This window comes from Felis catus, chromosome B1, assembly GCF_018350175.1.
Source record: "Felis catus isolate Fca126 chromosome B1, F.catus_Fca126_mat1.0, whole genome shotgun sequence".
In the NCBI taxonomy this organism is placed as follows: domain Eukaryota; kingdom Metazoa; phylum Chordata; class Mammalia; order Carnivora; family Felidae; genus Felis; species Felis catus.
The window spans coordinates 194,691,137-194,979,494 of NC_058371.1; the positions used below are offsets into that span (position 1 = coordinate 194,691,137).

Consider the following 288,358-nt stretch of genomic DNA (forward strand, 5'->3'; position numbering starts at 1 on the left):
ATTAAGGGAGACATCTTGGCTGGGAGTCTGTGCCAAGACTGGGGGAAGGGGTTTGTACTGAGGAAGCACGACCAGAAATTCAACAAATGGAACTGTATCCAAACACGGATGCTGATCCAGAGATGCAGAGATGAGGCCAAGAGGCAGGGATGCATACCTGCCTTCTAGCCTCACTGCTCTGCACTGCCATCACCCGTTTCTATGTCTGTCACCTACCTCGTCTGCAAATACACCAAGGTCAGGAGCCTGTTATATTCCTCTATCCCACAGTATAGTTTCTACTGCACAACAGAAGTTCTGTAAACTTTTGCAGAAGTAAAGGAATCAGTGGATCTGATGGAAAGGACTTACAAGTCAGCTCCTCTGTCTTAGTTCCATATCTCCCTGAAGTAGAATCTGAGACAATGATTTGGGTACCAGTTGTTGATTTGGCGGTGTATTTGTCTCCCATAGGAGATTAGGTAGATGAGTAGGTGATGGAAGATAGATGGATGGATGGATGGATGGATGGATGGATAGATAGATAGATAGTTACAGGAATAGTTACTTTAAGAGAATGGCTTGGCTCTTGTGATTATGGAGGCTGAGAAATCCAAGATCCATAGTCAGCAACCTTCAGAACCAGCAGAGCTGATGGTAAAAGTTTTAGTCAGAGTCCAAGTCCAAAAGCAGGAAAACACCAATGTACCTTCTTGAAGACAGTCAGACAGAATTCTTTTTTGGTTCAGCCTTTCATTTCACTCAAGTCTTCAACAGATTTGATGAGGCCCACCCACACTGGAAAGGGCAATTTGTTTGACTCACTCTATCACTTCAAATGTTAATCTCATTCGGAAACCCTCACAGACACCTCCAGAAATAATATTTAACCAAATATCTGGTCAACCTGCAGCCCAGTCAAGTTGACACATAAAAGTAACCATCACAAGGGGGAATTAAATGAAGTAGAGACGGAGAGGGGAAGTGAGATTGGGGAAGAATAACAGTCAATAAAGCCTAGGGGATTGAGCTAGACACTAAATTTAGCAGCTGGGGCTGAACCCCACAGAAGCCATCTGAGGAATCTTGCAGAATGTGCCTCAGAATTGTCTTTCTGAGGCACAGGAATCTGGAACACTTACTCATCCACCTATTGTCCACTATAGGTGTGAGCAATGACTACCTCTAAACTCTCAGGCTGCACTTGTTCCTGGGATAAGAAGCCCTACAAACTGTAGAGGGAACCATGTGGCAAAAAGACAGAGAGTGGTGCATCAGGCACACTTCGGATGCCCATGAAAGCTTGGCTTAAATTATGTGGGCCAATGGGATGGTTGGGGGCACAGAATATGTCTGATATTCTTCCCATCTCATTTTGCAGTCTTCTGGACTTGTGGAACACTACAGGTGATACAGAACTTCACAATGTGTAAAGCACTTTCTCATTCATTGCCTCACTTGGTCTCCTTGACAACCCAGGGCCTTATGCAAGGGCAGAATGCTAGGGCAGTATCTTCTCCTGACTCTCAGAGAAGATGTGAGCCTCAGAGGGCCTACGTGCTTGCTCCTAGGGCCCATTCAGGTGTGTGCGAGTTCCAGTCTCGGTTCTCTATCCAGTTGTCCTTCCACTTTACCAGCACTGGATTCTTTTTGTCTCCTCCCTGCAGCCTTTGAATTCTTGGAATAAGAAAAATGAACCACTGAAGTAAACATAGAATTAAAGTATTCCTAGTTTAGGGACACCTGTTTGGCTCAGTCAGTTAAGCATCCTACTTGACCTCAGGTCATGATCTCATGGTTTGTGAGTTTGAGCCTCTCTGCTGTCAACATGGAGCCCACTTCAGATCCTCTGCCCCCTCTCTCTCTCCCCCTCCCCTGAGCTCTCTCTCTCTCTTTCAAAAATAAATAAAAACATTATAAAATAGTCCCAGTTTATATTTGTAAGATATCAGCTAGAATTGGTATGTGTCACATGCGGGCAAAGAAAACCCTGGATTGGAAATACTTTGTATGTTGCCTTGCTTTTTTTTTTTTTTTTTTTTATGTGATGCTATCAACTAGGCAGCAAACCTACTGATTAATGCGATAACAAGAGTCTGTTGAAAGAATGTGGCTTTGAAGTCAGTGGGACCTCATGCTATCTCTGTTTCACTGGGGTAGTGTGATCTTGGACTAGTGACCTGGCTTTCCCGAGATTTGATTTACTTATATCTTAAGTGAGCCTAATATTTGCCTTGAAGCATGAGTTAAAAGATTAGAAAAAAATATATGTGGAATTACTACATCATTGCCTTACACATAGAGGACACTAATAGATGACTGCCATTTTTGTGGTTGCTTACGTTATTTTATGAGAATTATGTCCAATAACCTGACTTTCTTACCTAACTCTTTTGACCACTTTGTTCATTAATCAATAGATTAATCCACTTGATGTCTATTTATAGCATAAGGGAGAAATTTATCACTACATCATCTGTGTTTAAGAATTTAGAACATGTAAATATTCATTTTCTTTTCCATATTTCAACAGGTAATATCCAGAAGTCTATAATTGCTTTTCGAAATAATAAAGTTATGAATACCAACATTTTTTGTACACACTCAAAAGAGCAAAAAAAAAGAAAATATTAGATTAGATGATTGATAATAACCCTTTCTACTTAATTTAGTTAACATTTTTTTCTAAACACAAGGATATAAAAACATGATTAGCAAGGGTAAGAAGAGTGCTAGTTGTTTTAAATCCCTTGAAATATCCAATGAAAGAAGCATGCGATCTGGGCTAGAGGCCATTCAGGAGTCACATCAAGTCAGCTAGGGTTGCAGAAATGGTTGTTATCACCTGCACCTCCATCTAATGATGTACTAATCATTAGCTGTTGAAAGCTTGTACCACAAGTTAGACAATAAAAAAATGGAGAGTTAGAGAGTATTGGCTATAATCCTTTTTTGCTTGTGATTTAGAATCTTAACTTCTCCTGCTATTAAATGGAGACAAATTCATGAGGGAAAAGACCTGACAATCTGTGCAAAAGTCCTGTGAGTTCTTCACAAGCCCTTACCCTTCCCAAAGAATCACCAGGGCACTTAGGGGATTATCTTCTCATCTTGAATTACTGTGAAAAATAAATTCATGTTTAGTACTATATTCTCCGGGATACATCAGCAGTTTTGCTTGTTTGAATTTATTTGGTTGGTTGACTAAAATAATGCACTTTCCATCTATTTCAATATACTTCCATAAGGAATGACTCAGCATCCAGACAGAAAGATACGAATAATGTTCAAAGGCTTTGAACTCCTTCAAAGTCCTGAAAGCCTCAAGACCTATATCAACAAGTGTAGCAATTGCTGCAGAGTGAAGAGAACAAGTGAATGAATAAACAGATGATGAGCAGAAGGAAGTGTACATCAACATGGAAGGACTGTGAGCTCATCAAGCTGGAGACCTCACCTTATGTATGGCAGGACCAGCCCAAGTGCTTTTTAAAAAAATTACTAAGGTTCTAAAACACTTGAACTTCTCCATCACCAAGTAAACAAAATGAAGAGGGTTGTATATTTGAGAATTCGAATGTCACTTTTAGGAAAACCTAGTTAGCTATCTAGCTCTAGTTTCTTCATCTTAAATGATGAGTTAGAGAGAAAAATGAAGATCTACCCTGAATAGAATGTTGCTGGATACTCAATTATTGTTTGGGGAACTGGAACATGTTCTCACAGAGTCTCTACTCATTTCTCCAGTCTGTGGTCTTTCTGGGACCTATCTCCTCCATGTTCTTCTGATGTCTCCACGTGTATGACACACATAAAAAAGAACAGTGGGTAAAAGCTTTGGTCCTTGTATCTGGCAGACCTGGGCTGGAGTCCAGCTCCATGAGAAACTAATCCCATGACCTTGAGCAAATGTTGCAACCACTAAGCCTCAGACCTATCATCCATAAAAAGAGCATTGAGGAATGTATGAGGATTAAATGAGAAACTACATTCCAACCACCTAGTATGAGGCCTTGGGGTCTGTACTAGCAGGTACTCAATATATGGTGGATATTATTATTAGCATGCATAATTTTAAACCAGGTAAACTAAGAACTCTAAGAAACCACACATTTATATTTATGTAAAAGAGTAAATATTTGTAAGGGTGAAATATCAATAATTTAGTTTACTGATCAAATAGAAATGAAAATAAATAGCATTGAGCTTAGCAAAGACTAAAGTTAATTACAAATGATACTTGGGGAAGTAGTATGACTTTCACCGAAGGGAAATCAAGTTTGGGAAGCTATTGCAGCGACTCATTGACAGTTCTCACTGCAGGATTCTACCCTCCAATCTAGGTTCCACGGAACACATAAATTAGTCTTCCCAGAATTCAAATTGACAGTATTACCATTCTACAGAAATCCTTCAGCACATTCCTTTTCCTCTAGGATGAAGTTCAAATTCTTCGACATGATGAATAAAATACTCTCAATCAATCCACCTCTGCAAGATCTCCTCTTGCCACTCTTCCTTTTCTATTGCACATCCTAGTTGCATTTACTTTTTCACAACTTGAAACTTTCTGTTTTCTACACTCTCTTGCTTATGGGCTTGTTACCTGCTGTTTCTTCTACCTGGAAAAATGTGTCTCCTTTTTGGCTGTTCCCCATGCCAAGCTCTCTTCCTTCTTTTGCCTATATTTGTCTTTAAGTTCAAACAGTTTGGTCCCCTTCTTCAAGACTTTGTGTTTCCCTGTCTAAATATTCAGTAAGCATTTTTGATATTAAAAGTATCCCTCATTATCAGAATGTAATCTGTTCCTGAAACTGCTGGATGACAAATCTCGGCAGCTTGAGCCCACACTTTATATCTGCTTTACATTGGGAGAAGACTCATGTTTTTCCAGCTCATGGTGTATGTTGTTGGTGTCCAGCCCATCACTTACTATCACAGATGTAGCACAGATTGATACTGCATGTATCAGATACAAATTACGTCTTCCTCCTTCATTACAACCAGTGTATACTGTAATGAGAAACAAGCCATAAAATACGTTAAATGCATGATTAATAAAACACTGCTTACCAAAATAAAAGCAATAAAAAACACAATTAAAAAAATTATTACCTATCCCTTGAAGAATTGCCCAAGGGAGATTTGATGCTGAGAAAAGGCAGATAAAGGCTACAGTAACTGTGGCCCTTACATAATAAGGAAGCAGAGAGGACTGAGTGGGTGGAAGACTGAGTAAAATAGTAAATGTCTCAGATGTGCCCATGTCGAAATTTGAGGAACTGTTAGGCAGTCTTTTTTCTTGGAGTTTGTAATTCATGAAGTAGATAGATACCTGTAAATTAACATCCAAAGTCACAGAACATGAAATAAATAATAATAAAGAATAATAAAGAAATCTAAATGTAAGCTTTTATTTATTTATTTACTTACTTACTTACTTACTTACTTACTTATTTTCCGTAGAGTTATGCAGCTAATGAGGGCAAAATATGGGATTTATATACTTACGATTTTTACCATAGTACCTCTGCCTGTGTGCTAATGATGTTTTTTACAACAATCATTGAATCTGAATAGCTTATAATTTCTTTAAAACTTTGGTCTTGAGTATTTCATTGTGTTTTTCTCTTCTTAGAAAATATTTTCACTTAATGATATTGGGAGAATAGTAGCAATAATTCACATCATGTTTAAATAACATGAACACTAAATTATGTCCTTTCTGGGTGTGTACCTTTATTTATTTTAATATAATTTATTGTCAAATTGCTTAACATACAGTGTGTGCAGTGTGCTCTTGGTTATGGGAGTAGATTCCCATGATTCATCACCTACATACAAGACCCAGTGCTCATCCCAACAAGTGTCCTCTTCAATGCCCATCACCCATTTTCCCCTCTCCCCCACCCCCTCATCAATCCTCAATTTTTTCTCTGTACTTAAGAGTCTTATGGTTTACCTCCCTCTCTCTGAGGACACCTGAGGTATTACTGTAGTGTGATCCACCTTCTATTGCCAGGATTTGCATATGACTTAAATGTTTACAGTAGCACACACATTTGGTTTTGTTTGCTGTTTTAGGTTGAATGATTAAATTCACACTCAAAATCTGCAAGTTGTCATAGCAAATATTTGCATAGTCAGAGTGTAAAAATGTAGTTAGGGATAACTGTACATTTCATTATCTTTTCAATTATCAGTCTATTCCATCAGGTTCTACATTGTCATCCATGAATTTTAAGCCTTTGTTTCCACAGTGGTACCATTTATTCTACTAATGACTCAGAACCATGTGTGGCTTTTTTCACACTCTCTCTTGCATCATCAGGGCTGGAAGACTGGAAACTATACTTTCCATGCTTTCTTGCCAGCAGGTTTTGGTACTGCTAATATAAAAGACAAAGATGTGTTATTTGATAGATAGGAGAGAGTCAAAAGTTGCTCTGGGCAAGAGCAGCCACAGCAGACTACTGCAGTCTTGTAAGTGCTGGTTTCTGCAACAACAGTAGCAGTTGTGTGGGAGAAGCATCAGAAGGCTGTAGGTATTTGCAGCAGTTAGTGTTTGTTTAGCAGTTTAGCAGTTATCGCTTCTCGGCCTTTTGGCTAAGGTCAAGTGTAGCAGTTTAGCAGTTAGTATTTGCAGCTGTGTGGCTTCTTGTAGCTGCAGCAGCAGATTAGGGTCCATGCCCTGCTACAATGATATCAGCTTCCTGAAGTTCATGAGTTCTGGGGAAGAATATCACCACCATCGCCCCCTTTTCTAATCCTCCAGATCTTTCAAAAATGTTATCTAGTTCTCTATATTAAATTTCTCTTCCTTGAAATACCTACAGTCATTTCTGTTTTCCTGGCTAAAGCCTGACTCATGCAATCATTTAATGCTGGGTCCCTGGGATCTTGGACATAGAATAATGCTCAATTAGTAATTTAAAAATCAATGTAGGAAAGAAGGAACGCTCTAGGGTTAGTGAGTGATCTAGCTAAGACTTGAACTAGTCTTACACAGACCTCTTGGACTTTCAAATATTCCACACCAATTTTCAAATAAAATGCATTAATGAGACTCTGCCTAGTCTCTTGTATACTCTATTTTGGGCATCAAAAAGAATGATCAAGAGTTTGGAGAAGTCCTACAAAGGAAGTCCCAGATATAGACATGGGGTTGACTATGCAAATATTTACATTTGCATATACAGATTGAGTTGAATTATAGTCCTATTCATGCAAATATTGATCTTTTTATTAAGTTTTATATTTTCCTTAAGTCTACTAACCATCTAAATGTGTAAAATGGTCATATATATACATATATATGCATGTATATATGCACACACACACAAATATAGTAATATAGTATATGGTAAAAAAAAACATCGTACGTATAGTGTTTCATAAACCTTGAAAATTGTGGTCTTCTTTCACGTTGGGAGCTATATTTTAGGTAATCAGCAATGTAACCTCATCCCAAGTGAGGCCAGGAAATAGAGTGGAGTTTAGGGGTGAAGGTTTGGGGAGAAAAAAATCAATTTAACCAACTTAAATTGCTTGTAAAAAGGAGATATTATGTACAAACACATGTAAGGGGGCACCTGGGTGAGTCAGTCAGCTATGTGTCTGACTCAATTTCGACTCAGGTCATGATCTCACAGTTCATGGGTTTGAGGCCCATATTGAGCTGTGCACTGACAGTGTGGAGCCTGCTTGGGATTCTCTCTCTACCCACCTCGCTCCCTGTCCCTCCCCTGTTAGCTCTCTCTCTCTCTTTCTCTCTCTTAAAATAAAATTAAAACATTAAAAAAAATGTGGGGGGGGGCCACCTGGGTGGCTCAGTTGGGTAAGTGTCTGACTTCGGCTCAGGTCATGATCTTGCGGTTTGTTGATTCAAGCCCCGCATCAGACTCTGTGCTGACAGCTCACAGCCTGGAACCTGCTTCAGATTCTGTGTCTCCCTCTCTCTGACCCTCCCCCATTCATGCTCTGTCTCTCTCTGTCTCAAAAATATATAAACGTTAAAAAAATTAAAAAAATTTTTACCTTTCTCCTTTTAAGACTTTGGTCTTGAGATTTGCTTATGAGCCCTTCAGCTACTGACTTATGGCTCCGACTGAGGACTGGCTTGGGTTAACTTTGGTTTAAGCATGATGCTAGCAGGCATTGCAGTTTCTAATTGTGAACACACTGTTGTCTAGCCTCCCTCATCTCAGTATTGAGGCAGGAGTCGAAGGTAGGAGTTTAGACAGGTGGAAGGAAAGATATTGTGCAATGTATCACAATTATGCAGGACCTTATGAATAAACGGCTAAGGAACATAATAGTATAAAATATATGAAATTGTTCATTCTTTCTGCTTTTGCTGTAAGTATTTATAAAGACTTTACCAAGAATTTGAGGAAATGTTACAGCCTTTGTGGGGAAGGGTCAACTGGTCTCTTGCCATCTACTTGCTGGTCATTCTTCACCACCCCCGACCAACCCACAGCTGAACTCTGGCTCTCATAGAAGATTTACAATATCCTTCTCTGAGAATGACAACTTCCAGCATGCACAATTATCTTCAATGGAAAGAAAAGGCCTAGAGGTTTATGTGGAAAGGCTTAAGTTCTTAGCTCTCCCATTATAAGTGGCCACAATTCTACTTCACATTGCATGTGAACAGAGATAATGCAAGAGACTACCCTACAAAATATTGGAAGTTTAATTACTTGACAAAGAGAACATTCCTCTTTTCAATTCAGCTACAGAACAATTTCAGAAATGCTAAGTCTTACTAAATCACCTCTTAAATAACTTAAATTTAACTTAAGATGTAGGCTCTTAGCCCATACTCAGTAAAATGGTGCCTAAGGGGATGGAATGGGGGGCTATAAGACAGAAGGATGTTTTATGGGTTGAAAGAAAAGCTACTAGGTGAAATAGAATTCTGTATATGCCGTTTGAGTCTTTACCACAAACATTTATTAGTGGGTCGGTCATTGCATGAGATAAATGGTTTGACCCAGACTAACTAAGACAATAAAACTCATTATTGAGGACATGAATTCATGCAATTAATTAACAAAAATGTATTGAGTATCTAATGCACAGCATGAGCTCTGCTAGTGAAAGACTATTATGCATAAAGCAGCCAAAAAGATCTTCAAAAAATGTAAATAGAACCATGCTACCCCTTTCCCATGGATGGCAATTGGAATAAAGTATAAATCCCTTGCCTGGGCCCACAAGACCCTATAGGATCCAATCTAGCCATATTTTCAGTTTTATCTCCTACCTCTGCTTCCCTCTTTCACTGTGGTCCTAGAAGGTTGGCTTTTTTACTTGGTTCTAGTTCCTTAGACAACAGAGTCAGGCAAAATCTTATGCAGCAAAGATTCATTGGAGTGTGTTCTCCCAGGGAAGAAAGAGTGAGAAAAACATGGGTCATGAAGGAGGAAGGAAGGAAGAACAACTCAAAATGGCATGTGCCAAAGTTGGCCACAGAGCCACATCATGCTGAGTCCTGATGTATTCTTTGGGGTTCTCCAGAGAAACAGAGCCCATAGGTCCAGGAGGAGATTTTTCTAAGATGTTGTCTCACAGCATTTTGGAGGATGACAAGTCCCAAGCTTCCATTTGCAAACTGGAGACCCTGGAAGGTGAGTGGTGCAGGCCTGACAGCCAGAGAAGTGATGGTATAGATCCCAATACCAGTCTGCAGGCCTGGAAACCAGGTGTGCTAAGGACAAGATTAGACTGATATCCCAGCTCAAGCAGACAGACAGTGAGTAAATTCAACATCAGTGGATTGGGTGATGCCCACCTACATGGGGAGGGCAATCTGCTCTATTGAGTCCAATGATTCAAAGACTAATCTGCTGGGGAAACATCCTTACAGATATACCCAGAGCTAATATTAAACCATATATCTGAGCACCATGTGGCCCAGTCAAGTTGACACTTAAAATTAACCATCACACCCATAGACAAGGGAGGCTAAACAGATCTGGGGCAACTCACAGGCTGGGTCCAGTATATCTACTTTCTGTTCCTGGCACAGGTCTAGCTCATTCTCAACTCAGGATTTCTACACTAGGTCCTACATCTAGGACACTAGTTGTACCCTCTTGTGGGAAGACTGTTACCCTGGATCTTCTCTCATCCTTGGGTCTCAGTCACTTCCTCAGACAGGCCCTCCCTGACCACGTCACCACATTAGCACCTTCTCTTCAAGCCTCTTTATATCCTATTCTATTGGGTTTTTTTTTTAATTTTTGTTTTCATAAAATTTGTCACTACCTAAAAATTTTGTTGGGGCATCTGAGTGGCTCAGTTGGTTAAGCGTCCATCTTTGGCTCAGGTCATGATCTCATGGTTCATGTGTTCAAGCCCCACATCAGGCTCTGTGCTGACAACTCAGAGCCTGGAGCTGGCTTCAGATTCTGTCCCCCCCACTCTCTGCTCCTCCCCTGCTCATACTCTCTCTCTCTCTCAAAAATAAATAAAAGGTAAAAAAGTAAAAAATAAAATAATGAAATGAAATGAAATGATTTTGTTAAGTAGTTTACAAGATTAGTATCTGCCTTCCCCCAATTATAAGTTCCGTGAGGTAGAGAATTTATCTGTCTTGTCCATTGTCATATTCCCATACTCTAAAATAAAATTTTAGATAGAGTATATAAATATTTATTGTAGAGAGGATAAAGGAAAAAGAAAACAAAAGGGACAGTCTCCACCAAGAATGAATTCTAGATGCTTTCTGGGAGACAGATAATCATCCAATATCAAAATACTGTGAGAAATGCTCTGTTTGAAATTAATTCAGGGTGACAAAGATCATGGCAGAGGTACCATTTCAGACTGAACAGAGAGATCCCACTACATGACACCCAGAGGCAGTCAGCAAGATCAGCTGTGGCCAAGAATCTTGCAGTCACTCCCTCAAAACCAAGGCAAAGATTAAGGTTCCAAATTCTACCTGGGCTTGAATCCTCCTCTTCTAGCACCAGTTCTGTGACCTCAGATTAAATACATAGACACTCTATGCCTCAGTCCCCTCATCAACAAATGAGCATGATATTAATAGTCTTCCAAGGCTTAACTTGAAGAATAAATGAGAACAGACACACACCCTGCTTAGTTCAATACCTGGCCCATTTGGAAATGTTCAATGCATGTTATCGATAGTATTAGGACCAATGGTTATTAACTTGTGGATTTTTTAATAACCCCAGGCATTGAAATCCCTTTGGTGTATGTTGATAAGCAAAGCCAGCCAAGTCCCTTCATCACAGAGCTGTTTCAAGCAGGCAAAAAACAAACTTGTCATTTGAAAGTACTTTAAAAATGTGAGTTGTCATGAAGCAAAGAAACAGGAATGAAGAATACCCAGGGAATAATCACCTAAGTCTTACTGAGAATATGGCATTTAAGCTGAGATTTGAAGGATGAGCAGGAGCCAGTCACACAAAGGGAAAGAACAGAACAATCTAGTACAAAGGTTGTGAGATTTGAAGGTAGAGAGGGAGGGTTGGATCTGAAGCTAAAGGTGGGGAGGTCTGAGATTAAGCTGGAGAGGTGAGCAGAGACAGATCCTGCTGGGCATGGAAGGGCTAACGTGAAGGGTTTGGATTCACTTTCAAGCATGATGGGAGTTCATTTGATGGCTGTAAGCAGGGAATAACAAGCCCTAGTCACGTTTTAAAAGACCCCTCTAGCCTCTGTGTGGAGAATGGATTGGGGATGGCCAAAAGTGGAAGCAAAGAGGCCAGTTAATGGGCATGAAAAGCAGCCCCAAGATCTGGAGGTTGACATCACAAGACATTTGTCATTCATATGGTTTCTTTGGAACCACCGGAGATTTGCATTTCCTTTCCGTGGCTCTTTCTTGCAGTGCATGTAAGTAGCAAGTGTTGGATGACTGTACTCCAAACACCTTGGGGAGGTCCATACTACAGACCTAAGTGAGTCTTCTTTGGGACAATCACAGACAGTGATTTTTATGACCTTCCTGACTTTTAATCATGAATTGCTAAAGTCTTAATGCTTTGTAGTCACGGTGGTCAACTGCTTTGGTGGTCAAAGTGATTAATCTGTTTAATTATCAGGTGACTCTTGTTAGATTTTATTGCAACCTTCTGTGTCATCCCCTCCCATAAAACTTCACCTGAGTCCAATGACAGAGAGGACCTGGTTAAAAACCAGAAGCTATTCATCAAATTGGAGTACTTCTTCAAAGGGAAGCTAATGGCTTAGTGTCGAGACTCTCAAATATCAGTTGAAATAAATTGAAAGCATATTACCTCCTGTGATCTTATAAATTATATATATTGCAAAATAGTCTTTAAAAATGCTTACTGGGGTGCCTGGGTGACTCGGTCGGCTGAGCTTCCACCTTTGGCTCAGTTTATGATCTCACAGGTTATGAGTTCGAGCCCCATGTCAGGCTCTGTGCTGACAGCTTGGATTCTGGGTCTCCCTGTCTCTCTGCCCTTCCCCCACTCATACTTTGTCTCTCCTTCTCTCTCTTTCTCTCTCTCTCTCTCTCAAAAAATAAACATTAATGAAACAAAATAAAATAAAATAAAATAAAATAATAAAATAAAATAAAATAAAATAAAATAAAATAAAATAAAATAAAATAAAATAAAATACTTGCCAATTGCCAAAACATTTCAACTGTTAAAACATCATTATCTAAAGATTAAGTTAAAATAAAACCATTGCTATCATCATTATCTAGTAACAACAAAAATAATAGTTAACACACACCAAGATTCTATCATGTGCTCTAGACTATGCTAAGAATTCTGCCTATTGATCTCATTTAATTTTTATAGCAATGTTTTTAAGTAAACCCTGTGATCCCTCATTTTGTTTTATAAGTGAGAAACTAAGATTCAGCAAGGTCATAAAATTTCCATAGTGTTGCCTAGCTAGGACATCAAATGGATGTTCAAATTCAGGTAGTTATGACTCCAATGGCCATCATTAATCACCATCCAATTGATTTCACTGCACTTCATTCCAGGTATATAGGATAGAATGAAAATGTGTGTGTGTGTGTGTGTGTGCATGAGCATGTGTGTGACACAGATCTCAATTTAGGAAATATCTCCAATGAAATTGCCTTTTGGATCTCTATTTCCCTCCATTGTATAAAGTGGTGGGTAGAATGAAAAGATCTCTAGTGTTCCATTTCTGGACTGGACTGAAGCTTTTCTTTTTCTCCTCACCCCTAGAGTTTCCACTATCCACAACGCTTTGGACAAATATGTTTGATGCACCATTTTCTTCAACAGTTTGGCAGAAGCCAGCATGTCAGCCAGCCAACTATGTCATCCATAGTTCTTGACTGAAACACCAGAATAGCAAGGGCATGTTTCCATCTACTCACATGTCTGGGTGGCTGTAAGTCAGATCTTAGTCTCTGGGTGTGGCCCTGAGTAGCTCACTTGAAAACCTAGAAAATAATTGTTCCCTGGGTATATAGTTCACAGTACTCTGAACAGCATCAAGTTACTTTGTGACTACTACATCTGGAAGAGAAGACTTCTAAAACTGGTCTTTATTTTTCTTTTCTTGGAAATGAAAATGTTTCTTAAAAAGAAATGGAATCAGGATCTAGTAGAGATATCTGGACTCCATGTTCATTGCAGCAGTATTAATGATAGACAACATCTAGAAGACAGTAGGCTAAGTGACTGAGGTAGGCACAAAAGGACAAGTATTTCATGGTTCCATTTATATGAAGTATTTAAAATAGTCAAACTTGGGGCACCTGAGTGGCTCAGTCGGTTAAGTGTCCAACTACGGCTCAGGACATGATTTCATGGTTCACGAGTTCAAGCCCTGTGTCAGGCTCTTTGCTGACAGCTCAGAGCCCAGAGACTTTTTCAGATTCTGTGTCTCCCTCTCTCCCTTCCCTTCCCATCCTTGCACTTTTTGTCTCTCTCTCAAAAATAAATAAACATTAAAAAAAGATTTAAAATAGTTAAACTTATAGAACTAGAGAATAGAATGATGATTTCCAGAGGTGATGGGGAAGAGGAAATGAAGAATCATATTTTTAATGTTTATTTAGTTTTCAGAGAGAAGAAGAGGGAAAGAGTGGTTTACATGTGTGAGCAGGGAGGGGCATAGAGGGAGAGAGAGAGAGAATCCTAATCAGGGGATTCTTGGACCCACGGACCTTGAGATCATGACCTAATCCAAAATCAAGAATCGGATGCTTAACCTTAGACTGAGCCACCAAGGTTCCCCACTTATTCAATGTGTATAAAGTTGCAGATATGTTGGGGCGCCTGGGTGGCACAGTCGGTTAAGCGTCCGACTTCAGCCAGGTCACGATCTCATGGTCAGTGAGTTCGAGCCCCGCGTCGGGCTCTGGGCTGATGGCTCAGAGCCTGGAGCCTGTTTCCGATTCTGTGTCTCCCTCTCTCTCTGCCCCTCCCCCATTCATGCTCTGTCTCTCTCTGTCCCAAAAATAAATAAACGTTGAAAAAAAATTTTTTTAAGTTGCAGATATGCAAGGTGAGTAAGTTCTAGAAATCTGATCTCCAACCTGGTACATATAGTCAACAATACAATATTGTGTACTTTAAAATATGCTAAGCAGATAGATCTCATTACAAGTGTTCTTACACACACATACATACAAAACAGAAAAAAAAAAAGCACAAGGAAATTTTTGGAGGTGATGGATATGTTTAGAACCTTGATTGTGGAGATGGTTCGTGGATACATGTACATGTCCAAACTCCTCCAGACGTATACTTTAAATGTGTGCAACTTTTATCAACTGTAAGTCAATAAAACTGAAAAGTTCATATGAGGGGTGATTGCCCAGAAACAGACTCATGCCTGAGAGCAGCACTGGGAGCAGGGGGACTTCTTACCCAGCTTCTGATCTGCCCATCCTTGCTGAGCTAAGGACCTGAGGAGAGCTGGAGACAGCTTCCATATTTGACAGATATGTCAAATAAACACTTTCCCTTCATCTCCTGACACTGTCCATGTGCATTCTGCTTTCAAGTCATTTTCAACTCATTTACGATACTTCTAATTCCTTAAGTTCTTCATTGGTCTGAACCAAGACTTCTTTCTGCCTGGAAGACATCTCTCACCTTCCATTCTCAACTATATCTTTCTCCTGTGCTCTCCTCAAAACTCAGGTTTCTCTCCTTAAAACATTAACTTGAAGAGCCTCTCTGTTTTTATAAATCTCTCCTCCTATCCCCCGTCCATTCATTCAATAGACATGCAGGAGACTAGGCTATGTTCTAGAGGGATTGTTATGCTGAGAAATATTAACATGCGTTGGTGCGCTAATAAATGTTTATAACAACTGGCACACAAACCAAAAAAAAAAAGCCCTGATTCATACAACTTGCAAATTTAAATGGTAAAATGCTTCCACTATGGCCAGTTATGAGCTACTAATCTGACTTCATCTAACATGAAGTTGGGAAGATATATGCACAATGGGCTGTTGTTAGAGCAAGCACACTACAGACCACTACTGCTAAAATGTATGTTCTGTCATTGCCCTTAAACACAAATATATTTAAGACAATATTGATCCACATAAGAGTGGACATCCCTGTTGTGTTCCTGATCTCAGGGGAAAAGTTCTCGGTTTTTCCCCACGGAGGATGATATTAGCTGTGGGCTTTTCATAAATGGCGTTTATGATGTTTAAGAATGTTCCTTCTATCCCGACTTTCTCGAGGCTTTTTATTAAGAAAGAATGTCGAATTTTGTCAGATGCTTTTCTGCATCGATTGACAGGTTCATATGGTTCTTATCTTTTCTTTTATTAGTGTGATGTATCACATTGATTGATTTGCGAATGTTGAACCAGCCCTGCAGCCCAGGAATGAAGGAAAAAAGAAAAAGTTACAGAGGGAGAGAACCAAACCATAAGAGACTCTTAAAAACTGAGAATAAACTGAGGGTTCATGGGGGTGGGAGGGAGGGGAAAGTGGGTGATGGGCATTGAGGAGGGCACCTGTTGGAATGAGCACTGGGTGTTGTATGGAAACCAATTTGACAACAAATTTAATATTTAAAACAAAGACCAATGACAACTCAAAAAAAAAGACAATATTTATGATGTGTAGGTATGAAAATCACAGTCCTCTTAAATCCACATATCTCAGGTACCCTATAACTTCTGAACATGCGTGACTGCAACTGAGGAGTCTGATTAATTCCTAGCTGTTCTTTTCCCGGACACTGAAGACATTAGCCAGGAGTCTCAGGGAGTGACCACCTTGCCTAACACCTTCTCTTCCTTCCTTAGACAGGGTCTAGGTCATGCCGTGAGCAGAGTTCTTGGTGTCCCTGTCTACTCCTCACAGATTGCTCTCTTTGAAGCATGTAGAGACGAATTTTCGTGCACAAACATAACTCAATATCTATTGTTCTATTTGTATCTCTTATTGTTGTTACAGAAACTTGTGCAAAATAGGAAGCTTTGAACCACTGGGAGTTTCTGATCTAGTCTCTGAAAGTTTGCCATCCTGATGATGAAGGTGACACTGAAGTGCTTTCTTGTCATGGGTAGACTAATGTGATTGTTCAGGCAAAATGCTGCTGGGAAATTCTATCTTTCTATTTAGGAGGTAAAATATCTGTTTCCTGTTTTTTGAAACACCTCTGTAGCCCAGCACCTGAAGTTAAAAAGTTTTTACCTATTAGCTTTATGAGAATTGTCATGTCAACCATTATTTATATGTGTTTTTAATGTTTATTTATTTTGAGAGAGAGGGTGTAAGCAGGGGTGGGACAGAGAAAGGGGAAGAGAGAGAATCCCAAGCAGGCTCCACACTGTGAGCACAGAGCCCAACACAGTGCTGGAACTCATGAACCATGAGATCATAACCTGAGCCAAAATTTAGAGCCGGACACTTAACCGGCTGAACCACCCAGGTGCCCCTATGTCTATGGTTTTTATAGTTTGACCTTCACGTTTCCTATATCCGTGCTTTTCTGTGTCATTAAGTTACAGTGCATATTCAGTTGATCTTGAGAAACTTCATCTAAGACCGTTCCAGAATTCTCCAGGAGATCATTCTCAACATACTGATAGATGCTTTTCATCTTCAGAATAATAAATAGTTTTGGTCAGATGTAGGGGGAAAAAAGTAAAGCTCTTTGCAGCCAGATTGAAAATGTGAGCTCGCAATCCATCATTGTCCCTTCCCATTTTCAGCTTTATCAGAGACACACAGACTAATTTTCAGCCTTGCAACCATTATCCTAGGAAGCCAAGCTGCATAAGTCCCAGGAACAACTTAACACTTAGAGCGCGTTTCTCATACTTACAACTACACACTGTCTGCGCTCACACACCTATTTTGGCTGCTTTTGTCACCAGGGTGGAGCCGAGATGAATATCTCTATCACGTCCCCTAACTCGGTCCCTGAACTGGCCCCACCTCTGCACAGCTACCATCCAGACTTGAGATGGGTTCTCATCATTGCCATTATCAGGTCTCTCTGACTCCAATAATATCCCCGCTTCAGTCCAGGAGCCTGCCAGCTGACAAAATGATTTTATAAAACACCAATCAGATCACTTTTCTCCTCTGTTTCCCTTCCATTGACAGAACAACCTCCACTCCCAGGATAAAATCCAGACTTCAAAGCTGAGGCCTCAAAATGTCTCCAAACGTCTGCCTCCCGCCGTGAACATAACGCAGTGCTCATAACCATGTGTGTGTCACCACGTGTGCGGGACACACATGTGTGTCACAGAGGGTCTCAGTCCTGAGGCAGGGGCGGAAGAGAAGGCAGTGGAGAAAGAGGATGCAAAGAAGGGCAGAAGAGACCTCGCTGAGGTTTTAGAAAACGCGTGCGGAAAGACGTGTGCAAAATCCCTTACATATTTCACCGAAAGGAAGGAAAGGGGTGGCAGGTAACGGAATGCTGAGACTCGGTTTGTGCGTGTGACACTATGTCCGACTGTGTTCCTACAGGTGCAGAAAGGAGCATGCAGGAGGGGAGGGGAGCAAGGGAGAGGATATGCGTGTATCCGCGCTTGTGCATACTTGGTGAAAAGTGGTGTGGAATCGCCTCTGTTGAACTACAGAATGAGTAAAGGGAGGGAGAGAGGTGTTTTGCAGGTCCCTCTGGCAGAAGCCACCGGAAGGCTCGGTTAATCCCTTGGGCTTAGTAACACTGGGGCGCCATTAACCTGGGTCAGCTTGGCAGCTGCTTATTTTATGTATTTATTATTTTAGTCTTTAATTTAAAAAAAAAAAAACTTGTCCGCAGAGTGATAGCAATGAGAGGACAAGAGTACAGTCAGGGGTGGAGACTCCGAGTTACGAGGCTAGGAGGAGGCAGTGTGAATCTTGCTGTCACACACACAATGGTTCCGAATGGAGTAGAGAAAATACACGTGGTATCATCGATTACCGCGCACCTGTTTGGAAACCGTGACTCTTATGTCTAACACAGCCCCATTTCGCAGATGGAAAACCTGAGTCTCTAGAAGGCAAGTAAAGTAGCTGCTAGCAGAATATTACAGAACCAGGGGGTGAGCACTGCAGTTTCCGGACGCCCAGGTGGGCGCCTGGGCTCGGCTCACCTGACAGATAGAGACAGAAAGTCTTTGCCAACACAGGAGGGGACAGTCCCGAGTCTCCAGGGCCAGGAAGCCCTGTGGAAAGGAAAGGGGACAAGAGAGCACCAAATCCTAAAAGGTGCGGGAGAACTCCTCTCAGGGACCGTCTGAGGTGTGAGTGGGTACCTATCATCTCCAGAGAATGGGTGAAACGTTACCTGCAAAGAAACTTAAGGACGATCAATTTTGTTTATTCATATTTTCCACGTGGTTGTCTCAGCTCCCTTTCCTCCCCCTGTATCCTTCATTTCCCTCACTTTTTGCTTCTCCCCATTGTTCTTCCTCTAGCTAGTTCCTTCTCTTGTTCTTTTATAGCCTGGTAATATTTAAAAGATTATTAAGCGTGGTTTTTAGTCTTTGAAAATCTTACTGTTCCTCAGCCCCATCTACTGAAACAGAGGGTATTGTTGCTTCAGGGAAGCGGAAAACCTAGATAAGAAAAAGTGACTTGGCCCAGTCCGTTAAGCATCTGACTTCGAGTCAGGTCATTGTCTCATGGTTCATGAGTTCAAACCCCACATTGGGCTATCTGCTGTCAGTCCAGAGTCCGCCTCAGATCCTCTGTCCCCCGCCCTCTCTCTGCCCCTCCCTGGCAAGCATATGCACCTCTTTCTCAAAAAATAAACATTTTTTTAAAGGGAGACTTATTTAGTATTTTGCTTTTATTTTTTTTTTCAACGTTTATTTATTTTGGGGACAGAGAGAGACAGAGCATGAACGGGGGAGGGGCAGAGAGAGAGAGGGAGACACAGAATCGGAAACAGGCTCCAGGCTCTGAGCCATCATCAGCCCAGAGCCTGATGCGGGGCTCGAACTCCTGGACCGCGAGATCGTGACCTGGCTGAAGTCAGACGCTTAACCGACTGCGCCACCCAGGCGCCCCAGTATTTTGCTTTTAAAACCAAGCTCCTGAAATGCATTCAAGGACCAACACTGTATTAACAGCGCTTTTTGCTTAAAAGAGCTAGACTCTTCTGAAAGACAACAGAGTTTTCTAAACCTCAAAAGCTTTCTTTTAAATTTCATGGACCACAGGCTGGCTCATGAAGAACAGAATCTTACCATACAATGGGAGAGAAGGAAGATTTTCACCAAGGCAATTCCTTGTACACAGAAGAGTAACACCCCTCTGGGCATGGTAGGCATGTTTGTGGAGTCAGAGGATCCACAGCTAGAGGTTGCTGCCTGCTCCCTGAGATGGCCCCACTAGTGATAAATTCTGAGCCTTGCCCAAGATGTCAGAAAGTCTTGCTTTGAGAAAGAGTCTGGAAGGAGAGAGGGATTTTGCCCTCCTCCCTTTTGAAATGCTCAAGGGAACCCCTTGCTGAGATCCTGTGCTTACATGGCCTCAGGAAAGTTGGAATGGTTCAATGGCTGGTTTAGGCAGAATGGGGGCGGAGGTTCTTCTTCCGGTTTCTAAGATCATCTTCCAAGATGACATCTCCTACAGACACTGTTTCTGCCTCCTTCCATTTTAAAGACTCTCTTGATTATATGAAGCCCACCCAAGTAATTCAGGATCATCTCCTGCAACATCTCAAGGTCAGGTAATTAGCAGCCTTTATTCCACATGCAACCTTAACTCCTCCTGCCATGTGAGGTAACATGGTCACAGGCTCTGAGGACTGGGAGGTGGACACCTTTGGGAGAGCCATTGCTCTGTCTACCACAGGGGACGGAGGCCATCACTAGGACACAAGACACCACTTTTATCACCAGCAGAGCCAGCAGGTGTCCAGAAACAGGGATTCAGATAAGAGATGTGCATCCATGATGCCCAGCTTCCTATGCTAGGAGAAGGAGAAGGAGGAGGAAGGTAGAAAAAGCTGTGAATAGACAGAATTAACCTGAAGAGAGTCTATGATTTAAACCAGAAGAGACAGATAACCTTCAAATGATAAGATTGCAATTTTTTGCTGACATCAGTGGAACCAGAGGGCTTATTACCAAGTTGCTTGAGTTACAGAAAATGCAGAAAATTACAGGCACGCATATGAGAATAGCAGTCTATAAATTTCCATGTTCCCACATTTTAAAACTTTTATATTTTCTTTCTGCTGCCACCTCTTTTGCTTGATTTTTTTCCTCTTCTCTCAATGTTTCTCCTCTTCCGCCTCTCCGAACCCCTTCGATTCTGTCTTCCTCTTTCACCATCTGTTTGTTTTTTTTTTTTATTTTTTATTCCCTCTCTTTCTAATTGCATAACCTCTCTTTTCCTTCCTGTCATTCTTTTCCTTCTGTGTTCTTATATCTAACCTGGTTCCAAGAAGCGAGAAGAGAGGTGACACTGTGTCTTATTCATATTTTTGTCCCCGGTACTTAGCACAGGGCCTGGAAGATAGCAGATGCCCAGTGACTGTTTATTGAATAAATGAATAAATAAATCCTCAGCCATGCAGTAAGGAAGGGACGCTGCAAGACGTCAAAGAGCACTGCTAGCATTCTGGAAACACAGAGAATAGCCAGGGTGCATTAAAAATAATGTTAATTATGTCTGCCTTTAATGATCCCAGTTTCTCCAGCTGTCAAGTGAATTATCACCTTTTAAACATGCCATTTGGAAAAAGCTTTAAATTATAACCAGAAGATGGCAAAGGAGTCAGAGTAATTGGAATTAAATTTATATGGAAGAGTTTTCCTTTTTACTGTTGTTTAAATAGGCTCAAATAAATTGAAATAGCAAGAAACTTCCAAATGGATAAAGGTAACAAAATGTGATTGCCTTGCCCAAAGCTAAGGGCTGGGGATGAAATGACCAGGAAAGAATTATCCTCAGAACCAGCGAGCCAGAATGCTCTGAAATCATGGGATAAGCAGGTTTCCCCCTCGGATAATAACCTGTTCTGAAAACAGCACACCGTTCCCTGAAGGGTGGGCAAGAGCTCCAAATTATAGAAGCATCCAAATTATGGGGTAAATAGCTCCCAGGGAGAGTGTTCCTGGAAATGTCACTCAAAAGAAAGGTATTTCAATTCCATGAAATGTTTGCAGGAAAAACACTGTCCAAATGAGACTCTAGACTTGGGAAAGCAGCAATATGGCACTAAAGAGAAAAGGGAACACTGCCTGATTAGGACAGAGAGCCAGAAAAGCAAGGGAAAGCCTTTCCTTACAGATGATATCAGTACCTGGTGTTACCTGCCCACAGGTGAGTCGGTAGGTCAAAAGCATGGAAGCAGCTGGGCAAGATACAAGTGAGTGTTTTTTTGTTTTTTCAGTTGACTTAGAGGACAGTGTATCACATACATTGTTTTCTTTCATCTTTTCTACACATTTCCAACATTTATAGCACTATGCTCATTTTTTCAGAGAAGGAAACCAAAATTGATAAATTTTCAGCAACTTGACACATGTATACAACTTAATGGTAGACCTGGGACTTGAACTTGAATCTGTATCACTAAGCCTGTGTACTTAGTCACCGTGTTACATGAGGAAATGCTGCCCTTCCTCTGTACAGTCATTTTTTAAATTTATTTGTTTGCTGTTACCTGTGACTGTACAGATTATATATTGGCCCATGTAGAATTTACATGTGTCCACCGGAGCCATAAGTTAAAGCACAAATCATCTCAGTCACAAAGAGTGGTCAGAAAACCAGGATCAGTCACAACCATGACCAACATTGCAATTGCCTTCTCACATCCACAAAGCTGCTCATGGGGCATCAACAGGTTGTGGAGTTTGGCCACTGCCTCTTGCAAATTTTTCTTGCTGGTTCCAAAGCAGGATATTGAAAACAAAGAGCATGAGGAGGGAAATGATACCTTCAGAAAACACCCTAGAGCAGTAGGAAAAAAAAATAGTCTCTAACTGACTTTTGCTTTCCAAATATTAGGTATATACATGTGATTGGTAAAGCTGTAACTTGCATGAGAATCCTAGCTGTGAGGGAATCTTGGAAATGTAGTTTTTAATTTTTCAGGCTATGGGATTTAAAAAAAAAAAGACACAAAGACACAATAGAAGGAGGTGAGACTAGATGCTGAGTGCCAGCTTTACATATCCAACCCATGCCAAAATAAAGAATTTTGTTTTCCAGTCTCCATTTGCAAGAGGGCAGAGATTAGAGGATGAGAATGTTGGCAGATATGACAAGTATAGTATCTTTCTTATAACGTGATAAATGTCATCCAAAGAGAATTAACTTCAGGATTTTCACAGGATCCAACTGAGAAAAGTTTTGCCATTTCTCACCGGGGGTGAACTTGGACGCATGTTGCCCTAAGTGCTTCTGGCAGCCATTTTGCAACCTCAAAAGGAAGCAAAGCTAAGAAATGGAGAGAAAGTAACAAATCCAGAATTACATTATTCAAGTCCCTTTATCTCACACACTCAAGGTCACACCTACTCTTCTATTATCTGTAAATGTATAAATGCCATTAAGAAAAAATTCAGCCTTGTTACTTGCCACCTTCAACCAAAAAAATCTTCACTGGTATGCTCTCTCCTAATGTTAGAAGGAGAAGAGGCCTCAGTTTTTCCGATCACCAATTGTAATACAGAGTAAAGATAATGTTAAGTCCAGGGATAGGATAATCATTCCAATTATATAATCTTGCAAATAAGACAAGGTAAACGAAAATGAATTTAATTTGTAAGAAAGTTGGATAGCTAGATTGGCACACAGAGCAAGGTTCTGTTTACAGGGCTCCTGCCCTGGGAAGAAAGAGAAACCAGGACTTAAAGTCCTAGTCTCAAAGGAACTGATGCACTAGAATTCTCAAATATTATTATTCACCAGCATTTATTTTGTTTCCCCTTCTAGGCACAGAGAGGATAGTATTTCTCAGCTACCTTGCAGCTTGTTAGAACATGAGAATAGTTTCAGTAACTAAAATATGATCATAAATGACAAGTGTCACTTCTGAGCAGAGACCTAGCCACCCATTTGCATAATTCTCTAGTCTCTTTCTCTGATTGAAAAACCATAGATTCTACTTGGGGCAGTTTCAAGATAATAGAGCTTTTGTAATTCTTTGAACCAAAAGCCACTATCAACCCATGTGAATCATGGGTTCTGAGCAAAAACTTAACTTTTATAGTGGTAAGACACTGAGATGATGGGGGAGAGATTAGTGTTTCTGCAGCACTACCTACCCTATACTGGCTAATATTGTGGTACTGGTATGAAATGAAAAATCTCTCATCCGATCACCTTTGTGGAGGAACAATGTTTCCAAGACAGACCTAGATCAGACATGGCCATTTGTGCTGACCATGGAACAAGTTAAAGAGGTGACGAGAGCAAGTAAAATACAGTAGTGTCCTAGGATGGTCTTCAACCAATGGAGAAGAGACATGCTGGTGTAATGAACAGTAGACTTTAGATCAAGATCAAGTATAATTTCAAATACTAGTTTTGCTACTTATTAGCTGAGTGCTATCCTATCACATTTTAAATATTTCTGAGCCTCAATTTATCTATGAGGCAGAAATAAAACTGTCATTGTTATGAGTATTGTGAAATTGACCTAGAACACATGTAAAATGTGGTAGGTAGCCAATAGATACACTTGTGCAGATAAAGGAACCAATGTTCTCAAAAAGTGAAATTAATTACAGTCCAACAGTGATTTACTGAAAAGTCAGTAATACAACCCAGATGCCCTGATTCCCATTGCAGAACACCTATTCTGTTCTCTATAGCCTACCGCTTCATGTAATTTCATACAATTGCGAATGTGAACCATGGATTCCCATTTATGTATTGTTAACATCTAACACAGTCAATCATTGTGTATTAATTAATTGACACACATAAATATGTGATGGTCATTGTCCTTACCTCTCATAACCCTCTATTCCAGGGTTAATTTGACCCATGGTCAGCTCAACACTGGCTTCTCCAACATGCTGGGAAAAGGGAACACTTATAGACTTATTTTTGCTTTCATAAAAAAAAATACATGTATTTAATGTGGCTGATGTGAGGCGACAAACACTGCTTAGAACTGAAGTCTTCTCCAAGAGGAATGAAATGAACTCAGGCTAATGGGATAGAGAACCCTTCACCTGTAGTTCACTGGTTCAAGTCTTCTCTGATGAGGTCAGTAATAAGTCATTACTATCGTCTGGCTGTTCAGTGACCTATGTAAAATAAGTTGGAGGTCTTATTTCTGTTCATAGAGTACAACATCTTAGATTAAATGAAAAACAACATTGACATCAGCATCACAACAAAGCTTAGCGTCATATGGCCACTTGAATGGGAAGATAGTGCTGATGCTCTGTTTGGAGGAGAAAAGCAGACATACCACATACTGTTTCCTGACCTTCAGAGTAGGGTTACCTCAGAGTTGGGAGAGGGGGAGATGACATTTAAGTTGAGTTTCTTTTTAGCCTAGAGAGAAGTTGAGCTCCTAAGTCCTTAAAAATATATATACTTATTGTACACAGAGTAATATTTTTTAAAAATCTTTACATATTATAGTGTATCGATATATTAACTACCCCCAACTAAATACATCTTGTATTTACGTCTTGGACAATCCCCTCCCACACTGACTCAGTACTTAGCCATGTGATTTGCTTTGGCCCATGGAAGACCGACACTTGTAAAACTAACGGAAGCTAGATAAATGTTCCCACATTGGGATTTGCATTTTTGAAACCCAGATACAATAAAGAAATTGTGATATGTGGGGGAGTCCACATGGATGCTCAGCAGCTAATAGCTCCAACCATGTGAGTGAGGGTACCCCAGAGTGGCTAGCTCTCAGGCAACCTGCCATCTGACGACAAAGGCATGAATGATCCCATCAAATATCACATGGAGCTGAACTAAAATGTCCCAGCTGAGCCATGACCAATTTACCATCTCACAGAATTGTGAAGAAATAATTCCTTCTCTTCAAGCACCTAGTTTTGGAATATTTGTTATGCAGCAAATAGTAACTGATACGGAAATTAATATTCTGGCTTCCCTTAAGACCAAGCTTTATACAGACGTCCCTTCACAATCACAAGTTACTTGTCTGTTTATTGATTCCATAAATATTGATTGAGCATTGGGGCGCCTGGGTGGCTCAGTCAGTTAAGCGTCTGACTTCGGCTCAGGTCATGATCTCGCGGTCCGTGGGTTCGAGCCCTGCGTCGGGCTCTGTGCTGACAGCTCAGAGCCTAGAGCCTGTTTCAGATTCTGTGTCTCCCTCTCTCTCTGACCCTCCCCCGTTCATGCTCTGTCTCTGTCTCAAAAATAAAATAAATGTTAAAAAATTTCTTTAAAAAAATATTTATTGAGCATCTTCCGTGTTCTACTCACTATGATGCAGCATGAAAACAAACAAACAAAAACAAGCAAGATACCAGATGAGACACTATTCCTCATGGATCTTCAACAGAGGTCCCAAACCAATGGCCCAGGATGTAAGTCCGGCCTGCAAAATTGTAATATTTGGCCCACAAGTTGTTTTTTAAAATATTGATTAAACAATCAGAAGCTTTTACATTAAAATTGGAAGCTATGGTTTCTTTTTCACACTCAGAAGAAATGGAATCCCTGGGTCTGCGCCCGGCATATGGTAGATTGGCTCAACTAAGTAGTGTATCCTCTTGTTCTAGGATGGGGCATGGGCTTTCCAGACCCCCCATTCCCGTCACTACGCATGTTCTCCACAAATGTAGGGGCTAATGTTATTTATTTTTAGTTTTGTAGAATTATATCATCATTTTGTTTTATTTTGTTTTTTGTTCTCTACAGCTATCAGTAGGCATCTAAGATTCTCTCTCTGTAGGATCTACTTGAGCAGATAAACAAGAACCTCCAGAAAAAAAAAAAACTGTAAATACAGAGACAGGATTAGACATGGGGCATAACAACGAATAAATGAAGATAACTAATGTAGCCTTTCCAAAATCCAACAATCTGTTCTTTTAACTCTGCATTGAAGATATTTAGGACACTCGGTATATCATCCTAAGAATTAGGTATACCAGGTTATAGAACCATTTTTCAGGAAAGAGTATCAATTTCTTTACATCCCACAAGATACCCTATGTCACAAAATACTTACTACCTTTCAAATGTCCTCAGAAAATCACAGGCCTGGGATGACTGGGTGGCTCAGTCAGTTCAGTATCTGACTTCAGCTCAGGTCATGATCTCATGGTTCATGGGTTCAAGCCCTGCACCGGGCTTGCTGCTGTCATCTCAGATCCCGCTTCAGATCCTCTGTCCCCCGCCACCAGTCCGCTCCTCCTCCACTCATGCTTTCTCTCTCAAAAATAAATATTTTTTTTTAAAAAAGGAAAATCACAGACATGCACTGTACATTGTGTAAACCTGAGCCTGCAGAGCATAGTCAGGCAACAGGACAGAGAGAAGAAATACTAAAATCTTTCAGGACATTAAGCTCCAGAAGGAGCTCAAGTGGAAAAGATTTCACACTGACTTTGTGTTGTTAGTGCATTCAATCTGTCTTCCTCTTGGACTAGAATCTGAACCTATTTCAAGATTAGAACCTGAGGAAAACAAATGCATATTTCATTAAAATTGATTTATAGGGTGTAGAGCTTCTATTTCATTAAAAAATGACTTTTGTATAGCCCCTCAAAACCTGGGGCTCCAAGTTGCTCAAAAGGCATTGTCAGCTTGCCATGGCAGCTGGCAACACTCTTAGGATCATGTCACTTTCAGATAGTACTTTGACTCTATCTTCAAATCTTATGGAAGATAAATTAGAAACAAAAAATACTGGAGAAATAGTGGATATGAAATAATGTCATCATTATCCTATTATTTATAGTGCTGCTCAGCACAAAATATCCATTATCAGCAGTGCCTTTGACTGTGTGCTTATAGCAGCTTAGATTTTGTATATAAAAGTCATATTTTAAAATAGTGAATTGTCACCAACTGGCATTGGGAAAAGGTTTGTTGGTTTTGTTTTTCTCCTGTTAGGGTTTTGTCGTTGTGGTGACAGGTGGAAAAATATGTGTCTTGGCATTTGAGTGGAAGCTACCCCATGCTAGACTACTTGAGACGTTGGAAAGCTGCAGCCTATGGACCAAATCCAGCCCTGCACATGTTTTGTTTATAGTCTTATTGGAATACAGCCATGCCCATTCGTGTATACATTGTCTATAGTGCTTTTGTGCTACCAGTAGAGTTGAGAAATTGCAACAGAGAAACCCTATGACCCACAAAGCATAAAATATTTACTGTCTGGCCTCTACAAAAAAGTTTCTAACCACTGAACTCGATAGATGAGGGAAGGGCAGATCATCTATGTAAGATCAAGGTAGAGATATAGATAAAAGTAAAAAACAAAGTTTCATAATCCTCTAGAAGAGTTAAACAAGACAATTTTAGGAGCAAGAAAAAATGGTCTCAGACCATCGGGTACAATTCAGACATCGGGTGTACTTCTTTCAATTACAGATGATGAAAATGTGGTAACTTGCCTCCAAAGTGGACCCTCCAGTGACTCATGCCTCCAGCAGTCGTACCCTTCTGTGGTCCTCTTGCCTAGAATACAGTTAGTCCTGGGACTAGCTTATGAGCAATAGAATGCAAGCCACAGGTCAGCGTGGCCATGTGTGACTGCTGAGACCAGATTCTAGGAAGCCTTGCAGCCAGTGCCACATTGTCTTACTCTCTCTCTCTCTCTCTCTCTCTCTCTCTCTCTCTCTCTCTCTCCTTTCAACTGTCTGACACTATCCCTTTCAAGCAGCCATCCATTCAGTTATTATTCTGTCAAAAGATATATTATTGGGCATTGTTTTTAACCAGTGCCTTGACAGGCTCAGGCAGTATGGCCAGGTCCCAGAAGCTCTGTCTGGTAGGAGAAAGAGACGTGCAAACCATGATGACCCAAGATAGTGTGTAAGGAAGGAAGCGTGTAAGACACCTGGGATCTTGGCGATACTCTTAGAAAGTCAGGGAAGGCTTTGCAGAAGAGATGACCATCGGCTGGAGTCTTGAAGGAGAAGAACCACTTTTTTCCAGACAGATTGATAGGAGGGGTTTGGTTTGAGGAAAGAAGATGAAGGTGAAGAGCCTTCTAGGCAAACAGAAGATGGTTATGGAGAAATGACAAAGTTTATCATTTTCACGAAGTCTCCACCTCATTTTCTGTAGCTTCTAATCTTTAGTCATGGTTTCACAAGTTGAAATCAACCAAAGTCTAATACATTCTCTACTACCTTTAGAGAGCAAAGAACCATCTTCAATCAAATATATATAAGTGCGTGTGTGTGTAAATATATATATCTAGATGGAATCTGGATTTTCAAATGGAATTTGAATTTCACATCACAAACACTGCAGTTGGTGAAATATGTATAACCCTGTAAGTACACATGTATAAATATGAAGTGCACATACACATATATATTTACATTGCAAATACATATAAATGCTTGTGTGTATATGTGTATGTATATAAATATATATGTTATACATGTATATATGTATAAATATAGTGTCATCCGTATTTCACCAACCACAGTGTTTATCACTTGAAATTCCTTGTTAAAACATTTGCTGAGTATATTTTGAATGACATAAATAATCTCTTTCCCAAAGAACAGGACTTTAGTTACTTAAAGGCCCTTACCATGTTCTCTCTAAATCTTCTCTGACCAAAGACAATTTTCTCCACTCATTTGATTCCTCCCACATGAAAGGACTTCAAGTGCCTTTCACTTGATGGTTTCTATCTATTGAGTACCTGCTATGTCTTAGACAATGTGCTAGACACTAAGGACATGATACTAAACCAGACCAAGCCCCTGAACTCAAATCTCTTTGAAATCCCACTTGAGTTTTTCCAAGTGTTAGGCTCGAGTTTGCCTTTGTCCCACATAAAGTCATACAACTGAAGACTGATCTAAATTAATCTAAAAAATTAATTGGATATCATGTCATGTACAAGATAAATTATCATTCAGTTTGGGGGTTTGGGGATTGATGTTTCCCCTTATACCCATTTATCCTAAACTCATGCACATTATGTCCCATACAGATTTAGTATGAGAAATATCCTCGTACTCCCAATGACATTAATGAGTGCATTTAATTTAATTTCTACACTTAATGAAAGAAATTGTGCAAAAAGGATATTTTTATACCATTAATGAGACCTCATTAGTAAGGAGGTTGGCTTGTGAAGGGACAATAAGAAGTCACTTTCTAAGATAACTTAACCCTTTTCTCTGAGAGAGAGAAAGCATGCAGTTTTTTCTTAATTGAAGAGGTCTCTGTTATATTCTCCCTTTCACCTTATAGAGATAAAAAAAGAATGGGTATTAATTGGTCATTCTTGGCAAGAATTATGTTGCAGAAACTAGAGCCTAGTACATACATAATAGTATATATGAATGTGTGTGTGTGTGTGTGTATGTGTGTGTGTGTATAAGAACTGATGGATTGTCATATGGAAAGTCACTTATTCTGTGGGTACTAAAGAAGTAAAATCAAGACCAATCTGTTTAAATGACAAAGTAAAATGCTCCAGCAATTTTTACACAGGAATAAAAGGGAGAAACAGAGTCCTATGCATCCCAGGGTAGAGTCGTTTCTAGGAAAATTCAATTATTGCTCAAATAATATTAGACTAGCTGACTTTTAAGGCTTGTTATACCTTAAAAATTAAGCTTATGCCCATTATATGTCCTTCATGTTTACATATGCATGGATATACATATATTGTATCGGAACGTATTAACTGAAAGTGAAAACGTGTAAGAGCCCACAAAATGAGTGCATGAACATACAAACACAATTCTGAAAGTTTAGATCCCCCAAATATCACTTTACAAGAAATCATTTTTTGCCTTTTCTTTTACTATTACTTAGTCATAAAATAGAAATACCTACTCTTTTTAAAGTATTGGTAAAATAGCTGCTCATCTTTCCAGCCCCAGATAAGCTATCTGGTTGGTGAAATTGAGAAAATGGAATGCCCCTGGGCTTGATGGACATGCCTCTGGTTTTGCACCAAGGTAGCAGTGTGTCAAAGCGAGAGCCAGGACCTGCCTTTCTTACTCTTGTCTGCAACCTGAGATCAGCTGGTGTGAGGCTCACATGCTTACAGCTGGCTGATCACATGCTTAGGTGTGACCTCCCAAATAAATTTTGGGCAAAGGATTAGAAAAAAAGGTGCTGTCTACAGACCAAATCACATCCAACACAAACATCCTAGAAATGATGATATTCTGATCACAATTTTTCTGATTATTTCCCAATGGATTCATAATACCAACCTCATCAGTAAATAATGGGTGCCATTAAAACATAAGAGAATATTTTTAGTTACTCCCTGATTTTCAGATTTCTCTTGTTACGGTTAAAACCACGGACCATAAATGGACTTGTTTATGCTAAGCTCTACATCACCAAACTGAGACTTAATTACAATTTTGTCTTTCCCAGAAATGGAATCTTTTTTTTTTAAGTTTTTATTTATTTTTGAGAGACAGAGCATGAGCAGGGGAGGGGCAGAGAGAGAGGGAGACACAGAATCCGAAGCAAGCTCCAGGCTCTGAGCCGTCAGCACAGAGCCTGATGCGGCGCTTGAACTCACAGACTGTAAGATCATGACCTGAGCTGAAGTTGGTTGCTTAACCGACTGAGCCACCCAGGCGCCCCCAGAAATGGAATCTTAAACCAGTCAATCAGAAATCACCATAGGAGCCCCTGGGTGGCTCAGTCGGTTAAGTGTCTGACTCTTGATTTCGACTCAGGTCATGATCTTATGGCTTGTGAGTTGCAGCCCTGGATGGGGCTCTGTGCTGACAGTGTGGAGTCTGCTTGGGATTCTCTCTCTCCCTCCCTCACTGCCACTGCCCCATTCATGTTTTCTCTCTCTCTCTCTCTCTCTCTCTCTCTCTCTCTCTCTGTCTCTCAAAATAAATAAAAACACTTTTAAAAAAGAAATCGCCTGACCAGCACCAGTTAGGTACAGTAAAACCTCGTTTTTGCAAGCATAATTCATCCTGAAGCATGCTTGTAATGCAAAGTGCTTGTATATCAAAGCAAATTTCCTCATGAGAAAAAGTGGAGACTCAGATGATTTGTTCCACAACCCAAAAATATTCTTACAAAATGATTATAATACAAAATAATAAAGAAAATACAAAATATAAAGAAAAATAAGCAAATTAACCCACATTTACCTTTGAAAACTTTCGTGGCTGGTGTGAGGGAGACAAGAGAGAGGAGGGTTATCGTGTAGGACAATTTTCACTACCATAACGGAATCACTGTTATCTATTGACTCAATGGAATCTTTTTTTGCATGGGGACCATTGTATATGCTTGCACGGATGTTGACTATAGTGCACTATTAGTAAACTCTGGTCACATACTGTATTTAATATAACTGGCAATAAGGCAGCAGAGGAAAGGGTCTATATCTGCAGGCAGCCTGACCTAGAATGAAGCAAAGCATTCCTAAGCGTACTCATGGAAAAGCAAAGGACCATCCAGAGGTGCTTTGAACTGACAAAAAAAAAAATACACTAGTGCCAGTTTGGGACATCTTCCAATGATTCTGAAAAGTCACTGATTTCTGCCAAACACCGCAGCCTGAGACCGATCATCCAAGCATGGGAGACAATCACCCATCATCTCGCAGGCAGAGAGAGAGAGAGAGAGAGAGAGAGAGAGAGAGAGAGAGAGAAGAATCATTGGCTCAGTTGTGATCATGTAGCAATTGGCATCACGTATTACTCACATTGCAAGAAATCAACTCGTTTGTCAAGTTAAAATTTATTAGAAGTGTTTTCTCGTCTTGCAGAACACTCGCGGAACAAGTCACATGCAATCCAAGGTTTTACCATGATCCATCTCGTAGACCCCTGCCATCCCCTACAGGAAAGTAACCTTGCAATAACCAAACTGCTTTTGTGCCTACTGTAACTTCCCTGTTCCCACTCCTTCTGCCTATAAAAGTCTTTCAATTTGTATAGCTCCTTAGAGCTCCTTTCTCTCTACTAGATTGGATGTTGCCTGATGAATGAATCACTGAATAAAGCCAAGAAGATCTTTGTAATTTGTTCAGCTCATTTTTTTTCTTTTTTTTTTAATTGAAGCACAGTTGACACACAATGTTCCATTAGTTTCCTGTGTACAACATAGGGGTTCGACTATATGTTATGCTCTGCTCACCCCAAGTACAGCTGCCATCTGTCACCACACAACACTATTACAATGCCATTGACTATATTCCCTATGCTGTACCTGTTATCCCTGTGAATTTTGTTTTTTAACACGCCGAAGGAACATAAATTACATAAGAAATACATATGAAATTCATATAGTGCACTTATGGGTGGAATCTTAAAAAGAAGAAGAAGTCAAACTCAGAAACAGTAGAAAAGTGGTTGTCAGGGGCTGGGAGGGTGGGGGAGATAGGAAACGTCTGGTAAAAGGGTGTAAACTCTCAGCTATGAGTTGAATAAGGTTTGAGGATCTCATGTAAAACAGGGCGACTATAGCTATAACATTATATTGTATATTTGAAATTTGCTAAGAGAGAACTAAATGTATGCAGCCCCCCCTTGGAAAAAAAGATAAATATGTGAGATGATGGATGGGCTAATTAATTGGATGGTGAGGGGAGGGATCCTTTCAGAGTGTATACATATATCAAATCACCACATCGCACTCTTTAGATATCTTACAATTTTATATGGCAATTAAAACTCAATGAAGCTGAAATTTAAACGTATACATTAAAACCTTGGATTGCAAGTAACTTGTTCTCCGAGTGTTCCACAAGAAACATTTCTAATAAATTTTACTTGATAAATGAGTGATGTCTTGCAATATGAGTAGGATGTGATGCTGAATATCACATGATCACAACTGAGCCAATGGTTCTTAAAATTCCCTTCGACCCCTGAGTACTTTGGATTACAAGCATGTTTCTTAAGACTATAATATTTTCCTTGGTGATTAGTATGGAAGGAGTAAGTACTAGGGACAAGCCAAAGAGACTTCCTCATTCCTGGATTATCCTCAATGGTTTAGGAGTGCGGGGACAGTTTAGTGTAAAGGGGAAAACATTAAATTTGGGACCAGAGACTAGTACAGTAAAATCATTGTGGTTTTTTGGGAGTTGGTTAGTTTTCTTTTTATTTCTTTCGAAAAAAATAAAGAGAAATTATGCTTAATGAGCAGTTTTCTAACAGATTGACCCCCCCCCCCCATGACTGCTCAAACTGTATTCTGCAACTCTTTCCTTCATTAACCACAGTGACCATTTTGCTCTTTCTGGAATCTGTCGGCTGATTTCCTTCCACCATTTACTCTTCCTCCAAAATGCTTTTGAGCTCCCCCAAGAACTATTGTCTCTCCACCATCCTTCAGAACCTTGATGAAATGTCACATTCTCGGGGAGGTGTTCTACCACCTTAGCATTCTGAGGGGAAAACTGCCTCATCCATGTCATAATCTTTGGGGATTTTATGTCTCCCTTATCTGTACATTGGAGAAAATGATATACCAATGTTACAGAGTTTTAAGACTCTTGCCATGATCACAACGCATGTCTGTATCACCATCTAATTGACACATATTATGCACACAAAACACATTTACTTATTTGTTGTTTTCTGTCTCTGTATGAGAATATAAGCTTCATGAAAGCAGGGCTTTTCATTTCTTTTGTTTCCTGCTATATTTTCAGTGCCAATGACAGCAACTGACATGTGATAGGGTTTTCATAAGTTTTTCTTGAATGAATAAAGAAATACATACATAAAGGGAAAAAATTAGAATTTTAGGCCAAGTACGTCTGACTCCAAAGCTAACATTTCTATCTCCCCTTTCTATGCTAACCTGCCTCTTTTCTCTTCAGAAAAGAGCCATTTTCTCCAGCAGAGGATTTAATATCTGATGTGAATCCTATTAACAAAATATTATAGTGTGAAAATGTTCATTACTCATTACATAGGAAGTCAGCAGTTCCCAAAAAAGTTCTTAAAAAATACATTCAACATGATACTTGTAATCCAGACACAGAAATGTGCATTCTATCCAGAAATCTATCCCCAGATATGAGTCCAGAAAAACCCAGAGACACAGACACAGCCATGCATGAGAATCCAGGGTATAATATAGGCAGAGATCATTTTGAGTTACAAAACACATTTCCAATTTTGATGCCAAGAACTGTTGGTGTCAGCATGGAAAAACATGATCTTATTTCACTCTTGTAGGCTTGGGAGAGGTTCAGAATGCCAACCTTACTGGATATTGGGATTTTACAGAATCAGCAGGGAGATAGGGCTTTCTCTGTGGATTTTCACAGAAGCTCAGTCAAAAATAATAAGAATTTGACGGGGCGCCTGGGTGGCGCAGTCGGTTAAGCGTCCGACTTCAGCCAGGTCACGATCTCGCGGTCCGTGAGTTCGAGCCCCGCGTCAGGCTCTGGGCTGATGGCTCGGAGCCTGGAGCCTGTTTCTGATTCTGTGTCTCCCTCTCTCTCTGCCCCTCCCCCGTTCATGCTCTGTCTCTCTCTGTCCCAAAAATAAATAAACGTTGAAAAAAATTTATAAAAAATAATAATAATAAGAATTTGAGATGGATTTCCTCATCCTTAACAGATAATACTGATGTCATCTTCTATACTCAGAATGTTTTCCTAATTACCCGTTGTTCAGAGTGAACATAGAAAGCGTACAAAAACCACTGACTTTTAATTTTTAATTTTAATTTTTTTACCCTACAACCAGGCAGTTGCACAACTAGGTGTTTATCCAAAGGTACAAAAATGCTGATTCAAAGTTGCACATTCACCCCAATGTTTATAGCGGTCCTATCAACAATAGCCAAATTATGGAAAGAGCCCAAATGTCCATCAAGTGATGAGATTGATAGAGAAGTTGTGGTATAAGTATATATGGAATGGACTTTTACTCAGCCATAAAAAGGAATGAAGACTTAGCACTTGTAATGACATGGATGGAACTAGAATGTATTATGCTAAGTGAAATAAGTCAGTCATAGAAAGATAAATACCACATGATTTCACTCGTGTGGAATTTACAAAACAAAACAGATGAACACAGGAGAATGGAACAAAAAATAAAATAAGATAAAAACAGAGAGAGAGTAAAATCATAAGAGATTCTTGACTATAGGGAACAAACTGAGGGTCACTGGAAGGGAGGTGGGTGGGGGGATGGGCATTAAGGAGGGCACTTGTTGGGATGAGAACTAGAATCCCTGGGTTCTACTGCTGAAACCAATACTACACTGTATGTTAACTAACTGGAATTTAAACAAATAAATAATTTTTTAAATGAAATCACTGGCTTTTGAATGAAGCAAACAGATCTGTTTCAACAGTTCTGTACCCCTTACTAACCAAACAAAGGAGTATTTCAACTTGAATTTTACTCCCCTTCTTTCTGAATGGTTTAATAGTACCCAAGTGGCTTGCTTTGAGAGTCCCTAGTCCTAACCACCATGCTAGGTGCATGCTAGTCCTTTTACTTCAAAAGGATCCCACTCTCTCCTTTCTTATCCTTTATATTATTCACATGCCACTTCTTTCAAGAAATGATTTCTGACCCCTCGGCCCAGGTCCAGGTGCGTTACCTACTCTCACGGTGTCTTATGCCTTTCTTTGTAGCACTTTCTATGTTTTGTAATTTTTCTTCCACTTTCTATGATTATTTTATTATCATCTGTCTCCCAGGTAGACTGTAGGCTTTGTGAAGGCAGGGCTTTTGTGGGTCTGCTGAGAAACATACCCTCAGTATTCAGCACAGCACCTGATGAGAGCAAGCTCTGAGCAAATGTGTTGAACAAACACATAGTGCATATGTTAAAATATGAAACAATGATTGTATTAGCAACTTAGAGGTCATCCCTCTGTAGTCTTTTTTATTTTTTTAAATATTTTTTATCTTTTAAATACAATTTATTGTTAATTCAGCTAACATAGAGCATATACAGTGTGCTCTTGGCTCTGGGAGTAGATTCCCATGATTCATCCCTTACATACAACACCCAGTGCTCATCCCAACAAATGCCCTCTTCAATGCCCATCACTCATTTTCCCCTCTCCCTCACCCTCCCCCCCCCCATCAACCCTCAGTTTGTCCTCTGTATTTGAGTCTCTTATGGATTGCTCCCCTCTGTGTTTGAAACTATTTTTCCCCCTATCCTTCCCCCATGGACTTCTGCTAAGTTTCTCAAATTCTCTATAGTCTCTTTTAAATTCCTTTCATTCCCTGTGTTTCTGTCTGGACCCAGGAGGGTAACTGATTCCAGTCTGTGCTTTGAGTCATGCTAACAGTGAACCAGGTTTCAGCACCCCCATGCCCACTCTGAGTCACTGCCTGGGGAGAGATAATTAGCATGGCCAGTGGGCGAGAACTCCAGCCTTAGGTGGTGTTTAAGAGCTAACAATCCTCATAATTTCAATTACAAGAGGGCCTGAAATTACCTTATTATATTCACACTTTCTCCCCATTTTCCTGGCCCCCACATTAGAGCTGAAAAGCAGAACCCTGTCCTCCAGCCCCAGACTCTTCCTACAGCAAAACAAAGATTATAGACCTTAAATGAATCTCCCTGTGTTCCAGGAGTTAATTTACAGCTTGGTTACAGCTTATGAGGCTGCATAAGTCAGTTCACAAAAGTGAATGTAGGGAGAGATCAATCATGACCGTTATGTGTTCAGTGTGCTTCTCCAAATGCAAGGAGAGCTATATTTTCTTTTTTCTTTTGATGGACAATGGGCACCCAGCTTTCTGAGCTGTTTGGGAGCTCAAGAAATGATATAATCTATCGTTCTGAAAACTTACCTGCAGTGTTCTAAAATAACAGTGCCAGAGAGGACTCATTCTTTTCTTTCTTTTCTACTTTTCTCTCCAACTGCATGTCTTGAGGACTGAAACAGATTTTTTTTATGAGACTTAGTTTAAACCCAACATGATTACTTAGAGGCAAAAGTCTATATATTCATAGTGAAGGAGGATTTAATTGAAGGGCCGAGCTTAAGGAGAGGTAAAGCACAGGTCTAGATGTAAAATGTAAGGAAATGCCCCAGACCTCAGTAATCAAGACACATAATATTTTCATGCAAGGTATGAGAAAAAAATCAAAATTAAGCCCAAGCCTCCATGATGAGCAAAATGTCAACATTTTATATAAAGACACGATTAGCATTACTGATTTTTCCTTTTGCCTCAGGCTGCAGTATTGCTTAGTACATCAAGCCTTTATTTAAATTTTTGATATCTGGCTCACTGTGGAAGTTTGTGCTTTTTAAAATATTACATATCATATTATTTACCTTGATTACTGATGATTTGGATTTCCCTTGAATTTTGTGCCCGACATGAGTGCCTTATTAGCCTCATCTTTGCCTGGGCCTGGATCTGCCTAATGGAAAAGAAGTTAAGAGACAAATGATTCCAGAGTCATCCATGTGATTTGGGGAAAATCACAATATTTCTGAGTTACTTTTACTTTCCTCTCAGCAGCATTCATAGAGGTCTGTCACCTATAGATGCAGCCTCAGCCAGTGTCTGAGTCAACTCTCATCAACCCAGGAGCCAAGGGCTGATACCAGTACATGGATAGGATTTAAAACAATATCAGTAATAGCTAGTATTTACCTACCACGCTTTTATGTCAGATTCCTGTATGTAGATAATAACAACAGTATTTGAAAAAAAAATTCAAACTGTTGCATTTTAATTTTCTTTTTTTCTCTAATCTTGAAGTTTTATTTTCCCCAGATACGTGGCAGAGACTTAGCCTCCTTAGCAGGTCATTCAGCTTGAAAGCAAGGTCTGGAAGACCAGATGAACGGTTTCCATAGAAAGAATGTAGGAACAGTTATAGTTAACACAGCCCGCCTACCAAGTACTGTTGTAGGCACTTTTCATATAAAACCCACACACACCTTTAAGAATCTTATGAGATAAAGAATTTAATATTTCAATTTTCAGATAGGAAACTGGGGTGTGGGAAGTTAGTGACGTCCCCAAAGTCAAAAGGTTGTTAATACTCTACCTGCTTAATCCCTATTCCACAGAGCCTCTTTGATACAGATGTGAATATTGAGACAGAAGAAAGAAGCCCATTCTGGCTCTGGGACGAGTGCAAAGAGAAAGAGGGGATAATAGTCAGGCTGTGTCATGATGTGCTGCACTAACAACAAGTCTCAAACGTCTCCATTTAATTTTGAATTACAGACAGTCCCCTAAGGTCTGGTAGCTCACCAGACAACCGTGTTTCTGTGACTCAGTGAATGAACCAGGATGCTTCTTTCTCATGGTTCCACCACTATCACGAGGTTTCCATGATCACTCATGGTAAGGGAGAAATATATTGAAGAATCCTTCAGGGATATTTCCCTACCACAATGTAGAAGTGGCTGAGGTCACTTTGCTTCTGTTCCATTGCCCCAAAATAGTAACAAGGCCCTAGCTAAATGAAACGGGGGTTGGAATAATAGTCTCTCATATGCCTAGACAGGAGAATTAGATTAAACATAGGAAAGCACTAGGGGAAAGGCAGGACTTTCAAGCTGCTTTGATTTTTCTACCCCTAGGGTCCAAATCCCTGAAAGGAGACTTGCTGTGTTGTGTTATTTAGGTAAATACTTTAGGAAGAAAAAATATTCTTACTTTTCTGCTCCCTTGAGCCCTCATGAGGAGGCTGCCTGGCCACCTGTCCTCTCTGCCTTCACTTCCCGCAGGGAGTGGGAAAAGAGTCTGCCATGCAGGGTACATGTGTTGGTAAGAGGTAACTGGGCACAAGAGAGGCCCTGAGTTTAGCTCTCCAGATTCTTAGATGGTGTGAGAGGATCTGGACGATTCTAAAAGCCCAGAATAGGGAGGATGCTAGTCTCTGAGGGTTTAGGTTAGTGAACTTGCCAGAGAGACCCTGCTGCAGGAACAGAGTGGACCTCCAAACAAGACCTGCCGGAAGGACTTCCTGGGCCAGGGGACAGATGGGAAGCCACAACAATGACTTAGGACTCCAACTTTCATTGAAATCAATGTGAGTACCACTCAGTCACAGAGCATAAATGAGATCCATTGGGAGTGGGGTAGAGAAGACTATATGTTTGAAAGCTGTAGACATCAGCGCCCCCCCACACTCTCCATCCCCACTTACTCCACATACATTAGGGTGCTTTTGCCAAGAAAAAAGTAGATTAGTTATGATATCCCCAAGAGTCATTGTTTTTACCCAAATAAGACTAGACATTACTTGGGATTGTGTGCTGGGAAGAAAAATGTCTCCCACAAAGCCGTTCATGTCCTAATCCACAGAATTCATGAATATGTCACCTTACATGGCGAAGAAGGCTTCAACAGATGTAAGGGCACAGACTTTAAGATTGGGAGATTAAGGGGCACCTGGGTGGCTCAGCCAGTTAAGTGTCCAACTTCAGCTCAGGTCATGATCTCATAATTCGTGACTTCGCGTCCCGTAACAGGCTCGGTGCTAACAGCTCAGAGCCTAGAGCCTGCTTCAGATTCTGTGTTTTCCTCTCTCTCTGCCCCTTCCCTGCTCGTGCTCTTTCTCTCTCCCTCTATAAAATAAATAAGTATAAAAGAAATAAGATTGGAAGATTAACCTGGATTATCTGGGTGAAGCCAATCTAATCATGAATCCTTAAAGGAAGAGAACCTTATCAGACCGGTCAGAAATAGAGACTGACCATGGAAGTCAGAGAGACATGGCATGAAATGGTTGGTGTAACTTGGAAATGGAGGGAAGAGGCCTTACACCAAGTAACGCAGTGCTCTCTAGAAGGCGGCAATGCCCTCAGATAACAGCCAGCAAGAAAATGGGGATCTCGGTCTGCACAACTACAAGAAAGTGAATTCTGCCAACCACCTGAGTGAGCAGGAAACAGATGCTCCCCCAGAGCCTCCAGAAATGAATGCAGCCCTGCCAAATCCTTGACTTTAGTCTAGCGAGACCTGCACTGGATGTCCAACCCCTAGGACTGCAAGATAAAAAATCTAGCTTGTTACGAACCACTAAGACTGTGATAATTTGTAATGGCAGCAATGGAAAACTAATACAAGCTCTCTAAATTTGAATGAACTAAAAGTATTTTGTTATTGTTGTCATTGTTTTCTCCCTACTACCTTGTGTTTGAGGGCTCATGAGGAAGCCCAGACTACTTTTTCCTCGTTTCTATTTCCGCTGCATAGCTGAGTTGTAATAGGGACGGTTTTTGTGAGTCTGCCACATATATACCTCGTGTCACTCTTTTCTCCCAATAACCCCACAAAGCATGCACTATTATGATTCTTATCTGGAGATGTGAAATTGCTAGTTAGAGAGGGTTAGCAAGAGATCCAGGATCAACCCACTAGTAAGGGGCCATCTAATGGTAGTGGGGCTCAACTGGGTCCATCTGATGGCAGTGATCAACAATAAGTCCCTGTTGCTTCAGTGCCTCTGGTCTCTGCTTGGAGGCTTATCTCTCTCAAGCACTTCCTCCTCAGCTATTGTTTCTAAAATGCAAATTTGGTTATTTCTCTTTGCAACATGAAACTATAGGCTGCTGATCTTGACTCTGCCTGATCTCTCTAGCCACATCTCCTAGTCCCCTTTCGGTCACTATCCAGCTGTACTGACTACTTATGGTTACAAAATGTAGTGCACTCATTGGGCCTCAGGGCTCTTGTTCAAGCTGTCTCTGTGGAGCTAGTCTCAAGGTCCTTTGGTAGAACATATATTCCTAGCAGGCTACAGTCATTTTCCCATGAGACCCAGAACTCTGCCACCACCCCCCACCCCCAGGTGTCTGCTTTGGCTCCCATCTACACCCAATTATCTTTTTCACCAAGTTCGTTTTTGCCATTCCCCTGATTTGACGGCTAATTTTGACCATGACTTTCTGAACACCCTTAGCAATGGACTGCATCTCCACCAGACTCAACAAACTGTTTAGAATCCTTATCTCCACAGTAGTTTCTTTCAAGCCTTATTGATTTCAAAGAAATTCTTGATGGCACATTTTACCCATGACAACCAGCCTACTTTATGGGCCCTTTGTAATCAATGGAATTACATCGGAAAAATGAAGAGTCAATAGAATTCATCTCATACAATACACATTATGAAAATGCCTTAATCGTCTCCCACTTTGTATCGTTTGAGAATGAACTGCACCATATGCTTACCAAGTCACAGAAGTGAGTTATAAACACAGAAATTATACAAAAGCCTCTTCTTTGAGCTCCTTCTAATTCCTTCCTTCTATTCAAAACTCAGGAATTAGAGTGTATACAAATTTTGGTCCTAACACACTGTTCCCAATATATGTTTCAAAGAATATTTGATTCATTAATTTCCCTGGGGTAAGGTGGTCAAATAATTTTGGGCAATGCTGCCTGTTATAACCTCTTCTTCAAGATTCAAAGTTTGTTAGCAGTATTGCAGTAGAGAAAGTATTTAAATGTGTTAAACCCAGCAATTTCCAAACCTATTTACTCAAAGGATCTCCCTTTTTAATGAAACCTATTTTTACCCTCCCATGCCAATATTTAATCCTTCGGGGGTCACTAGCTTTGTCTTTTCTGATCATGATTATGTCTCTATCTGGTCTATTGGGGCAAAATCCTGTTCCACTTCTTCCTTATGTAATCTACCAGTAATCCAGACCGTGCAGGAAGCCTAAGTCGGCCACCTCTGCCATCCCAATAGCATCCTCACACTCTCTTCCCGAAGGACTTTGCCCTATTAACCTGCCATGACCAATTGTCTCTCTATGACAAAGTAGTCCTCTTAAATCCTTTGGTGGAAACGTTCTATCCTTCACTGTGGAGAGGGGCATCGGGAAGCCCTTCTTTTGGGGACCCGCATAGCATTTCCTGCCTAGCATGACTTTAAATCCTCCTGCCCCACATCTCCTACCTCCAACTATTGCTCAGAAAGCTGCTCTTCCCACAGCTCTTGAAGTTCAAGAGTGATTGGCACAGTCTTCACGATTCTCACATGTATGTTGTGTTCAGAATCCCCTGGAAGGCTTATTAAAACACTAATTCCTTGGGGTGCCTGGGCGGCTTGGTTGGTTAAGCGTCCAGCTCTTGATTTGGGTTCAAGTCATAATCTCACAGTTCATGAGATTGAGCCCCATGTCGGGCTCTGTGCTGACAGTACAGAGCCTGCTTGGTATCTTCTGCCTCTCTCTCTCTCTCTCTCTCTCTCTCTCTCTCAAAATAAATAAACATAAAAACAAAAACAAAAGTAAAAACAAAACACACCAATTCTTGGAGCCCACCCTGGAGTTTCTGGTTCAGCAAGTCTGCAGTGGAGACCAAGAATTTGCATTTCTTTTTTTTTAATTTTTTTTTTCTCAACGTTTTTATTTATTTTTGGGACAGAGAGAGACAGAGCATGAACGGGGGAGGGGCAGAGAGAGGGAGACACAGAATCGGAAACAGGCTCCAGGCTCCGAGCCATCAGCCCAGAGCCTGACGCGGGGCTCGAACTCACAGACCGCGAGATCGTGACCTGGCTGAAGTCGGACGCTTAACCGACTGCGCCACCCAGGCGCCCCAAGAATTTGCATTTCTAACAAATTCCCAGGTTATGCTAATTCTAGAGATCATATTTTGAGAACCCCTGATATATAGAAACCACTGACATATAGGGTTGCAGTTACCTTGGGCTGATAAGACCAATACAAATAATAAGGAAACGTAGGGGCACCTGGGTGGCTCAGTTGGTTAAGCGCTGGACTTCAGTTCAGGTCATGATCTCATGGCTCATGAGTTCAAGCTCTGCGCTGGGCTCTGTGCTGACAACTCAAAGCTGGAGGCTGCTTCTGATTCTATGTCTCCCTCTCTCTCTGCCCCTCTCCTGCTCACTCTCTGTCTCTTTCTCTCAAAAACAAATAAATGTTAAAAAAATTCTTTTTAAAGTAAAAAGAAAAAGTAAAAGAAAAAAATTAAAACACCATTGTCTGATTTTCAGGACAAATAATCTGAGGTCTACTGGGATGTCAACACCCTAATGAAGCAGTGCATTGGGATGCAGAAAGAAAATCAAATAGAATCCCAGTTATATTTTTAATCTAAAAGATAAGACAGACATTACACCACATGAATAGTACTGAGAAGGTCAACAAGGTGCCTGTGGGGTGCGGGAGTATTAGAACTTACATAACACAGGCGACTGACAGGCACTTACGCTGACTTATTCACTTTTCGTGTATTTTATTAGTTACGATGTGAGTTTCAATGTCTTAAAAAAAAAGTTTATGTCTAACTGCCCTAACTTCATGGGCATGAGCTGTCCAGGCTGACATACAGGTTCTGCGGTGCCATGAGCTTGCCTGAGGCTTCCGTAGTGTGAACAGAGAGCAAAGCTTCAGCTTTTGCACAAAGTGGGGAAAAGCACAGGGAGGGCAGACTCCTTTTCTCATTAGGTTGCACCCCTCAGTTTGTTTACAGCCATTAGGCAGACCCTGCTCGAATGATCAAACTGGCTGCAAGGGAGACCACGATATGTAATCTTCCCACCTAGCTAAGACTTCTAGTTTCGATAAGTGCACACAGGTATTGAGGGCGCAGTGAACAGTCTCTGCAACACGCATTGTAATGCGCTATGGTTTCGATGTTCTTGTTTAATTATATTTACAGGTCGTGTGATCTCATGTCAGCTAACGCTCAGAAAGAACAGGTGGTTTGGTGGGGTTTCTATGAAGAAATGATTGAAGATAATGTCAGTTACATAAACACATGTGAACAAGACAATGGAAGAACAGATGGATCTTCTCCAAGGTCTTTGCTGGCCACATTAATGAATTAGAATCATGCCAGTCTAAATGGTTCTGACACACAGGGGTGCCTGGATGGTTCAGTCAGTTGAGAGTTCGACTCTTGATTTTGGCTCGGGTCATGATCTCACTGTTTGTGGGATTGAGCCCGCATCAGGCTCTGTGCTGGGTGTGGAACCTGCTTGGGATTCTCTCTCTCCCTCTGCCCCTCTCCCCTGATCGTACTCTCTTCCTCACCTCTAAAATAAAATTTTGTAAAATTAAGCAGTTCTAACACAGAACAAGGCAAAAGCAAACAAACCAATCGTGAAATTATCTGGAAGAGCAATGAGAACATAGATTTATATCCACTATCATATAATATCATCTAATATCTTGCACTGTAAGACACATTTAAGGTAAAATGCAAAGTTAATAATAGTGGAGGGTACACATTATCATATATATCTGTTCATGCATTGTATTCTACTTATAAAATTCTATATATTTATAGGTTATAGAGACCCTGTAGGTTATAGATAGGTTACACATAACCTATAAATTATATATATATAAGTATATATATATATATATATGTGTGTGTGTGTGTGTTTATGTATATATATGTACATATATATATGTGCATATACATACATACATATATATTCTATAAAGTGAATGAATACATCAGGGCATCTGGGTGACTCAGTCAATTAAGTGTCTGACTTGATTTCGGTTCAGGTCATGATCTCACGGTCCATGGATTCAAAGCTCCACATGAGGCTGCAAGCCAACAGCAGAACCTGCTTGGGATTCTCTCTCTCTCCCTCTCTCTGTCTCTGCCCCTCTCCTACTCGTACTCTCTTGTATCTTTCTCAAAATAAATAAACTTGAAAACAACAATTTTAAATCAATAAAAAATATAGTGAACGAATACAAACAATTACTACACGTTATAATTCCTTTTTTTCCCATATTTTTAATGTGTTTGAGAGAGAGACAGAGTATGAGCAGGGGAAGGGCAAAGAGAGAGGGAGACACAGAACATGAAGCAGGCTCCAGGCTCCGAGCTGGCAGCACAGAGCCCGACGCGGAGCTCAGAGTCACAAACCATGACATCATGACCTGAGCCAAAGTCAGATGTTTAACCAACTGAGCCACCTGGGGGCCCTTATAATCCCATTTTAATAATGAGCAACGGGAAAGTTATATAAGAAGTCCAAGTTTTACATGGTGCTATGGTGCCATCACAATTGGAAACATGTTTAACATTCATTTGTCATCTTTATCACCTCCTTTTATTGCCCACTCTTACAACACACAAAATATGTTAGTATTTTAGCACATATACACAACTTATTCATAAAAATGCATACATAAATTGGGTGTATGCTCAAGATATTTAAATACTTGGGTTGTGCAAGCAAGTTGTCCAAAAGTGATCCTTGCTCTAAGAAACTGAGCCTTGAGAAATGAGGACTTTCGATCTATAAATACATGATTTTGTGTTTAGTGCTGAAGCTTAGGGATGTGTCACTCCACAAACTCTCTTATCTTTTCCAGGCTCAACTTAACTCATTTTCCTCTCATGTGAGGAGGAGCCAATGCCTCGGTCATTTGCCCGGCACCGTGGGTCTGAATCAGATGGCATCATGTATAGCCAAACCTCTCTGCAAACTACAAATACCTGTATGTCCTAACTCGTGTTGAAGGAGGCTAGGATTTGGATAGAAAGAGATGATGGCAAAGTTATGTCAGGTAGAATTGAAGAATTAACACGTGAGAACCGTTATGCTTATAAGAGAACTAGCATCACTTATTTTACATCACGATTCATCACCTGGCATTCAGTGCCTCATTTAACCCTCCCTGGGACTCGGCAGGTAGCATTGTTTTTTTTTGTTTGTTTGTTTTTTTGTTTTTTTGGTATTTTATTTTATTTTATTTTTTAATATATGAAATTTATTGTCAAATTGGTTTCCATACAACACCCAGTGCTCATCCCAAAAGGTGCCCTCCTTAATACCCATCACCCACCCTCCCCTCCCTCCCACCCTCCATCAACCCTCAGTTTGTCTCAGTTTTTAAGAGTCTCTTATGCTTTGGCTCTCTCCCACTCTAACCTCTTTTTTTTTTCTTCCCCTCCCCCATGGGTTTCTGTTAAGTTTCTCAGGATCCACATAAGAGTGAAAACATATGGTATCTGTCCTTCTCTGTATGGCTTATTTCACTTAGCATCACACTCTCCAGTTCCATCCACGTTGCTACAAAGGGCCACATTTCATTCTTTCTCATTGCCATGTAGTACTCCATTGTGTATAGTAACCACAATTTCTTTATCCATTCATCAGTTGATGGACATTTAGGCTCTTTCCACAATTTGGCTATTGTTGAGAGTGCTGCTATAAACATTGGGGTACAAGTGCCCCTATGCATCAGTACTCCTGTATCCCTTGGGTAAATTCCTAGAGCATTGTTTATTGCTATGTTACAGAGGAAGAAAGTGAGGCTCACTGAGATTTCCAAATCTCTCCAAGGCTACCTGGTCAGAATGTGGCACAGCCTTCCAGTGAAGTCCCATCTAACTCCCCAAATCTGACAGGTAACACAGCTTCGGCGCGCCGACCTGAGTCTCACTGAATGCATCTGGACCAGAAAATACATCGGAACTGGATGGAAGGGATGAGACAATAGGTCTCAAGTGCTAGGATAAAGAATGTTCCCTTGATGTTTGGAAAATTCCACATTTTGTATACAGTTCCCGGCAGGATGCATCTGTCTTTGTCAGGAGGATCAGCTGCTGGAGATACGTCTGTCAGCCTGCGGGGGGGGGGGGGGGGGGGGGGGGGGGCAGGATTCAGAATGGCAGGGAACAGTTTGACGTATGGCAAGGGACCCAAGAAAGTTGGTAAGAACTCCCCTTGAATGTGAACATCTGCTTCAATCAGAGTTGCATTATACAACTAATGCTTAGGGCTTTGAGACACTGAGGCTCAGTGTACCCATTCTAAAGTATCTGCTTGTCAGGTTATGTTTCTCCAGCACAGAGCATGGTGTGGGCATAGAAACGCACTCAGCTTAGTTGTCTTAAACCCTGAGGTCATGGACTGGCATCGAGGTATTTACAGAACACCATTGATATAGAAGGTGCTGTTTAGGATTCTGAAGATGAAAACAAGTAATAAATACAATTCTGACCTTCAGATGACTAGCAGGGGAGAGTGGTAAATACAAAGACAGTTCCAATATACTCTGACATGCTACAGCCGGAGAAAGCCCAGAACACTACTGAATATTTTCTCCATTCCTGGTATTAACATCCAAGGGGGGTTGGACCATTGCTTGGACCACCGCAAACCCTCAGCTCGCTGTGTAGAGATACAACCGCTAATCCCCTCATGTCTGACAATGGGATGATTCCCACACATGAGCTGTGGTGTGGGTGTACTGACATGCACAGGGTAATTGTCCTTTATAATTGAAAATGTGGCCACTGACAGTTTTATGTCCCTGACAGTCAACCACTGTCAACGGGATTTTATGGTGAATTTACAGTGGCAGGCTCTGGGTCCTGGGTTAATAGGCCTTCTGCCTCTGTAATAGGGACCCATTAGAAAAAGGAGGGAGAGGAACTTCTAAACACAGCCTGTTTCTCCAGCTCAGCTGCTGTGGGCTCTGGGGTATTAAGTACTTTCCTGGCTCAGGAGTCACATTACAGATGATATTTTCGTGAAGAGCAGCCATAATCTCACCTTCCAGTCGTCCTGCCCAGAATCTATAGCTATAAGTCATGATACCAAGAGCAGACCACTCCCCTCCCATCATAGATCTTTGGGGAAGGTTCTTCCGGGATGCTTGATGTTTGGCAAAATATCGGAAAATAACCCGGCAGCGGGGCACCCACAACCTGAGAAGTTTGACAATCATGGCTGTCAAATTTCCAGCCTCTGTGAGTAGGTAAATGAGCAAGAGATGGAAATTGAGTCATTGCAAAGGGTCGTGATTGCCACAAACAGCTGCAAAGGCTCACGGTAAACAGAACATCAACATGTGCATTTAATTAAAACGTTGTCTATTTTTGCAGGTACTTAAAATGCCAGAAACTACTAGGCTAAGACTCATTTATTCTATTTAATCCTTATGGGAAACATATTGCTGTTCCCATTTAACAGTCAGGGAAACAAAATGTAGAGGTGCTGAACACTCTTGGCCAAGAAAGAAGAGCAGAGGGACGTTTCGAACCCAAATCTGTCTGATGACAAAGGCTGTGATCTTCACACGCCGTTACAAGTTCCTCTCCAAACGCCAAGCAAGGGGTTTGCTTTTGTTTGGGTTTAGTTCCAGAATCTTTTCCTTCTCGTGTCCCGTTGTCCTGAAAATAGTTGTAGTCACATAGAGCTGCTGAGAACCACGTTTCAAACCAGCAATTGAGGGAAAAGTCACAAATCCTTCTCTTCCATTTCTTCCAAGGGGAGGAGGATGTTCTTTGGATACAAAGCACACAGAATTCCCTGGAAAACCTCTGTTAAATGCCACGGTCACAAAACAGTTTTAGTAAATAAAACCCCTACCACGGGTGCCGCATGGTTGGGAGAGAGAAAGAAATGGTGTATGAATGCCCGCAAAAGACACCTGCCATCCCTTCTCTGAAGCCAGAGGAGCCAAATATCCATTCAGGCTTCTGGGTTTTATGATCCCCCAAATTATGCAGTTCTCCCAGCAGGGGCTGGGGCAATACTACATAAACAAACACATTCATGTTTCTGCAGTGAAACCCACAAAAATTCACACTTCATTTAATACCCAAAGGCTATAAACTAACTCCCGTTAGGGTCAGGCCAGGTCAGAGGAGCTAAAAAATAAATGAAGGAAAGTATGATTTTCTTTCAAAGCTTCTGTTTCCACCCTAAGATATCATCTTCTTTAATTCTCAAAAACATTCTCTAGTGGAGAAGAAATCATTCTTTCTAGGGACTGCCGGATGTCCTTTGGCATCAAAGGGCAAAGTCCCTTGATCACCACCTCGTATCTCTAATTTGTGTCCTAGTTAACCCTGGAATTCGGACTGTTTCACAGAGCATTTCTGTGCCACACTGGACAGAGCAACAAATGTCACACAGGCTCTTTCTCTCCCTCCAGATAGACAGTTTCCACCCCTAGCTCCCACCTCTCAAAATGCAGAGAAGCTCGGGGCACCTGGGTGGCTCAATCGGTTAAGCATCCGACTTCGGCTCAGGTCATGATCTCACGGTCCGTGGGCTCAAGCCCCACGTCGGGCTCTGTGCTGACAGCTCAGAGCCTGGAACCTGCTTCAGATTCTGTGTCTCCCTCTCTCTCTGACCCTCCCCTGTTTATGCTCTGTCTCTCTCTCTGCCTCAAAAATAAATAAAACATTAAAAAAATTTTTTTAAAACATGCAAAGAAGCTCAAACTGGGAGATGGTGGTGAAGGAAGGCTCTGTGTGTGTATGTGTGTGTGTGTGTGTGGGGAGGGGTCCCTCTGGGTGCCTTTGCTCATTCCATCCTCACCCATCCCTTAACACCGTCCTACGTCCCCTGCCTGTGAGTTGTCCAACTTGACAAGTGTCTGAGTGCCAAATGCTGCCATGAGTGTGGATACACCTTTCAATGCTTACACAGTTTCCTCTTGCTTCTCCTTTCTCCCTTTTCTTGGTTCCTGGAAGTGAAAAGAATCAGAGAAAAGCACGGACACATTAATCCGTGAGAAATCCAGGGTCCGTGCTTTGTCCTCATCACTGTCCAGAATGTGACCTTCCTCGCCTGCGTCAAAAAACTACTGACTGTGGTGGTCATCTGCTTTACCGCATGTGGGTAGAGTGTGGCCTCCTTACCTTTCAAGAAAACAGCATGTGATCGAAATATAAAAGGTGACTAAGAAGTACAGCATATCACTTACTTAAAAAACAGCTATCTGTCTTTTTTTAAATGTTTATTTATTTTGAGAGAGAGAGAGAGAGAGAAAGAACGTGCACAAGCAGGGTAGAGGCAGAATGAGAGGGAGAGAGAGAATCTCAAGCACGTCTGCACTATCAGCACAGAGCTTAATGTGGGGCTCGATCCTACCAACTGTGAGATCACGACCTGAGCCGAAATCAAGAGTTGGACATTTAACCTAATGAGCCACCCAGGTACCCTATGTTTTAATTTTAATTTTTATGTTTTAGAGGTAATATGATTAAAGAAAATCTTAAATACAGACCAAAAGGGGGGAAAAGGGAGAAGAAACTGAAATATACCAATAATCTCACTTGTTTCTCTCTGGTGTCTCCTTTCTCCTTGTTCCTATGCATGTTTCAACCAGTTTATTAAATCAGAGAGGATATACAACACTGTTATTTTTTAACACATTTTTCAAAATCACTTTCCATGCATGCTGTGGCATATTTTCAACGAACATTACACAGTCGTTAAGAGTGTTTTCGAAGTCAGACTTTCATGGACTGAAGATTTGCTTCCCCAAAATTTGTATGTTGAAGCCCTGACCCCTAATGTAATGAAGCCTTTGGGAGGTAGCTTTGAATTAGGTCATGACGGTAGGGCCCCCAAAGAGGAAGAGAGACCAGAGCTGTCTCTCTCTTTCTGGCCTATGAGCACACAGCAAGAAAACCACCGTGTGCAAGCCAGGAAGACGTCTCTCACCAGGAACGGAATTGGATGGCTTGTTGATCTTGGACGTCCCGCCTTAAGAAACTTGATAAATAAATGTCTACTTACATTACATAGTCTGCAGTATTTTGTTATGGCAGCTCGAGCTGGCTAATACACAGACTGCCTGACTGACCACCTACTAACTGGATAAGCTTGGGTAAGTTCTATAACTTTTCTGTTCTTTGACTTCCTCAACTATAAATGGAGAGGGTAGCAGCAGCTGTCTTACAGAGCTGTTGTGAAGATAAAACGAGGAATTGCACACAGAGTACTTAGACACTGTTTGACACTTGGCGAGCCCTCCATAGATACTATTGACTGGTGAGTTTCCAGTTTCCCCATCTGTTACTCTGAATAATCATACCCACCTCACAAGCTTTCTGTAAAGACAGAGGCCAAATGTGTGAGAGCCGAGTTCAATGCCTGGTTGAGAGCAGGTTTGGAATTACAAAAGACATAAAATCTTGAAAAATAAGAATACTTAAAAACTGTTCAACCTGAGATGTTTATTTGAAAATGCTTTTGAAATGCTCCAGGTGACACAGAAATTTCACATCAGGAACCGAAGATCAAACTAATGATCCTAGACTGTTTTGATCTGAGGCAGTGTTTCACTCCTCTATACTATTTCTCCAGAGAAGTCTTTTAGACCACGTGATGAGAAGGGTGTTGTTCAGGTGCTGTATTGTAAATCACCCCAAAACCTAGCAGCTTTGGCCACCATTTCAATATGTCCTTTGATTCCATGGGTCAGGAATATGGGAAGGGCATGGCAGGAATGGCTGGACTCTGCTCAGTAACATCCTGAGCCTGAGCTAGAAAATTCAGCTTCGGGGGTCACTTAGTCACTGGGGTTGAAGTCATCGAGAAGTCATTTTACCCACGTGTCTGGCATTGGCTGAGATCTGGGGTCTGCAGTCTGGAGTGCCTATACTCAGCCTCTTCATGTGGCCTCACAGCATAGTGGGCTCAGAGGAATGAGACACCTTACTTGGGGGCTTTGGGAGCCGGAAGCAAATGAGCTGTGAGCAAGCCTGAAGCTGGATTCCATTTTATGACGCAACCTTGTAAGTTGCATGACGCAATCTCTGCTGCATTCTGTTGGCTTCAAGGGAGTCGCTCAAGTTGGTCCAGATGAAAAAGGAAGAACACTTAGTTCTAGTCCTCTCTCAATAAAAAGAATATAAACAGCATGCTTAAAACTGCAACAAAAATTTTAGCCCTGAGTATCAGGAAACTGCTTATTGAACCAATGAAATCAGACACCTCTTGTCCAAAGGTTCACTTGGTTTATAAACAGTTTCTGAAGGTGAAGGATCTTGGCTTCATTACATCTGCATTTCCTTATTCTACTCAGGCCAGGGTCCTTGCAGAGCTGATAATAATTGAATGTTCTCCGATTTACATTGAGGAGAATTGCTTTCATTATTTCTTAGCTGTGTTCCAGATTTTCATTATGATAATGCTAATTATACATATTACATTAAAATGACCCATTTTTGCTGAATTTTATACTTCTCTTTGTTGTTATCCCATAAATATCATGCAATTTTACTTATTTTACAACTTGGTGATTTTTTACCATATAAACATTCATATTTAACAACAACGCCAATAATAATAATAACTATTATTATTGTAAGTCTTGATCAAACAATACGTCCTTATTTGGTCTTAAGAAAGCATGGCCTCGGTTAGATTCACAAATATATAGTTTTCCATACTTTAATGACTCTTTTTCCCAGGAAACATGAAAAGAAATCCCAGGCCAGTAATTATCATGGCAATTCTAATGAGCATTTATTGAATACCTACTGTGTATTCCATAGACATTGAGCAAAGCATTTACACACACTAGCTTGGGTAGTGTGGCAGATACAGTCTCTGGAAAAAGACAGAACTAGTTTGGCATTGGGGTCTGTCCCTTATTATCTATATAATCAAGGGCAGGTGACATCATCTCTGTGTCAACAATAAAAGAGGAAATGACTATCATGTTGATTATATGAATATACACATAGCACTTAATATGAGATCAAACATCCAGCAAGCATCCTGGGCTGAGAGATTCTATTCCTTCCAAAAATCTTATTTTATACAGCTCACATTTACTGAGTGCTTATTAAATGCTAGGCTTTGTCACAGGATGTTAAATGTACTAATTCATTAATTTTCATCAAAACCTATGTGGCAAGCACTGTTGTCATCCCCATTTTATAGACGTTAAGACTGAGACTCAGAGAGACTAGCCTTCTAGAGGTCACAATTTGCGGCAGGACTACGGGGCTGTCACAGATTCAAAATTCAAACCCTGCCTCTGTTTCCAAAATGCATTTGCTTATGCTCAGGACTCTTTGAAAAGCACAGAATGGTCCAGATGCACTATCATTTCAGCATGGTGATTCCATTATTCTTCTTGGGATTGGACCAACCTGCTGTATTAGGATTCTGCAGTGAGACGGAGAATGCATACACACAGAGAGCAAGATATCTCTTAAGAATTGGCTTATGTGGTTATGGAGGCTGACAAGTCCAAAATCTGCAGGATGAACCAGAAGGGTGGAAACCCAGGAAGAGCCAGTATTAAAGTCTGAAGGCCATCTACTGACTGAATTCCCTCTTGCTCACGGGAAGTCAGTCTTTTTGTTCGATCAGGCCTTCAACTAATTGGGGATGAGGCCCACCTACATTATGGAGGGCCATCTTGTCTTCTCAAAGTCTACTGGTTTAAATGTTAATCACATCCAAAAGAAATAAAGAAAAAGAAAAACAAAACCCTCCTAGAAACATTAAAATAGTGTTTGACCGTATATCTGGACACCATGACCCAGCCAAGTTGGCAAATAAAATGATCTTTCCCACTCACTATCTAAATAGAAGTGAATAACAACTACCAATTGCAGATTATAAATATGAAAAATAAGTTATTTTAGAGGAAGAAGTGGTGAAATGGATGGTGAATGCATGTCCTAATTGCTTTCTTCTGTCACTGCGTTGAACACTGAAGAAAAAGGAAAAAAGAAAATATTCAACAGAAAAAAATAACAGCATAGAAAATCATACTTCAGTGCACACATAAGACCATTTATAACCTTAACAGATATGGTGCTTTTTGTTAAAAAAAAAAAAAAGTGGTGGCAGGTGTGGAGGAGAGGCAGCAGGGGGTCTCATCTCTCTGGTTGTTATGGAATCATAGGGGTTGCCAAGACAAAGGCAGTATCTGGGCCCAGCAGGTTCAGAACAAGAGGGGACAAGGTCTCCCAGTGTTTGGCACCACAGGTGGTCCAGGCATGCAGAATGCAGCCTCCAGGGTTTGCAGCCAGAGCTAGGAATCCCTGCACCACTGGAAAGTTTAAGGCCCAGTATAACCGTAGCACAAATTCTCTGATGGTCTCCATGGAAATTTATTATCAGTCACTCAGCACTCAAAGAGATTCTCTTGGGCTCAAATATTAATGCATGGACTTGGTGGTCATTTACTTTGGCCAGATTGGTTAGGGATTGTTCAGCCGACAGCATGAACAGCAGAACCCAGGTAGTGGGAAGAGGGGGACATGAAATGCTTTAAAAAAACTTAAAAAAAATTCCTTTGAGTAATTGGGCACAAGACTTTTTTTTTTTTTTCCGAGAGTATGTTAAAGATAAACTCCCTTTTTGAAAAATCTCCTATAATCAAGATACATGTTAGGATGTGTACAGTAAGAAGAGATCCTTGTGAGGGTCGCTATTTGCAGCCACATATTCAGGAGCTGAGGGAACTGTTGGATGTATCAGTCATTGAGAAAAAATAAAGACAGAAAAACCTTATTTATCTCTCTGTAGGATAAGAAAGGCTACGGAGAGTTGAAAAAATTAGCTCAACTTCAATATAACTGAGCTACTATGAGAACATGGCACTGAACTTACCTGAATGTTCCTGAAGCTTCAGGAACATTCCACTGTGGACTTTCCTGAATAATCACAATTCCTGTCAGGTGTCCTACACAAGACTGAAACACTCTAGACATTTCATATTTTGGCATCCAAACCATAGCTTCTATACTCTTTCCCCAAAATTGGATACAAAAAAAGGAATGAGCAGAAGCACTTGGCATATTTGACTTTATTCAATCTTTCCGGCATTACGTGACATAGGAGTTACTACTCCCTTATTATAGGGATACGTAAGCCACTTTTCCTGATGGTCTTCCTAAAGTGCCTTAGTCATATCACAGCAAATTGAAGAGGTGATATTCATATTCAGAAGGATTCTCCAATAGATGGATGGATGAATGGATGGATTGATGGGTAGTGGGTTGATGGGTTGTGAAATTATTTACTTGAATTTGGGTCCCCGTATCCTTCAACATGACATTTCTTGACTCCACCCGAAGAGGGAAAAAAATGTTCAAGGTGTGTTCACAACAAAGCTTGGAAGTCCATATAATCTTTAGAAATGTATTGACTGTCAAATTTATAACCAGACTGGCCAGCTTTATGAAGGAGAGAGGGTGACGATATAGATATTAGAATGAAAGTATTTATTTCTGTGAGTTGCAAGTGACCATATAACTCACACGTAATTCTGAAGTCTGTATATTCTAGGAGATTCATGCTGTATTGTATCATGGGGAATGGCTCATAATTCACGTGCTGGGCTTCTTTCGGTATGCCCAGCCTGAACATTTAGGCATAAAATTCCTTTTCTCTTTCAGAAATGGAAATGCAACTGTGATTTTCTGGCAGCAGATTTATGTCTTGGAAAACTGTTTTAAGAAATGTGTGGATACATGGCTCTGTTTGACAAATGACAACAGTGACAGGCAGGCACTGATGTTGCCCTACCACACCCACCACGTCCTTTGTTTCCCCCAGAGTCCAACAACCACCCAGTAACACATCAGAGCCTCAAAATTACACTAAAAACGACATATATCGATGCATCTAAAAATGCAGAAGCGAATACTTAAAGAAAATGACTACAGGATATAGAGTAGCCAAAAGATAAAATAAAAATCCTTTCAAAGCCTACTACTGAAATGAATTGTCTTCACTAAGATGAGAAATATATTTTATATCTATATGGTAGGAGCTGCATAAACCCTGTTCTAGCACATTACCCATGAGGTAGCTCAGTTCAAGGCCTTCCCCACCTGGCTGGAATGCTCAAGGATGACCATGGGAGCATCCTCACCTTACCAGGCACAGGGCTCTGGGTGAATGGACAGGTGTTCTGATGGAGTGAGGCCGGGAGTCCACATGGGACAGTCAGACCAGGACTGAGCATGATCCCTGGCCCTCCTGGGTGCTGTTTCTGCTTGGCTGTGAGCTGAGGCAACTTGGGGGAAGATCTCAATAACATCCTTCCCATATTTTAACGGCACTCCATCCTATAAACACGTCATCATTTATTTTAATCATGCACTTTTATCCATTTTACTTATTTTTTTGTAACGCCACATGCATTTACATTTGAAAATCATCAATGAGGGGCGCCTGGGTGGCGCAGTCGGTTAGGCGTCCGACTTCAGCCAGGTCACGATCTCGCGGTCCGTGAGTTCGAGCCCCGCGTCAGGCTCTGGGCTGATGGCTCAGAGCCTGGAGCCTGTTTCCGATTCTGTGTCTCCCTCTCTCTCTGCCCCTCCCCCGTTCATGCTCTGTCTCTCTCTGTCCCAAAAATAAATAAACGTTGAAAAAAAAAATTGAAAATCATCTATGAAATGAATTGGGGTGTTTCAAATATATACTAATGCTAGTGTCAGCGAAAATGACCAGCCTCTTAGGAACTACAAAATGATTGTCCTGGGGCACCTGGGTGGTTCCGTTGGCTAAGCATCTGAAATTCTTGGTTTCTGCTCAGGTGATGACCTCACAGTTGGTGAGTCTGAGCCCTGCATTGGGGTCCACGTTGTTAGTGCAGAGTTTGCTTTGAGATTCTCTGTCTCTCTCTGTCTCTCTGTCTCTGTCTCTCTCTTTGCCCTTCCCCCACTTAAGCTCTCTGTTTCTCTCTCTCTCTCTCTCTCTTTTTCTCTCTCAAAATAAATAAACATTTAAAAAAAGTTTAAAAATAAATAAACAAATAAACAAACAAAAATAAAAATAAAAACTTGTTGGCCTCTAACTCTTTATTTCATGACATGTGGAAAGTCCAGTGCCCCTCCCCCCAAACGGATGTCTGCAAATTCTTAGGGTGCTGAACTACTCAAGTTCATATGCACCTCTGTGTTTATACTCTTCCTGAAGGTTTTTGTGTGTGCTTTCTCACCATGTTATCTGTGTGAATTCTTTTTTCATCTGGGTCTTGCTAGATAATGGAATAAGGTCATAAAGAATTTAGCATTCCTCACTGCTCTGTAATACTGCATGGACCATTTTCGCTTTCTTACAAATATTTCTAATCATCCGAGTAGGCATGTAGACTTCATAATCATAGGAGAGAAAGAAAAATGGTTCAAAAAATCACCAGGTCCTCTCTTTCATATCTTTCTCTCTGATGTCCCTGACTTTATTCTGAGATGGGCAGTGACACCTGTTTGGATTCCTCTTTTCCCTTTCTGTCTCTCAGAGTAGAGTTCATTTTACACGTCTTCTTCATTTCTACACCTTAGAACCTCCTTTAAAAGTATCCTCTTTCTAGAACATGGACCCCAGACAACAAGACCAGAGCAATAGCCATCCCTCCTCTTGAAGAATGTAGGGTTTGGAGATGAGAAGGAAATGGATCAAAATCATGGGGGAAAAGTATGGTTTTTAGCAAAGTGTTTAACCACATTTAATTATCTTTTTTACTCTGTAAAATGAAGCTAGTCATATGGTATAATAATATATAAATTAAAGGTCCTGTAATATTTTGACACTTAGATCAAAATTCCATTTTTTAAGTTTATTTATTAATCAATAATAAATTATTACTTATTTTAGAGAGAGAGGGAGAGAGAGAATCCCAAGCAGGTTCCATACCATCAGCACAGAGCCTGATGCATGGCTCAAACTCATGAACCGTGAGATCATGATCTGAACCAAAACCAAGAGTCAGATACTTAACAGACTGAACCACCCAGGCACCCAACATTTAGGTACTCTAAGAATCTTGGCACTACAGAAAAAGGAATGCTTGACTTCCCTACAGCTTTTCTTTTAATTCTGTGACCTTAAGCAAATCACATAGGTTTCCTTAAGTCTTGGCCTCCTTCCTTGTCAAATAAGGATAAGAAAACCACTGTGGGCATTCATGGATATGCATAGATGTCAGTGAAGTGTCCAGTCCTTAAATATTCAGGTGGAATTTGCTTGAACTCCGTGTCAGGCACTACAGTACATCCATGCACGTGTGATTCAGACTTTCTGTGACTTCCGTGGGATGCAGTGAGGACAGGCAGACAAATACTTTCCTTCCTTCTTAAAACTCAATTAAATTTAATGAGTTCTGCCAACCCATGGTCTTATGTTGACATGTTGACACATTCCACCCAGTAACACCCAGTCCTGTTCTTTTGAGCTCCCCAACAAATTCTAACTCAGCAAGGTGAGTGGATGCATGCTGACTTTATTGAGTTTGGGAGCAGGCCGGAAGGACTGCCAAGAACAGTGTACTGTCTGTTTAAAGGCGCTTGGCCTCCTATTTTCAGTACCGCCCCCACCACTCTCCGAAAGCTTGTTTTTTTCCTCTCTTTAATATGCCCCAGGATATCATGGACCACCTTATCTTAGGCTTGCCCCTCAGAGATCTGGTGGAAATTCCACATTTCCTTCCCTTTTCTCTGCCCCCTTGTCTCTTCCAAGGGAGGAGATGGTGATATCTACATCCACATTATTATGCCATCTCCCTTCAGGGCAGAAGCAACCACCATCTCTGGGTTTGAAATATCGCGTCCTTCCTTTTTCACATGTAAAGCATCTTATACTGAGTTAGATCCTAAATGAGTATTGGAAGAGAGGGGGAAGGGGGACGATCGTACACTGTGGATGGAGGGTATGGTCAGGGCAGAAGGAAAATCAGTAACAGGAGGGAAAAAAGCATAGAGCTGATGTGACGGAAGATAGGTTCCCAGGCCAGGCGATCCTATTACTAAACACTCCTGATACCTAATACCAAAATGTTCTTAATTCCTCGTATGAAAGCATAAGCTCTCGACTCTCTAAGCCTGGATAATGGCCCCATGCTCTTCCTACTGATGTAGAACCCTCCCTTGGCCTCCCTCCACACACCCCAGCACCTGTGAGTTGGGAGAGCATCTCTCCTTCCTAGGTGGGAGCACAGATGTAGGAAGGCAATGATTTCAGAGGGTTTATTTTAGAAACAGAAAACAGCTTCCTAATGACACGCTGGCTGGAGGGGGGTTGCATCTCATTGGTTATGCTGGCAGATCACCCTCTGCTGATCTGTTTTGTCATTTTGTTGTCTGTTGAGGAGACAACAAAATGTTGGTGAGCAGCTGGTGGCAGAATTATGTTTTATGTACAAAATGTGGAAGAAAATTCTGGCCCAGTGCTGTAATTGCCTGATTGGATGGGGGCGGGAGAATGAGCTATGCATTTATCTGAATTAAATGTGCTTTCTCTCTTCAAGGTTCAGCACGCTCAACCAGGATGGGATTTAGTATGCGACACCCTTTGCGCATTTCTGTAAAAAAATATGGCTCAGAAATTTCTGGAAAATCGGAGTCAGCCAGGAGTCTAACAAGACTAGGACGATATGGTATCTCGGTTTATCTGCCAGGATTTAGGGGTCCTCAGAGAAATGACTCAAGACAGTCAACATGTTAGTAGGGAAGCAGGCACACAGAGGACTGGGGAGAATACCCAGCAACAGGACTTGGGGGGGAAATACAGTTAGGGAGGCAAAATCTAGTACAGTAGACACTTTAAACCCAGATCCTGATTCCTTTTGTAAAACATATCTAACAGCCATGGCACACTAATCTCTGGGAACAATTACACAACTGTCTAGTACATCATGTTATTTTGCTTTGACCCCTTGAGTCATGTGTTTCTTAAGGGTTATAAGCGCTTGTTCCCTAAACTGTTTATGATGATTGTACTTCTATGTTGATTACATAATTTAATAAACTAGTATAAGTGAACGTAAAAAGGAAGCTGGTTTCTCTTTGAAAACTCAGGTGAAAACCTTATTAAAGATGGGTCACTAAAAATATTCATATCGAACGCGGTGTGAGGAAGCTAACCTGAAGGCTGCAGGGAAATCACAAACACGAAGCTCTACGCTCAGATTGACTTGTGGGTACGCGCAAGGTATCACTCCATGTGAAAGAAATGCGAATTCGAAGTTGGAAAGGACTCATTATGAGTGTGTTGTTTTCAAGGCAGAATAAACGGAATGCCAATCACAATGCTCATGTTCAAAGAAACGAATATGACATTAAATGAAAAATTTGGCAAACACTCATGTCATTAAAATGCTTATTGCATGCGTCTATGCGTGTGTGTGTCATTTTTATGACTTCCCTCCTTAGCCATATTTTTTATTAGTTTGTCAGTCTCAGGTCTGGACTGGAAGGGATCAGATGTCTTTAGCTTTGCTGGGAGTGTGTATGAAGTCATTCTGGATGGATTAGCGGATGTCAGAGGGACCAGCGGATGTCACATGGCACAGGAGGGTAGATGAAGGTGAGGGACATGTGGATAGTCTGTAGAAGGGAGGGCTGTCGCCGTCACCAGGAAGCAGAATCAAAGTCTCTCGGGTAGGTCTGGGGCTAGGACTTCAGCCCATGTGAATTGGAAGACTGGCTACAGAAAGCCATAGCTTAGCCTGAAGGATCTGGGGAGATGGGCTGAGCTGGATAATGGCAGCGAGACTTGGGGACAGAACAAGCTAAGTAGCTGGACAAACACAGAAACACTGTGGACCTCATAGTTCAGCACAGCTGCCACACCGCGCCCCTGCTGTGACAACTACTCTCTCTGATCCTCAGTTCCCTCATCTGTAAACTGTGGACAGTCATAACTGTTGTAAAGTAATTAGAAGGATTAAATGTGTGACGTATTCAGACTACCTAATCCATGAATTATCATTAGCCGGAGAGTAAGTTTCTTCCTTCCTTTCTTCCGTCCATTCATTCCGAAATATTTACCTAATATCTCCTCTGTGCCAAGAGCTCTTCTAGCTGTAGAGGAGACCACAGTCTGAAACAGTGGTGGAATCCTATTCCCATGACGCTTTCTGTTGAAAGGACAGACACTAACATAGGAATATAATGTGATAACAGTGATATGCGCTATGAAATGAAGTAGAGGAAAGAAAGGAAAGACTTTCACGGTGGTATAAAGAAAGGTGGGAGCGAAGGTGGTATTCATCCACACGCTCTCTATTTTTATTCTAACTGGGAGAAAAATGGCAAAGTGGCCGTGTAGCTATTGTGTAATTATTGATGATTCCTCAGCTGTCTGCAGCCCAAAACAGGAATGAGTCATGGCCAGTAAACTTCAGAGAGCTCTTAATTTTTAATTTTTAATGAAAATAGCTTTACTGGTTTTGCTCTAAGTATCATATATGGAGAACACTCAGAACGATGCAGCAAATTATGAAAAAGTAAAAAAATAATAATAATAAATAAAAATCACCATAAATGTCAGCATTCAGATATAGTCACTGTTAACATGTTTTAGGCTGTGTTTCTGTTTGTTTGTTTTAGTGAACTTTCTGAAAGGAAAGCCTTAATGCATATCAATTCCCTTGTTAACAAGACAAATATTGGCACTCAACCAGAACTCTTAAATGCATGTAAATATATACAATACATATAATACATACGTAATACACACATCACAAACATATATACAAACACACATACAAATGTGTGTATGTGTATGTAAATGTGTATGTACATCACCCAAGAGATACGTATGTGTGAATGTGTGCATCCGGAGAGAGAAAGACAGAGAGAGAGACAGACAGGAGAGGGTGGGATAACTTTGTGGGTTGTGACTTCGAATGAGGCATTTAACCTACAGGGACCCTCGTCGACTTGTTTGCAAAGTGAGTGTGTGGGGGCAGAAATGGCAGGGCTCACGCACAGTATGTTCGCTCCCTGACATTTTCTGGCTCCCTGGCCTTTAGGGAAGGCCTCGCTTAGGTGACTCGTTCCACAGTGACACTGTGACAAGCAAGTGCAATTCCCCAGTGCTTCTCCTTCTCTACTGCGGGGACCAAGGTGGCAGACAGACGTGTGCTGAGACAGCAACCTCACCTGCCTGGTGCATGAGTAGAACACAGCCCTTTGCACCCTCTGATGGGCAAAACGCATGAGCAGGGAGAAACACAACAAAACAAACGCCGACACTTTTGTTGCATGAAGACACAGGGTGTTTCAGTCACTACAGGGTAACCAAACTACCAGACCAAAACCGCCGGAGAAAACACGTGGCTGCCAGTCTGAGGGCTAAACAAGACCAGGTGAGGCCTGTGACAGAAGCTCAGTCATTACGGGTTGAGTCTGAACGACAGGGTCTAATGGAGAGGAAATTAGTCATACTGCAAACACCTTTTTTTTTCCCTTGAGAGACGCAGAGAGAGACAGAGACAGAGAACCCCAAGCAGGCTCCGTGAGGTCAGCGCGGAGCCCGATGCGAGACTCGAACTCACAGACCACGAGATCATGACCGCCAAAACCAAGTCAGAGGCTTAACTGCCTGAGCCACCCAGACGCCCCCTTTGCCGTGACTTTTGAGAGGAACACGCATGGAACGCTGGTAAGAGATTTCTGATTCCCTCCAAGTTCTCTATTTTCTCCAGACCTGAGTTAAGGTTTCTCTACGCTTGTTCCACTTGGCCAAGAAACCCTCTAAGATCCCTGAGCAGCCATGACCCACTAAAAGTTAGTTCTGCATCACTACCGTCTTCTGCCTCTGGGCCCCACCACCCAGGCCTCCTGGGCTCCTCTTTCCACCGCCCGCCATGCACTTCCAGGTGGTTACACTTGCTGGTCCTCGTTGTCATGGGTCTCCACTCAGAAACACCTCCCAAGTATAGAAGTCCTTGAACTTGTGATCTAGTGCTGCCCCCAAGCCTCACGTTGTCCACCCACCTTCTGTCACAAACCCCTCTTTCATATTTTTGTAATTCTTGTCAATGCCAAAACTTAATATATTCATGTATCTGTTTATTTACTGCCTGCACCCCACCCTCCACTAGTACGTTCCATGAGAGCATAGACTTTGCTGTCTTGGAACAACGCCTGGAACATTGTGTTCAGTAATATCTGTTGAATAAATGCATGGGCACTTGCTATGCACCAGATTCTCTGCTAGACGCCCTAGGAACTACATATTAGAATAAAATAAAGTAGGAAGAGATGAGTACAAATTAAAGGCAATGGCAATTTTCTGTAAAACTACCAATAGACGGAGCAGTTAATTCTTACTAAATTAGAGGCAGCAGGGAACTTTTCCTAGAGGTGAGATTATTTAATCTCAATTGTGGAGAATGAATAAGATTCTGAATGGTGAGCTGTCAAGAGTGGGAGGGGAGAAGATAAACTCGACCACTTGCCAGCCGAAGGGTGGGATCAAGACCGAAGCAAGGACAATGCAGGGCTGATTTCACTAACAGTGAAGTGGCCTCTGTGGCCGGGCCTTGACTGGTTGCAAGGAGAGAAAACTGCCCATGGAAGACAGTGCCCAATGGTGAGGAAGCCTTGAAGGATTCACTATTGGGTGGGCCTGATTCTCTTCATCATGGAAGGTCATTCAATGTTTACAAGCAGGTATAATAGTTTCCCAGAGCTACTGTACCAAAGTGCCACAGACTGGGTGAGTATCCTGAGACAGCTGAAATTTATTGTTGCACAGTTTCAGAGGCTAGAAGTCTGACATGAAGGGGTCAGCAGGGCTCTGCTCCCCCTTAAAGTGGAAGGGAATCCTTCTTTGCCTCTTCCTAGCTCCTGGCGGTGTGCTGGCAATCATTGATGTTCTTCGGCTTCTAGATGCATCCCTCCAATCTTCCGTCTTCACATGGCCTTTCCTGGTGCCTTTGTCTCTTTTCACAGCATTGTATTATTATGTTTTTAATAAGGAAATCAGTCATACTGGGTTAGGGGCCCACATACTGGGTTAGGGGCCCATACTGGGTTAGGGGCCCAGTATGACCTCATGTTAGCCAATTTCATTTGCAGTTACTCTAGTCCAAACAAAGTCACATTCTAAGATACTGGGGGCTAGACTTCAGCATGCCTTTTTTTTTTTTTTAATTTTATTTATTTATTTTGAGAGACACAGAGATGGTATGAGCGGAGGAGAGGCAGAGAAAGAGGGAGAGAGAAAATCTGAAGCAGGCTCCTGGCTGCTAGTGCAAAGCCCGATACGGGGCTTGAACTCATGAAACTGTGAGATCATGACCTGAGCTGAAACCTCTCTTGGTCCAATTCTTATTGGACGCTTAACCGACTGAGCCACCCAGGCACCCCAGCATGTCTTTGGTGAGGGACACAATTTAACTCATAACACTATGGACTTGTGTTTGAGAAGTCATTCAGTTAATGGTTGATCAATGCTTTTCAGCTGGGACATTGTTTTGGTTTTGGTTTTGGTTTTGGTTTTGTCTTCTATTACCCTTTTCCCTGAAACACTGGCCCTTCCTCAGTCTCAAAACTGCCAGCCCTCGGCCTGGAACCATGCTATCATTTCTCCGGATTGCCAGTTGCAAGACGTCTGATTGTCACTTGTCAGCTTCCACAATGACATGAGTCAATTCTCTAATTCTTTACTTAAGTGTATATAATATATTATTATAATGCATATTTTAAATTTATACATATATAATTTATATTTACACATAATATATATTTATAATAATAATATATTATAATGACATAATAATAAATGTATCATAATAAAACAATATAATATGTAATATTACATGAGCCAATTCTCCAGTTCTTTCTTTATAGAAAAATGACCCTTGTCAGTTGACCCTTGAACAACACATGGTTGAGCTCCATGGTCCACTTACATACCACTTACATGGTCCACTTACATACAGCTTTTTAAAATAAGGATAGTATGGGGCGCCTGGGTGGCTCAGTCGGTTAAGCATCCGACTTCGGTTCAGGTCATGATCTCACACTCCGTGAGTTTGAGCCCCACGTCGGGCTCTGTGCTGACAGCTCGTAGCCTGGAGCTCACTTCGGATTCTGTGTCTCCCTCTCTCTGACCCTCCCCCATTCATGCTCTGTCTCTCTCTGTCTCAAAAATAAATAAACATTAAAAAAGAAAATTTTAAATAAGGACATACATTTCTGTAAATGTATTTTCTTTTCCTTATGATTTTTAATACCATTTTTTCCTCTAGCTTACTTTATTGTAAGAATATGTTATATAATACATACAGCCTACAAAATGTATATTAATAGACGATGTTATCAGTAAGAGTTCTGGTCAACAGCAGGCTATCAATAGCTAAGTTTTTGGAGAGTCAAAAGTTATACATGAATTTTTTTTTTTTTAATTTTTTTTTTCAACGTTTATTTATTTTTGGGACAGAGAGAGACAGAGCATGAACGGGGGAGGGGCAGAGAGAGAGGGAGACACAGAATCAGAAACAGGCTCCAGGCTCTGAGCCATCAGCCCAGAGCCTGACGCGGGGCTCGAACTCACAGACCGCGAGATCGTGACCTGGCTGAAGTCGGACGCTTAACCGACTGCGCCACCCAGGCGCCCCTACATGAAGTTTTGACGATGCGTAGGGTTAATACCTCTAACCCCCGCATTGTTCGAGGATCAACTATTTATGTGTGTGTGTGTATGTGTGCGTATGTACGGATATGTCCTGTTGGTTCTATTTTTTTCTCCACAGAACCCCAGTTAACACAGATTTGGGGCCAGTGAAGTGGGGTGTTGCTGTAACAAATGTGGAAGTGGCTTTGGATCTGGGTGATGAACAGAGGTTGAAGGAGTTTTGAAGTACCTGCTAGAAAGAGCCTAGATTCCTACAAGGAGACCGTTGGTAGAAATATGAATCTTAAAAGCCTTTCTAGTAAGGTCTCACATGGAGCAGCTTATTGGAAAGTGAAAACGAGGCAATCCCTATCACAAAGTGGCAAAAACTCGGCTGAGTTGTGCTCTGGCATTTTGTGGAAGGTGGAACCTGTCAGCGAGGCAATTAACTATTTAGCTAAGAACATTTCTAAGCCAAGTGTTGAAGGATCATTGTGGTTCCTTTTGATTATTATAGTAAAATGTTGTTGCAGGATTTTGTACCTCATTACCCAGGGTTCATTATCTCGCCACTTCGAAGAATGAAGAGGTGGACAGAAAATGAGCAGAAGGCATAAGTTTATTAGAGTATAAGATTTAGGAATGAAGAATAGTATGAAAAGTCTCTTTACACGGAGGGGGCGTTCGAAAGTGAATACTTGCTGACCATGAGCAAGGGTCCTTGTTTTATCAGGTTCTGGTCAGCCCTCCCTTCCCTTCCCTCCCCTCTTGTGCCTTCTCAGGTCCTACCTTCACTGCCTTGATAGCTCTTGTCCTTTCCTGATTGGCTTGTTTCCATTGTATGAGGGGTGGTCTACGGACGTATCGTTTCTTGTGGGTCCTTTGTTTTATGGTCTACGACTTATTTTTAGGTCTTTAATCAAATTCCTGAGAGAAACCTGAAGGGAAATAGGTGGTGTCTGTTACGTTCTTAAGAGGAACCTTACATCTGAGGGGATTGTCTGTGGTGAGACTCAGACACTTGTAGCATTGTTCCAAAATATGTTTTTCTCCATCCAGGGACCTCAGGTCCTATCTTTACCTCTCTTTTTACTGAATCCTATCTGTTCCTATCATAATGTGAGACGAGAGAAATAAATTGGAAAAATAGGGAAGCAAAATGAACTAGAACTTGAAGATTTGGGAAATTCTCAGCTTATCTTACTGCAAAAAAAAAAAAAGGGAGAGAGAGAGACAGACAGAGAGACAGAGAGAAAGAGAGAAAGTTTATTCTGAAGAGAAATTAAGGGTGTGGCTGAACAACCTTTTGATAAAGAGATTAATGTGGATATGGAACACACGTTTAATCAACTGATCAACCATCTCAGCACAAGTGAGGAATGGACAGGATAGACAGGAGTATAGTAGCAGATACTCTGCAAGCAGGAACTAAAAGGAACAGAACATATGGGGGTGGAATGAAAGAAAGCTGTCTAACTTCTGGGATTCTACAGGACCAGACAACATGGTTATTCAGTTGGGAATATGACTAATCCTCCCAAAAAAGGAAAGAAGGACCCTGCGGGCGATCCAAAGACCTGCAGGGCTACCCCTCCACCAAAGGCCTGGTGGATAGGGCTGGTTTCTCCTTGGTTTACAAGTGTAGGCCCTCTTCAGTTTCAGGGACTAGAATGCCACCAGCCAGGGCCTAAGGAGCAAGGCCAAGGCCCAGTGCCACACGGGCTGGATTGTCTTGCCACACCAACAGTGGTAGGAGCCACCCCACTGAGCTATGGAGGGACATGACCCTGCCACCTCGGTGGGCCTGGAGGGCAGGGCATTGAAACAAAAAGAATTATTCTCCTGCCTTCAGATGTAATGGACTTTGCCTTGCTAGATGTTTGCTTGGTTGGGACCCATCACCCCTTTCTTCCTTCTGATTTCTCCATTTTGGGCAAATCATGTCTGTGCTATGCCTCTGTCACCATTGTATTTTGGAAGCACATAACTTTGATTTCACAGGTTTACAGCTGGTGAGGAATTTTGCCTCAGGATGAAGTGTAGCCTGCATTTCACCCACATCTGATTTCAATGCTACTTAGATGTAACTTTGGCCTTTAGACTTTAGAACTGCTAAGGAAATAAATTAAAACTTTGAGGGCTGCTGGGATGGAATGAGTGCATTTTGCACGCAAGAAAGGCGTGAATTTTGAGGAGCAAGGGGTAGAATGTTATGGACTGAATGTCTGTGTCCCCCTGAAATTCATGTGTTGAAGCCTTAACTCCCAATGTGACTCTATTTGGGGATAAGCAACTAAAGTAGTCACTAAGATTAAATTAGGTCAGAGGGCACCTGGATGGCTCAGTCGGTTAAGCCTCCGACTTCCGCTCAGGTCGTGATCTCGCAGTTTGTGAGTTCAAGCCCCACATCGGGCTCTGTGCTGACAGTTTGGAGCCTGCTTCAGATTCTGTGTCTCTCTCTCTGTCTCTGCCCCTCCTCCCTCTTGCTCTCTCTCAGAAATAAATAAACATTTAAGAAAGATTAAATATAATCTATAATCATTGTCATAACAATGGGGCAAGTATCAATAGGATTTGTGTCCTTATAACAAGAGAAACTAGCTAACTCCCTCCCCTTTGTGCACAAAGGAAGGCCATGTGAACACACAGCAAGAGGGCGGCCATCTACAAACCAGGAAGAGAACTGTTACCAGGAACCTAATCAGCCATCACATTGGTGTTGGACTTCCAACCTCCAGAGCTGCGAGAAATGAGTATCTGTCGTCTGAGTCCCCAATCAGTGGTGTTTTGGTATAGCTGCCGGAGCTGACTGACACTCTGGCTGCAGAGTAGAGGGGGACTGAGGGATGGGGGTGAGGAGTGAGGAAACCAATGTGGACATTGCTGCAGGAGAAAGAACGTTGATGGACAGAATTAGGGCAATCACAGTTGGAGACAATCCTTAGTGGTGTTCACTAAGGGCAATTAGAAACAGGAACCAGTGTGTTAATGAGGAAGATAAATGTTATTACAGACCAAACCAAAAGGCTTTCGGCCCTTCACTCGATTAAACCCGGGTCACACGGTCTTTCCTCTGAATAAAATCTGAGCACAAAAGGGTGAAGCTGTATTAGTTCCTCTCTGCCACCCCTTCCTTCTCACTCCTTTCGTCTGTCTCGGTTTGCTCATCTTTAAGGGGGGGATGCACTGATCACACTTTCGAACATACCAGCCCGTTGAGACCACCAGACACGCTGAGAGCACCACGCAGGCGAGGGCATTCTGGAACATTTGACGCTCTTGTTACGGCGGCTTTGTGACCTTTCTTGACTCTCTTTTCCACAGTGGAGGCATTTGGGATCAAGGAGATGAAGAAGAGGAGGTAGAGGAGGAAGCATGAGTAGCCCCGATTTCCTGGCCTCAGCCCGAGGTGAGCCTAGCTCGCTGACATTTCACTAGGAGCTGTAAGGGCAGGGTGCCCAGAAGGAGAGGTAAAGGAAAGGGGGCAGGGTGACAGGGGAAGCAGTTGCCAACTGGCCCCCCTCCAGGTCACACAGCCAGTGCTCAGCAAGAAGAGGCATTTTCACACAGGTATGCAGGAGCCCCTGCACTGACATGCCTACTGCAGGGTTCAAACAGGAATTGACCTGCCGATTCCCTTCTGTTTCCTGCCGCGTGTGGTAAAGTCTGCCTCTCAGAGAATTCAGCCCTGACTCGCATTAACACTTCTGACTTGCATCATCTGACACCTTTGTGCACCTTCTGGGAAGTCGGGTTCTCTACCCTGCCCTGAGACACGTGCTCCACTTGAGGCCAGATACAGTATGAGGAGCCAAAGGCTCCTGGCCATGGCCTCCGGCAGCTCTCTAGGAGCCTTTCCAGGGTTGGTCAAGATGGCCCCTGTGGTAGAGGAAGCAGTGAGACTCTGGAGACAGATGTGGGGCAGATAACGTGGGGCAGTACCTACCAGATGACCAATGCAAGAAAGATGTAAAGTATTTGTGGGATATTTTACAGTGTATTAATCTTTCATACACATCCTCTCTTTTGATCTTCACAACTTCCAGTGGAGTGATCCAGAGGGGCACCTCGGGATGGCCGCTAGGCACTTCCTGAACTCGTAGAGCTTCATTTGAACCACCCCTGATTGTTACGTGTCTCTGAAAGTCCACATAAATGGAAGAATGCCTACCAAGTCTAATGAGAGGGGATTGGGCTTGACCCACACTATCACTCAAAATCAGTCAGTTGGGGCTGCACGGCTCCCCCAGGAGTCTCGGGGGGAGAATGTGGGATGGGCTGGTGACTCCAGCTGTAATTGTAACTGATCAGTTCTTTAAAAATCCCTGACACAGATACAGCCACTTAATTTGCCAAATGCAAACTCTACAAGAGCAGAGGTATTTGCCAGTTTGGTTGCCAAACACATCCCAGGACCCCAGCTCATTCATATCGACATTTGTGGAGTCGATTAATATGTGAAAGCTGGATGTTGAGAATGTAGGGGTCTTTTGTAGTTTCTTTTTCTTTTCTGTATGTTTTATATATGTTTTTGTTGTTGTTGTTAAGAGGAACTCTACTATCAAAGGGGAGAGAGTCAACACGGAAGCTTGGCAAACTGGAGGGATGTGAGAAAATAAAATTTGACAGATTTATTGAGCACTCCCAAATGAAGATAGACTTTTTCCTCTTACTATTCCTATTTATAACATAAACTGATTCAACAAAAATTAGATACTTGTAAAGGTCAGACAGTGAAAATTGTGGGTCTGGACCCAAACTGAGCATCTATAGGTGGTACGAACTTGAACTTTGGATTCAAACGGACTTCAGATTGAATTTTGACCTCATACGCTTTCATGTGTTGGGGATGGGAGGTGTGGAAGGAGCTCAAAAGGCTTAATAATACTTTTTTCAATAAAAAAAGTGAGTGAGTGCCTATGCCAGATATCACTAGAGTCAGTATGTGCCAAATGCAACAATTGAACAGCATCCCTTTTAGTTCTCTCATGACTTCTCTAAGGTTGACAGATTAAAAAATGGTACTACGGAAATGTCCTGTAACTTGACCAAAATCATACAGCCAAAGGCTCCAAGTAGGGTGGTCTGTGGAACTCCAAAGCTCACGATGTTGATAACTAGTCTTTCACCCACAGTCAAATGTGGAGAAGAGATAGTGTCTTAGCTACCAAGGTCTGTGTCACTCCAAAGCCATTTGTTTCTTTTCTCTCTGTCTCTGTCTCTGTCTCTCCCTCTGTCTCTCTGTCTCTCTGTCTCTCTCTCTCTCTCTCTGACTCCCTCACTATGGCTCTCTCTTTTTCTCCAGGGTCTGGACAGTTGATCTGAAGATCTTTATCTTGCTCCTGCCCTGAGCTAAGACATTGGCTCGGCATCACTCATCTTAGAATTCATGTGAGTAAAACACCCTTAAATGTGTGTCAGTGGCCGCTTCATTATCATGCCCTAAAAGCTGCACACACCAGCTCTCTAGTGGTTTGGTCGGTCAGATGAAGAAAGTACTAAGAATTCCAAGTATGGGTCTCCTAATGGTATAAAAATAATCACATTTTGTACACCAAACAACCCATCTCTAACCTTTCTATTTGTGTTTGTGTTTTACCAAATTATAAAGCCCAGCCAGCTGTGTAGGTATTGGTTCTTAACGATTTCTAGAAAAACTGGTTATAAATACGAGATTAAAGGCTTTAAATTTACAGAGGAGTGCGGAGGTTTTTTTTGTTTTGTTGTGTCGAGTTTTCTCGGTGGAGCCTTTTACCTCCTAAAGCCGGGGAAAGGGTAGGAAAGAGCTGAAGTCAGCCTTAAATATTTAATTTCCTTCTTCAAATCTCAGATGCCAGGAGAGATGTGGGGCGACCGCACACCTAAGTTAGGCAACCAAAGAAGTTCCAAAGCTGTCCTCCTTTTCCGTCTCACGTGTCATGGGACTTTCACTTGCTATTTATCTCCCCAACCCAACTCCCTCTACAGGAACTAAAACCCCATTATTCTTAAACGGTCTGGTTTGATGTCGCCACAGCAGTGAAAGTCATTATGATTCTCCAGGGCAATTTTCTTCCTGGACTAATAACGCTCCATTAGCATCTTTCAAAGCCAGAGGAAAATCTGTTGTAGGAAAAGGGAGAGAGGTAGCTAGCAGTGGAAAGCGGGATGAAATATGTCCCCCTGACTTTATATAATCCTTCGCTGACACACAATTTCTCAACTAGACACCCTGGCCTCCCGGTTTACTGCTGGTGAAGGACGGAGGCAGCCGTCAAACTGGGGGAAAGGCTTGTTTCCTTCTGTTGGATCTGCCTGTCAGCAGACGCGCAGAAATGACCCTCGAGCCTTCCAACCCAGATGTGATGGAGAAAATTGGTAAAGCTGACTCGTTTCAACAAATTGGCAGGTCACTGTGGGTGGATAATACAAAATGTCATGCAAAAACTTATCTTACTAAAAAACTAATATTTGCGACAAATCCCATCTCCTAGATATATCTTAGAAAAGAAACATATCCTTTTACTCTCTCACAAGCGACAGTAACTCTAAATCATACAGGTATACGAGTGCTCATATATATGCACATATGTTGCACACAGGTATAAAGTCTATGTATACACACTTCCACACAAACACACCCCAGGACTAAGTATTTCCTTCTGTGTTCACAAATTTTTACCATCTCTTGTTCATGCTTTATTTCTACCCTGCTGATCCTTTAACAGTTGTCCTGTCGATCAGGATGCTGGCTAGAGAAATAAGGATCTAAGAGTAATTGGTTCTATTAAGGTCTAGGGGATACTCACCGAAGAGGCAAAATGTATCTTAGAAAATATAAAGAAGGAATAGGAAAGCTCTAGCCATCTGGGCTCTCAGAGTTTTAGAGACTTTTGGATATTGTGAATGCAAGCCTATGGCAATAATGATTTCACATCACTTTTTAATTATTTCTGGAGAGCAGACTAGTATGTCTTCTGATTGTTGCCTCCTGCACAGAAGAATCATTAAGCAGCAGTCCAGCTTTATGGGAGTACATATATATTAATAAATAGATGCATAAGTGTACAAGCGCAGGTTACAGACCCAATTTAAGAGTGATATTGACTAAAGGTGGTGAAGTAAGTGACCTCTGCGCTAATGGTACTATTTATATGAAAAGAATTTATTCAAGCAAATTATATATTCCTTGTCTCTGGAAACAATGCAATAAATACAAATGCCACTGTATCTCCTGAAATAGTCTCACGAGTTAATTTCAAGAGAGTACATCAACTATACGCTAGAGAAATGAACTCCTGTTACCAAGTCGTTACTTTGCCATACAATATTATAGGTAAGACTGCAGACTGCACAGCCAGACTGCTTGCCTTCAAATCTCATTTGATCATATGCCAGCTGCATTGCACAAGTGACTTTGTTTCTCTGTACCCCAGTTTTCTCATCTAAAAAATGAGGATGACTGTTCTTACACTAGGCGGTTGATGAGACCATTACTATTAATGAAGTAATGTATCTAAAGCCTGTAGAACAACGGCTGGGATAAAGTAAGTGTGGAATCAATGCTAGCAGTCATTTGCTGATGACCCAGTTTCACTATCCATCCAATAAAAATGATCTTACGTTCTGCAGAGGGTGGTTGTAATAATTAGAGAGCGTGTAATTTAAAAGTTCCTAGGACAGTGACTGCCATATTCTTCTCTGCCCATGGGGTGTTTGTTTGCCACCTGCTGACATAAATTTTATATATATATATATATATATATATATATATATATACACACACACACACACACACACACACACACACACTAAGTGCATAATAATTATATGCCTCACATTTATACAGCACGTTACAAATTACAGAGAAGTTAACCCGATACCTTATTTAATCCTTTTAAAGTCTTGTCAGGTGCACATCATTAGCCCCCCTTTAAAGGTGAGGTTTAACGTGCTCAAGTGACTTTCCTGAGGCTACACAACTATAAATGAAAACTAGAAGCCGGGCAGGATTTGTGAGCCCCTATTTGTACCGATAACTGCACTTGGCATTTAATCTTTATGATGCTATTTAATCTTCCAAGAATCCCCAAAGTTAGAGATTATTGCTTACGGGCTGCAGAAAGCTTAATCCAACACCCACATCTACACAGGGTTCGGAATCCAACTTTATACCGAGGTCCGTCTGTAGATTCAGGGTGTTGGTTCTTTAAACCACACAGCACCTCGCTTTCATTTAGGCATTTTGTTTTCAGGATTTTCCATGTTAAAAGAAAGAAGAAAAATAGGATGTGTTCACTTCATGCCTCATGCATGGGTATGTGAAATGATAACTACATCTGTGAGGTCTGATTGATACATTCTGCCATCCACCATCTCCTTTTCCCGCCCCCGATTCACGTGAGTTTTGATGAGGAAATGAAAGGGGGAAAGAGAATGAGGGAGTGAGGAAGGAAGGAAGGAAGGAAGGAAGGAAGGAAGGAAGGAAGGGAGGAAGGAAGGAAGGAAGGAAGGAAGGGAGGAAGGGAGCACTAAAAGCTTCTGGGTGTGTGCACAGGTGGTGAGCCTTCTCTAGGGTCCCTATCAGCAATACCAGCCCTTTTATCTTCCAGAGCCTTAAGCTACTGTGATCTGTTCAGCCTTCTGTGGCTACATATGTCTCCAAGCAGAGTGATGGTTCCTAACAGCATGAACTCTGCATTATGATCCCCCCTGCCTTAGGAATCACTCTAAATTAAGCAGTGGCTGTGTGCACCAGCAGGAAGAGAGAATGCTTTGGCCCAGCCCAGCTACCCAAAGTTTGCAGTGTTTTAGGATCTCTCCAACAACAACAAAAAGAAGAAGAAGAAGAAGGGAGGAAATCTAACTCTCTTCTTTAAAAATAGCATAAATTATTCTCCTTCCTTCATGCAGGCTTCAGTAGCAGGAAAGCAGAGCTCGTAAGAGGTAAGGAAAATTAGTTGTTCAAACACTACCCTGTGAGATCCATCGCCAATAGAAGGAGGGATGTGAAATTCTCAATAGGACAAGGCGTTCACCTTGGATCTTGGGTTGAGACACAAAGGCAAATGACGATATTGGAAAATAAGAGCTAGCCAAGAAAGGAGAACAAATTAAGGGATGGAAGACATTTGCTGCGTCTAATCGCTAAATTGTTCCCAGTGCAAGCCAAGCGTCATGGGACACCGGTTTGCCTGACGATGCACAGACATTAGCACCGTCCAGTTTGACTGCACTTTGTCGTAGCACCTGTGGCAAGGTAAGTGCTGGTGGTTGTACAGGGTGTAGGCCGCAGAAGCCAGGCATCCTGACCTGAGCGTTAACTAGGGTAGACAGCTTCCCAGGACACCATTTTCTGGGAAATGTCAGGTCCACACCGCTGCTGCTTCTGGCTCCGTGGCTGGTGGCCTTGTGGTCTTGTTCCATCACTTTCCTTACTCGAAAAAGGAGATTTGTTGTGTGATAGACTAATCTTCAGCCCTTCCTATGTACAAAAGTGCTCTGCCGGGCACACAAAGAGAGAAAGGAAGGTGTAAGGGGGCCAGACCATGGTCCCCTCCTCGAGCGGCATAGTGTAGACTGTGGGAATAAGACTTGGCCAGATTGCTATCAAGGGCAAAGGAGAGCCGAGGCCGGAAGTTGCTGAGTGATGGCAGGTTCCCATCACTGCCGCCCACAGCACGACTGCAGGCAGGACAACGTGTCTCCATCCTGCCTCACAGCACTACACCTGCGGCCCTCCCTGACACAGGCCATCTCAGTCCCATACACCTGCTAACATTATTCTAATGCAAATTCAACCTGCCTCAGTTTCCCTCCCTGATTTTTTGGTTACATACTTTCCATGCTTTTTTTGCTTTAAGATGAACTCCAAACATTTTGAACAGGATCTATAAAAATGTTCATGATCTGTTCCCTGCTGTCTCTTCCAGCTCCCCTTCTCCCTGCCAGCTCCCCCTCCTATAGATCTAATTGACGTTCCTCACATGGGCTCTACACTCTCTGCCCCAGGGTTCTGCACATGCTTCTTTGTCTCTCCAGAAAATACCCCCTTTCTCTGGCCTGGTCCGTGCTCTTCATATGTCAGGTCTTCGTTGGTCAAAATGTCACTTTCTAGAAGAGTCTTCCTCTACCCTGATTTCATACTGACATCCTAAGATTGTGCCACCCTAGGAAGGTTTAAAAAAAAAATACCATTACTTGTCATACCATTGAATTCAAGCCTTTTTGAAGGCAAGAATCAATGTTTGAAAAGTTCTTCAGATGATTCTACTGTGTAGCTAGGCTTAAGAGCTAGTACGTACTGACCCACTACCCCCTTCCCAATTCTGTGACAGGCATTCTGTCCCCTAGAGCAGAGCCTGGAACCACCTTCTGGAGGGGGTTCTGCAGGTCATTCCCAGTCACAGCTACTCAACTTTGACGTCGTAGTTTGAAAGCAGCCACAGACGATATGTAAACAAATAGCCATGGTGTGTTCCAGCGAAATTTTATTTGCAATACAGGCAGCATTCCAGAGTTAGCTTTCAGGGAGACATTTTCCACACTAGACAGTGATTGATCGTCCATATACACATCCAGCTCCATGCTAGCGGTTAGTTCCCTGAAGAGGCAGAGAATCTGTGTTACTCAGCGTAGTAGCCACATGCCCAGCACAATGGCTGACGCCACTGGTACTCCACGAATATTTGTTGGGAGAACACGTCACTGAATGGCTATAAGAATGGCAATGTGAGCGATGTCTAAATCCTCCTAGAAGCCTGGGTTCTTATCAGAAAATGCTTCACGGGGGCGCCTGGGTGGCTCAGTCAGTTGAACGTCCAACTTCAGCTCAGGTCATGATCTCATGGCTTGTGAGTTCGAGCCCCATGTTGGGCTCTGTGCTGACAGCTCGGAGCCTGGAGCCTGCTTCGGATTCTGTCTCTCTCTCTCTCTCTCTTTCTCTCTCTCTCTGCTCCTAACCCACTCACATTCTGTCTCTGTCTCTCTCAAAAATAAGTAAACATTAAAAAAACATTTAAAAAAAAAAAAGAAAATGCTTCATGGCTCTGGGTTTAAGAAGCAGGCTGGGCAAAGGAGGGAGGGGCCCATCTCACAATTGTAAAAACCCATCTCACAATTAAGATGGATGATGGAGTTTTATTTTCTGAAGTCTTTCCAATCTGACAACCTATAACAGGTAAATCATCTAGAAAAATGCTGTTAACAGATATTTGTTCGAACAAAGAGAATCCTATCCCAGTTTCCTTTCCTTTATTCTCTAGTGACTCACCCTGAAATGTGCTCAAGGCAGCCAAAGAATCATGCATGGGGTCCTCACGGTGTTCAAAGCTTTCAAACACATTATCTTATTTAAATACCTCCCCCCACAACACACACACACACGTCCATCAGTCTTAGGTTCGGATATCTGATTGATATTTCAAAAATGGTACCTTGGATACCATCCCTGTTCCCAAAATTGGTCCATGGTTAGCTATTTCCCCAGGCTAAAATCTAAAAGGATCACCTAGCTGCGCAGATCTTCCACATTCTTCTCTGATTCATTTGAGAAGTCATATCCTCAACTGCTTCTCAAGGCGCTGCCTCCAGTTCAGGTGAACCAGAAGTTAGAATCCATGGCAGGTGTCGGGTTCACAACAGGGAACATCGCCTGTCTCAGCACCAATGGAGGCAGCCCCCCTGCCTCACACACACACACACACACACACACACACACACACACACACATTGTGATCTACTTTGGAATTAACAAAATATTTCCCACGTGATTATCCATGTGACCTTGAACACATTATTTAACCTCGCTGGACTTTAGTTTCCAATTCCTCAACATTGCCTGAGTCATAAAGCTGTCACAAGGATTACAAGATGATGCATATTGAACACTCAGCACTCTATAGACAGCTCCCCAGCTATTCCCATTAATTTATTATTATTTTTATATTCTTTGACCCTTTCCAAAACTCTGTGAGGATAGGCAATGCAGGGAGAATTATCTTTTTTCGGTAGATGAGAAAACGAAAGCCCAGAGAAGTTAGGGCATCTGCCCAATGTAACAGAACAATTACACACAGCATTAAGCCATAATTAGACCTAAGCCCTATGGTTCCTAGGGTTTTCCCATCATACCCTGCTTCTTTTGAGACTTTACCTATTTTTGGAGTTATTATAATATATAATATAATATAATATATTAAAATGTATTATTTTAAGTGAAATTGCCCTGTGACTAACATGGGATTAGAATTTTTTTCATGCAACTACAAATTAGAAAAAGCTGAATATCTGGAGGTCACCATATCTGCCATTAGCAAGCGATGTGTCAAGGGGCAGACAAATGATCCTCTCTGGTCCTGAGTTTCCTTATATACAATATGAACATTGGGCAAGATTTTCCTTAAGATGCGATCCAGCTCCAGAATCCAGGGAAACTGGATTCTCAATTATTCATGCTCATAGAGAGAGAAGTACTGGGTAATTGAAATCCACAAATAATCCCTCAAGTTGTCTCTGAATCCTCGCACACCAGGCCTTCATCCTTTTTTTCGGTTGCTGACAAGTGGACGTAATTGACTGATTTGGGCTTGATCTTCCTTCTGATCTTATTCATCCTCAGGAGGAAAGAACTAATGAGCAGAAAAATTGCCAAATGGGGGAGGAGACACAAAAGCAAAGGCATCGATGATCTGTAAGTTGGTTATTTTCTTCTTCAGTTACTGAAAGTGTCTCCACAGCTTTGCCTCATGCCATCAAAGGTATGTTCCTGAAGAACTCTGCAAACCAAATTTCTGTCAACTAAATTATATGTGCAATGCAGTGGTGAATTGTTGAGGTAAATTAAAGCAAAGCAAAACAAAACAAAGCAAAGGAAAACGAAACAAAAGAAAAAGCAAACCACAATGACAAAAGAATCTTGTGCTGAATGTTTGCCTGCCTCCCTCCACTCTTTCCCTTGTTTTATGAGGTCACATGAGCATCACCTTCCTCTTCCATCAAATGGAAGCCACTGGATGTCCTTCTCTTGGAGAAAAGAGTAGAGAGAGAATAGGCATATACAAGTGACAGCTCTCAGAAGGGCTCAAAGTTTGATGTCGTTGACTTTGACGGTCGAGTTTGCAATTTATATAGGTATACCTCAGAGATATTGTGGGTTTAGTTCCAGACCACCACAAGAAAGTGAGTATCACAACAAAGCAAGTGAAATGAACTTTCTGGTTTCCCAGCACATATAAAAGTCACTCCAACACCACATTGTAGTCTGTTAGATGTGATAGCATTGCATTAAAAAAAAGTACATACCTTAATTAAAAAATACTTTATTGCCAAAAAATGCTAAACATAATCTGAGCTTTCGGCGAGTCATAATCACTGATCACAGATCTCCCTAACAAATATTACAACGATGAAAAAGTTTTAAATATTACAAGAATACCTAAATGTGACAGAGACTCAAAGTGAGAAAATGTTGTTGGAAATAGGGCACCAATAGATTTGTTTGTTGCCAGGTGGCCACAAACCTTTAATTTGTTAAAAAAAAAAAAAAACACAGTATCTGTGAAGCACAATAAAACAAAACTCAATAAAATAACGTGTGCCTGGACACTTTGGGGAAAGATAGATTTTAAAATGTATTTTAATGTGGAGATGAATTTCCATGTGGAGAAAGGGGAACTGCTTTTGCACTGTGGGTGGGAATTCAAACTGGTACGGCCCCTCTTTAAAGCAGTATTGAAGTTCTTCAAAAAATTAAAAACAGAACTACCCTATCACACAGCAATTGCACTACTAGGTATTTATCCAAAGGACACAACAATGCTGATTTGAAGGGGCACATACACCCTAATGTTTAAAACTTTTTTTAATGTTTTTATTTATTTTTGAGACAGAGAGAGACAGAGTATGAGCAGGGGAGGGGCAGAGAGAGAGGGAGACTCAGAATCCGAAGTAGGCTCCAGGCTCTGAGCTGTCAGCACAGAGCCTGACACAGGGCTCGAACTCACGGACCGTGAGATCATGACCTGAGCCGAAGTCGGATGTTTAACCGACTGAGCCACCCAGGCACCCCATGCACCCTAATGTTTCTAGCAGCACTATCAGCAATACCTAAAGTATGGAAAGAGCTCAAATGTCCATTGACTGATGAAAGGATAAGGAAGATATGCCCCCACACACACGCAAACACACACACAATGGAATACTACTCGGTGATCAAAAATAATGAAACCTTACCATTTGCAACAACACGGGTGAAACTATAGTGTATTATGCTAAGCAAAATAAGTCAGGCAGAAAAAGACAAATATATGATTTCACTCATATGTGGAATTTAAGAAACAAGTGGACATAGGGGAAGGGAAGGAAAAATAAGATAAACACAGAGATGGAGGTAAACCATAGAAACTCTTAAATACAGAGAACAAACTGGGGGTTTCTGGAGGGAGTGTGGGTGGGGGATGGGCTAAATGGGTGATGGGCATTAAGGAAGGCACTTGCTGGGATGAGCATTGGGTGTTGTATGTGAGTGATGAATCACTGGGTTCTACTCCTGAAACCAATACTACACTGTATGTTAACTAATGAATTTAAAAAAAATAAATGTGTGTGTGTGTGTGTGTGTGTGTGTGTGTGTGTGTGTGTGTATTATAGAATTTCAATAAACAGGGAAATCTGATCTCAATGTGAAAGTTAGGATAGATTGTAGAACAAATACAATCTCAATTAGTAGACAGGGAAGAGATGATAAAATATAATTACAAAAAATTTTCAGGTCATAATTTCTGCAAAATACAACAAATACGGATTCATGTCCATAAACTGTGGGAAAGCAATAGAGGATGAAGGCCTCTAAGTCTGGCACCAAATCCCAGCTTTGGACCTCTGTGCGTTTTTGCCCTAGGGAAGCTACTTTGTATCCCTTTAACTCAGTTTCCTCATTTTTAGAATAAAGATAACGAAAATAACTATTTCGCAGGGCAATTGTAAGGAATTAAACAAGTTAATATACATGAACCCCTCAGAATTGTGTGTTCAGGTAATGTGTTAAATATTTATTATTCATAAGATTATTTCTATCTAAATTACAATAACATGTGCATATCTTATTTCTGTACATTGTCATCTCAAACTTCAAACATTGCTGTGGAATAGAAACCATTAGTCTTTCCCATAGAGAAGGCCAAAGTGGGTCTAAAATTTAGGTTTTTCTGACTGCAATAATGTGCTCAACTTAGATACATCTCCAAGTTCAAAGCTGAATCTCAGGTGACAAGTCTGACATAGCCCCCTCCATCCCTCTGAGGATGTCTTAGGTTAGTTTTTGTATCAATCATGGCAACCACTGGCTGTTGGTGTTGATATGATTCTTGCAAGGCATTGGAACCCAGTTCCTCAGAGTTGTTTGGAACCTATATTTCTTTGATTGCTTTTTTTTTTTAAATAAGAAACAAATATTTGTACTACTGATTAGGGCATTTCTACAATTCAGTAGGATAAGAAACCCATCTGGTATGAGAGGATTAATTCTAAAAGGAACCTCTTTTCAGGTTTATGGGAAGCTTCCGTTCTGATATAATCAAATCTCAGTCTAGCCAATGTTTAGAAAGGCCTGTTTCTTCACATTCTCACCAATTCTGAATTATATCATTTAAAAATTGCAAAGCCCATAGGTGGTTTCTTATTGTGACTTGTAGAAGAAGTTGACTAGCCTTTTATGTTTATTAGTAATTTGCTTTTCATCTTTTGAGAATTGCCTTTTAAAATATCTTACCCACATTTCTATTAGATGATCTGTGTAATTCCTATTGGTCTCGAGGTACTATTCACAGATTAAGAATAACAAATCTTTGTCATGTATATTTCAAATGCTCTTTCCATCTTATTATAGCTTTAGCCTTTTAAAAAACACAAATTCACTACAGTCAAATTTATTTTTAATGTGTTCTGAATTTCTTTCATTTCTTAGGACATTTTTGTCACTGAAAGACATAAATATACTCTAGGGCACCTGGGTGGCTCAGTCAGTTAAGTGTTGGATATCGGCTCAGGTCATGATCTCATGGTTCGTGACTTCAAGCCTCACATCTGTCTCTGTGTTGACAGCTCAGAGCCTGGAGCCTGCTTCAGATTCTGCGTCTCCCTGTCTCTCTGACCCTCCCTCGCTCATGCTCTGTCTCTCTCTCTCTCTCTCACTCTGTCAAAAATAAACATTAAAAAATTTAAATAAAACAAAAAAATAAATACACTTTAACTTACCTTCTAATATTTTAGATTTTTAAAAATATATAAATGTTTTATGCACTCTTATTGTATTTCTTCCCAAATGAATAATTATTGTTTGCAGTATTTATTGATAAAATATTATATTTTATGGAATTATAATGCTATTTTTCCATATATATTTAATATAGAGTTTTATTGATTTCTTGACTTTATTCTTTTTCTGTGATTGATTTGGTTATTCTTGGGTGATATCCATATGGTTTTAATTATATGGCTTTATACAATTTTCTAATATGTGGGAAAAGATATTTCCTTCTTCACTAATCCACATTGTCTTTTTGTTGTTGTTGTTATTGAAGATATTTATTGCTATATTAATTTTAAAATTTTTGTAGTCAAGTTAAAACATCATCTAATTAAAATTACATATGCTTACTAATTTTTAGAATGACTGATATTTATATGATATTATTTATCCTTATCCAGAAACACATAGTTTCTCTCCATTATCTCAGGTCTTACTTTATGTGCAACAAAAAAGATTTTGGCTGTTTTCATATAGATTTTGTTGTTTTCTTTTTTAAATTTATCCTTTGGTGTTTGTAGGTTATGTTTATTGTATTTTTTTTGTTTCCTTTACAACCTGGACATTACTAGCATAAAGGGAAAACATTAATTTTGTATATTTATATTGGGTCCAGGCACCTTATCACCTTACTTAATTCTAGTACTTGACTCCCCACCCCCCAAGACTTTCCTTCCTTTCTATCTACCATCTTTCCTTTGTCCCTCCTTTCCTTCCTTCCTTCCTTCCTTCCTTCCTTCCTTCCTTCCTTCCATCCTTCCTTCCTTCTTTCCTTCCTACTTCCTTTCTAAAGTCTTCAATCATACAACATTAAGATAAAGATTATTTTATTTTCTAAAATTTATGCTGATATTCTTTATCTACTCTTATTGCATTAACTAAAATCTCCAAAATAATGTAATAGCTGATGTTTCTGCCTTATGATTAACTTTAATGAAAGGACCTGAGCATGTCTCAATTAATTTGATGTTTGCTATTGGAAAATAGTATTTCTTACATGAAGTGGTTTTCTTCTATTCCTGTGATGTAGGGTTTTTAGTACCAATTTGTAGAGTAAATTTTTAGTTACCTTATTGATAGAGTCCTATTTTTGTCCTGTGATCTTTTTAGTCATGATAAATTATTAGCATGGATTTACTGAACTATTCTGTAATCTTGGTAATGGTATATTATTTTTGATACTTTTTTAGCCTCATTTTTTCAAGTTTTAACATATATATGTATAGGTAAAATAAATGTGTTTCAATTTCTTTGTATTACATTTGTAAAGTTTGATATCAACTTTATGCCTTAATCCTAAATCTAATTGAGAAGCTATCCTATGCCACTTAGAACCTGGAGTAAATCTTGGAAGTATCTTCTATTTAAAGTTTAGATAGAAATTAATCAAGGGATTAGAGCATGTTTCTCTCTTAATTGGGATACTTTTATCTACCTTCCTGAATTGTTTGTTCATAGTGTCTACCTTTTTTTAATCAATATTAGTAGTTTATATTTTGCTATAAAACATCAATTTATTCTACAAATTCAAATCAATTCCAATGCAACTGCACGTCTGTGTTTATACATACTATCTCATTGCTTTTTAAAATATTTTTTATTTTTTAAGTTTATTTATTTATTTTGAGAGAGAGACAGAGAGAGAGAGAGAGAGAGAGTGTATGTGTGTGTGCGCGCGTGTGTGTGTGTGTGTGTGCATGAATGCATGCATGCATGCTTGAGTGGGGTAGGGGCAGAGAGAAAGGGAGGGAGAGAATCCCATGCAGGCTGTGCTCAGAGCAGAGCCCAGGGCAGGGCTCCATCCCAGCACTGCAAGAGCACAACCTGAGCCAATATCAAGAGTCAGACACTTAACCTACTGAGCCACCCAGGTGTACTGTATGCTCATTTCTTATAGTCAATTTTTAAGGTGTTTTCTCAATTTTACTTACCCTCACTTATCAGAGATTTATATCCTTTAACAGGTTTCTTTTCTCTCTTACCTCCTGGGGTATTTTGTAATTTTTCCCCTATTTTTTTAAGTTTATTTATTTACATTTGAGACAGAGTGAGAGACCAGAGGAGGAGCAGAGAGAGGGAGACAGAAGGAGAATCCAAAGCAGGTTCTGCACCAGAAGCACTGAGCCTGATTGGGCCGGAACCCACAAACCATGAGATCATGACCTGAGCTGAAGCCAAGAGTCAGATGCTCAACCGACTGAATGACCCAGGTGCCCCTTCCCTAATTTCTTAAAAAGAATGCTTACTTCTCTCTTAAGATTTTATGACAATGTATTATATAGATTAAGCCATCTGTTCATAAAATACCCATAGAACTATAAGAAACTAAAACAAACATCACAATGAATTTTACATACAGCTATTTTGAAAGGAAAAATATCATTGAGAGCAAAAATATAGAAGGAAGTTGGTCATGAGTGATATGGCCTAATAGTTGAAAGGCGAAAGGAAGGAAATGATATTCCCAAAACTGTATGAGCTAGTAGGTATTTCCACAAAAAAAAAAAAAGCTTCTAGTTAGTTTGTTATGGTATCACCATTTGGTTAGAAATACTTGTGCTGACAGCTCAGAGCCTGGAGCCTGCTTCCAATTCTTTGTCTCCATCTCTCTCTCTGCCCCTCCCTGGCTCTCTCTCTCTCTCTCAGGAATAAATGAACATTAAAAAAAAGAAAAGAAAAGAAAGAAAGGCATCCTGGCAACTAATTAAAATTGAAGAATTGTTTCTGTGTTCAGACCCTGACTTTCATTAAACTTTCACTTAGTTCACTGGATCTAATAAAATCCAGGCTCCCAAACAATGGAAATAAGAAGAAATTCCTATTAAGAGAAAGGTCATAAATGTAGCTCACCATTTTGACATAACTTGAGCACTAAAACCACATGGATGGTCGCAATGTCTGCTTGAGGTTAAGAGAAGTTTCATATGGGCTTGACGAAGGCTTACACATGTCAATGGCCTATAGGCAAAAAACTCAATTCAATGAAAGTTCTCAATGTAAATATCCTCATTTGAAATGAAAGAGGCAAAAGGGGAAGGAGCAATTTCCTTTGGAAATGTCTTTTGAAAAATGATAGTATATTAAGAGCATGTAAAAATACGAATATTTAGTGTTTTCAAGATATGTATTTGATTTACATAAGGAGTGAATGGACTTCGCATGTTCACAAAATAACACAACAACTACCTTGACCTCAACCTTCATCTGTAAGACATGTTGTCTCAAAGTGAGGGATAAATGGTTTTTATTCAAGGGAGAGAACCCAAAGGAAACATTTGTGTCTTAGAAGAGACTTTTGCCTTCATTCAGAGGTAAAAAGAAAATGCAAAATGAAAGGACCCTTCTATGTCATGTCAGCATATATGTAATATTTCCAATTTTCTTTTCACGACCTCTCAGAAAAACATGGTCTCAAAAGTGCTGTTCAACTGGAAAAAGAAATTGCCCAACAATTACAGATTCATTCAATATAAGGTGTGTGGTTTCTGGAAAACGCAGCAAAAACAAAATCTTCCATACTTCGCTACCATTTTAGTGAATCATAAAGAATTTCTTGAAGGCCTAGTGCTTTGTAATAAAAAGTAATTTTGCTAATATATTCCCTAGACATAAGGTATTGTGTTATATTGGATTGCATACATTAGACCAAAATGCTCTCTTGTTCAAACTTTTATAATTCCAGAGACTTCCTGCGAGTTTTATGTATGTGGTGGAATTTGCTTAGAGGTCGTTACAAACAAGTTCTTTTTCTTTGTGAGGAGGAGTGTGGAGGGACTACTTTTGGAATGCAGCAGGAGAAACGCAAAGCAAAAAGAATGGCTGAGATTGTTGACTATCTTATTCATAGGATACCGAAATGAGAAAATCGGAAAGGCTGCATTTTTCCGCCAGCATTTTTTTTTAAAGCTCACAGTAATTTATTGATGCATAATTTACTTGCAATAAAACGCATAATCAAAATTGTGCATCTTAATGCCTTTTGCCGAATGCATATAGTAGGGTAACCACTACCTGGTAAAGATACAGAACATTGTACTCTGAGAAGTTCTTTTTTGCCCTTTTCTCTTACTTCCCCTAAAAAGCAATCAATAATCTGATTTCCATCCTCATGGACTGGCTTTACTTGAATTTTATATAAATGGCACCATGCAACAGGCATCAGTTTGTTTATTTCTCTTGACTATATAGTTAGGAATGAGCTTTCTGGGTCATATGACATGGCATTTTGTTTTGTTTTTAATCTTCAAACTAAGGAACTATTTCAATGACAGTACAAGTAAATTTTTCCCTTGCCTATTGTTTCCATGATGTCTACCTCCTCAAACTCTTTGGTGTGTGTTTCCATAGGTAAGAATAGTCTCCCACATAATAATTGCGATAATGAAAATAATATTGGTATTTTACCACCATCCAACGTTCACACCCTACTCAAGATTTTCAATTATCCCAATAATGTATTTAAAGGAAAACAGTTAAGTCCAGAATCAAGAGTTGCATTCAGTCTTGATAGATCTTTACTCCAACTTTTATCTGGGAACTTTCATCGGCTTTTCTTTGACTTTCATGATCTTGACACTTCCATGGTAAGCCAGCTATTTTGGAGAACTCCTCAATTTAGGTATGATTAGACTCAGGCTATGCATCTTTGGCAAGAGTATCACTGAAGTGATGCTTCCTATTGGGTCCACATGATTTTGACTTATCTCATTAGTGACGATGTTCACTTTTGATCAGTTGATGAAGGTGATGTCTGCCCAGCTTCTCCACTATGGCATTACTCTGTTCCCTTTTCCATTTCATACGAATTTTATGTAGCGAGAACTTAAATCTGCACAAATATGGTTTCATTAAACTTTTAATTTATCCATTTATATGTTTGTAAAAGTAGAGTCATGGATTCCTGTTTTATCTAATGGGTTATAACCCAACTCACTCATTATTTTGATACTGAAATTATCCCAAATTTGGACCATGGAAGTGCTTCCAACTAGCTTAAGTATCCTTTTGATAATCCCCTTCTTCTTTTGTTTAATTTTTTTTAACGTTCATTTAGTTTTGAGGGAAAGGGAGACAAAGTGCAAGTGGGGGAGGGGGAGAGAGAGAGGGAGAGACACAGAGCCTGAAGCAGGCTCCAGGCTGTCAGCACAGAGCCCGATGCGGGGCTCAAACTCACCAACTGCGAGGTCATGACCTGAGCCGAAGTTGGACGCCTAACCGACTGAGCCACCCAGGCACCCCTGTAATCCCCTTCCTCTTTGAGCCTTTTCTTACTTTCTGTTACCACAAAATAGTCCACTCTCATCTTATACTTTCCCTGTCCCAGCACTGGAATCAGTCAATTTGCCAAAGCTGTGACAAAGTCCCTGGTTCCTTTTAGTGGAGCATGGTATTTAGAAGCTAAGGTCCAGACCCTTGTTCTACTTGTTCTAGTCCGAGACCCTCTCAATGGGATAGATGAGTTTATATGTTCACACACGTACATCTGTGCACACATTTACATCTATATTTTGCTCTCAGTAGATACTTTTTCATGTGTTTGCCATAATTCTGATGCTAATCTAACACTAGAGTTTCAATTATGATTTTCTTTATTTTAATATTTGTAAGTCCTTTCTCTGTCAATGATAAGTCTGGCTCCCACTGCTCTGAATATTTACTTATTTGAGAAAATCTTCCATATGCAATTAATATCTCATGGTCGCCACTACCTCCCCTGTATAGATGTTCTCTGGACCACTCAGGCTCCAACAACCCACACTGGGCTGACACTACTATTACGATCCTTGGATATTCTCTTCACCACACCTAAGTGCTTTTCCAATTATTTAATTCTAGAGAACTTGTCTTAATATAGACTTAACTGATATGTCTAGAGATATACTTTGAGAAATTATGAAAATTAGATAATCATATTTCACATCTGGAATAAAAGCGGGGGGGTCTTTTGGAAAGCAAAACTAGGAATCACACAAACCATCACCCTTAACTAAACATTTGATCTCAGATAAGTCACTTGACTGCTCTGACCCTAATTTTTTTATATGTAGCCTGAGGAGCTTGGACTATACCTCAGCAGTTTCTATAAACATGTTTCAATCTAGACTCTGTATTCATAAATGGGTACAACTTCTTACTTGTTTTATGGGAAATCATTGAGTGACTATTACATGCCTGAAAGGCTCTGGGTTTGTAGAGAATATCCCATAGATCATATTCACATTGAATGCAATAAATACATTTTTCTCAAAAAAGACTATAATACAAAGTGATACCTATAACACAATTGAATTTGACAAGGGTGATGTGCAGGAAGAGGGAAGCAAGCAGACCAGATAAGACAAAGAACATACTAGAAACAGTTCTTTGCTGGTGCTTTCTAGGCTGGAGGTATCGCTGGATTGGTCTGATTCTCTCACATTTCCAGAAAGCTCTGAAGGTTTAGCACTTCCAGGTAAATCTCAGTGCCCTTTTAAGCAATACCCCTAAAGCCACAATGCTGGCCTTGACCTTTTTGATGCTGATGCTATAAGATAGAACATCTTCAAATTTGTTCTTACTTTTTAGTTCTCAACTCTGTAGTAACAAAATCTTAATTTTGTTTCACAGCCTTCAAACAAGTAAATTGGTGTGTTCTTGGTGGTGTTTATCTTTAATTTTTTTTAACATTTATTTATTTTTGAGAGAGAGAGAGAGAGAGAGAGAGAGAGAGAGAGACAGACCATGAACAGGGGAGAAGCAGAGAGAGAGGGAGACCCAGAATCTGAAGCAGGCTCCAGGCTCTCAGCTGTCAGGACAGAGACCTACAAGGGATTCAAACCCACAAACACGAGATCATGACCTGAGCCGAAGTCAGACGCTTAACTGAGCCATCCAGGCACACAGGTGTTGGGGTTTTTTTAATGCAAGTTGATGTCTTTGTGGATTGAGTCAGTCCTGAGCGAGAGGTAAACACAGGGATGAACTCTGTTAGCCCCAAGGACATGGTATTTCTCTCCTCCTTCAACAAGATGGCAAAAGCAATATTGTAATATGCTTATGTAAAAAGGCTGTAATATTTTAATATACGTATGTAATAAGCTTATGTAAAATGGCTGCTTATGACTACAGCAAAAATGTAGAAAAGAGCCTCAACTACTATAACCCAAACTGTTCTAGGCCCATTAAGGGACACAGAGTGCATAGATGGTGTTCCCTAGCACCCCAGGCACTTGAGATATGGTCGACAATATGTGTCCCACTTTAGAGAGACAGTACTACAAGACAGAATTTGGGGTGAATGTAGAAAACAGAGAGAGAGGTACAGTGTTCTGGAAGACCAGCAGGAATTAAACCAGCCAGGATGGAGAAAGAGTAGAATAAGGCAAATCTTTTTGAAGAGGTGATATTTGAAATGAGTTTTAAGATATATAGATAGAAATGAATCAGGGTATAAAATATGGGAAGCAAATAGAAGCATTTCTGGCAGAATGTGCACATCCAATAGATGCTTGTATATAGAAAAGCCATGTCTAAGTGAGATGCACAATTCTTTGTCACCCATGAGTCCTCCTACATGGAAACATGTGAAGAAAATGCAGAACCATAAGTGATAGTAAATATGCCTGTTGTTCTAAAAGGAGAGGATTAAATGAGATTTTCTTTTACTTACTTTTTTGCAACTTCAGTTCTAAATCTACAGCTTTACACAATGAGGAAGTATTCATTGTTTTTAAGCGAAACAACAGCCTAATGATATTGTAGGGAGATTAACCGGAGAGGAGTATGAGGAATGGACTTTAGAATAGGTCTGGAAGTTCTCTGAGCATTTAGGAGGTTATTGAAATGGTGCAGAAGAGAATGAGGGTGGTGGGAATGGGGAGAGAAGGTGGAAATGGAGATCAGAAGTAGAAGTTGCAAGCATGACAAGATGATGTGAGCAACACAACTAAGGAAGAAGTTGAGGCCTCCAAATACTGAAGCCTGAGTCATGAGAAGATGTTGAAATCCTTAACCATAATACCCACAGTAAAAATGCAGATCAGAGGAGGAAGAATGGCTTCTAGAGCTGTTTTGAATAGACCAAGTTGGAAGATTTCCAGGTGGACTTGCTCAGCAAGAAGTTGTAAATGAAAGGTCAAAGTCAGGGCTGCATATATTTGATATTGCCTTCCCCCTACAGAATGAAAGTCATAGCATGGATGGGATTCCCTGAGGGACACACAGAAAAAATCTAAAGTCCCAACAATCTAGGAAACTTTTCTGTTGAAGGAAGTGGTGATCAAATGAAAACTAAAAGCTGACTTCTCTCACAGATGTTTTAAGTTTAAGTAGGATACAAGAACTTGCCCTAATAGTTCAATAATTAAAGGTATAATAGGTGTCCCAGGAGATTCTTTGGTAGCCAAATTAAATGAACTTCTATTACTAAAGCAAAATGCACATAGAAATGGACCCCAACAAACATAGCTAATTCATTAACATATTTTCTTTAGCAGTATCCTGAAAATGGCAAACTGTCTTAAAGTCTTCATGGCTTCTGATGACCACCAATAGTTCCTTCCAAATGTCACATTGGTCAATTGGCTGGTGATTTTCAGACTCACCTCCTCACTTCACCCTGTTCTGTAGTGCAGGGAATTCAATTTCCCAGGATCCCTTACTGTCTAGCTTCTAGGTAAATCTGGCCAATGGACAACAATATCACCAACTGGCCAGAGCCTGGAGGGTGAGAGGAAGGTGTCTCTACCCACTTTTCATCACTTTGGGTAGTATTTCTGGCAGCAGCTTTTTCTCTTTTGTGGGTCCACATCCCCTAGGCCAAGCCTTCCCTCTATAAAACCATGATAATTCAACTTCTGCTAAGTGGTCCCAAGTCCAGGCTCTGGTAACAGCCTCCAGGCTAAGTGGCTTTTTCATTGAGTTGCCTCACAGATCTCAGCTGGGATTTTCAGTTCTTCTGTCACCCATGTAATCAATTCCTTGCATTAAATTCTTTCACTATGAAATGCTGAGAGTGGTTTCTCTTTTTTCATCAGATTCTGACAACTACAAATGTCTTCTTTAGAATTTCTCTTTTGCTCAGTCATCTGAGAGGTAGAAAAGGTTGAAATGATATGTTCTATCTTAGGCAATTAATCTGAATGGAAAGGCATTTGACTTGGTTTAGAAATCTGGATTCAGATATTTTCTATACATCTTTTCAAGTTTCTGAAATAAGAAAGTAGATAGCAAAGGTTTCAAATAAGCTACAGCTAGCATTATTGTATTTGTCTTTCTATATATTTTCCTATGTAGTTGCAATGCTATTCATAGGTAGAAAGAAAGAGATAGAGACAGAGACAGAGACAGAGAACATACTGCATAGTTGTTTCCAAGAAATGATATAATTACACATTCATCTTGCCCTTTTGTTTATTTAACAATCCATCTTAAACATCTTTCCAACTCGGTGCATTTGAATATACCTCATCCTTTTTAAAGGTTGTATTTGTTCATTCATTTACTCATTCTGCAAATATTTATTTGTTGTGTTCCTAGTAAATACAGGCAGTATCCCAGGAGCTTCTGGTAAAACAATGATTAATGTAGCAAAATTCCTTCCTTCAAGGAATTTACATTTTAGTGCAGATAGATAAATAATAAATATGTGAACAAGTGAATATATAGTCAATTCTACAACTAAATTCTTGATAAATATGTTTATGGGCATGTGTTAAATATTTCTATAAGCGAAATTCCCAGAAATGGAATTGTTGGGACATTGTTGGGACATGCACATTTTAAATTTTGAAAAATATTGACAAATTGTCATTCTTCCGACACTGCTGAAATCATATATTTGGTATAATAGGCAAAAACATGGCACCGCAAAGATATCCATGCTGTAAGTCCCAAAATCTGTCAATATGCTACATTACAGAGCAAACGGGACTTTTCAGATGTGATTATGTTAAAAATCTGGAGATGGAAAGGTTATTCTGGATTATGTCACTACTAGCAGAAGACTCACTATCAGAGTGACGTAATGTATTCCCTGGTCATTGTTGACTTTGAAAACGGAAAGAAGCCACCACCAAGGAATGAAGGCAGCCTCTAGGGGCTGGAAATAGCAAGAAAATGGATACTCTCTTCGAGCCTCCAGAAAGGACTTCTGACTTCCAGAACTCTAAGAAAATAATTCACGTTATTTTAAGCTGCTAAATTTATGAATATTTGTTATGGCGGCAATGGGAAACTAAACACTGTGCCAAGGCTTTTGCTCCCAAAGCAGAATGAGGTATGCATTCTGGAGCTGGCCCTCCTGAGTTGGAGCTCCTGCCCTGACACTTACTAATTGTGGGAGCGTGATCATATTAATATCTCCATGCCTGCATTTCCTCATTTTTAAATTGGTCTGATTTTAATAGTATTTATCTCAGAGATTCGTTTGTGTTTCCATGATTTTTTTTTTCAGAATAAAATGAGTTAGTGCTCAAAAAATACTTAGAACAAAGTCTGGTCTTCAGAGCCCCCTGTGTAATAGTTAGCTACTTTTATTACAATTATATAGCTATTCTATCATCCCATGATACACAGCAGAACAAATGCCAAACTTCTGGATATATTGTGAGTGATTTTCTTCTCTTTTCTTTCTTTTTTCTTTTCTTTTCTCTTCTTTTCTTTTCTCTTCTCTTCTTTTCTTTTCTTTTCTTTTCTTTTCTTTTTCTTCTCTTCTTTTCTCTTATCTTCTCTTTTCTTTTATTTTTTGAGAGAGAGGGAGAGACCAAGTCGGAGAGGGACAGAGAGAGAAGGGGCCAGAAAATCCCAAAAAGTCTCGATGCCAGGCTCAATCCCACAACCCTGGGATTAGGACTTGAGCTGAAATCAAGAGTCAGATGCTTAACTTCCTGAATCACCCAGGCACCCCACGTGAGTGATTCTTTTCTTACTATTACTATGTTGCATGGCAAATGTAAATATACAGGGGTGTGTGTGTGTGTGGTAACCATATCTCTTCTGCTCTTTCTTTTCATGCACGTGTGCATATAGGTGTGTACTCATGCACACACACACACACACACACACACACACACGACATGTACACATAGAGATGTAGGTGCAGATATTGACACGTACAAGCACTGAATAAACATGAGACAATGACAGTCCTCAGTAAATGTTATTTTGAGTTGGCTTAGGGTTGAGATGGGATTCGTGCTGAGTGCAGTCCACCAAGTGCCAAGAATATCTGCTTCTTTTCCACCTGAATTTTATCCAGAAAAACAAAAAGTGAAGAAAACACAGCCAGGTAAAGCAGTACACCTTAGTCAAGCCCAAGGGCTAATCCATTTCTCAAAAAAATATCATTTAGGAATGCTTGTTTTCCTTTCCTTTCTTTGGAAGCAGGGAATTTCCCTAAGGTCATTGGAATGGGCCTCTTCACTTGTGTCTTAAGAGGCTTTCGAAAGAACATCCCCAACTCCCACCGATCCTGTTTTCATTTCCTTTGTCTCTTGCGTGGTGCTAGGAACTGAGGTGTGGTCGTATTGCCCAGTCATAATGAATCAAGGGTTTCATTAGAGAATTGTGGCTGTGCTTGGTCTGGTTTGCAGATTTAAAGCAGGTAAATAAGATATGGGGATTCTTAGCCATCCTTCCAAGTGCCCTTGATGAGAAATGCCAGCTGCTATCTTCTTCATGAACCTGGGCCTGAGGAGTATGTTCTTGACCCTCTGCTGCTAGTGCAGACACATCCTGGTAAGACTCGGCTGTTGAAAGCAGGCAGCTGTAGAGGAAAGAGAACCAGGGGAGATTCCCAAATAACTGTGTTCTAGTCCAAATTTGGCTACATATAGACTTTCTGACATTGGCCAAGCATTAGCGCTGTGGGTGGCTCTACAGTAAAAAGTGTGAGAATACTCTTCATGCCTTTCTGACAAGGCTACTGGGAGGTCAAATGCAATGACCATGTTTGGCTCATTGTACTTCAGGCAGGTCTTTCTTCCCCACTGGAGTCTGAGCTTTGTGAGGTCAGTGACCTTGTCTTTCTTTCCCAGAGTGGTGCACAATGTCAGATGCAGAGTAGGGACTCAATAATTTATTGATGATAGATTAAATGAATCACACAGACTTCTGTTTTAAGTTATAGGGCACTGGACAAACATAACATGGTATGATTTTTTTTATGATGTCTCTAAATATCTACCCAGATTATCAGAAACAGGGAAACTTACAGTGAGGAGTGTTAGAGGTTTTCTTTCTTTTCTTCTTCTTCTTCCTCTTCTTCTCCTTCTTCTCCTTCTCCTTCTTCCTCTTCTTCTCCTTCTTCTCCTTCTTCTCCTTCTCCTTCTCCTTCTTCTTCTTCTTCTTCTTCTTCTTCTTCTTCTTCTTCAGGTTATTTATTTATTTATTTTGAGAGAGAGAGCATGAGCTGAGGAGAGGTAGAGAAAGAGAGAATGTGAAGCAGGCTCTGTGCTGACAGCAGGGAGCCTGATCCTACACAGGGCCTGATCCCACAAACTGTGAGATCATGACCTGAGCAGAGATCAAGAGACTGACACTCAACTGATTGAGCAACCTAGTCACCCTGAGGTTTTCTCTTTTTGTAGACACTTTGGCAGAATCATCCAGAACCTCTCTATATCCTGTTGGCATATTGCCAGAGACAGGATGCTCACTTTGCCCCAAGCAATCTCTTATCTCAGAGGTCCCTTCCAGAGGGATTGTCTGGTGCCTGCACTTCAGGTGGGACAATATGCCACGAAGCCTGTGAGTACAGTTTCTCTAAGAATTAGTGTGCAACAGGGGCATCTGTGTGGTTCATTCGGTGGAGTATTGGACTCTTAACCTCAGGGTGGTGAGTTCAAACTCAGTGTTGGATGTGGAGCCTACTTAAAAAAAAATCGGTGCACAAAATATGAAAATATTTAACAGGTGTTACTGCACATTGATTTTTTTTTAATTCCACAACTCTGCTAAAAAGTTTAATTAGAAGCTATTAGACGTGATAATGAATTTACCAGATTACTGCAGAACTACTAAGGATTCTAAAAAGGAGGAATCTGGTTCTCTAAGGGCTGGCAGGTTATTCCTTAGGGATAATCATTCTGAGGGTCTTATCTAGACTGATGAACCCTTCTTACCAGCTTACCTTCATGTGCAAAATAAAATCAGCTATTCCTTTGGGTATGTTGTCTACACACCTCAAAAATTAAAACATTGTGCAACTTGAACTCTTCTTTAAAAGGATAAAAATAATGAAAAGTTTCTAAGGATTTTACTTTTCTGATCATCTACCCAGTAGTCTTAAAATGACCTCTTAGGCATTATGTAATCCTTTTAACCTTCCCCCCCACCCCATTCCTTCTCTCTTTACCCCTCAAATCCCTTTTCCACCCCATTACATCTTATTTATTTACTTACTTACTTACTTACTTACTTATTTATAATTGACACACAGCATTATATTAGTTTCAGGCACACAACACAATCATTTGATATTTTTATATATGGTGAAATGATCCCCACATTAACTCTAGCTCACATCCATCACCTCACATCGAGTTGTATATATTTTCTTGTGATGAGATCTATTCTCTTAGCAAGGTTCAAATTTATGTAGGAAGTATGGTCTTTACACAACCAGGTGTGGTCTTGCCCCTTGTCTTCAGAACAATCTCTGGAACTCTGAAGTCTGAGAAAGTTCTGTGCCTTTCTCACTCCCTGATGCATAGAAAAATGACAATATCAGTATGACACTCAAGGACAAACATGTAAACCTGCTTGTGGCCAAAGGTGACTGGCACCACTTTGGTGCATGAGATAGGAAACCTTGACCCGGAGAAAGTTCTAATTCCTGTGCATGGCATCCAAGCTCTTTTCCTGTCACCAAGTCATTATTCCAAGACTCCACTTCTGCTTCTGCACCTGTTTTAGCTTGTTTAGTATGCGACTTTCAGAGATGACTGTCCTTTCCTGCCTCATGTCCAGTGTCTCTTAAACCACTGGTCTGCATATTTTCTGCTTTACATGCTTGTTTTATTCATGTCAGGCAGGAAGGCAAATCCTAGCCCTGTGTAGTGGGTGCCAGGTATATTCTCCCTAATCTTCTTTCCCTGGCCTTATACAGTTTAATTACAGCCCAGAACAAATGTCAAGAATATTTAAAGGAATATGGGGACGCGTGGGTGGCTCAGTCAGTTTAAGCATCTGACTTTGGTTCAGGTCATGATCTTGCAGTTTGTGAATTCAAGCCCCTCATGGGCTCTGTGCTGACAGCATGCAGCCTGCTTAGGATTCTCTTTTTCCCTGTCTCTCTGCCCCTTCCCCTGCTCTCGCACAATTGCATGCATATGAGCTCTCTCTCTCTCTTTATCTTTCTCTCTCTCTCTCTCTCTCAAAAAACAAAACAAAACAAACTAAAACATTTTTAAAAAGAATATTTAAAAGATTACAAAAATAATCCAATACTCAATAAGGTAAAATTCACAATATCTGGTATCCAGTTGAAAATTGCCAGGAATGCAGAGCACCTGGGTGGCTCAGTCAGTTGAGTGTCCGACTATGGTTCAAGTCATGATGTCACAGTTAGTGGTTCAAGCCCTGCATCAGGATCTGTGCTGACAACTCAGAGCTTGGAGCCTGCTTCAGATTCCGTGTCTCCCTCTCTCTCTGTCCCTCCCTCACTCACACTTTGTCTTTTTCTCCCTCTCAAAAACAAATAAACATTAAGAAAAAAAATTAAGAGGGGCGCCTGGGTGGCTCAGCTGGTTGAGAGTCCAACTCCAGCTCAGGTCATGATCTCAAGGTTTGTGGGTTCAAGCCCCGTGTCAGGCTCTATGCTGAATGCCTGTTCGGAGCCTGGAGCCGGCTTTCGATTCTGTGTCTCCTTCTCTCTCTTTCTCTCCCCAACTTGCGCTCTGTCTCACTCTGTCTCTCAAAAATAAATAAATGTAAAAAAAAAATTTTTTTAATTTTAAGAAAATTACCAGGAATGCAAAGAAGAAAACATGACCTATAATAAAGAAAAAAGACCAATCTAAACTGACCAAGAAATGATATAAATGTTAAAAGTAGCAGAAAAACACTAAAGACAACAACACTAAATCAGTTAAGTACAGACATAGAAGATATTTTTAAAAAAATCCAAATCAAACGTCTGGAGATGAAAAAATGTGTGAAATGGAAACAATCAATGAATGAGACCATTGACACAATAACATTTTAGAAGAAAAGACTAGTGAACACAAAGGCATAGCTCTAGAAACTCTTCAAAATGAAACACAGAGGAAAAAAAGAATCAAACATGAAAATACAGTGATATGTAAATGAATGGTTGTGGCTGTGTTTCAGTGAAACTTTATTTACATAAGTAAGTGGTCAGCCCACAGGCCATAGTTTGCTGATCCTCATTTTAGACGAAAGCAGAAACAAACTGATGTGTTCCGTCTTCCACAGTGAACTAAAAGTCCACTGTGATCCTCGCAATAAATAAATCTATTTCTTATGATTATTCCGTATACCAGGTACTGAATGAATTGATAGTTGTTTAGTGAATGAATGAATGCACCACAAAATTTTGTCGCATGAATGAGATAATGAATTAATCTAGTTGTATAAATTCTCAGAAAACATCAACCCTAGAATTTCTTCCTTTGATAAAGTTATTTAAACCTACATCTTCCTTTCCCACAAAGGATAGGGACTGTTATGAAATGTTTATATCCAATTTAATGTGTTTATGGGACAAGAAAATAGTTTTGGAGCACATTCTTCAGTGAATTTCTGGAAATAGATCGAGAACTTTCTTCCATTAACTTGGATGAGGTAGATGCCCTTTATTTGAAATTCATCAATGTTGCAAAAGCCATTCGTGGTGAAAACACAGGTGCTGTTTTTCCATAAATTATTTGGGCCTCTGTGGATCCCAAGCAAAACAGAAACGGCAGGGAGTTTACAAAATCGTTTTCTGTATTTGAAAATGCCACCTAAATGGGAAATGAAAAGGAGAAGCATCTGGCCAAGTACAAGTTTTTGTGGAGTGAGGAAGAGGGAGGAGGAACAGCCCACGAGAATTTTATCTCAATTCAAAATATTTCTCTTCCCGCAGGAAAAATTTGGGGTTATTTGATAAGACAGCAAACATCATGGTATGGAATCATAACATTGCAGACGTTCATGAATGTATGGCCATTAAGGACCATCTATTCTGGTCCAAACTCCACTCAGTGTTTGAATTCCTTATACCATATTCCACTAAGTGGTTAATATTTCTCTTGTGTTTGAGCGCATATCTGAGATACTATTCTATACTCATATAGCTTGCTTGTTCTTTTTAATATACATGAAGAGACTCTATTTATTTAAATTCGTTTTCTGTTTTCCTGTCACATAGCCAACAAATGAAGGGTATTATTGTTAAGGACAGTTTCAGAGGCAATCTCTCTTAAAGACGGGCACAGAAGTAAGAACCAGGAATGTAAGCTCATCTTAACCTAGGACATTTGTTTTGTTATCTGCAAGTTGTTTGAAGTTGACAGTCTCTGAAAGGTTTTGAGACTTTGTTTCCTGACCTACAAAAGAGTAGTATCGGAAAAATTAATGTTTATCAAACTCTGGTGTGTATCTGAATCCCTAGAGGGATTGTTAAAATTCAGATTGTCAGGCCTCACATCTGCTCAGAGTTTCTGATTTAGAAGGTAAGGCTGGGCCTAGAATTTGCATTTCTAACTAGTTCCTAAGCGATGATGGTGCTGGTCCATGAACCACACATTGAGAACTATGAAACCAGATGATCTTAAAGACAGTTCTTTAACACGAAGCTGAACACCACATGTTTGGTGAGAGGCTCTACAAATAAAGACAACATGGTTAAATAGATTTTGGAAACTGTTGATATTCCACTCACCTCTTGGAAGTGCATATTTTATGCTGGCTTTGCCCAGGTTCTAGGAATATCTCATAGTTAAAAGCAAAAGCAAAAAATTTTTAAGTTCATTTTACATTTTTTAACCTTTTTGATATATTTGCTGATAACCGATCTGTGAATATCATAGATCATGAAGAACAGTGAATAAATCTAAGATTCCTCTACATTTTAAGCTTGTTGAGTCCTGTGTACCTATGGAAAACATCTGGGCTCTGGAGGGCACTTGTTGGGATGAGTACTGGGTGTTGTATATAAGCGATGGACCACAGAATCTACCCCAAAAATCAAGAGCACACTTTACACACTGTATGTTAGCCAATTTGACAATAAATTATATTAAGAAAAAAAGAAAAAATAAATAAGCTTTAAAAAAAAGAAGAATAAACCAGGGAAGCTCCACTTAACTTCTGTTCTTCCTAAAACCTGTACAGGGAGGCCTGTAGTTGATCAGCATTGCCTTGATTAAATGGAAAGAGATTGAATAAATCTAACCAAAGAGATGAAAAATCTATACACTGAAAACTATACAACGCTTATGAAAGAAATTGAAGAAGACACAAAGAAATGGAAAAAGATTCCATGCTCCTGGATAGGAAGAACAAATATTGTTAAAAGGTCGATATTACCCAAAGCAATCTACATATTCAATGCAATCCCTATCAACACCAGCATTCTTCACAGAGCTAGACCAAATAATCCTAAAACTTGTATGGAACCAGAAAAGGCCCTGAATAGCCAAAGCGATCTTGAAAAAGAAAACCAAAGCAGGAGGCATCACAATCCCAGACTTCAAGCTATATCACAAAGCTGTAATCATTAAGACAGCATGGTACTTGCACAAAAACAGACACTTAGATCAGTGGAACAGAATAGAGAACCCAGAAATGGACCCACAAACATATGGCCAACTAATCTTTGACAAAGCAGGAAAGAATATCCAATGGAATAAAGACAGCCTTTTCAGCAAGTGGTACTGGGAAAAGTGGACGGCAACATGCAGAAAGATGAACCCGGACCACTTTCTTACAGCATACACAAAAATAAACTCAAAACAGATGAAAGACCTCAATGTAAGACAGGAAGCCATCAAAATCCTCGAGGAGAAAGCAGGCAAAATCCTCTTTGATCTTTCCCGCAGCAACTTCTTACTCAACATGTCTCCAGAGGCAAGGGAAACAAAAGCAAAATAAACTACTGGGACCTCATCAAAATAAAAAGCTTCTGCACAGTGAAGGAAACAATCAGCAAAACTAAAAGGCAACCGACAGAATGGGAGGAGATATTTGCAAATGACATATCAGGTAAAGTGTTAGTATCCAAGACTATAAAGAACTTATTAAACTCAACACCCAAAAAACAAATAATCCAGTGAAGAAATGGGCAAAAGACATGAATAGACACTTCTCCAAAGAAGACATCCAGATGGCCAACCAACCCATGAAAAAATGCTCAACATTACTCATCATCAGGGAAATACAAATCAAAACCACCATGAGATACCACCTTACACCTGTCAGAATGGCTAACATTAACAACTCAGGCAACAACAGATGTTGGCAAAGATGCAGAGAAAGAGGATCTCTTTTGCATTGTTGGTGGCAATGCAAGCTGGTGCAGCCACTCTGGAAAACAGTATGGAGGTTCCTCAAAAAGTAAAAATAGAACTACCCTACAACCCAGCAATTGCACTACTAGGCATTTATCCATGGGATACAGGTGTGCTGTTTCGAAGGGACACATGCACCCCCATGTTTATAGCAGCACTATCAACAACAGCCAGAGTATGGAAAGAGCCCAAATGTCCATTGATGGATGAATGAGTAAAGAAGATGTAGTATATGTCTACAATGGAGTATTACTCAGCAATCAAAAAGAATGAAATCTTGCCATTTGTAACTATGTGGATGGAACTGGAGGGTATTATGCTAAGTGAAATGAGTCATTCAGAGAAAGACAAAAATCATATGACTTCACTCATATGAGGACTTTAAGAGACAAAACAGATGAACATAAGAGAAGGGAAACAAAAATAATATAAAAACAGGGAGGGGAACAAAACAGAAGAGACTCATAAATATGGGGAACAAACAGAGGATTATTGGAGGGGTGATGGGAGGGGGGATGGGTTCAATTGGTAAGGGACACTAAGAAATCTACTCCTGAAATCATTGTTGTACTATATGCTAACTAATTTGGATGTAAATTTTTAAAAAATAAAAAAATAAAAGAAGTTAAAAAATAATAATTAGGGAGGCCCCTTATCTACAAAAGTAAGCCACATTCTTCAACATCAGTTTTTATCAGTAAAGAGGTCATATTTTGATTGCCTGCCTTAAGAAAAAAAAAAGTAAATATGTGGAAAGATGAACTCTCAACTCAGAGTTGTTTTTGAACTCCAGTCCTGAGATTGCTAATATGTAATCAGTGTCCAATCTGCAGACAGAAACTTCACAGTAATTTGAACAGGATAAGTTTCATATAAGGAATCATTCACTCTAAAAGGGTATTGGAACGATGAAGGATTGGTAAGAAGTAAAGGGAACACTGATGGATACAGAAATCGCAGACATAATGTGGTTACTTCCTCTAGGCCTGAGATAGAGGACAAAAGAACAGGACCCCACCCTCCAGGGCTGATATCGAGAGTGTTTTAGAAAGGACATGCCAATGGCTCATGGATGACAGAGAAGTCTCTGTACTGCCATGCCAGAAGAACTTTCTGGAAATCCCTCTTCAAAACTTGCTAGAAATTGGACCTCGAAGGTCTCAGAGAGGACAATTTATGGGTAGGTGCCTCAACAGAGGAAATCGACTATAAACCTGCCCAAGGAAGAACTGGCTACCGGGTGTTGTTGACCACCATGCACTACCAGAGCCAAGGGCTGAATAAGTCAAGTGCCCTGTGGGACTTTTCCAAGTGAGCAAACCAGAACCAGGAAGGAAACCCTCTTCCTCTCACATTGTCTTTTCAGTGCCCTCTGCTAAAAAGTTTAGCATTGTGCCAGGTAGCAAAGAAGAACATTTACAGAACCCATTTCTATTGTCATAGATCAGGCAATGAAGGATAGATGAAGATCTAAGAAGCAGTAAATTGAAGGCTGGTATTTGTGTCTTGCTTTGGCATGACATGATATTTAGCTTTCAGAAATTCTATTCAACAAAAAATTGATTTACCATGAGTCAAGCATTGTTCTGAGAACTTGGGTAGATACAAAATACATTTTAAATGTCTGTAAAACTAAATATATTCATTAATGCCCATATGTATTTATTACACAAATATTTAGGGAGAATTAATTATGAACATGACATTGTGTTGCATGATGGTCACTGTCCCTTTCCATAAGGAAGTGCAATCTGGAGGATAAAACAAACAAGTAAACAGATATAACCCAAAAACTGCTTGAAATTTAGATAAGGTTAAAGCTAGCACTGAAGATTTTGTTACCATGGTCACCTATGAATCTGAGCTCCTGGTTCCAATGAATTTGATACATTAATGGATCAGCTTGTTACCTGTTCTACACTTCATTAATCCAGATATGACCATTTTCTTTTTAAAAAAAATTTTTTTTAACGTTTTATTTATTTTTGAGACAGAGAGAGACAGAGTATGAACAGGGGAGGGTCAGAGAGAGGGAGACACAGAATCCGATACAGGCTCCAGGCTCTGAGCTGTCAGCACAGAGCCCCACGCGGGGCTCGAACTCACGGACCGCGAGATCATGACCTGAGCCGAAGTCGGCCGCTTAACCGACTGAGCCACCCAGGTGCCCTGAAGATATGACCATTTTCAAAAGAAAATTACCACATAAAGATTCTGTATATGGCAAAACTTTAATGGATATTAAAGATGAAGAAAATTTATGTAAGATAAAACAAATAATATAAAATTGCACGTCAAATATCCTTGTTACTAAAAAAAATGATTTCTTCAGCCAGAATTTTTTCAGTGACTTGGTCCACCCCATGTAATCCCAGCCTCTACCATTTTCTTTCTTTTCTTTCTTTTTCATTTTCTTTTCTTTTAAGTTTATTCATTTATTTTGAGAGAGAGAGAGAGAGAGAGAGAGAGAGAGAGAGAGAGAGAGAGAATGTGTACACATGGAGGAGGGGCAGAGAGAGGGGGAGAGAGAGAATCCCAAGCAGGCACCATGTTGTCAATTCAGAGCCCAGTGCAGGGCTCAAACCCACGTATCATGAGACAATGACCTGAACTGAAATCAAGAGTCAGAGGCTTATCTGATTGAGCCACCCAGGTTCTCCTCTATGATTTTCTGATTCCTCTCTGCTCCTTGGGTCTTCTGTTTTTCCTCTCACCACCTTTTGTTTATAAAATTAGCTCCAGGAAGTCTCACCTTTTCCAGCTATTTTAGGTTAGGCCAACTGAGCTATCTCCAGACCCATTTGTCCCTAGGATTTGAATATTGAAAGTAGCTTGAGTGGGCCACAGAATAAAATAGCCATTCACTCATATCTACCTGTCAAAGGTTGGGTACCTTGGGAAACAGACTCAGACAATGTTCAAGCAGAACATTTATTACAGAGTGTCCTTGGAATTAACACCTGTAGAAAGGAGGGGCAGGAAGCAGGAACAGGCAGAGGGGCAAGTAAAGTTGAGATATGAGCTCCATAACCTCAACTCAGCCCAACCCTCTGAGAGCTCTGGGGATAGAATGACCTATTAAAGCTTCCTGCACTTGACTGAAATAGCTGGACCTTTGTACCCCCACCTCAGTGACCAATTAAATATAAGCTTCTCCAGAAGAGCAATTTCTGCTCTTGTCCATTTACCAACCACACTGGATGTTGGACCACCTGGAGACCAAACATATTCCTACTTAGCTCCATTGTGTAAAAGAGCACTATTACTCCTCATGACCAAGGTCAATTATCTCTATGATGACAGTGACTCTCTTTGCCCACTGGTCCCTGGATACCTGAAGTGCCCAGGCAGAGCTGTAGTTCAATACAGAATTCTTGTTTTGTACCTTGTGGAAATATTCTCCCTTTGGGGGTTAGGACCTATAACATGGCAGAGCCTAGAGCTGCAGGGACAGGTAAGTCAAATTCACCAAGTGGATCACTAAGGAATAGCCAGAGTGCCATACTTGCTCCTACCCCTTGGTTCTTGGACCCATGTATTATTCCAACTGAAGAGTCAGCACCATAACAAGATCTTTGATTCTAGGTATGTACAGGGAAACCTTTGAAAATAATATTTCAAAAGCCAGTGTCTCTTCATCTCATGCAGGGTACAATCCAGAATCCTTACCATGTCCTCAGTTTGGCTCCTTGTCATCCTTCTGACCTCATCTCCTGCCACTTTATCCTTTTAGATATTTCTGTTCCAACTATACTAGCTTTCTGATGTTATTGGAGTGTTCCAGACATGTTTCCATCTCAGACTTAGCAGTTGCTCTTTGTTCTATCTGATATGTTTTTCCCGTGATATTTTCTGGTTCGCCTCTTCAACTATTTCAGGTAATTTTTTCAAATGCCCTCTTCCCAAATGAAGCTTTTCTTGGTCATCTTATCTTAAAATTGGTACATTCCACAGACCCTCAGCACCTCATTTGCCCTTATTTCTTTACTTTTATACTCTTGTCCATAGTACTAATCACCATCTGGCACCCTATTCCTTTATTTATCCAGTATATAAACTCCCCCTACCAGTATATGAACTCTATAAAGTCAGGTGGGCTTTTGTTTGGGTATTCATTTTGTTTCATTTTAGTCTGTTTGGTTATTACTATTTCCTCAGTCTTTAGAACAGTGCCTGCTACATAGTAATGCTCAACAAACGTTAGTTTAACGAGTAAACAAATACGGAAATTTTCATCATTATCATCATTACTCAACAGTGCTGATATTATAAGATAATAAACAGGTCTGTAAATGCACAGATTGAAAAAGGATCCCTCGGATATGGATATGGGGCACAAGATTTGAATAGATGTAAAAGAACTGCACTGTTTTGACCTTCTCAAGATCTTCTCAAGACTTTCTTCATTAAATTCCTTGCTGAGAGAACAAGGCAAAAACTTAAAGCTGAAATGTAACACTAAGGGTAATGTTGAGTTTTCCATAGCTTTTGCCCAGCATTAGCTTAGAATTACAGCTTGTTACAGCCTGAAGGAACTTGTGGAAGGACCAAGTAATTTATGGAGGAATGACATCTATTTTTCATTAGAGGTGCCTTCGCACTAAAACCAAGGACAGCTATTCAACTTGGTTGATACTTAGAAAATTTAAGAAGTTCCAGGGGTTACAGATTCTAGTCAAGCAAAGGAAGTTCAGATGTCCCAGCGTGAGTACTGTGGCTTTTTTTATGCTTGTATTGCTACCAAATCAACATAATGCATACTCGATACATTTTTAAAAGCCTACCATGTTAACCTCTGAAATCGGCCAGATATTGCACAAAGCACTAAGATACCAAAAATAGACATGACAAGATACAATTCATTAAAGACCTCAGGCCCTAGAGGTAGCAACAGATAAGTAATCAGTGGCCCCAAAATGGGATTAGTACTTATCAAAGGGGGTGGGTGGATGGTGTCCATGGGACTGTAGGGGGAGATTGGAGAGGAGTTAAAGAAGGCATTGCAGTCCTCATGATTCCAGAGCCAGGAGCTGGCCCCTGGTGGATAAGTATTACTTTGCATGGTTTGAATGAAAAGGGATTTTCTTTTTCTTTTCTTTTCTTCTTTTCTTTTCTTTTCTTCTTTTCCTTTCTTTTCCTTTCTCTTTTTTTCTTTTCTTTTCTTTCTTTCTTTCTTTCTTTCTTTCTTTCTTTCTTTCTTTCTTTCTTTTCTGAGGATGTATACATAAATTGATCCATGAAAGAGTTTGCTATGTTGAATGAGTAGCAAACTAGTAATGATGACAACAGTAGCAAACTATTGAGTACCAAATAGATACTGCAAACTGTTATAAGTGCTTTATATCTATAGTATGTTTGATCTTAGTAGTAATCCTATAAAGTAGGCACTCTTATTACATCTGTCTTACGGATGAGGTAGATGAGTTTAGATGTTTTGAGAAGCAAATGTCAAGACAAAGTTAAAGATGGAGGAGATTTATTAGGGGACACACCCATGAAGGAAAATGGAAAGGAACCAGGGGAGGTGAGGAGAGCTGTCAGACCACAATGCACGTTTAACCTTTCGGAAGGAGAGAAGAAGGAAGAAGTGTTGAATGAAGGAGCTTAAAACCAGTCAGTTTGGTGAAGTTCCATAAGGCCAGTGGAGAATCCTCAGGCCAGAGACAGAGAAAGCAACAATCAGAGAAGTCCTGTGTGCCCCAGAAAGGGGTCTGTGTTAGCATCCCTGCTGTCTTCAGTCATTTCCTACAGAGCCTGTGGGAAGCATGGCCACAGCATGAATGTGGCCATATATTTCAGAGCACATTTGGAGCCATTGGTCCATATGACACCCCCTGCAGTCAGAGATCTGAGAGGAGCATACTCGTGGCCACCACATGCAGAAACTGAGGGACTCAGAGATAATTCTACTAAGGTCATGGAGATAAAAAATGGCAGTATGCCTCAGGCAATTTGGTCCCAGACTCATCTTAAATATAGTACACTTTCAAGTAGGAAAAAGTCATGTTAGATTTCTTTTTGAGAATACTCATTCTAGTAACTAGGTGATGGATGCAATAATACAGTGAAAAGAAATTGAAATGGGAAAGTCCAGAAAGGAGAGCTGATGCAATCATCTAGAAAATAAATTTTGAAGATTTAAATTTAAAAAGTAGCAGCAGAGAGTGGGAGAATTTCAAACATATTTAGTCAGTAGAATCAATGGGATTTGGTGACTGACAAAATGTGGCAAAAGAGAGGGAAAAGAGTGCAAAACATCATAAATATTTCTAGTGTGAGGAGATTGAGTGTATTTGTTGAAATTGAGAATATAATAGTGGTTTGTCAAGAAAAGAGTGAGTTCTTGCTTTGGATGTATTGAACTTGAGAATTATTATGTATCCAAGACTTCACTAGGCACAGTGGAACTCTCTAAGGAAATATAAAGCTTATTCTTGTCTTTTGCTAGATTTTTATTATTTGCCACTATTTTGTGTAATTTAAGAAGTAACACGGGAAGTTAGGTATGTTTATAAGAGTCAGCACTTTATTGGTGTTGAGAAGGATGCTCAGTGGTGTTGGTCACTTCTTCCAAGGTCACATCATTTATGAACAATAGGATCTATGGTAATGGATCATTGTAAATGACACTACATTTACAATCGCATTATCATTGTAATGGATCATTATAAATGTCATTGAAATGACAGTTGCCAGTAGTCTGCTCTCCACACAAAGTTTTTTCTGATGAATGTAAAAAGATGAAAATTAGAAGATACAAGTAGTCACCTAGGTGCAGCCTTAAACAGCAGACTAGAAGTTTGAGTTTCATTTAATGAGAAGAATCACCAACTTCTACGTTGAGTAGCATGTTAGAATTTATAAGCTTTCACATGCTTCCGGAGTAGATCTTCACGATAAACCTATATAGGATACTCAGAGCGTGTGCGCATTTTACAGCGAATAACACTAAACTTGGTGATGTAAGTGACTTGCCCAAGGTCACATGGATCTTGGGTGAAGGACCCAAGATATGATGCCAAATATTAGGGCTCCATGGTTGGTGGATGTGTTATGAAAAGGTCTCGAATTCAGAAATGGGAAAATCATAGCTGTGCCCAAGGAGGATTTATCTGGTATCTGAAAATAGAAAAGGCTGGAAGGTGGAGAAGCCATAGACACAAGCCAATAGGGTGAGGGCTGACATTTCCTTGACATACACACCACTTTACAAATATAATGCTAGGGCCACCCTTACCTGGGATAGCATGAAACCAAAGGACAGACTTGTCCCCATCTGGTACATTAAACGTGACAGCTGAGTCACATTGGTTTGACAGTGCTGTAGTTCACAAGGCAATTGTAGGACTTTTATAAGCTTATTTTTATGCCACCTTGATGAACAGTGAGGTCCTAGGTTTAGTCAAAGGCATCAAACAAAGCTCAGCTTTGTTGGTGGGACAATGGAAACAAAAGGGTCAGTCTCAAGGCATTTATCAAAGGACATTATTTAATTTTTCCCCCAAAATACTTTTACTTATACATTATATATAATAAGAAGAGGCAGTAAATGAGGAAGGAAGGAAGTAAAGCCAGTGAGAAGAGATATATGAGGGAGCAAACTCACAATGTTCAAGGCTGATTGCAAGATTCCTGCTGGAGGCAAAAAAGTTCTCTTATATAAGAGTTCACTTAATTAGGCATGTTTGGGGTCACAGTCAAAATGTACCACAGTCACCTGCATCAGAGCTGCAGAGAAATTTCATAGTTTAAGAGGTGCCAGAAGAGAAGGAAGGTGCAGGGGGAGAGAAGAAAATTAAGATGAAAATTTAAAGCTAAAAAATTAAATCAATCAATCAATCAATCAATAAAAAAGAAGGTGGGCATTGAGAACTACCTGTGGCAACTGTGAATGAAAGATCTTTCAAATAGTAATACTATTTACTACTTAATATTCAATTGTGATTGGCTCTCCTCCTGATTTATACCTCGTTTCTGCCATTGCTCCTGAATCTCCTTTAAAATTTTCATCTATGTGAATCCCTTCTGCGAATGATGCTTTGAAATCTAAGCAAAGAAGCAGTGTCCCATGACTGAGGCCAACTGAGGCAAAGACAGAAGATAGCCAAAGGAGGACATATACATTTAAAAATGGGGAATTAGAATCTTAGAAGAGGAGAGTATAATTGTGATGTCCCAGAGACTAGGACAGGGAGAAATGGGAGGCGTGGATTGGTAAAGGGTACAAAGTTTCAGTCATGCAATGTGATTAAGCCCTAGAGATCTACTGTAGAGCACAGTGCCTACAGTTAACAACACGGTATTGTATACCTACAAATGTGCTGAGAGTGTAGATCTTGTGTTGTGTTTTTATCACAAAAAGTAAAATAAAGATGATGGAAAAAAATTGGGGGAGGTGATGGATGGTTATGGCATAGATTGCGGTGATGATTTCATGGGTGTATACTTATCTCCAAACTCATCAAGTTGATACATTTAATGTGTATGGCCCTGGAACTTGCCAAAATCATGGGGATGGAGTTAGATTCTATAGAAAATAAAATGGCATTTGAGCCAATCCTGTTTTTTCTCAAAGAGCAGGGAGAGCAAGCTGATGTCTGGTTGACATGAAGTTTGAATATTATCCCCTGCCTCGATGTTATCTTCCCTACTGACTTTGTGGTTAAGTCATTGATGGTTATTATGGTAAATACAACCACTCATTTTATGAAATCCTCCTATAAGTAGACTGAATATTGCCACTTACAAGCACCAGGACTTTGGACAAACAAGTTAACATTATTAAGCCTCTTTTTTTTCCTGATTTGTAAAAAATAGACAGAATAATCTGTAATAATAATTATTCCAAAAGAGATGGCTGGGTTTTTTTTAAGAATTTGCTGTAAGCAATACATTGTTGCTACAGATAACTGCATATACTCATGTACTTCTGCATGAAGTTTAAGAGGATTGGTGGCTCCAGGGCACCTGAGTGGCTCAGTTGGTTAAGCATCCAACTCTTGATTTAGGCTCAAGCCATGATCTTGAGGTTCGTGAGATCGAGCCCCACGTTGGGCTCTTAGCTGATGGTGCAGAGCCTGCTTAGGAGTCTCTCTTTCCTTCTCTCTCCTCTCCTCTCTCTCTCTCTCTTTCTCCCTCTCTCTCTCTTTCTCAAAATAAAATAAACACTTTAAAAAAAAGAGAGAGAGAGGTTTCTTGGATCCTAGAAGATTTGAATGAATAGATGGTGACTTTCTTGAAAGCAGGAATTAAAGAGTCTTACAGGGCCTAACCCAAGTTTTGACACAGAGAAGCACTAAATAAACATGCTTACCCAGGCAGAACCTGGAAACTGACAATAAACAAACAAATAAGTACTTAGACTCACAGAGCGGTAGCATAGAAAAGAACAGTAAAATACATCTAAACCAACACATGATTTTACATTGTAAGACAACTGAGATCCAGAAAGGCAAGCGATTTATCAAATGTCACACAGATAATAACCAGCAAGGCTAGTATTAGAACACATTTCTGACTCATCTCAGAACTTACGGTGTTTCCTGTTTCCTTTTCCATACTGCATGGGTTGAACTAAAACCTCTAATGTCCCTTAGCATTGCAAAATAAAAGCTATTTTTCTAAATGAATCAAAGGCTATTAAAATTTGTACCTTTTAAATTAGATCATGTGTGATCTTCTGCAAACTTGAAAGCACCTTTGTTTCTCAAATCTAAGATCTAAAATTAAGTCAAAAAAAACAAGAACAGGATGGCCGGGGGAGGTAAGGCATTAATTCTTGGTGTGTGACTCCATTTGAGATTGAAAGCAGTTAAAGGCTGAGGAAATTTCCAACTTTCTTTTATCAGATACGTTCAGAGAAATAGAGTTTGTCTCTGTTTGGAAGGCTTATGATTTCTCCTGAGGCAAGCTAAAGTGAAAATACAGAATTTTTTAGTATGACACACAAAATCTAGAGAGTGACAGACTTGGCAATGTTCTCTGCTAAACTCCTTATTATACCCCAAAGCTGGTGTCTTCAATTGTTGATGGAGAGAAAAGAAAAATGTGCAAACAACCCACTGTCTCTGTGAATGATCCATTAAATTCAAGAAGTTAACTGACCTTTTGGGAAGTGTCCATGAGCAAGGCAGCATTCTAGTCTCTTAATTATTTGTGTGATTTTAAACATTTTGCTGCAACTAAGACTTACAATTTAAAACTGGTTCCCTCCTTCTCTCTCTCTCTCTCTCTCTCTCTCTCTCTCTCTCTCTCTCTCTCTTTTTCCCAATTGGACCGTGTAATTTTGAACATGTAATTTCTGTGCATCATCACACATTGTGTGAGCAGAAATTTATATGACATGTCTTTAAAAAAGACCATTTTCATGGTGCCCATGTATTTATTTTTTTAAACAAGTTTCCTATCCATTTTCTGTATCACAACCATCCACTCATCTGTGTGGTTGTATGACTGCAAATGACTAGCATTTCTGCCCATGTATCAACCAAGACTTTGTTCCAAGTACATCCTCCCTTAAATTTGTGAAATTGAGGAGTTTCCCCAAACTAGGGGTGGGGAATGGTAGTATATTGACCTGTGATATGTGATGTTAAGAGTTTTAAATGATTAAGGGACAATGATGGGAACGTTAGTGATTCCCTCCTCTTTCTACCTACAAGACAGAAGCCAAATCTGTTAACATCACACATTACAGCCTTTACATTCCGACTTGCTGAGTTTGTATTACCGTCTCCAACATCGCCACCCTATTTCCCCCCCGTATCAACCTTGTTTCATCCATACTTAAAAACCAAAATTTCCCTCCAAATAGGTCACTATATTGTGTATCTCTATGCTTTGCACATGCTAGGCCCTTCACCTCAGATTCCTTCCCTCCATCTCTACAACAAGCATTCGTTTTTACATACCCAAACAAAGGGCTTCCTCTTCCATGAATGCTTCTTGTTTAAATTTTTTTTTAATTTTAATTCCAGCATATTAACATACAGTGTTATATAAGTTTCAGGTGTATAATGTAGTAATTCAACAAATTTATGCATTACTCAGTGCTCATCATAATAAATGTACTCTCAACCCCCTTCACTTATTTCACCCCCCTCTGCTCTGATAACCATCAGTTTGTTCTCTGTTAAATGTCTGTTTCTTGGTTTGTCTTATTTTTTTTCTTTGTTTTGTTTCTTAAATTCCACATGTGAGTGAAATGACGTCTTTCTCTGTCTTATTTCACTTAATATGGTACTCTCCAGATCTATGTTTTTGCAAATGGCAAGATTTCATTCTTTCTTGCAGCTGAATGATATTCCATTTGTATGTATACAGCACGTGCTCTGTATCCATTCATCTATCGATGGACATTTGGGCTGCTTCCATAGTTTGACTGTTGTAAATAATGCTGAAATAAACACAGCGGTGCATATATCCCTTTGAATTAGTATTTTTATATTCTTTAGTTAAGTACCCGGTAGCATAATTACTGGATTGTAGGGTAGTTCTATTTTTAAGGATTTTGAAGAACCCCCATACTGTTTTCACAGAGGCTGAACCAGTTTGCATTCCCATTAACAGTGCATGAGGGTTCCTTTTTATCCACATGCTTGCCAACATGTTGTTTCGTAGGTGTGTGTGTGTGTGTGTGTGTGTGTGTGTGTGCGTGTGTTATCCATTCTAACAAGTGTGAGGTGATATCTCATTGTGATTTTGATGTGAATTTCCCTGATAATAAGTGATGTTGAACATCTTTTCATGTGTCTGTTGGCCATCTGGATGTCTTCTTTGGAAAAGTGTCTATTCATGTCTTCTGACCACTTTTAATTGGATTATTTTTGGAGTGTTGAATTGTATAGTTCTTAAATTTGTTTTAATGTTTACTTATTATTGACAGAGAGAGAGAGAGACAGAGCATGAATAGGGGAGGGGCAGAGAGAGAGGGAGACACAGAATCTGAAACAGGCTCCAGGCTCTGAGCTTTCAGCACAGAGCCCGACACCGGGCTCGAACTCATGCACAGCAAGATCATGACCTGAGCTGAAGTCAGACGCTCAACCAACTGAGCCACCCAGACGCCCCTGTATAGTTCTTTATATATTTTGGATACTAACCATTTTTCATACCTGTTATTTGCATATATTTTCTCCCATTCAGTAAGTTGTCTTTTAGTTTTGTTGATTGTTTCTTTTGCCGTGCAGAGGGCTTTTATTTTGATATAGTCCCAGTAGTTTATTTTTGCTTTTGTTTTTCTTGCCTGAGGAAACCCATCTAGAAAAAAAAAAATGTTGGAAAGGCCAATACCAAAGAAATTACTGTCTGTGCTCTCTTCTGGGAGTTTTTGGTTTTAGGTCTCACATTTAAGTCCTTAATCCATTTCGAGTTTATTTTTGTGTATGGCATAAGAAAGTTTCATTCTTTTGCATTTAGCTGTCCAGATTTTCCAACATATTTGTTGAAGTGACTGTCTTTTTCCTATCGCATATTCTTGCCTCCTTTGTCTTAGATTAATTGACCATATAATCATGGATTTATTTCTGGGCTCCCTATTCTGTTTCATTGATCTATCTGTCTATTTTTGTGACAGTACTGTTTTGATTACTACTACTTTGTAGTATATCTTGAAATCTGTGTTCCCTCTGGTTTTGTTTTTCTTTTTCAAGCTTGTCTTGGCTATTTGAAGTCTTTTGTGGTTCCGTAAAATTTTAGGATTCTTTGCTCTAGTTCTGTGAAAAATGCTATTCGCATTTTGATAGAGATTGCATTAAATCTGTAGACTGCTTTGGGAATTTTTAACAATATTTTTTCCTCTGATCCATGAGCATGGAATATCTTTCTACTTGTTTCTGTCGTCTTTCTATGAAACCTTCTTATCTGCTTATAAGTAGTACTAATAGTTGTTTCCTTTGTACTTCTCCATACTCAGTGGATTTACCCATCATTGTGTTTATAGGATTCTGCATGCTCACACCCACCTATACCCTCCTGCCTCTGCACACACTTTGATTCAGTGCCATCACTGACGTCACGGTTGTGTCCTATTGTCCTATGTCACTCCCTTGCATAATACATTGGAGCAGAGTAGCTTCCAATAAATAATTGGGTTTCTAACGGCCCCCCTGGTAACTTGAGGATGAAACATACAATATATATTAACAGTCTTAGTTTCAGATTAGGTATTTATAGAAAGTTAGGACTGAAATGTGCTAAAAAAGAATGATTCAGGGTATTAGGATGGAGGAGATCGTAGGGGGGGAGAAATATAGCATTGTAGAGGACCAAAGGGGATATTTAGAGGGGAAAAATAGAAAAGAAGAAAGAGGATCAAAAGATAAATGATGAAGTGATGGGGCTGACCCCAGCTCTTCGATGATCTGTGTCACATGAGAGAATAGAGAGCGGTGGTGCGAGGGAGATGGCAATGACCTGGAGAAAATGGCGGCCGCCAAGTTTCCAGTATGTGAGCTCTTAAAGCACAAACTTTCTGAGAACCAGCAGACCTTCTAAAAAACAACTCCTTAAAATCAGGTTAGTTGAGCTGCTGCCCAAATCCCCAATAATGCGTCATAATCCTCCAGCTATGAAGGTGGAAAGAAACAGAGAGATGGAGGAAGGAGTGTGGGACAAAGGAAGGCAGGACAAAAGGGAGCAGAAGAAAGAAGGAAAAGAAAGAACAAGGAAAGAGAGAGAAATAAAGTGGAGAAATAAAAGATGAAGAGAAAAAAAAAACTCATCAGCACACAAAGCTGACTTTGGTGGAGATTTGTCATGTCTGAACAGGTTCTATTTCTTGTTTAATTGATAATCTTCCCATATATCAATATTCAAAAGGGATGGCCCTGTGGAGGCAACCAATGAGACCATATTTCTTATGTAGCTTTATTGGGCCTGAGATATTTTATAAATATACAAACACATCTATATTTCCTTTGTCCCCCATTTTTATAGAAATGGTAGTTTATTATACACACATACCTATGCATACTCTTCTGCATTGCCCTCTTTTCACTCAAAATTCATCTTCAAATTCTTGAACACTGCATAAACAGCTTCCTTAATTTTAATGACTACCTTGAATCCCGCTGAATGCATTTTCGGTAATTTATTTAACTAGTATCTCACTGATGGACACTTGGGTTGTTCCAATTTGCTGAAATCTAACAGCGAATTTGTGTGTATAGATACTCTCACACACAAACACAAAATTTCAAACATCTGGTGGAATATTTTCTGGATAAGGGAATGGCTGCATCAAAATATATGGGCTTTTTGACTGCAGTGACTATGTAATCCATAGCCATACTGAGGTATCCTTTTACATTTCCATGATTGCGACGATACGTGTGCCTCTTTCCCTATAGTCATATCAAAATATTATGCTATCAAACTCTTGGCCCTTTGCCGGTCTTGCAGGTGATGAACAGCATCTTTGTTCAGTTGTTTATATTTTAGACAATCAGGTCCACATGACTGAGTTATCGTAACTCCATAACGCACTATTATCATAAGACCTTATAAGATTCTCTTTGATTACATTTTTTTGGGTTGACCAATTAATTAATTAATTAATTACCACAATGACACCCATGAGCCTCACCACACAATCCCAAAACTACATTAGCTTTATCTACATGTAAGTAACATATCAGGAGCGAGCACGCTCTGTCTGTCCTAAAGAAGAATACAAGGTAAATCTTAATAGCTTGCATCACATTTGTGCTCTGCAGAACTACCTGGAAGAATTCATAGTACCTCTGCCTTGCCCCTGATACAAACCCTCATACATGTTGCCATTAGCTGCATTCACTCTAATTCACCCTCTTGATAACCTTCCCTGGAAATTTCCACTGCTATGGTAAGAGAAAGAGATTAAAATTTAAGGACAGGGCATATTGGATTTGTCTGCTGCCATGGTGAGGAGAAAGTTACCACCATCCTAATGACAATGACCAAGGCTATTTTCCCCCTTCCTGACATAATGTCTGGTAAAATAGGGGCTCCTTTGCACTCATATCAATGCCCTTTCTATGGAGAGAGACAGAGGATTTGCTAACACCTGATGGAGAGAATCAAGAAAAAGTTTATAACTCCCTATTCATTGAGGACTTTGGCAAATGGTCGGCAATATTTTACCTCTTCCAAAAGCTAAAGTACTTAGAAGAATATCTACATGAACATCCCTTCATACATTTCTGTCTCACTCTCCTTTCTATCCTGTCTCAGACATCATCCCCCAGGACCATCTGGCAGCATATTATACTTGGAAACTGCTGTGCCTCTGAACTTGCTAATGTAGACCCCACATTTTCTATTTATAAACTACTAACTTTACAGTGTACCTGCTAATCTACATTTACTTTTTTACCTTGTCAGAATATCTGACACCTTAAAATCCATAGGAAACTACTACATCTACTATGCTTTCTTTCCAGATTATATTTTAAAGCTCTTTCCTCATACCTGTGATCACACTAAACTTTACAGGTAGGGTTTTGCCATTTTGTCTATTCATTATATACATCTTTTTTGAAAAATTCTAAAGATAGATAAATTCTAATACTCCACCTTCATCTAATCTATGGAGCCTCCAACCAGATGACGTTTGCGAGAGTAAATTCGATGAGCCTAATCTCAGTTAGATTTAAACCCTGCCCAAAATACCTTAACATATATTTCTAGTTATCTTGTTCTTCCAATCTTTGTAGAGTATACCCTCCCTTCTTACCTCACTCTTTGTAGATAATCACTTTCTTCTACTTTATAAACAATTAGAAGTCATCAAATTTAAAATATTTGAAATTTCCATCATTAACTCACAAACCCATCTTATTCAGTACTGCTGGCAGAATTTTAACAGAGCAATCAATGTGAGGGAGCCAAAGTTTGACCAGGTTCATGAATGTTTATGGGACAACATTTTCACCCTAAATATTTTAGTATGAATGAATATATGAGTCATAAAGAAATGGAAAGTAGAAAAGATAAAAAGGAAAACTGTCTCTCCTGTTATGAGCGAAAAGAAAAATGGGGGCAAATCAAGGTGAGTGTGTGTACTTTATTAAGTCCTCATCTTCCCTGACCTCTTGGCAACATTAGACAGTGGTGGTCTCTCCCATTTCCAAACTCTCTGTTCCCTGGTTCTTGATTTGGTCCTAGCTGGCTAGTTTCCAATACCCAGCCCGAAATGTTGGAGATTCTCAGGGATCGCTCGTAGACTCCCCTCTGGTCTCACAATGCTTCCTTGGCAGACAATTATATATATTTTTTGAGATTCAGTTATAATCTATTTTCCAATGATTTTCAAGTTCACGTACCCCATACATGTCCAGACCTAGTTGTCAACCAATCATCTTCACTTGGGATGTCTTACAGATGTTTAAAATTGCTCAGAGCCTAGAGGGACTTCCCCTCCCTTGCTGTTAAAGTCTCTATGACACTCAGCCGTGTCTCCATACCATAAAGTATTGAACACATCTCCTCGTGTTAAACTAAAGGGGAGTTTTCTTCAATGTCAGTAAAGATAAACTGTTTTAATACAGAAAAAAGAAACAGTGCTCAAAGTCTTCCCCTTGTGACTGAGGCATAGTCTTCTAACTTGCATCACCTGGTCTCTGCCTTATCCTTCCTCCTCACCTAGTGCCATGAATCCTCACCAGACAGGCCCGACTTCAGCTCTTCCATTGAGCTACAAGCTTTTCCAATTGCCTCCCACACTCCAACACCAGCTCGTTCTTTGTCTTGTTCTTTTTTGATCTTTAGGCCTCTGGTCACGTATGCATTCTTCGAAAAAGTTTGATTTGACTTCCCAGAGGAAGTAAGGTTCCCTGCCTTATACTCCCATAGTATTCCCTAGTTTTTCATTACACACTTAACCCCATTTTGAGTTCTATCTTCTTCACCAAACTATAATTCCAAAAGAGTGATGGTCACAGTGTTCGTATTCGCTGCCGTGTGTCCAGTCCCTTGTGGTGATGGACAGTAGAACTCTCTCTACCCACAGTCCTTAGGTTGCCCTGGGGCAGGGCCTACATCAGTAACACCCTAACCTCTCTGTTACCCCATCCTCCATGCAGCTTCCACACTCCCTCTTTCCCAGAGGCAGAAAAAAACTCAGCTGAGTAAAGAATTTGGAAGAAGGATCTGGGGAAATGTCACCCTTCCCTTTTGGGCACTTAGCTAATAGACTCAAAGCAGCATCTTCCAACAGCTTTATCAAGATATTTTAATCCTTAGCTCTCAGTTGCTTTCCTCTATCTGTCAGCTGGTTTCAACCATCGGCAGAAAATGGGAATTTTATTTATGGGACCCTCTAAAACCACACAATAACCTGATGCCTGGCCCATTGTAGCTATATATTTATCACACTAATTTATGAAAGAATTTATTAGGTAATTAATCTTGAGGTTTTAAAGTAATGGAACATCAAAGGAGGCTTTGGAATAGAAAGAAGAATAGAAACAAGGATGAGTTAGAGGAAGGGAAGAAGGCAGAATAAAGAGAGAGGATTAAAAAGGAAGGGAGATTACTCTAGATGTTTAACGCAGATTATGTGATGAATCTTCAAAACAATCCAAGGTAAAGAAAGCAGAGAGGAGAAGGGGACACAATTCAAATACTGGTCAAAATAAAAGAAAACTAAGTGGGGAAAAGCTTCATTTTTCAGAATGGAGTATCAAGGGGGCAAAGCTCTAGATAAACATCAGGAACATGGAGAGCTAGGGTTGCAAGAAATTTCGACCCTGTGGACATTTTGCTTATTGAAAGAGGAGAAAACGGGTTTTGAAAGTCACAAAGCAAGTTGAAAGAACATTTGAGACCAAGGCCAGGTTTTGTGGCTCTCAGCTCAAAGCCATTTCTGTTCCCCATGCTGCCTCCTTTAAAATGTAAGGAATCTAAAGGTCAAAAAGAAGGATGTGCTGAGAGATTAGGAAAACCAGATGAAAGATGAAAAATGTAGTGTGGGATGAGAAAAGTGAATAAAAAAATGAAAGGACTCATTTCTAATTCATACATGTTTTACTTTGTTCAACATTTAGTATCTGTGATTTAGTGGTGGTTTGGCACATAGAACAGGAGAGCGAAAAATAATGAAAATATGATGCTGGCAATATCATCCATCAATCTGAAGTACAGAGTCCTTGGCAGGTGTACATTCAGGATCACAAGGCTTTGTTTAGAACAGCCCACTATACCCAACCAAATACCAATATTTCATAGTCCTTTCATCTAAATTAGAAAAAGAAATGTCATCCATCCATAACATACAACCTATCATGGCCTGCCTTCCATAGAAAAACAAAGCAGCCCAAACTTAAAGGGACCAGCGTGTCATCTGGGGGGAAGGCTCTTGTTCTTTTCCCATTTTCCAAAGGAGGTAGTGGAGTGGGAAGTAAGTGACTTTCGTTGGAAAGTCATATTATTTGGCATTCACATCCTTTAGTGGTTTTATTTGTGGAAGCTTGGAGATAACAGCCAGGATGGAGCCAGTAAAAATAGAGCAGACATTATATACACTTTTCCAGGCTGAATCTGAATGCACTGCACACAGAGTGTATTAAAAGCTTGTAATGCACCATGCACGGTCTTTGGCCTGCTGGGCATCTGGCCCTTTCTATCATGTTGCATATAATGCTCAGGGACAGAAAAGAACCTGCCCAGGGGCATGCGACTCCACACCATACAGAGTTTATTCAAACAAGGATGGGGCAAGGGAGAGAGCATCTGGTCATGAGAATAATTAGCTTTTTTCCTAAGCTGTGATTTGCCAGGTATTGTAAGATTTTTACATGAATTTCGTCACTTAATCTTCATCAACATCTTTTCAGGATTGCTTTATTACTAAATGTGTCGCCCAGGTGAGGATTCCGGAGCAGAGAGAGCATAAGTAAGTCTCCCTAATTTCTAGAGCTATGGAGACATCGACTGCATCCCAAGAGCTTCCTAAACATGACTTTGTTTACACGGAACTCATACAAATAAATCATAAGCTTTATCTTACTGAACATAGACCTACCATACATGTGCCTTGGTTACTTGGCTTTTGAAGGCTGGTATAAAACATCAAATCAGGTTTTTCTTGGGCTAATGTTTGCAACTTTCCCTAAATCACCCACAGGTTACAAAGAGAAGTTTTGCAATGGAGTTATATTGAATGTAGCCCCTGAATGTTTGAAAATGTAGCTGATAAAGAGTGGAGGGAACATGTTCCAGGCCAGGAGAAAGCAAGAGACAAGACAAAGATAAGGGGAAAGGGGGGCAGTGGGAGGGGGGGGTTGGTGGTGGTGAATCTGTGCAGGGGGCGTGGGCAGGCTGGTGATAGGAAAGATGAACTTGACAAAGTAGGCAGAGAGCCATCAGCAAAGGCCTTGGATATGAGACTGGGGAACCAGGGCACAACTGGAGGTTCTTGAGGGTTCCAGTTCATCCTGGATTGATGACCAGGTCATTCTAAATTGAATCTGGGCTTCCCATTGCTCAGAAGAAACCCACTCTTGCCAAAGCTTCAGTCTGAGAACCTTTGAGAAGTTCATTTGAAAATCTCAAAAGCTTTTTCAAATACCAAAAGACCCCAGCACGTCATTTAAAGGCAAATATACTTGAGAGTTTAAATTCTAAGATTGGAGAATGAATGGGAGAAAACGCTTGGACATAAATCTGGTTTGTTTTGTTCGGAAAAGGAAATGGAAAAGTAGTGATCAGCGAAGGACCCGGGAAAGATGAGAAGGCCTCCCACGGCCGCGTGCGGGTTTTGGGACATCTTCTGAGCCATCGTTGCAGTTCTACGGTGCGGATCCCAAGTCGGGGAACTCAGAAGCTCACATCAGAGGCAAGAGCCGATGGGCTTGGACATAGAAGAGAAAAAACAAAAAACAAAAACCACAGCATGAAAGCTCAGCTGGGTTTGGGCAGAGTTTTGCTTCCAGGTGGCTGTTTGTATTAGAAATCTGTCAGGTCTGGATCCGCGTCGAAGGGGTGACTGAGCCGACTGGTCTGCGGAGAAGCCTGGTCCCATCCAGATGGCACGCATGCTCACGCGGTGATGATCACACTCTTTCTTCCGCTTCTCAGGACTTTGCATGTCAGTGAGCCCTTCCCGGACTTCAGCAGGAAATCAGTGTTGCAGAGTGTCGCCTTGAAGACAAAGGAGAAAATGGATGCAGAGCTTTTTAATATTGCCATTTTGAAAAAAATAGAAATTTAAAAAAAGCCAAAAATGATGAAAGCGAGGTTAAAATGTAAACTTTCCAGGGCTTATAATGAAGTATTCATGGCAGGTCATTTCCAAATGCTACCCCCTCCTCAGTCTCCAAATCAGGTTATGAGACATTTATGTTTTATTTTACTAAATTTGACTTTGCTTACGTGATATTGAAGAAATATAGAGATTTTTTTTCTGTTTTTATAAAAATCAGATATTGTTAAACGCCTGTATTGTTTGCATGTTTCCATAAAAATTGTCTCGATAATAAAACATACAATTATTTAATAATTTTAGAAAATAAAACACGAGCAATAAAAATGTATCTATAAACTTACCACAAAGAGAGAATAGCTATTAATATATTGCTGCATATTTTTTCAGTCTTATCAACATACACAAAATTCATACACGCAAAATTCTTGACAAAACTGAAATGATGTCACATGTAAATTATGTTGAAAGATCTATATTGATTAAATATGATGTTTGCATCTTTCTGAGAGTCCTGAAATGATCCTGAGAATTCTTGAGAAGTTCCTGCATAGTTTAGAACTAAATTAAAAGGTCGTTTTTGTTTGTTTGTTTTTTTAACCTCATATGCCCATTTGAGTTTGGCTGAACTAGTAAGACAGTTTATGAAGAGTAGAGGTGCCATTTGGGGGACTTTCAGATATAAAACAGAAATTTTTATCAAACAGTCAAATATATGTATCAATTAAATATAAATAAGTATCATATTATGACTTTATAATCTCCCATCAATATGATATAGTCCTTAGGAGTTAAAGTAGATTCATAGACAATGACATACCTTCACTTGAGATATTCATAATCCTGACCTAATGGACATGAATCCTGGTGGTCAGGGATCTGTTTCCCAGATGATGCTTAACCTAAACCCATCCATGTTATTTCCCCCAACCCTTTAATTATCCCTAAAGTTCACATCATAATACCCCTCATCCCCAAGCATTCTTAGTGTGGGGAGCTAGAAATAAGTGACACTCAGGAATTCAATAAGGCTAGGGAGAAGTTGAAGGCATTTGCCATCTTTATAAAAACTCAGTGTTCAAGTCCTAGGTGTTTTGTGTTGACTCCAGATGTCCCAGCAAATCACGTGTCTTTGTGCAGGCAACACATCCAGCCTTGGGACACAGCATCATATAGTGGGTGCAGTGTGTTGTGGGAGAAAGCCTAAGCTTTAGACAAAAGAGCCACAGGCTTTCCATACAGGCCACATAATATCCTGATCTCAGTTCCACAACCCTGTTTTATACTTTTTGGAAATCCAAAAACAAACAAAAAACCTTGTAAAAGAGTAGTAAAGTTTCCAGTAATTCTATGATGCAGAGATAACCACGTTTAGGGTGTTGATGCATTTCTGTGCAATTAAATATTACAAAACTGGAATAAAATGAACACCATCTTATTTTTTTTAAGTCATGCGGTCTTTCTTCTCTATTAAAAAAAACTGCCTGCCATTTGTCATATCTCTACAATATAATTTGTTGAGTTATTCCCCTAATGTGGGATGTGTGGGTTGTTTACTGCCCTTCCTTATTATTAAAAATATTCTGGTAAACATAACATAACTTGTCTGAATTCCAAATGAATCCTCGGGATGGAATTTAAGGAGTTTTAACGACTCAAAAAAAATCCTAAGTAAAACATTGACATGTATCGCCAAATTGTTTTTTAAAATGTTATGTAATTTCACATTCTCACCAGTCATGAATGAGGCCTGTGTCAATACAATCTTCAATGTGACTATTAATTTTCTTCAAACTGCCACTTTGACAGAAAATATGACATTTTATGATTATTTAATTCATATTTATTTGGTTGCTAGTGATGTTAAAGCATTTTTTTCATATGTCTGTGGATAAATTGTATTTCTTCTGCTGCAAGGTTTTTGTTCATTTATCAACCCGGGTGCTAGAATTTTAAATAGCATTTTACAGTGTGTGATTATAAAGCTACCATGAATTACTTATTCAATAATAATTAAATAACTAATTGAATAGTTTTAGAAAATATAAAAAGAAGTCAGCAATAAAAACATCGGTAAACTTACTACATGAAAATGACAGCTGTTAACATGCAGTTCACATTTTCCCAGTCTGACGGCATAAACACTCACTCATACACATACATTCTCTTACACATGCAATTTTTGACAACGCTATAATCATGCTGTATGTAAAAGTTAATCTCCATCCACTTAGTTTTTTTTAAAAAAAGTTTTTATTTATTTTGAGATAGCGTAGGCAAGCAGGGGAGAGGCAGAAAGAGAGGGAGAGAATCCCAAGCAGGCTCCACACTTTCAGTGTAGACCAACATGGGGATTGAACCCATGAACTATGAGATCATAACCTGAGCCAAAATCAAGAGCCAGTGCTCAACCAACTGAGCCACCTGGGTGCCCTTCCATTTATTTGCTTGTAATCCATATGTGTCTGTATGTTTGGGGCTCTTCTTTGATCCACTCTGACAATTTCTGTCTTTTCAATGGTGCATTGAAACCATTGATGTTCAAAATAATTTCTGAGGGTGTTTGATTAATATCGACCACGATTGTTACTGTTGTCTATTTCCTGCCCTTTCTTCTTTTCATCATTCCTCCTTTCTTCTTTTCATCATTCACTTGTTTTCTACCTTTGTGGTTTTCACTGAGCATTTTACATGAATCCATTTGCTCTCTTTTCATAGCCTATCAGTTAAATTTCTTTTGATACTTTTTTTCAGTGGTTGAACTAGAGTTTGCAATATAGGTTTACAACTAATCCAAGTGTACTTTCAAATCACACTACGCTGCTGTATGGGTAGGGTGAATACCTTATAATAACAAAATAACCCTAACCTTTCTTCCTCCCTTCCCCTTGCTTGTATCATTGCCATCATTCATTTCACTTATGTATGTATATAGGTGTAAAAAATATGTATGTACGCATATATATGATATGTACACAAACATACAGAATCAAATACATTTTTGCTCTTATTATTTGGAACAAGTTGTCTGTTTGAGCAATGAAGGATAAGAAGCATAAGTTTTTATCTTACCTTCACCCATTCCTTCTTTGATGTTCTTTTTTTCTTTATATGGATCCATGTTTCTGACTACCTTCCTTCTCTCTGAAGAACTCCTTTTTTTTTAATTAATTTATTTTTTTGAGAGGGAGATAGTGGGAGTGGAGAGGAGGGAGAGAAAGAAGGAGAGAGAATCTTAAGCAAGTTCCACACCTAGCACGGAGCCCAACTCGGGGCTCAGTCCCATGACTGTGAGATCATGACCTAAGCCAAAATCAAAAGTCAGTCGCTTAACCAATTAAGCTGCCCACGGGCCTCTCTAAAGAACTCCTGTTAACATTTCTTGCAAGGCAGGTCAGCTGGTAACAAAATTTTTTTTTGGCCTGAGAAAGTCCTTATTTCTCTTTCATTTTTGAGGATAATTTCACAGAACACAGAATTATAGATAGGTAGCTTTTTAGGTTTCTTTTTCTCTCAATAATTTAAATATTTCATCCACTCCTTTCTTTTTTTTAATGTTTTTTTAATTTATTTTGAGAGAGCACAAGTAGAGGAGGGGCAGAGAGAGAGGGACAGAGGATCTGAAGCAGGCTCCAGGCTGACAGCAGTGAGCCCAAAGTGGGGCGTGAACTCACAAACCATGAGATCATGACATGAGCTGAAGTGGGACACTCACCCGACTGAGCCACCCAGGCTACCCTCGTCCACTCCTTTCTTGCTTGTGTGGCTTCTAAGAAGTCAGATGTAATTTGTCTATTTGTTCCTCCGGCTTTTTTCAGGATTTTTTTTACCGTTGATTTTCTGTAGTTTGAAGATGGTATCTCCAGCATTTCTGTTTGGTTCCTACAATTTCCATCTCTGCTTACATTGCCCATCTCTTCCTACATGTTGTCTGCTTTACCATTAGAGCCCTTAGCATATTCATCACAGCCGTTTTTAATTCCTGGTCTGATTATTCCAACATCCCCGCCATGTCCGATTTTGATGTTCACGCTGTCTTTCCAAATTGCAGTTTTGTGTTTTGGCATGCCTTGTAATTTTTTTTTTCTTGATAGCTGGATATAAAGGTAAAGGGAACTACTGTAAATAGACCTTTATTAATGTGGTGATAATCTGTGTGGTTAGAAGCGCTCTATAGCCTTTGATTAAATCTTGGTCCTTTGGTGAGCCTATGCCTTTAGTCTATGAACCCCACAACTATTTCTCAGGGGTTTTTTTTCTCCCCACTTAGGTGGCATAGGATGACTAATGTGGACAGTAATTGGTACTTCCCTTCCTCCACATGGAAGACTAAATCTGACTGGAATTGGGGATTCTCCCCCCACTCTCCCGCTGGGTCAGTTAAACTCTTGATAATAGCCCTGTAGGTTCGACTCTGGGTAATTAATTTCTTCTCAAGGCATCCCTTCTTCAGAAAAAAAAAAAACAGAGTACTCTGGTATATTTCAAAATGGGTACTTTTTCCCACCCCCTGCCAGAACATGAGGGGATTTGGGGATTTTTCTCCCACATTTACTCTGGGAAGCTGGTTGGGCTATTGAACTTGTTAAGATGCAGTGGCAAATTGCAAGTTCCTTATATGTGAAACCGGAAACCAAAAGTTCACAAAAACGTATCTAATTTTTTTCACTTGACGCTAATCTTTGAGCATTTCTTCTCTGATTAAATATCGTGTTAAAGCACAATATCAAATTTTGAATACTGTTACTCTTAATGGGAGTGTCATTACCTATGTATTCATATTATCTTGTATATTTGTATTTTCTGCCCTTTCTCTGTGATGAAAAGCCTTGAAAATAGACACTTAACCGCAAAGCAGTGTAAAACATTGTTTCTCGTCTCCAAAAGTCAACAAGCAAGTTTAATCACAAAGATTTGAATAACCTTTAGAAACAATACTGGAAGCAGTGTTACAAAGCAGTGTTTCCAGATGACTGTTCGTAGCATTTGAAGGACAGAAGGAGGCTTGTTGATTCCGTTTGTGGTCTCTCTGGGACTGTACCAGAGACATTCCGCTTGAGAACATTTCCTCCATTTCATAGTCACTGTTCTCCCTACCTCAGGATTCTCTCCATTACAAAATATCCCTTCATCATGAGAGATCTGAACTTGAAAACATTCTACTTTATCAAATACATTTATATAATATTCATTCAACCTTAGACAATCTCCATTTATAAAATACTCCCTACATCTCATCACCCTTCATTTCTTGGTCATGCTCTTCTCTTTTTCACAGAATTTATCACCACCGGACACTACATCATATGTTTATTTGTTTACAACTATGCGCTATGTCCATTTCTGACTAGAATACCAGCTCCCAGAGGGCAGTGCTGTCTCATTCATTTTATTCATCATTGAATCTCCCAAACCTAGAACTGTTCCTAACATAGAAAAGGTAGTCAAAATTACTTTTAAATATATAAATGAATAAATAAGTGTAAAACACCTTGTATATGTAATAAAATACTTTCTTGTATAAATAAAAAATTTCGCTTTATGTCTCCAGTATCCTTATGGTATGAGTAGCTGATTCCTAATTTCATGCGCTGTCTGCTACATGTTCAGCCTCTGGTAGGAGCACCTTATTTTATTTTACTTTCTTAATTTTTTTGGAAAATTATTTATTTGAGAGAAAGAGAGAGAGAAAGAGTGTGTAGGGGAGGGGCAGAAGGAGAGAGAGAGAGAAAGAGTGTGTAGGGGAGGGGCAGAAGGAGAGAGAGAGAGAGAGAGAGAGAGAGAGAGAGAGAGAGAGAGTCTCAAGCAGGCTCCATGCCGAATGCAGAGCCTGATGTGGAGCTCGATCCCACAGCCCTGGGATCATGACTTGAGCCAAAGTCAAGAGTCAGATGCTCAACCGACTGAGCCACCCAGGTGCCCTGAGTAGGAGCATCTAAGATGGGTCTGCCATAGTCTCCAATGTGCAGGAACCATGAGAGGTACTGAGACTCCACAGACACCAGCAATGCTGGTCTTCATTATTTTCACAAATTCCCCACCTCATTACTGCTTTGGACCCTCAACCCCAGGTCCTTTGACTTCTCAGCTTCCCCTACCCTTTAGCTATGATCATCACAGTTTTCCATACCCACAGACATTTCCTTACTGTACCCTCTTCCTTGGAATCTCATGAATATGTTTTGATGTTGGCCTTTATAGACCATAGTTGCCCATATTTTCTGCTATGCATTTCTTGCTTTCTCAGATGCAGTATTCAGGACACTCAGCCCTCCCTTTCCAACCATTTCACCCATATCAGTTTGCTTACATGTCTCATTTATCCCATCAGCTTCAGATGTCCAACATCATCAGAAGTCCCTCTTAAAGACAAAGTAGGAATAGCCAATCATAGTGCAACATATATTTTTAAATTATGGAATCATATACAATAAATAGATGAATGAATGAATGAATAAAATAAATGTATTTTCACATAAGATAAATCCTTAGACTAAAGGAATTCTTCATCAATCTTATCAATTTTGGTGGAATTTGAAGAACTTAGGATTTGGGGGGTTGAGTTTCAATAATGTAAGATTATTATCTATCCTTTTATCTTCATTTTCATAAGAACACTATGCTAAAAGGAGACTTTGTACATTTTAAAACTATCTTTCTAATCTTAAGTTACATTTTCAAAACTTTTTTCCAAAGGTCTTTGTAAAGCATACAGAGTAATTTAAAGAAGTGTGATTTTTTTTTTGATATTAACACCTAGCATGTATTGAACATCGACTAATTGATAGGCATTGCACAAACTCATTTGCTTCTCCCAAAAGCTTTATCTCATACAACATTGGTCAGAAGAGGCTAGACTAGACTATGGTAACTAACTCAATATATCTCAAGAGTGTAACATAACAAACCTTTATTTCTCACTCGTGTTGCATGCTTAATAAGGATAGGCAAAGGACTCTGAAGCACACACTCAGGGGCCATGTTTATAGAAGTTCTGCCATGATAGCACCCCCATCTGGAAAATGTGCTTCCAAAGTCACTAAGTAAGAAAAGAGAGAGCGTGTGCATTTTTTCTCAGAACCACACACCTCTATAGAATTTGTGTTAATTCCATTTTTGCTTTAGAAATAAGCAGATACAGATTCAACTAAAGGGTCATTTGAAAGGCTGTCTGCTGTTTATTTGCACCAACATTCTCCTTTGATATAACATGCAGAGAACTTAATTATTAGATCTTTTGATGGTTATATGCCTTATGAAATTTTTATAGTGAATTATTTATATAACACTTTGGAAATTGCTACACTTCCCCAAATCTTGTAACTTTGGTTTTTGAATCAGCAGTGATATATTCTGCCTGTCATTTCTTTCAGGAATATGTGAGCTTGAGTCCTATTTCAACAACTCAAAAATTGTATAACATTTATATATATATATATTTTTTTTTCAGTGAACTTCTTTTTTGCCCCATATGCAATGTATGAAAAGAGTAACTACTTCACGGGACTGGTTAGAATTTTATCTTTACAAATGTATGCACAATATGTACATACAATTATATATGAAAACTGTAATGTGTAGCCTGACACATTATTTATGTTTAATGATGTTACCTCTTAAGATAAAGCCAAATATTCATAGATTTAGGAGTGTTTGAGAATTACATTAATAAAATACAGATGAACTACATGATGGAAATTTCAAAGGATAGGATCCCTTTTTAAAAAAAATTTTTTTAATGTTTATTCACTTCTGAAAGACAGAGAGAGACAGAGCACAAGCAAGGGTGGGGGGGAGAGAGGGGGACACAGAATCCGAAGCAGGCTCCAGGCTCTAAGCTGTCAGCACAGAGCCCGACGCGGGGCTCAAACTCATGAACCATGAGATCATGACCTGAGCTGAAGTAGGATGCTCAACCAACTGAGCCACCCAGGCGCCCCATAAAACTTTTTTATTTATTTATTTTTTTAAAGAATAGGATCCCTTTTTAAAGACTCATAAACCAGGGAGAAAACTGTGTGTTCAAGTGTTCAAGACACATTGGTGCTAATATGCTCTTTTGGTTTCTGTCATTAGATTCCTATTTTTTGGTAAAGGTCCAAAAATTTTAGTATTTTACATTGATTTTGTAATCAATGGACATTGATTTTGTCAAATTATCCTTGTGTTTAAAACTTGTAAAGCTGAAGTAAGAGAGAGTTTCTGATGATTTAGGAAGAGACTGCTATGATATTTCCAAATATATTTTGAAATACTAGCAAAGTCTTAAAAAATTAATGTTGGGTAAAGATTTTAAAAAATGAGTGGTGCATTCTAAAAACATGTTAAGTTTCACCATATTAGAGCTTGTTCAATAGATCTTGATAATATGATTTGGAGAACACATTGGTAAGTTCATTTTTAAAATGCCCATCAAATTGCAAGGGTTTTCTTTTTTTATTCAGTGATTACACTTCTAGAATTTATCTAATTTCTGTACTAACACACTTTAAAGATGATATTACCAGGTAATTTTTGTGTTATGGTTTAAAGCAAAATAGTAGAGGTGATTTAAATATCTATCAATATGGTACTGGCTATGTTCCACTTATACAATAGAAAAGTAAGACAATTTTATTTGATAGTGTGTTGGATAATAATTAGTAAATCCTGCCTACCGCTTCCTGAAATAGTGTAAAGTCTAGCTTCTTCTGCTGCATCAAAAAAATATATCTTGGGGCGCCTGGGTGGCGCAGTCGGTTAAGCGTCCGACTTCAGCCAGGTCACGGTCTCGCGGTCCGTGAGTTCGAGCCCCGCGTCGGGCTCTGGGCTGATGGCTCAGAGCCTGGAGCCTGTTTCCGATTCTGTGTCTCCCTCTCTCTCTGCCCCTCCCCCGTTCATGCTCTGTCTCTCTCTGGCCCAAAAATAAATAAACGTTGAAAAAAAATTAAATATATATATATATATATCTTGATAAAACTTGACTCAAATTTAAGGTGTATCAATGAGGCATACGGTGTAAAAATATAGACTATATTAAATTTGATGGCTCAAGGAAATATCCACATAGAAATGCCTCAGGTTCTTTGAGCCTGGTGTTGTTCTACCCAGAATTCTCTTACCCTCAGATCTTTAAATGGCTGACTATGCTCACATATGAGTTTCAGCTCATGTATCATCCTCAATGTGGAGTTACTTTATATTGCTGGTAGAGATATAAAAAGGTACAGCCATTTTGTTAAAAAAAGTTTTGGAAATTTGTTGGAGAGATCTCACATTAACATCATGACTCAGCAATTTTACCTTTCAGTGTCATGTTATTTCCTCTTTTGGTGATAAAATGTGGATTTTCCCCCCTTCTGTTTATTGAAAATTTTTCTCTTCATCTTTGGTGTTCGAAAGTCTGGGGCCATAATGTACCCAAAACTCATTTTCTATATCCCGTTTCGGGTTTGCTGAGCTACTGGAATCTATGGGATAATATATTAATAAGTTTTATAAACTCTATTACTTTTTTAAGTACCCATTCTCTCCTCTCCATCTATGTCTCCCTTCCCACACATGTATAATATTTTGGTTGTGTCCCATGTGTCTCTTACACTTTGTTTTGCTCTTACTTTTGCTTCTCTCTATAAACTTAGAATAAATTTGTAAATATCCATAAAATAACTTGTTGGCATTTTGATTGGGATTATATTGAATCCACATATCAAGTTGGGAAAAACACAATATTTGACAATATTGAGTCTTCTTATCCATGAACATAGACAATCTCTTCATTTATTTAGTTCTTCCTTGATTTTGTTCATCAGTTTTGTAGTTTTCTTCATATAAATCCTGTACATATTTTGTTAGATTCATATCTAAAGATTTCAATTTTGAAAGGGTTTTCATAAATGGCATTATGTTTTTATTTTCAAATTCCATTTGTTCATAGTATATAGGAAAGCAATTAACTTAATTTATATCAATTTTATATCCTGTAACCTTACTATAATTGTTTATTAAGTCCAGGAGTTGTGTGTGTGTGTGTGTGTGGTATTTTTGTTGATTCTTTTGTATTTTCTAAACAGACAATAATGTTATCTGTGAACAAAGACAGTTTTATTTCTCCTTTTCAATCTCTATGCCTTTTATTCCTTATTCTTGTGTTATTGCATTAACTAGCACTTCCAGTACCATATTGTAAAAGAGTGGTGAGAGGGAATATCCTTGCCTTGTCCCTGATCTTAGTAGAAAAACCTAGGCTTTTTAAGATATTTCTCTATTAATTCCACTATTTGGATTTATAGAGCAATCTCTTTCTAATTTATGTATTTATGTGTTCATTATCATTCACATTCTCATACATTTTTGTGTATCTAGTCATTTTTTTTTAATTTTACTATCTGCTCAACGTAAGATCCCAGGTATTGTAAATGGTCCTGATGATATCTTCCATTACAGAGGGATTCTCCTTGCCTTCTATTAGGCAGATGGAGTAGGGCTTTATGACCTCAATCCAAAGAGCAGTTGATCTTAATTATGGCCAGGTACCTTCCAAGTAATATTCAGCCTACCTCAAGTTTATCTCTATGCCTCAGGTGTGGCCTTTCTGGGATATTGGTAGAGCCCAACAAGCATCTCTCTCATCTTTGAAAGAAACTGGGAGAGGCAGTTCTGTTTCAGAGGGTTTTAGCTTCCTGACTCACACAGTTTCATATGCTGAGAAGTGTAAGGAGGAAAACAGCTGTGCTGTGGCAGGCATACTCCCTCTATCAGGACTTTTGTCCCTTGTTCCATGAGATTGCAAGGGATTTGATTCTGTTTTTTGGAAGCATTGGGCTCAGCTTCCCATGAGTCCAAGAATGGAACAAGTGTTCCAGGGGAATCACTGCTATCAATTTGCACTTCTTCTAGTTTCCAATCTGTCACACAAGCACTGCATAATTGTGAAACGTTCCACAGGTTCCTCTTCCCTTCAAGAGAGTCATCTCTTGGATTTTCTTTCCTTTGGTAAAGGCTCTTTTGCCTTTATAAACATGATTCTCAGCCTACAGTCAGAATCAGTGCATGATCCAGGGAAGAAAACAGCCATAAATCACCAGCTTACTTATAAATTGATCTTTATTTTATGAAACTTTATTTTCTCTTGACTTTATTGCCCCTACAGCTCTCCACTGTCTTCAAAATGTGAATTTTGAAATTTATTTTTTTCTCTAATTTTTATATTGAAAATATTGATCTATTATGAACAGATTTTTCCTAAGAGCACGAGCCTGAGACAGTATTTTGGTTCATCAAATTGTTAAGAAAATTAACAATTTTCATAATTTGTTACATTGCCAAAGCTGTGGAGATATGTTGATATATTGCTGGTTCAAGGGGCATGAAAGATAATTTTCCTGTAGCTGTCAATATTACAAATGTGTTAGGGGCACCTGGTTGGCTTAGTTGGTTAAACATCCGACTTTGTTTGGCTCAGGTCATGATTTCACAGTTTATGAGTTCAAGCCCCACACTGGGCTCTATGTTGACCACGCAGAGCCTGGAGCTTGCTTCAGATTCTGTGTCTCCCTCTCTCTCTGCCCCACCTCCACTCACACTCTGTCTCTCTGTCTCTCAAAAATGAATAAACATTTTTAAAAATTTTAATACTACAAAATGTTTTTTCTTTGATTCATAAATTATATTTCTGGGAACTTATACCAGTGAAGGACATATTACAAGAGTATTTGTTACAACATCATATCTAATAGCAAAAGATTAGAATGAATCCAAATGTCCATCAATAGGATTATAGTCTAAAATAAAATATTAAGCTAATATAAATAATTATGGAGCTTTTTGTCAAATGGTATGGAAAGATAGCCAAGATATATTGTTAATTAAGTGAAAAGATAAATCTGCAGATAAAAGTTTAAGGATGTTAATGTCAGTAAAAAATGGGAATTCTAGGAAATACGTATTTGTACCTAATCTTATAACATGTAGCTGGAGATACAGAAGAGACTAGTAATACTGAACGCTCACCGAGGTATGAGAGAAAAGAAACTGAGCGGATGGAAGGTGGAGTGTAGGAAGAAAACTTTTCACTATATACTTTTATAAATATATATAGATACATCATGTGAATGTGTAACCCATTCACAAAACAATATATACATCTAAGAAGTAATGAAATGGTGAAATTCATAACCTTTCTAAGAGAAAGAGTAAATAATGTCACAAATCACATTGAAAACAAGACAAATTTATCATGACTCCAGAATCATACAGTATATTTTACTCAAGCCTGACCAAAATCTAGAGAAAACACACATAATGGGCTATGAGCCAAAAAACTGAAGATTGAAAACTCACAGATGATGTTGGCTTCTCTCAGATACAGCAGCAATCGTAACTTCCAAAACTAGTCAGGTAATGGCAACCACATTCATTGAAGGGAAGGGAACATCTTTTCTTACCCCAGGAAATAAACGTTTAATAACCTAAGTCTCAGTGAATCCCACCCACACAACCAAATTACATTTTTCAGCAGCAGTAAGTATGAGCGAAATCTCCTAGAAGACAACAACATTTCAGGATAAAACAGATACACTCTTCATCAAATTAACAGAGAAGTGTGGCTGGAAACTTAATGGAAGCTCTAGGCATTAGACCAGTTTACAGAGGAAAAAGAAAAGATTACATGTCCAAGGAGTTTGTATCTTAGAAACAAAATTTGCAAAACCAGTCTGTAGACTGATATTTCTCAGAGGAAAAGCAAGATGAGTGAGTGTCTTTACCATTGCTCAATGAAGAACTTGCAACTATTTATTCTCAATATTTGACAACATCTCAGAATCCAATTAAATGTCCTTTGGAATCTTAGCAGCCTCCAAGTGTTCTATTTTAGTGGACAGAGAACTGGTCTGAAAGTTAGGAAGGCATAGATTCCAATCTCAGCAGTCCCATTAGCAGATCTTGGGGCAATCCATTTCTTCTCTGCATGCATTCATTTCTTCCTCTGAAAAATAAGGTCTTGGATGTAGATAATCTCTATAATGCCTTCGGGCTTCACATACTAGGATTCTATACATTGAAAGAAATAAAGATCCTTAAGAGTGAGAGATTCAAGCGACTCCATTCTTTATATTGAACTGCATAAAGCAGGTCACATAGATTATCTGGTTTATACTCAGAAACAAGCTGGCTTAGAAATCTAGCTAAGTCCTTTTCTCTTTGGGTCTTGAGAGGTCTCAATTGTAGAATAAAGGAATTGAACTAGATAACCTGAGTACATTTTAAATAAGACACATTGTCGATGAGCTCAAGATAAATGAGGTTGAATACCTTGATGTTGGAAAGCTTATTGGTCTTGGTTAGTTAATGATTTTATTTACATATTGAATAAACACTGTCCCGACCAAAAGCGATTGGCCTAAATATTTAGGGCACTTTTTTTCTGCTCTTTCTCCTTTCTAAGCCAGCCAGTCTTCATCATTCCAATGCGTACAGAGTAAGAGAAGAGAAAATTAGAGAAAAAGAAAGAGATCTGGGAACTGCAGCATTTCTCAGGGTGTATCTAAGCATGAGCAGTGACAGGGACTCTAGCATCCACAATGTGATCTCCTTTCATCAACCAACAACTTCTCAGAGTTAACACAAACATGTCTTCTGATGAAATCACTAGTATGTGAAAAAACCCTGCTCTCTTCTTTTTTATTCTAGTTACCATTTACGGGACACTTATGAGCTGCCTACATATTATGTTAACCCCGTCTCTATATTATCCCATTTAATCCATACGACAATCCTGAGATACTAGTATTATAACTCCAGTTTACAATAGAGAAAATTAAGACTTAGAGAGGCTAAGCTTCTAGCTGAGATCACACAGGTAGTCTCAAGCATCTAGGAGCAGAACCAAGCTTCAAAGTTACATTTTCAAACTCCATAGACTCCACTGCCACTCCATTACCTTGCCTTGTCTCCATTTAAGGATATTTGCAAACATGAAACATTATTATCTTCGTTTGTTTTTACATGTCTCCCTCACTATCTGAGCTTTCGCTATCCAAATATTTGCTTTACCGATCTGCAAAAATCTTTCATCAAAAACTCACCCTCCAAACCGAAAACCTAGTCTAACAAATTTGTCATGCATACACTCACTTCTGTTGTTTGCAAGTCTGGGCAGAAGGAAGCAGAGTATGCTACAGCATTAGCTCAGCCATTCTTCCCACAGGGCTACATCAAGGGCTCCTATTGCTTAAATGTGTCATACTTTACTCATATCTTCCTCACATTATGAAGTGAAATGTTTTAAAGAAAGTGCAAAAGTTAGTGAATAAAATAAGAAAAGTAGGGGCGCCTGGGTGGCTCAGTCGGTTAAGCGATCGACTTCAGCCAGGTCACGATCTCTCGGTCTGTGAGTTTGAGCCCCGAGTCGGGCTCTGGGCTGATGGCTCAGAGCCTGGAGCCTGCTTCCGATTCTGTGTCTCCCTCTCTCTCTGTCCCTCCCCCGTTCATGCTCTCTCTCTGTCTCAAAAATAAATAAAACGTTAAAAAAATTTAAAAAAAAAATAAGAAAAGTAAAGAGAGTATTAACTAACTAATTAATTAATTAAAGAGCCTAGCAAAGCCTACACGTTAGAAAAATGGGACGTAATAAAGTGAACTGAGGCAGGAGAAAGCTGTCATTCTCTTCTGGACATATTCCAATGAGGCCTGCACTCTATCCATCTAAGGCGACGACTGTAATCAATGTCACCCATGACTCCACGTTACCAAAAACGAACAATGTTCAGCCACTATTTTACTCAGCTTCTTACCAGGATTAGACACAGTTGTTGGGCTACATACACTCTCTTCATTGAACTTTCAAGATGGTTCTCCTGGTCCTCTTCTTAGTTAAATGACTGCTGATTCTCAATTTTCCATCGTCTGGATGCTGGAGGGACCCAGACGTCAGTTTCTGAAACTTCAGCTTCTCTCTGTCAACATTTGCTCCCAAGGTAACCTCATCCAATTTAAACGCTACATATAAACAGCTGACTATTAAGTCTTAATCTTCAGTCTGACATCCTTTTGTACTTCATCGCAGCTCTCTGTACCTTATACTCTTAATTTCTGTCCAGACTTAAAAAAGAAAAAGACTGATTTGTAGTATTTGATGAATTTTTGGCACAAAGGAACCCAACGCATGGCCAGGTTTCAAGGCACCATTGTGGTATTTGCTCTTTTGAAACAGTAGTATTTGTTTCCACATATCACTGGGTATCTCTAACGGTGCTTGAAATCTGCAACTCTGATTCTTGGATGTTAAGGAGGCTTCTCAAACTTATGGCCGAAATGCAATTTTTAGGCTCTCTCTTTTCAAACCTAATCTGCCACAAATCTCAAATGACACCATCATTTCCCCAATTTCTCAGGCAAAATTTCTTGGGAAAAAGTCTACGACTTTCTCTGTTAACTCTCAGCTTGAAAGATTCTAAAAGGAGTTTCCCAAACTACTAAAAACCTGGGGGTAAAATTATTCTGGAACATCGGCCACTGTCCCAGTTTTAGCTCCTGAAGAACTTGTAGACTGAGAGCTTGGTTTTAGACGAAGAAAGCTCAACACTGGAGAAAATCTCTCAAAAAGAAGCACATGCCATCTTAAAGTATTACCTGGATGTGAGGTCATGTACAAAAAGGGCAAAGATGTGATAAGAATTGAACTTTCTACATACTGTAATACCCACCCTTGCAAGAGAGTGACGCGGACCGTTTTGGTGCCCACTAGGGACCATGGGAACCCAGGCAAGTCATGGCTGAATTCGTGCTACATATGCTCCTGCCCTGTGTGGCCACATCGTTGCTGATAGGATTTTGTATTTCAGGGTAACTAGAATGGATGTTTAATCTAATCATGCGTCTGTGTATTTGCACGTGTTTGTGTGAGCCTGTGTTTTCTTCATGCCAATTAGTAGCTCACCAGAAAACCTGTCTTCCACATACGAGTAGGATCAGAAACCAGAAATAGGTCCGGACTCTCCATGTTTACTACAAAAATTTTCAGACACATAGAGAATCATATAAGGTAATATAATGTACCCGACATGGAGATTTAATATGCGATCACAATTTTGAGATATTTATTTTGGATCCTTTTATTAACAAGATTTGCATAGTTGCAGCTATTTTTGTGCCCCTACTGGAACCCACCCCTTTCCTTCTTTTTCAGATACAACTATTATATATGTATTATAGATACATGAAGGTAATATGTATTCCCAGGAAGAAGAGTTATTCTGTGAATGTGTGGGTAGTCACACACATTCCAGGTGCTACTAAATCCTGATGGAAATATATGGCTGTGTGCAACTCTGATCCTGTAGCTGTTATTGTTGTATCATTCTTCCTGCCAGAAACATCTCCAGCCTGTTTCTAGAAAGAATTTCCAAAAATAGTCTCTCCAATATTAGTGGGACTGTCAGAAATGTCCTCCCTCTTTGGGAGGAGCTCCTTAGGCAATCCAACACCTGTTCTCCCTTCCCTCATCTTGCTTGTCTCTTCAAAGAAAAAAAAATACTTTTAGAGAACACTTTCAAACTAGTTTTAGGTTTTCAAAGTCCAGTGTTCTTTGAGTTTCTTTTCTGCCCCAAAGTTCCCTCACATAATCACAGCTATGTTTCGAAATGACTTTATTCTAGGTATAGAGTGTCCAGCTTGCTTCCAGTTCAGATTTGCCCCCTGAAGGAGCCTTGGATATCTCCACGAGTACCCTTATGTGGAACAAATAGGAAAAAATCATAGCTACATGATCTGATATGCACAAAAAAAAACCATATGTACAATTTAAAACAAATATATAACATGCATGTTAGTATAGTTTATATTAACATATATTCATGGTATACTATGTACTTTTATTTTAAACGCATATATATATATATTTAAAAGCACGTATTTTGTTATCTACTTATAAAACTGGGTTCCTATAACATCGTTGTTTCTCTCATTTGAAGCCTGCATAGTAAGTTATCTGCTTCAGGTGATGTATGCATCATATTCCCGATTAGAATGTGGCCTCGTTAGGAATGAGAACTGTAGCAACCTACTTTATGATTTCTGCACTCTGCTTTGCCTTGATTCCTGGAATATAGCTAAGTATACAAAATCTACGGAGTTATGAATTTTTACTCTAGAAATCAAGGTGAGCAATGGAAATATAGGAATTATAGATGCCAAAAAGAAAACAGACCTCAGAAACTCCAGATGTTTTTACTCTGCCTTGGGAATGAGTTGACACATGTAGGAAACCAAGGATCTGGATTAAAGGACCAGCTAGACATCATATGGGCAAGGGAATAAAACTGGGCAGATTGAATAGAGAACAGAAAAGTCAAATTTTAGGGTGAAAGTCACATCAAATGTGAATTTCAGTTTCGGTTCATTTCAGTTCATAGCAATTCAGTTCATAGATAGAAATCACTAAAATGTGCATCTTTCCCACTCACTCTTACAACAAAAAAAATTTCTGGGAAAATAGGATTTTAAAATTTTATGAGAGAATTTTATGAGGTCACAAGGACAAATAATTGACCTAAAATATGGAGAGACACACACACCAGCAGTGAAAAGTAAGACTTCAGCATTTGTTTACCTGGGATGTTGCCACTGAATTCCACATAAGCTGGTAAGAAGAATCAACCAGAAAGTTTTAATGAGTTGCTAACAGCTAAGTATAGATTAGTGAAAGGGTATGAAATTGTAGCAGGATTCTCACACAGAGAGTCGTGACATCGAGGCTTTTCTTTCCAGGAAGCCACTTTATTCCTGCCAGCACCACTCAGTTGGGTTCATACCCGAAGAACTGAGCTCCCAAATGCCCCGTGACATAGTTTTTAAATACATTTTCTATTTCTTTGTCTCCCATATATGGTAACACACAAACATGCAGTCTGATTAAGTAGTCTCAGTTTACAAGGTCATGAGGGATGTTGTCACGTAGGTGCATAGCCAGGTTACCTTGAAGTTTTTTCTTTTCTCTCTCTCTCTTTTTTTCTCTCCTTAGGTTGGGGACCCTACCACAAGATTTATTTGGGCCATGGACATAGGGATATTCATACACTCTTCCAGGATTTTCTTCTAGGTGCTCATAAGGAAGATGCGGGAAAATCCCAAGAAAGCTTTCACCATGATACTGGCTAGGACAGAGAAATAAGAATTACTGTTGATACTCTGCCCAGTTCCAAACCCATTATCTCCCTTAGGAAACACAACACTTGACCTGTGTGAGGAAAAGTAACCAAACTTTAACCACGGCCAGGAGTTAGGAATAGAAAAACAAAGTCCATGCCTGAGAAGTGAGGAAGTAAATGCAAGATCCAGTGTGGCAGGGGGGGCAGGGACACTTGAAACGCCCATACCCTGGAGGCTCAGGCTCACAGTGCCTAAATTTTAATTAAAACACGAGAGAATGCCCCCAGGACTCCTTCCCACAAACTTAAAAGCTTTGAATGAAAAGAACATTGAAATGCAGCAGAGAGAGTGCAAGAGACAGATTTTCTCTGGAGAGCAGAGTAAATGGAAATTCGGTGGCATGGAAAGATCCAAAACCAAGGTGGGAGAAAACTTCAAACCGAGTCCAACTCCTAAGCAGATTAGCAAAAATCACCATGTAAAAGGCTACAAGAAGAAAAGGCATGATTATCTCCAAGCATAAAAATTATTTGTCAGTACCCACTGTCCTACACAATTTGCCGGGTTTTTAACAACAACAACAACAACAACAGAAACAAAATAAAACAAACAAACAAAAACCTAAACAACAACAGCAAAACTTATGAGGCATACACGGAGATTGAGTATAGTCTGAAAAGACAAAAGCAAGCAACAGAACCAGACTCACATATTCACAGATGTTGAAATTATCAGATAAGAAATTTAAAATAACTATTAATAGTGTGTTAAACCCTCTATTGGGAAAAAAAAATCAAAAGGCAAAATACTAGATCAGATAAGTCGTCCTCAGAGATAGAGGCCATAAGAAAAAATAAATTGTGATACTAAACAAAAGTCAGAGTAACAGATACGGAGAATGACTCCCATGGGTTTACCAGTAAACTCAACACAGACAGGAAAGAATCAGTAAGCTTAAAATAAATTAATAGAGGGGCGCCTGGGTGGCCCAGTCGGTTAAGCGTCCGACTTCAGCCAGGTCATGATCTCGCGGTCCGTGAGTTCGAGCCCCGCGTCAGGCTCTGGGCTGATGGCTCGGAGCCTGGAGCCTGTTTCCGATTCTGTGTCTCCCTCTCTCTCTGCCCCTCCCCCGTTCATGCTCTGTCTCTCTCTGTCCCAAAAATAAATAAACGTTGAAAAAAAAATTTTTTTTTAAAATAAAAAAAATAAAAAAATAAATTAATAGAAATAATTACAATTGAAATAGAAAGAGAAAAAAAGTGAAAAAAACAAAACAAAACAGAACCGTTCAAAGCATTAGAGAGATGAGGGACAATATAAAATGGTCTACATACTTGGAATAAGAGATGGAGAAAATAAAGAATAAACATTTGATGAAATAATAACTTAGAATTTTCCAAAATTAATAGCAGACACCAAACCACAAATTCAAGGTCACAGAACATAAAGTAGAATCAGTAGCAATAAAACTACACCTGGATCTATTGTTTTTGCTGAAATTCAAAGACAAAGAGAACCTTGATGGCAGTTGGGGGTGGGAGGAAAGACATATTACTGAAAAAAAAAAAAAAAAATATATATATATATATATATACACACTTGTAAGAGTTACAGCAGACTTCTCATTAGAAATCAATGTAAGCAGGAAGGCAGTGGAGTGACACATTTAAAATAATGGAAGAAAAAAAAAAAGTCAGCCCTGAATTTTATATTCAGTGGAAATGCCTTTGAAATATCTTTGAAAGAATTTAAAAAATTCAAGTGTCTTTGAAAAAATTGACTTTTGGGTTCACCTCCAACATATAAAGAACTTGGGAAACTACGACTTCCATCCAGAAAAACCTGAACAGTGTTTCGATGACTTTTTTTTAAATCTATCACTGAACAGAGATCACACTACTACCCCGACATTTGGAGAGATGGACAAATTTAGAGATACACAGCTGAGACCTCTTTGTCTGGAGCAGAAGCCACTATAAACCAGAGCTATAAAGTGGAAGAGAAACTCAAATAATGATTTTGACTAATGGCTAGAGCTAAGGGTAGACCAATATGAGAGAGAAACTCTTGAGGACCTCAGAATGAGAGGGAAGCCCATAGTTTCATGAGTGTTCCCTCCAAGAATCCCAACAAGTTCTAACAGTGACGATCTGACAAAGACCCCCATGTAGCTTTGCAAGAAGGAAGGGAAGAGTAATCAGTATGAAATATGCACAGTATTCCCCATAATAAAAGACCTATTCTCCAATGGTATATACTGTTTTGAAATATTTATTCATATCTAAAGATCGTTCTCAGAGCACATTTTGGGAAAGCCTTTATAGAAAAAAACGTATATATTTCATCTGGCAAAGAGAAAGTATTCTGTCCTTATAGCTATTCTTGTGATTATTGGCATAGTATCCCTTCCTCTCAACTCCCTGGTTAATAACCTTTGGGCAATATATACACATATATTGCCCCCAACTGCGTAACTTAAAATATATGCTTTGGGCCAAAGCACATCTCAAACATTCTTCCAAGAAGAGCTAGTGGGTAAACACTATGACATCAGGAAATCTGGGATGACTTACGTTCCCTGACAAAATACCTTTCCCACTTGTTTGTAGGTGTCAAAGTCAAATGAAAACATTTTTATGAGAATTGAGAAATCAGCAAGCTTACTGATAGACTTCTTTGCCTAAGAACCCAGTTTTGTGGGAGGCAAGGGGCTGACAAGGGCTTCCAGGTGCACATAAGGGGGCATGAAAATAGTAAGAAGCATGAAACATGGAGGCTGAAGTTTCCAAAAATCTGTTCCCTCAATTTCACAATTTTCGGGAGGCTCAAGTGTTTCTGCTGTGGCTTGTTTAAAACTATCGATCGTTTTGGAACAGGAAAGTGACTCAGCTCCTCAGAACTGGGACCTCAAGGAACAATCTCTGAAGAAATTTTTCTGCTTCTTCGAATAGTGAGTTTATTTATCAAGAATTTGCACTCCCTGGGTCAAAAGAGTGAGACACACGATTAGAAGGGGATCTGGTGATATCTCCTTCTTTTCTTTCCAGATCCCTCTGCTAGACAACAAGCAAGGATGCTGGTTTTCTTTGGGAACATTTATTTGCCTTTTTGATACCAAGGTGTGCTTTGGAGAATAGGAACATGAGATGAATTAGGCTCTTGTCAATTTACATGAAAACTCTAAAACGCCAGTGACACCTCCCAGTTCCGTAAGTGTTCATTTTATTCTCCACAGCAATCTCTTGTGTTAGAAAAACAACCCGTCCTGTGAGTCAGACTCATGTTTGTCTATACCCCATGGAGAGCTGGGAGACAAATAGATTAAATCAAAGGCTGAGTTTGCACAGAAAGGAAAAGCTTTTCAGGGGTATTGTCACAGTTGTGTTTAGTGGTTCTCGATCAGATGTGTGCTACAGTGTCCTTGTTTGCTTCCTCATGATTGCCTGAAGTACCATCCGTCAGTCCCCTCGTCTCAGCCATATCTACCCATGCTTCATGGCCATAGTCATGAGTCCCCTCTTTCAGGAAGTCTCCACAGATTTCCTTCAGTCTACGATCCCGATTCCCCTTCCTGGTGCAATCTAAATTAAGAAACGAGCTCCTAACCGAGCACAGTGGCCTCACTCTGTCCAGTGGCCCAAGGTTTGATTTTATTGAAGTCTCTGGCATTGAACCTCGGCAGCATGTGCTGGTATTTGGCATGCACCAATGGTCATGGCTAGCTAGTGGTCTGCATGTCGGTACCTCCGGCCTCCTCACTAGTGCAAGAGAGAAATCTGCAGCGATCTGCAAGAGAGAAATATGCTTCCTGCATTGTCCTCCTTATCTCCCACATTTATGCAATTTTTTGCCTTTCAACCATCCAAATTACTTCACAGTCACCAACTCACTGATGAGGCTATATAATGGCTTGGCAAGGCAATTCCTCCTCATTGTCATTGTCACCCAGAAACTAAGGTTCCATTGCATAAAGCACCTTGCCAAAGCATGCTCGGTTGGAAAATAGTGAAGCCAACTCTTTCAAAGACTTATCAATCCCACCCCACGTTCTTCTCAGGAAAAACAAGTTTGTGGTGTCTAATTCTATTGTTTCTATTAAAACCCAGTTAAGTTAATGCTTTGCCTAGAATGGAGAATGGAAAGTCACTAAAAACATATCAGATTAAATTGTGGAAAGACTGCAATAAAAAGGTATAAAATAGGGACGCTTGGGTGGCTTAGTTGGTTAAGCGTCCAAGTCTTGATTTGGGCTCAGGTCATGATCTCATGGTACATGGGTTCAAGCCCCGCATCGGCCTCCACACTAACAGTGCAGAGCTTGCCTGGGATTTTCTAGGTCTGTCTGTCTGTCTGTCTGTGTCTCTCTCTCTCTGCCTTTCTCCCACTTGCTATCACTCTCTCCCTCTCAAAATAAATAAACTTTTAAAAAGTAGAAATAAATAGCATTAATCTAGAAAGAGTCTGAACTCAGATTACCTCACAAATGTCTTTAAATCTTAGTCCACTTTAAGGAAAATGAAATGGGAAGCCATAAAGAATTTATCAGGGGTGAGGTTTACACGGGAAATACAGTGTGGAAACCCAATCCAAAGACTTGTATTTAAGTAAAATATCTTGCCTTTACATCAAAACACTGCTGACCGGTTGCACATTATTTTATGTGTAAATGAAATATTTAAGGGATGCATATATAATTTATTAGGATTCTTACATTTAATTAACCCTCCTGATTAGTCAATCAATGGACTGGTCTCAAATAAAAGGATTTCTACCACAGTGTAAAAAAAAATGTTCAGGGGCGCCTGGGTGGCGCCGTCGGTTAGGCGTCCAACTTCGGCCAGGTCACGATCTCGCGGTCCGTGAGTTCGAGCCCCGCGTCAGGCTCTGGGCTGATGGCTCAGAGCCTGGAGCCTGTTTCCGATTCTGTGTCTCCCTCTCTCTCTGCCCCTCCCCCGTTCATGCTCTGTCTCTCTCTGTCCCAAAAATAAATAAACATTGAAAAAAAAATGTTCAAAAATGGCGCCAAAAGAAAGAGAGGTACAGTCAAGTCTGCAAGAAGGACAGATACACCATGAGGTCTGGGATATGATGCACTCACTGGAGACTTCCATTTGGTGCCCCCTTCCCAGGTGCTTTCTCATGCCAAGGACTCCAGAACGCTACCCACATCAGCTGGGTGCAGAGGGATCTTGCCCTGTGAGAGCTTCTTCCCAGAGAACGTATACTGTGCTCTTTGTTTCTTGGAAAAATCATAATTCCACTCTAGGCAGGTGCATTGGAGGGTCCACTGCGTAGCAGCGAGAGTGGCTGGAAGGCGCACAGTGAGTCTGGCACCTGTGCCTCAGCCCAGGCCCAGATGCCCAGAGCAAAGCCTCGTCCATCATCCTGGGTCAGTGAAGCTTGAAAGTGAGAGCCCCACCCACAGACACCATCTGGGGAAGTGGAAAGAGCCTGTGAAGCCAGAGTCAGAAAAATTGGCTTTGAAGCTTGGCTGTGACTCTTTCCAACAGGAATTTTCTAGACGAGTCACAAAATTGCTCTGGATCTGAATTTCCTTCACCTGTAAATTAAAAGGAAGATAACAATTCCACTCTGTCTGCCTCAGATGTTTTTTGTGAATATAGGAAACAGAGACCTTCCCTGCTTCTCTTCTAAAGGGGAGCTTCTGCCCGTCTCCCCACGCTTTTGTCTCTCTCTACTCTTCCATTAAAAGCTGCTTCAAAATGATGTGAAGGTGCTAATTTGTCAATGTGGGATATTTACAGAATCATATTTTGCTAGTGGGACTTAAATATCAATATCTACATGTGTTCATCATCCTTGCTGGTGGTAAATTGACTTGGAATTTTCCTCCTTATAAAGGCAGCTTTCTGTGGCCTCATTTGGGGCCCTGACATTTCTATCTACTGAGGATAAGGTATAAGGCAATAGATTCCAGCTGCAAACCACATTCTACATTCCATTATATGTGGATCCTTGAATCATGAAATACAAGACCAACTATCAACACTATGCACTTTATATGCCATCTGATTATTCATGGTTCGTATAACAGCTTTGGTCAGAAACATAGAGGATAATAGAAGTTAAATGATCAGGGGTGCCTGGGTGGCTCAGTCTGCTAAGCAACTGACTCTTGGGTTGGGCTCAGATCATGATCTCACGCTTCATGGGTTCCAGCCCCGCGTCGGGCTCTGCATTAACAGTGTGGAGTCTGCTCAGAATTTTCTCTCTCTCCATCTCTCTCTGCCCCTTGCCAACTCATGCTCTCTCTCTCTCTTTCTCCAAGTAAATAAATAAACTTAAAAAAAAAGACCAGACAACAATCAAAAACAATCCAAACCTCTAACAGTCAAGATCAGAAATAAATGCCTTATGAAATAATTGATTACATACAAAACAGAATAACAAGATACACATGATAAATATAACTATTTCAGAGTCATCAACTGTTGCAAAGGGAAAGGAGGAGACATCAGCTTCTTACAGAAATGCGGAACTGTGACCTTGACCCTGTTTGACCCCTGAAAAGTTGTATCTCACTTTCCCCAAGAGTGCAGCATGGCTTAGATGACCACTATGCTTTTTATTGACCAAATACGAGGTGTTCTGTTTTGTTATTGTTGTTGTTCAAGCAAGATATCTCAGACAACAAAATTCAGTTGCTTATGCCTCCATTTCCCCCAAATGTAAAAGTAGACTTCACTGGAGAAGTTCTTGCTTCAGCAAGGAGTTTGGTGGAACAGTGAGATAATAACTAGGAAAGTTCTTTGTAAAGTACAAAGCAGGAATTAACATAAAAATATATACATACACAGACACACATATACAAAATGCATATATATATATATATATATACACATTATAAGTAAAACTTTTTTATAATTAATCCATTTTTTAAGAGAGAGAGAATGAGAGAGAGAGAGAGTATACAAGCTGGGGAGGGGCAGAGAGAGAGAAACAATCTGAAGCCAGCTCCAGGCTCTGAGTTGTTAGCACAGAGCCCAATGCAGGGTTCGAACTCAGGCTTGAACTCATGAACTGGGAGATTGAAGTCATGAACTGGGAGATTGAAGTCCAACTGAAGTTGGACACTTAACCAACTGAGCCACCCAGACACCTTTTTTTAAAATTATTATTATTGTAATTTTTGGGACAGGATATGTGACCCTGTCCCTTTCTTTAAGCATGCTTCTTAGAAGAAAATTTTTATGTTTATTTATTTATTTATTTTAATTTTTTTAACATTTATTCATTTGTGAGAGACAGAGAGCACAAGCAGGGTAGGGGCAGAGCAAGAGCAAGACACAGAATCTAAAGCAGGCTCCAGGCTCTGAGCTGTCAGCACAGAGCCTGATGTAGGGCTCAAAGCCACCAACCGTGTGATCATGACCTGAGCCAAAGTTGGATGCTTAACCAACTGAGCCACCCAGGCGCCCCTCTTTAAGCATGCTTTTCGAGCCCCTGATATGAGCCAAACACACTGTAACATTTGTGTAGCACGTGTTCTTTCATGGAAATCTCACACCAACTCGTTTGAGATAGGAATTATTGCCATCTCTTACAAATAAGAAATATAAGGCTTGGGGGGGATGCTCTTCAATGGGCATAGGGCCCAATGTGGCCATTTTTCAGAGCTACTGACTGAGTTGTAATGAGTAAAGTTGTGTGGGTTGTTATCCCTAAACCTCCTACCACCTGTTTTAACCAAATCACCTTGTGTGGCATATGGTGGAGCTAGATGTAGACCAATAGAGGAGTTTGCAGTTTTATTATATTCATTGTGCCCTGGAGAGAACAGAGTGCACCACGAGGGGCCACATGGAGAAGGACCAGCATCAGTCCCAAGGCAGAGAGATTGGAACCATGAGACGCACTTGTGTTGTGGCTCCTGCAGGAAGGAATGGGCAACGCTAACAGCTTTAAGATTGGATGATGTGAACAATGTAAATAAATTCAGCAGGCTCTAGGGCCTAGGGTCTTCCCTTGGTTGCCTGGCACTTGGCCTTGGGGCAGTTAAGGCAGGCATATCATGGTCTGAAGTATGACCGCCTGGTAAAGGAAGACAATTGGGTTCTCAACTGGCTGTTCAGTAAGAACAGCTGACCAGCCTCCAGCCAGAACCTCCAAACTGGGTCAAGATAACACACACACACACACACACACACACACACAAACTTTACCATAGCACTTAATATTTGGAGGGTACATTTGACAATTTATTATATATTTTTCCTCTTTGAAAGAAAATTGAGAAGATAGAAAATGACATGGCAACATAAAAAGTAAGTGAGAGATTTGGCCAAGGGTCAAATCTCAGCTGTCCTACTTACTAGCCAAATAAACTCCAACAATGTATTTACCTTCTTTATGTCCCTTTTTTCCCCCACATATATAATACTAGTATTTAATTCGATATGCCTTATAGTAAGTTCTCTACATATGTTAGCTTTAAAAACTTCAGCATCTACATAGGGGCACTTGTACCCCAATGCTTATAGCAGCACTCAACAATAGCCAAATTGTGGAAAAAGCCTAAATGTCCATCAACTGATGAGTGGATAAAGAAATTGTGGCTTATATACACGATGGAGTACTATGTGGCAATGAGAAAGAATGAAATCTGGCCCTTTGTAGCTACATGGATGGAACTGGAGAGTGTTATGCTAAGTGAAATAAGCCATACAGAGAAAGACAGATACCATATGTTTTCACTCTTATGTGGATCCTGAGAAACTTAACAGAAACCCATGGGGGAGGGGAAGAAAAAAAAAAGGTTAGAGTGGGAGAGAACCAAATCATAAGAGACTCTTAAAAACTGAGAACAAACTGAGGGTTGATGGGGGGTGGGAGGGAGGGGAGGGTGGGTGATGGGTATTGAGGAGGGCACCTTTTGGGATGAGCACTGGGTGTTGTATGGAAACCAATTTGACAATAAACTTCATATATTGAAAAAAAAACTGAGAACAAACTGAGGGTTGATGGGGGGGGGTGGGAGGGAGGGGAGGGTAGGTTATGGGCATTGAAGAAAGCATCTTCTGGGATGAGCACTGGGTGTTGTATGGAAACTAATTTGACAATAAATTTCATATAATAAAAAAAAAATTCAGCAGCTAAATACAGTTACCTAAAGCAGCATCTGGTCCTTCAGAATAATTTATGAGATTTTCTACCCTATCCTACTCAAATGATAGCATTAAATGAGAAATTATAACTACAAATTATGGAATCTAAGACCAAGCTTATTAGGATGAAGTGGAAATAAAATGGAGTTATAACATTGAAAACTCTTGGAATCTCTTAAAATAATAGTAACAGTAAAAGATCTGTGTTAGAACTAATGAATGTCTTACCATATCCATCTTAATGATAGAGTCACTAAAAATCAGTGAAGTTGTGTCATAATAGCCAAGATATCTTTAATGGATTTTATTTACCCATTGCCTGAATACTAATGCAGAAATAAATGCAAATAAAAAGTGTTAGACTAGAATAGAACCCGGGGAATCACCTGGTTTAACACGATTGTTTTAGATATGGGCTCCTGTGGTGAGAGAGGAAACCCATCTGTAAATATCCTCGATGAAACTTATCCTCAAGATCTCTGGAGCAGAGAAGACTCAAGTTCATATTCCTTGGCTGGGGTTTAGATTTTCCAGAAGGCCAAGCATCAGGCATCCATTCAGAACAGAGTCATCAATAGCCCCACTAAAGCAGAAGCCTGGGACTTCTTTCACTGCATACATTCTGTGTTTCTCATTTGCTTGGGTTGTTCTCACTATAGAGACCTGGAAAATAATACTGGATGAAGGTCATGACAGCTTCATGGGCTTGTGGAAGTCACTCCTCATTCTGATCCTCATTATTAAAATGGGCTGTATAGGGGCACCAGTGGTTCAGTCCATTAAGCATCTGACTCTTGATTCTGGCTCAGGTTATGATCTCATGGTTCTTCTTGAGTTCAAGCCCCACGTTCCGCTCCTCAGAGCCTGCTTGGGATTCTCTCTCTCCCTCTATCTCTGTCCATTCCCTACTTGTGCTCATTCTCTCTCTCAAAATAAATAAGTAAACTAGAAAATAAAATAATAAAATAAAATAAAATAAAATAAAATAGGCTGTATAATGATACTCACCTCCCAAGAATGTTGTTAAAAGTCAATTCAGGGGCACCTGGGTGGCTCAGTACATTGAGCTTCCGACTTCGGCTCACGTCATCATCTTGCAATTGGTGAGTTTGAGCCCCACGCAGGCCCTGTGCAGACAGATTCTGTGTCTCCCTCTCTCTCTGCCCCTCCCCTGCTCTCAATCTCTCTCTCTCTCTCTCTCTCTCTCTCTCTCTCTCTCTCTCTCAAAAATAAATAAACATTAATTTTTTTTAAATGTCAACTCACAATGGCAACATGGTGGCTAGCACATAATAGGTCCAACATAAGTTTTTATTTGGTCTTGATTTTCACTTAATATTTAATGTGACCTATCTTGTTTCATCCTCTAAAGCACCATAATTCCCTTTCAAGGTCTTTTTTTTTTAATGTTTATTTATTTCTGAGACAGAGAGAGACAGAGCATGAGTGGGGAAGGGGCAGAGAGAGAGGGAGACCCAGAATCAGAAGCAGGCTCCAGGCTCTGAGCTGTCAGCACAGAGCCCGATGCGGGGCTCGAACTCACAAACCATGAGATCATGACCTGAGCTGAAGTCAATCACTCAACTGACTGAGCCACCCAGGCACGCCCCCCTTTCAAGGTCTTAATGGATATTTTTATTATTGTCCTAAAGCCCTTCACCTGTTCCTCAAAATGTATCTAATGTGTTCTGTGTCTCATGGGATGTTCTCTTAGGTCTCTTTCCTCAGTCATCCATCACTTTATGTGTTTGTGTTGTCATTTATTAATATCCAAGTGCTCAGTACAAATTATTTTGGTGGGGAAACAGAGATGTTTCAGACAGAGAAACACTGTGCATCACTAGAAGCATCTTTGAGGACAAAGTGCTTTGAATGACAGGAATGATGACATCATTCTTTTTTGTCAAACTCCTAGGGTTGGGGTAGGTAAACCTGCCACTTGCCCCAAGCCAAGCTGTGTAGAGATCAATGTTTACGCTGTCTGGAAGCACATATGAAATCAACGATGTGGGAAGAAGGTTCACCATCTATTTTAAAATGCTACCTTCTATTTTCAACTGAACATGTACAATTTCTGTTTAGCAATTTCAGCTAATTGTTGGATTAACATTTTTGGGAACAGATTGCAAACTTCAAAATGGAAAAGATCATTTTAGGGAGGGAAGCTAGGCAGCTGTCAGGGAGTCGGAATTAACATACATTTGCATAACAGATGTACAGTAAGGTGTCTATGACAGACAATCACTGAATATTAATGCTATAGACCACGACATCATTTGCGTAAATGCTGTCTGCTGGGTATTGAGGTTGGTGTGCTCTTTGCGGAAGACAAAGGGCCAGAGATTGGAACAGATGCACCAGATACGCCGATGCATCTTAATTTATGACATCCTCATGAAAGACCTTGTGGTGTGATTTCAGATTTTATTACAAATAATTTGGAGATAAAGGAACTAAGTAATTATCTTTTCCCCTACAGTTAGTCTCTCTCAAAGGAAGAGCGTTCATTTGTGGACTGCCATTGTGATGCTCTCAGGAGAGTGGCATTCTTTTTATGAAGTGGGGGTGGGGTGAGGAAGAAAAAGAAAGCATTCCTGAAAGTCAACATTGTGCATTGAATAGATTTGGCTATTAGCATGTTGTTGGGCACCTGTCACAGAGCAACTCACCCCCCACTTGAATGAAGCAGCAGGTGATTCTATGACAGGTTTCAAATGGTAGTTTTTAAAAAGTGAATTAGCGTTGAAGTCTAAAACCCATTTTGTTAAGTCAATGTTATGAACATATGTTGAGCTTGTACTATGTGCGAAGCACCAGGTTTCTTTTCTTTGGTATCTTAATCAATTCTTTGCTTTCTTCTGGCCAGTCTCTACTGACACCCTCCCCAGTAATTCCACTCCACTGACTTGCTTGTCTTGTTGACCTCCCAATGCACAACCAGTTCTGTATTGGCTAATTAAAGATGTCATGCATTTGATCGATATATATTTTAGCACATAACATGTGTCAAACCTTGTATCAGGAGCTCAGCATGTAAAGGTACAGCTTCTGCCCTAAAGATTCACTGTCTAGTGGGGATGACAGGCAACAAATGTTTATTGAGCAGCTACGACACATTAGGCATGGTCTAGGTGTTGGAGGTGCAATGATAAATAAAGCTGACGATCACTACCCTCAAGGCACTTTCTGGTGGCAGAAAGACAATAGATTGGTAACCAAATAAATAAGATGATATCAAGCACAAGTAAAATAAGGTAGTGTGAGAGAGAATGGTAGCGACTGGGAGTGACTGGGTGTGGGGCAGGTCTGCTTTACTTTAAATTGTAAAAGACGTTTATATAAAAGTAACATTGGACCTGATACCTGCATGGTGAGAAGGAGGCAACCATATGGAGCCTCTGGAGCAATGCCATTTTAGTAGAAGTAATAGCAAATGCAAAGTTCCCAAGACAGAGCTCATAAACATGCAAATAACTTGTTCACGAGGAAATAACTTCTAAGTATTACGTAGTTTGTATATGTAACGGATGGGGACAAAGGACACAGCTCGTGATCCAGCTGCCCTGGAGTGAAGGTCGAGGGAGTTGGCAGAAAGAATGCACTTCTGTGTTGAGTCTCTCCTGTATTGATGCCTCAAGTGCAGGGAGAGAGTAAGTATTCCAAACAGAGAACATAGCATGTGCAGAGACCTTAGAGAGAGATACACAAAAGCAAGACAGTTCCCCATAATTGCCCTGTGGATACATGTGGCTACTCCACAAATTGCTGGGGAGAAGTGTTACAATATAAAGCTGTGAAGGCAGGGTTGGGGCTAAATCCAGAAGAATTTGTGTGTTAAATTATGTAGGTTTTGTCACAAGGGAATAAGCAGCCATTTGGTTCCGAAACCTCATCTGGAGACACTGGATCATTTGGTAGAGAAGACATTGCAACATGGTAAGTCATGTCCCACCAGTTTTCTAGTTTTTGTTTTTGAAACCTCTCCCCTATGGGGATAAACGGAGAAACTTCAATAACAATTCAAATTCCTTTGATTCTCACCACAGTGGTTTACCCAGGATTGTTAACGACTCCCCCTAGTCCACCAGGGAATCAAAAGGAAATGCCCACATGAATCTGAATTCTCTTTCCCTTTCCCCTTACTGGTGTTATTTGACCACAAATAGTTCAGAGTGCTCATCCCTGCTGATACGTACAGGGGTCTCTGAGAAAATCTACCCCCAAAATCTACCCCCTGGGAAGGGGCTTCTCCGGGTATTTCTAATGATGTCTCCCCCTGTGATAGAAGAATTGAGATAACGTTTCCAGGAACAGGTGTTGAAAATTCTCATCCCACATAATATCACACTTTACTACTAAAGCAAGTCTCTGCCATCCATCTGCTTCTTCGAGATTCTCTTAAGAACCACTTCTTTGGTTTGTGCTTAAAGCTTCTCCCTCCCTAATCCCTAATACTAATTGCTAACGTCTACTATGTGCGTACCCGGTTGTAAGCTCTGTGCTACATTCTACATATGGAAGATTTTGCTTCAGCCTCGCGATGCCCCTATGATAGAGTAGCTCTATTTAGTAGACAAGGAACAAAACTCAGGAGGTGTAAACCACTTGCCCTAGAATTCACAACCAGCAAGTGACCAGGCACCCAATTTGTAACCCATTTAGGACCGCTGTACTCTACTGCCTTTCCCGAGATCTCAGGGAGGAGTTCAGAGGACTGGCATAAGGTGACGGCACCTGCCGTGCTCGTCATTCTCTCTGTCGTCAGGGGCCTGCTCAAGTCCCTTCCTTCAAATACAAAAACCTCCTGGACGTCCATCCCCCAGGTACGACAACATACCCAGCCATGCTTAAATCACAGTTTATCTAGGCTCCAGAGAAAATTTTCTTACATGCCATCCTTTAGCTGTATCCTGCTTGTTGGTTACATATGTTTAAAGTGGTTGCAGACTGCCAGAAGGCGCAGATTACAGAATAAAACGACCTTGTTTTGTAGAACACTAGTCCATCCAAACTGGCTTCAAATTTATTGGACCTCGTCTGTTTTTTGAGCTCTTTTGGCGGCATTTCTCTGCCAAGATCAATTATAGGAGATACTCAAAAAGGAAGGAAACAACTCATTAAAACCCTTACCTGATGGGGAACAATGTGGTGTAGTGAAAAACGCGAATCCTGCTGTGCATTCACACTGCCTTGATTATTGTGGAAATGAGTCAAAGGATGAGGGAATAGCTCAGCTGGAGACTAAGAGTTAAGGACGCCATTGTGGAAGGTGCTGCTATAAACATTGGGGTACAAGTGCCCCTGTGCATCAGCACTCCTGTATCCCTTGGGTAAATTCCTAGCAGTGCTATTGCTGGGTCATAGGGTAGATCTATTTTTACTTTTTCGAGGAACCTCCACACTGTTTTCCAGAGTGGCTGCACCAATTTGCATTCCCACCAACAGTGCAAGAGGGTTCCCGTTTCTCCACATTCTCTCCAGCATCTATAGTCTCCTGATTTGTTCATTTTAGCCACTCTGACTGGCGTGAGGTGATATCTGAGTGTGGTTTTGATTTGTATTTCCCTGATGAGGAGCGATGTTGAGCATCTTTTCATGTGCCTGTTGGCCATCTGGATGTCTTCTTTAGAGAAGTGTCTATTCATGTCTTCTGCCCATTTCTTCACTGTCTTCATTTGTTTTTCGGGTGTGGAGTTTTGTGAGCCCTTTATAGATTTTGCATACTAGCCCTTTGTCCGATATGTCATCTGCAAACATCTTTTTCCATTCCATTGGTTGCCTTTTAGGTTTTTGTTGTTGTTGTTGTTGTTTCCTTTGCAGTGCAGAAGCGTTTTGTCTTCATGAGGTCCCAATAGTTCATTTTTGCTTTTAATTCCTTTGTCTTTGGGGATGTGTCCAGTAAGAAATTGCTGCCGCTGAGGTCAGAGAGGTTTTCTCCTGCTTTCTCCTCTAGGGTTTTGATGGTTTCCTGTCTCACATTCAGGTCCTTTATCCATTTTGAATTTTTTTGTGTGTGAATGGTGTGAGAAAGTGGTCTAATTTCATCCTTCTGCATGTTGCTGTCCAGTTCTCCCAGCACCATTTGTTAAAGAGACTGTCTTTTTTCCATTGGATATTCTTTCCTGCTTTGTCAAAGATTAGTTGGCCATACTTTTGTGGGTCTAACTCTAGGATTTCTATTCTATTCCATTGGTCTATGCGTCTGTTTTTGTGCCAATACCAAGCTATCTTGATGATTACAGCTTTGTAGTAGAGGCTAAAGTCTGGGATTGTGATGCCTCCCACTTTGGTCTTCTTCTTCAAAATTACTTTGGCTATTCGGGGTCTTTTGTGGTTCCATACAAATTTTAGGATTATTTGTTCTAGCTTCAAGAAGAATGCTGGTACAATCTTGATTGGGGTTGCATTGAATGTGTAGATAGCTTTGGGTAGTGTTGACATTTTAACAATATTTATCCTTCCAACCCATGAGCATGGAATGTTTTTCCATTTCTTTATATCTTCTTCAATTTCCTTCATAAGGTTTCTATAGTTTTCAGCATACAGATCTTTTACATCTTTGGTTAGGTTTATTCCTAGGTATTTTATGCTTCTTGGTGCAATTGTGAATGGGATCAGTTTCTTTATTTGTCTTTCTGTTGCTTCATTATTAGTGTATAAGAATGCAACTGATTTCTGTACATTGATTTTGTATCCTGCGACTTTGCTGAATTCGTGTATCAGTTCTAGCAGACTTTTGGTGGAGTCTATCGGGTTTTCCATATATAATATGTCATCTGCAAAAAGTGAAAGCTTGACTTCATCTTTGCCAATTTTGATGCCTTTGATTTCCTTTTGTTGTCTGATTGCTGATGCTAACACTTCCAACACTATGTTAAACAACAGCGGTGAGAGTGGACATCCCTGTAGTGTTCCTGATCTCAGGAGGAAAGCTCTCAGTTTTTCCCCATTGAGGATGATATTAGCTGTGGGCTTTTCATAAATGGCTTTCAACAATAGCCAAATTATGGAAAGAGCCTAGATGTCCATCAACTGATGAATGTATAAAGAGATTGTGGTTTATATACACAATGGAATACTGCGTGGCAATGAGAAAGAATGAAATATGGCCCTTTGTAGCAACGTGGATGGAACTGGAGAGTGTGATGCCAAGTGAAATAAGTCCTACAGAGAAAGACAGATACCATACGTTTTCACTCTTATGTGGATCCTGAGAAACTTAACAGAAGACCATGGGGGAGGGGAATTGGAAAAAAAATGGTTAGGGAGGGAGCCAAAACATAAGAGACTCTTAAAAACTGAGACAAACTGAAGGTTGATGGGAGGTGGGTGGGCGGGAGGGGGGGTGATGGGTATTGAGGAGGGCACCTTTTGGGATGAGCACTGGGTGTTGCATGGAAACCAATTTGACAATAAATTTCATATTAAAAAAAAAGAGTCAAGGACACATTTGTCTCCTAGTCCCTTCTCTCCTTTAGTTATCCATAGTTCCTCTTTCCTGTGTCAATTGATGGCACCAATGGTAATATCGGTAATCAAACCAGATTTTTAACCTCCTTTCTGAAACCCAGCCAGAAACTAGCATCATTACTTTCTCTTATCTAGCAAGGACTTGAAGGCTCCATATTTAGTTCAGTTTGTCCAATGAGTAAGTGGCCAAATGCCATTTTGAGCCATTACCTTCCTATTCTGTCAATGCTATACAATCGCCTCTGAGAAACAAAGTGCTGTCAGGGTCAAGGATACCTCTAGGTCACCTCACTACCAGAGCATCAGACTCTGAGTTCTTTTTGTGTTTGATTGCATAAAAGGAGTACCTGATCTCACCAACTGTGCATCAGTGGAATAAAGGAGGATGGTACAAATTGGTAGGTTTCCTCCACAAGTAGGAGCCTAGAACTATTAAGTCCTGTGATATTCCTGCTGAATTCCTCTTACATGTGGCCTTCTCTTAGAAGTGACTAAGGCTTAAGAAATTAGAGTCAACCTGTGCTAGAGGAAATTAAAGCTTCGTGGGTGTTTGGAATTTAGAGTACATGTAGGAGAAAGGAATTGAAGCTATCGTGAAGGAACCAAGATAGATTTCAGGGTGCCATTTAAGACTGGTCAACAAATTTAAATTGTACAATATGGCAATGGGAAGTTATTGAAGCATTTTACAGAAGGACTGACATGCTCAGTTCTGCTTTAAAAAATCACTCTGAAAACAATGTGGAGAACAGATTGGAAGAAAGAGAATAAACAAAACAAAGAAAAGTTGATAGATGGTTGCAATAGACCAGATGAAGACTGATGACAGTAGTCTAGACTAAGATGGAAATGGGGAATGAAATGGAGATTTATGAAATATTTAAGAGGCAGAATCAAGAAAATTTGGCAGCCGACTGAATGTAGATATAAGAAAGAACAAAATCTTCTCCAAATTTCAGGCTTGGGCAACTGGATAGAAAGTGAGACTGTTTTCTGATGGCTCAAAAGATGATGAGTTTCCTTTCAGGCATTCAAACTTTCGAAGTAAAAGAAGATGTCTACTCATCATTTGATTTACAGATATAGAACTCAGGAGAAATTGGATTGGATCTAGACATGGAGAAGATGCCGACGTAGAAAGCTTAGAATAGGGGCGCCTGGGTGGCTCAGTCGGTTGAGTGTCCGACTTCGGCTCAGGTCACAATCTTGAGGTTGATGAGTTCGAGCCCTCCGTCGGGCTCTGTGCTGACAGCTTAGACCCTGGAGCCTGCTTCGGATTCTCTGTGTCTCTCCCTCTGCCCCACCCCCGCTTATGCTCTGTATCTCTCTGTCTCAAAAATAAAATAAACATTAAAAAAATTTTAAAAAGAAGCTTGGAATAGTAAATTAAAGCCTTAAAAATAGGATAAATCAGGTAAGAGGTAAAAAAAAAAAAAAAGCATAAAGTTCCATACAACAACAGCACTTACCTGGCAAATTGAACCAAGATCTCTCACTGTCCTGACAGTAGGTCTAGTTAGATAAGTAGGGCCTCACAGAGGAGACCACAGAGGGATAGCTAAGAAGGCAAGACAAAGAAGAGCGTGTGAGTCCACAAAGGGGAGAATTTCCTAGAGGAAAAGATAGCAAACAAGGCATACAAATAGGGTATACTCCTGTAAGTGTTCATTCAGAAAAAGGACCAGAAGTGCACGGTGTTCGATGACGTTAGTGAGAGTGAGAGGAGGTCAAATCAGCACAGTGAGGACCCTGATAAGGCCGGAGGGATTTTCCTTATAAAGCAAGAGGTAAGCATCAGCATTTTAACAGGAAGCAAGAAGGAAGTCTAAGAGAGTCGGTTTGTATATTTAGTGACAAATACTAGAAGAACTCCTAGCAGCTTCAGGAGTTTCTAATCTCTCTTTGATGTCAAGACAATAGCACCTGTTAAGTGTGATGGGGCAAGATGACAGAATTCCAATGCTTGAGAATCGGCAAGGGTTGAAACAGTTGTGATGGAGAGAGACTGAGCATGGGAATCTAGAGGTGTCGGGCAGAGCTGCATTTTCTGACTCCAGTGCTGAACTCTGTTTACTGAACCATGGTCTCCTAGGTGACCTCTTGCAGAACCATGGTGGAAAGGAAAGCTGCACCCTCCAAACGAAGATAGAATAGTTCTTTTGTTTGTAAAGAAGAATGTTCTGGTTCTTTTACTGAACCACCACATAACTATTTTTCCAGCCCTAATCGCTTTCTCTGCTCACTCCCACGCCCATTATTTGAATAAGCCTGTGACTCTATTTTCAGCCAACTGTGTTAGTCCCAACAGGAACACATTCGTATGAGTGAGTGAATTCTGCTCTGATGAAATGTTATAGGATGAGCACACACCATAATCATGAATTTCCTGGGTTGGCTGCCAGTGGCACTGACCCTCCCCACGGCCATCACTTCTTCCCCATTGTATCCTTCTCAGCAGCTACAACATAAGACAGACTTGTACATGCTTTTGGCCGTTAGACAGTGGTGTTGATGAGCTGAGGAGGCACAGCCTTAGTAGCTTCATCTGACCTTGGCTATTTATCTTGTGACACACGGATGAGGAAGCACTTCAATAACAGCATAGGTGACACCATGAGGTCACGTGTCACCTGACACTGGTAGTATTTGGGAAGAGGTCGGAAGCTCACCTATGGGAAACTAAAGAGAACATCCCTGAGTTAGACGGAAGGACATTGAACTAAGCTACTCCTCAAGTCTTTTCCTGGATTCAATGGTTATGGTCTCAGGGAAGGGAAGGTACTGAAAATAGATGCAGAAAGGTTGCATGGGAGGGAACCGTAGTGTTCATAAATGTTAAGTTTCTCAGAAGCAATAAAGTAAATAGACCAAAGCAATGACAAAGAATGGGTAGACTCATAGCCCAGCTCATTTATTTATTAGCTCAATAACCCTAAACAACTTAGCTAACATTTCTGACATCATTTTCTATTTTGCAAAAGGAAGATGATGTCCGTTTTGATTCTCACTGTAAGGCTATGTTGGCCAATATGGGTGGCGATAACCATGTGTGGCTGTTGAAATTTAAGTTATTTGAAACTAAATAACATTAAACATCAATTCTTCAGTTAGGTTAGCCACATTGGAAGTGCTCAGTAGCCCCAAGCACATGCTGGTGGCTATCCTATTGAGCCAAAAAGGTGTAGAACATTCTTAACATCACAAAACTTTCTATTTGACAGCACTCTTTGAAAGATTAGATATAATCTCTAAAAACAAATCCAAAACAGTTATCATTTTATATGAGGTACTCATATATGATAACTAACCTTTTGTTAATGATAGTAATCTTTAAGACTATGTGTCAAAATCCATACAAAGTGCATTGCAAGTACTATTTAATGCAATTTTTTTACTCTCTTTGGGGATGAGAATGGGGATACTCATTCTACAGAGGAGGAATCAAGGCTTAAAAAGTTGAAATAATTTCCCATGATTACAAAGATTATAAAGCTATCCTGTTTAGAATGTCTTCAGAATCACAGGGGGAATAGTTTAGAAATGGGTTTCAAACACACATTTGCCTGACCACTAACCTGTATGTTCTGTGCCTGGCAGTGTGCTTTTATCTTCACTGAGAACTGTGGAAACCCCCAGCTTTGGTCAAAGGGAGGATAGACAATCTCAAGGGTTTCAGGCAGGAAAGAAAAGAACAGGGTAGGGAATGCCCTTGCATGTAAAGAAAACAAGGGCTAAAGTAGATAACCTCTAAGTTCTATGATCTTGGACTCTTGGGTTCTGAAAGGCTCCATATTACATGTTCTATTCTGTCAGAGGAAATTGGGAAGTATAGTTACTCACTACAAGAAATAGAATTATTTTCTTTTCTTTTTCCTTTCTTTTTTTCTTTTTTTTTTTTTTTTGTCTTTGGCAATCAATACCTGCCTCTTTGAGGAGACCTATGTTCTTATTTCTTTTTAGTGTTTATTTTTGAGACAGAGACAGAGATAGTGCGAGTAGGGGGAGAGACAGAGAGAGAGCAAAGAGCCTGATGCAGGGCTCAAACTCATGAACTGGCAAGATCATGACCAGAGCCAAAGTTGGATGCTTAACCTACTGAGCCACCCAGGCACCCCAAGGAGACCTATATTCTGATGAACATGTAGAGAAGAACAATTTGCTCTTGAAAATAATAAATAGGTTGGGAAAGGAGTCCATGCAGTAGAGTGTAGTATCTTATTAATAGGACAAATTGTGTTTTTAAGAAGTGTTGTCTTTGTCTGAACAAATCTTATGCACAAGATTTTTACCCATTGTTTTCTTTTTTTAAAGTTTATTTAATTATTTTGAGAGAGTGTGGAGAGGGGCAGAGAGAAAGAGAGAAAGAGAATCCCAAGCAGGCTTAGCACTGTCAATACAGAGCCCAAGGGGGGGGGGGGCTTGAATTCACAAAATTGTGAGATCATGACCTGAGCCAAAACCAAGAGTTGAACGCTTAAGCAACTGAGCCGCCCCGGTACCCCTCTCCATTGTTTTCTAAAAGACATACCAAGACATGCAAGTAATAAGCACAATAGTGTCTTGTTAAATAGTTTCCTTATTAAAAAAAAAAAAAACAGAAGCCACTATAAGGCAAATAATGATAATCATACAAAAATAACAATAACTGGGGCACCTGGATGGCTAAGTTGGTTGAGCGACCGACTTCAGCTCAGGTCATGATCTCGTAGTTTGTGAGTTCGAGCCCCACGTCGGGGTCTGGGCTGACAGCTCAGAGCCTGGAGCCTGCTTCGGATTCTGTCTCCCCCTCTTTCTGCCCTCTCCTGTTCATGCTCTGTGTGTGTCTCTCTCTCCCTCAATAATAAATAAACGTCTCAAAAAAGTCAAAAATAACAATAACTGTTAGATGAATATATTATGAATAAATGTATACATCTTAACAGTGTTTATATTAGGACGAGCCAGATTATGTGACAATAACAAATACACCAATAAATATCAATGATAAAATTCAAAAAAGAGTTTTCTCACTCATGTCATAGCTCACATGAGTAACTGTAGCTCTTCTTGGAGGTTGTCTTCCTGATGGTAACTCAGGGACCCAGTATCTGGAGCTTGTGTTCTCCAAGGGCTAGAGAGTCATGTAGCATACTCCCCCAGCCTGGAAGTAATTTACGTTACTTCTGTCCACCTTCCATTTCCAAGAACTCAGTCACATGGTCCACAACTCAACTATAAGAGATACTGGCATATGTTTGCTTTGTTTTAAACCCAAGTGTGAGGAACACATGACCTTGTCTCTGAATCAGAGGTCACTAAATAAGTGCAGCCTATATGCATCTTCAAGCTGTCTACTTATTTTTTTTTTTAGTTTTTATTTATTTACTTTGAGACACAGAGAGAGAGGGAGTGCAAGCATGGGAGAGAGGCAGAGGAAGAGACAGGGAAAATCCCAAGCAGGCTCCATACCCAGTGCAGAGTCCTACACAGGGCTCAATCTCATGACCGACTCTGAGATCATGACCTGAGCTGAAATCAAGAGTCAGATGCTTAACCAGCTGAGCCATCCTGGTGCCTGGCTATCAGCTTATTTAAAAACAAACAAGCAAACAAACAGTCCCTTTGCTTTTAAATTTTTATGCATTTTTATGCTTTCCCAAACTCTGTTTCTCCTTATACACCACCTGCCCCACCCTCATCAAATAGACTTGATTTCTACTTCATTGAGAATATCAACACCACCAGGCGGATTTTGCACTCTCCTTGTTAGCTGGTTTTTCTCCTTTCAGAGAGACAGGGGTCCTCTTATATAAAGCCAAATCCTGTCTATGAAGCATTGAACTCCTTTGCTTCTTCCAGATTTTGATCTATTAATTATTGCCTCTGTTGCCTATGTCTTTACTCCCATGCATTTTTGTTTCTTTAGTCTATAAATTCATTGAAATCTTTTTCATCCTAAACCCTGTCTTGACAGTCAGATTGTACCTCATCTATAACTACAGTTCAGTCTCTACATTTACCTTTCATTATAATCTTCAAAGAATAACACATACTCCCTTCCAATTTATTTCTAAATATTTGTCTTCATAATGCTTAACAAAATTTAATAATGTATTACTGTGTGTGACCATTTACTACCTGTATCCTGCACTCAACTAGAAACTCTACAAGGACATGACTACTTATTTTTTATTCACCCTGATTCTCAGTGCTAAGCCTAGAGCCTGGTACCTGGTACCTGCTTCGTAAATATTTGGTGATTCAAAATAAATAAATAAGTAAATAAATATTTGGTGATTGAATTACATCAATTACATGATCATTATCAAATATAATGGATACATGGCTGACTTTACTTTTATGGATTATTCTATTGCATTTCATACCAATGGGTGATCTATGTTCTTTAAGTAATCTAATCCCTTGATGTCCTTGACCCATCCAACTCTTAGTATTTTTCCTACCTCTGTGATGAGTCCTTTTCAGTCTATTTCATTGTCTGCTTCATATTCCACTTTGCGTCCCTCAAGTGGAGGTTCTCTTCAGAGATTTAACTTAGGCTGCTGATCCCCTCAGTACTCATATTGCTAAAAGGGTAGTATCCACTCTGGATATTTCTACTGCCACCGTCTGCTGGCACCTTCCAAAGTATATAGCGATCCTAGACTTCTTCCCGGAGTTACACAATTTGGGTCCAAACAGTCTGCTAAATATCACCATCAAAATGTCTTATTGACATCTCCAACTCAACTGATCTTAAAGGATTTCATTACTACCCAAGACATTCTGTTATGTCAGGGCCAAGGCCACTAAAAACCAAAGAGCCCTATCCCTTTTCCTTTATCATTCTCTATTCCATCAACCACTAAATAGGTCCTATCCTTACACTTGTCTCCTCCTTCTCCTCTCCATCTTTACTAGTTTTCTTACTCATTTCTCCACCCTGGATTATGAAAATCCACCAATCTCCTTGCCACCAGATTCCTTCCAGCTAAACCCATTCCCCACACTGCTGCCACACTTTTTCAGAAGCAACCATCTGACCATTTCATACTTCCATTTAAACTCCTTCAAAACACACCCAATTGTATACCAGGTAAGATCAAAGCACTTTCAGATGTCTTGGATTTTCCAAAATTTGACCCCTTCCTCTCTGTGTCTCTAACTTCACGTTTAGCAGTATTGCTGTTTTGCACATATTCTGTTCTTTCTTGCTTTGGCACTTTGCTGAAGGAAAGTTAAGCAAACCCTAGCTAATTCCTCCTCATCTTTGCACTCTTTTGTCAGGCCTCACCTCCTCCTGCAAGTCCCCACATCCTTGCTCAATCTGGGGTAGACACCATTCCTTTGTGCTCATAGAGTACTCTACAGACATTTGTGACTTTGAATGGTATAAAGCAAAATCTCTTGGCAAAACACATTGGACATGTCATGTGAGTGAGAAGTAACCTCTTGTGATGGTAAGTGATTGAGATTCGGGGAGGGGTGAATTGTCACCCCAGCACAACCTGGCTCATTCTGAATAAACTGCGATTAGCATATTCCAAATGAGGAATGAGGCATGGAAAAGTTAGATCCCCACTCAGCTGACACAGAGCAAAGCACAGATCTGCTGTCGTCTCCGGCCCTAACATTCACTGGAGCTATTTTACTAGGAAGTGTTCAAAGAAAGCCAATTTGACTCTAGAAGGAAATGAAGAAAATTATGGAAAACTGCTTTCTCTAAGTACAGCAAACATTTGTAGGATAAATGAGTTTGCCGTTTACAATCTATTTTCCACTCTAGCGAAGCCGGTGCTGTTCCATCTGAGCTGAGAAGCCACTGGAGCTTGAATTATCCATGAAGGCACTGCCTATTCATCATGCAGCTGGCCCACTGAGGGCGGGTTTACACATTGAGATTCAGTGAGGTCAAATTGGAGGCCCAGCAAACACTGCTGCACTTTGGCAGCCAGAGCGTCACGTGCCTAGCCAAGTTCAGGAGCCATCTTCATGCCCCTTGGGGAATAGCGTCAAGGAAATGGGCCTTGCAGTGCACATTCAGGGCTTACTGGATATTCATAGAGTTGCTGTACCCTGTCTCTCACCATGTCTGCCCAGAGACAGCCATGGGAAGGAAAGACAGAGAGACAGCGAAGCTGAGTTTGCGGAATGCTACTTTCAGATGAAAAGACTACCAAGGACCTCTTGGAAAGGGATAAATACACCACATCACATCAGATGTTTAGTCCTTCAACACACGAGAGGAATCTCATACTGGCTCCATTCCACTGTGAACATTTTTTGATCATTGTTATCTTTTATCTCCTGATTAGCGCATATGAGTTGCTTTGGGGCCTTCTGGAATCTAAACTCCTTTCTTCTGCTTCGTGAGTTCCCCACTGCATGGTCCTGGTGAAAAGCAGAACCTTCCTCCCATCTTAGGAGCCCAAAGATCAGCTTACACTTTTCTAGCTTCTCCTGCATCTTAGGACTTGACTCATACCTCAACTAACCACACGCATCCAACACTAATTGTGAATTGGGAGAAAGGAATATCACGAAGCAGGAGCCTCAGAGAATGCTTTTGGGGGACAACGGTGGTAGACATTTCTATATGCAAGGATAGCAGTACCCAGGATGACCACAGGAGGGACTAAACAGGGACATTGAGCAATTGCGGACAACAGCAGCAGTCCCCGGTCAAACTCACAGCGAACATGCATTTGGCTGGGGTTCTGGTGGCCCAGCCTTCCTTGTTCTGGGTCACCTTCTGCCCTGGTTCTCCAGCCAAACTTGGCAATTTTGTAACAGCCTAACAGCCTCTTAATAAAGTCTTCTTCTTCTTACATCTGTCAAAAGTCTCTGTCGTTATTACAATTCTTTGCTGATAAACTCCCTCCCCCACACAGCAAGATAAGGGACATTTGTAAAACAATTATTATAAATATTGTCAGTGAAATCTATTCATAAAATAGGCAAGAAGAGATGGTCTCAACATCAACGTAAGTTATAATGTGCTTGGTTCAATTTGTCATCTGAGATCAGTGATTTTCAGCCAGGGCCATTGCGTCCTCCAGGGGACATCTGAGCAAGTTTGCTATTGTCATCTAGTGAGTAGGAGTCAGAGATGCTGGCAAACATCCCGCAATACGTAGGACAGCCTCAATGACAACGAATTATCTGGCCCACAAGGTCAATAATGTGAAGGTTCAAGAACCCTGCCTTAGATCATTTGAGTTTCAATGGACCTTAAGGCCAACTAATTCCGTGGCTGGGCAGCTCTAGTGTCTGGGACTGTGAATTCCAGAAGGAGCTTCTCTTTCCTCCTGTCAGGACAATCAGCCTGTTGCTTGTGTTTGCTCTGCTGACTGCCTCCTTTCTTTGCACTTAGTGATGTGCTTTATTGTGTTGTTTTTTACGTATCCAAGGAGGTAATTGCTTTAACTTTCAGAATATTTTATTCTCACCGTGGTGGCACAAATGGAAGCTTCTGTAACCTCACCAGCAACTCATCTGGGATGTCCTTGAAATATTAAAGTTTCATCTGCAAAACAAAAATAAAAACCTCTTAGAGATTTGTACAGTTAGTAGAGGGAGATGCCCCAACTCCTTTTCATGTTTTATAAAGTCTTTCACCTTTAAATCTTCCTCCATCCAGCTAATAATTAACTGCCAGTTATTTATACCCGGTACCGTACTAGGTAAACAGGTTCAAAAACAAATGCACAAAAGCAAACAAAACAGCACACTGGTGCTAGTTTTGAGGATTTTGCATAGAAATGGAGAAGACGGACAACAAATAAATAAATGAATAGATAAATACACAGACATAAACTATTAGAAAGATACTAAAGCAGAAAAAGCAGAATTAAGCATTAGAAATTATCAAGGGAGGGGCGCCTGGGTGGCGCAGTTGGTTAAGCGTCTGACTTCAGCCAGGTCACGATCTCGCGGTCCGTGAGTTCGAGCCCCGCGTCGGGCTCTGGGCTGATGGCTCAGAGCCTGGAGCCTGTTTCCGATTCTATGTCTCCCTCTCTCTCTGCCCCTCCCCCGTTCATGCTCTCTGTCTCTCTCTGTCCCAAAAATAAATAAACATTGAAAAAAAAATTAAAAAAAAAAAGAAATTATCAAGGGAAAATCAGCTTGGAGAACGTGATCATAGAAGCTTCTCTGAGGAGGTAGCATTTTTTTTATCTTTATTTTTAATTCGAGTATAATCAACATTCAGTGTTATGATAGCTTCAGGTGTAAAATATAATGATGGAACAATTTTACACATTTCTCAGTGCTCATCACAAGTGCATTCCTTAATCCCCAGTACCTATGTCACCCATCCCCCACCCACCTCTCCTCTGGCTACCACCAATCTGCTGTCTGTATTTAAGAGTTTGTTTATTTGTTTGTCTCTTCTTTGTCATTGTTCATTTGTTGAGTTTCTTAAATTCCACATATGAGTGAAATCATATGATATTTGCCTTTCTCTCTCTGACTGATTTATTTCACTTAGCATTACACTCTCTAGGTCCATCCATGCTGTTGCAAATGATATAATTTCATTCTTTTAATGGCTGAGTACTATTTCATTGCCTATACACATACTACATCTTCTTTATCCATTCATCTAGACCCGTGGGCTCCTTCCTTAATTTGTAAATAATGGCTCAATAAGCATAAGGACACATATATTGTTTTTCTCAAATTAGTGTTTTTGCATTCTTTGCATAAATACCCAGCAGTAGAATTGCTGGACCGTATGGTAGTTCTATTTTTAACTTTTCAAGGAACCTCCATACTGTTTTCCACAGAGGCTGCACCAGTTTGCATCCCCACCAACGGTACAGGACGGTTCCTTTTTCTCCACACTGAAGAGGTAGCATTTAAACCAAAGCTGGAGGAAGAGTATATTAAGCAGAGAAAAGAGTGTGAATAAAGTCTTAGGACAGGAAAGGATTTGATGACTAAAGAGTTGAAAGGAAGCCAGTGTGATTAGGGGGCGACGCGTGAGCGGGGAGTAACAGCATGCCCGATGGGAGGTACGGAAGGAAGCCTGTTGGGTCTGTCCCGGGCTATTGATGGGGATGCTCCAGCTTGGAACACCCCCGCTCCTCACCTGGGCCCATATTCCTCATAGCAGGCGCCACAGACCTTTCCCCACCAGGGCCAATATTGTGGCAGGACCAGTCTTGGTGGTTCTGATTATGACTCCATGACACTTCAGCCAAGAGCCCCAGGGAACTCTGAGGAACACGATTTGCTGTGTGCAGTTCCTAAAGGACACCTAGCGAGGTCACAGGTGGATAAAAAACTTGCACTTGTACCTAGGGCCCTGCCTTCATTAATATCTGAGGGTGGGATGTCTAGGGTTTTGTGGGTTCACATTTCACTGGCAAATTTAAAGCAGAGAGCAGGATTGAGGGTGGTGGGAAGGGAGAAGTGGGGTCACTCAAGTGGTCCGTTACCTAGGCCACACAGGGCCTTCTGGAAGGGGACCTTCACGACTGCCTGCTCCTCATGGGGTTGTTTTGTGAGCGGCCGTGTCATATTTCTGGCAATATGTTTCTTCAGGACGGGTATCTTTTGAAATGGATACCTCAGCAATCAGAAGCGTAATGTCAGGCACTTAGACCCCAGTTAAAGGGCTAATGTCAGGCACTTAGACCACAAGGTCATAACCCGTAGAGCTCTTCAGGCTGTGAGGAAGAGGTAATACATCTGGAAAAGGATTCTCCTGTTCACACACCCTAAGGATTCTTGGCCTCTCCAAACACAGAGTTGCTTTGCGCTTGCCCAGAATGATTAAAAGAAGAAAAAAAGACCCAATGCAAATAATGCGGGTTATCTCACTAGGACCAGAAGTCCAAATCGGCAGTTTTACTTACGCAAACGATTAAAAAAATATTATTTTTGATTATACAATTATTAAAAATAAATTAATTAATTATGCTAGTCAGGGTCATTTACTTGAACAAAACTCTTGCAAGGCACGCGGTCTGTGAGTGAGAAGTTCAAAATCCTCTAATCAAGTCCGACTACTTCCTATGGTGCAACATGAGGCTGAGACACACAGAGCAAATATGATTTGTCCAAGGTCACACAATTTAGAGAACCAAGGTGGAGATCTAGATGTCTGTGTATCTATCCCGACATTCTTTCTACCAAAGCACTCCACTTGGGCATAATATGATTGGAGTCCACGTAGAGGTTAGGCTAACTAAAGGAGGGAATCTGGTGTTCTTCCTTTGATGAAAAATCTCCTTGAATCCTGAACTCACTTGAATGCATGACATTTTCCCCATTGCCCAGACAGATAGAAATTTACTTCAAAAATTACCCTTTTCTTGTGCCTCATGAATAATCATTGCCATCAGATTAGAGGCCAGATTAACATTTTCTATATACTTGATCCAAAAGACTGCCTGGAGGTTTTTGGGTAAATGAACTAGGCAGTAGGTAATCATTAATTTCCATTCTATCACCCATGCATGGAAGCCTGCACCAGTGTTGAAACCGCTTTCTCTCTAGCTGACAAATAAATTGTTCCCACCTTGATGCCTCTGAACCGCATGTATAATGGCTTTAATTAATATCATGTATTTTCTATACTTGATGAGCACAAGATAAATAAAAGTCCCAAGGAGACCAGTATGGGCAGGAGAGTATCAGTGGGAGACATCTAAATACGGCAATCTACTGGTGACAAGCAGGTTGTTGCATGGCCATTGTCTCTGCTGCTCTGGTTGAATTCTGGAAAAAGACTGTCTGCGAGGTGTTGGAGAGAAAGGCTTCTGATTGATCTGAGATTAAACCCTAACATTTCTCGTTCCCACTCAGGAGACTGTAAAACATTTCTTAAATGTGCTAAATTTTCATTTCCTCATTCATAATGGAAGCAGGATAATACTCATAGCTAACGTTTATCAAGCCCTTACTATTACATCCTTGATACTTCTGTATGTAGCTAATAGGACTCAATAAAAGGTGTGTAATACTATCTCGATCATAAAAGTAAAGAAAAATAAAATCCTTGAATAGCCTGCCCAGGGTCATACAACTGGAAAATAACAAAACAATCATATTCCAACGCTTTGTTCTTTTACCTGCATAAATCCTATGAAGTTTTTGTACAGCTTTTGTGTTCTTTTTTTTTTCCTGAAAAATGAGTAAATGCCTCATTCCAGAGAGATAAAAATGGCAAGGCTGTTCCATGACCTCGCTAGCCATACGGCCTCTCCTCCATTTTTCACCCCCATGTACTTTCCTGAGAGTCCTGCTGCCTCAGGAGAAAACCTTTCTGTTATTTTATTTTCCTTGTTTTTTAAAATACTGGCGATTAACTGAGCTTCATAGGCATTTGCCTAGAAATAGTATGTTCTAGAAAGCTTTGTGGAGGCCCTGAATTCTATAGCACTCCTTTGGGTTATGGGACAGCAGCCACTGCACCTTTCAATACCCATAACGTAGCTGTCTCCACTGCGCTAGTCTTGCCCTCCCCCTGAACTCCTATTGTGCTTTTGCGAGCAATGCTCTTGCAGCATTGCGTGCGATGCCGTCTATTGTGAGTATGCATTCTAGAAAATAAAGACCATGTGATCTGTGAGCAAGGCGTTAGTGTAGAACCTTGTTGCATTCATTGTATTCTACTGGCACAGTAGCAAGCTCAGACCAGCACAAGAAAGGTAGAAGCGTCCACCAAACAAGCAAGGAAGGACAGGGAAGGCTCCGAATGTTTCACCCTCTCCAACGAAGGCACAGATGATACGGAATCCTACAAAAGAGCATAAAATAGCCCATTGGCATGCTTGGAATAATAAGCGGCCAGAATGGAGGCCTACTGTCCTTCATCCGGGTCTCAGATATCAATGGCTTCCATAGGCAAAACCAAGGCTCACCAACCGGACTCCCTAGAGTCAGTGCTTCTCATCTGTTTATTATGCTTTCTAAATTCATGCCTGAGTTTGAGACTTCAGAGGTGTTTTTACACTGAAAAGGAAACAGGAATAAGATTCACTCCAGTCCCTTAAAGTTTGGCCCTATGTTCATAGATCCATATTAAGTCTCAATCCCCATTTTTCTTTTTTGGCCTTTTGTCTTCTTCTTTCTTACACTTTATATAATTTGTTTGCCCTGATCTTCACTTTCTCGGTGTGAATAAGCATCTTTGCGGTTTGAACTTACCAGCTAAACATCTGTGCTTCAGTCTTGCTATTTGCTCACCCATAACTAAGTCCATCAGTCCTCACACCCCATCTCCTTCTTCTGGGTTTCTCATGACAGCTAATGTGTTTTCTGCATTTTTTAGTTACTAAAGACTGAAACTAGGCATTGTCCTTACCTCCTTCTTTGCCCCATTCCCCTCAGGCCCAATTACCCTGCGGTGTCAAAACTACCTTTCAACCAACCGTGAAGTCCACTCATTCCTCTCCTTGTTACTGTTGCCATTTTTTCCCCGTTCACCTATTTAACCCAACCTCCCACGCCCCTCCCCTCTGGTAAGCATCAGTTTCTTCTCTGCAATTAAGAGTCTGTTCCTTGATTTGTCTCCTTCTTTTTCCCCTTTGTTCATTTGTTTTCTTTCTTGCATTCCATATATGAGTGAAATCATTTGGTACTTGTCTTTCCTTGAGGCACTTACTTCGCTTAGCCTGATACACTCTAGCTTCCATCCATGTTGTTACAAATATGTTGCCACCATTTTGGCCCATGTTGTATTACTTCTCACCCACAACAACTCTTAACTGGCTTTCATGTCTTCTTTCTCCCTTTCAACCCTTTTCTACACTGTAGCCAAGGGTGTTATTTCTGAAGTTTGCATGTGATCATGCGTGCTCATGAGTAAGGCCATCCAGTGGTTTCTAATAGCTCTTAGATCAAGTTGAAACAGCTTATATCAAGTTATAAACTGTGTGCGTAATCTGGTTACTGCTTGTTTCTCCAACCTTAGTTCTTCCCTCCCTCGCTTACTGCCTGCCCTTCACACAGACTTAGAAACATAACAAGATTCTACCAGTGTGAGAGAACCAATGAAAATGTGCTAACTTTGATTACTTGACTTGTTTTAATATATGAAAAGTAACTACTATTAAAGAACGTGTTCATTCCTGCTCCCTTCCTGTCTATACCATGGCACAGATCAGTTTCTCTTCATAAACATGACTCCTCAGCCACCACACACACAAACCCTTCTTCCCCTGTCAATTCTGTATATTGGTCAAGACTCTTTGATTTGTAAGCCATAGAAATCCATCTCAAAGCATAGTAAAAGTTATAGCGTCATATTAAAGTTATTGCATGCCCCTTTTCTCAGGCAGTTGTCTACCACCCATCCTTCTACAACAGTGGTGGACCCATGGAGCTGGGTTTCCTATGTATGATCCCTCCCCCACACCTGCCAGCCCTGGGCCACAATACGTGGATCCCAGGTGAACATCTAACCCACTGAACCAAGAACTCCCGTTTCCCAGGAAATTGGAATTTCAAGCAATATGTCTCTACCTTTGGCAAGACCCAAAACAATCTCCAGTGTGGTGGGATGACTACATCTTCTGCCAGGAGCAGAGAAAGACAATCTAGACAGAGGAAGAAAAATAAGGAATTAGACGCACGGAAAAAAAAATCAAATAAATAATAACAACAGTAATAAGAAACAGAAGGTATTTTCATATCCTTCTGGTCCCTTCCCGTCTTTTCTGATAGCTGGAAGCATGTTCGCACCTGTGCTCCATTAAACATCTGTATGCCTCCCTCCTTTCTGTGTGCTTAAGTCTACTCAATTTTATTTTCATTACATCACAGTAAGAGTCCATTATAATGTGTTGTTTGCTTTCTATGCAACACATAATATGGATATATATTACACGTGCACATACATAATATATACATGAATATATATGTGTGTATGTCTTTATGCACATATGAGTGTGTGGGTGTGTACATACATACATAATCTCATGTCCGTATCCCCATAACTCTGAAGTGTTTGTGTTATGATTTCCATTTTACAGAAATGGAACATGAGACTCATAGAAGTGATATAACACATCCAACATCTCACAGATAAAAACCAAGGAGCTGACAATGAAATTGAAATATTTTTTTATGCTTAAGAGCAGGTTTTTTACCTATTTTGCTATGTTTCCCACCCTCATTCATTTGGATCGTAGCATCAGTCAATTGTTCATCCCTTCATTCACTTATTCACTCATTCATTCATTCAAGAAACACCTATTAGTTTTCTTCTCCATGGCAGATGCTGTGCAGGCAATTTTCTCACAATTTTTGAAGACAGTTTTCCGTGACTCTCACATTTCTGCATGTCTTGTGTCAGCCATTATTCTAGATTAGCTTTTCAAGGGTGTCTGTATGACAGACAATCCTTGGAAGATAGAGACAGTGTCTTCTTCCAGAGCAGAGGGAATATTTCTTTTCTGGCCAGGGAGATAGAGACAATTTCTCCCGCTGGGGTGAATGTTGAGTCCATTTGTTAGCAGTCCCTTCTAAGAGATCGGAGTGTCCTAAGTTTGGAGTTCCTCAGCTGTGATGCATGCTCAATGAATATGTAACATCTATCTGGGCCACTCCACATCACTCCATGAAACTTGGGGACAAAACCAATGTGAACACGAAGCTTATGATGCCTTCTATTCCGTGAGCAATGAAGTCCATTATCTCTGACCAAGAAGTCTCATATCTCCCCCCAGCACCTACGTGTGACAAATGTACTTGCTAGTTTGCCACAGAAGAAAGCTTAGATCCTTCACAGCTTTTGATAAATACGACTGATAAAATAGTTATGGGATGATAGATGCAGACAATACTACTTGAGTCACCAGGGTTCATGCAGACTTATAAGTGGTAAGGTCAACGTTTGAACGAAGGTCTAACTGACTTCCAAACCATCAAAGAAGGTATGAAGGAGTTAAATAGAATTAATAAAACAGACAGACAGCCTCAATCGGTCAGCTGTATTCTGCCATAAAATAGGTGTGTGATAAGAACTTTTGGAATGGTTACCATCGTCAAGTGCATCTGAGACCGGCACAGGGGTTGGTGAGTAGCAAGTAGAGAAGACAAATGGTCTTAGAGGTTAAGAGACTTTGGAATCAAACCGCCTGAGGCTCAAATCTGACACTCTGCATGACACGGCACAATTTATTTAACCTGTTGGAGCAGTAATTTCTTTCTCTCTAAGGCAAGAATAATAGATTCCATCTCACAAGAGTGTCATAGCATTAAACAAGGTGATGTATAGAGCATTTAACATGAAGCTGCACACAAAGAACGTGCTCATTAAATGATAGCTCTCAGTGTCGCTAATAAGTCCTCAATAAAGTTTGCATGAGTGATTGATTGATTTCTCTGCATCAATTCACCTGCTCCTTAACTATCAGATCATTTACTACTAGTGTTGCCCTAGTAGTTAGCAACATAATCAGGTTTATAAACACAGATCATTACCTCAACCACTGCAGCTTTAAGAGCTACAGGGGGGCTCGATTTTAAGTGTGGTGGATACTAATAGTTCCTTTCTTGTAACAAAAAATATCTTCAGGCTGCAATTTTGAGATAGCATTAAAGCCCAGCCCTCACTTTGTACATTTCCACAATGGTATGAGAAATTACAAGGCTGGGGTTTTCTCGGTTATCCATTTGTCTCTTTCCCATCTTGCAAGTGGAACGAGTACCTCTGTTGCCAAGCAACAGTGCGGCGGGAGACACGGTGCATGTGTAATGTGGCACTCTGGGAGTGAGGGGCTTAGTTCTAGAGCTGGTCCAAGGGCACTGAAAAGGAGCACCGAAGAGTGCACTTTTTCTCGACAGCTGGACAGTCATGTCATTAATGCAAATCCTCCAATAATTAAAAGAGCTGCTTCCACTGAGCAATCCCATCACCAGCTTTCTGTGAACTGTGGAAAATCCTAAGAACCACAAGGCATAGTAGCTTTTGAGAGTCGCCATTTGCCATCCGAGTATCTTGGCCAAACACACCGCATAAATCCAGCGATCTTTCTTGCTGAATAATCAGGACTCAGACTAGACTCTGAGAGAGGGGCTGGAAATCTCAATCCCAAACAGGCCTCCATTCTATGGAATGAATAAGCAAATGGCTCTTTCACCGAAGTAATACAATGAAGAGATCTTGAAAAGGGGAGTGGGGAGTAAAGGCAAGAATGAGAGAGGACACACAGTTTGGCAACCGGCAACCATCTGTTTCATGTCATTAAAGAGGGTGAAGAAAATGAAGGTTGAGAATGTCTGTTACATTAGTAGCTGACGCCTCCCTAATTAATTGTAGTCAAATATCCCCTAATACGGGATAATTGTGTTCAAGCCGAAACAGTGTGCGAAGCAGGATTGTAAGATAGTGACGTACAGGCCCAGGAACCAGGCTGCTTTGGTTTGGATCCCAGCTCTCCCACTTACACACCGAGTGAATTCTGGAAGGTCAACTGACCTCTCTGCGTCCCATTTATATAAATATATAAAATGTGAAACATTATAGTACACATTTCGTAAGACTATAAAGATTAAATGAGTTAACATATATAAGCAACCTAAAGTGAGAATATAGTATTAAGTAAATGCTAGCCATTATTCATGACAGTTTCACACATTTTTATTAAGAAAAGGAGCTCATCTCATTCCTCTTTTTATTTTTGTCATCAAAAAACTACATCCAGTCTTTAGTTGGTACATGATCAATTTTTGTTGGATGAGCAAAGGAGGGGGCACTCTAAAAATTAAAATACCTCACTTTAGTTCAATACGTTTTTAAAGCTGGCTAACAAACATTTAATTCCAAGTCAGAATAGGAATGACACCAGGAGTTTACAGAATACGTTTCCTTGCCTAATCTCTCAAAACATATTTTTAGGAAAAGTAAACTCAGGGGGCACTTGAGGGGAGCCCGCTTAAGATTCTCTCTTTTTCCCCTCTGTCCCTCTCCCCAGATCACACGCTCTCTCTTTTCAAAAAAAAAAAAAAATGTTAAACTCAACATTTGACCTCTGTCCTACATTTTATTCTTCCCAGATGGATATCTCTGCCTCCTAGAGGCAACAGCGCTATCCCGGAGTTCAGTTTGAGTTTTTTAACATATTGTGCCCTTGTCTTGTATTGAGCTTTAATAGAGAAATCACCCAACCTCAGTGGGAGGGAGAAAAAGCTTTGATAAGCTATAGCAACCCTGCGCCCTAGAAAAAGCCCAGGGCCCCATTTGAGTTCTCCCCTGGTGTCTCACGTGGAAAAACAGCTTTAATTCTTGGTGCATTGGTTTCGTCGTCTTTAAAATGTGAGTCATAACCTGAACTTTTCGTGTTCATCAAACGAGACCGTTTACATCAAAATGTAATGTTACGTGAGAGGTTCTTGAGACAATTTTAGTCCGAGAAGATGTCTCCTTTTGAAATGCACCTTTTAAATGAAGGAAGTGGTAGGTTTCCAGATTAGTGAGTGGCATGAGTACTTTTTCCTCTTTCTTCTGGTATCTCTGAGATTGCTTTTTATTTGCCATATAAGGAGTGGAGTTCTTTGAGCAACAGGTATAGCAAAAATAGCTGCTGTTCCAGCAATCAAGGAAGCAAACATATACAAATAAGATGTGTGTTCACAGAAACCGAGGGACAATCAACTCTTGATTATTTGAGACTTTAACCATTTTATAAGAAATAGAAGTAGGGGAGCTCCCAAATGCATATGTAATTATATCAAGGAAATCAAAATGATTCCATAAATATTTTCTATTTTGAGCCAAGCAGTATCTAGGTTCTAAGAGAAGGCAAATATATACAAAAGTCTTAGAACCACGCCTTCGGTATTTTGGTAGATTGCAAAAATTTCCCCAATTCATCATGGCTGTGTTCATTCTCTTTGCTGTGTGGATTTCAGTGGCCTCTAAATCTGACTCCACTAAGTCCAGGAATAAGAGATAATAAACATATATGAGTATCTAGTTTCTGGCAGATAATATATCTGTAACACACTCATTTACTGTTACCATAGTGTGGTATTTATTTTCTATAACTGCATAGGAAGTTACCACAGATTCAGTGACTTGAGACAATACCTATATATTAGCACATAGTTCTGCAGGTGAGGAGCTCCCCATGGTAGAGTTGGGCTCTCTGCTCAAGGTATTGCAAGGATGAAATCAGTGTCTTCCATGCTGAGCTCTCATCTGAAGGCTCTTGAGAAAAATCCACTTCCAAGCAGATTCTTGTTGTTGGCAGAATTCAGTTCTTTCCAATTGGACTATAAGATCCCCATATCCTGCCTGGCTGTCAGCAAGGGGCCGCCCTCAGGCTGCTCACAGGTCCTCGCCATGTGGCCCTTTCTATCTTGGCAATGGAGAATGTCATTCTTATTAAACCCCCCTCAAGCCTTGAATCTCTCAGACTTCATCTTCTATGAGCAGCCCTGCTTTTAAGGGGCTCATGTGATTAGGGAAGGCCCACCCAGGTCATCTCCACATATTGAGGCCAACTGTGCCATAAAATACAACCTAATACCAGGAGTAAAATCTATCATAATCACAGTCCTGGGGATTATGCGGGGCATATTAACACCAGGATCAGGAAATCTTGAGGGATATCTCAGAATTCTGCCTACCGGAAGTGTCTAGTGGGGGCCATAAGATTCATTCTACAGAAAGATCTTCACAGAAATAAAATGGAGTAAAAGGAAATCCAAGGAAAGCTTAAAATTACTTTAACAATACATGGCATTAACAGGCATCCCAAGGAAAATTCACTCCTTTTTCCTTTTTTTTTCTAGAAGCCTAAGGATTTCTAAGAATTTAGTGAAAATGACACAAAAAAACTTTCTGGAGTGCTGGCAGTATTTTAGATTTTGACCTGGAAATACCTGGTTGTATCTGTGTATTTGTCAAAATACGTGGAATCATATGCTTAATATTTATGTACTTTATCATGTGCAAATCATAAAGAAATAAGAGAAAGATACCTAGGAAGCTCACAGTGGAAGTGCACATTGGAAGATGGGTAGCAAGTAACAGAATAGCTCTAAATTATAGAAGATAAAGGAAGGGCCCCAAAACTGGAACCCAGAGGAAATAACTAAAGAAGATGCTCTGTCCCTTTGGTCACTTGAAGGTGCACACACTTTGAATATCCATTTTGAAGAATCTACAAGTTTGACTTCCAATTAAATACAAACCATGTGTATATTTTTAAATGTTTTTTAATGTTTATTTTATTTTTGAGAGTGAGAGACAGAGTGCGAGTGGGGGAGGAACAGAGAGAGGGAGACACAGAAACCGAAGCAGGCTCCAGGCTCTGAGCTGTCAGCATACAGCCTAAAATGGGGCCCAAAGTCATGAACCAGGAGATCATGACCTGAGCCGAAGTCGGATGCTTAATCAACGGAGCCGCCCAGGCGCCCCAACCATGTGTATGTTATATGTCATCTCCAATGATTTATTCAATGTCTCTTGAGATAACTCTTCTATTGGAGTGCCTCCCACATGTTGCATATTGTATATTTCGGATGGGAGAGTTCTGGAGTTGCACAGAGATGAGGGAGATCCTCAGTTGCCTTAGTCATTATCCCATACACTAAATAAACCAGTAGGAACGCTAAAAGCTACAATGACAAGGATGTTAACAGAAACCAGCAGCATTCCGGCAAGAAATTATTCTGACAAAATCATACTTCTGTACTGTTATTTAATATTGCTACTGAAATTGTCCTGCCCATGGACATACCTCAAATGTGGAAATGTGCTCCTGGTGAGCAGTTAGCACCCACGTGATCATTTTTCCCCCAGGATGGATTTCAAGATGGATCAAATTAATAAATTTGTCAAGGAGGTAAAGACTCTGTGCCCCCTGATCAAGTGGGAGGAGTTCTTCTCAGGTATTTATAAAAGAAGACCAGTCTCACAAGGAGAATCTTGAAACCAGTGTAAATTTAGTAGAAATAAAGGAAACATGGGAAGACTTCTGATTACTCTCCTGGTGTAATGCAAACCTCCTATCCCCTTGTTCTGTATCTTTGCTTATTTTGAAAGAACCAACATTGTTTAGTTCTGGACAAGGGGCAACCACCCCTAACTTGCCAAGCATGCATGAAAGAGCTCAGGAGAGGAGAGGAGGCTTGGAGAGTATGGGTAAGTTTTAGAACAGCTACTGTAGATAAAGAGGAAGGAGCTCCAGTTAAAAGGAGTAGGTGGGAGAATCATGCTTCCAGTTTACAATGGAAGTTATTAAAAGACCGTACCATTCCTCAAGAATCACCTGCTTCCTGGCCCAAAACGGTGTTGAAATGACAAACAGAATGGATGCAAGCATTAATATGGCTGGAGCCCAGCCTTCCTGACCTTCTGTGCCATTTACACAGACCCCAGGAGTCTCACATCTTCCCGTGGAGGAAGCCCCTCCTAGGCTCCCTCTTCCCTTGCCCCCACCCTCCCCATCACTTCTGATTCCCCTCTACAGCGGGGTCCCTAATCGTTGTGTTAACATTTCCTTCAATTGTTCACTATTACTCTAGAACAACAACAACAAAAAGGCACACGTGGTTAATGCCAGTATTAGATCATAGATTTGAAAATGTGTCTGATGGTGCAAAACACTGTCAGGCAAAAATCAAATAAGTAAAACAAATAAGCAGAAAATCCCACCAGGGGCTTGTCTTAAGTCCGAGATTACCTCTGTCCCTTCGATATGCCGTTTATCTTCAAAATAGCTGTGAGATCTGAAACTGTTGAAAGACTTGATCTTATCTTTCTTTCTTTTTCTTATGTTTTTTTTTTCTTTTTCCATCATCTTGCCCCTTAAGAACTTAAGAGGAATGGGGAAGAGACAAGAAGCTGTGATTTATAGTATATAAATCTCCTCTTCAGTACAAGAACCAGAATGCTAAAAAAAAAAAAAAAAAAAAAAAAAAAAAAAAAAAAAAAAAAGATGCTTGCTAATGAACTGGTTGAAACTGAGACTTTAAATCAACCATTGAACCGAGAATTTAATTTACATCTTTTGACCACCCTAACCCAGAAATGCAGGAATGTACCACGTTATAGCTGAAAGCACATCGCATGTGTGCTTTGAAGGAACTGGATAGACATCCTGACTGCAGCACTACCTGTGGGTTATTAAACTGGATAAATTGGTTAACCTCTCTGACTTTAAGTTTCCTCACCTCTAAAGTAAGAATAATGGCACTTATTTCGTGAGGGCTTGTGAGGCTTAAATATATATAAAGATTTTGGAATAGCTGTATCTTTCCACTCTGGAAAGCTGGAATCACATAAGCTTTAGGGATAAAGCACAGGTATGTTAGATTAAAGTTTCCCTCAAACTTCCCTAAACATGGAACTGTTGTGGAAAACTGTGCCCAGACCCTCTGAGATGCAACATGAAGCCCACCTCAGAATTGCACATTTCAGGGTGCAAAGACTAGAACATTTATCCCTTGGCTTCCATCCCCCCCCCATGCATTGACAGTTGCTTCTGGGACATTCGTGGGGTACGCACTTCTGGGTTGTGCCTTTTTGTTCACAGAAGAAAACCATCATCAGGGAAAAGAAAAAAATGGGCACTGGAGGTGGTTGCTGAGAGAGTAGGTTGGAAAGTGTCTTTTTTCTCATTGAAATATAATTAATGTACAATGTTGTGTTAATTTCAGGTGTACAACGTATTGATTCAACAACTCAGCGCATTGTTCATCGATCACCACAATAAGTATAGTCACCATGTGTCACCATACAACGGTATTACAATATCCTTGACTACATTCCCCACGCTGCACTGTTTTGTTTATCATTCTGTCCTTACTGCCTACTGCCTAGAACATTATATGGAGTTTAGTAGATGCTTAATTAATATCTTTTGAGTAAATGAACAAATGGGTCATATTTAATTAAGTATAGAGTTGGGATTCGTCCCCAGGTTTTCTAATTTCCAACCTAGCGTAAATACCACCTTGCCAAGACACTAAATGCCATTTCTAGTCTGCTCCATTATACCCTTAGCCTACCTGAGTTTATAGATCAAAACAGCTGATACATAAAAGATGGTAAGTCCTCAGTGACAGAAGATTAGGGTTAGGGTTATGGTTTGGGTTCAGGCTTGACAGAAGGGAAGACCCTGGAATGAGAATAAAGACTGCTTCTAAATAGAACCAACATATATACTTTGGCCAGAACATTGGCAAAGTCCACCAGCTTCTGATGGAACTCAGTAAACTAAGGGTAGATCGAGCCAAACACCAGAGGCTTCCCTATCACTGACATAGAGCCAGTTACTTGAACACTCCAAGTCCTCCCTTTACATCCTACTTGCTTCAAATCTGAAGAAGAGGGGAGGAGAAGAACAAGACCATTATCTCACCCATTGTCTAGGCCTTTATTCCATAATTCACCAGGCCATGATGTTGGAGAAGAATGCTTGAAACTAGACATGACAATAAGCATTTTATTAGACTGAGCTGAGTTTTAATAACATTACTGAAAAATGGCCATAAAATTATACAAATACCAAAATGACCTCAAGATCTATAAAGAAAAATTTAATATAACACAGTGAAATCAGTGGCTGGAAATATAGAATGCCATTTCATGTTTACAGGTAACTGCTGTGGACTCACTTGTGTCCCTCCAAAATTAGTAGGTTGAAGCCTAACCTACAGTGTAGATTTGGAGATGAGTCCTTTGGGAGATAATCAGAGTTAGATGAGATCACGAGGGTGGAGCCTTTGTGAAGGTATCAGTGCTCTAATAAGAAGAGATAAGAGGGAGAGATCTGTGCTCTCTCTCTCTCTCTCTCTCTCTCTTTCGCTCTCCTTTCTATGTGAGGACCCAGATAGAAGGTGGCTGTCTCTAGGGCCAGGAAGAGAGAGCTCTCACAGAAATCAGCCATGCTGGCACCTTGGTCTCAAACCTGTGGCCTCCAGAACTGAGAGAAAACAAATATCTATTTGTTTAAATCACTTATCCTATGGTATTATGTAATGGTAGCCAAAGCTAAGACAGTATCTAAGAATAAACCTCAATAGACCATTTACACTTGCCTGAAAAATCCTGAGTAGTAACTTCAACCTCTAGTAGTGGCTCTAACACTGGAAACTTCTTCTAACATGCCTCTTTCCTGCTCAAAAGTGGTCTTAAAATACCATCTTCCCACTGAATTAAATCCTAACTCTTCCTTTCTGGTATTCCCAACATGGCCCCAACCCAGCTCTTCAGCTGTATTCATGTTCTTCTCTGTACATGCTCCAAGCTCCACTTCTCTCCTCCCAATCTGTGCTTTGCAATCTCTTTGCTAGGGCTGACATTAAAAACTAACACAAACTGGATGGCCAAAACAACAGAAATTCTTTTTCTCAGTTCTAGAAGGTTGAAGTCCATAGTCAAGATATCAGCAGGATTGGTTCCTTCTGATGGCTGTGATCTGTCACAGGCCTCTCTATACAGCCTACAGATGGCCACCTTCTTCCTGGGTGTCCTCAAATTGTCTTTCCTCTATGCCTCTGTGTGCAAATTTCCCCTGTGTATAAAGTCAGCAGTCATGTTGGATTAGGGTCCATATCAAGGACTGTGTTTTAACTCAATTACCTCTGAAAAGATCTATCTCCACATAAGGTCACATTCTGAGGCATTAAGGTTAGGACTTCAACATATGTATTTGGGGAGGTGGAGAGGGACACAGTTTAAACCAAAAGTTTATATTTAAAAAAAAAAAAACTTTTTAATGTTTATTTTTGAGAGAGAAAAAGAGAGAGCACGAGCAGGAGAGGGGCAGAGAGAGAGGGAGACACAGAATCCAAAGCAGTCTCTAGGCTCTGAGCTGTCAGCACAGAGCCTGATGCAGGGCTTGAACCCACGAACTGTGAGATCATGACCTAAACCACCCAGGTGACTTAACCTACTGAGCCACCCAGGTGCCCCAACACATTATATTTGTACTTGCTTACTCTTCTCTATTCCCCAAACTTCCTTTCTCTGTTTTTTCTTTGATGACTTTGAACTCATACCAGTCGTTCAATGCAAGCTTTTTTAAAAAGTGTTCTCTCCTGATATCCCCTGTCTCCCAACTAAATGTACTCTATTCCTTCAAACATCCATTATACTTAGCTTTTATTTTTCTCATAGCACTTATCTCCCACTTCATATCATATACCATGTGTATTTTTTTCCCTCTTTTAATAGACAGTGGAGAGCTTAATGGATGGTCTGACTCTGACCCCATACAGTGCCAAATGCAGGTCTTAATATTTGGGAATTGATGGGGGAATATTTGTGCACATGGCTATTCATTTGAACAACCAGTCTGGACTGCGATAGTTGTAACTCACTTGTATATGCATTTTTAGTACTGGGCACAATGCCTGGCACGGAAGCATGACTTATTGAAGTGAGTGAGTGATTTTTCTAAAATAGTATATGCTAAGGAGATAGGAGGGAAACAGCTAATAGGAAAGGTCAACAAAGCTAACTGCTTGCTACGTGACGCCTGCCAGCATCTCACTGCCATGTCCCTCTGGACTGTAGATGTGGACTGTCAGTCTCGGATTAAATGAGCTCCCTTCAGAAGAGGCATCCACAGGGATCACTTTGACTGACAGAACGTCACAGGAAGTGAGGAGTGTGCCTCTATAGCGGGTTCTTTCACGTTTCACATTGGCCCATATAGAGTGAAAGAATAAAATGACCCAGAAAAACGATTTCATAGCAGAATATCTTGACCTGTCTATAGGGAGCCCATTGGGAATAATGGCATGAATACAGACAAAGGTGAAGAGAAATAGATTCCATTAACCATAGTGGTTCCGGCAAGTCACGGGCGATAAAGCAAGGAAGACAAAACTCCTGACTGCTGGGCCTGGTGTGGGTCCTTGCGTCTGCACATCACTTTGCACTCCCTTTGTGGTTTCAGATGAGGCTGCAGGGGTTAGGTGGTGGTTGGAGCTTAAGATGCAGAAGGGCTGAGCAGTGTTGTAATATAGGCTTTATTATTATTACTTAGGTATGGTAGACCAGCAGACTAGGAGACAGTGGCCATTGAAAAAGAGCTTTTATACTGACAAATCCCAAGAGAAGAGGGTGTGTCATGCCATGGGCTGGGGGCACAGGGGGAAACAGTGAATTGTATCAGGAAGCAACAGAGAGGGGGAAACCATAGGAAGAGCCTTTGTGCTGTGGTTTCTATGGAAAGGAACAGGCAAAGCAGGCTCAACAGGTTTAGGATTGGCCAGTTTGAATACCTTCAGCGGGCTCTGGGGCATAGGGGTTGCCCCTGGTTGTCTAGTGTCTGCCCCTGGAGAGATTAGACAGGTAATACTGGTCCCCAATAGAGAGACCCCTGTAAAGGAGGTTGATGGGGTGTAGACTCTAGATTGGTTGGTTTGCATTTGTGAAGTGTGCTCAGTGCTCCAGTGTTTACTCTCCCTAGGACTTGGCTAGCCCAGGGAGGGCAGTCCTTCCAGGGCTAGGGAGGCCCTAGATGTCAAAGCCTCAGAGTACAGAAAACAAAAGCAATGGTTCATACAAACAGTCAGGCCCTGAGCCACCTCCATTCTTTCAAATACAGCATCTAAAATATGGATTTCATTAACCAGCGTTGTTTCCCTTAATGCCGTTAATAATTTTTCTGGACAGGTTTTAATTTTCCTATTGACAAGTGAGAAATGCGTGGCTTACAGAACTTGTTCCAAGTTTGTACAGTCAAAATGGTAGACCAGTTCCTCTACATCAAGCCTAAGGATAATTTTGTTTTCCACCTTACGTTATTATGGTCACTCTGCTTGCTTACAATTCTGAAGGGCTTTAAATGTCCATCAACTGATGAATGGAGAAAGAAGATGTGGCTTATATACACAATGGAATACTACTTGGCAATGAGAAAGAATGAAATCTGGCCATTTGCAGCAACATGGATGGAACTGGAGGGTATTATGCTAAGTGAAATAAGTCAGGCGGAGAAAGACAGATACCATATGTTTTCACTCATATGTGAATCTTGAGAAACTTAACCGAAGACCATGGAAGAGAGGAAGGGGGAAAAAAAGTTACAGACAGGGAGGAAGGCAAGCCATAAGAGACTCTTAAGGACTGAGAACAAACTAAGGGTTGATGGGGGTGGGGGAAGTGGGTGATGGGCAGGGAGGAGGGCACTTGTTAGGATGAGCACTGGGTGTTGTATGGAAACCAATTTGACAATAAATTATATTTAAAAAAACAATTCTGAAGGGCTTTTCATATCAAACCTGTGTGAAAACATGTGTAATAAAGTCATGGGAACCATAACTTGGCCGACAATTAATGGCTACCTTAAGATTTCTATGCAATTAGGACCTATACCATTAGGACCAGGCTTCTGGAGCCTGGGTCAGCAGTTCTACATCTGTTTTTTCTTTGTTTCTTTGTTTGTTTGGTTTTTTTTTTTGTTTGTTTGTTTGTTTTTAATTCCAGCCTCAAATATTTTCAATAGGTACCTTTTAATGATCTTGGTCATAATGGATACTCCTTTCTTCCTCGCCACACCTTGGCCACTGAATCAGCCATTACATTCAGCCCCCCAGCAGCTTCTATGCTTCACTAGCCTTTGGTTTTACTTCCATTACTTGGTAATTACCAAGGTGGGTTCCAGCAATCGTGCAGATGAGGGTGGCTTTCTCCCCACCCTCGCCTCTTACAAGTATCAAATATTGACAAGGTGAGGCAAAGGAAACACTTGAAGTTCTCCGAATGGCCCTGGATAATTCATAATGGAGTTACACAGATCTGGGTGTATACATTTTCTCTTTATCCACTGTTTCCAGAGGGGACACAGAGACTTTCAAACAAACTGTAAAAAAAAAAATTAGGATGAATTTCTGTGCTTAACATCCCAAGCCACTCCATTTCTAAAATTGTTCAGCATTGCTATTTATAAGATCTAAAAGGTGTCAGAGACACAGAAAAGAGGCAAGGTAGGATGACAAATGGAAGGACTTTCAGGTGCCTCCAGATACAACATTTCGTGCTGTTATGAGATTTTAATTTCTTTAAGGGAAGACCACCATGTCTCAACTCTGGGCAGGTGCTACATAGCCACGAGACATTCCGTTTAAAGAGACATAAAAGGCAGGGAGCCTGCAGATAATATTGGTAAATAACAAAGCCTTTAGGGTCAGAGAGTTCTAGGCTCTGGTCGAAACTCTTATTAAGAATTCTAGCCATGTAACCTCAGGCAAGTTGTATCAGTGAGCCTCTGTTGACTTGGGTGTCAGATGGGAATCATACTTCCCAGGGTTTGTTTGAAAATTAAAAGTTTGGATGTAAGGAGCTTAGTTCAATACCTGGCATAAATCAATCACTCAGTAAAATTTTAGCTGTTGATGGATATAAGGCTTTCTATTAGGAGTCAATAAGAATGATTTGTTTTCTTCATTTTTTAATGTATTGTTTTTTTTAATACATGAAATTTATTGTCAAATTGGTTTCCATACAACACCCAGTACTCATCCCAAAAGGTGCCCTCTTCAGTACCCATCACCCACCCTGCCCTCCCTCCCATCCCCCATTAACCCTCAGTTTGTTCTCAGTTTTTAAGAGTCTCTTATGCTTTGGCTCTCTCCCACGCTAACCTCTTTTTTTTTTTCCTTCCCCTCCCCCATGGGTTTCTGTTAAGTTTCTCAGGATCCACATAAGAGTGAAAACATATGGTATCTGTCTTTCTCTGGAGTACTACGTGGCAATGAGAAAGAATGAAATATGGCCCTTTGTAGCAATGTGGATGGAACTGGAGAGTGTGATGCCAAGTGTATTGTTTTGTTTTTAACGAGTTCCAGGTTGTTCAGGATTATCATTAATTTTAGAATTCGAGGAATCTTCTTTGGTTCAACTCATCATGCTACACAAATGTAAACTAGGGTGCATGATCCGAAGTTCCTTTAGTTACCATTGAGAAACTACAGCTAAAACTAAGATGTAAATATTGGTTGGTGGAGACAAAACTTTTTGACAGGGCGTAAAGTTGAAAACCTGGTCAGTCTTTAAGCTAATACTTTACAGCAAAAAAGTACAAATACTTAAAAGGAATAAAACTGTGAATAGTTTTCTACCACACACTTTACTTGGAGAAGAATGCTCTTCTTTTGAGAAGATGATATAATATGATTTGAACATACTTTTGCAGTATGAGGGACGTATAGAGTAACAGCACCATATTTGCCATTTTTAGAGAAAAATGTTTCATTCATTCACACCATAGCTCTGCTGGGTCTGCAGGATTATGGCTGAAACAACTCTGTGATGTTTGCAGGGGAAAGGATTCTTTTATTGGCTCTGTAATTGGCAAAGACACTGAGGAGAAACACCTTCATGGTTGGTCAGTGAAGCTCTTCCATACCAATGATTTTAAAATTTGAAACTATGCAAAGCTTTTCTTAAGGCCAACACCCACATTGGTCTCTTCCTGTATTTTCCAACCTATACACTAAGTAAAACTCCAGATTTTCTACAGCCCAAGAAAGTTATTTAATAGCATTACACAGGAAGAACAATGAAACCCATGTCTCAGTGTGCACTGCAAAGAAGGTATGATCCTTTCTCAAAATGGCCTTAAAACTTCCAAAGCTAGAGTACTGAACAAACAAGAGAGGCACTATTTTCAGAAGTGTTAAGTAAAATAAGAGCTACATGTTTACTGGGGACAATTGGGAGAAGGGTGCTTAGAAACAAAAAACGCTTCAGTAGAAGGACAATTGAGTACTGGGCACAGAAGTTGTAAGGACTGAGTGTCCTAATACAAGAAATGCACAGAACAGAGTTGAAACTTTCCCCCTTCTCCAGAGAAGAGAACATAATAGCACAAAGGCAAAATCTTCGTGAAGGTTTTTTAAGTTTCTAATGGAGAGCTAGATGTTTCCATTGGCTAATACTTACAATTATATATTGATTACATGCTGGTTACTAACCACAAAGAAAAAGTTATAACATTTTCTTTCCAAAGTACCTACATTTTCAACAAAAACCTTAATGTTGGGTCTTCATAAGTCCCAAGGTAACGAGCTCAGGATTTCATCATCAGTGATTACCCAAAGTGAGTAACTCTCTGAGTTAATCTTTAATATTCAGTCCCAAATGAATAGAGGCATATAAATAGCCCATTGAGTCACAGTTGGCTTTTAAAGGTTTTACTTCTACTAAATACTCTCCCAATAAAAATGAACCCGGGAATAGTTGTTGACATAAGCAGCACTGAGAATATGTTTTTGTTTATGCATAAATTCTAATCTAAGTCTGGATTAAGGCAAGTCTTGATGAAGCATTGGTGATTAAGCAGGGCTGAGACCAGAAGATGGCAATGAACTCACACTGAGCAAGGACAGCTCTGTCATGACATTGGCCAAGCTGTTTCAACAGTGGTCTTCCGTTAACTTTGTACATCTCCCTAGTACTTTCAGCAAGACCATTTGCAGAACTTTGGTGAGTTTCAAGAGAAATACTTGAAATAAGACTCTTATCCAAAAGTCTCAAATCCAATAGAGATTGATAAGCCCATGACCAGAAATTATATATTACCTGTTAATCTTTATGGTGCACACCAGAAGTTATAGAGAAATACCTAAGGTAAACAGAATTCTTGAGTTGTAGCTATGCTAATGGGTAACATATTGGGAAGAAATAACGGGTAGCGAGTAGCAGAAATGGAAGATTTGTCCCTGCCCAAATCCCCAACCTCACCTTCTACCCTTACTATCCAGACACACCCACTCTCGTTGCAAAACATACACAGCGTTCTTCTAGCTCATTCTTATTCCTATTCAACCTTCATATTTCAGTTCATTTCCCCACTAAGCCTCCTCTGAACCACTGAACTACAATGCATGTGCATAACCAGATACATGCAGTATGTATACATACACACACGTGCATTTATGACATGTATGTATGTGTTTTACATGACATAAATCTGTACATATTCATATATTCATACACACACAGGGGAGTGGTTTACACGATTGTAGGGCCGGCTAAGCAAGTCTTGGCAGGTGGGCAAGAAGGAAAGATTCAGGGGAAGGGAAAAGCAATTATAGGCCCACAGAATGCTTGGAGTACTTGGTTATTAAGAACGCCCAGTCTCTATGAATGGATAAAGAAAATATGGTATATATGTATATATATATATATATATATATGGTATATATGCCATATATATACCATATATATATACCATATATACATATATATGGTGTGTGTGTGTGTGTATATATATATATATATATATATAAAATGGAGTATTACTAAGCTACAAAAAAGAATAGAATGAAATCTTACGATTTTCTACAGTGTAGATGGAGCTAGATAGTATTATGCTAAGCAAAATAAGCCAGTCAGAGAAAGACAAATACCATCTAATTTCACTCATATATGGAATTTAAGAAACAAAAAATATGATCATAGGGGGGAAAAAGAGAGAGGCAGACCAAGAAATAGAGAACTCTCTTAACTATAGAGAACAAACTGATGGTTTCCAGAGAGGAGATGGATGAGGGGACGGGTTAAATAGATGATGGAGATTAAGGAGGGCCCTTGTTGTGATGAGTGCAGGGTGATGTATGGAAGTGTTGAATCACTAAATTGTACACCTGAAAGTAATATTACACTCTATGTTAACTAACTGGAATTTAAATAAAAACTTTAAAAAAAAGAACACCCAGTGTCTTTTTCAATGCCTCCCACCTGACTAAATCACTCTCATCCAGCATAATCTCTCTCTTTTATTTATTTTTTGAGAGGGAAGGAGTGATACACACAGAGAGAGAGACAGAGAGACAGAGAGACAGAGAGATGAAGTGTGCCCATGAGCAAGCAGTGGAGGGGCAGTAAGACCGGGAGAGAGAATCTTAAGCCGACTCCTCTCTCAGTGCTGAACCTGTTTTGGGGCTCAATCTCACAATCATGAGATCATGACCTGAACCAAAATCAAGAGTCAGATGCTTAACCAACTAAGCCACCCAGGTGCTCCCACTTTTGATGATCTAAAAAAATTCAACTTATTTGGAACTTTATATCTCATTGATAAAACCCTTCACAGAAGCACAGAGATGAGTGTTTGATTGAGTAATTCAGAAAAAGTATGCATGCTTGCTTCCCACTTCCTAATTCTAATATTTGTTGGAGCCCAACCTGCCTCAAAACACACAGCAGAAGGAGAATTCTGCGGAGGGTCATACAGCCCAGCCAAGTGGTTGCATCATAAATGCATAAACGCATCAGAGATGCCATGTCACATCTCTCAGTACTTGTCTTTCACTGCACGTGTCACAGAATCAAATCCCTCATGCATTCGTACCAGCCTTCCCCAGGAAAGTACGTGTTCTCTGAGGGCAGGTACCATAACTGTCTCATGTCTATCATGATATCCCCATCACTGGCACAGTGCCTGCACAGGACAGCAGTCAGCAAATATCTGAGGAATGAATAAACCATTGAATGAATTCATATATGTCATTATGTGAGTGTAGCTAGCAACTATCTTGTCAAGCCAACACAAACCTAACAACCGTCCCCGGGGCCTTGGAGGTTATCCACACCATGAGGGATGTAATCTCCAATGTGATGAGGTGGATCCATATATATAAGGCTACATCCATTTTAGTTCGTTTCTTCCTCACCTGGTCTCCATACCAGCAAGGTTCTTTCCAGCTTGCACACCACAAGATTTTAGAAGCAGAAATGGCTTCCATAGCCTTAATCCATTCAACCAATATTTACTGAGCATCCAGTTCACGCCAGAAGTGTGTGAGGCACCTGAGAAACAAAGATGACACAGGATGGGGCCCTGTCCTTAGGTGGCTTGTAGCTCAGTGAGGAAGAGCAGGGAGGTCAGAACGTACATTACAGGGGCTACAGGAACATAGTGGATGCCTACTCAGGGCATAGTGGAGGGGAGATGAACTTAGGAGTTTTTTCTGCAGAGGAGTCAGAGAACATGGCCCAGAAGTGACATCTTAAAAACTGTTTCACTCTATTTTGATGGGCAAGGGTGGCGGAGGGATTGCAGGTAGAGAGAGCAGCACATTCAGAGACTCCAGGAGGGATTCTACTGAATCTAGTTGCAAGGTGTATATGAGCAGTTGGGTCGGGGCTGGTTAAACTAGACGCATAGTCAAATCACAGAAGCTTTTCACGAGCCCTCCCATATCACAGTGCCCAGAAGAATCCTTGATCCTAGCTTTCCTTTTATCACGCCTACATACAGCACCCTCAATCTTTCATGGGATCTCCCTTGACTCCTTTTTCCCCTTCAAAGCAACCCAAAGATGTCATGCTCAAGTTTCTCCTAATCTGGGGGACCCACAAGTCACTTTTCACATGCTGCAGGATCGGGTATCCTTAGCAGACAGGGCAGGGTCAGGAAGTAGTGCTCAGTTTTTATAAAATAAATAAGTTCTGAATCAATGAATAAATATTATCAACTATGCTTTGAGGTGATCAAAGTAGCTCTTGTTGCTAAAATGTCTTCAGTCATCCTAAACAGACGCCTCCACTCATTCAAGGGTTTTCAACCTCAACTTTAACAATAGAGATCAAATGATTCTTTGTTGTGGAGGCTGCAGAATGTTTATCAGCATTTCTGGCTTCTACCCACTAGGTCATAAGCACCCCACTCCTTGAATTGCGAAAACCAAAAATGTCTTCTGACGTTACTAAATATTCCCTCCGGGACAAAGTCACCCTTGTTTGAGAACCATTGACCTGATTCCACGTTTGGGTTAGTGTAGTTTACGTATACCAATGGTCTTGTCTTGTAAATGCGATAGGTTTTCATGGAGCCTCTAATATTTTTCCTATGAAGGCATTTCTGCTATGAGTACCATTTTATAGAGAAGAAAATTAGGCTTATGGAAAATTAGACACTTTTCCTACTGAGTGGATCCAGAATTTGAATCCAAGCCATCTGTCTCAAAGTCAATCTCTTAGACACTCTGAAATGTTACCTCCCCTGTGAAGAAAAGCCCAGACTCCTAGAAGATAGCTGTGTAAGGATGCCAGGGAATAACAGGCAGGTCAGACAGCACATTAAACCTGTTAAAATCTAGTCTTGCCAACTCACTTTCAGAAACAGAATCCCCAAGACACTCAATGATTTGCCTCCTTGAGATGAAAGCAAGGAAGATCAACCCAGAGACTCAAATGAGGAAATGGCTTCTTTGACAGCTTATCCAAGCCAGGCCATGCTGTTTCCATTCTTTCTAGAAGGCCCCACGCGTCCCTCATCGTAACACATCACACATTGTATTGCCAATGTATCCTGCCTCAAATGCCGATTGTATTAGACTGGGAGCTGCTTCAGAGCAAAAACAGTCCCACTCACTGGTTTTCTTTTTTTATTGTTGTTGTTTTTGTTTTGTTTTGTTTTGTTTTGTTTTGTTTTGTTTTGTTTTTTTTGCAAAGAGCATTTTTCCATTCACGTAGTAAGAATACAATCAGAGCTGACTGATTGGATGGATGGGTGAACGGACTAATGAATCCTAGATACAGAAAGAACTGTAAGCATGAAGGATGGGAGTTACAAGTGAGTCCTGGCAGCGCAGGTACAAATGAAAGCCTGTCAGGTTAACCACTTACAGAAAGTGTTTTCTATTATCCAGACAGGAAGCCGCTGGGAGCAAAGTACATAGATTTAATGCAGCAAATAAAGTAAGAAAAAATTGGCCCTGAATCAATAAAAATCGTCCGTCCTCTCTTTTCAGTTTTATAATCCAGGCCGTGGCTGACCCAAACCACCCAACTCCATTCCACCCCCATTAAGGACTTCTACCTGCCTTGTTAAATATTCACGGGCACTGCCCCTCCGGAAAGGCCACAGGATCTTCAGCGCAGTAAATCGATCCACAGCGCCTCTATGTGAGCAGGCTGTTAAAAGAGATTACAAAACACAGCTCCGGGCTTGACAAGTTTCCCAGACTTGGGGTTTGGCAGCTGGAGACAATCAGGCGGGCTTCTCTGTCCCCACCACCCACAGCTCTGGACATGGAGAATTGCTTCTCCAGTCCCAGGATGACTTACTCACGTGGAAGATTTCCTGACACAACCTTGATTCTGCAACTTTCATTTTGTCTCAGACGATGATCTCTGCAATCCTCTTTTGTCAGAGCTTCTGGGGCCCAGACTGATAGTCGATACTCGATGAGGCAGCTAAAGCTCAGGGAGGGGAAATGACTTGCCCAAGATCCCTGGGAGAAGTGGCTGCAGGGCTAGGATTCACTGGGGAACTGTTGATGGACTGAAGGCATCGGTTGGACTGAGTAAATAATGCACTGGATCTCCCATGGACCCAAAAGAAGCTCCCTAGAGACGTTGATCAAGTGGGCTGGAGCCATATTGGGAATCTTTTCATCGACAGTGGTAATTACTCAGGGTGATTAAAATTACATTTGTTCATTTATTTACGCATCCACCGAATACTACTATATGCCTACAGCGTTCTAGGAATTGCACAAGTTTTGGGTGGTAAGTGATAGAGCAGGAAGATAAGAACAGAGCAAATAGGCTAGCAGAATATAGAGATCATATAATATAGTATTAAACAGAAGATCATACATAATTATGTTAGACGTGATATTAAATGATATATATTGTCTTAGTTGGCTTGGCTTAGCACAACAAAATACCATAGTCTAGGTGGCTTAAACAGCAGAAATTTATGCTGTCACTGTTCTGGAGGTCAAACGTAGGAGATTAGGGTGCTAGAGTGGTCATGTTCTGGTGAAAGCCCTCTTTCTGGCTTCCAGGCAGCCACCTACTCACTGTGCCCTCACAGTGGAGAGAGATCTCTGTCATTTCCTCCTATCAGGCCGATCCCATCATGAGGAGCCACTTCATGATCTTATCTAATTATCTCCCAAAGGCCCATCTCCAAATACTATCACACTGGAGGGAAGGGTTTCAAAATACGAAAGGAGTCACAATCAAGTCCCTACATATAACTAAATATGATGTGATGTCTGATATTGTATGACATACAATTTAAAAAATACAGACTAAGAACCGAAAGAGGAAGGAAAAGGCTGCAGAAAGGTTCTTGCAGGCAGTAACACCTACAGCCAAGTGTGTCATCGAGTTCAAAGGGAAAAAGAGCCAGAGACCACAGACTGATGAAAAAGGCCCTGAGTCAGTAAATGAACAGTTCAGCAGGCAAGAAGAAAGTCAGGAAATCCAAGTTCCTGAGCTCAGGCTATGGAGGCAGATAGACTTCAGGCACCTGCAGCTATGACCATGAACAAATCATTCAAATCTTCTAAGTCTCGATTTCCGTAATTATAAATCGTGGAGAACAAAAGCAGCTAACTTATCAAGTAGTTGTGAACCTTGGCATGAGATAATCTTCTTAAAGAGCTTAGCCCTGAAGACTGGCATATTGTGTTTAATCAATGGGAATTATGATTTTTGAAATACTGAAAATATTCCACCAGTGCGTTCCGTTGGCTCTACCTTCAGATACATTGTGCATCCAAACATCTAACAATCTCCAGCAACCTATGTGGCCTTGGCCAACTGCTTGAAAACACCTCAGTTTTCTTATCTGTGAAATGGGTACATTATTAGTGACTACCTCACAGTGCTTTTGGGAGTACTTATGGATTAATACACATGAAAAGTACTTTAAAAGATGCGTAGACTGTAGCTCATGGCGAGTGCTAAGTAAGTGGTCTTTATATTACCATCTTGCGTCTGGATTGCTGGGGTAGCAGACTTTTACTTGCCCTCTCTGCTTCTATCCCTTCTCCTTGGATATTTTCACACAGCAGCCAGGGTAAGGCATTCAATAAGTAAATCATGTCACCCTCCAATGGCTTCCCATCTCATTCAGAGCAAAAGCAAAGGCTTCATATTGGCCTGGACCCCCTTATCGCTCAGACCTTATTTCCCACTGCCCTGCTTGTTCACACTGCCTCTTCCTCCCCAGCCTGACATGCTGTTCCTCTGACACAGCACAGCCATCGGTGTGTTTTTCCTTGAGGTTCTCTCTGCCCGAAGGTTCTTGCCCAGATATATTCTCGACCAATCCATTTAACTTCATGCAAGTTTCTGTCCAAATGTCTCGTTAGCAGGAAGACCTTGCCTAACACAATTGACCTAGGTAGCCAATACCACCCAGGACATCCCATCACCCTGACCCTTCTTTATTTTCCTTATGATCTAACATGCTATGGATTTATACTGATAATTGCGTATTGTCAACTGTCCCAATAGAATGTAGGCTCCAGGAAGTCAGGGACTGGCTTGTTCAGTGGCAGTAAGAAATGTGCTTGATACACGGAAGGAGCTTCATTAATATTTTCCAGTGGTGAACGAGTAAAAGAATTATGGGCAGGTGTCTTCTCTGATTGAACACTGACCGAATGGGGCAGAGGTGACCCCCCTGGTTGCAAGGCATGTGAACTGAGCTCCTGAATGAAAGACGCAGGGGCCCAGAGTCCCTGATTGCCAGTCCAGTGTCTCTTCCGGGAGAAGCCTGGAAAATCTAACTGGATAGTTCTCAGTGTCGGAAGGCGAGTAATCTTCATTATTTAGCAATTCTAAGCATTACCTTAATGACCTGGTAAATCATCCTGAAAATCTGAAGGTCTCTGAGAAACTGCTGACTCTAGCTGTCTCCAAGGGATGTTGTTAGTGATCATTTTGGATGGGCATTTGGCAGGTACTTTTATGTTCCACTTAGGTGAGGGTGCAAGGCAATGAGATCTAGTTCTCCCGCCATTTATGCAGCAGAGTGCAATCTGTTCACAGGCAAGGCAGTGCTGTAAATCCTGCATCGCATGTGCATGGTGTGTGTGTGTGTGTGTGTGCGTGTGTGTGCGTGTGTGTGTGTGTGTTTGTAGCTTCTGTGGCATTATTTTAACCAGAAACCTCAGTTAAGTGGGGTCATAAAACTATTTTCATATTGGGACACTTCTCAAGACAAGATGGCTTCCCCCTGTTTTTCTTCCTTCTTTCCTTCCTGGCGCCACTCAAGATGAAATTGAAGATTAGCACCTGTTGCATCCTAAGCATGGCCGCCATCCAACCTGACCCATAGGTGGCACCACCCTTAGATCTAGGCAACAAAGCCTCCATCTTGGGCCTCATTAGAGGGGCCTTATATTACAAACACATTAGAATATGCATTTACTAGGGCACCTGGGGAGCTCAGGTGGTTAAGTGTCTGACTCTTAATTTTGGCTCAGGTCATGATCCCAGGGTCATGGGATCAAGCCCTGCATTGGGCTTTTTGCTGACAGGATTGAGCCTGCTTGGGATTCTCTCTCTCCCTCCCTCTCTCTCTCTCTCTCTCTCTCTCTCCCTCCCCTATTCATGCTCTCTCAATAAATAAATAAATAAATAAATAAATAAATAAAATGCATTTATTAATGCATAAATAAATAAAAAAAGAAAATGCATTTATTAAAGAATATGCAATTATTAATGTATAAATTAATATTTATTATATTAACAAATAAATAAATTGTAAATAAATAAATAAATTATGATTTATTATTTAAAGAAAATGCATTTATTAATGCATAAATAAATAAAAAAGAAAATGCATCTATTAAAGAATATGCGATCATCCCTGCTCGTTGGCGTCACTCTCAGCTCTGACATAGCATGATCCTTAACCCTGAACCTCCACTCCTGTGAGTGTCCAAGCCCCCCCGAGAAAATGCGTCTCTACATCTCCTGCCCCAGGTGCTCGAAATGAAAGATAAAGTGCATTCAAATACCTTGGAGGTTTGCAGGTGGGCTGTTGCCAATGTCAGACATAGATGCTGTGGGGTTTGAGCAGCAGGAGGAAGTTAGGCAACAGAGCAGACGAACTGATTAACTTATGAGATCTTTCCTTGCAAATAGTACAACGGAAAAGGCTGGTAATACAAAGCACCCATTTTCTTGCTTTGATATTGCATCTCGCGGCTCCAGAGGTAGGCATGAACAGGCAAGGTATTCACATCACTTCCCCGGGACAGCTAAGGAACATGTTCCTATATTAAACAATTCATCTTGCTCCGGGAGTTTCATATTTCTGCGTTGTGGGCATCACAGGCATGAAGCATGATGCCAATTCATGCTAGGTGGACATTACACACTAGAATCATAAACAGTGTTATTGCTAACAAAATGAGTAAGGCTGAATTAAACTTGCAAACAACCAAGTAAAATGTTTAAGCTTTATTTAAATAATTTAAATTTTTTTAATGTTTGTTTTTGAGAGAGATAGACAGAGCGTGAGCAGGGGAGGGGCAAAGAGAGAGGGAGATACAGGATCCGAAGCAGGCATCAAGCTCTGAGCTGTCAGTGCAGAGCCCAATGCGGGGCTCGAACTCATGAATGTGAGATCATGACCTGAACTGAAGTCGGACGCTTAACCGACTGAGCCACCCAGCCGCCCCTATTTAAATAATGTAAATGAAATTTTTGATACTTTGACATAATTGTTATTTGAATTTTTCAAATTTTAGCTTATTTTTGCAAGTTTTAGATGAACTCCGAAAAATAAAAATAATTTTCATCTTTTGCCTATTTACATTCAATCTACATCTTTGACGAACACTTATTAAAGTTTTGGAGACTTTGAATCCAATTATATGTTACCTTCCAAGCCTTTAAATCATTTAGAATAAGTACAAATTGATATGGCATTATAATCCAGGAGGTTGAAAATTTAGCGCAAAGAAGAAAAGGGCTGAAAAAAAAGAACATTTTTCAAAAAGCAAGTCTGCCTAGAACTGGAAATAATAAAAGCGAATACGTTGCATTTGATAGGAATCACATAGGATTAGTAAATATTGCATTACAAATTCTTGATGTAAAGCTTTGTTAATCAAAACAATGAGAACTGAATAAGGAAATTACTGTCATCAGATCTACAACCTGAACAAGTCAGAGGATATCAATGCAATGTTGTGATCTTTACTAAATTAAGACGTAATTACTGCACAAAAAGAGAAGGTATGGGCCTCCATTTTACCATTGCACCAGATCCCGGAGGTCCACCTTCCCAAAACTCACTACAAAATAGGGTGACGCAGCCTCATCTACCTGCCTTACTAAAGTCCCTAAATAGAAGCCCATCAAAACCACCCTTTACCATTATAGGGGAAGAGCAGTGCACGGTAAGAATGACAAATACGGGGAAGCCACAAATGCCTAGACCAAGTGTCAACTTCCAACGGTCAATTCTCATACTGAAAGAGAAAACAGAGCTCACTTTGAGCTTCTTCCTTTCTATTTTACTCATTTATTTTTAAGTCACACATGTTATATTCAAGGCCTTTGGCCTAGTGCCTTTTATGCTCTATTTTCTTTGATGTTCAAATGACGTAATCAAGAGTTAATGCTACTTTCTGCATGAAGCAGGGAAGTCTGTGCCACTCTCGAGGTGATTTCATAAAGCTAGAGTGGTATTGGAATATGAACCCAGGTAGTCTGGTTCAAAACCCCACAAATAATCAATGCCATCTCCCCTTAAATTAAATTACCTTTGGGGGGAGCCTGGGTGGCTCAGTCAGGTGAGTATCTGACTCTTGATTTCGGCTCAGGTCATGCACTCACGGTTTGTGAGTTTGAGCTCTGCATCGGGCTCTGGGCTCACAGCATGGAGTCTGTTTAGGATTCTCTCTCTTTCTCTCTCTGTTTCTTTCTCTCTCTCCTCCTCCTCCCCCACTCATCTTCTCTCTCTCTCTCTCTCAAAACAAATAAATAAACTTAAAAATTATTTAAAAAAATAACCTACCTTTGGAATGCGGGTATAGGAATATGCGCATCCTCTACCCCTTCTGGATTCTTCTTTAGCAAAAGGCCATGTTGACTCTTTCCCAAAGATCTTCTTTCGTGTAACAAACAACATCAGTGTCTATTCTCTCCCCGTAGTATGTGTGAGCAACTTGAAGCATGGGCTACATCTTATTCATCTTTGTATCTCCTGTGCCGACCACAGGGCTTATATATTTTAAGAGTTGAGTAAGCTTCTAGTAAATGAATGAATAAGAATGAATGAAGACAGTGCAACGTGTGACCCTTCCCTCAAGTGAATTGCATTTCACAATCTCCGGAGCATGTGATGTCTGCTTGGGAGACTCATGACCTCCCTGTCACTGCTTCCCACGTGCCACAAGTAGAGGCATGAGCTGCCTTACAAGTATCAAGTGGAAGCATCCTGCCTGCTTTCTGTCTTTCACGTCATCCTTCCTATCGGATGAGGAGTGGTTTGTCCTGTTGCCAAGATTGGATGGAGGACCCAGAATGCTTGGGGTAGCTCTTCCGGGCTCTCCTTTTGCCCACTGTACCCACAGAATAGAGGCCTTCTTTTCCAGTCCTTCACCCGTTAGGGAGGCACGCCTGACGAGGAGTCCAGGAACGCCTTCCAAAGACAGATCAGGAGGCTCACTTCCGTGTCCACTTTTAGCTTCTTTGAGGAACGGAGGTGAGCACATCGTAGCTTTTGTGCGGCAGGCCGGGCAGACATCTGGTCGACAAACCCGAGTCTTCTCACAGGGGGCCCCACCGCTGAGATTCAGGAGTAGGGAGCCCAAAGGCAGATTTGGACAAGCCAAATTCTCCACATCTTAACCAACAGTAAAGCTGATATTCTCACCCCTGTTTAACTCCTACGTATGTGTCTGAATTGATTCTGAAATTCCAAGGGGAAAGGTATTGAACAAAATCTTTATCTTTAGAAGGTTCTTCTAGAGCAGGCATGATTAAGTCTTAGAGTTTTCGCTGTAAAAACAGATGGCAGTAGATTCCCACTCCTACTTATCTAACCCATTTTTTTATAAAGGCACTCCTTTATTCTTAGAATAGGATGGGCTTCCTCTTCATCCCCATGAACTTTGCCCTCAGTGCTCCAGAGAATACTCACCACAGTGAGTGTCATGCTGTGAATGTCACTTGTTTTTTCTGAGCTTCGCAAACCTCACCCTCAAAACTCCTGAGAAGTGGAAAAATGAAGAGCCTACTCTTATTATTACTGTGTTCCCCGTAGCTAGCTCAAAGCCCAGCATTTAGAGAACACTTAAAAATAAATATAAATAAATGTTAATAAGTGAGGACGCTGTAAGTTAATTTGATACATAACTTTGGGGCTCTGGAACTTGAACTATCTTGTTAATGTTTAGAAAAATTATTGCAAAACACTTCAAGAATTTACTCTGACATTTTAAAATGTCGCCGAATCGCACAAGCTTGCGAGAGGCTAAGGGCCAGACAGGGACGTGGTTCAGTCTGGGAGCGTGAGGGGCTCAGAAGCTGGTGCCGGCGCTGTCTCCAGCTTGCAGTGTGAACTCAAAAACGTGAGCTCTCTAAGTGGCATTTTGCATTTTAATGGCATTCTTGGATTTTCATGAAATTATATGATGCTTGATTAGGGAGAGAAAGCACAGAGAACATGGTTTGCCATATCATTATATTGAATGAAAAATCTGAAATCGGAAGAGATGAGCTGGGCTTGTCAACCACACAACAGAACCAAACCCAGAAAATGGCACTCCTTGCCTACCAGGTCTGTGTGTCTCCTTGTGTGTGTGTATTTTTTTCTAAGAAGCAACCCTGTTTCTCATTAAACACTCATATGCCAGGATTCAGTAGGCCCTGAGGACTGAATAGGGCTCTGGAAGTCCACTCTCTAGTGGACAAGGGAGATTAATCAAACAAAGGGAGATGCAAAGATGTGCAGGTCGTGATCTCGCGGTTGATGAGTTCGAGCCCCACAACAGGCTCACTGCTGTCAGCCTATCGGGGCAGAACCTGCTTCAGATCCTCTGTTCCTTTCTCTCTGCCCCTCCCCCTGCAAGTGCTCTCCAAAAAATAAATAAATGTCTATTTTTTTTTAAAGAAAGAATCTTCTTAGTTCACCTAAGGAGGAAGGATGTCAGGTTATTCATTCTAGGATGATTCATGATCTGTGTTTCTATGTTTGAGTCAGGATGCTGCATAAGTATGAAGGCACAGGAGGGCATTTCGGAGGGGTATTACAGAGAGAAGGGCGATCATGTGGAAGAAACCCTTCACCCCATTTCCCACCTCACTTTCTACTTTCTACTTCTAGCTCCTTAACATGTACATTTTCCTGTAGCCCTCACCTTCACTCATGCTGGTCCCTTCACTAAAAACGTTTCTACTTCCTCTCACACGACCATTTCCTCATTGTTCATCCTTGACCTTCAATGCAAGGTTCACAAGGAAGCCTGCTCCAACTACTCCCAGTCTTAAATAACACCCGCCTTTATTTCTCTCATATGAAAATATATTTCTGTGTTCTAAACACAATGTTTAATGTTAGTTTCAAAATGGGTGATTTTCAATGCCCATCTCCATCAGTGAGCTGTAATAAGCTCCTGAGAGCATAGGTCACATCTGTCCGGCTCATTACCCTACATGATCAATTCTCACTAAAATATTTGAATGAATATATTATGAGATCAACCATTTTTATCAATGCCCTTCCGGAACATGTAATGTGAGTGGATGAACTCATTGTCAGTTGACATTTATTGAGTGCCTACTATGTGCTAGGCAATGTTCTAAGGATTTTACAAATTGTTACCTCCATTATTTCTCTTAGCTTTAGGAGGAGATAGATACTAAGGCAACCCCCATTCTATAGATAAAGAAATTAAAGCACACAGGCAGTAAGTAACTTGATCAAGTCTCCATAGTGGTAAGTAGCAGGGCTGGAATTAAATCAGGTGGTCTAACTGGAGAGTCAGTGCTCGCATGTAGATGCCAAGCTACTTCTCATGACTGAGTGAATCAATGAATAAATGAAGCATGAACAGCAAACTATGTGCAAGAAGCTACAGAAATTTAGTATGAGAGAAGTATAGGGTGAGTGCTACCGCAAAATGTGTGTGTAGCAAGGCAGGGGACTGGAGGCAGTGAGACTCAGCGCATGGATGGGGGGCCTTGGGCACCAAGGTAAGGGATCCTCCCTTTGTTGGCAGATACACTGAAGCGTTCACATTGAAGACAGATCAGTGGCTGTTCTTTCAAAATGATCATTCAACCTCAGATCTGATTCAAGAATGCTAACTTCAACCCCTACACCATACCTCCATCCCATTCCCTCATGCCAGCTGCCTTTTCCAAGCTGAGCCCCTCAGATTAGCCATGTTGTGGGACTGCCTGCCTGTTTTGAGAATGGCTTTCCTACCTTCTAATGTTGCTCCATTCTTCTTCGGCTCATTGTTTTACAACCAATTGAGTAGCTCTGCAATTAAGCCTCCTCCATAGCTCATAGGAGCTAAACATCCTAAGTTCTTGGCATTATGTGCCATGTTATTGTCATGTTAGTTGGACTGTGAAGGCAGGGAGGTGAGTTGATTGCCTGGTGTTAAAGAGGGAGAAGGTTCAGGGATGAAGAGACCAGTACTAGCTGTGAGGCTACTGCAATAGTCCAAGTTCAGTTTAAAATAGTCTGTATTCTATTGGTACTTATGGGACCAAAAAAAAAGGGAAAATATGCAAGGTCAGAAGCAACAGGACTTAGGGAACACTTAGAAAAAGACAAGACAGTGCAAAAAATCAGAGGCTTCTGAAATTTTGAGTCTGAGAGTCTGAAAAAATGATCATGTCAAGAAACAAAAAGAAAGGGAATAGAAAGGCTGATGTTCAGTTTGAGGCACTGACTGGACACCCACGTGTATGCGTCAAGCCTGACGCGGGCACAGGCAATGAGGCCTATGGACTGGGAAAGAGCGCGGGAAGGAAGACACCGATGTGAGACCCATTCTTGTCGATGTGGTCATTGAAAATGCAGCTTGAGAGTGAAGTCACCAAGGTAGAGTGTGTAGAAACAGGAGAAACCCAAGGACAAGTGCCATAAAATAGCCATCACTATGGGAGTACCTGATCTCATATTAAGAGCATAGAACAATCCTGAGCTGCAGAGATAAAACCACGGCTGGGTTTGGATCATGGCTTCAGCACTTTTTGGCTCTGTGACTGGGGAGGTTTCTTTGCTTTTCACAGCTCAGCTTTCTCTTTAGTAAAGTCAGCTCAATCTCCTAGGGTCGTTGTGAGAAGTTATTGAACGAGTGTGGGAAGGACCCAACATAGCAGATAGCCCATTGCAGACCCCAGAAACACCAGCTAATACAATGTTGGTGTGAAAACCAACTATTGGTTTTACTGGTGCTTGGAAACCACTGTACCTGCATGCTGTATATATTTCTTCTTGTAATCCTTACTACAACAGTAGATATAGGATTCATGTGATTGCCTCCATCACATGTCTGTCTCCATCACATTGTTTGGAGAAATTTACATTCTGAAATTAGGTTCACTTGTCTGTACTCAATGTAACTAATAGGTATAATGAGCAACCCCCAAATCTCAGCCACATAGCACAACAACATTTTATTTCTTGCACAAATGACAGACAACATTGTTGGAGCAGCACTTCCGGGTAAGTGTTTTCCAGGGAGAGAATTGGAGATTCAGGCTCTTTCCAGCATGTGATAGCCCGATCTTTATTTTTTGAAGTTTATTTATTTATTTTGAGAGAGACAGACAGACAGAGATAGAGACAGAGAGAGCCCAAATGCTGTAGCAGCAGAGAGAGAGAGAGAGAGAGAGAGAGAGAGAGAGAGAGAATCCTCAGCAAGCTCCACACTGTCAGGGCAGAGCCCTCTGGGGCTCGAACTCACGAACTGTGATCATGACCTGAGACAAAGTCAAACACAACAAACTGAACCCACCCAGGTGTCCCAGACCCATCTTTAATACTTGTCCTGTATGGTCATTCATGGCAGAAGAAGAGAGCAAGGAGGATGATCAAGCCAAGAATTAATAGCTAGGTCTGAAAGGAGCCCACACAACAACTCTCAGACACAGTTTGAGAGGCCAGAACTTAGGCACGTGTTCATCCCCAAATCAGTTTCAATGAAAGCTTGGAAATGTAGTGTTCTTGCTCAGGAAAAGAATGGAATTGGTAAGCAAGACTGTGCCCTGTCTCATAACTGGTGAAGGTGGGATGTGAAAGAAGCCCTAAATTTGGAGATTGGAGGAAAAAGAAAGATAGTAAAGGGAAAATCTGACAAGTGGAAAAAGGCCTAACATCTTTTTCATGTTCTGCAAGCCAAGGGAAGAGTCTACTTATTAAACCCCTACTATGTACCAGGCACTGTGCGGCTTCAGTGTTGACTCATAAAGACACAATATCAGGAGGAGGATTTGGAAGAGTCCACTGGGTTTAGCAATTGGACATATATTTCAGGAGAGATGGGTAAGGCGCAAGGAAGAAGGAGACAAGATTTTTTTTTTGGTTGTCAAATTTTGTCATTGCCAGAGGCATGTCACATAGTCCTCTTGACATTATCACTGGAAACTTGACTTTCTCTGTGTTTGAGGAAGAACTCTGTGAGACACTGACGACTTCTCAGAGAACAGCAATGATTTGCCCCCACGGGAAGAAGATATGACAGGACTAAAAGTAGGATGTGGTGTGGGAGGAACAAAGAAAGTACAACATCATACTTCATCTCCTTGTGCATTTATGTTTCTTCGCCCATTTGGGGAGTGGCCCTTGAAGGAAAAGAATAAACAACAAAGAAAGAAAAATGAAATGAAAAAAAGAAATCAAGAAACAAAATACAAGCCTGGGATCTAGGGCTGGTGCAATCTTTGATTGGAAGTGCTTTGACACAGAAGATTTGAGAGAAACGAGGTAGCCAGCAGAACTGGCCAGAGCCCCAAAGACCCCTCCTCTGCTATACACAGGACTTCAGGATCTCTAAAGTAAGCAAAAGCAGGACCTCCCTCAGTCTCCCGAATTTCTCGGGACTTTTTCCCATTGGTCAGTTTCAAACTCTCAGCCTCTGACAGCCATCAGTTTCTACTTCATTGCCTTTTAACCTCACCTTCCCTCTTACTTTATTTATTTATTTTTAAAAGAATGTTTTTAATGTTTATTTTTATTCTTTTTTTTTCAACGTTTATTTATTTTTTTGGGACAGAGAGAGAGAGAGACAGAGCATGAACGGGGGAGGGGCAGAAAGAGAGGGAGACACAGAATCGGAAACAGGCTCCAGGCTCTGAGCCATCAGCCCAGAGCCCGACGCGGGGCTCGAACTCACGGACCGCGAGATCGTGACCTGGCTGAAGTCGGACGCTTAACCGACTGCGCCACCCAGGCGCCCCTGTTTATTTTTATTCTTCGGGGAGAGAGAGTGTGTGAGTGAAGAAGGGGCAGAGAGAGAGGGAGACACAGAATCTGAAGCATCACCCTCCCTTTTCCATTCATGTGAGCTAATGAACCCTTTAGATTGTTTACCTGACTTCAGACTCAGAATGTCTTGATTGCTACCCCTCCAAACCTCTCCACAGCCTACTAAATACTGATGTGCTGCACCCGCACCACACCCAGAGTCCAAGATACTTCATTCCAGATTATAACCCAGTACCCATCCCCTAAGCCATCTCATATGGTGAGGGAACCTCAGGTAGATGTGGCCCAAGAGAGATGGCAAGAGAATGTTCTAGATGAATATGGCTGCCTCTGCTCTGGGCTTCAGGAAAGAAATGAAGAAGGCCTTATAGCTTCTAGGTCATGCAGCCTACCTCTCTTAAAAGGAAGCAAATTAACTGGTTCTTTCAAGAAACTCACGTATGTACCAGAAACTTTGCAGACAATTCAGATACTGCCTGCAAGAAGCTCAGGGTACGGGGCACCTGGGTGGCTCAGTCGGTTAAGCGTCTGACTTCGGCTCAGGTCATGATCTCATGGTTCATGAGTTCGAGCCCCGTGTCGGACTCTGTGCCGACAGTTTGGAGGCCTGGAGCCTGCTTCAGATTCTGTGTCTCCCCCTCTCTCTGTCCCCCCCCCCCCCGCCGCTATGCTCATGCTCTGTCTCTCTCTGTCTCTCAATAATAAATAAACATTTAAAAAAAAAGAAGCTCAGTGTACAAGAGGGAGATGGGTGCCCATGCAAGCAATCACAGCACGTTTGCAACGCTAGAGGCCATAGTGGGTGAGGGGGTGGCCCAGACTCCTGCTCCAGCCAAGGGGAGAAAGCTCGGGAAATGTATATGTACAAGGAGGTGGGGTGAAAAGTCTTAAGGCAAAAGCACCACTGGAAAAAAATGGAATCACCTCTGAAATAACTCTGAAACCTGGCTGGGGGAGGGGGGATAGAGAAGCAAACAAACAAAAGCAAAAGAAAAATAAAATAGTGGCAAGTATCTACGTAGCAACCCAGGAAGAGGAAATCCTAACAGCTTGAAAGCATAAGAAAGGGAAGGAGTGCTGACTTCACGCAGGAAATAGAGCCTGTGGAAGGTCTTGGTGAAGGAAAATGAAAACTGAACGTATATGTAAGATAAAGGCAAGAACTCACTGAGGAGAGAGATGCTAACAATGCCACAGAGTTGTGAGAGGTCAGGAACAAAGGCCCTAAATCTGCTGACTGGACTGTCAGATAATTTCTTCCACATTTTCTTCCACGTGGGAGCAATTGTCAGGAAGTGAGAGGCCAAGTGGTAGCATAGACAGTACTTCCAAAGGCCTGAAGACCATGAATGTGCATAATCATTGCTACCACTCTGGTGAAGTGGAAGAGGCATTATATTCAGAGTCAGAAGATCTGATTCTGCCACAGGCGGAGTCTAGGAATTTTCAGAATTTTCTGAGTTTCTCTATCTTCTCTTGCAAAATGAGAGTATTGGAAGGAAGAATACTATGGTTCACCTTTAGAGGCCAAAATGGATAGCCCTTTCTCCTCTTTAATGTTCCTAGAGGAAGCAGTTCTTCTAGGCAAGCTCACATCTAGAAACAATTGATTCTTGATCATCTACGAGACTCCAAATAACACATAGGCATTTTAAGCCAAGTGGCATGCCTAATCCAGAATTATCCCATCAGGCATTCCATGCATCCACTTAGGTTGGATCAACAAAATTCTAGATTCCAAAATTCCCCAGTCTATTAAAGAAACAAATGGCTTTTTGTTTGTTCCATTATAGTGATCATTTTCATCCTAAGTTTTAAAAATGCCATCACAGAGTTCTATAAACGCTCATCTTGGCACTCAAGGGACCCAGTGAAACTGGCATTTTGTTCTGTTGGCTGTTGAAAGTGAAGTCTGTTGACTGGGAAAATGTTGACTTCTGTTCCTCTGAGTAAAGGTGTGTGTATATGTGTGTGTGCACTCCCAGTTCGGCAGGTAATAAAAAGATTAAATCTGAAAATGGTTCCACTCTACAAGATACGGTATTTCACATTGAGCTGCATTTTACAACATTTTCAGGTAGAATTTGATTACTTTGAACGATTGACTATTGATTCATGTTTCTCAGAACTCAGCAGGGCATGGGGAGAAGTCTCAGCCAATTGCCAATGCTTGGAAAGTGTTCTCAGGCAACATAGTTTACAATCAAAAGTAGTGATAATTTAAGCAAAATCTTCACATTTCTCCCCTACCTCCTATTGATGAAATATTTCACTTCTCCAGGTTGAGCTTCCCTGGGTCAAGTATAACTCACTCCTCCTACGTTAAATGACACAATCATATAAAATGTATTCAGTGTAACTCTGGCATCTTCAATAATTAAAGTCCAAGCTGAAAAAAAAATATGTATCTAATATATATACATATTACATTTATTTTTAATGTTTATTTATTTATTTTGAGGGAGAGAGAGTGAGAGCATGCGTGTGCACACGAGTTGGGGAGGGGCAGAGAGAGAGGGAGACAAAATCCCAAGCAGGCTCCACACTGTCAATGCAGAGCCCAACATGGGGCTCAATCTCACAAAACATGAGATCATGACCTGAGCCAAAATCAAGAGTCAGACGCTTAACCAACTGAGCCACCCAGGCACCCTTTGGCTCACGATGTTCTGACTATGAGCATTTACCAAGTACTCTATGAGTTTTCACCTTATGTAATCCTTACAATAATCTTATGAGTTTGATATTATTATCATTCCCATCAGTAATAGACAAGTACTATCTATAAAATAACTGAATCCAAGAGAGATTAGGAAACTTACCAAAATAAGTGATCATTTTAAGCTTTGAATATGCCAGAGCCTAAGTCCTTAAATATCATGTTATATACTGGCATTTTATTATAATCCTATGAACTTGATCCCAGAATACACTTATATATAAATGTATATAAATACATAAATCCTTGCCTGGTTCCTATGCTAGATTGGGTGACTATCCTTTCTATTTACTCCAATTATATTTAGATATTTACTTAGCTATTTTTAATAATCTAACTACCTAATGACAACCCCAAATGGAAAAACAAACTGGAACCTTGACAGTAACTTACAACTCAGGGCAAGGTTCTCCCATAAGCCCAGATCTCTGCTTCTACTAACAAGATATAAATATCAGTAGGAATCCTGTATTAGTAATTCCCTTGCTCTCCTTTTTATATAGCCCCACTTGCCTGGATTCCAAAATTTTACATGCAAAACATACACAGGCACATTTAAAAAATTAAAGTTGTAATACTGATTTGTTCACAAAGGCTTCTTCCATCTCTGTTCTTTTTTTTCACATATTTACTAGATATGTGTTTCCTCATCTATGAAATACATCCTCGTGTCTCTTGCATATTTTTTTTCCTTTGGGTAATCAGCATTCTTACTGTATAATCATGATACAAATCCTTTGTTATAGTTAAAAATATTTCTATCTTCTCTCAGTGTGTAACTTGGGTTTCCACACTCTTCTAGCAATCTTTTGATTGAAGCCTTGATTTTCTTACTTGTAAAATGTACAACTCACTGTGTGGTCTGCCTACTCCTGATTGTTCCCAAATGGATATATATGCATTTTAATGCGAAGGAAGACTTAATACCATAAATAATCAAATAAAATCCAAGTTGATTGACACATACAAAGCATTCAAATGAAAAAATATAACAGGAAGAGAGAACTGGAAGAGGAGACACAATATCGGTACTCTAAAGCTCCAATTAAGTACTGTATGTGTAAAGTTCCAATTAAGACAGCATGTGGTACTGATGCAGGTGGAGAAATTTGACCAGTGAGGAGCACCTGGGTGGCTCAGTCAGTTAAGCATCCGAATTCTGCTCAGGTCATGATACTGCAGTTATGAGTTTGAGCCCCGCACCAGTCTCTGTGCTGATAGTGCAGAGCCTGCTTGACATTCTCTCTCTCTCTCTCTCAACCCCTCTCTCTCTATCCTGTCCTGCTTGTACTCTCTCTCTCTCTCTCTCTCTCTCTCTCTCTCTCAGGATAAATAAACTTTTAAAAAATATTTTTTCAAAGAAATTTGACCAATGAAATAGACTGGGGGTCCAGGAACACACGTTTATTTATATATTGAAACTTAGTATATGACAGATGTAATATGCCACATTAGTGATGAATAATAGAACTGTTCAATAGTTGGAGTTGGAAAAAATACACCCACTAAGAAAAAAATCCCTGGCTTACACCCTATGCTAAAATCTCATTTATTCATGTATATACCACTTGCCTAGAATTCTTTATTTATAATATCCCATTATTTCCCTATCCAGTCTCCTGTGTCACTAGCTAAGTCATCTGTTCAATATTGAGAATCGACATAGATATATAGCATTTTAATAATGACCCTCACTCTGCAGGACAGAGAACTAATATGAAGACTGTTGGCTATTAAATTTACCACTCTTCCTATGCACTCAGAATCCAGGGATATAACACAGCTAGGTCTGCAGACTCATTAGACACAATAGGAAATGGATTAATGGAGAAAATTCCATTTTTGCTTGGTTTCTATAAGTTCCCAATCTAACCAGAGGAACATGAGGACACTTCCAGATTGGGTGAGCACAAATATCATGCAAACTCTATACCCTAGAGTCTTAAAAATCTGAATATTCTCAGAGAACAGTTTCCTTGGAAGTTAAAAGGGCTTTTGTGAAATTATGAGACAAATATTTACTACATATTTTTGATAGCATCATAGGGTCTTGTCTTAAAGGGCTCCAGCTCTGATTTCAATCAGTTGGTTTTGGGCCTATGAACCAACTTCCATATGGAAACTGGATGAAAAACAATAATTGTTCATTGCGTTAGTTGATGTTAGCCTTTGTCACCCTCCATTAACTTCCATTGGTCAAAATTATACTCACAGAGTTTTAATTGTTCTGAACTTCCAGTTTGGGTGGGCACTGAGTCATCTCTGACATCTCAGTAGGAACATGGAAACCTCAGGTCAGAAGGTAAAAAGCGTCCAGTGCTATCATGAGATGGTATGCCTGCAGGCTGTGCCTATATGAATCACTTGCCATAGAGTCTGGAATAAAGCAAGGGTCCTAGAAATAGGTGTGACCAAGAGACTATAAAAATGATCATAAGAAGCAAATAATACAAACAGCTATTTAATCAACGATGAATGGAAATCCTCTTTGTAGGCAAAATTGTGAGCAACACATCTGTTTTTCCCCCCACTTTTTCCATTAAGAATATGATGTGATGAGTCTACATCACCTTATGGGTAGTGGCCAGTTGGTTGGCTTGCTACTTTCAGGTAATGTAAAAGACCAAAACTGCATGATTAGTAACAAGAAGGTCTGGGGAAAAGGTGTGTGCGTAGATTTCTTGGATTTTGTAGTACATTTTGGATAATATGTAGTATGTATTTTGTATTACATAAATGCCCACAAGAAGTCATCCACTCTGGAAGGGGTTTTTAGCATGATGAAATCATCCATACTGTGGATGTCAGCCCCTTTCCCAAGATATACTGATACTTTTCCTGTGTCTCCTTATTCAGTCTTGGCAGGAAGAAACCCATGCACGAGCACAAATACATGACTTAAGCCCCACCAAGGCTGATCCAGGTACTGAAACAACTGAATTCCTATCTTGACAACAGTGGATTCTAATATTAAAACCAAATATAATAAAACCAATGGCTAGTTAATACATTGGATACCTTCCATCATGAGATGACAGTAATTTGTATTCTTGGGAATAGATATTTGAGAATCCTATTCTGGATAACGATGACTGCCTACCATACTCTGTCAGAACAACCATTTGTGGACTTACAGAATACCACTGTCATCATCTCAGTGTCCTATATAGCATCTCTTCCAAGTAAGAAACTATATGGGAAATCAAATAAAACAAAGCTTTTGTATATGCAATGTGTTTTTCTTATCAGTAATCCTTCATCCATAAATGTATAGTTCAATAGAATTGTAGAAATCATACACAGCTTCATTCCCTGCTGCCAAGGCTACTATTTAAAGCTTACTTACAGCATTGGCTAGAAGAAAACACCCTCAAGTATTAATGTTGTCTCACATGGAGTAATATGTAATTTAAACCAACAACCAGCCCATGGTATCATTTCCCTCAAAGCCAGAATACATGGGTCTGGGAATAAAGAAGCAGAAGTAGAAGGGACCAATCTCACTGCTATGTCACATAACTCACTTAGAGGATTTCTAAATTCCAGTGATTATATTTCTTAAGAAAATAATGTTTCCCTTAGGGAGAATAGCAACACTTCTATTAACTTACAAGCAAGAAAATACCCTGGTCATTTGGGTTCCTCTGCTACTGCACTGACAGAGAAGTGATGACTACAGGGGCTTGATTGCATTTACTAAGAAGAAATTAGGTTGCTTCTACCCAATGGAGAAAATAAGTAATCTATTAGTAATCAATGAAGTCATTAGGGTAACTTTATCACTCTCTTGACAATGGTCCTAGTCAATGGAAAAGACAGCTCAATGAAGATAGAATATTGGGGAATAAACATTTAGGTCTCCGTACAAAAGATTTATCCACAGGGTTCACAGAGAACAGGGGTAACATGGACTGTGGTCTGAAAAGGAAATCGTGATTATATATGTTTGTGCATAACTTACTATATTATTTCTTCTACCTTACCCCTTACGATATCTTTTCTTTTGAAAACTAGTGCTGATGATTTATATCCATTTATAAGGATTCAGTATGACAAGATGGGCATCACTGCCACCAGAACTAGGACAACATTGAGAAAAGGGTTTCCTAAATTACAAAATCAAGGAGTTACTCACTCTCAAAGGTGTGCATGTTAGGGTGCCATCTGGATTGAATTATAGTTCCTGCTGTGTCTTTCCTGATACATGTCCAGTGCTTAACTTCTATAATAGACTGATCATATTCTTTGTCTCCTTACATGTATTTGAGCTCTTGAAGATAACTCTATCTTTTTTTTAAAGCTCACAATCTTTTTTTTATTTAAAAAATTTTTAAATGTTTTTATTTATTTTTGAGACAGAGAGAGACAGAGCATGAGCAGGGGAGGGGCAGAGAGAGATGGAGACACAGAATCTGAAGCAGGCTCCAGGCTCTGAGCTGTCAGCACAGAGCGTGACTTGGGGCTCAAACCCACGGATAGTGAGATCATGACCTGAACTGAAGTTGGATGCTTAACCGACTGAGCCACCCAGACGCCCCAAGATAACTCTATCTTGTTTAACACTATATTCTGAAGACTTTTAGCACATTGTAGATGCTAACTAGAAGTTTGTTTAATGGAAGCATGTTGTCTCACAGGTAAATTTTTGTTTTATTTTGATTTTTGTATTTTTACACAGGTTTTTATTACACAATGTTCATAAACCAAGACCAATACTACTGTATTCTTTCATTCTTGGCAGGGGATGGGAAACATTGCTGGTGATAAATTAATAAGCCAAACATTTTAAGCCAAGGTGTAGACAAAATATTACAGAAGGGCCATATAAAAAAAGAAGGTATAGAGTGGGAAATGCAGATAGTAAAACTTAGTTTTCAGAACTAAATCTCTTATTTACTAGCTCTGAGAACTGAGATAACTTATTTGATCTCACTGAGTGTCAGTGTCTCCTATTTGTAAAATAGTGTATGATATCTAGAATATAGACCTTACAGAGCCATTATAAAGATTTAAAATTAAGTTAAAAGTATAGGTGAAAATAACATGTAAGCTTTAACATGATATAAAATTGTAAAAGATTCCTAGTTAGCAAATTCACTGCTTTTCTAACTTATCTAAATGAGTGATTTTCTGTGTGTGTGTGTGTGTGTGTGTGTGTGTGTGTGTGTATTTTATTTTTGAGAGTGAGAAACAGAATGTGAGCGAGAGAGGGGCAGAGAGAGAGGGAGAAAGAATCCAAAGTAGGCTCCAGGCTCCAAGCTGTCAGAAGAGCCAGACTTGGGACTTGAACGCACCAACTGTGAGATCATGACATGACCCGAAGTTGCACGCTTAACTGAACTACCCAGGTGCCCCTACATGAGTGCTTTTCTACCACTAATCACAGATTATCCAGTATGATAGATAATTCTACGTATTTCAATCTTATCTTTGTAATGTTTCCTGCTGTCAGTGGAGATTGAATCTTATTTCTCTTCTCTCTCTCTTCCTCCATCCCTCATTAGCTCCCTCCCTCTTCCATGTTCTCCTTCCTTCCATTCTTCCTTTCTTCCTTCCTCTCTCTCTATCCTTCTTCTTTCCTTCTTTCCTCTTCTTCTCCTGCTCCCTTTTCTTTTCCTCTTTCCCCACTTCCTCCATCTCCTTCTTCCTCTCCTCCTCCTCTTCCTTCTCCTTGTCCTCATTCTCCTTCTTTCTTCTTCTTCTCCTCCTCCTCCTCATCCTCCTCCTCTTCCTCCTTGTCCTCCTCCTCCTCCTCTTTCTTCTTCTTCTTCTTCTTCTTCTTCTTCTTCTTCTTCTTCTTCTTCTTCCCTTCTCACTCTCCCTCTCCACCTCTCCTCCTCAGCCTCCTCTCCTCTTATCATCTTCCCTTAGAACTTACCACAAGGGCTCAATAATGTCCATTTAATTAAATAATATTACTTATTGCCAACTCATTTAGTGTTTTCCTGCCAAGATTTGTACATATTTTTTACCTAACAAGTTATGATCCAGCAAATTTTTTAAATTATAGAACATAAACAATAAAACCAAACATGTGCAATGGAGTTGATAAGACATGGCATTAAACTATATTTTTTGTGGTCTCAAGAGGTAAGCTTGAGGGCATACACACTAAGATTTTGTGTAAGAAGAGAACTAGATTGAACAAAGAATGAGATGAGTGAGGTAAACTGGCCCAACACAACTAAATGTGAGGGCAGGGAAGTGGAGTGTGGCGCTGTCCATGGTTCTGGCATGTATTAAACTTGGGAAACAAATAATTCCTGTCCAGTTTCTCCCAAAATTTCCTAGTCAGCTAGAGATGAAACCATAAATGGAAGACAAGAGTTATTAACCAGATAAAATGGGTAGATACTGTCAGTGATGCAAGGTATTGATTCCCTAGTTTATAAATGAGGGAAAGCTAAGTAAAATAAAAAGAAATATTGTTATTTTATCATCATATTAAGAAATCCAAGGTTACTGAGCAAGAAACCACAAAATAATATTATTTGAATGTGAAACAACTATAGAATAAGAAATATGTGAACCAAGAAAATAATACCTGTGTTTGTGTTAACAAAACCCAGCCTGCCTGATACCAAGACTGAAGTTACAACATCAATGATAAGTTTTTCTTTGTTTTGTATTTTCTATCTTGATTTTTAAAGTTATGTTTTCTATCATATTGCAGAATATATTAAATCATGACTTATGTTTTATAATATTTGCCAGTGATTTTTATTTAGTTTGATAATTTTGTCATATTCTTAATTTCTATAATTCCTTATAAATCTATAACTTATTTATATTTGCATGGAGTATATCAGGAATCCTGGCTTTTCTTCTTCCACCTCCTGCCTGATGCTCTGTGAGCATTGTTATCAATAAATTGTCCTGCTTCCAGCATCTATTATTTTCAACCACAGGCAAGAAAGCAAAAGGTCATCTTCAACTTCTCCTTCCATTGAATTTGTTCCTTGCAATCATTTCAGCTACATATAACTATCTCTTCTATTGGATATAGGTTACATTCTTTACAATGAAAAGAATGTCCAACTTAATTTGGTCTAGATCTGTATCACATTCTTATCAGTCACTACTCTGATCAAACAACTCTAGTCTACTTATGGTTCCAAAAACATCCATACCTTTCATATCTCCAGCTCTTTCTTTGCTGATGCTGTTTTCTATGTTCATGATCTCCTGCCTGGTTTTCTCCAATCAAAAGTCTGTTCTTGGGGCACCTTGGTGGCTCAGTTGGTTAAGTGTCTGACTCTTGATTTCGACTCAGGTCATGATTTCAAGGGTCGTGAGATAGAGCCCCACATCAGGCTTTCTAATAAATAAATAAATAAATAAATAAATGAATGAATGAATGAATAAATATGCAAACATTTAAAAAGTCTTTTCATTCTCTAAACACATCAAAATATCTCAAAAGATACCAATCAGAAACACTCTTTCATTGATAATTCCACTACATTGTGATCGTTTTTGGATAGACTGGAGAATTACAGCATGTAATACAGACTGATGTACATGGAATTAAAAAGATTTGACTTTCAAATAAATATTCATTTATTCAGCAAATACTTACTAAAGTCCTATCAGGTCTGGGCACGTTCATAAGCATTGGAACAAATGGAAAGAATAGAAAGTCTTTTCTTACAAAGAACCAAATCCCTAGTCAGAGGTGGTAGACAATAATCAAGTAAATAAAAAAAATACATTTAATATTTGCAGATAATGAAAATATTATGAATATAATAAGCCCGAATTATAGCTTAGAGAAAGGTAATTAGAGCAGGCTTCCTTGAGAAAAAAATCCCTCTCTCTCTCTCTCTCTCTCTCTCTCTCTGTCACTTCCCCTCCCTGCCTCCCTCCCTCCGTCTCTTTGGGAACCTGAATATTATGAAGGAGCCAATGATGCAAAGATTATAGATGATGATGAGAAAGACAAGGAAGAGAAGGAGGATAACAATTATAATAACCGGCATTGATTAAACCCTTATGTCTTGTAGCCACTTATTTAAAATAACACAGTTCTATGAACTGGGTACTAACACTATCTCCATTTTGCAAATGAGAGAGAAAATAGGTTTACAAAAACTGAAAATTCAACGTCAGTTAAAAAACACAATAAGACTCTTTAAAAAGCTATTTAGTCTCAGGATGCCCATAGGGCCAGATGAAGGAGTTAATGTCCTAGTCCTCCTATGTTTCTCATTTATAACCAAGATCTTTATAAACAATCATTGACAGGTGATCTTAGCGTAAAGGATAAAAATAGGAAATAAATGCAAAGATATCAATAAGCATTCAAGGTATAAATATTATTATAAATTACTTAAGGTTGGATATACATATCCCTTTAAAAGTACATATCCTTTTATATGCAAAAAAGGACTTAAGTGCATGTACAGAAAAATAGAATTAAATAAGAAAACAAAAATAATTAAATAAAAGGTTAGACTGAAGAAGTTTATAATAATGGATCCAATAAAGCAAGATATTTAAGTAATAAATAGAAATTTAAAAGAAGGGATAATGCATAGCAAAATAAAAGGCACAGTCAGGAAGGAGTAGGGTGTGTGTGTGTGAACAGCTTTTTTACATGTTGTTGTGCATTTTAAGGAATTATCTGTCTGAACTTGATGGCAAATAAATGGTGCTACACAGATAACCTTAGCAGATTTTTTTTTAAGTTTTCTATCAGTCTTGAATATTACTGTCCTAAACCTAAGGAAAGTTATTTTCAAATCCTAAAGTGTCCCAAGGTTTCTTTTTAAAGAATTGCTTCTCCTGTGAGTCATTACCCAAGGATTCCATTTCTCAGCAAGTCCTTTAGCCCAGTTTCTCAGTCTCTGGTGGCTATTACTTATGTTTAACAGTTACGTGATTGATGAACAGATATATTTTTGAGATTTTCTTGCATAGTCTTAAAAATTGTTGAAAACAAAGTGTTATCTTTTTCATTTGTTAGTTTTTCTTTTTGTTTTGAGAGAGAAAGCACAAAAGGAGGGGCAAGAGTGAGAGAAGACAAAGAATCCCAAGCAGGCTCCCCGCAGTCTGCACAGAGCCCAATAGGGAGCTTAGTCTCTTAAACTATGAGATCATGACCTGAGCCCAGATAAAGAGTTGGATGCTTCACCAACTGAACCACCCAGGTGCCGATTTTTTTTTAATTGAACTGCTTTGAGGTGTTTTTTGTTTGTGTAACTTTTCTTCTCAATTTTGAACAATTGGTTTAAAATCATGCAAAACCATCATGATCTTGTAGTCCACTTTCATATCAAAATGTAAACATAGTTCAGCGCATTATGCTTTATTATGCCCCCCAGGATGGAAAAATCCAGAATAAACAAAATTACTTGACATTTCAAAGTCAGAATTCTATAGTAATTCCACCGACTGATGTGGCTGTTGGCCCATGTGATTGAACAGAGCTGAAAATCTTAAATTGATCATGTGTTAAGTGGTACCTTTGACTAGCATGCTTTCCACATATAGTAGGAATATACTTTATCCCCAGTTTGTTCCCATCCAGAAAGCAAAATCAAATACCTTTAGATTTGTCACTTTATTTCTGAATCTACTATGTCAGAAATAGATACAGAGATAGTTTAAGGAAAAGGAAAGAGCCACAGTCTTTAGCTGCAAAGATTGAGATTTTTGAGTTCAAGAAGCACTCAAAACAATGCACAGAAAGGCTGATATTAAAGAGGATTGTAGGAAATAACATTAACATTTGTACTAAGGGTGTCCCATGGCTTCGCCTATACCAGCCAGGCTGGACTGGAATATGTGGCAAGAGCAAATGACCACCAAATCCCAATATTTAAAATAACAAACATGTGTTTCTTACTCACACTGACTACACTGCACATCAACATGGTGGGGATGTGGAATCACTCAAAAGCCTCATTGGAATCACTCAAAATCTTGGGCCAATAAGCAGCCACCATCTCAAACATTACTGGTAAACAAACTGGATAGAAAGAAAGAGCTGGAGGGTCTTGCACTAATAATCGAATCATTGTCCCTCCATTGGCCAAAGATATTTATTTATTCCCACCTAAATTCAAAGGCAACAGAAGTTCTATTCTTTCATGTACCCAAAAAGAAGAGAGCCAAAAATATCCAGAAAACAGAACTAGACCCTACCACAGCTTCCATGCTTTGCTTTTGTGAACACTCCATTTTTACCTATAAATAAACTGCTCCTCTGATTTGAATTAAAGCTTTTGTGCGGCAGCACTCATTCCGCAAATGAAAGGAAGTGGTCTTTTTTTGTTAACATTTATATTTAGCAACGCAATATAAGACATCTTTGCTAGCACTCTTGTCTTTATTTTCTATTCTATCCAGAGTCTGATCCAATTATCAATGATATTAGCAGAACCAAAAAGAAAAAGACCAGCTTTTGTAATTATATAAAGCTTACCCCTTGGTTTTCACTGCTGCCTGCCATCAATCTGCACAATGACATACATTTAGGGAGAAAAGGGGAATTTAGTCTTTGTCCTGAGACGTGACATTGCAGTATTCCCTGAGTCCCAGGAACAACTTCCTCTTGTACTACATGAACTTCTCTGGGGCTGGCTGTGTTGGGTGGTGGGATGAAGGTTAACAGAGCCCGAATTTGGGGGCACCTGGGTAGCTCAGTTAGTAAAGCACCTGACTCGTGATTTCAGCTCAGGTCATGATCTCATAGTCATGAGATGGAGCCCCATGTCAGGCTCATGTTGACAGTGTGGAGCCTGCTTGGGATTCTCTCTCTCCCTCTCTCTGCCCTCTCACCCCTTCTAAATAAATAAATAAATAAATAAATAAATAAATAAATAAACATTAGAAAAAAGAGGGCCTGAATTTCATTCCTGACTGTATCACTTCCTAGCTATAAAATCTTGACCAAAGGGTTTACTTTTCTACGTCTTCTCTTTCTGCAATGTCACAACAAACAACATGTTCCATGTGTACAAGACTTGGCAATTCATCTCTTTCTTCCTTCCTTTCTTCCTTAACTTGCCTCCAACTACCATTTCACTTTACATGTTTTCATTGTATTTTTAACTTTATCATAGTAATTTAGGCATATGTACAGATGATATTACATTGGACCAGAAGTAAATTCTGCTACTTATGATAGCATATGGCAATCCTGTATCAGATACTGTACCAAATGGGAATCCACTTCCCAAATGAGGAAACTGAGAATCTCCAAAGTAGGCAGATAACACCTGTTCTAGGCTACCTCACAAGGTGGTTGGGATGATGAAATTTGATAGTATAAGCCATATTTTTTGGCCATATTTTTGCCATGTATTTTTTGGCATAGCACTAGTACATGGTAAAGTGCGGTCTCGTTACACATTATAAAACTCTTGAAGGCAGGATCTGTGTCTGTTTTGTTTTTTCCTTCACAACGGCAAATCCAATGCCTGACAATGGTAGGAGCTCAAGGAATGGTTGTTACCTTTACACCAAACCCTAAGAGCCCTTTCCCACACTCAAGAAGACCTATGAGATGAAGATACATACAACCATGTTTTAACTGTCTCCACACTGATAAAGATTACAGTGAGCCAATGTGACTGAAGGAAATAGAAATCTTTAGTCACATACACACTTGTGGTCAAATTTTAGCTCTGCCCATAAAATCCAAGTGTCCTTGAGTAACAGGATCTGATTTCAGGTTTAGAAGAGTGAATTAAAACATGTATATAAAATTCTTTGCATAGCCCCTTGCACATAATAGGACATCAGTAATAGTGGAATTCATCGTTTACACAGTTATTTCAAAATTGCTTAATATATGAAAAAAAGGATTAATATAAGGCATTGAAATAAGGTATTCATAAATAATGACACAGCCACAAGTATAACTGTATTGGAATTAGTGATTATTTCCTATCTTCCTGACCCAGGATATCTATATTCTTGCATTTTCTATGTAAGTATTGATAGCTTTTATATATTTATCTCAGGCAGTTGAGGAGAAAGATTTATATAATTGTCATAGCCGAAATATAGTCATAGAGATTAGGGAAACTATTTCTAGAACCACCTGACTTCCATTAACCAAGAAAAGCTCAAACAGGAAAGAGAGAAAGCCTCACTTTTGAGGTGTCCACTTCGTAGAGTAGTGACCCGCGGAAATTCATTCTAGAGAGAACACTTCTGTATTAACTTGTTTCAGGTCTGTCTAAAAATCTGTATCACCTACATTCTCCCTTGATTTTCCCTTTAGTGAGTCCTCTCCCTTCTCAAAGAGACACAGTACCTACAAAGGGTGGGATACAAGTGCTAAAGGTGTTTCGGGTCAGGCCTTTGCATGGCGGCAAGCATTGCACTGAAGTCCTCTATCCAACTTCCAAATCACACGTTTCTAAACAAAACTATTTCTTTCCAGTTACCTTTATGTCTTTGTTGATTTTGTTGGCTGACAATGGAGAGCATTGAGCATTGAGGTGTGAGGACACAAGCATTAGGTCAGAACTCACGAGGGGGTGACTTTGCCCTGCCTTCAATGCGGGGACTAGATCTAGTCCCTGGTGCAAATTTTCCTGGAGCAGCTCCTCCATTTGTGTCCAGATGAGAGGAGGTTTTAATAAAGACCCAAGATTCAGGTGGCCTAGGGGCAAGCGCAGAGATTCTGGAGTCAATGGGCCCCAGCTTCAATCCCAATTTTGCCCATCACTATGTTAATGACTTTGGAAAAGTCACCCAACTTCTGTAAATGATTGGGCCATAACCTTGTTAAGGGGGGTGTCTTTGTCTGACTTATTACCAACTCTCTCTAAATTTTGTACTTTTCCTAAAATAGAACAGTGCCAGTTAGCTACTTTTTGACATAGTAAATGAGTAAGTGAACTTCATTTTTTCTCTTCATGATGTGGATCAATATGTACCCCTTCTGTATAGGAAACAAGAGGGATGAGAGGTACTGTGTAAGGCACCCTGAGCAAGGGAGAAGAAAGAAGGATGCGGCTCTGTGCTAGATGTGAAGCTTGCAAGTTGAAGCAGTGGTGATTCTTCTGGCAGAGCAGTGGATTACAAACTGTAGGCTTAGTGTTCCTCCACATAGCAATGAAACTTCAATTTTATCATCTTTAAAGTGGGGCTAATAATAACAGCTTTGTTGCAAGTTAATTACGGTAATTTAAGAAAAAGAGAATTCTGGCAAAGTTACTTGAATTCATGACTATACAAACATGTAGTGAGCTTTCAATATTATCATCATGCCATGCTTCAAGACTGTCCCAGAAGGCAGTCTCACCCACTGGCTCCCTAAAGGAATTGCCTCCACTAGATAGGGCACCTGCCCAAACTCACATCACCTTCCTGGGGCTGTCTGCACCCATGACTACTCAATATGACGGTATGAACTGGACTTGGGACCCTTCACTCTCAACTTGGGGCAACTCTGCAGGGTCATCCCAGCCTCAGGAGGTTGGCTCCGGCTTCTGATGGGACTGTGTCACTAACCATCTTCTCCCTCTGCCAAATTCTGCTTCCATCCCTACTTGCCGCGGGTGTGGACCTTAACAGCACACCTGATAAAATCTCCTGTATCTAATCTCCACCTCAGTCTGCTTCTTGGGGGATCCAATGTAAGGCATCGTTATACCGCCAAGGTGCCCATTACTTTTGCATCAGCCGCCAGCAGAAACCAGGTTAGAAAATGTAAACCTCACCCAAGGCCGACGGAATCAGCCACTTACCCTCACGTTCTGCTTTCTGGCCTATTCCCTACATCTTTGTACCTTGGGAACTGCCTTCCCTCCTGCTTCCAATCCACAACACAGCACTTAGACATGATTCTGGACCAACAATGTTGAAGTTTATTCATTTATTTCTGTTCCTGTCCCCACAGTTTGTTGCTACGAATATAATAGAAAAAAAATGTTCATTAATGAAATAGCCGTGTATACAGTGAGTCGCTATACACATGTCACTGCTCTAACAGGAGCATTCATCTCGATCTATTGTATCAGTGCCCTGTTGGTTAGACTTTCAGGGAGTGCCGGACTGGTATAAATGCATCCATCGCTTTGTTGTCGTATTCCCAGCTTGAAGAATACGACGCAAAGTAATTGCGCAGGAACGGCAACATTTCCAAACAATTTCATTAAATTGATGGAAGTTATAAGACCCATCTCGGAGAAGGTCCAAATTCTCCTGTAAAACCGCTGATGGTCCAGAAGGTGGCCGTTAAATCGGTTAACAATTAAAGAAAAGACAAACTCAAAATACCCGATTGCATTTCAAGAGTGAATAATTTGATTAGCAAAAAAGCCAGAAGAACACTTGGACAATGAACAAAATAATATATATTTTGCAAAACAGTACTTTCTTTAAGGTCAGGCTATGAAGGACTATTGGAAAGTGAAGGATAGATTGTCCTGATGCCATACGTTTATAATAAAAACCATGCACCCACCACCAAAACGATGAAATCCACTTGATCCATTTTTTTTTGTTCATTCTAAGAATTAGATCCCAATTACATTTTAGCTAATATTGTTAAATAGAAGATGAAATGAACTGGAGCACCTGGGTGGCTCAGTCGGTTGGCCGTCCGACTTCACCTCAGGTCATGATCTCACGGTTTGTGAGTTCGAGTCCTGCCACAGCCTCTGTGCGGACAGCTCGGAGCTTGGAGCCTGCTTCCGATTCTGTGTCTCCCTCTCTCTCTGCCCCTCCCCCACTTGTGCTCTGTCTCTATCAAAAATAAATAAATGTAAAAAAAATTTTTTTAGAAGAAGGTAAAATGAACTTATTTTTATAATTGTTAAGTTTCATTTGTCATACATGATCCCAGTCAAACTGATTTTTTAATTTTCTCCAAAATATGTGTCCCATTTTTGTGGATTCACTTTAAGTGGTCTTATCTCAGCGTGAAAGTGTCCTGAGATAATGAGGCCTTCCCTGCCTGCTGCCCTGGAGATGACTTCTGACCTCCCTGGAATGTCCCTGTCCCTACTTCACCTGTGGCCCTTACCTTACTTCTATTTATGGACTCCGTGCACCTTTCCACCTGGATACACAGCATCCTAATAACCCCAGACCCTGACTATCAATGCTCCTCTCAGCAAATGAAGCTGGGCACCAGGATCTAGATCTCCCCTTTTTAGAATAAGCAAAGGACATCATTATTTTCATAAACATGAATAAATTGCAGAAGTATATCATTGAAATACACATCCATACATAGGTACCCTCACGTATATACATGTACCTGCCTTCCTATGTGTACACATGTATGTATATACATAAAAAACCAAAACTCACTGCTATTTTTAACATTTAAGAATTTGTCATAGAGATGCATTCACATTGGTATGTGAAAATGTTACAGCTTACAAATTTAATGAATGTAATCAAAGTGGTTTTACTTCCTCCAAATCCTGGGCTTTACATAACAAGACTAAATGACTATAGTAACTGTGGGAACGTGGGAGTTACCAGAGTTGGCGAGAAAAATATTCTGCCAGCAAGATCTCGCTCGCATGACAAACAACCAGAACATCCATCAAATTAAAATCATGTTTGAAGCGAAATCCTATTTGCATGACAAACAGCAGAGCATCCGTCAGAACAAACACCAGTGTTTAGGACTTGGTAAAAATTCCGCAGGAAGAAAAAGCAGCAAAGGACAACGAGTACCAAAATTAGGGCTGAAAAATGGAAGCCAGAGGCACAAGACTTTTGCACAGAACGAGCCCTGTCTACAAGTTTCAGCAAAAAGCACACAAAAGAGGTTTTCTTTTTTATTATCATTACTTTTTATAAAATGAGGACAAAGTCCACCCAAAAAGAGAGAGGGAAAGAAAGGTGAGGGAGAAAAAGAGGAGGTGGGAGGGAGAGAGAAAGCGAAAGATGAAAGGTGGAAGAGGAGAGAGAGAGAGAGAGATGTTCTTCTTTCCATGGAAAGAGGATGGAGCATGAAGGCATGGGGCCTGAAGGGAGATAATCGCGCAGCCCAGCAGCCAGCAGCTAAAGGGTTTGGCAGACTGCGAGAGCAGGTGTGCTTGGCTGTACAACAAGCATTGCCTGCCAGGCCCTGGCATCTTCCCAGACTCATGCGTACCACACAGGCATATGGGGCATAAATAGCGACAGGACAGGAAACGCAAGGCTAGAATCAGGGCGGGAAGCAGAACCCAGCCTTCTAGCACATCCTCAGGCTCTCTCGGACCCTCTCCTCCGAGTGCATTTCATCCACACCTGGGCTCAATTTGAGGGCGTGTTGTTTATTGTCCCGGTGAGAATGTGAGCTCTAGACTCAGGCAGAAGGGAGCCCATTATTCACCAGCTCTATGGCATTGGTCGTATTGGGTCTCGGCGTTCTCATCTAAAAATGAGGGCCAGGGTAGATTTCTGAGAGAATTGGAAGAAAGAAAGATGTGCGAGCATGCGCGGTACGCCTTGCTGAGCACCTGGCAGGCCACGCCCCTTCCCTCCGTTATTGTGGGGACACTTTTCCCTCCTCTGTCTAGGAAGGGTCATGGCTCCCGTAGTTAGAGCCCACCCCATCTTGTAAAAAAAAGCCCCCCGAACTGCATTTCCTTCTTCTTACCTATGAAGTTAGTGTTTATTACTGGGAGGCAGGTGGAGTGAAGAATTCTGCAGGAGAGGCTTGGAACCAGGAGCCAGGAGAGCTAGAAATTACTTGTCTATGCCCTTGGGCACTAACATAACCTTAGAGAGATGCCATGACTGTACTTGAGCATCCTCAACTCTGTTTTGGGGATTCTCCAGAGATCGAGAACTGGTTTTACTATATGCTGTGTAACTATAATATATAATATATGTTCTGTAACTATACTTGATTTTTGAACTGCATGGGTTTTTGTTTTGATAAATACAGTACAATACTAATCATGTATTTTCTCTTTCCTATGATTTTCATGATAACATTTTCTTTTCTCTAGTTTACTTTACCGTAAGGATACTGCACATAATACATACAACACACAAAATACGTGTTAACTGTTTCGGTTATCAGTACAGCTTCTGGTCAACAGTTGGCCAATAGTAGTTACGTTTTTCAGGAGTCAAAAGTTATCATATAACTATAGTAATATAGTGATTAATTTATATTAATATATGATTAATCATGAATGTACAATTTAAGTAATGATTAACACACAATTATATACCTTAATATAATTATTTTAAGACAGATATATAATTTTTCTAGTACATTACACTTATATGGCTTCATTCCATGATTATAGCATATATTATATGCAAGTATATATACATATCATTATATATGTAACTAGAATGTAATTATTTATATATAATTATGATGAGATATATATTTTTCGTGTGTGTTATATATAGATACATATTGTAAAGAATTGGTTCACATAAGGTGGTGGCTGAGAAGTCCCGAGATCTGCAGTCAGCAAGCTGGAGACTGACAATTCATGAGACTGAGTTCTAGTTCAAGCCTGGAGGCCTGAGAAACAGGAAAGCCAATGGTGTAAGTTCTAGTCCAAAGGCCAACAGGCTTGAGAACCAAAACTGGATATTTTAGTTCAAGTCCAAAAGCAGGAAAAAAAAACTGATGTCCCATCTCCAAAGAGAGTCAAGTGGACTTACCTGGAACTTTGAGGTCAATCTGTTCCTTCTATTTAGGCTTTCAACTGATTAGCTGGGGCCCACCCACACTGGGAGGGCAATCTGCTTCCCTCAGTTACTGATTCAAATGTTAATCTCATCCAAAAACACCCTCACAGACACACCCAGAATAGCATTCGATTACGTGTTTGGGCACCATGTGGCCCACTCAAGTTGGCACACGGAATTAACCATCACATCAACCATACCTTTCTTGAAAAGAAAGGAGGAGGAGAAGGGTAAGTAGAGCCCAGAAATACAGAATTGAAAACTCAAGAAATCCAGGTTTCTTGATATTTAGCATCTTCCAGGAAACAAGATGAAATAGCTAGATTCTATGAATTTTAGGAGACACGGAGGAAGATGGTACCTTATCACACCATGAAGAAAATGCATGGTTTCTAAGGAGAATGAAATCCTTAAGAATGCATAGAAATGGCGTTACTATTTAAATAAGCATCTACCATGAGCCAGGCATCTTACGTGCATTATCTTACTACTCCTCACATTAACCCTCCGAGCTGGGCTTCATTAAGACCATATCAGGTAGGGGCAGAGGCTGAGAGGGGTTAAGTAACATGTCCAAGGTCACTTAGCTAGTCGGTGACAATGCTGGGATTTTCTTATCCCCAAACTTCTGCTCCTTCTAAATTGTCCTTTTGTTCTCTGCTGGACACACTGTGCCCTGGTGCCTAGGACACTGCCTGGCATGTAGCAGGGACCCAACAACTATCTGCGGAATGAGTAATGAGAGACGCCCAGATAACCTACCTTCTCCTGCCATTGTTTTTACCAGACCTCTCTCACCAGAAAGCCTGGTGGACCCCACCCACCTATCCACATTGCCCTGTTCCTGAGTCAATCAGTCCTAAACAGAGAAAGAAGGCAATTCTCCACCTCCACTGCTTCAGATGAGGAGGACTGAATACTTCCTTTCCACAGATTGTGTTTTCTCTATGATAGAAAAGGACCCTGGAAATTTTGGTGCCTCAAATTCATCTCCCCGTAGAGCACTACAAAATCATCCGCACACGTTCTCTGGTGCTCCTTTCTGAAGAAGTACACCACACACTATTAGGTACTCGGATCCATGATACACAGTAACGATGTGCCATCACGTGGGTCTGATCTTGCATTCTGATCCAATTTGGCCACTTCGGGCTTATGAATCGGGGCAAAGAAACCACATTTTTAGCGTGTTTCCCCTTTTGTAAATTCTGTATGATTTTCCCCGGCATGTAGGGATGCTGTGGGCATTTAATGTGCTAATTCAGACAAAGTACTTAGCACAGTACCTGGCTTATGGGTAAGGAGGATGAAGGATGACGTAGTAGGTATTATTACTGCTCAACCTCAACCTCCAGTTTTATACTACAGCAGACTGTGTGTCCCAATGGAGAGAAATCCCCAGTGTTAATACTATCCGAAATGCTACCTGAGTCGGGTACGGTTTCTGGCCTCTGCACTAGAATGGCTGCCCTTGCCGGGGCCCATTTCCCCAGTTGAGTTGGTTTTCCCCACCTCATCCCCCTCTTCATGGCTTCTTACGCTCGGTGACGCAACAAAGTACTCAACTCCTGTGGCTCCCCCAACTCACTGCCCACACTGTCTGCCAGCCTTCGAAGCCGCCTTCTCCAAATTTAAAGATGTGTCACTTTCTCTTTTAAAAAGTTCCCTTTTATTTGGATTAACAGCCCCATCGTCCTGTTTGCCACTTCCGAAGTGATTCCAATAAATAGAAACCAGAACATTTGGAAATTGCCTCGAGCCCTCTCTATGCTAGTCTCACTTGGAAATCTCCAGCAGCTGCGTGTTTTCCTAACGACCTTCAGTTGCTCAGAGAATGTATAATTCATTCCCCACCTATCTTCACTAATCCCACTTTCCTAAAATAAATATTAACTGAACTTATCTGCTAAAACAAGCCCAAATCAAGTCTCTTATCAAATGAACTCAGAGGCAGAACAAAAAGCTGAGAATCTGGTGGAGAGGTAATTGTCTTTATTGGGAAGGCAGATCTAAAACTCCCTCTGGCCTGCCGTGGCATTCAATCCTGTTCGGCAAACCTTTATTGAACACTCTCTATGCAGGCAGCAACAGGGCTGGAGAGCACAGAAAATTGGATTCAGAGTTAGAAGGCCTGATATCAGAGGAATTGGATCCGAATTCCATCTTTACTCTTGACCAATTGTGAACATCATGAAAATCGCTCTGAGGCTCATTTGCGGTAGAATAGTAACACGATTCCTATTACCGGAATCCCTCAACGCCTCTCCCCACCTCCTAACACACACAAATTTCAGCAAAGTCTCCCCGGATTTGTCGGGGATAAGACAGTGAGTGTCTTGTCAAATATTAGAAAAGAATATTGACTTCCTGATGCATGGATGGATCATGGGAGTAGAAGTTGCAATATCTCTAGCTCAATTCAAAGGAGAAAGTTATTTGTTTTATTTCATGAAAATTTATAAATCCCATTGCTCATGAAAATATCCTTCCCAATCCAATTCTATTTAAGCCCCGTGCAGTCCTAGTATCCTTATCCTAACAGCACCTTTGCTTGCTGCTAGCATGGGAGATTGAGGAATAATCTAGAAATGTGTCTTGAACCTTCATTGCACAGGCTGTTGTTCCCAAAGGCCTTATCTGACGATGTCACTTTTTTGTTTGAGCTCTTGGATGGGACCATCCTTGGAAGCCTCTCTCCTTCCGGATTAGACTGGTCATCATAGCACCGGGGATGCTGGGTTGGGTCCAAATATGACCCATCATCTAGCATCAATAGGTGAGGGGACCACAGGATCACATAGATAAAACACAGCAAATAACCAGATTTGTGCTACCAAGCAGCAGCTACGAAAGGCAATTTTAAAATCTCCTATCAGAAAAGGGTATTGTCTCAATGGATAATGGATTCTTTCTGAGAAACAAAATAGGAGATGGAAGTAAAGGTTTACGATGAATGCTGATCGACGTTTACTTCCAAACTGGCTTCACGATATTGCTCCAAAATCTTGGGTTCCCACTCTTTCCCCCTCTCCAATAAAATCCCCTCCTGCTTCTTTCCCAGGGCTGCAATGATGGACTGAGCAATGGTGTTGAAAGCACGGGGTAGACTATCGAATCCTGAACGTGCCAGAGGTTGTCACCGTTCTGAGCCACTGGGATAGGTGCTCTGAGGGGCAAGCAGATGAAAATCTCATGAGCCCCAACACTCTTGAGCGCACAGCCCAGGGAGAACTATTAATAGACTCCCCAGTAAGAGAGTCCACTGAAGGCTGGGCAAGAGGAAGTATGGTGAGCGAAAACAGGCACACGTTTAAGAACGCCCTTTGGGGGCGCCTGGGTGGCGCAGTCGGTTAAGCGTCCGACTTCAGCCAGGTCACGATCTCGCGGTCCGTGAGTTCGAGCCCCGCGTCGGGCTCTGGGCTGATGGCTCAGAGCCTGGAGCCTGTTTCCGATTCTGTGTCTCCCTCTCTCTCTGCCCCTCCCCCGTTCATGCTCTGTCTCTCTCTGTCCCAAAAATAAATAAAAACGTTAAAAAAAAAAAAAAAAAGAACGCCCTTTGCTCTTAAAAGAACGTCAAAGCCAAATGGGGCAATTACAGAGAAAGGGTTACAATTGCCCAAGAAATCTTCAAGGAAAATAATTCCTTGTCCTCTGAGGGGACCTTCCAGGGCACCCTCAGGAAAGCATCCTTAAACCCGCATGGACCTAATGAGGTAGGCCAGTTATCAAACACACAAAAAACTCCGCTCTTATTTCTGAGAGAGCTCTCTAACCCACACGCCTTCTTTGAGTTCAAATCAAGAAATTAAATATTCTAAATTTTTTTGCACCAGCCTGTGTTCCTGTCTTTAATTTACAGAGCCAGGGACAGAAAAGGGAAGAAAGGGGCATGCTAATGAGGTTATTTCTCTTGTTGGCATTTGCCTACTAATATTTCTTTTCAAAAGAAGGATATGAACTAGAAACACAGCTCATTGTTCTAAACACCTTGAGAGTAAGATGACTTAGTAGAAATATAGTAGGGGGGAAAAAAGGCTGGAGAGAAAAACACAAAGTTTCATCCCATGTACCTCTCGCGGTACAAATGTTTTCCCCTCCGTCATTTGCTATCAATTTTTTTTTTTTTACATTGCTTGCTACATGAAAATGTGTTACCATAAAAAATACTCTCCAAAAGAGTTTTCAGTGGGTAATTGGACCATACATGTGTGGCCACTTGGATTCTAAATTGAGGACACTGATGTGTGAAGGTTTATTCCTGGCATCTTGTAATGAACAAGAACCAAAAAAGACAAGGACGTAGGAAGGTTTTATCCAAGCTCATTGGAAGTTTTCACAGGGTCTCAGTCTCATGTTGTAACTTCAGCGGAACTAAAGGCGAGAGCCAGAAGACACAGTGAATTCAGCCGTATGCCCTGTCCTTTCTCCCTCCCCTGTTCCTTTCTCTGGAGATAGAAACTATTTTCTTTCTTAAGCCCTTGTCATGATTGCAGCTTCCTGAGGGCTGTCTCTGTCTATCCCCCTGCTACCCCTTGAGCACAAGAGAGATACCATAGCTACTACTCTGTCAGTCCAAATTCGTGAAATCAAAGTCCTCCAAATAAGCAAATAGCGAAAGCTACCGATTTAAATCCTACCTGCAGGAGCCCTTTATTTCGTCCACTTTTCCCGCATTTGTTTATTTTGTTCTAGACATCTTTGGGGGATCACATTTGTCCTGGGAATTTCAAGTTGGCCTTCTGCTGCCTGAATGTCGCATTCCTGTGCATTCCACGAGAGCCGATGGATACAAAGTCACAACAAAATGGAAACTACTACCTTGAGCCAAGCTAGCCCTTGAGAAATCCTTAACTTGAAAGTTTTCGTTCCGCCCAAATGTTCAGTCAAGGACAAAGTGCTGAAAAGATGGCCTTCTAGAAAGCATGACTTGGAGGAGACAGGCTGCACTGTGTGCTGAAGTCAGCGAACTCAGGCTGGAAACCAGTCACACTTGGTAGGGAGAGTCAGTTGAACGCGCCTCTTCCGATTCCCCTCTGCCGTGGATCCTGGATCGCAGCTTAAAATTCGCCGCGGGGAGTATTTACATCCCTGAAATCAGCAAACGCTACAAATCTGAGGGTAATGTTTTTCTGTTTCGTTTTGTCCCAGAGAGGCAGTTAATAAACTTTTTTCTAGCACAGCACTAACTACAGGCCTGTGAAAGGTCAATGTTTCAAAGAGCCCGTCTGGATCTGAAATGCCTTAAGAGGAAGGCCTCTCATTTCTGCGATTTCTCAAGGAAGTGCCAGCAAGAAATGAAAATCTGTCTCTGTGACTTTTTCTTTCAGTGCTTTAAAATAACCCACACCAGGGGCACCCGAGTGGCTCAGTCGGTTGAGCGTCCGAGTTCGGCTCAGGTCATGATCTCACAGCTCGTGGGTTCGATCTCGGCGTCGGGCTCTGTGCGAACAGCTCAGAGCCTGGAGCCTGCTTTGGATTCTGTGTCTCCCTCTCTCCCTGCCCCTAACCCATTTGCATTCTATCTCTGTCTCTCTCAAAAATAAATAAACATTAAAAATATTCTTTTTTAAATAACCCACACCGGAGCTCCGGCCAGTGACTTCCTGCCCTCCCCTTGTGTTCTGCGTGACTTGAAAGTCCTTCCATTGCTCAGGCCATGCAGTTTTTACACCTGTATTGTGTTATATAAGCCAGCCTGTCTAGTTCTGGAACCATCCTGTAAATATGTCAGCTTAGATTTTCCTTTTCTTCTGCTTCACCCTCAGGCGGTAACTTTCATTCCCTTCCAAACAAATCCTTCCTGCAGTGGTTTGCTCCACTGCCTCCACTGTCTCATGTTCCATCACTTTTCACTGCCCGCCACCCGCCTGCTGTGCCCTCGGCTCAAGAGCTCCAGTGCCGGTCCGCAATGCAGGCTCCTGAATTCTACACACCCCTTCTCTCTCCCTCTGAGCATGTGCCCCTGTGAGCAGAGCCTTGTCCCTAAAACGCCTCCCTCGGCTGCCACAGCTACTCCAGATCACGGGACTCAGGCTTCATCTCTGACTAGTCTTCTGTCTCTTCTTGATGGGATTGTTCTCCAACAGGCAGGGCTTTTGAGGAGTCTAAGGTGGGTACAAGCCATTGGGTCCACACAGGGCTTGGGACCCTTTTTACAGCCATCGCTGTTTTATTGTGTTGTTACATATGTAAATATGGCATTTCCTCTAGTAGAATAGACAGGCCTTAAGAGCCAAGAGGGGGCCTTATTGAACTCTGGATTCTTCACAGATGCTTTTCAGGTGAGACGTGTTAGGCAGAAAATGGACTTCCATAGCTGGACCTCCCCAATGTCCTAAGTTATCTGATATAAACACAGGAAGGACAGTTGTTCTCAAGCAAGAGTGATTGGTCCCTTAGACATTTGGTAAAGTCTGGAGGGTTTTTTTGTTTTTGTTTTTGTTTTTTTCATTTTCACAACAGTGAGGGCATGCTATGCGCTACGGGTGGTTAGACAACATGCATCCAGCTAAATGTTCTATAGTGCATAGTACGATTCCCACAGAAAGGAATCATCAGACCCCAAATGTCAATAGTGCTGAGGTAGAGAACCCCTGACTTATAGTGTGACCATCCTAATGCTGTTCACCAGCTAATGGGGGAGTAAGAGTTGGGTTGTGGGTCTGGTCACACTTGCTTAACCACCCAATAACTGAGTGTCATAAGGGTTGCTGCACCCATCTGCTTATCTGAACCTGGCAACAGGATGGCCCCCTCCTGGCTTTCCACAAGGTCTTTGTTCTGACCCTCAGTCGCCACTGAATACACAGCAGAGCCCCTCACTTTCAATCCTTGGATGTGTCTCTAACACGCAATAAACAAGCCATAGCATCAGGATGATCTGTGTGTGAGTCTCAGCAGCCTGCATCGTTCACAAGCACGTCACATATTCAAAAACTTACACTTGACCATCGCGAGTTCGGGGAAAGTGTAAGTTAGTGGCTAGAAGCTCAGAGACCCAAGGTCAGAGGACAGTTATGCTCATGATAACTTGAGTGTTGAGTCTTTGCTAATCTTCACTCCGTTTTCTAGTCTGTAAAATGAGGACATAAGGGAGACACCCCTCATGGAGTTGTGACAACTATGCGATGATGCAACCACAGTCTTGAGAAAAACGCCCCGCAGCTCGTAACCACTTCGCAAATAGGCGGTGTCAGTAAAACAACATTAGACTCTTTATGGGTAGGAAAAAAAGAGAAGCCGGGTGTTTCTGAATATTAGGGGGATTATGGATTATCATCAAGTTAATAACCTACTTTCTATAAGTAACTCCTTCGATCGTTATTGTGTTGAATTGAAGTGAACCGATTTCACTAAGATGCACGTGTATCCCATCGCTTGTTACTGAGCAACAGTTCAAATAGAATAGAATGTTTGAGAGGAATAATTCATGGAGCTTGCAAACAGGGAGGAAGGGGGGCGGGGAGAATACAGTGCATAGAATACAAGATGCATTGCCGTGAGCCAAGTCTTGAATATCTTCTATTTTTCTACATTAGTTTGTGCCTCAAGGGTCCAAAGCGTCTTGCTAATCTGATGATGCTCCACAACATCCTGGTATTATCATTCCATTTTTTTTTTTTCAACCTGAGTAAACTGAACTGCAGAAAAATTGAGTGATTTGCTCAAGGTCACACAGAAGCGAAGCCCAGAATAGAACTGCATCTGCTGGCTTCCCGTTCAGCCAGGACCCTTCCCAATACACCTTACTTGAAGCAGTCTGGTGAGAGTGGCTAATGGCTTTGCTATTCTTAAACCACCAGTACCTTTTTTTTTTTTTTCCTGAGTAATACTCTTGGCAAACTTGTTTATTTTCTAGAGTGAGAGATATTTCTGAAAAAAGAGCCTCTGAGCAAAGTTGATTGTCATTCTAAAAAGAATAGTCAGTCTCAAAGCAGCAAATTAATTTGTTAAAAATGTGGGTTTGGGGACTGTAATCAAAGAGGAAGATCCTATACCAATGTCAAGAATCTGGAAAGATGGAGAAATTGAATGAAAGATATTGACTATCAAAGGAAGAGTTTTGCAAAGGCTCGAAAACGTGGACTCAGAGTAATAGCAGGCATTTAGAATGAGCTTGAGTTCTTGCCAAGAAATGTGGTGCACCTTGGCACCTTTCCCTGACCTCACAATCCTGCAGGCAACTCATTTCCTCCAGCCAAATCGATGGCTTTCTAATAGCTGAGCGTCCTGCTCTGAATCACTTGCAAACCACTAAGATATACTTTCACTGTTTATTTTCTAACTTGAGATGGAGAAGAGCAAGGTCAGTTGATTCTTTCAATGATTGCTCTTAAAATAAAAACTCTCACTGCCATCTTTTGAACTTTTGAAAACCAGTGCCCAATAACACAGCCATTTTAGCCAATTCAGTTGTTCATGACCATAGTTTTCCATAACTTTATTATCTCTGTCTATAGCATATGTATTTAATGCACTGGCATTATTAATGGCATGTGCTTTTACATTTGTCAAGGATGGTGCCTTGTGCCTACTGTGTACTCAGCTAACATTGGAAACAAAAAAAAATATACAAAGATAATAAATGGTTCCATTTAATTAGGGCTTATTTTTCATGTGAGATAGAGCCCTCCTATTAGAAGAATAAGTGTATATTGATCATATGATGATGTGGAGAAAAGGCTTACTGGTGGGAAAGGTGCATGTCCAGGAGCTGTAGAAAATAAAATTGAATGGGTGTGTCAATTAGGCAGAGAACATAGGCTTCATGTCGGGTGGGCATAATAGTGTGGACAGTATGAGCCAAAGAGTACAGGGATTCCAACCACAAGATGAAAGCTCTAGAATGAATAAGTTCTAGGAGGCAATACATTTGCTACCTGTATTCCACTTGGTAACCAACATGCTCATAAGAAGCTGCATCACTGTCACTACTACTGCCATCATCATCACCACCATCACCATCATCATCATCACCATCACCACCATCATCACCATCATCACCATCACCATCATCACCATCACCATCATCACCATCACCATTATCATCACCATCATCATCATCACCATCACCACCATCATCACCATCATCATCACCATCACCATCAACATCATCATTGTCATCCTCTCTTATGACTACAAGTCAAAGAAAGAAATTCATCAAAGTCTGGAAGCCAGAATATAAATATTATTGTTAATCATTACTGTTAGAATACTCATGTTCTTTTAGTGTTTATCTGAAACTACTTTACATTTTTACACTAACTGAAATAAGATTGCTTAGTTTCTCAGGACTGGAAGAATTATAAAGCATATGGCAGAGAATTCACTTTTGTTGGTCCACATCCAGATTTTTGTACTCATGCTGTACCTTATTTGAATATAATGAATCAACAGACAGAGGCTAGAGGCTAGATTAGATTGCTGACTGACTGTCAAGGCAATGGAGAAGTTATGTGGTGAAACCAGCTTATATCTCTCTTGTAATTATGTCATCTTTACCTTCATTCTGTTTGAAATGAAAGATGCTTCTTCTAGATGCTGGCCCCTTTGAAAAAGTGGCCTGAAAAATACAACATGTCTCTTCCTCAAACTCCAAATTCTATTTCAGATGTTAGATGCTAGTTGCTAAGGGAACCATTACAGGGCAATTATCATTAAAACAGTCTGAAACTAGATACCTGAAGGAGGGGATTGTTCTCTGGTCTTTTAAGTGCAACGGTTGGGCAAACCCTTTCTCCCATTAGTAAAGCCGGTTCACGGACAGACTACTTTTCCTTTTCACCCACTTCCTGGGAAAAGAGTGAAAGAGATTGTATTAAATCCTTGGAGAAGAGAAGACTCCTATATGGATGAATGTTGAAATCAGATTGAACCCAGACTCATGATAGCTGTGCTATAAGGAAATTGTATTTGAACTTGGGAAACGGCTTTTTTTCTTCTACCTTTTTTATAAATAGGAGTACAAATTGCATACAATAAAATGCAGATTTTATGTCCATTTTGATGAGTTTTGACCAACGTATACCTTTGTTCAAATGCCACCCCCAAAATGATACAGAATATTTTCATCTTTCTACAAAGTGCCCCCCTTATACCACATTCCAGGCATTTCTTCTCCCTGGACACAACTATGCTGGTACCAGTCACCATAATTTAGTGTCTCCTATCCTGGAACTTCATATAAATGGAATAACATTATACTTAATCTTATTTTCTGGCCTCTATTGCCCAAATGTAAAGCTTATAAGATTAATCCATGGTATTCTATTTACCAATAGTTCTTTCCTTTTTATGGCTGAGTCGTATTCCACTGAATGAATAAAGCTGTTATGAGTGTTCTTTTAGATATCTGTCTGTGGGCAGGTATTTTCATTCCAACTTTAGTGTTGCTAGTCACAGATTTGACTTACTAACTCTATATAGAAGAAGCCACCGTGGGAGTAGATTGTTCTGAATAGAAGGGCCTTTTATGCACTTTTAGCTCTTTGGTCATCTCAGCCCAGGGTTGTGGACCCACTGTCTACCACCATCACCCATCCCCAATCTTCAATACCCATTGAAAGTATTCTCAAATTCCGTATGTCTTGAATACCAAAGCCAAACAGTGTAATAAAGTCAAGACCCCTTCCACATTCCCATTCTCAAATAATTGGGACTTGCTTCTAACATGTCAACACCTTGTAGCTCGTGAGGAGACGCACAGTAGCTATGCCTCTGTTTAGATTGAAAAGCAGCCTGGGGTGCGTGGGTGACTCAGTCTGTTAAGTGTCTGACTCTTGGTTTCAGCTCAGGTCATCGTCTCACTGTTCCTGAGATCGAGCCCCCATCTGGCTCGCTTGGGGTTCTCTCTCTGTTCCTCTCACTCTCAAAATAGGTAAACAAACATTTAAAAACCCAGCAGTCTAACATTTTCAGAGTAATTGCTTCAGAAACTCACCTGACCAACCCACAAGCCCCCTCGGGTAGTGACTTTGAATGCATGCGTTACCACTTTGCATGAATTTTGCACACATAGTGAAAAATAAGTCAGGTTTCAACAATGCACTTTCTTTTTTTATATATTAAATATAATGTGTTGTCAAATTGATTTCCATACAACACCCAGTGCTCATCCCAACAAGTGCCCTCCTCAATGCCCATCACCCACCCTCCCCTCCCTCCCACCCCCCATCAACCCTCAGTTTATTCTCAGTTTTTAAGAGCCTCTTATGCTTTGGCTCTCTCCCACTCTAACCTCTTTTTTTTTTCCTTCCCCCTCCCCCATGGGTTTCTGTTAAGTTTCTCAGGATCCACATAAGAGTGAAAACATATGATATCTGTCTTTCTTTGCCTGACTTATTTCACTTAGCATCACACTCTCCAGTTCCATCCACGTTGCTACAAAGGGCCATATTTCATTCTTTCTCATTGCCATGTAGTACTCCATTGTGTATATAAACCACAATTTCTTTATCCATTCATCAGCTGATGGACATTGAGGCTCTTTCCATAATTTGGCTATTGTTGAAAGCACTGCTATAAACATTGGGGTACAAGTGCCCTTATGCATCAGCACTCCTGTATCCCTTGGGTAAATTCCTAGCAGTGCTATTGCTGGGTCATAGGATACATCTATTTTTAATTTTTTGAGGTACCTCCACACTGTCTTCCAGAGTGGCTGCACCATTTTGTGTTCCCACCTACAGTGCAGGAGGGTTCCCATTTCTCCACATCCTCGCCAGCACCTATAGTCTCCTGATTTGTTCATTTTAGCCACTCTGACCAGCGTGAAGTGGTATCTCGGTGTGGTTTTGATTTGTATTTCCCTGATGAGGAGTGACGTTGAGCATCTTTTCATGAACAATGCACTTTCTAGGAGGACTTTCAGTGCCTCCTACGTTTTCTGAGCTATAGGAAAGGATATGTTAATAAGACCATATTTAAAATTCACCCCAGTGGTGCTTCAACATCCTTTCTGAGAAAGATGTACTGAGATGTTTGCTATAATCCATGCTAAGACCTTTCTAACACTTTAAGGACTGTGTTACAGCGGAGAAAGCTTTATTAGAAAACGGTGGTCTGGCTGTGGATCCCTGGAGCGTTTGCTTTGGCCCACGGGGTAGTGAGCCTGTTATCCGTGCTTTGATTCTGGCACACACAGGTTATGCCTGAAGCTCTCACACATTTCCAATGCTTCTAAGAGGTGACACGTCTCTCGGTGATTTAATCCCATCAACTGATTCTTTGTTTTTTCTTTTGGAGATGAGCTGATGTGCAGGGAACACCATTTAAACACGAGTGTTTCCAACTCCTGATTTTTTTTGGGGGGAGGGGCGGTTTCTTCTCAAGGTTATATGATTTCCCAACCACTTTCTTTTGGACTCTGGTAGCCAAATAGGCATTAAATACAGTGCCCCTTTTACAGATGGTAAGAACGGGGCAGGTTAAGTGGCTTTTGCCTGGAACCACTGTGATCCCCAGCCACGCCTTCAAGGTGACCGAGTGGGAGATGGTGCAACCTGCATCACAGAGACCCCTGACATCAAACCCCTGGGGAAGTGGAGCTCCAATGACGGGCAGATGAGTGCCGTTTCCTTGAAGGATTACATTGCGGTGAAGCAGAATGTGCCAAAGTACCTGTCCCGCAGTACAGGACACTAGGCGGCCAAATGCTTCTGAAAAGCCTGGCGCCCTGCTGTGGAGAGCCTCACCAACCCGATGATGTTGCACAGCCATAACAACAGCAAGCAGCTCATGACCTTGCCCGTTGCCAAGTGTACCTTGGAGATCATCTATCTGCTCACCGGTGGGAAACCACACATCACCCCCCTGACTGCACAGGTCCTGGTGCATGTGATTATTCACAGGTTCTGGGAGGACTCAACCCGAACTGGGCGAACCAGAACAGGGAAGCATCAGGCCACCGATGTGTCCCCACTACGCCGTGGGAATCAGGCCATCTGACTGCTGTGCACAGGTGCCCATGGGGCCGCCCTCTGGAACATCAAGACCATTGCTGAGTATCCAGCAGATGAGATCATCAGTCAAGCCCAGGGTTCTTCCAATTCCTATGCTATCAAGAAGCACGAGCTGGAAAGTGTACTCAGGTCCAACCATTGGTCCCCTGGCTGTGGCCCCGATAAACCTAACTGCCCACCCCAGTCTGGGTGGAAGCAAAACCTCGTCTCTGTTCTGAGAGAAATCCCTGAAGTAATTCTAAATTTTTGTAAATGAAAGACAAGTGGATACTTACTGTAGGGGAGGAGCTTGGCAAGGTAGCCCCTCCAAATCCCCCTAAATGTACCCAGCTAGCACTGAAGGATGGGGGAGAGTCAGTAAATCTGCACACGAATGAAGAAACCTGAGAGGAAAAGGATCTAGATTCTGAATGCTTTCTCTTTCAGGGGCCAGTATTTGAGAGTGTGCTTGGTGAATCAGGATGGTGGGAACTGAAGGTCGTGAGGCACGAAGAACACCAAAGAGGAAAACGTTATGGGGGAAGAAGGGGCTCACCAACTAATCTGAAAACACCCAAAAACTTAACTCACAAAATCCACTAGAAAAACATGCAAATCATGTACATAGTTTTAATGCTCTAGTTACTACCTTTAAAAAAATTAAAGGACAGGCACCTGGGTGTCTCAGTCAGTTAAGCAAAAGGTTATCAGGCCAGGTCATGATAGCATCTGACTTTGGCTCAGGTCATGATCTCGTGGTTCATGAGTTCCAGTCCCGTGTCGGGCTCTGTGCTAACAACTCAGAGCCTGGAACTGCTTCAGATTCTGTGTCTCCCTCTCTCTGCCCCTCCCCTTCTTGCTCTCTCTCTCTCAAACAAACATTTAAAAAAGTAAAAAGAAACCTACATAATGTTAACCCATTTTTTTATTTATTTAACCTAATATATCCAAAATATTATTGTCTTAAGGAATAATTAATATAAAAATAATGAGATACTTTATATCCTTTTTTTATGTATTAAATCTTGAAATCAAGGGTGTATTTTCTACTTATGGCACACCTCAATTGGGACAAGTCACATTTCAAGTGCTCTTGCTTTTATTTTTTTATATTAAACATAATTTATTGTCAAATTGGTTTCCATACAACACCCAGTGCTCATCCCAACAGTTGTCCTCCTCAATGCCCGTCAGCCACCCTCCCTCCCTCCCACCCCCCATCGACCCTCAGATTGTTCTCAGTATTTAAGAGTCTCTTATGGTTTGCCTCCTTCCCCCTCTGTAACTTTTTTGTCCCCCTTCCCCTCCCCCATGGTCTTCTGTTAAGTTTCTCAGGATCCACATAGGAGTGAAAACAGATGGGATCTTTCTCTGCCTGACTTATTTCACTTTCAAGTGCTCTTGCTTTTAAGTAGCTTCCATGTTGGATGGTGCGAGGCTTGATGTTCATGGGAGAAAGACAAGAAACGCCCTCTTAGCAGTCACTCTCCCAAGAATTCTGAGCAGGAGTGTGAGCTAGAGCTGTAACCATAAGGTGCGATGAGCTATATCTCAGGACACAGAGGGTAGTGAGGATGACACCGGGGGCAGCAATATAACCACAGCCCCACACTGTGGGCCACAAGTGGACCGAGGATTTTGCTTTACCCACTCCCTATTGTTTGGAAAAAGAGTCAATCCCAAAATTCCTGGCCAGTTGGTGTAAGGAGAAGAACCCAAGAGAGAATTTGGTCTTATGTCAAGTTGAAGCAAAGGAGACTTCAGCCAAGAATCTGAAAAGAGAAATATAATGTCCTCTGTTTTGGAAGTCTGTGACATGGGTCAGACCAGTAACAATTCTTTAGTTGTGCATCAGCCTTCCCACCCCACGCCAATATGGCACAAGGGCCTTGAGGGGAGGAATTAGGATATTCTCTTTTATAATAGTTGCTGAAATTTCTGTGGCACCACAGTTGTGGTAAACTGGGTAAGCGTGGTCTTCTTCAACCTCTTCCCAGCACCTAGAATAGGACTCGCCATGGAGTCATATGCATTAAAAAGCCGTTGAAAGACTGACCAGAGAAACCTGAGCTCCTTTCCTGTCTGCTTGCAGCTCCCTCCTTCCAAAACAGACATAACCAGAAGGTTCACACTGCTCGTCTCTCAAGTAAATTTTTTTTGAAGTTTATTTGTTTGAGAGTGACAGAGACAGCACGAGTGGGGGGAGGGGGTAGAGAGGAAGGGAGAGAAAGAGAATACCAAACAGACTCCACACTGTCAGTACAGAACCCAATGTGGGGCTCGAACTCACCAAGTTGTGCGTGACCTGAATTGAAACCAAGAGTCGCATGCCTAACTGACTTAGCTGCCCAGGCGCCCCTCAGGGAAATTTCTGTAGGCGTTACTATCCTTACCTACCTACATAAGTCAATGGGAAGAAAAAACTATAAGAAAAATTATTGGAATAAAAGATGTTACATTTGCATGATGTTTTAGATCATATAGAAGGCTCTCGTATGCAAATCTCATTTAAGCCTTCACATTTTACATGTTCAGAGAAGGTAAGACCCTCGGCTCACTCAAGTGACTAACAAATCATTCGGCTGGAAACTGATCCTACAACACCTGACTCCAAATCCAGCTAATTTTAGTCTTCCTTTCCTTGCATTATGGCTGCCTTCAAATGCAGGACCACCTTGTACTGATAATAAAATGCTCTGCACAAATTCATGATATTTTTACCATGTTGTTATCAGGAGTACTCAGTTAGTCCTAAGAAAATATTATTATATGAAACTGCTTTTGACCTATCTTTACATATATTAAATACAACTATTGACCCACCAGAAAACCCAGAGTGGCTCTAAATAAAGATTTTCATTTTCCAGGTTATACCATGATAGTTTGTCTTACAGAATAAAATGACTTCTTTGGAAGCAGGGGAGAATTGATTTCTTAAATCTGACCCAGACGTCAGATTGGTGTGCTTTATTGTAGGAGTCTAACTGAATGTTTTCTTAGCAGGATCTCCTGTTACTGGAACAAGGAGATTTTGCACAATTTATTCATCGAAGCAATGGGGGAAAACAGGCCAGACCACACAGCTGGCTTAGAAAACAATGTAAATGCCTTTTTGTTCAGTAAACAATTGAAGAGGGAAAATAATTTCCTCCCAAGCCAACTGAAAGTGGGAAAGGACAAACATTTGCTTTTGCCAAATTCAGTCTGAATTATTTATCACCTGCTACAGAACAGGGTGTGTGAATAATATCGTAAGAAGCAGTAAAGCTCTGACACCTTCTCAAGAAATAGTTTGTAAGTATTTTGTAAATAGTTTGTGAAGTGTCAATAAATTACCACGTATCAGTCCATGTAAGGAGTGGGTCATGGGCAGTTGTGGCCACCATTATACTCTCCTCGGTTCTACATCTCGGCCGAAAAAAATCCTAACACTTCTCAACACGCTGTTGAGAAATGAGTGGACTTGAAGCCCAGAAACCTGGCTTCATTCTGTAGCTGCATTGTCTTCTTCGAGTCACCGAAAATTTCTGAGCTTCCTCTCTCCTGTTGTTAAGCACGTTAAAAATATCTACTTTGTAGGGTTGTGCTGAGAATTAAGTGAGCTAATAGGAGTGAAATGTCCTTGTGCAATACCTGATCCATAACATTAACACCCACAGATCAGTGATCTGTAGGGGGAACATACACTCAGAAATATAATTTTCCTGATTTAAATATGGCTGCAAAATTGGTGTTGCCTGTCTACTAAGCTGATAATCATACCTGCTCTTACAGTGAACTTGAGATGATATAAGAGTAATGCATCACTCATTCATGTATTCTTTCACTGCATCATCATTTTTAAAAAAGTTAATTTATTATCTACTGTGTGTGTGGCACCATACCAGACCCAAGGCAGACAACATATCTATTCCCCATAGACTACAACCTATAGCTTACTATTGATGGGGAATGGCAGGTGGTAAATGTCGTTATACAGGAAGGGCCTTGGCTCCCTAATGTGAGACTGATGGTTTCAATGTCAACCGTGCACAGCAAAAGACGTTCTCAGAAGGGTGTTTAAGACACCCATCTCATTATTCCAGCTTGCAGTCACAGGGTACCAGGCTGAGATACAGAGAAACAGCCTTCCCTTCTGAGGAGCACACAGGTAAACTCTTATGTTAAGGAGAAGCAAGAGTTCATTGGCAAACAAATTATAAGAATTCCGCACTTAAACAAGTGTTCTTCAAACAAAAATCAAAGGAAAGTATAAGATCTCACTTCTATTGATAATACTCTGCAGCAGAAACCAGATCTGAGAACACAGTGATCAGGACAAACTTCAGACCAAGATCGAGTTTTAAATACATGGTGTTAGGAGAACTGGGCAAATCATTTTGGAAAAGAAAGGCAAAAATTAGATTTATATCACACCATATACAAGAATAAATTCTGAATGGATTAGAAACCTAAATACAAAAAATGGGACCATATATATACTATATGGGTGAATTCCTTTTTAACTTCAGAGTAGAGACAGGCTTCCTAAATATGACCCAAAATCCAGAGGCAATAAAGAAAAGTTGATAAAATTGACTACAGAAAAATATGTAAAAATGCATCGCACAAAACATCATAATCAAAATCAAAAGACAGCTGGGGAAAAAAGCAACATGTACCATAGCCAAAGTTTTAAGATGCCTAATAAGCTAGGAATTCTTAAAATTTTAAGGACAAAGGACAAAAATAATAGAAAAATAGAAAAAATACATATATGGACATACAATTTGGAAGAGCATATAAACATCACTCTACATATATTAAAAAGTTCAAATCAGTTAAATAAATGCAAGTTATAATAATGCTTGGGTTATCATTTTTCACCTCTCAGATTGACAAATGATTTAAAAGTAAGAAAACAAATGGTACTGAAAAGACTGGATATCCACACGCAGAGACAGAATCTAGACACAAGCCTCACTCCCTTCACAAAAATGGACTGAAAGTGGATTCTAAACATAATTTAAAGTACAAAACTGTTGGGGTGCCTGGGTGGCTCAGTCAGTTGAGTGTCTGACTTCAGCTCAGGTCATGATCTCAGTTCGTGAGTTCAAGCCCTGCATCAGGCTCTGTGCTGACAGCTCAGAGCCTGGAGCCTGCTTCAGATTCTGTGTCTCCCTCTCTCTCTCTCTCTCTCTGCCCCTACCCTGCTCATGCTCTGTCTTAAAAATAAAACATTAATTTTTTTTTAAGTACAAAACTGTAAAGTTCCTAGACGATAACATAGGAGGAAACCAACCCAATCTTGGACAAAGTAATGACTTTGTAGATACAACACAAAGGCATGACCCATGGAAGAAATCATTGATGAGCTAGATTTCATGAAAATTAAAATTTTATGCTCTGGGGAAGACACTATAAACAGAATGAAAAGAAAAGCCACCGACTTGGAGGACACATTTGCAAAAGACATGTCTGATAAGGGACTGTTATTCAAAAATATAGTCTTAAGTGAGAAAATGAATGGCATAATTTTCAAAACTGGGTTCAAGACCTGAACAGACACCCCACCAGAGAAGATAGAAAATATACAGATGGCACATAGCATATGAATGGATGCTCAGCATCATATGTTATTAGGGAATTGCAAATTAAAACAAGATGCTACTACTCACCTATTAAAATGGCCAAAATCTAAAACACTGACAACACCAAATGCTGGCAATTGAGGATGTGCAACAGCAGGAGCTCCCCTTCATTGCTGTTGAGAATACAAAATGGTACCACCACTTGGAAGACAGTTGGGTATTTTTTTTTTTTTACAAAACTAAATATACTCTTACCCTTATGACACAGGAGTCATGTTTCTCAGTATTTACCAAAGGAATTGAAAGCTTGCACCCATACAACAACCTAAGCACGGATGTTTATAGCAGTTTTGTTCTCATTTGCTGAGACTCAGAAGCAGCCAAGATATTCTTCGGTAAGTAAATGGATTGAAAGAAAGAAAGAAAGAAAGAAAGAAAGAAAGAAAGAAAGAAAGAAAGAAATGAAAGAAGGAAGGAAGAAAACTACACCCAGACAATGGAATATTATTCAATACTCAAAAAAGTGAGCTATGAAGCCATGAAAAGACATGGAGGAACTTTGAATGCATATTATGAAAGGAAAGAAGTCAATCGGAAAGGCTACGTACTATATGATTCCAACTATATGACATCCAGGAAAAGACAAAACTATGGAGACAGCAAAAAGATCAGTGGTCAGCAGGGCCTAGGGAAGAGTGACGGATGAACAGGGACAGCATGGAGAATTTATAGGGCAGTGAAACTGTTCTATATAATATTAGAATGGCAGATATATGTCATTATATATGTCATTATTTGTCAAAACCCATACAGTGTATAACACCAAGGGTGAGCCCTAATGGAAAGCATGAACTCTGGTTATGATGTGTCAGAGTGGGTTCATCAATTGCAGCAACTGTAACACCCTGACCAGGGATACTGATGGTGGCGAAGGACACCCATGTGCGGGGTGGTGAATATACAGGAACTCTCTACTCTCCACTCAATTTTTCGGTGAACCTAAAACTACTCTAATATACAAAATCTCTTACAAAAATAGAACAACATATCCTGTTGGTAAAACTGTGAGACAACACATTCTCTTGAAACATTACTGGTAGACATGCGAACCAATACAACCCTTCTGGAGGGGAACTCCAGACCCAACAAAACTACCTACATGCTTACCTTTTGACTCCACAATTCAATTCCTAGGAATCTACGGCATGACATACAGATATGCACAAGGTTATTCGTGGCAGCATTGCTTGTTATTTCAAAATATCAGAAACTACTTAAATACTCAAAGCAGAATTATTGAAAATAAATGTGGCATGTCCACACAAGGTAATAGTATGTACCTGTAGCAAAAATCAAGGAAGATCTCCTTTGATTAATATGATGTGATTTTTCAGAATATACTATCACATGAAAAAAGCAAAGTGCAAAGTCGTGTCTACGGTATGCTACCCTTCATGTAAGAAAGAAAAGGATATAAGAAAATGCACCACACCTAATTTTTGCAAAAGTTGAACAGGGAGGATAAACCAAAAACTAAAGAGATGGGTTATATGCAAAGGATAGCTAGGAAAAGGCTGGACAGGAGCAGAGAGTAGGGCCAAGTGGTCTTATAAGGAGAGAGGGCCGCTTCTCCGAGTGAACTTCTTTGGATAGCCCTCACTCTTAACGTCACAGGAATATTTCACAAACCCCCCCCCCCAAATAAATCATTAAAATCAACCAGAATGCAGGGGAATCCAAGGTGGAGAATAAAAGACACAAAATGAACTTCATCACATCGCCGCGAATATCGAAAGCGCACCGAAGGGGTTGGGGAAGCAAAGAACTGACCTAAACCACCTTGAAAAACTGGCATTTGGCTAAAATATCTGGTAAAGCACAAGACAATAAGAACTGCGTGCAAATGCTGTCATTCAGGAAAATCGTTTCTCATAGAGATACGGGTTAGCAGTTCTAAAACTATTTGACGTGTGTAATAGGATTATGTGAGGATTATATACTGTGCATCATGCGAGCAGGATTTCTTGCAGCCACAGAATGGGGGTGAGGGTGGGTACATGGCACCTCTCTGAATTATCTTTGCAGTTTCCTATGAATCTATAATTATTTCCAAAAAATAAAAATAAAAAAGAAGGGCAAGGGCAGCAGGTAGCTGGAAGGACCGGGTCGAGATGTCTAGTCTGGTCAGTCCACGGGGCTCCAAGGCATTTGTAAATCTACTGCATATGCTCTCATAAGGGAATGTGTGTGAGCGTGTGCATGTGTGGGCATGTGCACACACACTTTTACATAGGCATAAGTATGTATAAATAGAAAGGTGATGATTTTAGAAGAGATTTTTTTTCCTGATGTTTCTTATTTTTCTACCATGAACATATATTATCTTTAATGGAAGAAAAGAGAGGCGTTTATAATAACGTTAGAAGAAAAAAAATGGAATTACTTGTCCAACTTAAACAATTCATCTATGGGGAAACTGAGGCCCAGAGGGATCGCATGTCAGGGCCAAGCTCCCCCAGTGACCCCATGGCAAGGTGAAGGCCACTGCCATCTATCTGTCCAAGGCTTCATCCACAGAGCCTGTGACATCCTTCTCTCGGGAGGAATCGACGCTTTTCTTCTCCCAGAGTCCAAGTTTCTATAGGAAATGTCAACAGCAGGGCCAAAGAAATTTCACAAAGCGAATAATAGACATATAATTAGTACTGCGGAAAGCAATTTGATTGTTGATGAAAAAGCGAAGTTGTCAACCAGAGGTATGCAAACAGGCTTTCTGTGACAATCAAATTCCAGCAGACTTGTTTAAAATTCTCTACTGATGAACATCCTTTTCACATAAGGCAAACAGTAATTGTAAAAACACAGAACCACCAAAGTCTTTTAAAAGTCTCTGGCATAGTTTCATTTATGTAAGACTTTTTTTTCCCCTTAAAACTAAAATTATCTTAAATATCAATTCCTAAAATTAAATTTAAAAAATAAAAGGCCACTCTTTCTTTGAAATTCTTTAAGTAAAAGATCTGGGTTATTCCTTGAATGCAGGAACAAAGAATTTTGGAAATAAAGAAAGATTTTTAGGCAGTTTGAAAACCTCAGTTTTCTTTAGAAATGACTAAGACTATTACCATTTTAGGATAAAACACACATAAAAGTGTGATTGGAAAATAGCTTATTTTTACTGTGTAAAGAAAATGCCTATTTGATAAAAACTAGTGAGTAGGGAATTTTCTGAAAAAGTTGTTTTGCTTTCAGATTCCATTTATCAATAGGTGTTTCAACAAAAAATCCATTAAGCACCTGCTTTAGACTGGCCCCACTCCCATTTGGGTTCCGAACATACATCAGTGAATGAGATCAGTAGAGCTTAAACTGTAAGAAATTCGTAAGGCTCCAGCCCTAGGAATTTGGAAAATAGCCACATGTTTTTCCCATCGTGAGAAAGGATTGTGATGGATGTGAGAAGAGGCATCACCCTACTTCATTCTGCACACAAGGGAAAGGGTATCAGCAGTGGCTAAAGATTCAAGCACTTCCCAGACAGCACTTTGCCATAATCACGACCACCCACTGTGGTAAGTAATTTCTCTATGTTCCAGCCCTGGGAACTATGATTCAGAAGCTTAAGTAACTAAATGGGGGTAAGACAGAGGTAGCGATAGAGACATTTAAAGAAGGACAAGCTTGAGCAGGTATGGAATACATCCTTTACTCCCATTATCATGTTGAAGAATTTTTGTTAAGGTAGGGAGTGAATGAATGAATGAATGAAGAGAAGGACATAGGGATTCTCATTCTACAGCTATCCCTTACCTATGCATGGGTTAAGTTTCATGTTCTACTTTATTTTTTTTAAGTTTATTGATTTATGGGAGGGGGGGGAGAGGGGCAGAGAGAAGAGAGAGAGAGAATCCCAAGCAGGCTCTGTTCTTTCAGCACAGAGCCCAACATGGGCCTCGATCCCACAAACCATGAGATCGTGACCTGAGCTGAAATCAAGAGTTGGTTGCTTAACTGATTGAGCCACCCAGGTGCCCCCATGTTCTAATTTAGAGAGTAAATGGTGGCCCCTTAATTTCTGGGAAGGGCATTCTCTGGAGGCACTGAGCATACAAGGAATTAGAAAGGACAGGACTGTGGCCCAGCTCTGATGAGGTGGCAAGAAGGCAAAGAACCTGGGTCACTGCCCCCTTCTTCTTTCCAGTTAGTACCTTCATCAGCTTGGTTGAATAACAGCTAACACCTAGGACTTCAAAACCTCATCCCATAAAATAAAAACAATGAAACGCGTCTCACTGTCCAGTTGTGAGAAGGAAACAAAACAAGCACATTGCGTGCAATTGCGTGGGAGGTTCTTGGCTCCTGGTTAACAGAACCTTCCTTCACAAGCGCCCACCTGAGACCAGGATGGGACCAGCAGAAACAGAGTTGGTTGTGGGTTGTGGGACATGAAACATGTCTTCTGGCTGAGGGAGCTGTGGAGGGAAGAAGGCGAGGGGGTAGGAGCTGGGTGGGCAGAGGCCACACAGTCAGGGTTTTTGAACAGCACCACAGATGTCACCATGGAATGTTGGAGTCGTCTTCCGAAGGTCTTCAAAAGTCAAGCTGAATCCAATCCAGTGAGGCTCCACCTAAAAAGAGCATATGGTCTGGATGGTTTTTCAAGTCCCCTTCTAGCCCTCAGGTTCTGTGACAGAATCATCTTTAAAATAACCAGCCTTTAATTTTTTTTTCTTTCCAGTACCTTCTTTTGTAAAGTCAGAGAGTTCAACCGATTGCTTACCTTCCATTGCTTCTCGGTGGGGTTTATTTATAGAATAATCACATGACAGCCAGAAATACCTTCAGACCAGGAGGGACACCGGCCATCTGTTCCTCTGATAAGGCGCTTCCAGTGAGTTCTCCGGGATGCTGGTACTTAACAAAATGTTGCTACGGCATCATCCAATCTGTGTATTTATAGGGAAGGAGAATGTGTGTACGTTACATATTTGGACTTGTTTCTTTCAGCGGGAGAAATATAGCTTCTGCCATATGTTTGCCACACACATAATTACCTCAGCACTCCATACATCTAATTTTAAATATTTTACCATCCGCAGAGCAGCAGGTTAGAATCTTCCCCTTGAGTCCAGAGACACTTAAACCCATCATCCTGGAACCGAAGCCCTTTGTGGGAGGGTCATTAATCAGATAATTACTAACTTTCAAGCTGATTCTCTAAATAAACACTCCCCGTTTTGAGGTATCTTCTGGAGCTCGGAGAGGAAGGCCATGGTTCCCAGGTGGGTCCAAGGCACGCGCCTTCACTCCCTCTGGCTTCCGCCACCCCCCACAGCTCCTCTTGCATGCATGAAGGGCCTGTGGGTAAGAATGAGACCTGTAGCTTCGCTTAGTATGCTTGTACCTCATGCCGCACTGTGCTACACATGGTATGTGAGGTACCTGATTTTGCTTCTCACAGCAGCTCTGAAGGGTGGGACTCATAACCCCACCTTACAAGTGGTCAGACTGAGGCGTACAGAAGGTAAGTATCTGGTAAAGGACAGAGCTGGCCCTCAAGCACAGACCTAGCTGTCTAAAGGGGACGCCATTTTGTTGAATACTTCAAACACGGATTCAACCAAGATTACCCAAAGCCCTCCCAGCACCTGCTTTGACCTTGGGAATACGGTGCTCCACAGAGAAGGCAGAGTCCTCTCTCTCACGGGACTGGGAATTCTGACAGCAGAGGACGGACCAACAGCAGGGGAGAAAATGGCAGGTACTCAGGAAGCTATGATGGAAACAATGCAGGACAATACACAGGGAGAGCCCCGAGGTCACTTCGACTTTAGCTTTGTGGAATGAGCTGAGACCCGAAAGAGACGAGGCTGGGCAAGGGAAGCTCCTGAGGCAGAACATTCTGGGCAGAAGGAACACCTGTAAGCTCATCCCCTTTACAAGTTCAGATGGAAGATAGGTGGAACCAGATCCTCTGTGCAGGCGGGGATCCAAGTATAGAGAGGAGTCTCAGAGGCAGACAGGGACATGTTTTATAGAAGCTTCCAGACCAGGGCAGGGAGATTGACTTTTCTTGAGGTGTCTGAGTGGCTACTTGTGGAGCAGGAGGTGTTTAAGGGGCGATTTTCATCATCTGGCTTATACTTTTCAGAACTCAGAATTGTACGTGGACGGGGGTGGGGTTGGTGAGCACAGAAGCAAGAGGAACCATGAGGTCACTACCACAGCAACACCCAGCCCAGCAGGTGGATGGAGTGTTGCTGCCACCCGTGTGAGGGGTGGCCGGGAAGGGAGACAGGGCATCCTTCCCATATGAGCTCTATCTAGAAAGATAACCAAGATCTCATTAGGCAGGGGAATGGAGAAGAATATTTCACTTAGAGGGAACAGTGATTGCAAATATATGGAAGTCTCTAAGTACAGGGTAAGTTAGGGAAGCAGTAAATATTTGTCCCCAGACTATGGTGGGACCCAAACCGTTAGGAACAGGCGGTGAGGGGCCTTGAGCATATATAAGGGCTTCTCCACAACGAGAATGAGTGTCCCTTCCTCTAGGTGGACAGAGCCCACACCAGAGCTCATGGGAAGGAAAAGTGGGAACAGCGATCACTTCAGCTCCTCCTTCCTGATGACGCCCTGAGCTACATCTAGAGCAGTGTGCAGAAATGTCTGATGTCCCTTCTCTACTCCCTCACCCCACTCCTGCCACCCTCTTACAAGGTCTATTCTGGGTTCTCGCTCAGTTCGCTAGTGCTTATGCATAGGCCTGCCTGGTGGGAACAGTATGTGCCCCACATAGGAAATGATGGTCCACGCCCAGGACTGGTGCCAGGACTCTCATCCTGGAAAGTTCCATGCTAGATGTTTGCAACAGACCCTTGATCCTCTAAGTGGAACAGCAGTATCAGAATTTCCTGGCGTATGTTAGAAATGCAGAATCTGGGGGCACCTGGGTGGTTCAATCGGTTAAGCATCTGACTTTGGCTCAGGTCACCATCTCACAGTTTGTGAGTTGGAGCCCCACAGAGGGCTCACTGCTGTCAGCCTGTCAGCCCCGAGCCTGCGTGGGATCCTCTGTCCCCCTCATTCTGCCCCTCCCCCACTTGTGCTCTCCCCAAAAATCAATATAGAAAAAAAGAAATGCAGGACCTCCGGCTTACCCTAGAGTAATTGAATCAGGCTCTGCATTTTATCAAGATTCCCAGGTAAGTTGCCTGCACATCTGAATCTGAGAAACACTAGTCCAGATAAAACATGTTCTGCCAAAGATAAGTCATGGCCGAGAAAGCCAGAAAGGGTCCAGAACTGTGCAGAAACCCACCGCGTGATGCTAGCTGAGGCCTGGGATCGGCAAATCCTGTGTCGAGGGCATGGGTGGGCACTGAATGTTTCGATTCCCATTGCCAGCTATGCTTCTGACACAGAGTTAGAGGCAGACATGTGTTCTTAGGGCCGTGCCTTCCCTTGCTTCCTTGTGTCTACCAGTGAAGATACTTCTTTTAATGGATGAAAAGACAAGGTTGGAAGGTTCTCCTAATAAATTTCCCTGAAGAAAAACAGAATATTTTCTCTTGACTGCCATCAGAAGAACTTAAAGTGCTCAGGAGAAGAAGAAGAAGAAGAAGAAGAAGAAGAAGAAGAAGAAGAAGAAGAAGAAAAGGAGGAGGAAGAGGAGGAGGAGGAGGAGGACAAGGACGAGGGGGAGGAGGAGGAGGAGGAGGAGAAAAGTGGGAAAAAGAAATCTATAAAGAAAATGAAAAACTGTATAAATTGCTTTATGACCACAAGAAATGTCCAATGAGTTATCTGTTCGTACCGAGCATTAAGTGTTCTCGTTCATCGGGGGTATCTACTCTTTTACTATGCTACATTATTGATACACAAGCAGACATTCTCTTTCCTTGCATTATTTTTTTATAAACTTACCACCTTTTAACACTACATAATCTCTTAGTTTTAACGTTTGGGTCTGAATCCTTAGGGTGATCTCAGTCTGAGGTGACTCGGGTTTGAGGTGTCGGGTCAAAGGGAGGAAGATCAAAAAACCCTAAAATATTAAATTACCACTCAGTGTATGTGAAATGTGTCTTTGAAGCTCATGCAACTTTTTTTTTTTAGCTTAATGCTCGATGGCATGTCACTCTGTCTTAAATCTCTGCAAGAAAAAAATCAATTAGCATCGTCGAGCTGGTAATTCTACACCATATTCCGCAACAAGGAGAATGACAGAGAAAGAGCAATTTAGGCTGATAGCTACATCAAGCACAGTACAGTTGATTAAAAATTTAACAGTTTTTTTCTGATGAATGTCCTAGCTCAGATTTGGAAAACACTGACGGATTTAATTTTCCACTGACTAAATAATCATTTTATAAGCCATGTATAATTCATGTAATGGCAATGTTATGGGCTTGTTAAAAATCACTGCTACTAAACAGTTAACGCTCTCTAGCAAGCAGAGACTTATAAAGGATTATTATTGGAATTAGTTGGCACCCTTTCACTGAGAAAGGGGTTTTGCCTTCTGAATCTTTAAAATGAAATAGGTTCAACCTCTTAGCACAAGTAACACCCCACCCCACCCCCTGACCAAAAAAAAAAAAAAAAATCCATAAGTACGTATTGGGGAAAGCATGGGATCTGTTTAGCTCTGTGTTTCCCAACCAGATAACCCTGAACAAGATATTCAGCTTTCCCAAGGTCAGTTTCCTTACGCAGAAAACCAGAAAATGGTGATAATCATGCCTATGAGACAGTGTTAGTAGGGGAAGAAAGCGAAGCGATGCTTTTCTTTTTAAAACCACTTAATGGCGGGGCGCATGGGTGGCTCAGTCGGTTGGTTAAGTGTCTGACTTCAGCTCAGGTTAAGATCTCACAGTCGTGGGTTCGAGCCCCGTGTCAGGCTCTGTGCTGACAGCTCAGAGCCTGGAGCCTGCTTCGGATTCTGTGTCTCCCTCTCTCTGCCCCTCCCCTTCTCATACCTCTGTCTCTCTCTCTCTCAAAAGTAAATAGACATTTAAAAAATTATTTTTAAACTTAAAGAAAAGAAACAATGGCATTTTTTAGAGAAATAGAAAATCAACTCTAAAATTCATATGGCACCACAAAAGACCCCAAATAGCCAAAGGAATATTGAGCAAAAAAGAACAAAGCGGGAGGCCTCACAATGTCGGATTCCAAAACGTATTTCAAAGCTACAGTTATACAAACAGCATGGAACAGAATAGAGCCCAGAAAGAAATCCTTACATCCATAGTCTACTGATCTTCCACAAGAATGTCAAGAATACACAATGTACAATGCATAATACACAATTTTCCTTGTTAAATATATTAACCAGCCCCCCTGGAGACTTTAAGGGAGCTACTCCTTGGTCGTAAAGTTTAAAGATTTCTCTTTCTCATCTGGGAAAAAAAAATCCGGTTTCTAGTTTAGCTGGACCCATAAAACTGGTATAACCAGACAACTCAAGCTTGTGCTGAAAAATCCGTTAGCTTTGAGGTCCTGTGTTTCTCTTCCATTCCCTGAGGTATAAAGAAAAAGACACGTAAGAAACTCATGGCATGTCAGATAATAAAACTAACTTGCTTGGGGCGCCTGGGTGGCTAACTCAGCCGACCTCAACTCAGGCTATCTTCTCACGGTTTGTGAGTTCGAGCCCCACATCGGGCTCTTTGCTGTCAGCATGGAGCCCACTTCAGATCCTCTGCCTCCCTCTCTCTGCCCCTCCCCCACCTCCCAAAAATTAAAAAAAAAACAAAACTTAAAAATACAGTCGTTCAATTGAAATTTTCATCTATCATGTGCAGAGAAACCACAGAAGAGAAAGATTTCATCTTTCTTTCGTTCCAGGAAGGCTTCCCAGAAGAAGGGACCTTGTGTTGGCCATTACAAGATGCATGAGGGTTCTGCATGTACAAAGAAAGGAGGGTGCATGGTAGCTTGCGCAGAGAGAAAAGCACAGTGGCAATGAAAATCTTCACGTTGCCCCAGCACAGTGGGAACGCTTGTTGAAATTTTTCTCATTATCACGCATTGAAGGAGCACTACCACGTATCAGGAACTGTTCCCGAGAAACAAAAGGGTAAAGTCAGTTTTGATCTGTGCCCTGGAGTTCACGGTTGAGGCAGATAGAAAGTCACACATGCACATAGAGTGTGGAATGAAAAATGCAGTCCCAGCAGTGGGCATGAGTTGCCATGGGAACACAGAGACACTGAGTGACTCTGCCGGAAGAAGGGAGAGAAAAGTTGTGCAGAGAATTACCCATGAGCTGTGATGAGATCACCAGCAAGGGAAGAAGGAGGCAGGGACATCCCAAGCAGATGGGACATCATGTGGCACCTGAGCCTGGAGGTGGGGCAGTCCGTGGCTTCATAAGCCATAAAGGATTGCTAAAAAAATTAAGAATTACAAGACAATGACAAAGGGCATTCAACCAAGGACAGGGCTCTTCTGAGTGTGACCCTTGTGACCACACAGGCTGCACACCCACGAGGTCACCCTGCCTATGGAGGAATGTGCACGAAATTTACCCCCCTGTTTCATTTCAGAGCCCTTTGTCCCAGTCCACCTCCAGGTCACTGAAAGTGACCACAAGGTTGTTACTTTTCCTCACAATGAAACTCTGATGTTGGAAAACCTTCACTCCGACCATTCTTCATTGCTACAAAACCGGTCTAGGTAAATGCCATCGAAACTGACTGCAATAAACAATAGAGAAACACAAAGGAAATGAAAACCACCACAGAGAATGCAAAAGAAACCAAGAGGGTAAAAACCCAAGCAGAGGAACTCCTGTCATGCAGAGCGATTTGTCTAAGATCAGAGGAGCTAAATGCCTCCTTGAGTCCCAGAATTCGCTCACCATAATTGAAAAGCACTTTAGACTTTCCTGAAATCATTGCATTTTTCCCCCCAAACATGGCTTGAAAGTAGATTGCAGGATAAACAGAAATACCATGAAAAATTGTCTAGGGATTAGAAACATAAAACCTTTTATGTTTCAGAAATAAAGGCCATAAAAACAAAGTATCTATATTTAACTATTCCTGTGGATGGTAATGAGATATTTTTAGAAGAGAAAAAGCTTATATGGCATATGTGCATTGCCTTGTTTAGATCAGGTTAGATTACAACGTAATGACTAACCAACTTCAGATTTTATGGTTAAACAAAGCTTCATCTTATTTATGTGTGTGTTCTCTTTATGGCTCTGCAGAATTTCTGCTTCTTACCACTGAATATGGACTGAGGACCTGTCTATCGAAGATTCAGGGAAGCCGGGTCGGTTTTTTAAGGGATGTAGTATACCAGTTAAAATAAAGTGGCATGACAGAGTAGTCTTGAGGGTGTCAGAAGAGGGTCCAGTCTTCTCATTCCGCCTCCTGGGGGATGCGTTCATTAGCTAAGCCCCAGAATATCTATCTGAGCAGGGCTCCGTTTCTCTTTGATTCTGTGCAGTGCCCTGCCCCCCTCTCCCAGGCTCCTCTCAGCATGTCTGTGGGTGAGCTCCACTGGCGCTTTGATGCACCTACCCCAACGGAGTGAGCCCTCCATTCGGTGGTACTTAGATTACAAAGCGGAAACTGATGACCTGGTAGCTATGTGATTAATAATAACGATCATTTGCGGAACATGCACAGGTGTCTGATGTGGGGTGTAGCATTTTGCATGGATCACGTCTCATATTTCACTTACTCGTAGAGCAGCCCCATGATGTGGGTTCTGTTGTTAGTCCCATTTTTAATGAAGGAAATTGAAGTCCAGACAGCTGTTTCCCAAACTCGCTCAACTGGTTTGTGTCAGAACCAAAAGGAAAACCCAGCCAGTGAAGCTCTTCAGTTTGAATCGGCAGCCACTGGGTCAGGACTTCCCCAACTTTCATCAGTTTTGTACCACTGTTAAAGGTGGTGGTCTGTAAACATAAAAAAATTATTCATCTATCCGTTTAAGTGACATCTTTCCTAAAATATTACACATTAATATATTAAAATATCAATTGTTCATCCACATACCCCCTATGATCATCTTGCCCACGACCTGGATTCATTTGACAAATATTTATTGGGTCTATGCCAGCGTGCCAGGCCAGAGAAAGCAACAACCTTTTGAGAAAGATGTGACTGTCAAAGAACAAAAGATTCTCCTGACATCCCAGGAGACAGTCGCTCCATCCTCAAGGAGATAGTCGCTGAGGACAGCATGGCTGTGTTGGGGTGCAGATAGGCTTTAGGGAGACTGAGAAGGTACCATCACAGCTGTGTTCTGACTGGTTAGGCCCTTTGAGGACAGGACACCAGAAACCCAGAGCAAGACTCACTCGGCGCCAGTGTAAGGAGTGAGCAGCTGGGACAAGGTAGGGTCCTGTGCTCAGCTCACTGGTGGACATGGGAATCTGGACTCCCCTTCAAGTCTCTCTTCTAGTAACTGGATGGATAGCAGGTCCCAGGAGGAAGCTGAGATTCATCTATTTTGATATCAGAAAATATCCAAAGGCAACAAATGTGTGCAGAGGCTTAAAGTCCTCACTACTCAGAGAAAACGAAACCCACTTTCCATTCTCCAGCAATTCCACGACAGACAGGAAGCTCAGAAATGAACATTTCCAAGTATTCAAGTGAATCCCACTAGAATGGAATTCTAGAATGGAAGCTCCTTGAGGGCAGAGAATTCTGCCTACTGTATCTCAATGCTTGGAACAGTGCAAGGCATAGGGGTGATACTCAGTAACTATTTGTTGTATAAATAGATAAATTAGAACAGGTACCCGCCTTCCTTTGGGACCATAAGTTGGAGAGTGAACAGGAATCTGGGTAGCAGCGTCACTAATGTATTGTAAAGCCTTATTGTCATGTGGAAAAGTCCAGACATTTCCTGTAGACCCTGAAGATGTTGATATATGTATCTTAAGAGCGTGAGATCCAATCTACTTTTATGCCAGTGCAAGTTATTGTCTTTTCCCAGAATGTCTCATCTACTAAAGTGCCTCCCCCATAAAAATTACAAAAAATTATTGGGGTTTTGTTGAATGAATCACATATATTGCATAATTATTCTAAATAAAGACTGGGACTTTTTTAAAGTTTAAAAAGTTCTAGTTTAACCTAGAACTTTCTTTTTACAAAAATCCATGAAGTAAGTACTATATTATCTCAATTTACAGAAGAGAAGTGAAGATAGTTTCACAATTTCTTTTCAAATCAAGCAGCTGGTGAGTGACAGAGAAAAGATTCAAACCCAGGCAGTCTGTGCTCTTAAACCATTGTATTTTATTTCCCTTCCAACGCCAAGGAAGATGAGTCCAGAGCAAAATTATAAGTTTGGCCTCATTTACCTTCAGGAACTCATCCTCTTTTGCCTGTTACCTTGTCCATTTCAGCCCTTAATATCTTTTATCACTCTCAGGGTTTTGTCTAGAAACAGTCCTACCAGCCTATGCTTATTTTCAAACAGAGAGACATTCCAAACAAAGCATACAATTTTCTGGGTCATGATTTCCCAGGTTTCCTGCCATGTATCAGCTGATAAGTGTAATGAAATGGATCATTTTTTTTTTATTAACGATTTCTATCCCCTTATTCCTCCTGTCCTAAGCACTGCGTTGTGAAGATAGAAACGCCACATATGGAATAAACTAGGACTTTTCAGTTATACTGGTCACGTGGGATCAAAGTCATGTCCACTAGATCCTGTCTTGACCACTTCCTTTCATGCTCTGTCACAATGGTGTCCCATTTGATACTAAGCCCTGACCTGGTCAGTCTTATGGCTTGGGTCCTATCCTAGCAGTCTTTTTATTTCTATTGGTTTGCCATCTGAGATAATGGCTCTCCTTTCTGGCTTAGGTCTCTGGTCCTGGCAGAGTTGACCAATTTGGCTTGAGGCCTTCAGTCTCCCCGGAAACTAATGCATCGAGGCCTCATGACCTGGTTCCCCTCCTGAGTCAACCAGCTTTCCAAGGTTATGACTAATTAGCTGAGATCACAACTGGTGCCTTATCCCTTTTTTTAGGGTGTCTCATTCTACCCACCAAGGGACACCTGTTGAAAGGTTACCAATTTGTCACTTCATTATCTGGATAATCAGAAGCAGCAATGAGTCAATGAAAAGGTCACTGAGATCGACATCAAAAGAGCTAAATTTGAATTTCCACTTTATTACATCAAGCACCTCAGTCTCAGTCGTCTCATCTATGTAAATGATAATAAAAATTAATTTCCTAATATTTTAAGTCTTCAGTAAGATAATGTGCCTGGAGGTAAGTGTTAATTATTATAAGCTACAAAAATGTCAAATATGTTTTTCTTATTCTCAGCTTCATCCTGTGCTAATAACATTTTCCAAGAACCATTTGAGCTAAGAAAGAGGTTAATTTCAAATCAACCCGCATTTCTTGGTTGCCTGCTTCTAAGCAGGCACGGCATTTGGTGCTGGGTACGAAGGTCAATGAGCACACTGGAAACGCCCAGTTTGTCCAGCACCACAAAGATTGCAAATGACCTGCGTCAAGGTTTGGAACATACCAAACTAAGTGTGAAGAGCAGTGAAGATTTATTGGTCATTTGGAGAAGCCAGCCAGGCATGAGTATCCCAAAATAAAAATTCATTCATTCATTCATTCATTTCAAAAAAAACAAAAAACAAAAAACAAAAAACCTTTTTAATCTGTGTAAACCACCTTTAGGAAAAAGTCCTTCTCTCTGCGAAGTCTGAGCTCACTCTGAAGATCTGGTTTGTAGGGAGCCCTCTAGAGGTCAGTTGACATTATCGCTTGCATTTTCTGACAGGAGCCCTTGGGTCCTGCTTTAATATTTAATTGCCAGAGGTGGATTGCTGAGCCCCAGAGAATGTAGCACTAAACGTCAGCTATTAAAGAAAGACATTATTGTTATTAGAATTGTGGAAATATTAATGAGTGTGCGATATTTACATTGATATTATCAGGGAAAAAAATCCTGAAGCAAAATTTAAAGTATCATTTTTGTATCTTCTGGTACTTTCATCCCTAACTTGCAGCTGTCTTCATTCCTTGTCTAACTAAACCTTTATTCCCCCACTTACTCCTTAGGAAAGATATACTTTTTGTGGACTTTGAAGTCTGCGAGAGAACAGTGTTTGTTAGATGTTTGTGGATGTTCTTGATAGACTCATATATAAATGTTCTTTCACGGTTCAGGAATAATCTTTTCTTAATTTCTTGAGTTCGCATACTACTGAGGCCCTTTGTGCATTTTCTTTAATACCCTATAAATTCCAGTGTTACTGTTTGTGTTTATTGTGTTACAGGTAAAATTTTGCACAAGGAAGTTGGTTGTTTTTTGTTTGCTTGTTTGTTTTTAGTTCTCTCCTCTATCCTGATATATTGATCATGTAACTCATCTGGAAGTTGATCCTGGGCCATCTTGCAATGTTCTTATTTTGTGCTCTTAAATATCTTTTTGAAAATATATGTATAAGTGAAAATTAATTTTACTCTGAGATAAATCATGTTTTGTATATGGTAGAAAGTCGATGGATATTTGTTGGTTGAGTTGACATAATTCTAGTTTCTTAACTGCTCTCCTGGTTGCAAACAGCACAAAAGATAAAAAGGTTTCAGTGATTCCCATATTGACAGGACGGATTGCCAGTGATAACCATAGATTTCCTCTCATCCTGATGGTTTTGAACCTATTTAGTAATTATAGCTATGCTGGGATAAAGGGTGTTTGAACTGGCAATGATAGATAGGCTTGGTATCTTTGCCAGTTTCTGCTTTGATTTTTAAATGTCACTTGTCCCAGAAAGAGAACAAAGGTGTTAAGACACTGGGACAGAAATCCAAAGCCAAGCAAAATAGGAAAGAAAGCAGTTTCCCATAGAGTGGAATGGGGTTGGGGGAGATTGAGGTTTGCTATTGATGCTACTCAAAGGAGTAACCAGATCAGAGCTGGTTTTGTCTTGTTATTTTTCTCTGGCAGATTTTTTGTTGTTTTCTTCCTCCCTCCCTCCATTTCTTTCTTTACACCTGTTAGGGAAGGATTTCCATCCCCCGTAAGCCTTGGTGTCCAAGTGGAGAGACTTGTAGTAGACAAAGAGTGTTGATTTCCCTTCTGACTCTCACTGTTTCCCAGGAGAAAAGGAGTGATTTACCTTAATGGAGAACGTGTGAGAAGAAATTGAGAAGGCTGTGCTCAGCCCCCTCCAGGGGATGCCTGTCGTTGGTCATCTGCAGCGATGGCCAGGTTGACAAGTGTGTGAAACTATCAGGTGAAGTATAAGCAAGTCATATTCTACCCCAGACTTCCTACTGCACCTTACTCTCAGTGGCCCTTAAATTCAGGATGGAAAAGGAGGTATTACTTATGGCCACTTGAAATCCCAATAATTCCTGTCCTTGCCCCTTTGAGTTGAGGTGGATTTCAAAATCATATACACAACAAGATAAAATACTAGTAAGGAAAGAGAAGAATAAAATAGTAGGAAAAAATAGAAAACAAGGCAGCTGCTTACCCGTTTGTTCAGTCAACACATATTTACTGAGGTTCCAGGGTCCCAGATTCTACTTTTTTCTTTTGCTTATGTATTTATTTTGAGAGAGATAGAGAGAGAGGCAGAGATAGAGCAAGACAGAAAATCCCAAACGGGCCTCACACTGACAGCACAGAGCCCAGTGGACGGCTCAAATCCATGAACTGTGAGATCATGACCTAAGCTTAACCGACTGAGCCATCCAAGCACCCCAGTGCCAGGTTCTATTCTAGATGGGGGTGTGTAATGACGAGCAAGAAAGGCGGGCTTCCTGCTGCATGAACTTTACAGAGCTCACCAATTTCACACCATGCCATCTTTACTTTTTTCTCTGGAGGAAACAAGCACAGTAGGAGCTAATCTTATTAACAGGAAGAAAAAAAAAAGTGGGAAATCCATCTTCAATTACATGATGAACAGGAGTGTTTGCCTACCCAAAGGAGTGCCTCCCACCCCAGATTGCTGTGAGATATTATAATTCACCTCTTGGTAACCACAAAGAGAAATGGACATTGTGTTTCTCAGGATCCCTGACTTTCAGCTCCAATGGTTCAACCAGGAGGACGTATCTAATCCAGACCAGATCATTCAGAGCCCCGACCCAGTATTTTTAGCTATCTGAGGCAGGGAATCCAGGTAATCTCTTGAAAGTGAATGAAACTCAAGAGCTGTCAGCAGCCACGATTCTGGGTCGGCAGCAAAGACAGAAAAGTAAATGGGATAAAATAATTTGCTTTCTTCCAGTTGGGCCCAATACTACGTCCACAGCTTGACAGCTGAACACCTCTCAAGCATGTCTGCATTCTTCTACTAAGACGCTGAGGTTTAAAAGAGTCAAACTGCAGTCATAGAAAGGGAGAACATAGTTATACGCAAGCTCTATGCTCGACTTTCACATGACATTTTCTACACATCTACCTGTCTTTTCTTTTCTTGTCTTGTGTTAATTTAAGATGTGATTTCCATTTATGTGTTCCTCATCTATTCATCCTGGACCCTCTCAAAAAGTTACCAACTGATGCAAGGCAGTAATTTAACTTTTCAGAACACATCAAGGGCTTAGAATTTCATCTTGCTGTGTCCCATTTCTGACTGTCGTTAATGTTTTGATTCTGAATGATCCCTCCTTACCCCCCAACAATCTTCAGCATTTGGCATAATACGTATTTCTTGCTGGTGTAATTTAAACCTCACTGGAGCCCAGAGATGAAATGTGGTCAATGGATCCCACAACTTGGAAGGAGAAAAAAGATGTTTATATCAGATACGACGTTATCATTCACCCTGTTGGTGCCACTGTAGATAAAACAACATTCTTTTTTAAAATTTTTTTTGAGAGAAAGAGAGCTTGAGAGTGAGAATGGGAAAGAGAGAGAGAATCCCAAGCAGGTTCCACACTGTCGGCACAGAGCCTGACACAGGGCTTGAACTCACAAAGCGTGAGATCATGACCTGAGCTGATATCAAGAGTCAGAGGCTTAACTGACTGGCCAGGCACCTGAAAACAGCATTCTCGCTAAGCGAATGAAGCAGGCTGTGAAATCCAGGTTCTTCTCCCACTCTGGAATGCTACATTTCCATGGCAACACAGGGACTATTTCACAATGACTATCTAAAGTGCTGATGGTGGCTTCTGAATGTTTGCATTGTAAACCTTCTAGGGTTATTAGGAGACCGAGTAACTTTTGTCATGTCTACGATTACGGAAACTGAAACTAAGCAAATTAGAGAATAGATACCTTCCTTAGATTGAAAGCAAACAACAGAAAGGAAAAAAACAGATTCTGAACCCAGAGGAAGTGGTGAGGTCTAGGGCACAGCTCTGGCAGAACATCTAGGATGCCCAAAAGCTCTCAATAGGTAGCAGTATGAGAACGTTCAAATACAGAGCAGTCAGCATTTTACAATGCTCATTTTTACAATTGACAATTTTACAATTCCTCAATAGTGATGATCAGATGCCTTGGCAATTCAACAAAATTACAGGGATTTACTACAAACGTACATTCTTTTGTCAATGGTAGCTCTCTTGCTCAAAAACCCTCATGAAGTTTTGATCAACTGCAATGGAATGTAGGAGGCGATTAGCTGTTTAAATGCATAGATTTTGTGGGAGTAGTACAAAGACAGTCTACATAACCCTAGACAATCTTATTCTCAGAAGAATGTGCTTGTTCTAAGGACTCATTGATTGTCCTTGACCAATTTTGATCAAGTCAATCAGAATACAGTTACTGAAAATGACATATTCTGCGAGCTGCCAATACCGTGCTCATTCCAAGACTGTGTCACTGAAGGTGACTCCAAGTCCCCGCTTCAGTCACTTCATGAAAGGAGATACGTTCTCACAAAGCCCAATAGGCCCAATGTTTCAGAATCTGTTCACATAATTACAAATTGTTGGATATCCCTGAGACTGTTGTACCCATCTCCCAAATTCTTGGGCTACATCACCTTCTTGGCAGCCATATTTTGCTTATGGTCCAATGAGATTTTCTGGAAGCTCAACCTTAAAGATGAAGCAGATGCTAAATGACTGAATCATCCTGAGAGTTGGAGTCTAAACATCGGGCATAATTCATGTCCGTCAGACCTACGAGTTCTTTCTGAAATCAGGTTTCCAGTGATTTCAGGGTGAGCAATGGGAATCGGGTAGAGCCTCAAGTCTCCTTGTACTCAATCCACATGTTCAGCTTGCTCCTGAGTGCCTGTATTTCCTCAAGAAAAGCATCCAAGTTGAATATATTCTCCTTTTACCTCCTCAAGTTGGTGAATCCATATCTCTACCATAACAATGTAAATATGCAATAGAGGGTTTGAAGACGGGTTCTTCAAAGTCATCTGAATCCCTCAACTCTTTAATCTGAAAGAGTAGTTCAATAAACCTCTTCCAATGTTCCTCCTGACATAGTCATCCATCTACACGAAACAAACAAAATTGTTTCCACTTCTTTCCCAGTGAATAGTCCCAAGCATGCATAAAATCCAGTCTCAATCACTCCCTCCGTTAAAACCTGCAGTGGAGTAGACTTACAATATTTAGAGCCCTAACTGTCTTGACGTTTGGTATAATAGAGACCAAGTCCACCAGTGTAGGTCTGGGATCCACATTCACTTAACAAATCTTCTCTTTCTCCATGGATTCCCCTGTAACAACTAGGCTTAGCTTGTTATTCTTCAGTCCCCAAAGCTCCAATTCCTTGGAGGAAGATGAGTTCACATATTCTAGGTCAGTAGGTAACTATGTATGTTTTGTAGCATCTTCAAGACGAATGCCCTTGGCCTCATGGTGACCATCCCTCCGGGGTGATCAGATAACTGAATAGGGAAGAACTAGTTATTGACACTGCGATTCCCAGAAGTCAGTTTGGCCCACAGTATACAAGACATTGAGAACGGCTTCTTTATGAGAGGGGCCCTAAGGGCTACAATGAAGCCAGACGTCATTCGCAAGTGGCCTCTCAAAGGGCCCCTCCTTGTTTCGGTAGCGTCCTATCTTCATCAACACTTGCAAGCCTGGATCTCTGGCCTGTGTTTCGATACCTGTTATCTCTGGCCTGCGTTCATGTTAGGTAATTCACATGTCACCTGATTCCCCATCCTCCACTCCCTACCTGTTTTTGGTCACTGAATGTAGGTTGTTCTTGGCGAATTGCTTCAAATCCCCTTGTGACTGAAACAAGCTGTACCCCATTTGGAACTTTGCTGTTCCCACGTGCACATGGCTGGTCAGTGGCCCGTTCTTCCACCCAGAAGAAGCTGTGATTGTCACAGTCGCATCACGGAGAAGAGCATGAGCTGGAGGAAAAAAGTATGTGAGATCCAGGCTCGGTTCGCTGCTTGCTATGGAAACTCAGTTTTGTTGTTTCTTTGCTTGTTTATTAGCTTCTATTTTACTACTCTCTGAAGGGTCACATTGAAATAAACACTCTGAAGTGATATTCACTTTTTCCATCTGATATTAAGCGAAAATAGATTGTCTTCTTTTATCTAAACTAATACAACATGTTAAACGAGATGAGGAGATGGGCAACGAGGCTTTGGAGTGAGACAGGCCTTGCCCAAACGGGCCCTCGTCCCTTCTCCTATTCTTCTGAAGCCATGAGCACTTGAGAAAGTTTCTAGGCCCCCCGTGTCCATTTTCTCAGCTGTAAAACGGGGATAAAAAAAATCTTACTTATGAGCATTAACGGTGAAACGACGTACAGAGCCTCAAGTCTGAAATAATTTTGTCCACAGAAACCTACCACATTCTTTGTGTAACCATTTACCAGGCTCTCTATTCTCTAAAAGTTTATTTAAATTGTCTCATTTAGGGGCGCCTGGGTGGCACAGTCGGTTAAGCGTCCGACTTCAGCCAGGTCACGATCTCGCGGTCCGTCAGTTCGAGCCCCGCGTCAGGCTCTGGGCTGATGGCTCGGAGCCTGGAGCCTGTTTCCGATTCTGTGTCTCCCTCTCTCTCTTCCCTCCTCCGTTCATGCTCTGTCTCTCTCTGTCCCAAAAATAAATAAACGTTGAAAAAAAAATTTAAAAAATAAATTGTCTCATTTAATCCTCAGGGGTTCTATTTTTATCTGCATTTAATAGATGAAGAGACTGACGTTCAGGGAGGTTGAGCTTCCCAAGATCACGAAGCCAGTAAAGGAGGAGGTTGGTCTTTGAAACGAGATCCCTTGGTTTCATTTGTTATGCTCTAAAGATGACTCTTCAGAACAGAAGGATTAGACATCTGGAAGACTTCTATTTTAGGTGGGACACCTGAAAATGGCAGACCACTGACAAGAATTGTGTTTGAAAACCAGCGCTCAGATTATTGTGCTTTAGAGTGGACTGAGAAGGGAGTTGAAAAACAAATGGTAAGATCCCTGATTCCTCCGAAGAATCTCTGATATTCAGTAGACTTGAGGCTATGTGCAATTTCATGCAACTGTAGAGCAGTTATTGAGTGTGTACTTGGTACCAGAGAGTATAAGGTGCTAAGGATACAAACAGGAATAACTGTGGTCCCCACCCTCACTCTCACTGGCCCCGCTCTCTGAAACACATCCTTTATCATGGACTTTCAGTGAAGCCCATCAGTATTAGTTAGAAAGCAGTTTCTCAGAATGATAGGGTGCAAAGAAATTCATTTGTGTCTGGGTCTGGCAGCAGATCCACCAGTGAAACCTGATACCGAAAACCCTAAGCCTTGGTTCTTAGTTATAAAATCTAGACAACTTCCATACGAGGAAGCAGTGATCATCACATCTATGAACTGAGCTGTTAGGAACTGAAGTGTGTTCTCCAAAAAAAAAGATATGTTGAAGGCCTGACACTCAGTACCTCTAAGGTAACCTTCTTGGAAAATAGGGCCTTTCACAGATATCATATGTTTTCACTCATATGTGGAATTTGAGAAACTTAACAGAAGACCATGGGGGAAGGGAAAGAAAAAAAATAGTTACAAACAGAGAGGGAGGCAAACCATTAGAGACTCTTAAATACAGAGAACAAACTGAGGGTTGATGGGCGTGGGGGAGTGAGGGGACGGGGAAAATGGGTGATGGGCATTGAGGAGGACACATGTTGGGATGAGCACTGGGTGTTGTACGTAAGTGATGAATCACCGGAATCTATCCCCAAAGCCACTATGCTGCATGTTAGCTAACTTGACAATAAATTGTATATTAAAAAAAAGAAAATAGGGCCTTTCAGATTTAAGCAAGTTGATAAGGTCATTAGAGTGAGCCTTAATCAAATATGACTGGTGACCTTATACGAGGAGGGAAATTCAGGCAGGGACACACAGGGAGAACACCACGTGAAGACATGGGACACACAGAGGGAAGCCAGCCACGTGACAATGGAGGGAGTCATTGGAGTGATACGTCTACGAAGCACAGCAGGTGAAGGCGAGGAGAGAGGCATGGAACAGATTATCCCTCACAGCCTCCAGAAGGCTCCAACCTCACCAACATCTCGACTGGAGGCTGCGAGCTGACACAAGCGTGAGACGGTGCTTCTGTTTTGTAAGCCATCAGGTTTGTGGTTTTGCTACAGCAGCCCGAGGAAAGAAACGCATCTGCCAAGTGACAAAGTTGGGGAATAATTCTCTAGGGAGTCTAACATTCCATGAGCAGGCAGAGAGCACCCACGTCAAGTAACAGAAGCCAATCCTAGTACACTGAAGTCCAGGATTTAGTGGGGATATTAGATCGTGCACCACCACCATCCTTCCAGATAATTCATCGCTTACCAGAGGAACGCAGCCCTCACACCCACTAGCCCAGTGATCCCAGCTTTGTCAATATGCACAGATGTCTGTACTCACTGACTCTTTCTCAAAGTTTTCTTTTTACCTTTATAGCCGTCACTTTAAATCCAGCTGCACTCTCAACCAAACTTTGTCTATTTCACACTATCCCTTGTCACTTTCACTTGTTCACAAATGGGCTACTGCTGTAGTGAAAAATTCATTTTATTCTTTTCTCTTTGTCCTTCCTTTTTTAAAATTACCTTTTTAAAACTTATTTATTTATTTTGAGAGAGAGAAAATGAAAGCATGAGTGAGGGGCAGAGAGAGAGAGAGAGAGAGAGAGAGAGAGATTGAGAATCCCAAGCAGGCTCTGCGTGGTCAGCATGGAGCCTGTCTTGGGGTTCGAGCTCACGAACTGTGAGATCAATACCTGAGCCGAAATCAAGCGTTGAACACTTAACCGACTGAGACACCCAGGGGCCCCTCTATCCGTCCTTCCAAATCTCATGTCCAGGGTCCCACCAACTCTCATATTCCACTCCCTCCTAGAAATGCCTCTTTCAATACTTTCTAGACACAGGGAAGCCAGCCGTTGGCTTTCTTTGATATCTAATGTGTTTTAAACAATCCCTGGATATTTCTGTCCTTGCTGAGGAAAGAAATTAAAAGAAAGGGGAAAAGGAAGCTTCTTCACATATTAGGTATGGACTGAGCTTTGATGAGCCCAAGACTCCTTAATGAGAACAACAGTAGAACTCAGACAGCCTGGCTTTGAATCCCTGCTCTGCACTGACGAGCTCAGTATCCTTGGATGGATTACGTAACTTCCACACGTCCTGACTGCCTGTAAGATGGGGTCAAGGTATTGTTGAAATTAAAAACAAAACAAAGCAAAACAAAACAAAACAAACAAGTTGTGAAGATAAATGAATTAATAATGCACATGTACCTTATGCCTGATGCTTAATAAATACTTAATAAGGACCCAGTAAACATTAGCTCTTCTTATTCGTTGCCTCTATTTGGGGTAAATATTTCATTTTTACAATGAGGCATTCACAGATTTGTGTCTATTTGTTGTTTAAACTGAGACCTTTGCATAAAGACTTATTTTTATGCGATCTCTTAATAAGAAATTGAAGTGGTGAAATTAAAGTATAAATGTAATGAAAAATAAAATAAATCACATCAAATCAATGCCAGTAAATCTTGGTGGAGTGCTTCTTTAAAAAACCTGGCTTATGGCAATTGATCCTACACCTGCATTTTATGAAGCATATTTCATTTTTTAAGTATTCAATTACACGGAATAGGTGTGCTAGTATAGGCTGATAGCTGTGTCATGACTAGAGATCGCAGTAAATCGACATTTAAGAAAGCTTTCAAAGTGACTGTCGAAGCATTTCCTTCTTGACTGGGATTTTGCATCTCCGGAAGAAAGGGAATAAAAACTCTGAGGAGTATATTGGAGGGCAGCTGTATTCATTGGCATGAAATATACGATATAAGAATGCCAAAAAGAAAAGCAGTCCAATATGCCAAGGTAATTCTAGTTGTGGTCACCATTCAAACTGAACGTATATTATGGATATAAATTTGTTGAACGAGTAGCTGTCTTCTACTCAGATGAAGAAAGCATAAATGGGAGAAATAAGCTCTCAAGAAGATAATTCTTAGTCTTATTTGAATATATTAAAGCCCAGACAGGTTTTACTTGTTTGTTTGTTGAGGTTTCTATTTTTTTTTTTCTCCTTTATTTTCTCTCTTTGAAGGGGGGCCTTATTGCATATGATTTAGCACTTAAATGACTTAAACTGATTGATGGTTGGATGAGCGGATGGCTAAATGGACGATCGGATGGGGTCTGGGTAGGTGGTGGACAGACGTATTGATAAAAGTCTGATTGCTCCAAATACTCTTAAAGGCAATCACCAGATGCCCAGCACATAGTAGGCACTCCATAAAATATTTTGACTGACTCAGTCTTAGAGGTCCTTTTATCTTCCCAGACGCATAGTCAATTCCGCACCAAATAGGCAAAGTTGGCTGCTTGTTGAGTGGGGTCTGGCATAGATCTGTCTTCTGTGAAGACAGGATGACAGGAGCCAGTGTCAGTGTGGACAGCTTCTGCTCATCAAGGTCAACTCCCAAGAAGAATTGAAAAGAAGGAGACAGAAGTACCAAAAGAAAGAGGAAGTTCTCCCTTTATGCCAAAGGCACGTTAAAGGAGTTAAGACGAGTATGGGATTTGAAATGAGAAGCCATGAGCTGAGTGTCCACGTCTATCCCCTGCATGTTCTGTGATGTTAGGTGACCTTAGCTGTGATGTCTGTGACCTTAGCTACCCTACGTCTCATCTTTCTTGCTCGGAAACTGGGCAACATGCCCCCTCAGAAGGTTTTCATCAGGATTTAATAAAAAAAAAAATGCTTGTGCATTAAACCTTAAAATCCTCCACGGATTGACTCAGCATCCATATCGATGCAGTAGGGAAGGTCAGCTTTGTAAACTGTAAAAGGATGAGAGGTGAGACCTTCCACAGATAGCCGAGGTCTAGAGACAACGGTCCTGCTGAACAAATCTTCCGATCTTTTGTTCTTGAAGCCGTTTGTATAAAGTGAAATTCAGCAGCAAAGCTTGAGAGCACAAGTCAGAACAAAGGTATATTTCAACATATCTAACACCTTGCGAAGTCATTCGTACAATCCAAAATTGTATTTTCAGGAGGTAAAGGGGGAGGTGATTTTTTTTTTCCTAGAACAACAACAACAGCAACAACAACAACACTACAACCACAGTCTGGACTGTGCCTGCAATCTCAGATGCTGTGTAAGACATAAATACATTATAAAACATGAGCTTGCCTCCCCTCAGTGCAGCTTTATTGCATATTTATGCCTGTGGCTTCAGTGTGCTTCTGAGACAGGAGATACGCTAGTTTGCTGTTTGGACGGGCTCCGTTGCCCCTCACCTGTGCTGTGCTTAATCTGGCGGCCCCCTTCTGAGCCCAGAAAGCATCTTTTTTTTTTTTTTTCTGAGCCAGGAGACTGGGGAGGCTGCATAAATCCAAAGACTCCACATCAGGCATCGGCAGGATGAACGTGCTGAGCTCTGAGGCCTTTTCAGAGCTTGCAAGATCAAAAACAGGAGGACAGCATTGCAGGTGCCTAACGTCACAAAAGACAGTCGCCAAATCACACGTGCTAATCAGAATGCCTGAAGGGTGGCAGAATGCGGACAGCAATTTCTCTTCTGCCGATCTCCACTCGACTTTTCTTGGGAACCAACAGGGAGATGTTGGATCTGACTATTAATGAATCAGGACACACTTTATTGGTCTTAAAGCACATTTGTCATGGCAATTTACATGAGTTAGCACCATGTTTCCAAAGCTTGCTACAGAATCTAGCAAGTATTCATTTTAATGAGCTAACACACCCAGAACGACTTCTACTTTTTTATGGTATTTATTACATATTGTCATAAACACTATTAAACTAAATTATGGGACCATTTGCAAGCTGAAAAAAAATAAATTGTTCATCATTAAAGCAAGAAAGAATCTTAAGAGACACCCACTCGACCAGTTCTCATTCCATTGGATACAGAAGAAATTGTGGCAGTATTCTTTGCCTCGTCCTAGCTAAACGAAAAATCCAGAGGTTAGCACCTCGGCCATGGTAGTAGAAGTCTGGGGGAAGAAGGAGGGCGGAGCCCAAAGGAAAAACCAACTTTGATAAACTTGTCACCACGTTATTAACCCTTTGGAGCTAGGAAGGAGAAGCAAGGTCATGGGCAGAATTGAGGATAATGCACCAGCACAAAAGGATTCTGCACAAAGAATGGGTGGAAGGCTTTGGATCACTTGAGCAGGTGAAACACAGCATTAGGCACAATTTATACTAGATTGAACCCTTGGATGTGTGGCAGGAAGCCTCAGATGTGGACTTTAGCTTTATGTAATAATCATCAATAATACCTTGGCGTCTCAATATACGGGAGTGGTTTTATAAGCCCTTCTTTGATGTGAGGTTCTCTCTCTAGGACTTTTTGGAATGCTGATATTTGCCCTCCTCCAGATTTGCCCTGATCTCCCATACTCTGAGCTCCTTCCTGAGGATGCTGCCTCTCTCAACGTTAGTATCGATGGTCCTTTGAGAACATGGACTCTTGGTTCAAATCACAGACCTACACTTACTAGTTATCTTCCTTGGGAGACTTCCTCAGCCTTTCCGAAGTGTACAATTATGATATGGGAATAACAATAATAAAAATCTTTGGAGTTAGTGTAAGGACTGAGTAAAAATATGCCAGGTCCTTAAAACAGTGCCTGGTACCTAATGAATGCTCTCTAATACTGATCATTTTTCATGATGCATCTTCCCTTCCCTTCCCCTCCTCTAGTTGTCTGGGCTTAGCCTTCTGAGGCAAGGCAAGAATAACAGGCTGCGATTTTTGTTTAAGTTAATATAATTTCCAGATGAATACCGATGGTTTTTTTTTTTAATATGTGGCATTTTGAAATAAGGGATAATGAGGCACATTGGTATAAATAGGTAGAATCCTTTTTAATGCAGGCGGATACAGGTATGCTAGAGACAAATCATATGAACAACACTGTCATCATTAATGTGATTTTTCAAACTGTGATCAGACTGGCTACTCAGAGTAAAGTCCAGAAAAAAAGAAAAATACAGTTACTTATGGATTTACACACTCATCGCATTCCTGGGAATCCAAAGTATGCCAAAAGTGAACACAAAATCCCTTGGGATTTTATGGAAAACAAGCATATATCCTGGGTCCACACAATGACAATACGTTTGTTTGTTTTGTTTTGTTTTGTTTTGTTTTGTTTTGTTTTGTTTACTTACATGAATGGCAGAATGGACATCCAAATCCTGCAGAACTTAGAATGATTCTTTACTATGTGGGTGGAACCATCTAGTGCGTTGCAGGATGTCTAGCCTTCCTGGGTCTTGCCTTCTAAATACCAGTAGCTCTCTTCCCTCACTCATCATGAAATTCAAAAATATCCTCACACAGTTTCAAAATGCCTCACAGGGTAAACCATTGACCTGGTGAGTGACCAGACCGGGAGGCAGTTTATTGGTGGAGTGAAAGCCACAAGCATTTTTTCCAGGGAATTCAGACCAATCATTAAGGGACCAGGGACAAAACCCAGAGCAATACAGTTAATGACAGGAAAGCATGAGAAGCAGGCCACAAGGACGGGGAACGGGCAGAAGGAGGACCCTGACTATGGGCACAAGAGGAGCATGAAAGAAAAGAGAAAATAGTTTCCTGAAGAAGAGAACCCTCAACAGGGTTGGACGGAGTAGGCGAATTCGGCAAAATGAGGAGCTGACGTAAGTCAACTGAATTTGAAAATTAAGGGGTCATTTCTGAATTACCTCCAAAGCCATCAGGGCTGCCTTTGTGGATAGAGACTCTATTGCAGCCAACTTACAACTGGACACCGAGAACCGGGGTCAGTAATGTTGCTAACTCTTTCTTTTTTTTTTATATATGAAATTTATTGACAAATTGGTTTCCATACAACACCCAGTGCTCATCCCAAAAGGTGCCCTCCTCAATACCCATCACCCACCCTCTCCTCCCTCCCACCCCCCATCAACCCTCAGTTTGTTCTCAGTTTTTAACAGTCTCTTATGCTTTGGCTCTCTCCCGCTCTAACCTCTTTTTTTTTTTTTTCCTTCCCCTCCCCCATGGGTTCCTGTTAAGTTTCTCAGGATCCACATAAGAGTGAAACCATATGGTATCTGTCTTTCTCTGTATGGCTTATTTCACTTAGCATCACACTCTCCAGTTCCATCCACGTTGCTACAAAAGGCCAGATTTCATTTTTTCTCATTGCCACGTAATATTCCATTGTGTATATAAACCACAATTTCTTTATCCATTCATCAGTTGATGGACATTTAGGCTCTTTCCATAATTTGGCTATTGTTGAGAGTGCTGCTATGAACATTGGGGTACAAGTGGCCCTATGCATCAGTACTCCTGTATCCCTTGGATAAATTCCTAGCAGTGCTATTGCTGGGTCATAGGGTAGGTCTATTTTTAATTTTCTGAGGAACCTCCACACTGCTTTCCAGAGCGGCTGCACCAATTTGCATTCCCACCAACGGTGCAAGAGGGTTCCCGTTTCTCCACATCCTCTCCAGCATCTATAGTCTCCTGATTTGTTCATTTTGGCCACTCTGACTGGCGTGAGGTGATACCTGAGTGTGGTTTTGATTTGTATTTCCCTGATAAGGAGCGACGCTGAATATCTTTTCATGTGCCTGTTGGCCATCCGGATGTCTTCTTTAGAGAAGTGTCTATTCATGTTTTCTGCCCATTTCTTCACTGGGTTATTTGTTTTTCGGGTGTGGAGTTTGGTGAGCTCTTTATAGATATTGGATACTAGCCCTTTGTCCGATATGTCATTTGCACATCTCTTTTCCCATTCCGTTGGTTGCCTTTTAGTTTTGTTGGTTGTTTCCTTTGCTGTGCAGAAGCTTTTTATCTTCATAAGGTCCCAGTAATTCACTTTTGCTTTTAATTCCCTTGCCTTTGGGGATGTGTCGAGTAAGAGATTGCTACGGCTGAGGTCAGAGAGGTCTTTTCCTGCTTTCTCCTCTAAGGTTTTGATGGTTTCCTGTCTCACATTCAGGTCCTTTATCCATTTTGAGTTTATTTTTCTGAATGGTGTGAGAAAGTGGTCTAGTTTCAACCTTCTGCATGTTGCTGTCCAGTTCTCCCAGCACCATTTGTTAAAGAGGCTGTCTTTTTTCCATTGGATGTTCTTTCCTGCTTTGTCAAAGATGAGTTGGCCATACGTTTGTGGGTCTAGTTCTGGGGTTTCTATTCTATTCCATTGGTCTACGTGTCTGTTTTTGTGCCAATACCATGCTGTCTTGATGATGACAGCTTTGTAGTAGAGGCTAAAGTCTGGGATTGTGATGCCTCCTGCTTTGGTCTTCTTCTTCAAAATTCCTTTGGCTATTCGGGGCCTTTTGTGGTTCCATATGAATTGTAGGATTGCTTGTTCTAGTTTCGAGAAGAATGCTGGTGCAATTTTAATTGGGATTGCATTGAATGTGTAGATAGCTTTGGGTAGTATTGACATTTTGACAATATTTATTTTTCCAATCCATGAGCAGGGAATGTCTTTCCATTTCTTTAAATCTTCTTCAATTTCCTTCATAAGCTTTCTATAGTTTTCAGCATACAGATCCTTTACATCTTTGGTTAGATTTATTCCTAGGTATTTTATGCTTCTTGGTGCAATTGTGAATGGGATCAGTTTCTTTATTTGTCTTTCTGTTGCTTCATTGTTAGTGTATAAGAATGCAACTGATTTCTGTACATTGATTTTGTATCCTGCAACTTTGCTGAATTCCTGTATCAGTTCTAGCAGACTTTTGGTGGAGTCTATCGGATTTTCCATGTATAATATCATGTCATCTGCAAAAAGCGAAAGCTTGACTTCATCTTTGCCAATTTTGATGCCTTTGATTTCCTTTTGTTGTCTGATTGCTGATGCTAGAACTTCCAGCACTATGTTAAACAGCAGCGGTGAGAGTGGGCATCCCTGTCGTGTTCCTGATCTCAGGGAAAAAGCTCTCAGTTTTTCCCCGTTGAGGATGATGTTAGCTGTGGGCTTTTCATAAATGGCTTTTATGATCTTTAAGTATGTTCCTTCTATCCCGAATTTCTCAAGGGTTTTTATTAAGAAAGGGTGCTGGATTTTGTCAAAGGCCTTTTCTGCATCGATTGACAGGATCATATGGTTCTTCTCTTTTTTTTTGTTAATGTGATGTATCACGTTGATTGATTTGCAAATGTTGAACCAGCCCTGCATCCCAGGAATGAATCCCACTTGATCATGGTGAATAATTCTTTTTATATGCCGTTGAATTCGATTTGCTAGTATCTTATTGAGAATTTTTGCATCCATATTTATCAGGGATATTGGCCTGTAGTTCTCTTTTTTGACTGGGTCTCTGTCTGGTTTAGGAATCAAAGTAATACTGGCTTCATAGAATGAGTCTGGAAGTTTTCCTTCCCTTTCTATTTCTTGGAATAGCTTGAGAAGGATAGGTATTATCTCTGCTTGAAACGTCTGGTAGAACTCCCCTGGGGAGCCATCTGGTCCTGGACTCTTATTTGTTGGGAGATTTTTGATAACCGATTCAATTTCTTCGCTGGTTATGGGTCTGTTCAAGCTTTCTATTTCCTCCTGATTGAGTTTTGGAAGAGTGTGGGTGTTCAGGAATTTGTCCATTTCTTCCAGGTTGTCCAATTTGTTGGCATATAATTTTTCATAGTATTCCCTGATAATTGTTTGTATCTCTGAGGGATTGGTTGTAATAATTCCATTTTCATTCATGATTTTATCTATTTGGGTCATCTCCCTTTTCTTTTTGAGAAGCCTGGCTAGAGGTTTGTCAATTTTGTTTATTTTTTCAAAAAACCAACTCTTGGTTTCTTTGATCTGCTCTACAATTTTTTGAGATTCTCTATTGTTTATTTCTGCTCTGATCTTTATTATTTCTCTTCTTCTGCTGGGTTTAGGCTGCCTTTGCTGTTCTGCTTTTAGTTCCTTTAGGTGTGCTGTTAGATTTTGTATTTGGGATTTTTCTTGTTTCTTGAGATAGGCCTGGATTGCAATGTATTTTCCTCTCAGGACTGCCTTCGCTGCGTCCCAAAGCGTTTGGATTGTTGTATTTTCATTTTCATTTGTTTCCATATATTTTTTAATTTCTTCTCTAATTGCCTGGTTGACCCACTCATTCGTTAGTAGGGTGTTCTTTAACCTCCATGCTTTTGGAGGTTTTCCAGACTTTTTTCTGTGGTTGATTTCAAGCTTCATAGCATTGTGGTCTGAAAGTATGCATGGTATAATTTCAATTCTTGTAAACTTATGAAGGGCTGTTTTGTGACCCAGTATATGATCTATCTTGGAGAATGTTCCATGTGCACTCGAGAAGAAAGTATATTCTGTTGCTTTGGGATGTAGAGTTCTAAATATATCTGTCAAGTCCATCTGATCCAATGTCTCATTCAGGGCCCTTGTTTCTTTATTGACCATGTGTCTAGATGATCTGTCCATTTCTGTAAGTGGGGTGTTAAAGTCCCCTGCAATGACCACATTCTTATCAATAAGGTTGCTTATGTTTATGAGTAATTGTTTTATATATTTGGGGGCTCCAGTATTCGGCGCATAGACATTTATAATTGTTAGCTCTTCCTGATGGATAGACCCTGTAACTATTATATAATGTCCTTCTTCATCTCTTGTTACAGCCTTTAATTTAAAGTCTAGTTTGTCTGATATAAGTATGGCTACTCCAGCTTTCTTTTGGCTTCCAGTCGCATGATAAATAGTTCTCCATCCCCTCACTCTCAATCTAAAGGTGTCCTCAGGTCTAAAATGAGTCTCTTGTAGACAGCAAATAGATGGGTCTTGTTTTTTTTATCCATTCTGATACCCTATGTCTTTTGGTTGGCGCATTTAATCCATTTACATTCATTGTTATTATAGAAAGATACGGGTTTAGAGTCATTGTGATGTCTGTATGTTTTATGCTTGTAGTGATGTCTCTGGGACTTTGTCTCACAGGGTCCCCCTTAGGATCTCTTGTAGGGCTGGTTTAGTGGTGACAAATTCCTTCAGTTTTTGTTTGTTTGGGAAGACCTTTATCTCTCCTTCTATTCTAAATGACAGACTTGCTGGATAAAGGATTCTTGGCTGCATATTTTTTCTGTCTAGCACCCTGAAAATCTCGTGCCAATTCTTTCTGGCCTGCCAAGTTTCAAAAGAGAGATCAGTCACGAGTCTTATAGGTCTCCCTTTATATGTGAAGGCACGTTTACCCCTTGCTGCTTTCAGAATTTTCTCTTTATCCTTGTATTTTGCCAGTTTCACTATGATATGTCGTGCAGAAGATCCATTCAAGTTACGTCTGAAGGGAGTTCTCTGTGCCTCTTGGATTTCAATGCCTTTTTTCCTTCCCCAGTTCAGGGAAGTTCTCAGCTATGATTTCTTCAAGTACCCCTTCACCACCTTTCCCTCTCTCTTCCTCCTCTGGGATACCAATTATGCGTATATTATTTCTTTTTAGTGTATCACTTAGTTCTCTAATTTTCCCCTCATACTCCTGGATTTTTTTATCTCTCTTTTTCTCAGCTTCCTCTTTTTCCATAACTTTATCCTCTAGTTCACCTATTCTCTCCTCTGCCTCTTCAAGCCGAGCTGTGGTGGTTTCCATTTTGTTACGCATTTCGTTTAAAGCGTGTTTCAGCTCCTCGTGACTGTTCCTTAGTCCCTTGATCTCTGTAGCAAGAGATTCTCTGCTGTCCTGTATACTGTTTTCAAGCCCAGCGATTAATTTTATGACGATTATTCTAAATTCACTTTCTGTTATATTATTTAAATCCTTTTTGATCAGCTCATTAGCTGTTGTTATTTCCTGGAGATTCTTCTGAGGGGAATTCTTCCGCTTGGTCATTTTGGATAGTCCCTGGCGTGGTGAGGACCTGCAGGGCACTTCCCCTGTGCTGTGGTGTATAACTGGAGTTGGTGGGCGGGGCCGCAGTCAGACCTGATGTCTGCCCCCAGCCCACCGCTGGGGCCACAGTCAGACTGGTGTGTGCCTTCTCTTCCCCTCTCCTAGGGGCGGGATTCACTGTGGGGTGGTGTGGCCTGTCTGGGCTACTTGCACACTGCCAGGCTTGTGATGCTGGGGATCTGGCGTATTAGCTGGGGTGGGTAGGCAAGGTGCACGGGGGCAGGAGGGGCAGGCTTAGATCGCTTCTCCTTAGGTGATCCTCTTCAGGAGGGGCCCTGTGGCAGCGGGAGGGAGTCAGATCCGCTGCCGGAGGTTTGGCTCCGCAGAAGCACAGAGTTGGGTGTTTGCGCAGAGCGAGCAAGTTCCCTGGCAGGAACTGGTTCTCTTTGGGATTTTGGCTGGGGGATGGGCGGGGGAGATGGCGCTGGCGAGCGCCTTTGTTCCCCACCAAACTGAGCTCTGTCGTCAGGGGGCTCAGCAGCTCTCCCTCCCTTTGTCCTCCAGCCTTCCCGCTTTCTGGGCAGAGCTGTTAACTTATGACCTCCCAGACGCTAAGTCGCGCTTGTTGTGGGAACACAGTCCGTCAGGCCCCTCCGCTTTTGCCAGCCAGACTCGGGGGCTCTGCTTGGCCGGCGAGCCGCCCCTCCGCCCCGGCTCCCTCCCGCCAGTCCGTGGAGCGCGCACCGCCTCGCCGCCCTTCCTACCCTCTTCCGTGGGCCTCTCGTCTGCGTCTTGCTAACTCTTTCTGATAGCCTCAATGAGAGGGGAGCGAGATGGGGAATAACGACCGACATGGCCCATGGATGGAAGCACCTGGGTTTTAACTCACACCCCTCCACATTTCCTTCCAGAATACTGTACTTATCCATGTTTGTATAAAATGTACAGGCCAAGAAAACCCGGAGGATCCATTTGGGTTTGTTTGTTTTTAAAACTAATGGCATTTTTTCTTTGTTTGTTTGTTTATTTATTTATTTTGAGAGAGAGAGAGAGAGAGAGAGCAGTGGAGGGTCAGAGAGAGGGAAAGAGGATCCCAAGCAGGCTCCGTGCTGCCAACACAGAGCCTGACACTGGGCTAGATCTCACGAACTGTGAGATCATGAGCTGAGCCAAACCAAGAGTCAGATTCTTTTTTTTTTTTAATTTTTTAATGTTTTTATTTATTTTTGAGACAGAGAGAGACAGAGCATGAGCAGAGGAGGGGCAGAGAGAGAGGGAGACACAGAATTTGAAACGGGTTCCAGGCTCTGGGCTGTCAGCACAGAGTCCGATGTGAGGCTCGAACTCACGGACCCTGATATCATGACCTGAGCTGAAGTCGGACACCCAACCGACTGAGCCACTCAGGCGCCCCCTAAGAGTCAGATTCTTAAGCAACTGAGCCACTCAGGCACCGACACTTCAGATTGAAACAAGGGAGACTTTTTCTTGCACAAGTTCTGAGGGAAACATCCATTGGCCTTCTCTTGAGATTCCCACCAGTACCTTTAAGCATATTCTGTGTACAACCACAGATCACACAAACAGTAACCCGTTCCTTTCTATTTCTCCACCATTTGCCAATCTGGCACGTTTATTCTTTCTTCCTGGGAGAAAAAAAGGTCAATATTGCTGTATCTTAAACCAGTAGGGCTCCCCCAGATAACTGTACCTCCCTTCAAAAATGTCAACAATTTCTGGGCTGTGGATTACCCAGTTACCAAAATTTGTCTTCATTCTTGCAGCTGAAGCAGTGGAGAAGAGCATCTTTAGGATTTCGTTTCTAGCGTGGGAAAGGCTTGAGCACGTTTATATCCTGATGAGGGCAAGGTAAGGAAGGAGCGGCTCATAGAAAGAGACAGAAAGTGCTAATTGAGGGAATAAGAACCTTAGCAAGGTTCTAGAGGGAAGGTATGCAAAATACTCATCTTAGACAGATGGAGGGACTCTCTCACAGTTAATAACAGGACAGAAAAAAGTGTAGTTGTGCCTATGTTAAGTGTGGAATGGAGGGCGAAATGAGACTTTCTGGAAGCTCATAGACAGGCCTGTGTTACTTCAGGTACTTCTAACAGATGTCCCAGGTAAATCTGAGTTACACAATGAAGATATATATAATCTGATTTAAGAAAAAAAAATTCAGATTTGGCGGGGGGCAGGGGGAGGGGGCAGGGCGCCTAGGTGGCTCAGTCTATGAAGCGTCTGACTCTTGATCTCAGCGCAGGTCATGACCTCCCAGTTCATGAGTTCAAGTCCCTGGGCCGGGCTCTGCACTGACAGTATGGAGCCTGCTTGGGATTCTGTCTTTCCCTCTCTCCGCCCCTTCCCCTCTCTCTCTCTCTCTCTCAAAATAAATAAGTAAACTTAAAAATATATCCAGATTTGGATAATAATAATAATAATGTGAGGCAGTGAATAGAATTGTGTGGAGACAACCCTAAACCCTCACTCTGAACTGCAGGGTACACAGGCTGGCTGGGATGAGCAAATGAGGAGTGGTTGCTAGCTTCTCGATGTGGGAGAAGCATTATCTAAGCTAAGCACCCTGTAGGGATGCTGACGTACTGGTCCACGGGCCATGGATCATCTATTGAAAGCCACTGGTGTGTAGCAATTGGCCCCCTTCCCCTAGCATTCCCAGCCAATTTCTGCAAACCAGTGGTTTTCAATAGATGATCCATGGCCCGTGGACCAGTAGCATCGGCATCACCTGGGAACACGTTAGACAAGCCAAGTCTCGCACCCCCATCTCAGACTCCTGAATTAGACACCCTGGGAGTCGGGCAATTTGTATTCTAACAAACACCACGGGTCGCCACTAATGTCTGAGAACCACCGTTGTAAACAGCTGACAGCCCAAGTCTAGATGAAGGGACCAGACCATTGAACGTTTCAAAGGCAATTATGAAGATTTTATAGAGATAAGCAGGAGGAGAGCTCTGTGTGATGCCCACACCATGTTTCTAGTAGCCACTCTCCTGGAGCCATTTCAAATGAATCCTCAAATTGAATTAGGAGAGTGGAAGCTTCTGGTTTTCAGCAAATGTAGCACACATTTGATCAACCACAAGGGCATTCACGAGAGTACGGCAGAGACAATGTTCCAAAGTTCATGCTGATTCAGGCTAACCTGATTATTTACTCCAACATTCAAAGCTCAGACATTTACTACAGTAGGAGGATATGAGATGGACTGAGGCTGGCATCCCAGCTCTGCCCTTGGCAAGCTGTGGGGCCTGGTGTATCTCAACCACTGTGAATGGCATTCTCCTCGTAAAGCTCTTACAGTTACTGTGAGAAAACAGGACAAATATACTACACTTAGCACATGTTTGAGGTCTCCTAACAACTTAGATAACGATACCCTAATAACTCATTGCCGTGTGGTTTTTGTTGAGCATCTGGTGCTGGTTCGTTCCTCCTCTGGGTGTTGATGGCAATGGGTGAAGGGGGAGCACAGAGAATGGGTAAGAGAGATAGCATGGGGAAGAAGGACCACAAAAAGGCTTCCAAGAACATGATGATGTTTGAGGTCAATCTCGACACATGAGTGAGAGAGAGAAGAAGGATGAGGAAAGGGGCCTCAGAGCTGAGGGCACACGTGGATGAAGGCTGAAGACAGCTCTGCCTTTTCAGGAATGTTCAAGAATTGCAGCTCGGCTGAGGAGTAGGATTCATGCCCAAATGAGGGATGAGATAAAGCTGCAAAAAAGACAGAGACCCTACCATGGAGACCCTATTTGGCCTACCTGAGAAATGGGCATCTTTGGAGACAATGGGAAGAGACTGATGGGCTTTCAGAGGGGAGTGAGACCTACTGGAAAAACACAACCCCGTGATACCTGGGTGGCTCGGTCGGCTCAGGTCATGATCTCACGGTTCATGGAATTGAGCCCTGCGTTGAGCTCCATGCTGCCAGCACTGAGCCTGCTTGGGGTTCTCTCTCTCTACCTTTCTCTCTTCCCCACCCCCCACTTGCAACTCTCTCTCTCTCTCTCTCTCTCTCTCCTTCAAAATAAATAAAGACATTAAAAAAAACAAAACCTACCCAGCGATGGGCATTAAGGAGGGCACTTGTGATGAGCACTGGGTGTTGTATGTAAGTGATACTTGGCAATCAAAAAGAATGAAATCTTGCCATTTGCAATGACGTGGATGGAACTGGAGGGTATTATGCTAAGTGAAATTAGTCAGAGAAAGACAAAAATCATATGACTTCACTCATATGAGGACTGTAAGAGACAAAACAGATGAACATAAGGGAAGGGAAACAAAAATAATATAAAAACAGGGAGGGGGACAAAACAGAAGAGATTCATAAATGTGGAGAACAAACTGAGTGTTACTAGAGGGGTTGTGGGACAAGGGATGAGCTAAATGGGTAAAGGGCATTAAGGAATCTACTCCTGAAATCATTGCTTCACTATATGCTAACTAATTTGGATGTAAATTTTAAAAAATAAAATGTAAATAAATAAATAAATTCGTCTCCTGAAATCAATGTTACATCATATGTTAACACACTTGAATCAAAATTTTGAAAAATAGTAGAGCAAAGAGGGGCACCTGGCTGGCTTCGTTGGTGGAGCATGCAAACTCTTCATTTCAGGGTCATGAGTTCGAGTCCTATGCCGGGAATAGAGATGACTTCAAAAAAAAAAAAAAAAACTTAAAAAAGTAGAGCAACGAGTCTCAATTTCACTAGGAAATAAAAAAAAAGGAAAATGAATCAAATATTAAGTACTATTCTATACCCACTTTTAAAAACAAGACAGCACACCCAAAATGGAGTGGCTTATGCTAATCCTCGCATCACCAAACTTAATTAGTTTCAGCTCTCCCAAGAATGGAATCTTAGGGGCGCCTGGGTGGCGCAGTCGGTTAAGCGTCCGACTTCAGCCAGGTCACGATCTCGCGGTCTGTGAGTTCGAGCCCTGCGTCAGGCTCTGGGCTGATGGCTCAGAGCCTGGAGCCTGTTTCCGATTCTGTGTCTCCCTCTCTCTCTGCCCCTCCCCCGTTCATGCTCTGTCTCTCTCTGTCCCAAAATAAATAAACATTGAAAAAAAAAATTAAAAAAAAAAAAAAAAAAGAATGGAATCTTAAACCAGTCAGGAATTGCTTGATCACCACTAGTTAGCTAACTGCCTGGGAGACCACTGCCATCCTCCACAGGAAGGTAACCTTGCAATAACCAATCTGCTTTTTTGTCTAGTATAACTTCCTTGTTCCCACTCCCTTCTACCCAGGAAAGTATTTTGTTTTGTACAGTTTCCTGGAGCTCCTTTCTATCTGCTAGACTGGATGCTGCCTGATGCATGAATTGTTGTACAAAGTCAGTAAGATCTTTAAAATTTAATAATAATAATAATAATAAACCTACCCAAACTACAGGGAGGAGAATGTATTGAATTGGAAAATAATTTGGAGTCAAGGGATTTGTTCGGAGCTTATGACCATAAATCACGAGAACACAGATGAGGGCTTGGATGAGGCCATTCAAAGAGAGAGAGAGAGCTCACTCTATGAGACTGCAGTAGAAAAAAAAAAATGTGTTTATGGTGATAATGGGATCCTCGTGGCCAATACTTTCCATGTTAAGAAAAAGGATACATGGAGCGGACCCTTTGAGCACATCTTAATGTGACCAGGGGTGTGCCAGGAGTCTGAGACCTCATAGCATCACAGGGAGAATGTCACGATGTGTGGGACCCTGCTGGAGGGCGTTGAGGAACACAGTATAAACACTGGAGGGTGTAGGTGCTTTACCCAAGTAAAGCAAGGTCTTGAGGAAACCTCTCCTGACTCCAAACCCAAAACCCCCAAATCACTCTATGAGGAAAGTGATATTCAGAAGAGTTAAGATACATTACCTTCACAGGTGGTGATCATGAGAAAATCACTCCCTCTTTCTGGCCTTAGTTTTCTTCTCTATATAAATGACGAGATTGGAATTGACGATGTCAGGAAATGACCCAAGGCCATGATCCTCCAATGGAAGCTTATGCCTGCAACCTGGCATACTGAAAGTTGTTGGATAAACAAGGTGCCTCTTCCCAGAAAAGCCTTTTTTCCTGATCATAAATAATTCAAAAACATTACCCTTCTGTTAAAATAAACAAAGACATGATTTACCATCAACTGCACATAGGCATAGATTTTAAAGATAAAACACAAAGCTTCCAAAGCACATCTGGCTTGCAGTGCATGATTGGTAGACTTCTGAGATGGTTCTTGATGATCCCCACCTCCTGGTGTTTACATCTTGTGTAATCCCCTCCTAGACTTCGTGACTTTCCTTTAAAGAACAGAATGCAGCAGAGGCAATGGGATAAAAATTTCTGAGGTTAGAGGATAAGACACTGTGACTTTCCTTCTCTCTTTTCTCACGTAATCACTCCGGTGAAGCCTGTTGCCATGGTCAGCTGCCGTCCAGAGACGTGCACTTGGCAAGCAGCAGCCAGCAGGGAGCTGAAGCGCTCAGTCATACCAGCCACAAGGGATGGAGGAATGAGGGGCAGAGGGAAAGGCGAATGAGTCTGGAAGCACAGTGGAGTCTGGACGTGATTGAAACCCTAATTGACCCCTTAATTACGAGAGATCGGATGACCCCAGCTGAGACGAACCTAGATTTCAGGCCCACAGAAACGATGAGATAATAAAAGTTTGTTGTTGACATAATTTGTAATGCAGCAAAGAGTAACTAATACACAAAATATGGCTTTGGGCTGTAACCGGAAATACCTGCCAAAGGAGTCTCTCTCTTACCTCTCTGCCTTTTAGCAGTGCTTGGTGGAAATATCTCTGAAACATCCTCAGAAAGAACAACCTTTAATGAGGTGAAAGCCCATGGAAGGCTCTTCCACTATAAGAGTAAACCTTCATGGAAACCAATTTGACAATAAATTTCATATATTGAAAAAAAAAAAAAGAGTAAACCTTCAGACTTCAGCTCTCTAGAACGTAAAGTTCTCCAGGTCAGAGGAATGGAAAGGAAGCTCAACTATTTGCCCAAGTCTTCCTGGCTGGTTAATGCTGAGCTGGAATGAACTCCAGGTCTTTCAATACCCAGGTAGTGTTCTACTAAATGACTCTGAGCTCCAAAATTGTAAATCTATTTGCATATGCATTATTACAAGAAGTATTAATATTTTATATGGTATATACATATAATCATAGTCATTATCCTTACCGGGTCCACAAAATTGTTTTCTAAACCTTTGCTGGCTTACTTGTTAGTTCAAGGCATCTGCATGCAAGGTTGTTTCATTTTCTTTTTTTTTCTTTTTTTTTCCTGTTTGTATTCAGTGACTCCTAAAGGACACTATCAAGAATCTTTGGACAATGATCCCAGAATGTCGAATTGAAAACATTTCCCAAAGCCCCAAGACATATTTCAACACTCACCTCCAGATACCATTGTTGCATGGCTGCCCAAGATAAGGCTGGCCCTATTTTATAATTCAACTTCACTCCAGGGCAGAGGGAGTGAGGCAGAGCATCATAAACCCAGCCAATGGAATGTGTTAATAAAAGCCCTTGTTCTTCTTCCACCCTAAGGACAAGCTGCAGAGAAATGATACAGTAAATGTGGATAGACAGTCCCGGCTTTTAGAGAACAGTGAGTTGGAAAAGCTCATGCGTCCCTCGCCGTGGCTATAATTGCCGTGGATGCCCAGAGAGCAGGGGGGTAGAACTTCCACTGTTTTTGTTGCTCCCACGCTTCTTGCTGCGTTGTTGTTTTTGTTGTTGTTCCTTTCGTGTCCCTGTGCCCTTGGCGTGGTGTCCTTCAAGCAGGTTGGAAGTCTCTCAATAATGGGGAGCCCAGTGCTCTCTACTCACGGGTTGCATGCGTCAGGATGATCCAGATTATGCGGCAGTAACAAACACTCCCCAGATCCCAACAGGTGAAAACAACGAAGATGTATTTCTGGTTCACATTAAATTCCCACCACGGATTAGCTGGAGATGGCTCTGGCTTGTTCTCCCTCCAGAGCCCAGGCTGTCAAAGGAGACTTTTCTAAACCGTTGAGGATTACAGGTGGCAGAGGGAAAGGCGACGTAGCAATTTTGAACTGCTTCTAAAGTGTTTTCCCAGAAGTGATACACTAACATCTCATTGGCCGGAGCAAGCCACACAGCCATTCCTGACTGCCAGGGGAGACAGAAGTGCAATCGTAGCTCATGCTCAGGAGGAAGAGAGCTACGACGCTTACAGCAGTCTGAGTGAACATCAGACACATACTCTCAAGGTACGGTTATATTAGAGGCTAATGAATGGGAAAGTATATGACATGACACATCAACACAAAAACTGCAGATTTTATACCAAGGCTTGGTAGCTTGCACATTCCCATTCTTTTTGATCGAATGAGATTCTCTCCAGTCTCAATCACACTTAGCGGTGAGAATGCAAGCAAAGCAGTAAGGTTTCAGTTCATGGGTGATCTCTTCTGTCCTCTCAGCCCAGCCTCTTATCCCACCTCCATCAGGACCTAGGTTTCATCAAGTGTCCTCTGCCTTCTGTGTCTCTAGATACATCCCATATGCGGTTCACTCCTTCTCTCCATGTTTTTTTATTTGTGTGTGTGTGTGTGTGTGTGTGTGTGTGAGAGAGAGAGAGAGAGAGAGAGAAAGAGAGAGAGAGAGAGAGAGAGAGAGAGAGAATGCACATAAGCAGGGGAGGGACAAGGGAGAAAGAATCCCAAATAGGCTGTGTGCTATCAACACAAAGCCCAACATTGGGCTTGATCTCATGAAACATGAGGTCATAACCTGAGCTAAAATCAAGAGTTGGACACTTAACTGACTGAGTCACCTAGGCACCCCTCTTCTCTCCATCTTTTCACAACCAAGAATCTCAAGAGTGGTCAGTGTCCGCTCCCCCCCCCCCCCGCCTCTCTAACCTCACCTTCATCAGATGTATAGGTTCTGCTCACACTCAAAGAGGAGGCTCACAAGGGCAAGGGTCACTGGGATCATCTTACAATCCCGTCCGCCCCTGCTAACAAAGAGCCAAAGATCAAGGAAGGCCAACTACAGGTGGGAACCATTTCTTACTTGCTTAACACTTCTAATCCTATAGGCTAATGTCTGTCAAATGAAAAAATGGGTGAATCACAGAGGCCACTGGATCATCTTCTACACACCTGTCACTATGGCTAACTGGTACTACCATCATGGATGAACTGATTATCTGAAGCAGCCCCAAAGCCGAAGAGTGTCCTCAGAATAGTGTCTTTCTTTGTCCTCAGAATAGTGTCATGCATGGCCAACAAAAGCCGCCCCAGGTAAACCAGATGGCCCAGGTTCAAGTCTCCCCTTCTCCTTTTACTGTGTTGCCATTTTACTCATGCCTCAGCCAAGCTAAGCTTCCTTCTGTAAAGAGAACAATAATAGTGCCTCACAAGGTTTTCACAAGGATTAACCAATATATGTAAAGCACACACCTAGGCACACACCAAGTCTTCAGCCAGTGTCGATTATTGTTGTCATTGCCTTCACCTGATCCTTTATGCCATGGACATCTTTCTCTCTACTTTCCCATTTCCCTCTCTCTAGTGTTCTCCTTTCAGAGAAGCAGCCAGAAGGCTGTTCCCTTTGCCAAAGTACTGACAACGGCAACACAGAAAACACCCTTAACTGATAATACCCTCCTCCCAAGAGGTGATAGGATTATCGTTCCCTCCCTGCCACCTCTCGCCTGGGCCTGGACAATGGCTAGAGGGCAGGAAGTTGAGAGTTTAAAACAAGGGGTCTGAGTATCCTTTTTTTTTTTTCCTCCCTCTGTTTGAATACAGTGATGTGGATGGAAGAGTCCTAAAGACAGGCTAAAGGTCTAGCAAAGCAAAACACAGACGGCTGATTAGAAATGGCTTTTCCATTAGCCATCTGCGTGACCTTGGGCACGTTGCATTTCACCACCGCAAACCTATGCGCCCTCCTTGCAAAAAGAGTAGCTTGGCCCGGGAGATCTGATTTCCCTCGCTGACATTCTGACATTTCTGATCCAAGTACAGCACTGCAATCAGCCAGAGCCTCCTGTGCAGGAACCAAGGACACACAGTGCTGACGGCTGAAGCAGACTCAGCTCGTTCACTTGACCGGCCTGGGGCTGCCAGCAGAGGAATATGGAGTCTCCGGGAGATAAGGCTGAACATCAAGGGGCAGAAAGGCTGCAGAAATGGAAACTCATATCAATACTCTGTAGGTCTGTATATTACATTGAATTTTATAAAGTGTTTCCAAGTTCGTTGTCAATGTGGATTTCAGAAACAATATCATGGGTAGGCAGGGCGGTAATTTTTATCTCCGTTTGTGAAAGGGCTGTTAGGTTCAGGCTCTGCCCCAAATGAGAAAGCAAGGTCTACAACCAGATATGGCATGGTAAACGAATTAAAACGATTTCAGGTCTACAGATTTATGTCTGTTGTCCTTCTGACCTTGGAACATGGTCATTAACAGATTCTCCGCTCTGAACTTTACACTCTCTTGACACATAAAAAAGGAGTAACAAGGATAACGATGAGTCAAATGTCAGAGAATGGTTTGCGGGGCCCACGGCGGATCACGTATATGACTTCACTTAATAAACCACGAAAGGTGTTTTTGGCTGGTTGTGTTGAGTTGTTCTGGCCCCTGAGCTGAGGTACTACTCACTCACCCACGCATGATCACTGAGAAACAGGCAACATATTCTCCATAACCCTTGGGGCAGCTGCACGCTCCTGAGACTGTCTCTCCATCTAGGACTTTCTGGGTGTCACAGCACCTGCTTTGCACGCCCGTGTCACTCTTCGTCCCAAACCTGTGTCCATTTCTTAAAAGCTGTCACAACCTTCTACCTCACCAAGGACCCTTCTGGGATTACACTCTCCTAACTCAGCCACTGACCCCTGCTCTGAGCTCAGAAATGGCTGGCCCTTCCTCAGTCTGGCCAGTTGGGCACTACTTGTCCTTGGCGGGACATAGGGGCAGAAAGAACACAGAACTGGTGCAGCTAACTTGACATCCCAGCTCAGCTGGATGACTCTGAAGAGCTCCCAGAATCCACAGTTTGCTCATCTGCAAAGTGGAGAAAACAATCCCTGTCCTTCAACCCCACAGATTTCCCAACATCGAGAAAGGAGAGGTTGTAAAGTGATTGATTACCTCTGCAGAGCTGGAGAGATAGTTCTCACTCTCACTATTTCAAAATCATCATTTTAATTCACTTGTTATTAAAATCCTACCTAAAAATTCCCATGTGCAAATGATCTCTGACTCAGTGAACCTTCACGTTGCTTTTTAAAGACAGACGAAAGACAGAACGATTTTCTCAGGGCCTGGTGAAAGCCAGGCGATGCATTGGGTGAATCTGTGCGCGCTTACCCCATTTTATTCCCACCACAGCCCCCTGGGGAGCATGTCCCCGTCCCCTCACAGATGACAAGCCGCTCTCCTGGGTTTCTGCCGGTGTGGCAGTATGTATAGTCGTGCCTGTGACAGACGTAGAACTTCAGGTCTTGGCTCATCTGCAAGGAGAGAAGGGAGGTCGGACGTATGAACTGTGATCAGCCAGGGGAAATGAATAGGCTGAAATGTGGGAACTGTGATGGAAAGCTGGGAGCTCACGTTTCAAACACGGGCTGAAAAAGAAGGCAGGGTGGGGGCGACCCGGGAGGGGCCAGGAGGCGGGCCAGGAGGGCCGGCACACTGCTGCAGGATTCAGAAGAGGAGAGGGTTGCCATTGGGAGCAAAGGCTCAGCAATGCGTGCGGTTGTTTAATGCCTGTAACCCGAGGACGGGAAAGGGCCCGGTGAACTTGGCCAAACAGTTCTTTGTAAGTCACAGGGAGGCCATTTTCGGTGGTGTCCGGAGGGAAGGGGTGGGGACGCCTCCCTGTCTTGTGGCAGGGTGACAGGGCAGCGAGGAGGGTGCAGACAGCGAGCGCTGACAGCTCGGTGGGAAAGCAAAGGCAGAGGAGTGTCGACGGGGGAGGGCGGACCGCAGCTCCAGGGAGGGGATTCGGGCCACGAAGGGGCCCATAAACTGGCCGAAACCAGAAGGATCAGCGATTCCCTCATTCAGCCAGGGCTCCTGCCATATGCCATCTTCTGCGCTGCTCAGAGATCTCTGCAGGAATGTCGTCCCACCAGGCCCCGAGGCTGAAGAGATACACGGAGAAGCTCGAGCTCACTCACCCCTGGTGAGCAGCGGAAGAAAGCGCAGATGCCACATTCCCGATGACAAGCGCACACAGCACGCGGGGCCACTCACGTAGCCCACGTGCCCGGCACGTCACACGCACAAAACGTACAACACGGGTCCTGCGCCTAACACCCCCCACACTTGGCAGACAATACACGCGTGGCACACGCGCGTGCTAACACAGCCTCCACACGGGCACACACACCACGCTGAAAACACAATAAGCACGTAGATGACACGCATCAAACGCACATCACACGCGCCACGCAAAGAACAGCGCACACGTCGCTTGCACAGCACACAACGCGTACAAATGCTCGTCGCACCTACAAACGTGCGATACACATGCACAGGCACACAGCACGTGCTTTAGGTGCCCAGCACGGTCTGTATTCACACCTGCCACACGGACAGCGCACGCCTGTGAACGCACACACGCGCACCGCGGTCGAGTCGCCTAGCAACCCAAGGCTGTATACACCACAGGCCTGTGAATGGCATTGGGATGGGGGAAGGGAAGCAGGTGTGCCGGTCCTCAAAGGGCCACAAGATCAAATATTTAACCAAGTAGAGAGGAGAAGAAAAGGAAACCAAGGGAAAAGGGCAGGGGCGCAAGGATGTG

General features: G+C 40.9%; 2 long non-coding RNA genes and 1 pseudogene across 2 annotated transcripts in view; 2 read left to right on the forward strand and 1 right to left on the reverse strand.

The window, feature by feature from the left end:
- Positions 1-118,369: 118,369 nt before the first annotated feature.
- Positions 118,370-229,099, reverse strand: LOC123385113. Its single transcript, XR_006597220.1, has 5 exons — positions 228,374-229,099; positions 213,245-213,432; positions 170,736-170,809; positions 164,711-164,787; positions 118,370-120,497 (listed from the first exon to the last, which is right to left on the reverse strand). It is a non-coding gene; the product is annotated as an uncharacterized LOC123385113 (long non-coding RNA).
- A 3,404-nt stretch (positions 229,100-232,503) lies between these two features.
- LOC101100561 lies at positions 232,504-237,057 on the forward strand (annotated as a pseudogene).
- Positions 237,058-288,069: 51,012 nt separating this feature from the next.
- Positions 288,070-288,358, forward strand: part of LOC123385114 — a 9,818-nt gene continuing 9,529 nt past the window's right edge. The window contains exon 1 of the long non-coding RNA XR_006597221.1: positions 288,070-288,358. This exon is cut by the window's right edge and continues 6,486 nt beyond it. This is a non-coding gene — a long non-coding RNA (uncharacterized LOC123385114).